General features: G+C 41.0%; 42 protein-coding genes and 8 long non-coding RNA genes across 92 annotated transcripts in view; 24 read left to right on the forward strand and 26 right to left on the reverse strand.

The window, feature by feature from the left end:
* Positions 1-15,224: 15,224 nt before the first annotated feature.
* LOC124335853 (gamma-aminobutyric acid receptor subunit alpha-4-like) lies at positions 15,225-37,824 on the forward strand. 4 transcript variants are annotated; one of them, XM_046789344.1, is made up of 13 exons: positions 15,225-15,633; positions 15,854-16,057; positions 24,057-24,512; positions 26,391-26,716; positions 27,065-27,132; positions 28,170-28,396; positions 29,837-29,919; positions 30,653-30,787; positions 30,876-31,105; positions 33,261-33,470; positions 34,002-34,350; positions 37,073-37,276; positions 37,353-37,824. In XM_046789344.1, exons 3-13 carry the CDS (start codon positions 24,298-24,300, stop codon positions 37,682-37,684), a joined length of 2,379 nt encoding a protein of 792 aa, XP_046645300.1. In that variant the 5' UTR covers positions 15,225-15,633; positions 15,854-16,057; positions 24,057-24,297; the 3' UTR covers positions 37,685-37,824. The 4 variants fall into 4 exon arrangements, with proteins under 4 accessions (XP_046645300.1, XP_046645303.1, XP_046645301.1 ...); XM_046789347.1 differs by having other exon boundaries at positions 37,076-37,276; XM_046789345.1 differs by lacking the exons at positions 15,225-15,633; positions 15,854-16,057 and adding an exon at positions 18,998-19,924.
* A 7,190-nt stretch (positions 37,825-45,014) lies between these two features.
* LOC124338590 (arf-GAP domain and FG repeat-containing protein 1-like) lies at positions 45,015-47,871 on the reverse strand. Of its 2 annotated transcripts, none has more exons than XM_046792678.1 (8): positions 47,700-47,871; positions 46,885-47,053; positions 46,719-46,812; positions 46,541-46,650; positions 46,123-46,460; positions 45,612-46,022; positions 45,229-45,533; positions 45,015-45,097 (listed from the first exon to the last, which is right to left on the reverse strand). In XM_046792678.1, the coding sequence occupies exons 2-8, from the start codon at positions 47,049-47,051 to the stop codon at positions 45,050-45,052; spliced, it is 1,473 nt and encodes a 490-aa protein (XP_046648634.1). In that variant the 5' UTR covers positions 47,052-47,053; positions 47,700-47,871; the 3' UTR covers positions 45,015-45,049. The 2 variants fall into 2 exon arrangements, with proteins under 2 accessions (XP_046648634.1, XP_046648635.1); XM_046792679.1 differs by lacking the exon at positions 47,700-47,871 and adding an exon at positions 47,549-47,633.
* Positions 47,872-48,180: 309 nt separating this feature from the next.
* Positions 48,181-52,617, forward strand: LOC124338462 (KN motif and ankyrin repeat domain-containing protein 2-like). 2 transcript variants are annotated; one of them, XM_046792542.1, is made up of 14 exons: positions 48,181-48,565; positions 48,641-48,845; positions 48,911-49,114; positions 49,225-49,277; positions 49,389-49,554; positions 49,629-50,359; positions 50,440-50,637; positions 50,705-50,898; positions 50,961-51,087; positions 51,448-51,583; positions 51,650-51,696; positions 51,762-51,902; positions 51,973-52,173; positions 52,246-52,617. In XM_046792542.1, the coding sequence occupies exons 1-14, from the start codon at positions 48,479-48,481 to the stop codon at positions 52,426-52,428; spliced, it is 2,673 nt and encodes an 890-aa protein (XP_046648498.1). In that variant the 5' UTR covers positions 48,181-48,478; the 3' UTR covers positions 52,429-52,617. The 2 variants fall into 2 exon arrangements, with proteins under 2 accessions (XP_046648498.1, XP_046648497.1); XM_046792541.1 differs by having other exon boundaries at positions 48,182-48,565; positions 48,908-49,114.
* LOC124338466 (transmembrane emp24 domain-containing protein 1-like) lies at positions 52,616-53,738 on the reverse strand. Its single transcript, XM_046792551.1, has 4 exons — positions 53,494-53,738; positions 53,309-53,412; positions 53,004-53,238; positions 52,616-52,928 (listed from the first exon to the last, which is right to left on the reverse strand). Exons 1-4 carry the CDS (start codon positions 53,650-53,652, stop codon positions 52,689-52,691), a joined length of 738 nt encoding a protein of 245 aa, XP_046648507.1. The 5' UTR covers positions 53,653-53,738; the 3' UTR covers positions 52,616-52,688.
* A 64-nt stretch (positions 53,739-53,802) lies between these two features.
* Positions 53,803-58,264, forward strand: LOC124338461 (sarcosine dehydrogenase, mitochondrial-like). Its single transcript, XM_046792540.1, has 20 exons — positions 53,803-53,914; positions 53,986-54,060; positions 54,131-54,275; positions 54,345-54,455; positions 54,533-54,548; positions 54,610-54,739; positions 54,810-54,946; positions 55,036-55,235; positions 55,296-55,361; positions 55,423-55,527; positions 55,613-55,647; positions 55,708-55,870; positions 55,932-56,020; positions 56,082-56,477; positions 56,539-56,583; positions 56,653-56,856; positions 56,932-57,080; positions 57,157-57,290; positions 57,369-57,663; positions 57,732-58,264. Exons 2-20 carry the CDS (start codon positions 54,031-54,033, stop codon positions 57,994-57,996), a joined length of 2,715 nt encoding a protein of 904 aa, XP_046648496.1. The 5' UTR covers positions 53,803-53,914; positions 53,986-54,030; the 3' UTR covers positions 57,997-58,264.
* LOC124337847 lies at positions 58,142-61,123 on the reverse strand. The gene is made up of 6 exons (XM_046791855.1): positions 59,385-61,123; positions 59,143-59,244; positions 58,915-59,076; positions 58,709-58,842; positions 58,506-58,644; positions 58,142-58,441 (listed from the first exon to the last, which is right to left on the reverse strand). The coding sequence occupies exons 1-6, from the start codon at positions 59,658-59,660 to the stop codon at positions 58,142-58,144; spliced, it is 1,113 nt and encodes a 370-aa protein (XP_046647811.1). The 5' UTR covers positions 59,661-61,123.
* Positions 61,124-61,978: 855 nt separating this feature from the next.
* Positions 61,979-67,274, forward strand: LOC124338464 (protein singed-like). The gene is made up of 10 exons (XM_046792547.1): positions 61,979-62,208; positions 62,978-63,156; positions 63,234-63,353; positions 63,446-63,624; positions 63,771-64,089; positions 64,535-64,655; positions 65,631-65,787; positions 65,852-66,013; positions 66,101-66,237; positions 66,324-67,274. Exons 2-10 carry the CDS (start codon positions 63,031-63,033, stop codon positions 66,524-66,526), a joined length of 1,524 nt encoding a protein of 507 aa, XP_046648503.1. The 5' UTR covers positions 61,979-62,208; positions 62,978-63,030; the 3' UTR covers positions 66,527-67,274.
* Positions 67,275-67,363: 89 nt separating this feature from the next.
* LOC124338465 (putative RNA-binding protein Luc7-like 1) lies at positions 67,364-69,654 on the reverse strand. Of its 2 annotated transcripts, XM_046792549.1 has the most exons (7): positions 69,405-69,654; positions 69,243-69,337; positions 68,454-68,552; positions 68,261-68,380; positions 68,089-68,187; positions 67,815-68,027; positions 67,364-67,752 (listed from the first exon to the last, which is right to left on the reverse strand). In XM_046792549.1, exons 1-7 carry the CDS (start codon positions 69,463-69,465, stop codon positions 67,462-67,464), a joined length of 978 nt encoding a protein of 325 aa, XP_046648505.1. In that variant the 5' UTR covers positions 69,466-69,654; the 3' UTR covers positions 67,364-67,461. The 2 variants fall into 2 exon arrangements, with proteins under 2 accessions (XP_046648505.1, XP_046648506.1); XM_046792550.1 differs by lacking the exon at positions 69,405-69,654 and having other exon boundaries at positions 68,684-69,337.
* A 110-nt stretch (positions 69,655-69,764) lies between these two features.
* On the forward strand, positions 69,765-78,709 carry LOC124338463 (cytosolic carboxypeptidase 4-like). Of its 4 annotated transcripts, XM_046792543.1 has the most exons (18): positions 69,765-70,081; positions 70,239-70,315; positions 70,693-70,774; positions 70,860-71,000; positions 71,207-71,359; positions 71,441-71,656; positions 71,780-72,176; positions 72,245-72,464; positions 72,546-72,708; positions 72,822-72,972; positions 73,032-73,104; positions 73,162-73,308; positions 73,443-73,609; positions 76,691-76,744; positions 76,856-76,889; positions 76,960-77,181; positions 77,604-77,780; positions 78,101-78,709. In XM_046792543.1, the coding sequence occupies exons 1-18, from the start codon at positions 69,964-69,966 to the stop codon at positions 78,176-78,178; spliced, it is 2,670 nt and encodes an 889-aa protein (XP_046648499.1). In that variant the 5' UTR covers positions 69,765-69,963; the 3' UTR covers positions 78,179-78,709. The 4 variants fall into 4 exon arrangements, with proteins under 4 accessions (XP_046648499.1, XP_046648500.1, XP_046648501.1 ...); XM_046792544.1 differs by lacking the exon at positions 70,860-71,000 and having other exon boundaries at positions 69,766-70,081; XM_046792545.1 differs by lacking the exons at positions 69,765-70,081; positions 70,239-70,315 and having other exon boundaries at positions 70,860-70,879; positions 71,055-71,359.
* Positions 73,736-75,628, reverse strand: LOC124338467. The gene is made up of 5 exons (XM_046792552.1): positions 75,471-75,628; positions 74,812-74,911; positions 74,665-74,747; positions 74,387-74,513; positions 73,736-74,114 (listed from the first exon to the last, which is right to left on the reverse strand). Exons 1-5 carry the CDS (start codon positions 75,526-75,528, stop codon positions 73,946-73,948), a joined length of 537 nt encoding a protein of 178 aa, XP_046648508.1. The 5' UTR covers positions 75,529-75,628; the 3' UTR covers positions 73,736-73,945.
* Positions 78,710-78,763: 54 nt separating the features above from the next.
* LOC124338469 lies at positions 78,764-80,727 on the reverse strand. Of its 2 annotated transcripts, XR_006917847.1 has the most exons (4): positions 79,336-80,715; positions 79,088-79,257; positions 78,922-79,050; positions 78,764-78,860 (listed from the first exon to the last, which is right to left on the reverse strand). It is a non-coding gene; the product is annotated as an uncharacterized LOC124338469 (long non-coding RNA). The 2 variants fall into 2 exon arrangements; XR_006917848.1 differs by lacking the exon at positions 78,764-78,860 and having other exon boundaries at positions 79,035-79,257; positions 79,336-80,727.
* Positions 80,728-80,782: 55 nt separating this feature from the next.
* LOC124338460 (TATA-binding protein-associated factor 172-like) lies at positions 80,783-88,300 on the forward strand. 2 transcript variants are annotated; one of them, XM_046792538.1, is made up of 14 exons: positions 80,783-80,897; positions 81,822-81,891; positions 81,953-82,781; positions 82,841-83,539; positions 83,607-84,374; positions 84,441-84,623; positions 84,686-85,230; positions 85,305-85,851; positions 85,916-86,530; positions 86,598-86,891; positions 86,954-87,308; positions 87,377-87,623; positions 87,690-87,771; positions 87,843-88,300. In XM_046792538.1, the coding sequence occupies exons 2-14, from the start codon at positions 81,881-81,883 to the stop codon at positions 88,044-88,046; spliced, it is 5,379 nt and encodes a 1,792-aa protein (XP_046648494.1). In that variant the 5' UTR covers positions 80,783-80,897; positions 81,822-81,880; the 3' UTR covers positions 88,047-88,300. The 2 variants fall into 2 exon arrangements, with proteins under 2 accessions (XP_046648494.1, XP_046648493.1); XM_046792537.1 differs by lacking the exon at positions 80,783-80,897 and having other exon boundaries at positions 81,541-81,891.
* Positions 88,301-88,348: 48 nt separating this feature from the next.
* Positions 88,349-91,023, forward strand: LOC124338532. Of its 3 annotated transcripts, XM_046792625.1 has the most exons (5): positions 88,349-88,451; positions 88,637-88,846; positions 88,912-89,591; positions 89,660-90,172; positions 90,240-91,023. In XM_046792625.1, exons 3-5 carry the CDS (start codon positions 89,146-89,148, stop codon positions 90,643-90,645), a joined length of 1,365 nt encoding a protein of 454 aa, XP_046648581.1. In that variant the 5' UTR covers positions 88,349-88,451; positions 88,637-88,846; positions 88,912-89,145; the 3' UTR covers positions 90,646-91,023. The 3 variants fall into 3 exon arrangements, with proteins under 3 accessions (XP_046648581.1, XP_046648580.1, XP_046648582.1); XM_046792624.1 differs by having other exon boundaries at positions 88,349-88,846; XM_046792626.1 differs by having other exon boundaries at positions 88,349-88,846; positions 88,912-89,570.
* Positions 91,024-91,198: 175 nt separating this feature from the next.
* On the reverse strand, positions 91,199-92,350 carry LOC124338536 (DNA-directed RNA polymerases I, II, and III subunit RPABC1). Its single transcript, XM_046792629.1, has 5 exons — positions 92,120-92,350; positions 91,967-92,055; positions 91,707-91,908; positions 91,425-91,643; positions 91,199-91,362 (listed from the first exon to the last, which is right to left on the reverse strand). The coding sequence occupies exons 1-5, from the start codon at positions 92,174-92,176 to the stop codon at positions 91,297-91,299; spliced, it is 633 nt and encodes a 210-aa protein (XP_046648585.1). The 5' UTR covers positions 92,177-92,350; the 3' UTR covers positions 91,199-91,296.
* Positions 92,351-92,414: 64 nt separating this feature from the next.
* LOC124338538 (golgin subfamily A member 7-like) lies at positions 92,415-93,744 on the forward strand. Its single transcript, XM_046792632.1, has 5 exons — positions 92,415-92,572; positions 92,636-92,776; positions 92,952-93,104; positions 93,166-93,267; positions 93,535-93,744. Exons 1-5 carry the CDS (start codon positions 92,558-92,560, stop codon positions 93,589-93,591), a joined length of 468 nt encoding a protein of 155 aa, XP_046648588.1. The 5' UTR covers positions 92,415-92,557; the 3' UTR covers positions 93,592-93,744.
* A 542-nt stretch (positions 93,745-94,286) lies between these two features.
* Positions 94,287-96,208, forward strand: LOC124338534 (26S proteasome non-ATPase regulatory subunit 4-like). Its single transcript, XM_046792627.1, has 8 exons — positions 94,287-94,415; positions 94,605-94,745; positions 94,813-94,924; positions 94,988-95,143; positions 95,211-95,298; positions 95,374-95,501; positions 95,563-95,851; positions 95,918-96,208. The coding sequence occupies exons 1-8, from the start codon at positions 94,390-94,392 to the stop codon at positions 96,142-96,144; spliced, it is 1,167 nt and encodes a 388-aa protein (XP_046648583.1). The 5' UTR covers positions 94,287-94,389; the 3' UTR covers positions 96,145-96,208.
* A 120-nt stretch (positions 96,209-96,328) lies between these two features.
* Positions 96,329-97,358, reverse strand: LOC124338535 (vesicle transport protein SEC20-like). The gene is made up of 5 exons (XM_046792628.1): positions 97,196-97,358; positions 96,929-97,122; positions 96,781-96,873; positions 96,598-96,719; positions 96,329-96,535 (listed from the first exon to the last, which is right to left on the reverse strand). Exons 1-5 carry the CDS (start codon positions 97,277-97,279, stop codon positions 96,348-96,350), a joined length of 681 nt encoding a protein of 226 aa, XP_046648584.1. The 5' UTR covers positions 97,280-97,358; the 3' UTR covers positions 96,329-96,347.
* Positions 97,359-97,624: 266 nt separating this feature from the next.
* Positions 97,625-101,665, forward strand: LOC124338531 (GTP-binding protein 2-like). Its single transcript, XM_046792623.1, has 6 exons — positions 97,625-98,227; positions 98,572-98,781; positions 99,416-99,582; positions 99,658-99,716; positions 99,791-100,824; positions 100,893-101,665. The coding sequence occupies exons 1-6, from the start codon at positions 98,162-98,164 to the stop codon at positions 101,169-101,171; spliced, it is 1,815 nt and encodes a 604-aa protein (XP_046648579.1). The 5' UTR covers positions 97,625-98,161; the 3' UTR covers positions 101,172-101,665.
* A 364-nt stretch (positions 101,666-102,029) lies between these two features.
* LOC124338529 (protein MLP1-like) lies at positions 102,030-131,812 on the forward strand. Of its 8 annotated transcripts, XM_046792618.1 has the most exons (20): positions 102,031-102,258; positions 110,029-110,255; positions 111,149-111,425; positions 111,610-111,723; positions 117,074-117,211; positions 123,586-123,717; positions 124,750-124,986; positions 125,784-125,993; positions 126,783-127,247; positions 127,357-127,542; positions 127,658-128,798; positions 128,871-129,030; positions 129,107-129,329; positions 129,422-129,647; positions 129,727-130,010; positions 130,083-130,358; positions 130,728-130,881; positions 130,953-131,044; positions 131,111-131,350; positions 131,413-131,812. In XM_046792618.1, exons 1-20 carry the CDS (start codon positions 102,241-102,243, stop codon positions 131,491-131,493), a joined length of 4,881 nt encoding a protein of 1,626 aa, XP_046648574.1. In that variant the 5' UTR covers positions 102,031-102,240; the 3' UTR covers positions 131,494-131,812. The 8 variants fall into 8 exon arrangements, 6 of the variants coding, with proteins under 6 accessions (XP_046648574.1, XP_046648570.1, XP_046648571.1 ...); XM_046792614.1 differs by having other exon boundaries at positions 131,111-131,812; XM_046792615.1 differs by lacking the exon at positions 102,031-102,258 and adding an exon at positions 103,424-103,662 and having other exon boundaries at positions 131,111-131,812.
* LOC124338537 (probable 28S ribosomal protein S23, mitochondrial) lies at positions 131,799-132,631 on the reverse strand. The gene is made up of 3 exons (XM_046792631.1): positions 132,477-132,631; positions 132,235-132,396; positions 131,799-132,164 (listed from the first exon to the last, which is right to left on the reverse strand). The coding sequence occupies exons 1-3, from the start codon at positions 132,518-132,520 to the stop codon at positions 131,873-131,875; spliced, it is 498 nt and encodes a 165-aa protein (XP_046648587.1). The 5' UTR covers positions 132,521-132,631; the 3' UTR covers positions 131,799-131,872.
* Positions 132,632-132,689: 58 nt separating this feature from the next.
* LOC124338530 lies at positions 132,690-140,412 on the forward strand. Of its 2 annotated transcripts, XM_046792620.1 has the most exons (6): positions 132,690-132,775; positions 133,068-133,465; positions 136,705-136,969; positions 137,131-137,516; positions 137,623-137,704; positions 137,782-140,412. In XM_046792620.1, exons 3-6 carry the CDS (start codon positions 136,802-136,804, stop codon positions 139,798-139,800), a joined length of 2,655 nt encoding a protein of 884 aa, XP_046648576.1. In that variant the 5' UTR covers positions 132,690-132,775; positions 133,068-133,465; positions 136,705-136,801; the 3' UTR covers positions 139,801-140,412. The 2 variants fall into 2 exon arrangements, with proteins under 2 accessions (XP_046648576.1, XP_046648578.1); XM_046792622.1 differs by lacking the exons at positions 132,690-132,775; positions 133,068-133,465 and having other exon boundaries at positions 136,564-136,969.
* A 339-nt stretch (positions 140,413-140,751) lies between these two features.
* Positions 140,752-141,334, forward strand: LOC124336838. Its single transcript, XR_006917189.1, has 3 exons — positions 140,752-140,924; positions 140,988-141,160; positions 141,236-141,334. It is a non-coding gene; the product is annotated as an uncharacterized LOC124336838 (long non-coding RNA).
* Positions 141,335-141,977: 643 nt separating this feature from the next.
* LOC124335935 lies at positions 141,978-144,581 on the forward strand. Of its 2 annotated transcripts, XR_006916957.1 has the most exons (7): positions 141,978-142,327; positions 142,398-142,717; positions 142,797-142,875; positions 142,942-143,129; positions 143,251-143,558; positions 143,618-143,756; positions 143,975-144,581. It is a non-coding gene; the product is annotated as an uncharacterized LOC124335935 (long non-coding RNA). The 2 variants fall into 2 exon arrangements; XR_006916958.1 differs by lacking the exon at positions 142,797-142,875 and having other exon boundaries at positions 142,985-143,129.
* A 134-nt stretch (positions 144,582-144,715) lies between these two features.
* On the reverse strand, positions 144,716-146,551 carry LOC124335936. Of its 2 annotated transcripts, none has more exons than XR_006916960.1 (4): positions 146,283-146,551; positions 145,639-146,171; positions 145,291-145,546; positions 144,716-145,194 (listed from the first exon to the last, which is right to left on the reverse strand). It is a non-coding gene; the product is annotated as an uncharacterized LOC124335936 (long non-coding RNA). The 2 variants fall into 2 exon arrangements; XR_006916959.1 differs by having other exon boundaries at positions 145,256-145,546.
* Positions 146,552-147,064: 513 nt separating this feature from the next.
* LOC124335930 (vacuolar protein sorting-associated protein 53 homolog) lies at positions 147,065-150,887 on the reverse strand. The gene is made up of 14 exons (XM_046789441.1): positions 150,605-150,887; positions 150,115-150,515; positions 149,926-150,046; positions 149,716-149,861; positions 149,418-149,633; positions 149,237-149,344; positions 148,924-149,172; positions 148,616-148,861; positions 148,344-148,544; positions 148,152-148,277; positions 148,011-148,089; positions 147,807-147,955; positions 147,595-147,750; positions 147,065-147,512 (listed from the first exon to the last, which is right to left on the reverse strand). Exons 1-14 carry the CDS (start codon positions 150,695-150,697, stop codon positions 147,164-147,166), a joined length of 2,640 nt encoding a protein of 879 aa, XP_046645397.1. The 5' UTR covers positions 150,698-150,887; the 3' UTR covers positions 147,065-147,163.
* A 74-nt stretch (positions 150,888-150,961) lies between these two features.
* LOC124335937 lies at positions 150,962-151,844 on the forward strand. Its single transcript, XR_006916961.1, has 3 exons — positions 150,962-151,213; positions 151,282-151,478; positions 151,541-151,844. It is a non-coding gene; the product is annotated as an uncharacterized LOC124335937 (long non-coding RNA).
* A 384-nt stretch (positions 151,845-152,228) lies between these two features.
* LOC124335934 lies at positions 152,229-154,444 on the reverse strand. 3 transcript variants are annotated; one of them, XR_006916956.1, is made up of 7 exons: positions 153,899-154,444; positions 153,769-153,830; positions 153,526-153,689; positions 153,316-153,445; positions 152,990-153,246; positions 152,564-152,930; positions 152,229-152,502 (listed from the first exon to the last, which is right to left on the reverse strand). It is a non-coding gene; the product is annotated as an uncharacterized LOC124335934 (long non-coding RNA). The 3 variants fall into 3 exon arrangements; XR_006916955.1 differs by having other exon boundaries at positions 153,316-153,424; positions 153,769-154,442; XR_006916954.1 differs by having other exon boundaries at positions 153,769-154,442.
* An 881-nt stretch (positions 154,445-155,325) lies between these two features.
* Positions 155,326-157,945, reverse strand: LOC124335932 (cholesterol 7-desaturase nvd-like). The gene is made up of 6 exons (XM_046789444.1): positions 157,463-157,945; positions 157,049-157,192; positions 156,763-156,955; positions 156,485-156,676; positions 155,786-156,396; positions 155,326-155,715 (listed from the first exon to the last, which is right to left on the reverse strand). The coding sequence occupies exons 2-6, from the start codon at positions 157,163-157,165 to the stop codon at positions 155,542-155,544; spliced, it is 1,287 nt and encodes a 428-aa protein (XP_046645400.1). The 5' UTR covers positions 157,166-157,192; positions 157,463-157,945; the 3' UTR covers positions 155,326-155,541.
* An 86-nt stretch (positions 157,946-158,031) lies between these two features.
* Positions 158,032-158,713, reverse strand: LOC124335933 (NADH dehydrogenase [ubiquinone] 1 beta subcomplex subunit 7-like). The gene is made up of 3 exons (XM_046789445.1): positions 158,533-158,713; positions 158,276-158,444; positions 158,032-158,218 (listed from the first exon to the last, which is right to left on the reverse strand). The coding sequence occupies exons 1-3, from the start codon at positions 158,621-158,623 to the stop codon at positions 158,134-158,136; spliced, it is 345 nt and encodes a 114-aa protein (XP_046645401.1). The 5' UTR covers positions 158,624-158,713; the 3' UTR covers positions 158,032-158,133.
* On the reverse strand, positions 158,533-161,130 carry LOC124335931 (probable glutamate--tRNA ligase, mitochondrial). The gene is made up of 8 exons (XM_046789443.1): positions 160,916-161,130; positions 160,674-160,853; positions 160,363-160,613; positions 160,063-160,277; positions 159,750-159,975; positions 159,365-159,695; positions 159,081-159,235; positions 158,533-159,000 (listed from the first exon to the last, which is right to left on the reverse strand). Exons 1-8 carry the CDS (start codon positions 160,998-161,000, stop codon positions 158,911-158,913), a joined length of 1,533 nt encoding a protein of 510 aa, XP_046645399.1. The 5' UTR covers positions 161,001-161,130; the 3' UTR covers positions 158,533-158,910.
* Positions 161,131-161,293: 163 nt separating this feature from the next.
* Positions 161,294-169,070, reverse strand: LOC124335927 (indole-3-acetaldehyde oxidase-like). Of its 3 annotated transcripts, XM_046789438.1 has the most exons (30): positions 168,888-169,070; positions 168,608-168,668; positions 168,275-168,359; positions 168,126-168,210; positions 167,977-168,066; positions 167,839-167,909; positions 167,580-167,745; positions 167,304-167,508; positions 167,021-167,244; positions 166,852-166,954; positions 166,529-166,785; positions 166,302-166,469; positions 166,072-166,237; positions 164,881-164,996; positions 164,717-164,818; positions 164,422-164,644; positions 164,158-164,347; positions 163,907-164,090; positions 163,644-163,839; positions 163,389-163,573; positions 163,150-163,329; positions 162,959-163,087; positions 162,759-162,889; positions 162,598-162,688; positions 162,388-162,507; positions 162,282-162,323; positions 162,085-162,181; positions 161,897-162,004; positions 161,703-161,774; positions 161,294-161,427 (listed from the first exon to the last, which is right to left on the reverse strand). In XM_046789438.1, the coding sequence occupies exons 1-29, from the start codon at positions 168,903-168,905 to the stop codon at positions 161,707-161,709; spliced, it is 3,861 nt and encodes a 1,286-aa protein (XP_046645394.1). In that variant the 5' UTR covers positions 168,906-169,070; the 3' UTR covers positions 161,294-161,427; positions 161,703-161,706. The 3 variants fall into 3 exon arrangements, with proteins under 3 accessions (XP_046645394.1, XP_046645393.1, XP_046645395.1); XM_046789437.1 differs by lacking the exon at positions 161,294-161,427 and having other exon boundaries at positions 161,577-161,774; XM_046789439.1 differs by lacking the exons at positions 161,294-161,427; positions 168,608-168,668 and having other exon boundaries at positions 161,577-161,774.
* Positions 169,071-169,147: 77 nt separating this feature from the next.
* On the reverse strand, positions 169,148-175,761 carry LOC124335929 (probable aldehyde oxidase 3). The gene is made up of 28 exons (XM_046789440.1): positions 175,608-175,761; positions 175,000-175,084; positions 174,826-174,910; positions 174,659-174,748; positions 174,506-174,576; positions 174,271-174,436; positions 173,995-174,199; positions 173,712-173,935; positions 173,543-173,645; positions 173,220-173,476; positions 172,993-173,160; positions 172,763-172,928; positions 172,578-172,693; positions 172,410-172,511; positions 172,116-172,338; positions 171,847-172,036; positions 171,588-171,771; positions 171,314-171,509; positions 171,054-171,238; positions 170,802-170,981; positions 170,608-170,736; positions 170,403-170,533; positions 170,248-170,338; positions 170,062-170,181; positions 169,933-169,974; positions 169,765-169,861; positions 169,586-169,693; positions 169,148-169,517 (listed from the first exon to the last, which is right to left on the reverse strand). Exons 1-28 carry the CDS (start codon positions 175,660-175,662, stop codon positions 169,447-169,449), a joined length of 3,840 nt encoding a protein of 1,279 aa, XP_046645396.1. The 5' UTR covers positions 175,663-175,761; the 3' UTR covers positions 169,148-169,446.
* A 364-nt stretch (positions 175,762-176,125) lies between these two features.
* On the reverse strand, positions 176,126-181,584 carry LOC124338478 (VWFA and cache domain-containing protein 1-like). Its single transcript, XM_046792560.1, has 8 exons — positions 180,812-181,584; positions 180,641-180,747; positions 179,833-180,579; positions 179,520-179,768; positions 179,293-179,445; positions 177,814-179,228; positions 177,434-177,751; positions 176,126-177,362 (listed from the first exon to the last, which is right to left on the reverse strand). Exons 1-8 carry the CDS (start codon positions 181,339-181,341, stop codon positions 176,514-176,516), a joined length of 4,368 nt encoding a protein of 1,455 aa, XP_046648516.1. The 5' UTR covers positions 181,342-181,584; the 3' UTR covers positions 176,126-176,513.
* Positions 181,585-181,727: 143 nt separating this feature from the next.
* Positions 181,728-182,925, forward strand: LOC124338580 (adrenodoxin-like protein 1, mitochondrial). Its single transcript, XM_046792672.1, has 4 exons — positions 181,728-181,897; positions 182,024-182,075; positions 182,200-182,306; positions 182,383-182,925. The coding sequence occupies exons 1-4, from the start codon at positions 181,759-181,761 to the stop codon at positions 182,625-182,627; spliced, it is 543 nt and encodes a 180-aa protein (XP_046648628.1). The 5' UTR covers positions 181,728-181,758; the 3' UTR covers positions 182,628-182,925.
* On the reverse strand, positions 182,656-192,248 carry LOC124338579 (myophilin-like). Its single transcript, XM_046792671.1, has 8 exons — positions 192,156-192,248; positions 191,803-191,973; positions 190,572-190,726; positions 188,321-188,387; positions 185,399-185,503; positions 185,283-185,315; positions 185,008-185,194; positions 182,656-183,158 (listed from the first exon to the last, which is right to left on the reverse strand). Exons 2-8 carry the CDS (start codon positions 191,851-191,853, stop codon positions 183,133-183,135), a joined length of 624 nt encoding a protein of 207 aa, XP_046648627.1. The 5' UTR covers positions 191,854-191,973; positions 192,156-192,248; the 3' UTR covers positions 182,656-183,132.
* Positions 192,249-193,665: 1,417 nt separating this feature from the next.
* Positions 193,666-209,191, forward strand: LOC124338658 (protein SSUH2 homolog). Of its 6 annotated transcripts, none has more exons than XM_046792809.1 (8): positions 193,666-193,795; positions 194,348-194,501; positions 204,844-204,945; positions 205,108-205,424; positions 205,510-205,758; positions 205,935-206,039; positions 207,344-207,649; positions 207,723-209,191. In XM_046792809.1, the coding sequence occupies exons 2-8, from the start codon at positions 194,351-194,353 to the stop codon at positions 207,867-207,869; spliced, it is 1,377 nt and encodes a 458-aa protein (XP_046648765.1). In that variant the 5' UTR covers positions 193,666-193,795; positions 194,348-194,350; the 3' UTR covers positions 207,870-209,191. The 6 variants fall into 6 exon arrangements, with proteins under 6 accessions (XP_046648765.1, XP_046648764.1, XP_046648767.1 ...); XM_046792808.1 differs by having other exon boundaries at positions 193,667-193,795; positions 194,351-194,501; XM_046792811.1 differs by lacking the exons at positions 193,666-193,795; positions 194,348-194,501 and adding an exon at positions 194,911-195,092.
* Positions 209,192-215,312: 6,121 nt separating this feature from the next.
* Positions 215,313-218,612, reverse strand: LOC124338675 (guanine nucleotide-binding protein G(i) subunit alpha). Of its 2 annotated transcripts, none has more exons than XM_046792831.1 (8): positions 218,532-218,612; positions 217,966-218,109; positions 217,708-217,895; positions 217,575-217,646; positions 217,298-217,512; positions 217,133-217,227; positions 216,882-217,070; positions 215,313-216,811 (listed from the first exon to the last, which is right to left on the reverse strand). In XM_046792831.1, exons 2-8 carry the CDS (start codon positions 218,084-218,086, stop codon positions 216,621-216,623), a joined length of 1,071 nt encoding a protein of 356 aa, XP_046648787.1. In that variant the 5' UTR covers positions 218,087-218,109; positions 218,532-218,612; the 3' UTR covers positions 215,313-216,620. The 2 variants fall into 2 exon arrangements, with proteins under 2 accessions (XP_046648787.1, XP_046648786.1); XM_046792830.1 differs by lacking the exon at positions 218,532-218,612 and adding an exon at positions 218,208-218,525.
* A 2,567-nt stretch (positions 218,613-221,179) lies between these two features.
* Positions 221,180-222,762, reverse strand: LOC124338496 (ecdysteroid-regulated 16 kDa protein-like). The gene is made up of 4 exons (XM_046792576.1): positions 222,565-222,762; positions 222,091-222,210; positions 221,691-221,860; positions 221,180-221,605 (listed from the first exon to the last, which is right to left on the reverse strand). The coding sequence occupies exons 1-4, from the start codon at positions 222,659-222,661 to the stop codon at positions 221,525-221,527; spliced, it is 468 nt and encodes a 155-aa protein (XP_046648532.1). The 5' UTR covers positions 222,662-222,762; the 3' UTR covers positions 221,180-221,524.
* A 2,004-nt stretch (positions 222,763-224,766) lies between these two features.
* On the reverse strand, positions 224,767-226,980 carry LOC124338495 (keratin-associated protein 19-2-like). Of its 2 annotated transcripts, none has more exons than XM_046792575.1 (6): positions 226,375-226,980; positions 225,647-225,784; positions 225,370-225,592; positions 225,260-225,295; positions 225,145-225,192; positions 224,767-225,046 (listed from the first exon to the last, which is right to left on the reverse strand). In XM_046792575.1, exons 1-6 carry the CDS (start codon positions 226,384-226,386, stop codon positions 224,985-224,987), a joined length of 519 nt encoding a protein of 172 aa, XP_046648531.1. In that variant the 5' UTR covers positions 226,387-226,980; the 3' UTR covers positions 224,767-224,984. The 2 variants fall into 2 exon arrangements, with proteins under 2 accessions (XP_046648531.1, XP_046648530.1); XM_046792574.1 differs by having other exon boundaries at positions 224,767-225,055; positions 226,375-226,967.
* Positions 226,981-228,451: 1,471 nt separating this feature from the next.
* Positions 228,452-229,333, forward strand: LOC124338500. Its single transcript, XR_006917856.1, has 2 exons — positions 228,452-228,736; positions 228,855-229,333. It is a non-coding gene; the product is annotated as an uncharacterized LOC124338500 (long non-coding RNA).
* A 429-nt stretch (positions 229,334-229,762) lies between these two features.
* LOC124338499 lies at positions 229,763-230,546 on the forward strand. Its single transcript, XM_046792578.1, has 2 exons — positions 229,763-229,842; positions 229,944-230,546. The coding sequence occupies exons 1-2, from the start codon at positions 229,828-229,830 to the stop codon at positions 230,274-230,276; spliced, it is 348 nt and encodes a 115-aa protein (XP_046648534.1). The 5' UTR covers positions 229,763-229,827; the 3' UTR covers positions 230,277-230,546.
* Positions 230,547-231,907: 1,361 nt separating this feature from the next.
* On the forward strand, positions 231,908-232,576 carry LOC124338497. Its single transcript, XM_046792577.1, has 2 exons — positions 231,908-232,021; positions 232,095-232,576. The coding sequence occupies exons 1-2, from the start codon at positions 232,007-232,009 to the stop codon at positions 232,434-232,436; spliced, it is 357 nt and encodes a 118-aa protein (XP_046648533.1). The 5' UTR covers positions 231,908-232,006; the 3' UTR covers positions 232,437-232,576.
* Positions 232,577-233,950: 1,374 nt separating this feature from the next.
* Positions 233,951-240,607, reverse strand: LOC124335801 (pyridine nucleotide-disulfide oxidoreductase domain-containing protein 2-like). Of its 5 annotated transcripts, XM_046789262.1 has the most exons (19): positions 240,300-240,606; positions 240,106-240,189; positions 240,032-240,043; positions 239,864-239,958; positions 239,641-239,796; positions 239,293-239,573; positions 239,130-239,218; positions 238,967-239,037; positions 238,660-238,867; positions 238,423-238,582; positions 238,275-238,358; positions 238,202-238,207; positions 238,074-238,137; positions 237,902-238,009; positions 237,597-237,831; positions 236,511-237,554; positions 236,300-236,441; positions 236,060-236,188; positions 235,837-235,980 (listed from the first exon to the last, which is right to left on the reverse strand). In XM_046789262.1, exons 1-15 carry the CDS (start codon positions 240,469-240,471, stop codon positions 237,613-237,615), a joined length of 1,809 nt encoding a protein of 602 aa, XP_046645218.1. In that variant the 5' UTR covers positions 240,472-240,606; the 3' UTR covers positions 235,837-235,980; positions 236,060-236,188; positions 236,300-236,441; positions 236,511-237,554; positions 237,597-237,612. The 5 variants fall into 5 exon arrangements, with proteins under 5 accessions (XP_046645220.1, XP_046645218.1, XP_046645216.1 ...); XM_046789264.1 differs by lacking the exon at positions 235,837-235,980 and adding an exon at positions 233,951-234,145 and having other exon boundaries at positions 236,090-236,188; positions 236,511-237,831; XM_046789260.1 differs by having other exon boundaries at positions 236,060-236,179; positions 236,511-237,831.
* On the reverse strand, positions 234,129-234,723 carry LOC124337848 (keratin-associated protein 19-2-like). The gene is made up of 4 exons (XM_046791856.1): positions 234,709-234,723; positions 234,476-234,611; positions 234,218-234,367; positions 234,129-234,145 (listed from the first exon to the last, which is right to left on the reverse strand). The coding sequence occupies exons 1-4, from the start codon at positions 234,721-234,723 to the stop codon at positions 234,129-234,131; spliced, it is 318 nt and encodes a 105-aa protein (XP_046647812.1).
* On the reverse strand, positions 235,964-236,525 carry LOC124337849 (spore coat protein YeeK-like). The gene is made up of 4 exons (XM_046791857.1): positions 236,511-236,525; positions 236,300-236,441; positions 236,060-236,188; positions 235,964-235,980 (listed from the first exon to the last, which is right to left on the reverse strand). Exons 1-4 carry the CDS (start codon positions 236,523-236,525, stop codon positions 235,964-235,966), a joined length of 303 nt encoding a protein of 100 aa, XP_046647813.1.
* Positions 240,608-241,557: 950 nt separating the features above from the next.
* LOC124338079 (xaa-Pro aminopeptidase 3-like) lies at positions 241,558-243,750 on the forward strand. Its single transcript, XM_046792135.1, has 8 exons — positions 241,558-241,706; positions 241,765-241,934; positions 242,002-242,280; positions 242,351-242,677; positions 242,733-242,916; positions 242,987-243,228; positions 243,329-243,449; positions 243,518-243,750. Exons 1-8 carry the CDS (start codon positions 241,652-241,654, stop codon positions 243,673-243,675), a joined length of 1,536 nt encoding a protein of 511 aa, XP_046648091.1. The 5' UTR covers positions 241,558-241,651; the 3' UTR covers positions 243,676-243,750.
* A 6,098-nt stretch (positions 243,751-249,848) lies between these two features.
* On the reverse strand, positions 249,849-252,116 carry LOC124338614 (dnaJ homolog subfamily A member 2-like). The gene is made up of 8 exons (XM_046792697.1): positions 251,957-252,116; positions 251,483-251,766; positions 251,338-251,418; positions 251,143-251,276; positions 250,943-251,085; positions 250,741-250,881; positions 250,487-250,672; positions 249,849-250,399 (listed from the first exon to the last, which is right to left on the reverse strand). Exons 1-8 carry the CDS (start codon positions 252,023-252,025, stop codon positions 250,208-250,210), a joined length of 1,230 nt encoding a protein of 409 aa, XP_046648653.1. The 5' UTR covers positions 252,026-252,116; the 3' UTR covers positions 249,849-250,207.
* A 1,736-nt stretch (positions 252,117-253,852) lies between these two features.
* LOC124337854 (protein kibra-like) lies at positions 253,853-259,505 on the forward strand. The gene is made up of 15 exons (XM_046791865.1): positions 253,853-254,332; positions 254,787-254,896; positions 254,969-255,172; positions 255,311-255,470; positions 255,550-255,806; positions 255,882-256,375; positions 256,439-256,736; positions 256,801-257,107; positions 257,171-257,257; positions 257,323-257,521; positions 257,581-257,785; positions 257,847-258,079; positions 258,149-258,733; positions 258,799-258,932; positions 259,005-259,505. Exons 1-15 carry the CDS (start codon positions 254,208-254,210, stop codon positions 259,501-259,503), a joined length of 3,897 nt encoding a protein of 1,298 aa, XP_046647821.1. The 5' UTR covers positions 253,853-254,207; the 3' UTR covers positions 259,504-259,505.
* Positions 259,506-261,802: 2,297 nt separating this feature from the next.
* On the forward strand, positions 261,803-263,761 carry LOC124337858. 3 transcript variants are annotated; one of them, XR_006917544.1, is made up of 6 exons: positions 261,803-261,892; positions 261,953-262,130; positions 262,200-262,900; positions 262,959-263,123; positions 263,180-263,228; positions 263,288-263,761. It is a non-coding gene; the product is annotated as an uncharacterized LOC124337858 (long non-coding RNA). The 3 variants fall into 3 exon arrangements; XR_006917543.1 differs by having other exon boundaries at positions 262,200-262,318; positions 262,729-263,123; XR_006917542.1 differs by having other exon boundaries at positions 262,200-263,123.
* A 492-nt stretch (positions 263,762-264,253) lies between these two features.
* The window catches only part of LOC124337857, a 3,593-nt gene continuing 2,159 nt past the window's right edge, over positions 264,254-265,687 (forward strand). The window contains exon 1 of one of the 3 annotated variants that reach the window (XM_046791869.1): positions 264,254-265,687. This exon is cut by the window's right edge and continues 1,067 nt beyond it. The gene's annotated coding sequence lies outside the window, so the exon portion shown is untranslated. The other 2 variants (XM_046791870.1, XM_046791871.1) reach the window with 2 other exon arrangements.

Genomic DNA, 265,687 nt, shown 5'->3' on the forward strand with positions numbered 1-265,687 from the left:
TTTTAGGTGCTCTTTGGATTTCCATTTCGAGTGGCCTCTCTCTCTCTCGGCGTATCAACGGATAAAAGGACAAACCAATTTACGAGCATCAATGCCGGCATTAGTATGGGAATATCTACGCAAGTTTATTTTTTTATTTTTTCGGTGGGGGGAGAAGAACTTAAAGCAAGGCATCAGCGATTGGATTCTCTGACAAGCGAGGATTCCCGGGGTTATATTTGTGATTTGTTGATTGCCGGTTGTCGGCAGGTTATTTATTGGTCCCGCGTTCGTGACGTATTTGTAGTTTCTACCGAAAATATATAGAAAAGCGGGGCAATGTTCCATGTATCCCGTCGATTGGATGCCTGTTTGTAGCTATACACTACTAGAGACTATAAACAATATTGGGATGATTATGTGTAATAAACTTAATATAAAATAGGCATATATATCGAGAGGAAAAGGTCACGGTTTTTTTTTTGAAAAATATTGCGGGTTGTACGGAAAAACGGGCTAAGGGCCCATTACGTCAGTATTTGGACATTTTCCTGCTACGATATATCTTGCCATGACTAGTTCTTTGATTGAAGAGATTAATGTAACGGAAAAATGTAATACCCATCCGTGAACTTAAGATTTTATGACGCAATGCATCGATAATTGATATCACCATAATTATGTTATCGAAGGTTTAACAGCTCTACCATTTATAAGTCAGTTTTAATTATCACAACATCTTAAAGATAGGTTCTCATTATATATTATTGGATAATTCCAATTTATTTACGGTTAACCAAGACTTGTCATTGACAAGGAGACCACATTAACATTTCAACCAGTGACTGCACAACTTTCATTAGAAATTGATTACAGGCTCGGTTGAAAATGGTTAACGTAGGTTACAAGCATTGGTACATTAACACATTAAGCATTCCACAAGAAATAAAGTTCATCTTCTACCAACTCTAGTTGGTATTCTCACTCCCCTTGTAAGTATAGCCTATAGCAATCGATTGCCGAAATTGCCATTGCGTTGTATGAATTACACCCAACGCCAAGTGCTTCCTAGTGTTCAGGAATCAGATTTTGAATTTTAGACGGACATCTAAATAAAAAAGCTGTTCGAACGGCCGGCTCCGTCGAAAACAAACAAACGGGACGGCATGTACTGCGTCCCATAAACAAAGGGCAGACGAACCGACCCAACGGCGTCACTAATACAAGACATTCCGCCCTGGGGCGAATATGTCTATTAGAGAAAAAAATGTTCTTACAAAACTATAGATACGCAATATTTATGGTTGTCGCGACATATTTGCTGGCACGGACGTATGCTCTTATAGTACGAGATGCCCCGAGAAACTGAAATTTACAGCCTATTCCCTTGATTACAGAGATAAATGGATCGAATAGATCACTTAACTATCAACGAACTTAAGATTTCATTGCGTTATGCAATGAGAGTGAACTTCGTTATAATTATCTCGCTATTGGTACGGCAACTATTCACTAACATCGTTAGCGTATAATACCACAGCAATTTGAAGAACAGACTCTTTTATATTATTGGAAGTTTCCAATTTAAACAAGAACACAAAAAGCCTGTTTAATTAAAAGTTGATGGTAGAAGATGAAGATGTGGACAAGGAGAGATTCCTAGTCATGCATTCTTCTCCATCATTTGACCCTCAATTGATTCCGGGTTGATTTGTTAGTAAGCCAGGCACGGCAATTATTTAAGTAAATTAAAATTCATAAGCAAATAAAGTTTACCTCCTTCCAAGTCCAGCTAATAGTCTTATTCCTCTAGCAAAAATTGGCTTGTGCTAACGATTGCCGATATTGCCGTTGCGTTAAATGAATTACACCCAATGCAAAGTGGTTACTGGTGTTCGGCAATCAGATTTGATTTTTGGACACAAATCTAAATAAAAATGCCGTTCGAACGGCCGGCTCCGTTGAAAACAAACAAACGGGACGGTATATAACTGCGTCCTATAAAGTAAAGGGCGGACGCACTGGCCCAACGGCATCACTAATACAAGACATTACACCGTGGGGCTGATATGGGCTATTAGAGAAAAAAAAATGTTCTTACAAAAACTATAAGATGCACAATATTGGGATGGTTATGTGTAATAAAGCTAACAGAAATTATAGATTGGGGAGAAAATGTCACGGGTTTTTCTGTGAAAAATATTGCAGGTTGTACGGGAAAACGGGCTACGGGCCGTCGGGCCCATTACGTCAATATTTGGAAATTTTCCGTGTACGATGTTTCATGAATGTACCGTGAATTCACGATGAACGGAGAGGATGGAGTCTTAATATATCCGATTGTCAAGACATATTTGCAGGCACGGACGTTTGCTGTATAGTACGAGATGCCCAAGAAACTGAAATTTACAGCCTAGTCCCTTGATTAAAGAGGTAAATGGAATGGTTAAATGACATGATTATCAACGAACTTAAGATTTCATTGCTTAATGCAATGAGAGTGGATTTCATCATAATTAACATGCTGATGGATTTGCAATTATTCACTAACATCGTTAGTGTTAAATGCCACAGCAATTTGAAGAACAGGCTCTTTTATCTTATTGGAATTTTCTTAATTAAAAATATATGCAACAAAAGTTCGTCAATCAATATGAGTCACTTCGGTTGACGGAAACAACGTAGGAATATCGGTCCTAGTTCATGCCCTGAAGTACCAAACGTTAACTAAACATTGATTACTAATTAATGTGTTGCGGTGTTGACGATAATTTCATCTATGATTGTATCACAACACATTCAATAATGAAATAAAGTTCATCTTCTTCCAACTCCAGCTAGTAATCTTTTCCCTCTAGTAAGAATTGCCTTATGCTAACGATTGCCGCTATTGCCGTTGCTTAAAATGAATGAGACGCAACGCAAAGTGCTTCCTGGTGTACACCAATCAGATTTTGTATTTTTGACGCATATCTGAATAAGAAAACCGTTCGAACGGCCGGCCCCGTCGAAAACAAACGAACGGGACGATATACTGCGTCCTAAAAAGGAAAGAGTGGCCAAACCAGCCCAACGGAATCTCTAATGCAAGACATTCTGCCCTGGGGCTGATATGTCTGGTAATCAGAGAAAAAAAAATGTTATTAAAAATTAAAAATTATAAGATACACAATATTGGGATTGTGTGATAAACCCATTATAAAATATGGATCGGGAAGAAAAGGTCACGGGTTTTTCTGTGAAAAATATTGTGGGTTGTACAGGAAAATGGGCTACGGGCCCATTCCCATTACTGACGTAATGGGACATTCCCAGTACTTCGACATTTCCCGTCTACGATATATCTTGCCATGAACTCACGATGAACGGAGAGGATCGAGTCTTTGTATATCCGACCGTCACCTGGCACGGACCAGAGCCGTTTGCCGTAGTAGAGTAGTAAGAGATGACCGAGTAACTGAAATTTACAGCCCAGTCCTTTGATTAAACCGATTTATAGAACGAATAAATTTAGTATCCGTCCGCGAACTAAAGATTTCTTGACGCAATGCAGCGATATGTGATTTCATTCCAATTATTTCACCATTAGAAGAGCAGTAATATTCATTTCATTAGTTTTATTTCTACCATCGGAAACTCAAAGATTGCCACTTTCATATTCTTGGGAATTTCCCAATTAATTACAGTAATTCAGGGACCGATCAGGATTTACAAGAGCTCGCAAGTAACCACGCTATCAGATTGAAAGTTACCGAAAGATACATGTCTTTCACAAATTTCAAAATTTAGTTGCGAAAGTTAGCGTAGGAGTCTACATAAAACTTCTGATCCCACCCTCATTCTATATGAGTCAATTCCCACAAACAAATAAAAGTAATCTTCTTCCAACTCTAGCTCTGGTGTTCTCACTCTCCTTGTAAGAATTGCCTTATGCTATCGATAACCAGTATTGCCGATGCGTTTAATGAATTACACCCAACGCAAAGTGCTTCATAGTGTTCAGCGATCAGATTTACAGGAGTATTTTAGACGCACATCTAAATTTTAAAAAAAAACGTTCGAACGCCCTTCGTCGAAAACAAATAACGGGACGGCATACTGAGTTCTAAATTTTCCTGACAACACGAACGAGGGCCGTTTGCCGTAGATAAGGATGCAAGAAAATTGAAATTTACAGCCGGCCCTTTGATTAAAGAGATTAATGGAACGGATATATTACATAATTATCCACGAACTTAAGATTTAATTGCGCAATGAATTGAGATTTGATTTCATCATAATTTTTTTGTCGATGGGTTTGCGGCTATACACTATATTAGTTGGTATTTTATACCACAGTGATTTGAAGATGGACTGTCCTTATACTTTTGGATACTTCCAATTAATTTTCGATCAACCAAGGCTCTTCAATCATTGACTTGAATCTTACGGAAGTGGTGGAATCATTAAGTGTTACGATGACGCTCCACTACCAATTTCTAAGATTTAGTCCCGATTGAGGGCAATGTTGAATTTAATGCTCTCTTCCTACAAACAAGGAAGACCTAATAATACATAATAACCAAATTCCATAAATCATAAAGATCATCTTCTTCAAACTCTAGATGGGATTCTCTCTTCCACTGTAAGAATTGCCTTATGCTATTGATTGCCGATATTGCCATTGCGTTATATGAATTACACCCAATGCAAAGTGCTTCCTGGTGTTCAGCAATCACATTTTGAATTTTAGACGGACATCTAAATAAAAAAGCTGTTCGAACGGCCGGCTCCGTCGAAAACAAACAAACGGGACGGTATTATACTGCGTCCTAAAAAGGAAAGGGCGGCCGGACCGGCCCAGCGGCATCACTAATACAAGACATTCCGCCCTGGAGGGGCGGATTTCTAATTGCGACTCGCACCACTAATTTCGTTTGTTTGGCGATGATGATGATCGTCGCTTTTGGCCGTCTGACGCCATCATTAATTTTTATCTCGTTTGCAATTTTTCAGGAGGTCATTATTCTTTCACAGTAGGGGCCAGCGGGAGGAGGCCTATCCGGCTCTACTCTCACAGTCTCAATAATGGAATTCCTGTAATTCACATCTCGTGGATGGCGAGTGTAGTACAAAGAGTGTGCAGATCATTCAGCACCGCTCGTGTCGTCCCGATAGAAAAGAGCGGGAGACACAAACCGAGGGAAAACCATCAAACGGGATCAGCTGCAGAGCTTATGTCTGCTCCTTCTTTCCCCATCGCAATCATTTGCCAAGATACTTTGCCATGTATTCCGCGGGTAGGCCAGTCAACCACACCATACAATGGCCTATGCGTGTCTATATTCTATAGACTCTTCTTTTTTAGAGAGAGTGTAAGAAGCGGTAAGAAGGTTTCTGTAGATAGTTTTAGATCGGCGGACCCATTTGTTCGGATGAGGATCAAGGAGCGGCGGAAACGTGCAAGCTGCTGGGTCTTTTACCTGCGCCACCAGCTCGTGAATTACGTAGGCCTACCGTCCCACGTAATACTGTATCTGGAAATAGATTCGCTCTTCATTATTTTATTTTACTTTATTTTGCGGATACAGGACTGAATCAGAGGTTTGTATAAAAGAAAATGATTGGGATCTCCACTGTCTACAGGATATATCAGCAGGGAGAAATCAAAGTGGCTGGCATCCATCAGCAGAACTTAATAGGGCCGGCTGATGCTATCGATACATGTTATATTCAATGTAGGGGCCGGTGTCATTTTGAGACAAGGACATTTGTTTCTATGTAGTTTTTCTGATGGGGTCCCAATACGGTGGGAAGAATAAACAAGGGACAATTTAGATATAAATCCTGTCTCTCTGGCCCAGCGGATAGACATATAAATATATCATCATTCGGGGCTCGGGCTATATACGTATAGTACGTTGATGTATTGTTGCGCTATACTCCTGCTGCCGTCATTTCTTTCATATGACGTATATGTACCGGTACCTTATTTTATTTTATTCTCTATATGCTTTGATTGCCATCAACTTTTATATAGGAAACATGAAACAATTTCGTTCAATTTTCAAATCTGTCCGGTGTTCATTCACGCATGAAATGCGGTCAAAACACTATAAAATTACAGAATTATAGTTCAAATGTTCTATTCAACCAAAATTGTCGCTCGGCAGTGCATATAAAATGATATACCTAATCCAACTCCGTCCAGTCCGGCCAAACGTCATTAGAGGGCGGCCATCATCGCTTCTCATTTAAACCTAATAAGAAATTTGTAAAGATGTTCCCATTTTAGAGTAGTCGTCGCGCTGTACAATTACGAGGAAAATGATTTTCGTCAAAGGCGACTATTTTCAGAATAATGATGAAAATCATTATATTTTGGGTTCCTTGAGCTGCAATGGCACGCGGACGACTCACTCGACCAGCTCTATACTGTTATACGCTCTATATACGTTCGGCTGAGCACTGGCCTTTGACGTGCGCAGGACTTCGTCATCAATCAGCGTTGAGTGGAGTGCCACCTCTTTGTGATGTAAAACACTCGACGACATAAGAGACGATGGCCAGGGAAAAAGAAAAAAACTTGAAAATGCAATTTTTTTTCCTTTTTTTGTTAAATCAACTTCACCTGGACTGTTCCCAAGTTGGAAATTTAAAAAAATAAAAACAAGACAAAACATTTGAGATCTTGTGCAGTGATTCGACAACTGCGCGTAGTGTCATGTATTTAAAGCAGGGAATGTTCCATCAGTCACGTTCCCAGCAGCCATTCAGCATTGCTGGGCGACCCCATTCAACCCGCCATTTCCATTTTGGCGAAATGAATGGGGCCTATTATATATACAGCAGCGCAACCCAATGATTGGAAATATTATATAAGGTCTCTCTATATTTATCAGTTTCCATTTCCATTGCCAAAAAAGCTTTGGCTGAAAGAGATTGCCCATCAAGATTGCTGCTGCTCTAAACCGATTTTTTCCTTTTTTGGGCATCATCAATTAACTTCTTTTTTATTTTTCCTGTCTCGTGTTAGGTAACATCTGATGGATTGGGGTGGGCGAATAACAAAAGGCCAAAGAAAAAGTTCAAAAAAAAAATAAAGTTGATTATTTCAGAAGTCGTCGGAAGTCGTTAAAGTGTAGCCTAGTGTGTCTGATAGAGTTTATCGCTTATATACACCCGGAAGTCTCTAAACTTTTGTGCGACGCTCACGACAAACTGAGTTGACAAGACCCGGGGGCTGTTAATACAGTATTTGTGTCTTCTGCAGCGGCACGCTGTCAGCTTCTCTATATTGGTTTATGTAATGCAGCATCATAATTAGTGCTCTAGACTTTCTTGCCGTGGGCTGTGTGCAGGCCCACAGATTTCTCTCGTATGTGCAGCAGAGTCACCACCAAGGTGGACCACCTCCACTATACACCCACACAATTAGCTCTCGCGTTCTTCAATGAAACTGCTATAGCGTTGAGCCTATTAAATTATAACCATAGTAGATCTCACTAATTTCCTATAGCTTCGTATTAATGACGCCAGCAATGAATGAATGATGACAGGCGGAAGAAGACGGTCTTCATTAAACCCTGTTTTGTAGCCAAATTATTTCGAATTAAATTTGGGTTAAACCTTTGTGCGCGGATGACGGAACAAAATTTTAGATTTCCTTTTTTAGTTTTCCCTTTGTTTTTGATTATTATTCTAATTTATTCAGACTGTATTATTACATCATTTCCTGCATCCCTTCTGTGTTCCACCCGACAGTCGCCGACAGTTTGTTCAGTCAGGCATGTGTATTACATGTACATCTAGCACATCTAAAATAAAGTAACGTCTATATACATACGCGCCCGATGATTTGGCGTCGGAATTTTATTCGTGCGCCTTATCGAACAGCTGCCGGAAGCCTTTTTGACTGCTGCCAGATTTCTCGTCGATATCGATATGGACCCAGCACGACTAATGATCTTCTCCTTCCTCTTTTCTTTTTCTCTCTCTTTCTATCCGGGGTTGTATTATATAATATAGAAAAGAAAAGAAAAACATTGACGAAAAGGGTCGACATCCAGCCCATGCCTCAAATAAAAAAGGTCTGCTGCGCTCGATGGCTATAGGGGATATTCACGATCGTATATATACAGTATTGCCTAGTTACACAAGCTTGAGTCTATACGAAGCCGTAAAATACCGGTATATGTATGTATATATTCTTCAAGATATTATATAGCCAACGAAGCGGCTATGAATTGTTCTCGGTGACCCAGAAAAAAAATAAAACGTTTGGCCATCATTAGAAGCTGGAAGAAAAAAATACAATAATCATTCGAGCTCGCAGAGGAAACGAACATCAGAAAGAGCGAATGTATATAGTATTCTTCTATTTTTTTATTTTTCATTGCCTGTTACACATTTTTATATGGCCGCTGTCGAACGTCACAAGTTGGCCAAACTCCCATCATCTTCCGCTGCTGCTGTGGCTCCTGTGTATAGTCCATTCCGCATCTCTATATCCAGTGTGCTGGGCTTTTGTTGCGCTGTGGAATACATATATAACTTTCGGTCTGTGAATAGTCTCTTCTCTAAACATCACAGCAGCAGCAGCAGCAGCGGAGAAATCATTTCTACTTTAGACTAGCTGAACTGCGGCTGCTGTTGGAATAAGTTGGTGAATAACCATTCGCCATCGTCAATTCAATTCAAACGTACAGCACAGCGGCAGCAAAAGTATAGACCGCACGAACGCCAAATCAAGAAGCCCCTTTTTTGGCTGGCCCATTATATGTGCGCTGCTGGAAAAGTCTCTCTAACTCACTAGTCCTTATATAACTATACAGCCACGGCCCATTTGAACACATACAGTTCCTGCTACTATGCCAGGGAAATCTTCAACATAAATCAAACTGATGATGGAACGGTTAGACGTTTCACCGGTGTTTGCCCGTCTATAGTTTCCCTAATCTTTTTTTTACTTTTACTTTTTTATACTTTTTCTCTGCGGATGAGGTTTCCAGCAACCAGGAGCTATCGGTCATGAATTCCTAAGTTTTCCCTTTTTGTAGCCGACCCGGGTGCGCGCGGTGCGCCGCAGAGTTTCACGGCATCCGTCAATACATTTACTCTATGTAGCTACAAAAGTATGCAGTAGATATTTTCGTGAAATGTTTTAGACTTTATTCTCTTTCGTGAAGAAAGGAAAAAGAAACTATACGTACAGTACATCCGTTGGGATGCACCACACACGCGTTTTCAATATAGGAGCCCCATCGCTCAGCTCTCTCGTCGTCTCTCTACTTATTGGAGAGTTAACCGAGCTCACGCTGAGTGAAGCACGTGTCGACTCTTGTCTACATAGCAGCAGTAGCCCAGTAGCCCACCCTAATGCATGAATAAAAAAGAGAGAGAGCTAGAGAGACCGGATGTGTAATTGCCTTCCTGTCTGCTGCGGATACATATGCATATGTGTCTGTGCGTAGATATACCGAGAAGAAAGAGCAGGTCTCGCTCCTTTTTTCTCCTCCTCCTCCTCCTTCGTCGTGATGTGCGGATTTTCTATAGAAATGAGATTGTGAAATATTCAAATGTTGTATAGTATATGTTTCTTTGACGACCAACTCGCGGGAAAGGTCTATAGGAGAGAGAGCCACTTTCGGGAGCAGCAGCACAGTCTGTGAATCGAGTCGACGACGAGAGAAGAGGACGCCATCATCAGCAAACTATTTAACGAGTTTTCGGAGCTATATGGGAATAGAGTTTCCAATGAAAATGCTTGTCGTCAACCTCCTGCAGGGAAGATCAAAAAGGTTAGATCTAAATTGGAACCAAGTAGATAAATATATATCTACTAGACTATATCAACTTATACGTATTTCGTAGAATAAAGGTAGATATTACATATTAGATGTAATATGTACTCGAGTAAATTATACCGCCTGTAGGGGTCTTGCCAATGGTTATGTAGTATACTCGGTACTCTAACATAAGAGTTACATTTCTCATCCACTCTGACCGTCGTCTTGAACACACGGCGGATTGCCCGTTTGTCCACTTGTATACCTGACGTCTATTGAGTATCCCCCCACCTGGGAAGGACGCGCCCAGGAGCGCTGGATGACCCTATAGGCAGTTGTTAGACGACATCCGCCCGTCACGTTCGCCGCAAGACTCTCTCTCTCTCTTTTTCATCTCTGCAATTGACAGAAACACAAACAAAAGAAGCGCCAGAGAGGAAACAATAGCGAAAAGGAAATAAAAGGGAAATGTGACGCAAAAGGAAAATTGCCGTTCAATCTGCGCGGGAAAAATGAATGTCACACGAAAATCGACAGGAAATAAAAACCGGACATTATTCGCACTGTATTTTTTTTTAACACAATAATATACACCCCACGACACACATATATATAAAGAAACTCTGCCGGGCGCGTTTGGAGCATCAGATTCATCTGCTCCCACGCTCATTTGCTCCCACGCTCTGCTCTGCTCTGCTGTGTTATTTACAGAATATCTACAACGTGCTCCGGTTTATTCCTCTCTTTCCTTCCTGTTGCCATTTAATAGAAACAGTCAATACGTGTCGTAGTAGTAGGAGGACGCTCTGCTGCGGGTTTTATCTTTGGCCGGCTGCTGCGCTGTCTTGTCCGCTCTCCTTCCGTTGTGTTGGACGGACGAATCCTCTCCTTCTCGTGGTTAGACATGGCTCTCTCTAATCTACCGACAACTATATACATACACACGTATATATTACACACGTCAAATGGGAGAGAGATGTATAATAAGATTCCCAAGTTTTATATATGGACACAGCAGCAGGAGCGGTTGGAGCTGCTGTGCTGGTCGAATAGTTTCAACTGTAATATTATTATATAGAAGAGAGAGAGAGAGAGAGAGAGAGAGAGAGAGACTGTGCTGGCCAACTTCTTTTGTTATATTCCTCCCCTCTCCAGCACTTGTATTTCATCAACTAAATAGTTTGCTGGACCTCTTCCTCTCCCTTTTCGCCTGGCGCCATTTTCAAAAGCAAGTCTATACTCCCCATAACTCTGCAGTTATATCATAGAGAGAGAGTAATGCAGCACGCAAATATGTGTATAGCATCATCATCATCATCTTCTCCCAGGCTATATATATATGATGTCTAGTTTCACAGCCTGCCAATCAATACTATGAGGCAGTCAGGCAGGGCGCACACCATCACATCCCCATCCAATAATAAACTTTGTTCTTTTTCTTGACTTGTCTATTTATCTGCGGTTTATTCCCCCCCCCCCCGCGCTCTATCCGGTCCTTATACAGGAGGCGTAGCAAATCTATGACGAAGAAGACACTATACCGGCTCTTGTTTAGGCCACGCCTCTCTATGAAGAGAGAGAGAGAATGGTGATCAAGGAATCTCAAACATAGACTGGGAATGTAAATGAAAAAAGAGCGGATGATGTGACGATGACAGCAGAGCAAGAGTCTATACACAGCAGCAGCACCCGAGCAAATATCACAGCAAACCTTCCATTTTTTCTGATTTTCTTTTATGCTGCTGCTGCTGCTGGAGTTTTTCCTGCTAGCGCACAAAGTCCAAATCACGTCTATACCCTCTCGCCCTTTCATGTCTTTTTTCCCGTTCATTGCTGACGTCACGGCAACATATGCGAGAGATGTCAATGTGTGTAGAAAGAAAGGATTTGTGTGTGTGTATCTGCTTGGTGTGGCTGGGCTTATACGGTATGCGGCTGTGCCACATCAGCACCAATCCTCAATGGATTCATATCCTCATCGCACTCCCCCCCTCCTCTTTACGACTCCTCCGCGCTGCTATCCGGCGCGTCCGCCTGATAGACATCCGCATCAATACGCGCCCAGCGCACAGCACCGGCGGGCAAACAAGCGGCCAATTGAGGAAGCGAGAGACGCTAATGACGCGACAACACCCAGCCCAGCTCACCGTGTTACATCATCATCGCTTTTTTTTGAGGCGATTTTTATTTTTGGGAATTCTTTTTTAGCCGGAGAAGAAGAGAAATCAAATGAAGCAGGAAATCGAATTGAAATTTCTTTTTTTTTCTTCTTTTTTTAAGGCGGGAAATATTTGATTGATGATTCAAAAGGCAATTTTTTTTTTCTATTCAAAAAGGAGGGGGGAATCGTGCGTGATGCAAAAGGTGGTGGCGGCGGTGGCGGTGGTGGCGGCGAACGGACGGGTTTGTCAGCAGCAGGCCGTGCAATCGATATGGAGAGAATCTGCACGCGAGCCAGTGTGTCACCATTTACAAGAAAGTTTTTTAAAAGGAGAAAAATAAGGTCCTTAACGGCCTGGTGTATTATAATAGCGTGAATGGCGGCATCAATCGATTTCTTGGCTTCGTTCTCTTTCGTTCTTTCTTTCTACCACATCACTACACCACCACCACAAAGGAGAGATTCGTGGTTTATTGTATTTATATGCGTGGGCAATCGAGTGATGGATAAAGTCGAGTCAGCCTTATATAGGAGCGACGGGAAATTAAAAAAAAAGTCATCTTAATCAACCGTGCGGAGCTAAACGGCGCCATCACATGTGTGTATTATACAAGCAGGGCTAATATTATTTTTTTAAAAAGCCATAAAGCTCTGATGCTGTCACGTTTCGCCATTTTGTGTTCGTCGGTATTGTATATGACTTCATATCATTTGATATGATGGCATCATTTCTGATTGCGCATCACCGGAAAATGACGTGTAGCAACTGTTAATTGGCTGTAGAATGTTGCATAAGGTGATGATGAAAGTCAGACATCATCACCGAGTTAACAATCGCAAGGAAACCGGCAGTTGATTAGACGACGACGACGACCCGTCTAATTCGTGACCCGAAATGTTTGTCCCGGTTGATGATCTGCACACGATCATTTCACGCTCGAGCGACTTGCGCAAGAGTATAGCTCGTGCGCTAGTCACGTTCTGTAGACCAAAAAAAGGCCGGGCTATACGTATATGTTTGTCTCGAATAGGAATATAACTGATGGTAAGACACACAAGATGGATGCCCTGCGGCTCTTCCGCCCTGCTGTGTAATATAATGCCCAATTCCGCGGATGGCTAATTCCCATCCGCCGCCGCCACATCACTCATTGCGACTTGCATTGATATGGTTTGCGGCGCCATATACAGATCCCCCTTATGTTGTTCGAGCTGCTTTGTCTTATTATTTTGTCTGTCGGCACTTTGTCAATCAGTTGGGAAATATTTGAGACCCTATTTTTAGCATAATATCCGCCTCATTGACATGAGACTGCATGGTGGTGGTGGTTATGGTGGTGTCTTCCAGCAGCACCCATCAGCATATATGGCTTTACTTTGACAAGACTCTCTCTCAGCTTCCTCTTGACATACATATGTTTAGGTTTTGTTGGCTGATTAATTAATTATGCAAGTTCCCATGAGAGCAGCACTGATTTTACTCAGTGACGCAATAATACTGTTGACTTGAGAATTCTTTGATTCACGGTCCGCTTGTCATCCAGTTATTTGAATACAGTTCTAAGCATCTAGAAAAATGTCAAATGGATATTATGTGTGTTATATGTAGCCTACAGCATGTGGTGACCATGAGAGGTCGGTGGCCGGCGTTCTATTCGGGCCGATGGATGATGTGACGTACGTTGAGACTGGGCAACCTTTAGCATTTAAATGTTAGAGCAGCAGGAGCACATCAATACTAAATCAGCCGTGAACGAGTTCTTGAGTGGTTTCCTCAAGACTATTGAGATCTAACATCTAACAGATATTACCTCCCACCTCCCGCTGCCGCCATCGTGATCGAGTCAGGCCAATTCGCCAGGCAATCTAACAATAAGAAAAACGCTCTTTCTTTCTTTTTTAGATTCTCTTTTCTCCTTGAATTGCCAACGATTTCGCTGGCGCTCGTGTCGTCGTTCTTCTTCTTCTCCACGTCTAAATAGACAAAAGACATGGCCAACTAATTTCGATTGTCTTTATACACACAGAAGCAGCATGCAGCTAGATTACTAGCGCGGGTATACGTACATATATAACTATCCTGGGCCAATAAAAAAGAAAAAGGGAGCGCGGGCTCCGTAGTTTCGTTTGAACTCGTTTGATATTCCGCGCCATTTTGACAGCCGCGACGCCCTAGCAGCAGCAGGCGGCCGATGGCAATCACCTACACACTTCAATAGCCGCTCTTTCTATATTTATCGAGCCATGAAAAACAAGATCCAAAGAAGAGTTATAACATCTTCTTCTCCATCCCCCGTTCCAGCAATGATGGCGCGGGATATATAAATCACGCCGAAGAATATTATATACTGCTATAGCTCCGTCAATTCAACGCGCTGGTGTTATCTAACAACTGTATCTATGTATTTATAGACTTTTTCTTTCCGGCGGATTAAACCAAGAACGGCCGTATATATAGATAAGCACGCCTCATTTCTACCCATACAATGTGTGTGTGCGTTTGTATAGCGCCAAAGGCTTTTGTAATACTATGCATAGAGAGAGGCTCTATATACTGTAGTTTTGATTGGCTAGATATATATTGGAAACAAGTGGCTGTATAGATTCTATGATGCACTGATGCTCGTGTGCGGAGTTTGTTTGATGTTGCAACAACGGGCGTCGTGTTACACCTCGTTTCAATCACCTCGGCGTCGCTATCCGACCGCCAAACTATTACTCTTCTTACAAACGTCACAAAAGGGATTTTTTTCTTTTTCCTCTTTGATATTTCCGGTGCTGCTAGCTAGTAGCGGTTTCTCTTTGAATAGATGTCTACGGCGACCGATGACGGTGCTGCCGTGTTTGTCTATATAAATAGCAGCCGGATGTAATTTCTTCCTTTGTATCGATGTACTGCTGCACAGAGAAAGAGAGAGAATAAGAACCAATCAGCAATTCGCTATCTGGGATTGTGTACAGCCGAAATACTACAAAGACATGACGGAGACGGCAAATTAAAATATAATATCTATTCTTGCGTGGGAGTACATGTATTAATTCATTTGAAATATAGGCCTATAAGAGACATTTCTTTTATATGTAATACGCCAAATCTGATTGACTTTTGTGTATGATATGGGGAAATCAAGAATATATTTTTCATTGTAAGGAATATGCAGTTGTTTTTTTTAATGATGTATTTTCATTTTGATTTTTTATCATTTCAATCGATATCTTATTTTCGTAAGCATGCTGCTCATTAGAATAAAATTAGACTAGTGTCGTCTGCTTAGTGCTTTCGTTTTTCGTTTAGTCAGGGTGAGGGAGGAGTAACCTCCTGCTGGTTTAATATTACTAATAGTCATGGTCTAAAAGTTTATAGACCATGGTTTAGTTTAGAATTTCGAACTAATCAGAGACAAAGTTCAAGATTTCTGATTTATATTGTCATAGATTTATTTGTTTTTGATAAACGTCATACTCCATGCTGTTTAGCGGGTAAACAATACAAAGAACACAAATAGAATGATTGTGGGAGCTATTGAAGAGTTAAAACTGTTCCAAATTAGTTAAATGTTAGTTCCTGGCTAGTTTTTATCATGTAAAATTTTGCCCTTTTTCGTTTGTTCTTTTTGCAGATTTGAGTCCAGAGCCAGCCATCATAACCACAAGATGTAACAGTTTTTCCTGTGCCAGTAATTGACACTGTCATCACCAACAATCTCAGAATCATCGCTTCTAAGGGTAATGATTTGGATTCCTCTACTTTTATTGACCTGTGAGCTGTGACCTACTATACATTTTAATGCTGCATTACCTGCATCAATGCAATTTATTACGTTTAAATCTTTCATTCTCTCACTTATCAACAATTAGGGTTTTCTCAGTGTTTCATTTTCAAATTTTCCTGACTTGTTGTTGCTGACAATTTTTTTTTCGTAACCCATTTTATTATTTTATTTAGATAAAAAGCCATCCCACTGCATTGGAAAATCTACCAATGTCAATCTATCTTTTTTCCCTTCTTTAAATGTCCTCGTGTACGCCCATGTGAATATGGGTGTATTCACGAGGACACCCTTTTTATCCTATCCCGTCTGGTGAAATTCAACTCTTGCGGATGGATGGAGCAACTGTAGATGCCTGGCGGTCTTTCCCAGGCATAAAGGTAGGACAAAATTGATCTCTATTCTTCCTTTTTGGCAATTTTGGGTGCTGGCGTTGATTGTAAATCGTAGTCACGGAGGATGTTTACTCCGGAGCTAGGCGGTTGACTACAACTGTTTTCTCTCTCCGTTTTAGTTTTTTCTCAGTAATGGTTCACTTGAAATCTCATTTTTTCGAACGACTGCAGATCAGGCTTGTTTTTTTTTTGTACCCCACAACTTTTTCTGTGGGTAAACCATCACATTTGAAAATATTTTTATTGAAACACTTCAAGCAAAGTGCATCAAGACAATTTTTTGACCTGCCGCCACCTCCTCTTACCCTCGTACATTCAAGGCCTGTTGTCAAGTGCTGCTGACGATTGGCGAAACGATCAAACTTTTTACGAATATTATCAAATATTCTCGTGTGTGTGTGTGTGTGTCAGTGCTCGTATTAGAATAGATGGAACTCACCCAGTCGAAAGTGTCAATGGAAATCGATTGGACGAATATGTAGTCGCAGATGTCAGGGACAATGCATCACGCTCCTACGTCAGCACGAGCGAATGATTAGATGAGAGTGAAATGTGCACGTTGGAAATGACTTATGGTCCGAATTTGATACGCTGTCGTTTTAGAAAAGAAAAACTGCCCGATGGGAGCGAATTGTTCGCGATGGAACACCCTCGGAAATGTTTTTCCTTTTTTCTTTTTTTAATATTAAAATTCTCCTTTTTCTTTTTCTTTATTGAAAAAACTGTCCATTTGTATTACAACAAGGAACGTTGTGAATTTCATTTGGATGTCAGAACTCTGATGTTACTGGACTGGGCCGCTTACGTAATAACGAAAAGGTCATAGCTGGCGTGACAAATGCCTTTGCAAGTGGCCAGTCTTTTGTCATCTGATGAGATTAGGCAGATCGAGCCAACGTGAAATCGTGATCGTCTAACCAGGCGTCACTGGCCGTTGTTGGACGGCCAACATCGGTAGCTGCTGTCCAGCGTGAATTATTGTAATGGTCTTACACGCAGAGGGAGGAGCCGAGTATATCTCTAGCTAGTCGATCCATCCATCCGTCGATGTAAACTGTCCAAGTCACACGGTATAGGAGCAACTTCACAAGACACACACACGGGCCAGCCAGCCATCCATCCAGCCAGCCAGGAGAGCGTCCATCAATTGGTGCGAGTGAGTGCACCCGTCAATTACTTGATGGAGAAGCGCATCACGATCCCTCTCCATCAGGCCGGCATACATTATTCGGGCCGGAAAATGTTTTCCCCCCTTTTTTTATTCTTTTTTGGCCATTGCTGGGAAAATGGATGTTGTGGACTATATGTGCAGCAGGTCGTTCCTTTTTTTTTTCCCTGTCCGGCTCTCCGATTCCGGCCCATATATCAAAGGTGAGACTGGATATGGAGTACGTACGTGTTTACACGACCGGAATCCATATTCACATTCTATTAGCAAATATAAATCGCGCTGCTGCTGTGTATAAAGTTGCCGCCGGTGAGTCGAAATCTCGATATCCTTTCCAGGAGATCAAAAGGATTTATTTATCGCTCTGCTGGAAGAAGAAGAATGGTGCAGGCCGTAATAGTCCCCATTTTATAATTGCCGTACTACTGTTCCCTTTTTTTAGTAGGATTTATCTGCAACGTTTTTATGATATTGAACGCCGCATAGAAGGAAAGAAAGAAAAAAGAAATCAGGAGCCGAAGGGATAAAACATGACGATCCCGAATCACGCAAGAGACTGCGCTGCTGGCAATAAAAAAAAAAAAAAAGTCGTCCATTTTCTTTCCCAGGTTGGCAGCACGGAGTCGGTATAAATATTTTTCGTATTTTTTCTAATGGATATTGGATTCGGGAATCGTTTCGACTCTCTCTCTCTCTCGATCCTTTTATGTTGTTCTCCGGACTGCATGAACTGCGTGGCGCACGTTTTCCTTTCTTTTTTTTTCTTTTCTTTTTTGAAAATAACGGCTATTAAAAAGAGACGGATGACCGTTGAGACCTGTGGACCATATAAAGTCTCTCTCTTCTTTCCGTGTAATAGTTCACGTCCGTCCGCACTATACTCGGACACTATATCCAGAGTAATGACGTCTGCAGAGAGCGGGAATTTCAAAATGTATATCCCGGAATTCCACCTTTGCTGGCTCATGGGCGAACGTATTTTCTGAAATGTAAAAGAACAGCGCCATTTTTTTGACAATTGAAAATTTCATTAGATTCCCTGGATAGGTGTGTCTACATAACGACGCAATCAGAGTGAAACAAACAGCGCCAGGCCCATTTTGCCTTTATATTTATTGCAAGCGATCCCAGTAGACGCACACCGTCACAAAAAAAAAAAAAAATAAATAAAAAAATAAAACTGATCCAGCGCGTGTGAGAATGTTAGCTACATAGCAGAGGCGCCCTCGTCACAGGAGCGTCCCTTATGTGTCGTTGCAGGATATGTAGCAAGGGCGCACGGGATATGATAAATGGATGACATCATTCCATAAATAACCAGCCGACGGGATCGAGTGTGTGTAGAACAAGAAAGGAAAAATCTTCTTCTTTTGGCAAGGGTAGAAAAAGTAAAAGTAAAAAAAGGGGAAATCAGTTTTCATACGGAATGACCAGAGTTTCCCTATTTTTTATCCACCGCTGGAACTTGAACGACGAAAGTGGCCGGCGTGAGCTGTGCGGGAGGAAAGAGAATCACGCGATGCGCTCACCAGCTCTCGGACGTGCGCAATAGTCCGCACAGCAGGTCTCTCTAACAGCACACACACATCTACCAGCTCAGCTAGTACTGTACTACATACACAATCTCAAATGGCTCCTCCCACCTCTTTTTGGGGGCTCGCCTATCGCCTATAGACAGGGCGTCAGGAGCTCTAGGAGCCAGTGAGATATCATTTCAGAGTGTATACTGTCGACTGCCAGAGAGAGAAGTCGTTGCATCGAGCTTCGGCCGCCCCGGTGTTGGACTCGTGACTATACGCTCGCTCTGCCCGTGTCTGGTTGTTATTGGAAATAGGAGCCATAGGAGCGGAGCTATAGGAGTCTGTTGCAGCAGCAGCTCCTGTTTGTTGCGCCGCCGCTCCTCACCCATCAAAAGAAGCTGTTGGATGGGGATCCGACTTTAGTCTTTTGGTCATCGCTCGACTGTGAACAACATTCGCGGCGTTAGCCACGACTAACATCGACAAAAACAACTTTTGCGCCACAATTTCGGTTGGAAAACATCAAACAAATTTCGTTTGCTTCAGTTTTGCAAGTGCTGTGCCGCCAGTTCATTTGGCACTCACGGTCGGTTGTTGAACTCTTCCGGCCGTGGATGTTTTGTGGTTTTTGAATTTTTTGGGGTTTTCCCTTCTCCCTAACCCCTCTCCACCAAAGTGTCGCTTTTGTGTGTCCGTTTGCAGTTCGACAGTAGAAAGGCTCACCGATGATTATCTGAGAATTCCGTGTTGATTGAGGAAAAAAAATAACCAATAGAAATCAGAGTGCGCGAGTCTCCGGCTCTCCGCCCAAGTGCCCAAAGGTAACAAAAAAGTCCACGGCCAGCCGCCAGCCATCATCAACATCCATCCATTTTTCTTCATGTCGCCTGCTGACGTCCGGTCGACTTCTTCTTGGCCGGCCAGTCGGAAGAAGAAGTAGACAATTGTTCTTGTTTGTCGCCGCAAAGAAGAAATAACAACCCGCACCAACAGAACCGAAAAATAATTAAAAAAAAGGGAAATTTGATTTCCAATTTGTCCAAAGGAAGAACATCATAAAAAGGATTCCAATTATTAAAATTGGAATAGAATAAAAAAAAAAAAACAGAAAAGAAATCCTCGTTTTCCCGCTGCTGTGCACGTCATATTCCGATATCCATTTGGGTGAGTCCATCATCAGTAGCCCCGTCGTCCGCCTCTTCATTTCTCTCGTCGTCGTCGTGTTTTCTTTTTGGGTCAATAGAATTGCCAAAGCGAAAAGAGACAAAAAGGGGGGTAGGGTAGACGGCCGAGTCAAGCCAATCTGGCACAGAGTTTCATGCTCCATGTTCAACGTTATTAGCCTATACATCGTTTGATTGGGTCTCTCGTCTTTTTCCCCTTTTTCCTTTGCTCCCGTTCGATTTTTGCCTCCTCCATTTCCGTGTCTATACGGAAATAAGAAAAAAGGATATAAACTCGGAAGAAAATTTTTGATCGTGACTCTGTGTTCTCTCTCTCTCTGTGTGTGTATAAGAGAAAAAAGAGAAAAGACGGGCGTATTGACCACTGGTCTTCACCCGACATGTAGTCATCTTGCCTCCCGATTACTGGGCAAGCCCAGCATATATACATACAGCTAGGGGACTGCTGGCTCCTACGTATATTGGCCGGCATATAACACACTATCGAGCCAATATATGTACACAGCCGCTTGCCACACGACGTACTGCCCGCTAGCTGCTGCAGGAACGGCCAGCAAGACAAGTCCGCGATTGTTTGCCTCCCTCTCCTCTTCTCTCCAGATATAGGCTCTCTATATATGCGGCGGTGAATTAGATATATTTATAGTAGTTTTCCTTTTTTTTTTTTTATTTTTAAATCCCCCATCCACTTTGCGATGTAATTCGCCTATTATACTCGTCGTCCCTTTTTTCTATTAATAGAAGACCTGTATGTATTGGAATAGGACCATTTCTGCCTATATTATTAGGTTCTGTTATTCAATCATTATTAAGAACAGCGCGCGGGGGGGGGGGAGGAAAGGTGCACGTTATTTTTCAAAAAAATAGGAGTGAACGATTTCAAAAGAAATGAAATGAAAAAAAAAAATGGGAGAGCTATATACGTAGAAAATGGTTCTTTTGAAGAAATTCTATCTTTTTTTTTTCTCTCTCTTCTTCCGGAAAGAGTTTGTCGAATCGGCATCGCCAATACTACTTAAATAGCAAAGCGGGCGGCAGGAGGGAAATATCTATCTATACATAAAAGAAGAAGAGAACAAACAGAGAGAGAAAGACGACGAACCCAATTCTGACGATATTAGATATTCTCATTCTCTTTTTTTTCCCTTTGAAAGAAGAAAAAAAAAAACTGTCAACTTCATTTCGATTCTCCCTTCCGATTTCCCTGCAACATTTAATGCGATTCCACGAAAGCGGGAAATTTTCCCATCTTCTACACAAACGTAGAAACGTTTACAGTTTGATAGCGGGACTCTATAACGTAGCAGCACCTCTTGACAGCACGTCTACGTTCATCTAACTGGGGCTACAGAGCACACACATCATTGTATATAGATCGAAGAATTCTCCTTTTGGAAATTTATCATTCGATGCCTATTTTAGACCCGATAGAGGCGAATTCAGCTCTTTTCTCCCGGTATATACGCAGAGACATTAAAAGATCCCCACCTTTTTCGTCCTCCCACGGCGGAACGCACACAACACGGTAACGTAATCTATACCTTATACTAGACAGGAATATATTGGATGGCTGGGGTTTTTTTGTTTTTTTTTTGTATTTTTGTATTATGTATCTGTGGATTGAGACCGCATAGACTGGTGCACAGTGCGGCAGAGAAAAGTGGGGGATGGGATGACGCAAAGGAGAAAAGAAATAAGGCAATCGCTTCCTCCTCCTTATAGAGACACACACACACGTCCGTAAGCGGAAGTTGGAAACATCACGGATCGTTACTTTTGCTTCTTCCAAGGATATAGACAAACACACACACACACAGGGAGAGAGCACAGGAATGCTGCTGCTCTATCCCAGCACATATTTAGTCTGTTATTCTGGCCAAATCCCTCTCAAATGTCTAAATGACGCCCCTGTATAAATATTGAAGACTGCGTGTTGCATCACTATGTATCTAACTAACGGCCGGGAAACCCTCGGCGACCGTTTATGATTGCGTCTGGCCATAGATCCTGCCTATGTACAGTTAGATATCCTTTTTCCTTTTGCGCTATATATTCTCCAATTCGTCCCCCGAGGCCTCTGTCCAAGTGTTCTTACTCATCATTTGTTTATAACTACATAGTCTATACTAATCATGACAATAGGCAGGATATGGATCTAATCACAATCGTCCTACATATAAGTTGGTAATGATCGGGTAGATATTTATCGATTCCGGCGAATTCCGGTCCTCCTATCCGCTTCCTTGTCTTATATTCGAATCCGATTGTTTGATGTAGACGCACATAAATAAAAATGTCTGTTGAATACTTTCATAGCGACGTTGTCTAACAAAAGAAGGGAAAAGGTCCTTTTATAGTTTGTCCCTGGCGTCGTCGTGGCCCTGGGTAGCAGCAGCAGCAGCAGTATGGCGGTGGCACACTAGCTACTTAATACAGCATTATATAGACATAGACATGGGCTGGGACTGGGAGACTGGGAGCGACATGGGAAATGTCTCCGACAGCAACTGTGCGCCATACGCAGCACAGTCTCTCCAGCAAAGGCAGCAAGGCTGCTGCTGTCCTGTGCTGTCTAAATTTTTATTTGAGTGAGTTGACGTATCGTGGGGTTGGGGGGGACCTATCCTATGCAGTGCTCAGGATCTTCTCTCTGGGCCTCTTTCTTCTTCTTTTTTTCCCTATAGAGTTTTGCATGTATGTGCCATCACGGGAAGAGATTGCTGTGTCTCTATTTCAAGTGCATTATGAGTCGATACTATACATGGAGAAAATACACATACAAGGGTGGAGGAGGAAGGGAGGAAAAAAAGAAGAAGAAGGAGCTCCTGCTAGGAGCCAAGCAGTCTCTCCGGTCGATAAGTTCTCGATAGGGCCGTTATAGAAGAGCCCCACGTTCTTCTTCTTCTTCTCCTTCTTCTAATATGCTCCTCATCGCGGTTCGTCCTCCACCAACCCCGAATTGGCTCTCTCTCTCTCCCTCCTGCATGCTCCTCCATAGCTCCTATTCATGTACGTTTATATCCCTCATCCATGCCCGGGCTCGTCTTCTCTCTCTCTCTTCATCCTTTGGACTTTTTTTTTTCTCTTTTTTTCCTTCTTTTTTCCTTCTTCTTGGTGGATTCGCCGTGTTCTTGTTCGCCGGTGATGACTGAAAACGCAGCGGGACAAAAGAGACGAGTCTCAGCTGCTTTTGACTGGCTCCTGTATAGCGGCTCCTGATGCTGCTGCTATGCCTTAATATACACGACAAGTTCTCTCTCTCTTGTGACGCAATCTCTCCTTTTATATGATGGTGAGAGAGAGAGAGAGAGAAGATGATCCATTTTCTTCGGGATCACATGAGATTCATCTGTTTGATATGTGCACAGAGAGAGAGAGAGAGAGAGAGAACGAACAAATATTTAAACTGCTGGGAGCCCCGGCTTTATAGTCAGCTTTTTCTCTCTCTAGTCTCTCTCTACACTTCTGCCTAGCTGTGCACATGTCATCCTCTCCCTTAGTTACATATGCTCTAGATAATTGATGGCGCTCTCTACTAATTATATTTACCTGCTCAACGAACTGCTGATTGTGTTATGAAGCTCTTAAAAGCCGGAGCAGGGCCAGGGCCAGGGCCAGCAGGGCCAGCCATAAAACATGTTTTTGATTGTTCCGGGGCTGCTAGTGCTGCTGCTGCTCTGTGCTGAGCTTTTAGATTTTTTTCCCCTTGGCATATTGGGTGGAGGGTATATTTAATACAAGAAAGAAACGGATCAATCCTTGCGAGAGACATTATTGAGTGTAGAGTCACGTTTCAGGATCAGTGCCATCAATGGGCGTGGCGCCCCATTATTCGCGCACCGATGCCACGGGGGATGGGGGAGTGTGTGCGAATAATTCTTTGATGAATGTACAGCTGATGAATCACACAGGGAAAATGGGGCTACCGCCGCCGCCGCTGTCAGACGCCTACGTGCGACATAATAAAGGATCAGGGACTATTCGGCCAACGCGTCTGACACATCAATAATCATCCCGCCAAACCCAAAAATAAAATTGGCTTCCCATTTAAGCCGAATGACACTGCAATAGTCTAAAATCGCAACGTTAATTTGCCATTATTTTCTTTGCAGGTAACTGCATGAAGACTCTAGGAGGACATTCATTGGGCAGTCGGGAGTTGACAAGCGGCCGCCTGGACCACTAGCCGCCGGCCGACGGACAAAACAAAAATAAAACGGGAAACAAACAATTGTTTGTTTGATTTTTTTTTCCCGCCGACGATATTTTTCTCCCAGGGTGGGTCTTCCGCCCGGCCTTACACTACACGTTGACTCGAACCGGCCAGCAACTTTGCGCCATCGAGGAGAGAGGATGAAAGGACGACTGTCAGCCGTGGATTATTCTGCTTTCGTTATTTCGCATCCGTCTTCATCCAGTTCCAGCTCTTGCCATCTGCTGCTCCCGCTGGTCCTCCTGATGCTCCTGGTCCGGACGCCGGCGGCCGCCACGGCACCGCAACTGGCCAACAGCCCGGCAACAGCGACGACGACGGCCAAACCACCGCCCAACAACACTCCATTAACTCTGTAAGTCATTTCGGATGTCTTATATATTGCCAGGCAACTACTAATCAACTCATTTAGAGATGATGATGATTCGATCCAGCTGCGGGAGGCGGAAGACAGACTATAATAGAGAGAGAGAGACTGGAATAAAAGAGTCTCACGATTCTGTGTGTGTCCCACTCAGAGATGCATCTGAGCAAGGGACCAAATTTGCAGGATCTGCCGTGATCACAGGAGGATCGATCCTTGTGAACCGCCCGGCAGGAGCAGCTCTCTGAGCTCTTGAAAAACCCTGGCGGCTGGGAGTTCAAAAAGAAACTGTTTGATGTTGGTCCGTCCTCCTTAAAGGAGAATGAGGGGGGGACGCACGGTCAAAAGAGAGAGAGAGAGAGATACGGTGGTGGTTACCGATGTGCGGATTGAGTCGGTTCGATGGTTTTTTTCTTTAGAGAAACGCCGGCCCGGCCCCGCCAATGGCTCGAGAGGTCCCTTTTTTCTTTTTTTTTCCTTTTCTCTTATTGAGTTTGAGAAAAACTGTGTCCAAAGAAGCGATGTCGAGATTCGCCGCGTCCTATTATACACGTCCTCGATGTAATGCCGGAGACATTTGGCTGATTGGTTTTGGCCGCCGCAGACATCATCATCATCCGCCATGATGATGTCGAGCTCATTGTGTATAACGAAGCGCAACTCTGCTGCTTCTGCTGCTCCTGCTCGATCCGGCATGCGAAATCAGTTCAAACACACAAAGTCAAAGGGGGAAAAAAGAAAAAAAGAGAAAAAGATAACGAGATACTTTTTTTTTCTTTCTTTTTTGTGGTTGGCCGATATGTGCCTGGGTTATTATCCATGCGCAATATCTCTTTGATACGCGATGCGCCTGGCTTCTCCTTCTATCAAATGGACGGAAGAAGAAATATCGGAACGGAATTAGATCCGATTCGTTGATCCTGCTGCTACTACTACGAGAGTCTCAGTGCGGGCCCAGGTTAACAGGGGCATCAATGACTGGCCGCCGACCAATGACGTAGGAAACAACCGACCGGAATAAATAAAAAGGAAGAAAAAAAGAGAAAAAAATTCCGGCCGGGTGGGCGGAAGAAAGATTGAACGCAAATATAAAAAGTTTGGCCGGAAACGAAAGAACGGTGAAACGGTGATGCTATCAGATGTAATAGAAGACAACATTTGGAAATATATAAAGACGAATAGGTTTTCTCCACTTCGCCCAAAAACATCCGGCCGGAATAGAGAAGGCTGAAGGACGGCAAAATTCATTATTGCCCTCTAGCCGCAGGAGCCGCATCGTCTTCGGTCTTTTCCCTGTCGGTTCACGCCGCTGCTTTCAGTGTAAACGCCAATGTGCTCTATCATCCGTTGCCCGTAAAGTTTCCAATCCTGCTGCTGCTGAAACAACATCACTGGCGGCCAAGCAGAAAGCATCAACTTCTTGATTAACAGCAGCAGAAGCAGCAGACGAGATGCTGTTTGCCAAAGTGAATTCGCCCAGCTCTCAGATGCCCCCGCAAAAAAACTACATTGGCCCCATTTGCTCCTCTTGTTGTTTGTTGCCCGTATAGCCGCAGGATCGGCACTGTGTATTACAGCACCGCCAAGCACAAAAAGAGCTAAATATGCCCACCGGAATAGGAAATAAGGTGCTATAGATATCCGCCCCTCTCTCTTTGCTTTTGTTATAGAGCGGCGGATGGGTGGATGGGAAGCCATCGTGCTGGGCAGACTATATATATGTGCGCGCTATCGCTGCTGGGCATTTAATGAGAAAAAGCAGAGCCAGCGCAATGGTCGAAGGGAGAAATTTCGCCATTAATTTTGATTTGTTTTCTTGTTTCTTATTTTTTCTTATTTCTTATTTCTCTCCCTGTGGACGGAAATTAGTGAGAGCAGCTACTACAGCAGCCGAACTGTGGGTGTTGATTACCTGGCGGGAGATTTGAAACCGACGTCGGTGGCAGACCTTATGGAGACGTACGACTACGAGCAATCCAACAATAATCCATCAACGTCGCAGCCTCACGCGACGGCGTCGTCGTCGTCGGCCGACCTGGTGGCCGACGAAACTTTCCTCATCCGACAGCAGCAAGTCGACCAGCAGCACCACCACCACCAGCACCCCCAACAGACGGACATTCCGCTCCAGCTGAGCGACATCCTGCCGGCCGATCGTCGATCCTACGACAAGATGGAACCACCCAAAAGAGAAGGTGACGATCTTTTCATTTGATTTAAGAAAAAAAAAAAAGCTCCTCCGGACACGGAAGTTTCAGGTAGTCGAGTGCGGATTAAATTCGTATAAATGACGGACGACATTCATCACGTATTGATTGAAAACCAGCAACGGCTTACACCAGCACCTCCCGTGGGGTTTTGCTGGGAGGTTCATGGAGAAAACGATTTGATATTCAGTTGGCGTGACGATCATATAATACATGAATGTATAAACTTTCTCGAGGAGGGAGGGGGCACGAATGTGTGCTGAAACTGTGTGGCCGCCGCTTATTGAATTTGTTCCGTCCGACACATTTTATTGATTCGATTCTTTTCTATTGCAGGCAAACCCACGACCGTCTTCTTCCACGTAACGGTGATGAGTCTGGATTCGATTGACGAGAGCTCCATGGTAAGCGACCAACACATTTTCTGCTGGACAGAAACAGAAAAAAAATAAAATAAAACTTTTTTTTTATTGACTTTTGTCCGATTGCGAGAGACGACGGAATAGAAGCCGCAAGTGGGCCTGATGCAATATATCCAATAGCCAAGGTTAAGGGAGGGAGGTGCTCAAATATGTATCTCCTATTAGCCATTGTGTGTGACTATATAGAAAGTTTTCCGATAGGCCGAACAAAAGCTAGAGATAGAGTATAACTTTAGACTATAACATCCCCCCGCCAGCACAAACTTGGACTAGCACACGAACAAGTTCTATGGCGTAATAGTCGATTGAATCATCTCAACAATGTGTTGTTGCGGCTGCTGGCCCAACACCATGTTATATATTGTATCTCTGCTCCTTGATGAACTGTCACTGCTGTGGGAGAAAAAGAGAAAAAGAGAAAAAGGGCAAACACGGATTGTTTATCATTTCCGGCGAATTCAATTGTTTCTATCGATCGCAACATTTCTTGTACGAAAATCAACTTGCAGAGGCGCCTCTGTGCCAGCACCTAACCAGCATCCCTCCACAGAAATCGAATTGTACACACGTTGCTGCTCTTGTTGTCTGTAAAAGGAGCTAGATGTTTCCGCCAGCAGCTGGGAGGGCTGCTGCTGGATGTGCATTATCTCGTACACAACATCTTCGCCAGGATATGTTTGTCGACAACAAAATAGTAGCTAGAAATATATAAAACAAAGCCAACGAGGATATCGTCTTCTTCTTCTTCTCGCAGCTGCACAGACTTTTATATACACACACAGCGCGAGAGATAATTTCTTCGCGTGTAATGTAGACACAGCGATGTGTGTCGCGCCAAGGAAGTCGTGATATATGTGGAGCCTCACGTACACAACAATCAGGATCGAATGGATCAGAAAAAGGAGCCACGTTGTATTTTTCATGACTTTTTATTTATTTTTGTTTGTTTGTTTTTTTCTCTCTCTCTCTCGTTCGGATGTTGTGGATGTTGTCGTCGTGTGATGATGTTCGTCGTCTAGACGTTTGCGGCCGACATCTTCTTCTCTCAGACGTGGCAGGATTATCGACTGCGGTTCCCGGACAACCTGACAGCCGACTACCGGCTGCTGCCCACCTCCTGGCTCAATTCCATGTGGCGGCCCGATTCCTTTTTCAAGAACGCCAAAAAGGTCACCTTTCAGGATGTCACCATTCCCAACCACTACATTTGGCTCTACAAAGATAAAAGCATCCTCTACATGGTCAAGTGAGTTCCGTTCCATTTTTATTGATAATCAACCCGCGATGAGATGGGCGCACTCCAATATTTTTCGAATCTCCCCGCTCTTTTATTTCTATACCTACTGTCTTTTTTCTGCTGCCAAGTTGTAATCTATAGGACTGGTGGTCGAGCGCGAATGTATAGTAAGACCCCTAGCCTAGCTCTATATTCCCTCCCGCCGGCGCCCTTTTCCCTTTTTTTTTCTCGTCAGATATAGTATAAAAACAAGTGAGGGATCAGAATGAGCTCGATCGATTTGTCGGTAAAAGTCTCGTCGTCGCGGGGCTGGTCGAGCGCCTCTCGGCAGGACGGTAACTATATACCTTACCTATACATTTCTAACGGATCGGAGCTGCGGCCGGCCGCCATAAAAAAGAAAGATTGAATTCTTGTAACAAATAGAACGATGATGATGCGCTCTATTAGATGATATATTTGTTTGGTACATGTATACCGGAGGCTATTTTAGTAGAACTTAGAAAGAAGAAAAAGGAAATAGAAACGGACGACACGCGCATGGTTTGATCTTTTTGACCTTATATTTACTGATCGACTAGCCTTGATCATTTTGGTCGGCACGAGCCTGGGGCGGCGTTTGAGGTACGTGCCGGCACGAAATCCCTATTGCATTGATCTGTTTATGACTTGATCGTTTTCGTCTATGAAGAGGACTAATCATTTCAATTTCGACATTCGTTTCGGGTCTATTTCCATCTCATTTCCATTTACGCTGGGCTGCTGGCGTGCATTTCTACAGACATTTATCATCCATACAGGATCTTTCCAAGTGTCAATTAAGCCTATCAGATCAATTCTTTGAGCGTCGGACTTTGTGTTGGCTAGTCAGAATAAAAGCGTCGACTCGATCTAAGTAGCTTCTCTCTAATCTCCCCGATGTGATGGACGAATATGAGTGGCTCCTCGCCCTTTAACTTGGAGATACGGGGAAAAAATATCCCAAATTGGCCGATGGAGAAGTGCATCTCTAACAACTTCTTCTGGACCCTCTTCATAATATTCCCCATGACCCAACATAAACACAATCCAAGTTGGCAACTATAATATAAGACGCCAAGGATATTGAGAAGTGCTGACTGTCCATCATTTCATCGTCGCTAAAAACTTGGCTGCACTTGGCGACGACACGGAACCAATCAGGGCGAATGCGTGTGGCGTAACTCGCAGAGAGATAATACTGCAGACAATGTTGTGCTATTTTGCAAACTGTCTAAAACTAAAACTTTGCTCTCTCAACTGTGGAAGAACAAAAAAATAACTGATGGAACGATCCGCTCGCGAAGTACATAAATGAGCAGAGTCGTTCTCTCGTGAATCATTTGCAGGGTTTTCCGTGTTTGTTTCAAAGTATCTACTCGACTGTTGTATTTTGTATACTGACGGGTGTCTAATTATTATTGCACGCAGGTTGACGCTGATTCTCTCGTGCTCCATGAATTTCCATCTCTACCCGCACGATACGCAGCAGTGCGCCATGAAGATCGAAAGCCGTAAGTGAGATGTTTGAAAAATACATCGAATTTAGTTTTCAATTTAAAATAGATTCGATGTGGCTGCTGCTGCTGCCGCCGTCTGCGTCGAATATAATCTAATCATAAGAGGCCCGTGTAGATAATATACACGGGCGTCGTCCCCCGGCGGCCCATACTCCATCCTCATTCTTTTCAATCTATTTGATTTAAGTTGTCGCTGCATTACCTATTTCGATAGATCTAAAAATGTAATAGAAAATCCGGGCGTATAAAAAAGGGGAAAAAAAAAAGATATCCGGATCGCTACTGCTGTTTCCTGCTGCTGGGCTTATCGGTTATGTATGGCCTTATTTCCACTCTCACACGTACATATGGAACTGCTGCTCTGTGGTGCTGGAAAAATTTTTTCTTCTTTTCCATTCCGGCTAAATAATCATAAAAAATCGATGATCAAGTTGCAGAGACAGAAGAGTATATTAATCATTGGAGAGATGCACTTTGCTGGGCCGATCCCTGCTGGATATCTCTTATAGATGTGGACGGCCCATATATCTCTTGTTGCCAGTTGATGTGCTGGCCAATGTTTTGGCCGATATCGTTTCTTAAAGATGTGGGCGTCAAACCGACAGGAAATGTGAATGAATCAAGTGGGGAAACGGTCCGGCCGTTTTCTGATGATCTACTACGCCAGTGATTTATTGAGCCTCAGATTTTTCAATCATTCTTTTTCTTATTCTTTTGCTCTGAACAGTTTCGCACACGACCGACGATTTGGTTTTCAACTGGGAACTCAAAACGCCGTTGGTCGTCGACGACCGCATCGAATTGCCACAGCTGGACCTCGTCAACTCTGCCATCGGCGATTGCCTTCAGGTTTATTCCACCGGCAAGTTGTTTTTCCAAAGAGTCAAATTGAAATGAAACATTTTCTGAAACGAAATTTTATTTTTCTGTTTTCTTTTTTTTTTTTAAAGGAAATTTCACTTGTCTGGAGGTGGTCCTGTCCTTCCGGCGCCGATTGGGCTACTATCTCTTTCACACGTACATCCCAACGTGCCTGATCGTCGTCATGTCCTGGATCTCGTTCTGGATCCGGCCGGAAGCCGTACCTGCCAGGGTCACACTGGGAGTCACTTCATTGCTCACGCTGCACACACAGCACGCCAATTCGCAGAAAGCTCTGCCGCCCGTCTCCTACATCAAGGTAATCCATCCATCCATCCATCCATCCGTCCGTCTCGTTATTAGCTATCCTCATATTTTTTCTGCCGGATCGAGCGCGCTATATATTTAATTGCATCTACCCTGTTGAGCTGTTTGTGCTCTACACATTGTGTTTGGAACGGGGAAAGGGGGGTCCCACCAATGTCAACAGGAATATATTTCTCTTCTATTCCGGCCGGGCGTGTATAGAACGGAATAGAATAAACAAGAAAATCGATATGCATCGTCGTGTGGCGGGTGTGCTGCTGTCCGCTCCATCAAATCCCGGCCAAAAAAAAAAAAAAGAAAAAGAAAACGGAAAAACGCCGATGGAAAAAGCAAAGATCCAGCGCGCACAATATCTATCTACTCTGTGTGTGAATAAACTGTGCGCGCTGAGTGTATATTGATGGAAACCAAACAGTGGCTCGGTGTATATATACATTCGGGACAGTATATTATACGCGACTATAAAGTACATATCGATTTACGCAAATCGCTCTCCTCCTCCTCCTCCTGGATATTGCACGCGGGACTGGGGCGCCATGGAGAAGAGGTCGTCGGGTAGTGATATGAAATCCTCGTCTATATATAAAGTATAGATTTAGACTTTGTCTTTTTTTTCTTTTCTCTGCGCTGAGCAGTGATGGCAGTCCAATGAATGCGATATGGGATCTATTTCCCGCAGTTGACCGCATACAAAAGACTGAAAGAGAGATCTATGCCACCAGCACCGCGATTGTCGATGCGTCAAAAGGGACGAGTCAATCCGCACAATATCCGGTCGAGCTCAAATCCCCTCTCGGCCACGCCCAGATGAGGAAAGAAATGACACACAACCCAAACGGAAATGAGTCGCGATATAAATATTGCATCACAAAATATCGGAGGAGGAATCTAGTCTCTGCTCTCTGATTCCATATCTATGCCCTGGTTTATAAATATTTAAAACGACGTGGGAAAATGTTGATCTACTAAATTATAATTCCCGCTGATGGGATCAAAAAGAATGTCCTGCTGTATAGCCTAGGTTTGATTTCCCAGTCTTAAAAAAAGAACCATTTCCAACCGAATAATCGTTTCATGGCGGTTTCTCTTTTTTCTTTTTCTTATTGTTACTTCATTCCATCGCGTGCCAAAAGAAATTTCCAGTGAAAACGATCAAAGTAAAAAAAAAAAAAGGGAGAGAGACTGGTCTCCATGCATTCCGGATGGATGCAAATCCCTTTAGCGTGTAACCAGCACGCGACCGACCGTATACTGCTGTGGTGGTGGTGTGTCCACGTCACGGAATATCTGGGGATGTGCTATAGACCCAAGTCTTACTCGACCAGAAATAAAAAAGAATAAGAAAGTGCTTCTACACATTTATGTATTACGCGATGAGCTTTTATGTGTACGTGTGTGTGGTGTATGTGTGTAGTATGGGCCGGGCTGCTGGGTGGATTTATACCGAGGCCGGCGACTCCGGCTATATAATCCAAACACACAGTTCACGTAGTTTGTCCACGGTGTAGTTTTTCCTTGTGGATAGCGCAGCGAACGGAAGACATTGATCATCAACTGCTTGGTTTTTTTCTTTCTACGTACAGAAAATTCTTTGCAAGAAAAACAAAACTTTTCTGTGGAGTTTTTATCCTTTTTTTTTCTTTAAGTTGCGTGCGCATCTCATTGCGTTTGACATTTGATAAATAGACGAGACGACCGGGGATGATATGTATAAATGCCAGCCGAGGGAAATCGATCGTTGGGGTAAGCGCAGGGCTGGGGTTGTGTATATATACCAAAAGAATCAAACATCAACAACATGCAGGGATTAACTACTGTGAACTCGATCTCCTTTTCTTTCTTCCTTTTCTCGCTTATATATTTTCCGAGAAAATCTAATTCTTTTAAATTTAAAACAACACGCAAACTAGAACTCTGCTGTCGAATTTTAAGGGGGAAAAACTTGAATATGTTCGAAGTATAAACTCTGGAAACTTGTATCCTTTTTGTATATCTTTTGAAAAGACAAACTTGGAAAAAAGCCCAAAGTAAAAAAAAACAGAAACTTGAATCTCTTTTTAATATTTCTTTGTTTTATTATTTATTTATTTTCTTTGGGCGGAATGTGATTCTAAAAACTTTCGGGTGGATTCATATAATATATCTAGGCGATTGACGTGTTCATGTCGGGCTGCACCGTCTTCGTTTTCATGTCGCTGATGGAGTACGCCCTGGTCAACATTCTGATGGGCGACATAGTCGACGGCGAGGAGAGCGCCCTCAAGAAAGGCATGAAGTCCATGTTTATGACGACAGCCGGTGGCGGCAACAACAGGAGCGGCGGATCCACCCGGATGCCGACCACCACCAGTCAACAAGTACGTGAGAGAAATATCCTCCAGAAAATTCCCCTTCTTTTTCTCTTTTATTTTTGTGCTCTCCTTATACATAATGTCCTATACAGACTTCATTTGTCAACGGGGATGTACGGGTATGTATCTCGCCTTCAGGGCTGAGATGTCGTTTAGTCTCTGCCATCGCACAAACTACAACTACAGCCCCCCCTTGATATTGTTGTGTGTGGGCTGTGAGGCTCGGCAACAGTCTGAAACAAGAGCAGCTCGAAATGTTAGACGAGATATAATCCTTTTGTGTCAACTTTTGGGGGTGGCGGATATCATGATTCATGGCGGATGCATTGCCCATCCGCACCACTGTTGGTGTAGTAACACATAACCACTGACAATGGACAACGTCCATCCTTTACACTATGTGTCATTCCTTCAGAGACTTTTAGCGCTAAGATGCCCGCAAGCGAAATAGGCGCAAATCTTGCTCGCCGGGGTCGTTGTGTTCTATATCCTAGCAATTGATTGATTGTTTTCTTTCTCTTCCGGCGGCCAACCCAGTTGATGGAGGTGCAGCCGCATTGTTTGCTGAAGAATTCGATGACGACGCCGTCGGCGAGTATCCAGCGCTCCAAGAGCATGATGACGTCATCGTCGTCGTCGATGGGCTGCCGCAACTTCAACAGCAAATCGCAGCACGCGACGCGGTTCACGAGTGGCAGCAGCGCCCGGCTGCAGCATCACGCAGTGGAGATCCATCATCCGGATGACGGAAGCGGCGGCGCTGGTCCGCCACACTCGTCACCAGCGGCGCCAGCCACGTCGCCTTCATCTTCCTCCATGGAACGGCATCATCATCAGCAACGGGACGAAGAAGCCAACAATTCGCTGATTTCTTCATCTCGCCAAGGTAATCAAATTCGACCGACCCAAAAGACAAATGTTTGACAACTTTTGTTTTTTCCTTCCTCCGCTCCGCGCATTATTAACCCAAAACGGATGGATATAACTGCACGAGATTTGATAAGAGTGTGAATGTTAGTTAGTTATACATGCACATGCACAGAAGACGACGAGGAGTAGCAGCACTCTACTTATCATTATAACTGGCTGAGCTTTGCCTACGCTCCTGTTTGTCGAGTAGTGGTTGACGACAGATAAGTAGATGGATCCCAGCGTCTATATATATAATGTTTTGTTTGTTTTTTTCTGTCATAATACGGTCTAGAGTCTAGAGTGTAGGAGAGAGCCAGGCGCGCTATTATCCGAGTGCCACTATAAAATGGGGAAGGGAAGAATAAAGCTCCTCATTAGATCTATTTATTTAGAGACCGTATAGTAGAATAATAAAAAAAAAGATATCAAGATGAATTGTCTAACGAGGTACATTAAAACGCAGTTTGAGAGTCTGCTCGTCGTCGGCCATCACCTTCCATTTTTTTTTTAATTTCCTTTTCCCGTGTTCACTTCAACAACTTCTCCGCGTGTACACTTTGTCCAATTAAAAAGGCGTCGATGTATAGATGGCGAAGAACGGGTGGGCGAGAAATTAAATTATCGCACATTTACTAACTTAATGACGATGCAGATTTCATTTTCATTTGGGAGGGAGGAGGCCCCTTTCAATCTCTCTCTCTCTCTCTCTCTCCAGATGTACCGAGCTCACTTTTTGGGGGGGACGTTCTTCTTCTTCTTTTTGCTTTTGCAGTTCTCAGAGTTTCACCCAGCTCCCATCGCGTTGTGTGTCGATCTTTGGATGGGTGGGTGCGGTTCCTCTCTACTCAGTTGGAGATTGTGCACACAGACTCGACATGTTATAAGAAGCGCGAGATGCATCTCATTAAGGATTCTCTTTAACCCTCTCCAAGTTGACGGGCGCGTGCTGGATCCTCTCGGCATATCCACCAGAGTTGCAACCGTCTTGTTAATGAACCGAAACTGCTAGAGCTGTGCTAGTTGTGCTAGTTGTGCAGTGCTAGCTGTGCTAGCAGAGCGATCAACTTCAAACGAGTTCCATTTCCGCTCCCTCATTCTCTCGCCAAATACTTTACCCGGCTCCTGCCCCATGAGTCATGAGCGACCAACGCGCCGTTATTTAAAAAAAAGTAAAAAGGAAAAAATGTAATTTTCTCTGTCATCAACCAGAATGTTTTCACAACAGGACATTCTTTTTAGTTATAACTATATAGTAGTAGAAATATTCGCTTATATTTCGATACTTGAAGACTCCCGGACTTTATTCTTATCTTTCCTTGCCGTTCGAGAGAAATCCAATTCGCCATTTTTTTTTTCGTCAACTGCGTTCGTGTGTGTGTGTGTGTGTATAAGCTCCAATACGTATTGGATGGGTACTACTACTCCATTTTCTTGATGTGTATATACACAGTCAAAAAAAGGGAAAAACGCGTGTGCACTCTCAAATCGAATTCTTTTATTTAAGTCGTTTTTGTTAGTCTTGCGTGTACATGTGCAGCCTCTCGGGACGATTCTGCTCCGTCTGTCACTCACAGATCGAGTTACACACGACAACATAAATAGCTGTTTCCCCCCTTTAGCTTTTTTATTTTATTTTTCTCCTTTTTGCCACTCGGCGAGAGCCATCGCAATCTCTGCTCGTCTAAGTTCATCGGCGATACATTTGTCTACAGGCCCCACAAACATAGTACAATCTATAGCGTATGTGTATATATATGTCTAGCCTATATATACTTTGATACAGAAACTATTCTTTTGGGGGATTGGAGGAGAGAGAGAGGCTCGTTAAAAATCTCCATAAACTTATGGGCGCGCGTTTCCAGTTAAAACGTTTGGGTGCGGGAGAAAGTTTCTCCTGTGGGGAAAGTGTCGCAACTGATTTTGTCTCGTCTCTCTCTCTCTCTCTCTTGTTTGTTTGTTTCCCAGAGACAAACACAACACAATCCGAAAGGGGAAACAACAGCAACAACAACTTTAATCGCCGACTGCGTTACATCCTCCTTGCTCTCGGCTTATAATCGGGGAGAATGAAAGCGAGGCGACCGATATCAAAGTTATTACATCGACGTGATGGCCAGCAGCAGTCCGTCCGGGCTTTTTTTGTTGGTCCGAGATAACGGAGGGTAAAGGGTCGACCATCCAGCTTGGCTTTTAGGAAGATAGACCGCGCTGGCGAATGTAGATCTAGGCGGAAGTCAGGAATTGTGCATCAGTGTGCATCGCTTCTGCAAAATACTCGTCCGTGTGTGTCCTATCCGGCGGCGAAATCAAAATTTCACGATAGCCGAGTGAAGTATTTGCAGGCTATATGTAGTGTTGGGTACACGGAGCCAGATAATGAAGAATTATTTCGATAAGAGAAAAAATAATAAAAGGGAAGAATAGTAGACACGACGAGCGAAAAAGGAGGCAAACTAATTATTCCGGTAGAGTGGTCGAGAAGGACTAGATTCGATTCAAAGCTCAAAGGGGATCATCAAATTTTTCAATCAAAGGGAATGTCTTTATACACATCGCCCCACCCTGTATTTGATTGCTTCCCCTCCCCCTCCCCCTTCTTTTTTTCATTTTGCTTATGATTTGTTTTTTTCAATCGCTGGTTTTTATCTCCTTTTTTGTGATTTTCTTTCTGAAATTTGATTTCGATTGATAAACAGCAGCTTGCCGGCAGCAATTGAGGGAGACGAGTTTTCAACTGAGTCATCAGTTAAATGCCATCCTGCCGTCGGCAGAGGATTGTCCGGCCTCCACGCCGTCCATCACCGCCACCACCAGCACCGTCCAGCAGCGCAAGCGAATCAACATGGCCGGCGTATCCAACGAGAACGGCCGCCTCCCTCTCATCTCATCCCTCCACTCGGGTAACTTGAGACTTTTCGGGGTTAATCATAATGAGCCAAAACTTAAATCTCGTCGACTTGATTGAATATAATTTAGTTGGCAAGTCGCCGGATAATGGGGGCCATGGCCATCATTCCTCCAAGGCGACGTCGTCAAGTCCTCCAGCGACTCCTGGGCGACGTTGTCCAGCTGCCATTCAGCAACAGCAGCAGCACCACGGCAACAGCGGCCAGCACCAGTTCCAGAACAGCCCGATCAACTCGCTCAATCTCGCACAGTTGCGACGGGCCAGAGCCATCGCCGTCGATCGGATTTCCCGCACCGGCTTCCCGCTCAGCTTCTTCCTCCTCAACGTTATCTACTGGAGTGTTTTCCTCAACAGCGGAGACGATCTGAATTTCCCCTCACAAACTGCTGGCCAGCCGTGAAAAAAAAAGAAAACAATTTAAAAAAATTATAATTCATTTTATTTAACGATAAGATTTTTTTGAAGTCATTATAAACAACAATTTTTAACACAGTTAAATATTTTAAAAACTACGGAATTCAGTATAGGATAATAGCAGTTGATTTATAGGGTGCCACATGCTTTTTTAATTGCTATGACGCAATTCATTTTATACAAATATATTTACATCACACCACCACTCTATAAAACACTATCTCCTCACCGTTTAACAAAAATAGTGATCGCATTAACTATATTACCAAAAAAAAACATAATATATATTTACATATAGAGTTCAACACTATATACTTGGATATATAATACCTACTAATATAATTAATCCACCTGCATAGCAATTTTGTAACAAAATAGCCTCAAACACTTTTTCTACTAATTACAGTATAGTGCGGAAATTACCCGGAGAAAATATTATAAAGAAAAACACAAACAATGAAATCATTCCGTGAACTGTTATTCTATATATCTTCTCTGCTGTACATACACACACACACACGTCCCTCCCACCCAATTGCATATAACATGATTTTTATCGAATTAGTTGATTGATATCTCTATAAACCGTTCTTGAAATGTTTTCTCCATTTATCGGTTGACCTATAAAAGCATCACTCGAATGTTTACACGTGTGTGGAAAAAAGGGTCGATCAAGACACACAGAAAAATAACGTCCTCGCCATTGTTTCAAACTTCCCCCCGAAAAAAATTGAAATGGTCACCTCTTTCGTAAAATTTATAAAACAAATGAAAACTTAAAAAAACGACGATGAAAATATATTATAGATCATTACAATTGACTCGATCGTATGTATAGTCATTCTCTATTCATCGACAATTTGCTTACATACCATCATCTCAATTGACTCGGCGCCAGAGTACATATCAACTCTCAATCCGCCATCATTTTTTCATTGTCGCCCTTTTTTCTCTTCTTTTTTTAGAATTTTGTGTCGATCCAGCAGCGGACGGAGAGAGAGAGAGAGAAAGGCAAAGTTAATTATTCGATAATCAATATAAGGGGAAAGGAGATGGGAACATCTCTAACGTCTAACCTTATGGATTGTAACGGTCGGGTCGTTGCCGCCCCAGTGATCGCAACCCTTCGGGAGAAACAAACGACGACGAAGACGGAAAAGTGGAGAGCTACTGCTACTGCTATACACATATATAATATTGCAGCTCCGAATATATCCATATATAGGATAGGATCTATCTTCTGTGCTCCTTGTATTCGCTCCTTTCATATTTTCTTTTTTGTGCATGTCGCTTATTTTTGGGTTTTTTTTTTCCTTCCCTGGGTGGAGGTTTTGTTTGATTCAACAGCGTCACCATCCTCCAATCACGCACGAAATGCTACGTGACTCGGAGACATGTCGTTTTCTGTCCAACCTCATACTCAGCAGGATCCAGGAGTCGGAGCGGGTGGGAGGATAGAAAAAAAGGCGAAAAATGTAGAAATCATCGTCAAAGGGATATAAGAATATAAGAAAAGACGTGCTGTGGTTTCAACAAGGAAGAAGAAAAAGAGGAAAACGAACGGAAGAGACTCTGCGCCTCTTCTTCTTTTTGCCCCTTTTGAGTTTCGATTATTACGGCCAAACAACCCGGCGCCCAATTATTAAACACACACACACACACCAGGAAAAAAGAAGACGGCCGTGTGTGTGCCCGCTCAGCTACTTGTGTGACAGTCTCATATGTGTGTGTGTACTATACACACGGGCGTGCAGCTTTTATCGATTCTTCGCTTCTTTTTTGTTTTATTTTTTTTTTCTTCCGGTTATTTTGTTTTTATCTCGGCGGAGAAACACGTCACCTTCCGCCGGATGGATGAGAAGAGTGAGCCAAAGGGTTAAACCAACACCCACGGGCTCTCACGTGGGTGTGGTCTCGCTCCCGCTCGTCGTCGTCGTCGTCTAATAATAATAGCGATAGTAACCATGGGACTTGATCAAATCATATGCCAACGACCAAACACACAAAAGTTGCCAGCAGTCCGTGTCGGCGGATTATTTGCCGTTTGTTTTATGTTTATTGAGAAAAAAACAAAACACAAATTATATTCATTTCTTTTGGGTTATTTTTCTTTTTCCTTTTATTTTACAGAATCACGAAGGGCATTGAAAATTACACCAACATTTATCATAACTGTGTCTACGTGCTTTTTGGCGTGTGGTTTTTATTCAAACTTCGCGCGCCAAGGTTAATAGGACTCGCCTTTTGTATTTGGCGCAATACGAGTCGCGTCGCGTGCGATTTCAAACTCGGTAAGTTGAGGTATGTTTTCGTGATGATGGGTCACGTTCTAGAAAAAATAAAAGAATAAAAATTGTCCAGTCCGTGTGTAGAGGATGCGTCCATCATTATAACCTCCGACACACACACGTTCGAGAACCCCCAGCAACCGGGCGGGAAAAAAAATACTGGGTAAAACAGACGGCCCTTATTTCCAAACACAAGCAAATATTGATTCAATCTCGGTCGTCCAAACTAGTAGATATACACGATCCAGCAGACTGCTGTCTGCCACCATATAGAGCTGCTATATAGCTTTATAGAATCATTTTGATTCAAGGAGCATTGTCCTCTCTCTGGTTGGAAACTTGCGTTCGTAACTTAAGTAGTAGTTTAGAGTCTACAGCACTACAACCGGGCAAATTATATTTGCATTATATACGGCTGGACGGACGTGGTTCAACGGACTCGTGTGTCCGGTGAACGACCACAGCGCGCATATATAGACTCGCGCAACTTTTGAAGGGCGAGAGTTGCGCTATCGTAATACGTCCAGGTTTATTATGTACGTACAACGTTCCCTGGAAAGAAAAAAGAAAATGGCGTTCATGTATAGCTGCTGCTGGACACATGATGACCTGAACTGCCCCTATGGCGACCTCGCTCTTTTTATGTGATATCCCAGAGCTTTGCGCGGGTCTGGCTGATATTTACGGCATCGGCCCGGCGGGGGTGACAATCCGTTGAAGAAGTGGGGTGGGATATGTATAGGTTGAAGGATCGGCCTCGGCTGGCCTGGTGGGACATACGTTTGATTCATCATTCATAGAGAGGGCAACGGACATGCCGCGCTACTTGACAGCTCACACAATCACGACGGGCACAATCCAGATTGGCTTGGCCGTCCTACGCACCATATTACGTCACGCACTACAGCTCACCGGCCAACCTCCTCCCCACTGCTGAGCAAAAAGGTCGTCTTTTCTTTTTTTAAAGAAGAAGAAATAGTATAGCTCTGATGTATATCCTTAGATTCACATACGTCTGTTGCTTTTGTGTGACCATGTTTCCCTAATCTAATCTGTGATAGCCGGAAACTTTTGGGAACGAAAAGAAGAAGGCAAACAAGCATCACAGAAAAGTCTTCTTCCTCTTCTTTTTCTTCTTCCAAGAAATAATAAAAAATAGGGGAAACTGCTGGTCTGGTCTTGGGCTGTCTATCTGGCAGTATCAAACTTCTTTGCGTCTATAACTATCCGGTCGCGTCTCTCAAACTCTAAATACAATCTGAACGCTGGGCTGTGTAAGGAACGGACGATATGCGGCAGTTCTTGACGAATCTAATCAGTAGGAGATGAAGAAGAAGAAGGGACATGTATACAGCGGACCCCGTAAAGAAATAGATGGCGTCCCTATAACGAGCCTCAAGAATAAAAGAAGAAAAAAAGAGCTGCTGGGCGAAGGAGAGACGGGCATCTCTCGTGTCAGCGAGCATCGCACACAGCACAAAGATGGATGAGTTCTTTTTCGGCTGTCTCCATCCCCGTCTATTGTCACCACCAGGTTCTTCCTCCCACCAAAACACATAGGAGCAGCACAGCAGCTCCTTTTTCGCTCATGGAGGGAATCGAAAGACAATAAAAAAGATGAGAAAAAAGATCGGCCCGCGACTCGGTGAGTGAAGTGAACCAATCAGCGAGAAAGCGGAGATCGATCGCCGCTCCAGTTCTATGTGCCGCGGGCGAGCTATAGGAGCTAGGAGCCCAGGAGCTCGAACGACATAGACACCAGGAGCACAGTGAAAAGGCGGGAGAGGCAGCAGAAAGACTTTGCCACCCGCCCGCCCGTCCATTCGCCGTCGTCGTCGTCGTCGTGGAAGAAAGACAAGAAAAAGGAAAAAAGATAAGGAGCTGCTAGCCAAGAAGAAAGAGACCATCACGAGCTGATTGACAGCCTGATTTATCCTTTGTAGACACACGAACACCTCATCAATTCAAAATGACTCCTCCCACACTCATCACCCTTTCTAATGCTGGATGGCAAGGTTTTGCCGAGCCAATGGCTGCCACCGACTCAAGTGAGAGACTAGAGAGAGAGAGTGTCCCCGGGATATTGAATATCCAATCTCCCAAGACATTTAGCAACCCATTAGCCGACTGTCACACGAATGGACCGGCTCCTCTCTTCTGTCGCTCCTTCTGCTCGACTGCGAAAAAGAGAAAAAAAAAGGAACTCGAAAGAAATCAAATCAAATATCTAAAAAGAAGGAAGAGGAAAGAAGCCAATTTGCTCACCTTGCTCCCTCATCGCTCCTCGAGATCAATCAACCGTTGGGCTGCTGCTGCTCCTCATGTATATGTGTGTGTGTCTGTCTGTGTGGCTCCTTGAAGTTGATTTCATTAACGAGCGCCACGGCTCTCGTTCTGTCGCCGTCAAACCGCCAGCAGCAGCAGCAGTAGAGTTCATTAGCACAGCAGCAGCAGCAGCACATCATCATCCGGGCGCGCGCCAAGTACCGTCGAGTTATACAGTCGCTTCAATAAAATACTTATTCATCGTGGCCACCAATCTCGTTTTCCAATTTGCAGTTTGCGCTTACTATTACGTCTTATACGCGCCATCCTCCTCCAGCAGCAGCGACTAATCGTTTGCCACCTGCTTAAGAGTGGCTTATAGAACCGATTTGCTGCTTCGTGAAACTATCTGGACGAGAAACGTCGTTATTGGATGGCACCCACAGTTCATATCCTGAAACCGTTCAATTCCAATGATTCGCTTTTTATGTATCTACCCTCTTTAACTGCATTCTTATGGCGCAGTTGCAAGTGGAGTGGGGTATGGGTAGGGAATGGCGAGTGTGAGTCGAGGAACACGCACGAGTACCGTTAAGAAACAAGTGGAGTGTGCAAGATTGAAAAAGAAATCCCAAAGTATAGTTTTTTTTTCTTTCTCTCTCTCGGTGAAACGAGAAGAATGACGCCACAAATCACGACCGGAACTTTTTTATTACCCTGGCGCCGCGGCTATTTTTTCTTCTTCTTCCACCCACCCGACCCTGCAGCGGAGATTCTTCTTTTGGAAAACTGGGCAAACTGCATAGCCCAGTTGATTCGCTTTCTTTATAGTATGGGGAGAAAGTATGTTATATATATCAGAAATGGATGAAAGAAAGTGTTTTTTTCGAAAAGGAGAGAGAGACGGGCGAACATCCGGCGCGCTGGGCCCCAAAAAATAAGGAACACAATAACAATAATTCAATGGGGCTTGAAATGACGATGAAGGAGGGAAACAACAACGAAAAAAAAAAAAAAGTAAAATTGTTTTCAAACGGTAGCGGTGTGTCGGAGATGTATTGCCACGAAGGAAACAAAAAGAAAAAAGAAATATTAAAGAAAGGACGCAGAGCGGAAAAGGAAAGCAGAGAGAAAGAGTTGACGATCGCGGGACAAGAGGACACAAGGAGAGAGATACTACAACGCAAAAAATGTATACACTAGTTGTTTTCAGAGAAACATTGTTGTGTTCGTGTGTCAACCCCATGTGGCGAGGCGGGATGAGACTTGAAAGAGCGTGGAGAAGTTAAGATGAGATGATGTTCTCCGGCCGTGGAACAAGGAAACGGATAAACGCATACAACACAACTGAAGTATATATATGTATGTATGTAAGAAAGAAAAGAAAATAGTGCTCCCACTCTTGAGCCCTTCTCTCGTTTCGTTATTTTCTTCTCCCATCCAATTTTATGGCCCGTCCGACCATTGTGTAAATGTAAGGCACTCGGGCAACACATAATGGACTTTCCGAAACGGACAAAATCATGTTCGGGGTGATAGTCAGATAAAAAAAAACTAATCATAATTTGATAATAAGGAGAAGCAGAGGAATCTTGGTACCGTGCGTCGATTTGAATTTGCCGCGCGTTCGTTACTTCAATGATTTTATCTTCAACGTTCAGAATATGGACAGGTTTCTTGTGACTAATTCTTTTAAAGTCTTAATTATAATAGCGTGATATCATGGAAGAAGAGAAAGGACAGTTTGAAGGAAGAAGCAGCTGAACAAACAAAAAAAAATAATGAATAAATAAATTAAAGCCTGCAGTTTTACACACGTATAACACAGCAGCAGTTAAGATTGACGTTTTCGAATTCAGTCCCTCTCGTTTCTTTCGTTTCATCGAAAACTTGTTTCTTTCTTTCTAGCCGACTAGATTCCGAATCCGTGGACACACGACACATATAACAGGCATAGGCAAATAACATTTGGAGAGAAGATGTTAAGGATAGAGACACGAAAAATTGAATAAAGGAAGAAGCGGAAACATTGGCCAAAATCGCCGCGCACACGAAATATATCTCTAAATATACGCGCGGGCACTAGACAAAAGTGGGACACAATGTATGAACGAGGTCCCGACAATTGCCCAACATTATACTTCATGATTGTATAAAGTAGTAAATCTCTTGATTTGTTTGTTCTCGTCTGGACCGATGACAGCAGGCACCGGGAGCGGACGGGTGGGCCCAAGCTTCGTTGCTCTCTCCGTTCGCTCTGGTGCTACTGCTACTGGGGGCTGGATGTGTGTGTGTTGGGTGTAAAGAGAGAATAGAAGATCCTCCATCAAAGTATTGATTTTCAATCCTGTCCCTTAACTTTGTTGCACACACAAAAGAAAGGGAGGACAAAGGGAGGACATATCATGGACCAGAGAAAAGTTTTATAATAATAATAATAATAATAAAGAGTGTGGAATAACCTATCACAAGCAAGGTTGCCATGTCTTCTTCAATAAATAACGAGAGATAAACATTCGCAGCGTTTTTTTTACCCTTCCCTCATCTAGAAGGAATTGGGGAGTTGTTAAGGTTCAGTTTTGCTTTACGCAGAAAGTTGTTTTTTCTTTTCGGGGAGCGAGATGAAAAATGGGAGCAGAAAGATAGAAAATCCTCGACCACACGAAATTTTCGATGATGGCGCATTTCTCCGGTGAAGAATTCTTCCTTTTCTTTTCGTGTTTTCTTTTGTGGTTTCTTTCCTCCTATTGTTTTGTTTTTTTCTCTCCTTCTTTTCTTTTCAAACGCTAACAGTATGGCTATAAAAAAGGATTGTGAGACCGTCCCTGGGTAAAACTGGTCGCATCCTGGAAAAAAGAAAAAAAAAAAAGAAAAAAATATGGCACACAAAATGGTCCACAAAACATCAGCAAGATCAGTGAAATCCAAATCGACAGGCAGCCAGCTAAAAAGATTAAGGCATGTGATTTATACTAACCATGAAAGGGTTCATTCCGGTCGAAGTTCCCCATGTTTTGGGCGACAGGTCCAATGACTGGCTGGTGGTGAGGGTCGTTGCGACACTCACCATAGGATTGGGATGACCGCCGAAACCGAAAGCAAAGTGACTGTTGGCGGCGGCGGCGGCGGCGGCGGCACTGGCAGCTGGAAAGGCAACGTTTGTCCCAGAGGTCATGTTCGGAGAGCCGGACAGAGGCGATGAAGAGAAATTGGCCCAGGGAAGAGCTGGCTTGCCGTAATGGACGGGTTGTGTACCTGGTTGAGTAGGCACAGAGGCGACGGCTGTCCAATATGCAATAACACGCTCACTTTACTTTCCTTTTCCTTTACGACGTGACCAGTCACCGTGCATTCACTTACCGAGAAAAGGGTTACTCGGGTTGCTGCTGTTCGAAGGCGTAAACGACGACCACGCTACGGGCGTTTCCACTGCAACAGCAGCAGCAGCAGCGTTGTTGTGGCTGGAAAACACTGACTCGGAGTGGTGATGAAGGTGGGTAGGCGGGGCGGCGGTGGCGGCTTGAGCGGTTCCGGTATTCCAAGAAGGATTCCAATTAGCCGCCGCCGAAACGCTTGGCTCACTTATTGGCGTCGTCTGTGTTGTGAACAATGCATCCAGGTCTTTTAGTGCAGAATAGCGATCTTCTGTCGGAGCTGCAACTCCGTTCGATGCCCCCACTTTAAGCGGACTTGCCATGCCATTGACCGCTCCGCTTTGGACCTGATGCGTGACAGCAGCCGGAGCAGCAATCGTTTTCTGCGGCGAAGTTTCTATCGAAAATTTGTGAAAATGTACAAAGAATGTTAGTATATTTAAGTAGATAAAAACAAATATCGGAGATTCCTCTCCACAGATGGACTGGAAACATACCCGAGAAAAAGAAATCGGCATTCTGGAAATTGGCAAATGATGGCTGACTGACGGACTGAGGAATAGACGAATGATTTTTCCGAGGTGAAGAGAAAGCTGAGCCAGCAGAGGGTACGGCTGGAACAAAGAAATCCAAATCGGCCAACAAATCTGAAGTCTTTGATAGTGGGACTGATGACAGTGGAACCGAGGGAATCGCAGAGACCACAGGACGTGCTACTGGGGAAGACGTGACCGTTGATGGATGAGCCTGAACAGGTTGAGAGGATTCACCATTCACCCCATTCAGCTTGGCTGCTGGGAGTCGATCGGTGAGCGTGCTAGGATCGGCATACCATCTACACAACAATGAAACACGTGTCAAAAAGTTTCTGGTTCAAAGGAAAAAGTCGTGACAATTTCCCTTTTGTTTGTTTACCTCTTCTTTTCGTATTTGGCAACTAAGTGATCTTTGAATTTCTGTTCGTCTTTCGTTTCCGAAGAAAGCTCCGCCGCATTATAATGGGCCATCCAAACAAGTTTACAGTACTGCGGAAGCCAAACAATTGAATCAGTCAAGAACTTCCTCAATCGAGAAATTAAAACATTTCAATTACTTCGTTGCCTCGACTCTTTAGGAAATCTATTTCCTCTGGAGTGAAAGATGCCATTGAGATTGACTTGACGCGATGAGGTGGAGTAAGCCCTCTCCTGCAATCGATAAAAAACAGGAAATTTCAATGACATTGATTTGAACTTTGTTCCATGTTGCAGCAGACTTACAGTTTTCCTGAGCATGATATGCACACAAATGAACCAATGGTGGTGTTGACGTAAGTGGGACCCCTTTGATTACAATCAAAACATGTTTTGTTTGTTGACAAGGAGAGGAATTCTCTCAGGATTTTGAGATGTTTTTCTTCTTGTTTTTTCTTCGTGTTGTTTGACATTTCTAGAAAATAAAAATAAAAAAAGGAATTCATTAGCTTACTTATTTGCAAACAGCGTTCAAGGGATAATTGGTAATCTCTTGTACGTGAGGGTCTTTCTTGTTTCTTCCTGGGAGCTCTGACCGTATCATCAATTTGTGACACAGGGGAATAGATCCACATTTTTAAATATAAATATTTCCACTAAACACTGCTAACATATTATGAGGAGCAACACAGGCAGAGCAAAAGACTGCATGCAGATAGCTTGAGTAACTATCAACACTCTCAGAGAGGATGTTGAAACTGACCATCCCACTTCCTCCAGAGTGTGTGTCACAATCCAACAAGCAGCTTTTCAGAGCACAAACTAAATGAAAAAAATATGGACTGGCGAAGTACTGGCAGTGGAAGGAATTTCTAGGAAATTTCTCTTCAATTTCATAAATTAATTGTGCAGAACCATGTAGCCTGGGGGGATTATAACCAACATGAGTTTTTTTTCTTTCTTTCATTACCTCAATACGACAGAGTAGGACCTGACCCGATTGTTTCTTCCTACAGGATAGGATTTCCTTAAAATTACAGTGCGTGACGTAAAACCACTTCTGATGACACAGAAGCCTACATCAGAACACCGATTTTCCGCTTTCAATCATTTAGACTTACCTAATGGAGTGCAGTAGCAAACTTGTCAAAAAAAGAGATACGTTGATTATTCAGTTCCTTCACTAAATCCGTTTACTCGACGACGGTTAATTATTATATGTGCGAGAGATAGACACTGAACGAAAAATACAAGACACGACTCGACGAAATAACGGTTCGCCGCCTAGCGGGTAGTTCATCAACGGGTTAACCTTTTGAAGATCAAAGGCCCTAAGCGTAAGTTTGCTTCTCACACAGTCACACTCACTTTGACACTTTCATCTTTTGATCTTTTAGATAGATGCATGCAAATCAAAAATGTATTTGCCAAGTCAACGTTTTCGCCAATCTTACTTGGGATTGTATTTCCCTTATTTTGGGTTAGTTATTTCTGCCTCAAATAGATCGAAACAACAACAAAAGTAAATGTGTTGCCTACAGGTGGCGTTCTGTGCATGTTTATTCAACAAAAACAGGACAACGGGCATTATTCATTCCTTGTTGTTTGACAGCCAACCACCAACATAAGATAAGAGAGGGGGGAACACCTGTTAGTTGTACAGCAGCACACGTCAAAGGTGTATATAGCTACACAACCGAGGTTTTGCTGGAAAAAAGAGAAAAAAAAGCTTTCTCTGTGCTTAGAATGTAGTCGTCGTTTTCTCTCCTCAAGTGCGATTTTTCTCAGACACCACACCCCATTTGTTACTTGAAATGCCCAGTGCTTGACGACTGACGAGTGAAGGCTTAAGACTGCACGATTGATTTCTCCTTATCCATAGTCTTTCAATCAAGCAACAATGGGACTCGGTAATCTGAATGACACACCCTCGCCGATGCCACGGCCCTGTAGGCCCAGCACATTGTTTGTATCTAACAATAACCAGGTGGGTCATAAAAAAGTTTTATACACCTTTGGGAGTTGGTGCAATTACTGTTGGATATGATTGTGTTGTTGCCAGTCCCATAGCTCCAGCAATGAAGTTGGATGTCAGTGCTGCCCGTATGGCTTCCACATTGATCTGGACTTTGTTCGTTTCTGTGAATCATTGGCCACTGGTGAGCACCTCAAACAAAAGAGAGAGGAGAGACGTACCAGAAGGTTGCAATGCAACTCCATGGAAGTCTTGCTGGGGCTCACCACTCCATCGTATACATCTGTATTAGGTATGACATTTATTAATGTTGGTCAAAGGTAGCCACACATAGAACATTCTTGGCATTTATAGCAGCTTCTTCAGTTCTACCTCCAATCATCGACGTTCCGAGAGAGTCTGAGAACTCTGGAGCCGCATTAGAGTTACGCAATCGACCCTCAAGAGAACTTAATCGTGCGGTTGACGATTTTGAAGCAACATTTTCTCAATCTTCTCGTCACTCTCAGTCTTCCCAAATATCCTGCTTTGCCGATATTTATAATTCTACGAGCTCACTAGGTAAAAAAATCGCTTGCGACAGCAACATAAATTGCGTATCAAGTTTCATGTAACAGAGACGGATCGAAGAGAAGCGTCACACTATCTGAATTGGTAATTCTTTATGGCAGGCAAGGACAGTGAGGCGGATTGCTCCTTTGAGACCAAGAATGAAGCTCTTCAGGTAAACATTTTATGGACTTTGGACTTTTAAAAGACCTTTATCTGACCTTGAACATTGTTTTTATTTCAACGGCTGAATCCCCAATGAATTCCTTCTTTTTTACTTATAAAGTCGGTCCGTGGGCAAATGGCAGCCAGTCTGGAAAAATTGCGCGAGTTGGAGCAACAGGTGAAGCTCATTCCAGTTCTACAGGTCAAAGTGTCAGTGTTGCAGGAAGAGAAACGCCAAATGGCTCTCCAGTTACAGGAGTTGAAAAATAAACTCATACGCGGAACAGGTTGGTGGCTCATCTTTACTTATTTTGGTGTTTCGTTTCTTTTTATATTTAATTAAACACTTTTTTTTTTGCAGGTCCCCTGAAAAAGGAGATGGGTGTCGGCACGTTTACAAACACGCTAAGGGATGGCGTATGCCAAACAGAGAATTGGATCAAAAGTGTTTCCAGCAAGATGATTCAGACTTTTTTGCAGCCGTTGACCGAATCCGGAACGCAGACAGTGATGGATGCGAATGCTAACAAGCTAATTTTGGCCCAAGTTTCTCAATCCGTCCAAGTTAACATGCCGATGATGCAAGAAATGGTGCCTCGAGGAAACGCTGAAACACAAACTGACCGAGACTCGCCCGTTCTTCACTCATCGCCGCCGCCTCCTATTACATACCGTCCTATTGTTTTCCACCGGCACGTCCAAACCGAACGTGAAGAGAAAGTCGTTCAGCCTTTACCTCCTCCAGCACCGAAACCGATTGTCTTACACCGCCAAGTCCAAACGGATCGCGAACAAACTCCTAGAGCCGTCCAACCATCTCAGTCTCCCACATTTCGCAGGCCAAATGTGTTCCATCGCCAGGTTCAAACCGAATCTAGTCTCCTGAGTGCATCGAAGCAGGAGATCTCTACAATCGATCGACTTCAACAAAAAAAGTCGATCGCTATTGGTGATGGTTCAGTCAACGATGTCTTGTGCGATCGTTGTGTTAACATAAGAACCCGGTTGAGGCATGTTTCATGTGGAACAACTGATCTCGTCCGTCCTGCCTCTGGCGTCAATGTAGCTACTCAGTCGTATACCACATGTCAGGTATGTGTAATCTAACTCACCTAATTTTATTTATTTATTTATTTTTAATTGGTTGATTGCTTATCGATTTTCGACATTAGGATTGTGAGGAGCGTTCCAAAATTGCTGCTGTAGCAACGATTGATCAAGAAATACAAACAAATGATAGCTGCTTCAACAGTCCAAGGTTATCACGCATTTCTCGGCTCGGAGAATGCTCTCCGCTTTCCGTCCAGACTCAACCCGACCAGGAATCATTACCGAAACCAGAGCCGGAGTCGACCAACAGTCGTCGCTTGGTATGGCAAAGTCTAGCATTTTTCATCACAACGAAAACTAATAACTGAACCTTATTTTTTCTTTTAGTCCGAAACAGAATCGGAAAGTTCCAGAGAAGCCGACGAAAGTGATTTGGGTTCAGATGAGTCGGTAAGAGAAGAAGAAGATGAAGAAGAAGAGGAGGAGGAGGAGGAGGAAGAAGAAGAAGAAGAGGAAGGAGAAGAAGGAGAGGAGGAGGAAGGATTAGAGACTTTGCCCGAACCCATTAAGCCCCGTATAAGGTAAGAGTGGTCTAATTTGGTATTCTGGTCATATAGCTCTGCAAGCATACTATTTCCCATAGGGTGGAGCCCTCAATGGAAATGAAAGCCGCCCTCAAGGTGTTGAACGATTCCATCCATCGTCCACAAAGGGGAAGCTCGAAATTGTTGGTTAATGCCATCGAAATCGTTCGACGTGAATGGATTCAGGTAACTTTCGAGTTTCTCCTTAAACAGTCTTCCCCACTTTGTTAATTGTCAAACGATTTGGGGTCCTTGGCATAACATCTCCATCGCATAAATTATTGAACCAGACAGGAGAAATAGTGGCCTGTTGCACATGTTTTACACAGCTGTCGTCTTCTTTGTTCGTTTTCGAATAACCCACTATCTCGCATTCGTAATCGTATAAGAATCTCTGGGTGGTGTACCATAAGCTAATTGACTATTCATCCGATTATAAGGGAAAAACTAATAATGCGGGCCTAAATATAGATACGGGAAATCTGTACCTTTTCCTCCGACATCTGGAGAAAGTATTAAACTTATTATAATCATGTGATTGTACAGGTTTCCAGCACAAAGGAAGCAGATGCTCACTCGGTTGAAGATTACATGGATTATATCGAATCTTTGAGCATGGCTTTGCTTGAGCGAGTCGCTAATCTTTCGGATAATAATGGCAACACGTCGTTACACTACGCAGGTAAGAAATTTGGGTTTTTTTAGAGATTTATCAAAAAAGTTTAACTTAATATTTTTGTAACCTTAGTGTCGCACAGTCAGTGGGATATCGTCAGCCTTTTACTCGATTCAAAGGTGCGTTCTATTTTACAAGTGTTCTTTTTTCGACGCATATGTTTCATTTTATTACGTCGACGCAGGTGTGTTATCCACAACTGAGAAATAAAGCTGGTTATAGTCCGCCTATGCTGGCAGCTTTGGCTCAACCAACTAATAATACTGAATCCCAAGTACTTCAGCGTCTCTTCTCTCTTTGCGATGTTAATTCAAAAGCAACTCAAGTATGATCAGTATTCGTTTTTTTTTTCTCGCATGAAGAAATATTAACTAATTTCAATTGTCCAATTATAGCACGGACAAACGGCTTTAATGCTCTCGGTCAGCCATGGAAGAGTAGAAGTGGTACGCCTCCTATTAGCCGCTGGCGCTGATGTGAATGTACAAGATGCGGACGGCTCGACTGCTCTTATGTGTGCAGCTGAACACGGTCATACACCCATTGTTAAGCTACTACTAGCCCAAACGGACATTGATCTTCATCTAAGAGATAATGTACAGTATTTTTACACTACTTATCTCATCTTGAAACTGAAAGCACAAATAATGAATGATGTTTTATTTTAGGATGGTAGCACAGCGCTATCTATCGCTATGGAAGCAGGCCACAAAGATATTGGTTTACTGATATACGCTCACATGAATTTCCATCGATCCAACTCCAGCAGCGCAACGTCCAGCCCCGTCCTTCCAACTGCCTCGCCTTTAACTACTTTAAGGAGGAAAGGTTCTCCATTGCCTTATTTGTAGACTAGATCATGACCTGTTACACTACGCACATTATCAATCAATTGATTTGATAAATTCCCTTTTCGTTAATTTACTGTTAGGCAGCTAAAATGCAATGCAACATCTCAAAGTGCCAATTTTTTTGTAACATTCCAGCTACGCGCATTAGAATATTCGAAACTTAAAATAATACAAAATCCGTAAATAATAGGTTTACAAAGTAGTTCTGTTTATTGTTTTTTTACTGGCACCATGTGACTAGTGAAACGATGTTGACTGCTTCACATTTTTCCTTGTTTCCAAAGGCGCCGAAGCGTTGATTTGTCGTCAAAAAGACTCCGAACCATAACAACTTGAACAACTCCGGTGATGAGAAGTGCGATGAGATGGATCATTGACCAGAAATTTACTCTAGTGAAATTTCCCTCGGCCGTATTACGATCACGAGCTTCAAAGGCTCTAATCTGATCCTGAAATTCTTGAGCTCTTGTTAACTTTCCCCTGACCATTGCAACTGTATCCTGAAAGTATAACAAATTTATAATCAATTCTAAAATTCAATACTTTTAGAGTGAAAGAAAATTAATATTTAATACTTTAATATCCTGAACATGAATATCATAAATTTCTTCTGGTCTCAAACCAGCATAAAAGGCCTGGTCAGTATCTCCCCATACATCACTATTTTTCTTTTCAATTTTAATTTCTCCATTATCATCATCATCTTCATCGTTGTCTGTGGAGATTTCAAAAAAGACTGTTTTGGCACTGAAGATTGAAAAGGTATTGTCAAAGCAAATTTTGTGGTCCCCATCTTCAAAAGTTTTAGTCCTGTAGAAATAATTGGCATTAGGAGAAATCAACACTGCCAAGGGTTACAAAAAAGTAAAGACCTAACTACCTGTGAGTACTGTCACTTTTTCTTGATTCCATCACAATTCTCCGCCCTGTGGGGGACGTCAAATGAAAGTCAATATCTAACTCCCCTTGCTGTCCATCAATAACCTACATTGAAATAAGATACAGAAGAAGAAAATGCTATCAACGCTATTCAACAACGAAAACCGGTAGATATGTATATCTAACTTGATAGTCAACTTCCAAGTAGATGTTCTTTGCAACTGGTGTATAGAAACAGTCCTCCTTTCCTGGTTCAATAGTAATGGTAAATTCATTACTATATGCCACTACAACTGAATTCACAATAAGTACAACAAAAACTAGGAATAAAACTAACGGTCGCATTTTATTGCAACAAACGTCTATCCACACTGAACATGCATTTAGCACTGATAAAATTATGTACTGCCGATTGAGGGACAGTTGCTTTGATAGTCGGCTTGGGTTCAGCAACTTGACATCTACTGACAGGCGTTGCCTAACCTACTCCCAGCTGTTTTTGATTTGTTTTGACTTCGAATCTAGGAGAGGCTCAAATGCGCAGTTAACCTTTTGAATGTGAGTGAGCTCTACGTTTTCCATTTACATAGGGACAGAAGCATATAAGGTATGCCATCACGTTCAAGCAAAGGATCAGTAAAAGTGACATTTACTTTTTTATCTACATACGTTTTTTAGTTTTGGAAGAAATTCGATGCATTTACCCTAGTGCAAAAATCAGTCATGAACACACTTCGTCGCTTTCGAAATTTGGTAATAATTTATTCCTTATTTAGACCTTGACACATTTGTAAAGTTAAAACTTTTGTTTCTATAAATAAAGGGGCTTTTGAGGAAATCAAATTTGACAAAACCCTTCTCATCTGTATCCCACAAAGCTGGGGAAGGAGTACCATATGAAACTGTTTTGAAAACTGAATCTAATTCTGAACAGATATTGCCTATTGAGGCTGATGTAGTGGTATTGGGTACTGTATATCATAATTTTTTCATTATATAGTTTTCTTCATAATTGTTTTCTTAATATAATTGAATAGGTGGTGGCAGTATTGGTTGTAACACTTTGTACCATTTAACTAAACTTGGTGTCAAGAATGCAGTTTTACTTGAGAGAAATCGTCTCACAAGTGGCACAACATGGCACACAGGTAAACAAACTTATTACCTTAAAATTTTTATTGTAGGTATTTAATTGGCTAATTATGTATTTTATATTTGAAAACAGCTGGATTAGTTTGGAGGTACAAAATTCACAAGATAAACTTGATAAAAACTTATGCAATCTTTGAAATGATTTTGAAGATTGCGACCTTCGGATATTGACGTGCGTCTCTTAGCTTACACTCACCAGCTTTTGAAGGGGTTAGAAGAAGAAACCGGAATTGATCCAGGTTATATTGTGAATGGAGGATTATTTGTTGCATCCTCCAAAGTAAAGTGCATTATAATATTTCATCGCATTTCCTTACAAATGAAAATTAATGGTGCTTCTAAATAAATAGGAAAGGCTCGATGAATACAAGCGCTTGCAGACGCTTGGTAAAGCATTTGGAACTGAATCTTACGTCCTCGGACCAAGTGAAACAAAAAAACTTTATCCACTTATGAACGTTGACGACGTTTACGGGACATTGTACAGGTATACAGTTATTAATAGAATTCCTTTAATCGTCGTTTACCTAATGCCTATTAAATTAAATAAAAATTTTTCATTCCAATTTAATTTAGTCCTCGAGATGGTGTCGTTGATCCTGCCGGATTTTGCACTGCCCTTACCCGTGCAGCCACTCGCGCAGGGGCCAAAGTAGTCGAGGATTGTGTTGTTACGGGAATTGACACGGACACATCTTTATTCGGTAGCCGACAAGTTTCTGCAGTTCACACAAATAAGGGAACAATTAAAACAAAGTGTGTCGTTAACTGCACCGGTTAGTATTTGCTAAAGAAAAATAAAAAGCAATTGTCATTGAAATATTGAACATTTTTAGGAGCGTGGGCGCCTTATATTGGCTCTATGGTTGATGTGGCCGTTCCATTAGTTGTAACAAAACATGGTATTTTGATAGAAAAAAATATTTTGTTGAATTTATCGTGACTAAATTTTCTTATAACTAGCTTATGTTGTTACTGAGAAAATCCCTGGCATATCTGGTATGCCGAATGTTAGAGACCACGATTTGTCAATTTACTTCAAGTTGCAAGGAGACGCATTATCCTTCGGTAACATTTTCTGACCAATAAGATTTTATTCTAAATTTCAGTTGCTAACTACTTTTTTATTCACTGCAATTTCATTTTGACATAGGCGGATACGAGAACGACCCAATCTTCATTGACAAAGTTTGAAATTTATTTAGCAAAAGTTGATTCTTCATTACAACTTGTCAATGATTTTTCTAGATTTCAAAGGATGAAGCGTTTAGTTTGTACGAGCTTGATTGGGATGTTTTTGGCGTACATATTGATAAAGCAGTCAATAGATGTCCCACATTAGCTACTACGGGTATTCGATCCACAGTGTGTGGACCTGAGAGTTTCACTCCCGATCACAAACCTTTAATGGGTAATAGTATTTTATTTATTTTATCTTTATTAGCAATAAACATTTGAGTGGGTATGTTAAGGTGAGGAGCCAACCCTGCGAGGATTCTATCATGGATGTGGATTCAATTCAGCCGGTATGATGTTTGGAGGAGGATGCGGATGGCAATTGGTAATACTTGGTTAAGATCAACATTATCGATCTAATTCCTAAAATTTTTGATTGGTTTTAGGCTAAATGGATAGTGCAAGGTCGTCCTGATTTCGACATGTTTAGCTACGATATCAGACGCTTTTCTCCAGATTTAACGCGAAACGCAAATTGGATCCGCCAACGTTCTCATGAGGCATACGCCAAAAATTACTCGATTGTTTACCCACACGACGAACCGCTTGCTTCAAGGAAAATGAAAAAGTCACCGATTGCTCCGTTGCTTGAGAAAGCTGGATGCGTATTTCAGGAGAGACACGGATGGGAAAGGCCTGGATGGTTTTCACAGTCGGGAATCGCTTCCATTCAGCCATACGATTGGTACGGCGCATATGGACATGCCATAAATGAGGACCAGGCGTATGTCGAGCGGCTTAAAGAAGACTACACATTTGGATTCCCAAAGAATCATTCCATTGTAAACTATGCCAATAGTCTTCCTTAAACTATCAGAAACTAAAGGCTATTTTCTTAAATAGATAGAGCAGGAATGCCGTGGGGCTCGCGAAAGAGTGGCGATTTTCGTAACTATTATTCTTTGTGTAACTTAAATAGTGTCATTTTTTAAAATGACTGTTATTTGAACTGAATAGGACATGTCCTATTTTGGCAACTATTATCTGACTGGCCCTGATGCCCAAGCAGCAGCTGACTGGATATTTACCAACAATATGCGGAAACCTGCCGGTGAAACCAGCTACACCTGTATGCTAAACGCCCAAGCTGGGGTGGAATCCGATTTGACTGTTAGTTTCATCGACGGGTCGTCCACTGCTCCATGGGAACCTTCTTTCCAGGTTTTTATTTTTATCTCTTCGTGGAAACCTCGTGTGTTTGTTTTTGTTTCTTTTAACGACGTGCGATTCTCACAGGGAAAAGGTTTTTATATCGCAGCCGGTGGCGGATCGGCATACCAGTCTTTCACGCATATCCGAAAAACAATTGAAGACAACCGGTTTGATGCGAAACTGGTTAACCTTTCTGATAGTATTTGCTTGTTTTCTATTCAGGGACCCAAAAGGTAAAACATGAAATGAAGCTTTTGTTGATGGTTTTCGTGTATATCTAACACGTCATCTGTTCTTGGTTCGGAAAAGTCGTGAACTAATGGAAAAACTCAGTCCCGCAACTCGATTTGCCAACGAAAATTTCCCATTTTCCGCTCACAAATTAATTGAAATTAACGGCCATATCTGTCGTGCATTGCGTATCTCTTTTGTTGGAGAAATGGGTAACTTTTCTTTCTCTCCCTTTTAGTGAAATAACCTATTTCCGGCACGTCGTGACAGTCTATAAATGATTATTATAGGTTGGGAATTGCATGTCCCTTCGTCGTCGGCCATTGAAGTTTACAAGGCGGTTATGGCGGCTGGAAAAGACTTTGGTATTTGTAACGCTGGTTACCGGGCCATTGACTCTCTGAGTCTGGAAAAAGGATACCGTCACTGGCATATGGATCTCCGTTCTGAAGATAATCCATTGGAAGCTGGATTAGCCTTCACGTGCAAATTGAAAAGTACGGTAGATTTTCTGGGTCGGAAAGCCCTGGAAGAGAAACGCCAGAAAGGGCTGAGCAAAAGAATCGCCGTCTTCGCCATTGAAGAGTGAGAAAATTTTGTCACTATAAATTGAATGAATAAGTCCTAATTTGATTTTGATGAGTTATGTCTAGGAAATTACCACTTTGGGGCATGGAAGCCATCTGGAGAAATGACCAAGTGGTTGGTTATTTACGTCGAGCCGACTATGGATTTTCGGTTGGCTGCAGCATTGGCTACGGTTATGTTCATAGCCAAAACGAACAAGAGCCCATTACAACCAAGTACCTTATGGAAGGAGATTACTTTATTGAAGCCATGGGCGACAAGTATAAAGCGCGTATTCAGTTGAAGCCTCTGTTTGATCCCGAGAATAAGCGGGTCAATGGCTTCTACTGAGAAATTCATTCCATTGAATCTTTAATGGGATTCAGAGAATTAGTATAAAATTAGACTTGGGGGTTTAACATCTAGAGTATATTTTTGCTGAGACTAAACATCAAATTAAAGTGCCAAGACACACCCATTCAATTACTATCATGAATTAATCAATTTCTCCTTGAATTATGAAACCCAGATTTAAAGAATCTCCTCCAGGTTGATATTCCAAGTCCCACCGTTTCGGATTAAAGAGAGCTTTAAAAAAATATATATTTTTAAAACAGGTTTTCAACCGGTACATGTTTTTATTATTTTCTTTTTCCTTGAACTGACCTATTTCACCTTCCAGCAAGGTGAATTGAATTAACGGACATTCAGATTTACACGCCTGTTGCGGGAGAAACTGAAGACGGTTAGATCCGCGAATTTGTGCAATCATTGCCAATCTCGTATGCAGTTTGACCTGCAAAGTAAATGCCATTTAACAGTTGGATTGCGTCAGGTGAAAGAAATTTTATAATTGATACTTGTTTGAAGCGTTGCGCTTGATAACGATTAGAAATGAGAATCCAGTTATTAAAAGAAATGTCAAAAGCCGGCGTTATGAAGTAGGGTCTTGAGTAGAATCGACGTCCAGTTTTAACACTTTTACGACCGCAGTTTTCCCTATTTGAGCAAAGAGATTTTTATCAAACATGTTTTTTAAAATGCGCTATTTGCATGATTTTACCATTGTGCGAACCATGGCCGATCGAATGAATAGCTGCTAACCTGTTGGATAAACTCGTCAAGTTCAATGGATGACGGGAGTAAGTTACTTTTCCACTGACATATCTTCCATCCGGAATCGTCGTCACGGTACGCCTTTATCAAGACAGGTTTTTTTAAATATTTTAATGGATTCAAAATAATGTTAATTTATTCGTCTTTGATTACCTTGGCGATCGTATCGAGACTTAAATCGGGATCGTTTACTATTGGCCAATCAATTGCACCGTCGCCCACGATGACAGGGATATTTTGATCGATGTAATGATCCATTAGTAATTTTGTCGATACATTAGTTATGACGTCTACAGTCCCAATGTCTTCACAAGCCTTTTGCAACAATTTGTGTATTTTAAAAGATAATTCTTAAAGTTTTGCACGTGCTAATAATTTTACCAAACAGTCGGGCTGTAAGAAAGAGTCATCCGTGCTGGAGAAAGTATTATCAACCAGGCAATCTCGATGGTAGTAATCACTCCAGTCCCAGTAGGGAGTCAACTGCGTGGATTGATCCAATGAAACGCTTCATTAATCTTATTAATAACCGTTTATAGCTCTTATCGACGTTTACCCAGACATGTCCTTATTGTATTTAACTTTGAGATGATTATTATTAGAATGATGTAATTTAATATTACCTTGATAAGTCCGATACGGCTTATGGCGCGCAGGTGAGAGTAGACGGGAGTGTAGGTGACGATGGCAAAAATGGTAACCAGAGCCAAGGCGGTAGAACAGGATACCTTAAACAGGATGCGGGCGTTTCTTTTCCGGATTTCGTTCCGCAGGTGTTTTTCGACGGGTGCGATCAGCTCTTCAAATTCCTCTCCGCCGTCCGGATACTCTTCCAATACCTTGTTCATCGCCTGCAGCGGATCAGCAGCGCCGTTCGCATCTGTCTCGACAGAGTTCATCTTTCCGTTCTGGTCTGTTGTCAACTATCCGTCAATGTTCCAGACTTGCTCACTCATCGCCCGGAATTCTGTAACAGTTAGGAAACATGCGCAGCACTGCCAAGACACATCACTCGAGCTTTCTCATGCAAACCCAAAAATTTTATGCAAAGACGCTAAAAAGTATTCGAAATGTTCACCACTTTTGGAATGTGAGATCTGTTTCGTGATTTATCGAGACTTAAAACTTTTTTCGAGGGAAATTGATATACACACAGTAGGTACATACTTCTCGTTTAACCCAACTGTTGTTCATTAAAGAAGTAATTTGTGTGAGTCTGCAGGGTAAGGGCTGATGTTCTCATTTTTCTTGCGGCAGCAAATGAAACAGCGGGAGTGGCTCTAGGTCGTTAACGAGTCGTCGGCCCTTAGTTTTTTTTTTTTCTAATCGGTGAAGTCGTTATTTAACAGATGGCGGCTCCAAAATAAAACAGAATCAGGGTAAAAATCTGTCTTCTATATAGCTGAACGCGTAAATTCTTTCCAATTATTTTGTTCTCCTTTTTAAAAAAAAGTTGACATCCATGTTTCATTTCAGTCGGATTTGATGTCATGAGTTTGTAGGGATCCCAGTCGGCCTACTAATCGTCGTCATTTCCCAGCTCGACAGGTTTATCCATTTCACTGTCTAAAAGAGATCTAAAAGAATGTCACGAAAAAGAATAAAACGAGTTTGGAATAAGGGAGTAGACGATGAATCAATCGACACGATCGTGACACAAGCAGCAACTACTGTTTGAACTCGAAGCTTTTTGAAAAGAAGTTTGTGGCGATTACGGTTGGTGGTTTCTTTTTAGTTCTTCCCAGCCAAGATTCTTCTATTCTCTTGAAAATAATGATTGGATTTCCCTTGCTACATTTTCATGACCGACCGCAGTGTTTGTTGCGTAAGGACGTAAATGAATAATACCGGTACCAACCGTGGTGGTAGTAGCAGGGGTATCCTTCACTGTGTATTTCGCAGGCGACATTTATCACCGTGAGAATCAACAGCTGACCCGGTTCCTCTTCTTCTCGTCCAATAACAGCTGTTCTCAGTTTCCTGGTAGATCGAGAATACATTTTTTGTTTCTTTTCGGTACAAAAGAAGTGGACTAAGGCAGAGCTTGAAAGAAAATTGTAGACTGGAGAGCAAGACACGAAACTCGTTTCATTTGCGGTCGCTGCTGATCGGCTCGGAGAAATAAACAGCTGGCCGATTCCGCCCTGGTTCGCTCCTCCGCATATCCAAAAATGTACGCTCCTACTGCGCTATTACACAGATCCATATTTATACATTCGTCTCCATGATTGGTTTAGCATTCCACTCTTCTTATTATTAGGGGGCTAGCAGCTGTTAAAATTGGAATAAAAGGACGCGAACTAAATACGTCCCGTCCCGTTGCTAAACGAAGCTAATCAAAAAGGTGCGCTCTTGCGTGAATGTGTAAGTAAACTTGCGTAGAGAGGCTTAACAAATCAATAATTAGTGTAATCAGTGTGCGCAAGATACAAATCAATTAGTTAAGCCCACACGGCTCCGTTCTGCTGTTCAATCAAGCTATATTTCATTGCAGGGTGTCGGAAAATGACTTCATTAACACGTCTCACGGTTCAGCGGTGATGGATGGCCGCTCTTCAACGGGAACCTGAAAAATCCCGTGTTAAAAACTCAAGTAAAAACTGATTCTATATCCGGACTCGGTGGAAAAATATTTATTAGAATTCATCGTTCAATATACGCTTCCATGGGTATCTAGGAATTTCATAACTTTTATTCCGTTTTGGACAGTGTCTTCTCGATGGATCGATCATCTTCACTCGGCTGAGCTTTCCTGTTTGTTCACCGCCCAGCATAAGACAAATTTCCGTGCACTGTGCATCGAATTCCATTCTCACTCTAAACTTTTTTCAGAAACTGCTGAGTGAAAACCGGAAATTAAAAAATGCCATCGTTTTATCAAACGAGTACTAGTATATTTTACGAGTTTCATCATTAACATCAACTCAATATTGCAAATAGTTGTGATTATGCTACTTTGTAGATTCTTCTAATCTGTTTGTCTCTCGACAGGCATGTCAACAACAAGAAAATTATATCCAGCGGCGTAGCTTCAGGGCACATGTGCCGATCATTTGACTTGCGTTACAAGTTTTTCTTATAATATGCAAAAAAGAAAAACGAAAAAACAAAAAAAATGGGGTAAAAGATACGAGGGCATCCATTGGTCGGGAGAGAAAAGTAGCAACGCCTCCCATTGGTCGTCGACCGCCATAAGAGCCCTCTTACTGCAGTGTTGGTGTCTTCTGCAGTTCATTCGAGTCCCCGACGTCGGCACAAGTGGTGACTGTCGTTACCACGTTCTCTTTTTCCTCATTTTTATTCAAAAAATCACCGAAATTTCCCTCCCACAACGTTGCGGGCGCCGAGTGAGGTTTCTGTCTTGTTCTCTTTGTGCGAATTTTGGTGTACCAGTGTGTGTCGAATCCATCATTCTGATTTATTCAAGATCTGGTCTACTTTGAAAAGGTAATCATAACGGGGCTTTACGAATGTGAGACGACTGAGAGCATGCATGCATTTTTTGGGGTTTTCGCAACGTGCACGGAAATCGATCGTCTCTAGTCTGCGGGGTTGGATTCTCAGCGTCATGGCTGATTGTCCGTGCACGTGTTATTGCTACTGCCCTGATGATTGCCATAGTCCCTTTTTCCCCCCTCCACCCCATACTACCAAATTCAACACGACCGTGACCCTCATCAAATGAGAAATGAGAAATTTTTGGATTGACATCTCGTGTGAGTGCATCGTGTGTAACGAGAAACCACCGGAAACTCTGGTGGTTGGTCGTTTCTTTCTCCCTCCCAAAGGCTTTGACTGGGTTTTTTTTTATTGTATTTAAAAAACATGCAACACATAGTGGGTGGATTTTGACTTATTTGTTACCCTCTTTATATTCTTATCAGATTGAACTACTTAGAAAAGGGGTTTTGCGATATGCTTGAGAAAACGGATGTTGGATGTGGTTTCTTGGGTTAAAACAATCCGATATCAAGTTAAAACATGGGATAAAGTTTAAAAGCGAGGGAGGGTGAAGTGACAGCTGTGAACACGTGAACCCTCGGGCATGAGTATGGTTCCTTTTTTTAAAAAAGAGAAAAATAAAAAAAAAACTAGCCTGGGTGACTGGTTGGAATTATGGGTCTGGAGAACATGTGGTGTCGACAAAGCCTCATTACTCTACACGCGGTCCTTATATCCGTTTTTATCATTTTTCCTTTTTTTTTTGTTGTTGCAGTGTGAACTTCACTTAGATCCGGAATATTAAAAAAAACTCAACAACAACAGAAAATGACGGGTCAGAACGGCCATTCCAACGGTGATGTGAATCCAAGTGACAAACCTCTGACGACATGGATGGTTGGGCTTGTCAATTCACGTTTGAAATACCTGACAGCCGAAACTTTTGGATTTAAAGTAAGAAAGAAAATAATAAATCAGTTAATTAGTTCAGGACTTGCGTGTGTAATGAACTTGTACGACTCGTTTTCTAGGTGAATGCCAACGGGTTGTTGCTGAAGAAGAAGCAGCTGTGGACTCTGGAAGCCTTCGGCGACAGCACCGACGCCGTCTGCTTGAAATCGCATCTGGACAAGTATCTCTCCGTCGACCAGGTGATTGTCCTCTATTTTTCTTTCTTTTTTTCCCTCGCCAACCGTCACCTGTTCGACCGGTTTTTAATATTGTTCTTCTTGCGTCTACCCAGTTTGGTAATGTAACTTGTGATGCCGAAGAAAAGGACAACGGAGCGCGTTTTGAGATCATTGTTCCCGAATCGGCTGCCGGTAAGTGGGCCTTTCGGCACCCGGAACGCGGATACTTTCTAGGCGCCTCCGCCGACAAGCTGGTCTGTTCGGCCAAGACCCCAACTGAGAATGAACTATGGTAATGATGGTCATCATACTAACACTCTTATTCGTTTACGACTCGTGTGCCAGTTATTAACTCGTGGGGCTATAATTTATGGCTTCATGAACTCTTTTGTGTTGGATCTAACTGATTGTTTTCGCCTATTTTAATTGGGTCAATAGGTTCGTCCACTTGGCAGCTCGACCTCAAGTCAACCTGCGTTCAATGGGTCGAAGACGATTCGCACACTTGAGTGAGCAAGGAGATGAAATTCACGTCAACGCCAACATTCCATGGGGTTCGACGACGCTTTTTACGCTCGAATTCCGCGACGACTCGCGTCTCTACGCCATCCACACAGCCAACAACCGTTATTTGTCGCGAGATGGCCGACTCCTGGAACAATGCAACCCGACTTGCCTCTTTTCACTGGAATACCACGCCGGAGCCCTGGCCCTGCGCGATACACAGGGACTTTACTTGGCCCCCCTCGGTTCCAAGGTTTGTGCTGCTGCTGCCCTTCACATCTATTTTAACGTTATCGATTTTTCTTCTCATGAGTCCCGTTTCACCCCTCCTCTTTCCTCCTCCTCGTTCTTCCCCCCATCATTTTACGAGATTGGGGAAAGAAACTCACTGGTGGAAAGAAAAAAGAATGGGTTTGCGTGCGCTCGTCTCTTGCCCAACTCGGCTAAAAGGTTGATTGGTTTTCTCGGTCAGGAAAGGAAATGTAGTCGCTGTAGGAGGTTATTGTTCTACTGTTTTGCATTGTGGGATATTGCTGTTTCCAGGGGAAAACAAAAATCAGGGCAAAAAGCTATGCACGATCAATTTCTAGACATAATAATGAACAATATCTGCTGTTTTATTTTTGGTTTTGAAAAGGAAAAAAAAAGGGCAAGTGTTTCATGGTGTTCTTCTTCTCTTGTCTGGTTTGTTTTGACAGGCTGTCTTGAGGACACGTTCAACTTCGGTGACCAAGGACGAACTGTTTACGCTTGAAGACTCACTGGCTCAGGCTGTTTTCGTCTCTATGATGAATAGCCGTTACGTATCCGTCAAACAAGGTAATATAACATTTTAAAGATGCACTTCATTCCTCACATTTGATTTCGATAGGCGATATGAGACAGGATTTCGGCTTTTTTAGAATGCGAGGAATATGGGCCCTCATGGGGTGGGAAAGAAATGGGAATACCAGACGTACCTTATTTTTATATTTTTCTTTTCTAAAAGAAAAACATGAAAAAAAGATGTGTCTGTTTCTCTTTTTGACTTGGTCCGTACGACCATAACCATTAACCAACCCGGGTTCAAGAGGCCATCCGTCAAGGGCTAGTCGCACTCGAGATTTGTATTTTCCCCCAGACTAATCAATAGTGGGCGTCTGACAGGGAGTGCACGTGTTGGCAAATGTCGGCTGACAGATGCAAGAAGGTAAAGACATTTATTCCGGATCGATTCTCGGCGCTTCCGCGTTTCGTATTGATCCATCCTCCACCCTCCCTCTGCGTCATGGCGTTCCCTCCTCCCCCTCTTTCAACTGCTTTTCCCTCGTCAGCAACAGCCCAGAGGCAATCTTTTGTCCAACTGAGAATTTTTCTTTTAGACTCGACTTACGACTCGGCGGTTGTGAAATGTACGTTTATTTTTACTGAATAGATATTTATCGTAATAGTAGTTGCAAGTTTATAGAATTCACATTGTTGGAATCGTACCATGAGAGATTGTGATCCAATCGTACAAGCCGGATTAATGGCCGTGTGAACGCGACTGGCGTGACTATTCTTTAGCCCGGACGGACGGACTTGTATTGTGGGTAGATCTTTTCGGATTGTCTAAGGGAACATATAAAAAATAAAAAGATAAACAAACCAGGAAAGAAACCCCAACCACAATACGTGACTGGATTAGCCTTTCGAGTACATTTGACGGTCACGAACGATTTCCACGTTGTGCTTACACACACACCATCACGTTCCACATGCACATTACTGTAATTGAAGTACGTATTTAACAACAACGAAAAAATCTTTATTTAGGTGTCGATGTCACGGCTAACCAGGATGAAATCTCCGACCATGAAACTTTTCAACTCGAGTTCGATGTTTCTACGGGACGCTGGTACATCCGAACGATGGGTGACCGCTATTGGACTTTGGAGACTGCTGGGGGCATCCAAGCATCTTCAGCCAAAAAGTATTAATTGAACGAGTGTATTGTGGGTAACCAAGTGTGGGCAACTTATAGTTTTTCTTCGTAGGAGTTCGAACGCCCTGTTTCAAATGGAATGGCAGCAGGACGGATCGATTGGGTTCCGCGCCAACAACGGCAAGTTTGTCGGCACTAAAAAGTCTGGACATCTGTTTGCCAACACCGATTCGATCGATGAATCCAGCAAATTCTTCTTCTATTTGATCAACAGGTTTGATACCATTACTGTTACAAGACACTCTGAAAGACCTAAATCTTGACCCAGACAGCTGACGAACGATTGTTATTGATCTTTTAGACCAATGCTGGTATTGAAATCTGAACAAGGTTTTGTTGGGTACAAGAGCGGCTCTAATTGTAAATTGGAATGTAACAAAGCCAACTACGAAGCCATCCAAGTCGAACGCGGGCCATTGGGTCTAGTCTATTTCAAAGGTATTATTTAGAGTTATTTCTAGTGTCATTCCAGTGATGGCGGGTTGTTGCGTATTCAAATCTTTCTTCTTTTTTGGGTAAAATAGGTCAGAGCGGTCGTTACTGGACAGTAAGCTCCGACGGAATTACGGCTGATGGAGACACTCCAGAGGGTTTCTATCTGGAGCTGCGTGAGCCTTCCAAATTGTGTATCAAAAGTGGCGACGGTGCGTACCTAATGGCCGACAAGAACGGTGTATTCACAGTCGGAAGTCGCGATTCTGAGCTGGCCACTCGCTGGGAATTTTAACACGCACACTTTGATTTCTCTTTTGCCCTATTTGTCCTGGTTTTTTCTTGCTGTTTTATCCGTAGTTTTTCGTCGCTTATTTCTGTTACACATTTTCCCATAAAATTGGTAACACCGTTTAAAGAAACACATTTACCACTGCTGCTTTTTTAATTACATGCCATCTCTATCGGCTTGCAAAGAATTAAAAGAGATGCGCTTCAGTAAGTGTGTCTCTTCCAAGGGACATCTTCGAGCCATCCGGATTACCACTTTTCATTGCATCAGTAACCGGAACGCCCAAGAGTCTTAAAAAGGGAGGAAGTTTATGCTGCTTTATATTGCCATTGTAATCTGTGGGAATCAAATTTTTAAAAAAATTTTCTTAAATTATTTCCGTTTAATTTTCGTTGTTTTGCATGTTCATCTTCCAACGAATATAATGTATACTCTTTTCCACAATACATACGTACCACCGTGCGCCAAAATGATGACGAAAGAAGCATCGGATTCTACAAATGTGAAGAGCAGTTGCAATATAGTACCAGGGACCTGCTGCTGTTTGGCGTATCGAGTGAGTTACGTCAATGTATACATGTGGAAGTGAGTATAGTATTTTCCTACTCAATCATCATCGCTTCCAATAATGCGGATGAAAATTCTTTTTTTTTCCCCAATTTTAAGAAACTCTGTAATTTATATTTGATATAATTGGTCGTGTGTATTGGAAGTCACTTTTGGTAAAATTACACGGACATCTAAACAACGATTTTAAAATTGTTTACTTTAACTTTGTTCCTGACTAGCGATGTGTCGCTTTTGATTTGTAATGCTAAATTAAACATTAGACTTCAAGTGTTTCAGATTAGAAGTGTATTACTTAGTAAAACAAGGGATGGACAACGGGCGAGAGTTCAGGATTGTTTCTTGTCAAAATACCTCTTGATTGTGTGATGCTAATAATTTTCTGGGTGGATGCCAGAGTCTCGAGATGAAGAGCGTTGTCGGTGATTGCGGGACACGGGTGAACGGGGTCGGTTTCTACCATCCTGACGTCTGTCACGAGGTCGTTCTGGTGATCTATCGCGTGAACGACGTCTCTCTCGCCGTCGGTCTCTTTCCCTTTCTCTCTCACGTTCCCTTTCGCGATCTTCTCTCTCACGCTCACGTTGTCGCTCCCTTTGTTTCTCTCGATCGTCCGCCACTGGCTGAGTGTGGCGTTGACGCCGTCTTTCCTCCACTTTGACCTGTAACAAGTCGTTAAAAATTTACTACTTGGAAGTTTAAAAAAGACAATAGTCTTTGCTACCTGAAGTTCAGCCAATTTCTCACGAATTTTAATGAAGCCGAGGTGAAGTTTTCCACCAAAATGATCTGCCAAACGTCGGTCGTTATCGTGAATGCCGAGGTACGCGGAGCAAACTTCGCAGACGCGTAGTTTTTGTTGTTGGTACGATGAGGCCGGCATGGCGTTTCGATATTCTTGCTCAGCTGTTGCCTTCTTTTTGCGGAATTCCTCAACCTTGACGGCACAAGGATGGAACTCATCCAGAAAAAACGACATGAATGACATTACTGTATACCTCTTCCATCATCTTCATCGATTCATCGACGAACCCTTCAGCGCCCAATTGTTCCGCCTTCGCCAACTTTTGACCGATCTGTTCTGCTAGAAGATGAACCTAAGTTACCATGCAAGAGTTCGGCTGAATACATTTTTGTGAAAGGATGTTTATCTAGGATACTCGAACGAACCTTTTGGGCTTTGGCGGCCACTTCAGCAGACAATTCTTCTTGGGTTTCAGCCAGCCGTTTTTTGGCAGCTTCTGTCTTCCGGTCGCATTCACCAACAAAAGTGGTCAAATGATCCATGGCCTTAAAAGGAGAGAAAAAAATAATTTAAAAAAAATGTAATTGGGCTAGTTAAAAGTAGTTGCAACTAACTCACATCGACTTGATAGCCATAATCCTTGGTTTCGCTGGCCTTTTCGTAGTCGGCACGTAGAGCCAAATCGTGAATGTTTACGCATTCTCCAATGTCCATCCGCTAAGAATCGTAAGTTAAAAAATACGAATAGAAATCACGAATGCAGGAGCTTGGCTGACGGCAGACTCGCCAACCAGACAACAAAAATGATAGCCGTTGTAAATGAAGAGGATTCGTGGATTCACACTTACCCAACCGCCCTTTTTCACTTGAGTTGGCTCAGCATGGACACTATAGCCAGCCATATATTGTTGATATACCAACAGTTAAATATGTTTACTAGGGACAGGAAATTCTAGCCACTGTACTTTTTGGCTGATTAAAAGTAGCTGTTGGATTGTTCTTATAAGGTACAAAGGAGGTTGGCAACGCACCACTGCCATGAGTCTTACTTACGGCCACTTGAGGTGTAATGTGGTACTGAGAAAGCGATGAGTAATCTGTAGCTGATACCCCATTATAACATCACTGCACCACGCAAAAACATAGAAATATCAGTTAAAAAGTCACGTCCCCTTGTTTAATGGTCCCCTGTGTCTCGAGAAACTGACTAACTGATCTTGATTTAGCAAACGAGTGCATAATGGGAAACAATTCAAGTATTTGCAACACAAATTTGCAAAGCAAGATCAGAAAGGAGTATTCTTTTCAGGCACAATCTTTTACAAGCAATACAACCAAGGAGTTGCTTTTTTTCTCAAATAAATGAAGGTTTGAGGGATCAAGAGAAGTATCTCTTTAAATACTTACAGTTGAGGCCAAGATCTCATGAGGGCAGCATCCCAGTAGAAAACTCTTGCAGACTTTAGGATCGGAAAACTTGACGTTGTATCGAGAACTCTCACCTTATTACACATGAAAAAAAAATATATATGGAATCTTTCCAATGCTGCAAATAATTTATTCTGTTACCATCTCTTGTTGTTCCCATCAACTGATCTAACATAGCCCTCATTTGGTCTTTGGCAGACATTCTGCTTCAAGTTATTTGAGTGGTCGATATTGTTAAAGGTATGTAAAACACGCGATCGTGTCCAACTTTTAAAATATAATTTTTATGTCGGTGAATAAAGTGAAACTTTACCAACTTTAACAACTCACGACACACTCGCACTGAAGGTATTGGGGCGATGACAACTAAGGAGCCTCAGGCGACGCTGCAGGTATTTTCTTCTGTCCTTTCGGCGATGTCAAATTTCAGCAAAGACGACTCGCTCGCTCATTACGAATTCATTTTATTGTACCAGGTGTGCATTTGCATCAATAGGTGGCCCCTGTTTGGGCTCGTACCGGCTCAATGTTTTGTTTTTGTTTTTCGTGTGAACTCGTTTCTACAACTCTTAAGGACTTGATTATCAGTGAAAGTGCATCCTGAAGGTTGAACATAATTCGCTGGAACAGACTGGTTTCCAGTCAGTTAAGTTTCCAGAGTACAACACAGAATAAATATTACAAGAAAAGCCTGAATGTAATGGTGGAAGAAGAAGTGGAACAAGAAATCCTCGGTGAATGGAACTCGATCGCTGAAGATCAAGAGGCGATCGCAGCGTTGACTCGTCGAACGAAGAATCTTCTTCGCGGTTTTAAAGGTAATCTTGTTTCTTATGTTCTTATCTCAACAACCGATAATTGCTATTCATTCAACAATATCGTTGTTATGTCCTTTATGCTCAAAACACGTTTTTTTACGTAATATCACCGTGCAACATTAACAAGTGGGCATACAATGTAAACATTTATTTTTAGATGCGAAACACTTGCAACGTTTTTTGGAAAAGCTATACAGTTCCGTAGCTTTTTCGAAGTTGGTGAATCTTCTTAAGGTATGACAGCTGAATTTATTTTCATATATATTTAAAATTTAACCAATTTGAATCATTACGCGATATGTTTGTCTATTACGTCGTAAAGAAAACAGTAAACGGAAGCCAAAAAAGTCTAGGCAAAATGCCAAGAGTAGTTTGATTCTTTCCAGCAGGCGGCAAGTGCTTTCTGATTTCGCGATAGTTTAAAAACTTTTGATTAAAAAGTTTTATTATGTTTAATTATTTTAATGGGCTAAGTCAATCTCTATTATGCCGCATATTTTTTTTACTGGGTTTAGTGTCGGATGGTTCCCGAAATTCTACATCTTGATTTATGTGTTAACGAAATTGGGTATTTTTGCCCTGTGTAACAATGATGTCTTTTGTACTGGTAGATAACACGGAATAATCAAACCCGGGGTGATATACTTTACATTGCCCAATCTATCTTTGAAGCACAATCTGCTAACAAAAAAGGTATGTTCTCTACTCAAACCCATTGTCATCATAACAATAAATCCAAGGTGACCAATGATAACAAACAAAAGCATTTAAAATACAGATGCTCCTTTTTCGAGTGTGGTGAGCCCTACGTTACTTCTATGGCCTGTACTAATCGAACTGGCTTTCGAGTTGGAGATTGTTGTACTAACAGAACAACGCTTTCTAGCGTTGGGCATACTCAATCACATTTTTAAGAATAGTAAGAATTATAACCCTTTGAGCACCAGTGTCATGCGTGTATCTTTCGTTGCAGGTTTGCCAACATTTCTCGGCCTCTCGCACTCTCAAATGCGCACGTAGATTTTCAAAACTTGGATAAACTAAAAAATCATATGATAACAGACAAGAACGACAGCTCAAAGTATTTTCTGTTACTATTCTTGACTTTTTTTCTTGCCTTGGCAGAGACGAATACATTGACCGTTTGCCAAACGGTCGAGGCAAACCTACTTGTCCTCGATGTGCTGAAGTTGCTCGAGTCAAAGGAAGGAAACCGGAAACTTACACTGAAACAGCACAAGTGTGCTGCTTCCATTTTATCGAGCCTTGCGCGACATAGTAATCACGATTTTTAAATAATTTCTTCTTATTGTGATTACAGCGGACGATATTGTCGTTGGCATTGTTTTGACATTTCAGAAGAAGGACGCCAAGTAATAATTGAAGCCAAAGTCGTAGAGCGCTTGCACGCGTTCTTGCTGGCGTTACCAAATGAAAAAGCTCGCGATACCCTCATCCACAAAATCGGGCAGACTATTCTTAGATGTGTTCCACTTCATGATCTGCCCGTAACTAACGGCACACATTCTGCCTTCCGTTACCTGCCATTTGAATCCATCTCTTCCGGATCTTTAGGTTCATCATTTTCATATCTTCCGCCAGTCCCAATTCCAACCCCATGTCACTCAACCCCATCGCCGTACAACATTTCACTATTTTTGATTTCTGTTTTCATGAATCATCTTTTTTTAAAATTAGGTAATGGAGCGATGTCCGACTCGAGTGAAGAAAGTGAGGAAGAGGAAGAAATAGGAGACGGTTCACTTCCTGGTTCTCGTAACTGGTCGTTTTGTAGTGGGACAAAAAAGAAGTCAAAGAAATTCTCACCACCGACTAATCCGTACCGAAGTGCCGAAGAACTAGAGCAATACCGACGACATTTCGATCTGAAATCCGATCAATATGAGGAAGACGAACTTAGAAACATATCTAAGATTGTACCACCAAATTTGAATCGCCAGCAAATTTATGAATTTTTTGCGCGTCGAACGAAATCCATCCATGGGTTTCGTCTTATTCCCTGTCCGGATTGGAGCAATTCGAGTGGCAGCTCAGGTAGAGAGCCCTTTTATATCAAAGACCGCAACGTCTGCAGGTACAGGAATTACTTCCTTATTAATCTAAATTGATGTTTAAAAATAACCATTTTGTTTCATTGTTTAGGAGTAAACTGTTCAAATCATTGAATATGGTTTTAAATCCGAATTCGTATCGACCAGAAGTTGTTTACGATCTCGACTCTTTGTTATTGGATGCAGAACAGACTCAATCTATCCGCATGGAAGATTTTGAAGCCGCAACAAAACATCGCATTAGCCAACCCAATGCTCCCCTGGAATTCGAATCGCGCTTCGAAAGCGGCAATCTACGTCGTGCTATCAGGGTATGAAAGTCTAAAACGTCCCATCAGAGTAATTACTATTTTTAAGGCATCCATGTTAAAGTTAAATGTTTTATCTGTTAGATTGGAAGCCATGAATACGATTTAATACTGAATGCCGACGTCAACTCGTTTGGTCGTCAACAGTGGTTTTACTTTCGTATTTCTGGCGAAGGAGTGTGTTCATCAAAATCTTACACTTTCAACGTAATCAATTTGGAGAAGCAGCGAACGCTCTTTCATCAAGGTTAAATTGCACAAATTTAACTTTACTTGATGTTCTGTGTTTCTCATTGTTTTTTTAGTGACATGATTGATGTAACCCTTTATTAACGATCCTTATTTTTGACATGGGATTAGGCATGCAACCCTTGATGTTCTCTGTGAAACGGTATATGGTAACACGTACCCAGCCGGTTTGGGAGCGCAGTGGCACGTCCATGTGTTATTACCGCAACGGCTTCCGACAATCAAATGCCGAACAAACATCTTACTGGAGTCTTTCCTTCACGTAGAAATTGTTATCGTCACGTTTTCTTCGTCGATTCATTCAAACATTTTTGTTTTCAGTGTGACCGTTCCTTACGACAATGACGTTTTCTACATTGCTTATCACTATCCGTATACTTACAGCCAATTGATGGTGAGGTCAAGTTTAGTTTTGCTATTCAAATGTACTTAAATTTGCTTTCTTTTACAGACAGATGTAGTTACCTGGTTAAGGACTCCATTTCCTATCGGATATCCATCCTATAGCATGGATCGGTTACGAATATCGACTCTTTGCCGATCCCCTTGTGGAAACCCAGTTCCACTGTTACTCATCGATTATGATGGAGATGCGAAGGTAATATAGTGAAGGAGACACTACAAATGTTCACCTTATTTGAATGCTTTTGTTTCTGACGCATATGTTAACCTTTGTCTTTTAACTGTCTCGCTCCTTGTGTTTGCGATGACTGGGGATGCTTGTCGGCCCAGTCCTGTTGCCTTTTTATGTCTCGAGTCCATCCTTGCGAATCGAATTCTTCCTGGTCCATGAGGGGCCTTGTCGTCACCGCTCTTCAGGATATGGCACAGTCTGATGAAAAGCATCATCCACTTTTTATTCTGCCAATGTTGAATGTCGACGGGACGGTGCATGGATGGTACGTTCCAAATCTTTCATTATTAACCTATTTAATTCTACCTAAGTCGCCCGCTTGCCCAATCGCCAAATGCTGGCGGAAAGCATCTCTTATAGGACAAAATTATTGCAAAATAATATCCACTAATTTTAATTATATTAAAAATGTATTCAATTAAGTTAACCAACCAGTTGAGAGAGACATAATTTAAGAAACCAATGGCCCAAAAAGGTAAAATTCGGAATGAACAAACGTATGTTAACTAATTCAAAGCCATACGACGATGATGATGCATAATTTGTGCCGTTTCATACTTAACACCTCGATGAATTCTTTTAATCTTGATAAATTTCGGCTTTATCGAGCTGAGTTGCCTTGAGGGGATGTAGATAATGCGGCAAATGGATTGAAATTGTAGAAGTAGCAGCGTGTCTGCTCACAAATGAAATGGTTATTCTGGGCGCAGTTTTCAGCTCGCCAAGTTTGTGTCTGGTCCGTTACTAGGAGACAGTTGGAATCGGTTGATCTAAAATGCAGCGTGAAAAATGAGCCGTTCCATCAATGCGTGAATAAAATAACAGTCACGTTTTTTACATCTCTAATGTTTCTTTTGTGAGGTAACAAAGAAAGGGAAGTTAACGATCGGTCCTTGGGTAAAAATATTTTGTCGTTATTGATTCTCTAGTGAAAACATCCGCGAATAACCTCAGGACAGTACGTTAACTTCTCGTTCTTGTACGGAACATTTATATGTAATCAATGAAATAGCAGAAAAGAAATAAATGCAATGCAACCCACCGGTTAGGTTCTAATCCGTTGGGCCAGTAGTTAAAAGTTCCGTTAAACGGAGATCCGTTACTCAGCCATAGCCAAGTGCTAGTTCCCAATGTATTTCCCGACGTCCAAAAATCAGCTGCTGCGGCTCCTACACTCGTAAAATAAGGGGGAATTGGTTTAGGGCGCTTCTAATAGATTTCCGAATTTGCATCTTGCCAAAAGGGATGGCCACGACTAAGGTGCCAATTTGTCCAATTCTATGGACATCATATAAATAGCAGGTATTCGTTAAAACTTACCGGGGCGAAGGTAATCGGCAAGCTGTTGGGCTTCTTCGGCTGATTCCAAACTAATAAGCTCCATAGCAATCGTTCGACAGTACCTTGTAAAAATAAATATTTTCATAAATCATCATCAAGACTGTCATTCGGGTAGGCGAATGTTACTGGTAAGCTAGATGGAAGTTGAGACGAGGTGCGTAGGGATTCTGCCAAGAGATGAAGTATCGGTTGTCGCCGATTTTCGCGGTAGAAATGCGTTGACCCGCTGCCAAAAAACAAACAGAAAAAGTGACAATTTAGCGCTTGACGTACAGCGATGGATGTGATATGCAATGCGAAAAGATTAACCTTGTCCGAAAAAAAGTTCTAGAAACACCAGGGTCGACATAAATTACGATGTAATATTGTATAGCTTTTTTTCCCTCGCAGTTGCAGTAGTCAACAAAAATTGGCACGCAACACAGGAAAGGCTTGAAATTGAGTTGAGAAAATTCCAAAGGGAAATGTTTCTTCAGAGCCTTCCAAGCACTATCGTACAAGGGCTTAATTCTAGTGTATTATTTTACGTTCCCCATGTCAAGACCCCGCAGTCAAAACATGTTATTAAACTGAACATCAATCAGCATCTTAGCTGTAAACCTCAAAATTGTTTTTAAAGCCCCCCTAGCCAAAGCTTGGAGTTGAGGCTTTCGTTCAAACCAAACATTTTTTTTTTTCACCAAAATAACTTTTTCTGCGGGCCGTAATCTTGCGCATCTTGGGTTTTAATGCACGGAAGAAATAATAATTTATCTATGCGTCAGGAAGGATTATTATTAGCTTACCGGTTATGGACGCAAAGAAACTCAGGAGTAGAATACAAGATGAAATCCTCGCCGTCATTTCTGTCTGTCGCGAATTTCGATTGCGGAAGCACAACTTTCAATGTTTTTCTCGGCTCTCCTAAACGTGAACTGTCTCGTAGACGACTCTTCCTTCTCACTTTTATATGAAGCGCACTATTTTTATGGTTTTCTTTTTCATCGGGAAAACGACTAGTGATTCAATGGTGCTGATTGGCCCTCGAGTAATACCTAGCCGTGGGGTGTTAACTGTACACGAAAGAGTTTATTTCAATTTATCCTTTCAGGGACGCTCACGAGGGTTCAGAAGAAAGGAAAACAGCTCAATGACTTCCGAAGCAACAACTATTAACGCCGACTGCCTATGAAACTTTGGGGGGAAAAATGAGTGTGTTAAAATTGCGGTCAGCTGCTGACGAGCGACCTATAACATAGCGGGAATCGGCGGGAATACACTGTTCAAAACGGAAAACCGCGACGAATTCCGGAAACCATTCAAAGACTATCTGGATGGAAGCAAATTACAAATTATGCTTTTCGTCTTGTCAAAGAAGATGAGCTTCGCTACAATAATAACTACAAAACAAGACGATCTCAATAATTACTTACTTTTTTGGGCAAGGCTTATATGTATGTTCGTAAGAAAATAATTATGCGCCTTATGCTTTTGGTCGCCATAATAGCACGCACACGTTTTTAACACTGTTATCCAGTCAGTCGCGCGACTCGATATCATTTCAGGTTAAGTCGATACTTTTTTTCAACTCTTTTCCCATGATATCAAATAAAAACTTGATAGGATATTCCAGGAATTTTCACGTTGTCCTCTTGTACTGTATTGTTATGTGGGAAGAATTTTTTGCAACACCAACTTACCCTGGCCCCTATCGAAAATACCTACATAAAATAAAACCGTGGTCTGCAACCGTTAAATTTGTATGTTGCTGTGTCAGAATGATGTAATAAGCGAATGGGGAACACACAAATTGTAGAGATTAAACAACGCTTAAAGAAATAGTCCAGGTGTTGACACAAAAAAAAAAATCAAAGGTATGTTAACTAGATAAACGTGAACTGTACAAGAGCCAATTTGCCTTGCTCACCTTTAGTTAATTTTTTTAAATATAGCAATCATTCACCATACCAATGCATTCACCTTCACACGTATAATTTTGGGCATTTCTCTCTCTTATTTTCAACAGTAGCCGGACCGAACTAAGTAACGAGGATTTAAACCGTCGTTGGCTAACGCCAAAGTATGTTATTTTTTTTTCTACTTTTCGTGAACCATTTTCGACGATGAATGCTACTTTTTCTTAACGATTTTATTTTTTCTCTTTATTGCATGTCGCGTGAAATTCACGCAGTTTACATCACCATCCAACCATTTATCACGCCAAGGTATTCATCGCTCAGTGTCGCTTTTTTTATTGTTGTTTTCTTCAAGTCGTTATTACGCCCATTTTGGCAGGGTTTACTCGAGTTCATATGTCGGATACTGGATGCAAAACCGGCCGTTTTGTGTGATATGCACGGTCATTCCCGTCGCTTCAACGCCTTTGTGTACGGATGTAAAGGCTCGCAGAGTTGGTGTCCAGACGATTGGTCACAGAAAGATGCTCAAGGTGACCATCCTACCATGAAAAAATTGAAAGACGAAAATGGTGATGATGACGACACTACCTCCTTACCGGTAATTCCCGTAATTGGCTCTTAAATGGGCTTAATCTTCTGAATATTATTATATGTGTTTTTATTGCCAAGATTATAACGCTCGTTTAGACTTAGTATTATAGGGTTGGTTAGTCCTCGATCCGATCCGTACGCAATTTGAAATAGTCCCGTTCGAACGGGATGTAAAGAAATTATTGTTGCTTCCGCACATTTTATTTCAATTTTTCAGTAGCCTTTTCTCTCTCAGTTTGATACAAAGAGTAATGTTTTCTAATTCAAATTGCTGACACAGAAATGCGAAAAGAAATGAGGATAATCGCGAATGTTTTCAATACTTTTGTTATCGTGCACTAACATTATTCTGTTCAATTTCCTTGTAATAATAATTTTTATTTTATTTTCTCTTTTGCTCTATTCTCTATCGCTGTTGGGACAATGCAGTTTTTCGTGCAATTAATGCAAGCCCAATCGCCGCTATTCGACACAAACCAATGTTGTTTTGAAGTCGAAAAGAATCGCGAAACTACTGCCAGGATAGTTGGATGGCGGCATCTAGGCATCAAGAATATCTACACTCTCGAGTGCAGTCTGGCTGGATCTAACCAACTCCCTCTACAGGTATTTTTAATAACGTAAACCGCTTTGAACAATTCCTTTCTTCCTCGAGCTAATGGAAAATGTTAAGTCTCCAGGGAAAGGGGGGGGGGGGGGGCTTAATAGCCGGTTTTCGCTATCCGGCTGTCCCTGTTGGCAAGATTGAATCTGACTTACAACGTAATAAAAATAGCTTGCCGTAGTGTTTCGAATAGAAATCTATTATCTAATGGACTTACACTTCGTAATCTGATAAGTACAGAATAGACCCCCGAGTAGAAAAAAAAATGCGGATTAATTAAGGTCACTAGCTCAAGTATTGATTTCTTTTTCTGAACATGCAGGGCCTTCAACACTTCAATACAGCCAGCTACTTTCAAGTGGGAAAGGCTTTAATGAAAGTAACTAGACGAATGTGCTGACTGTGAACTGGCATTTATAGCAGCGACCTTAAGTTGGAAATTCTATTTCGTAGATTTATAAGGTAAACATGTTGTTGTCATTACTTAGAAACATGCCCTTCACAAAACAATTGCAAACATGTAGATCTTGTTTGTTAAATGTTTTACTAATTTATATACATGTGCTGGATGTGCAGTATATATACATGAATTGAATATAGATCGATCGACTGAAGAATGTGATATAGAATGCGATCTTTATTCTAACTTTTAACACTCTAGTGCTCTAGCGTAGTTCAACACAATGAACATGCTCAGCTACCGGTAATATAAACCCAGAGTGGGAGTGATTCGACATAGGTTACATTTAACTAAAACCCTCGTCTTTCCCCGGTTCTACCCGCCCATAAATTCGTACGAGACGTACCAGTGGGAATATACCCACGCCCATTTTCGGATTTTCGGCTCCTTCCTTTGTGTTATTTTTTCACATAGCCTGTATACTTTTGAGGCACAATTTATATCAGAACGCGTAATATCGATCCAACAATTTAAAAATAAAACCTTGGAAAAAAGCGCCAACGTATACAAACCGCACAAATTATTCACACAACTAAATATTTTGTTTTGTTGCTCTTGGCCAGTTCAGTTGCCCTATTGGCTAAAAATTGCACATTATAAATGACATCACATTTTTCAAATACTGAAGTTCAACTCTATTAGAAGTGCATCTAATAAGAACTTTTGACTTTATAAACACATACGTAATTCTTCAACATTCTTCCCTTTCACAGAATTATTACAATTTTTTACCGATCAAGGTAAGAGTTATTATAATTCTGACCAGAAATTCGTCTAAAAAAAAATAGTAATTGAAATAGTTGAAAAAAAATCTGTGTAATATTACGTAACACCTACACCTACTATAACATGTACTCATTGTTATTAGTTTGCTTGCTTGTGGGCTGTGGCTCACTGAGAAATTTGAGGTTATTACATGCTGATTGGAATAAGCCACAGCACAACAAACATTATTCTGAATGAGAGAGTTTCCTCAGAACCTGATTATGTCATTTTTTGTTAAATGTTACTGGCCTATCCTGTAAAAAAACACAAACAAACAAAGAATATAGTTATAGCTTCAGTGAAACCAGAACCATCTTACTGTAACACAATACCTTAAAATGGATCTGCTGGTGCTTCTTTATCCTAACTACTTCAAAGGTAAGTATCACTAAATCCAACTTTTTATCTTTATAAACAGGACTCATAGCGCTAGTCATCAATTTCATTTATAGAACTTTGCAAGGTGCATTGTTATTATTATTCTCGTTTTGAATCCAAGTTCTAACTTCTAACGCACGTCATTGTTTTGTAGTCTGCTAAACTTGCACAATGCCACATGTATTTGGTGCACAATAAATTAAACTGATTTAAATTTTATTTTGAAATCTAAATCTCTAAAAAAATTTATCGACGTTGCTTGCTTAAACCTTCGATAATATTTAAGTTATTTCTTACAAGTTGTTAATTGAAATGACTTCGGCAACGTGCTAACGTCTTGCCGATTAATTTATCTAGCTACTAAAAAGGCCTGCTCTCTCCATTTTATTTTCATATAAAAATCCAATAAATTCAATCCATCGCCTCCTCGGTAGTAACTTCTGGCGACGGAAGTTTAATCCTTTATTGATTTGATGTTAATAATGTAATGCATAACCGTGGGTCACTTCGTAACGACATGGAGTAAAGAGCTACGTCTTGCTCAATTTAAAGTTAGAACAGACTCGTTATCCCATTATCCCAATTAGGGCAATTGCGCGGTTCAAAGAATTGCTGTACAAATGAATTGACTTGTCTGTGGATTCTGAAGCATTAAAAACTAACTTTTCAAAAGTACTTTCAGCCCCTCACCAGCGGAGACTCAGCAGGACCACCCATTTAGTCGTTATTTCCCATATTTAGATTACGACCCCTGCCCGCTCGAGTTTCTCAAGAGATATAGTTGTTGGCTAGGTAGTAAAAAAATAGAGAAACAAAAATTATTTGATGTTAGTCCGATTCTGTTATTATTACTTTTATTTTTTATTATATCGCTTTGCTTTAAAACTACGTCAAAAGCAAGGGCGGTTTAGGTCCCACCCCACCGCTGCCCTTGCGATTTATTTTCCAACAAAAGAAAATTAGGAAAAATTCTTTAATTGAATGAACGATTCATAAAGTGAAATTTGATTGAAATTGCGCCTTTTACTCGCTACTGTTCGAATTGACTATTTCTTGCTATTTAAAATTGAGTAATTGTAGCCTATATTAAAAAAAATGATAGCAAGTTTGGCAGACTTGAAATGAACTTGAAAAATTCAAACAAGACAATTTTGAAATCAATATTAAAAAGTCTAAGTTCGTAATTGCATCAGACGACAAAATTTGAAACTTTATAAAGACCGACTGAAGCAAAATTTTAAATGTAATTACTGTTATTATTATAATTTAAGGAATTATTTAAATCCGCCCCTCGCTAATAGGTTCTTTTCGAAAACTGTAATAACCTCAATTTATATGACTCAATGATTTTAGGGCTGGTGCTTCGTGACCAGCTGGAGCAACGTATACATATGACGTGTGTTTATATATAAGCAACCCTTGAGTGTTCAAGAACCGACTGCCGAGTTCAGACAGGACTTAGAAACCTGCAAGAAACGAATCGTGTTGAAATAAACCGCGACATAAAATATAGAAGGTAGGACCTCCAATAAACTTACCGAACAACCCCACACATGTAATGTTTTATTACAATCGTCTTCATAGTAAATATCTTGTTTTATATGCAATATCCAGCTCCCGCACTTTATGATTAATCGCCTTTTTAAAATAGCTTAATAGTTCATATCCCATATTCGTTGTGTACACCTTTGTTAATTCATGTGTGATGCTGATTAGTGTTAATTAAAGACGTTATATAATCCAGCCACGGAGATTCTAATAATGAAGAATAGTCATAAGGAGCTTAGTCAATAAATCATTCTTTTATTGATAATGATAGTGATATACCGTAAATAAAATATTCAACTAAAAAAAATTATTAGAAACAACCACCATTATACACTTGACTCCTTTTAGGTTTCTCATTTACGACACGTGAAACCTGAGAGAAACAGCGATTGTTTTAGCTAATAATACGCCAGAGAACATACGCCGGGCGTAGTCTCTTATGCCAATTGAGCAATTTTGGCGACAGACTATACAGATCCCGGTAGATGTCATTGTTTAAGGCTCAAAATGGAAATTTAATGGAAAATGGGGAACGTGTTACTGGCCTTAATTATTATTTAGCTGCAGTTGGAATTGCTAGTCTCCCTTCCCGTCCTAGTCGTACCCGCTTAGTATAAATTGAAACTCGGAGATGAGAGCACACATAAAACAAGGGCAGAGACGCCATATTAATAGATCGAAAAAGATCTATGTTTATCGTATTTATTGCTTGGGATTGTTTTCAGCTTTCGATCCAGGCTGAAGGGGAATTTTGGCTTCCCCATAAATTGGAAATTTAGAAAATTTGATACTGACAACTCCGTATAATTATAACGAGATTGGACTTGTGCATTGGATGGAAGTCTCATAACATCAAACATCTGCTTCACTTTTTAATCGTTTCTCGTTATAGAGTCATGTCATTATGTGACTGTTAATCATTCCAAAGAAGCTACTAAGATCTGATGCAAAATGGAAACAAGGTAAAACAAATATAACTGTAGCATGATGGTATGTTATTATTGTTTGTTTCTGTGAAATTAGATTGGACAGGCTTTTCCTACTGCTAGATACAGGATCATCTTCTGTCACTAGAAAAGCTGCTGCCCAACAATTGGGTGAAGTTCAACGTTTACATCCTCATGAGCTACCTCTGTTACTCAAGAAAATATTTGTACATCTGAAGAGTCCTTCTTGGGATACTCGAATTGCTGCCTCTCAAGCCATTAATTCTGTGATTTCTCATGTTCCCCAATGGGACCCTCTTCCACTCATTGTCAAAAGTGAGAATGACACCAACTTGCCAAGTGGAAAACTTAGCCAGCTGAAATTTAACACATTTAGTATTGGCACAGTTTTAGCAAACCGTCATTTTTTAACAGCATCAGAGGGCAAAGAATTTGATGATGATGACTTTTCATCAGCTGATCCCAAAGAAAGGTTAGCTCGTCAGCGTAAAGCACTAAATGACAGCCTTGGTCTTGAGCTGGCAGCCAAATTAGGCATTGATACTGGAGAAATTGTCTCTGCTGAAGATTTAACTGGACAGCAAGAACCAACTGTTAATGTTTCAGACATCTCACCTGCCACACCAATAGATGACGAAGCTGAAAGATTGAATAAGCAACTCAGTTCTAGAGAAGCAAACAGAGCAAAACGAAAAGCACGACAGGGAGGAAAACAAAAGTCAATCGACGGGAGCCCATCTGACGGAGCCTCTAGTAGTAAAAAAATTAAGAAAGAAAGGGAGGAAGAAATTATAGTGGAAAGCGTGCCCGATCCTGCTGGAACATGGCCGGATACTGCTCAAAACTGGCCTTTTGAAAGCTTCTGTGATCTTCTAGTGACTAAGCTTCTTAGTCCTAGTTGGGAGGTAAATAATGTTTAAATAACATAAAAGAACTTAAATCCATTTTTTAAATTTTAAATCAGGTTCGGCATGGAGGGGGTACAGCTTTGCGTGAAGTAATTCAACTACATGGTCGTGGCGCAGGACGAACTGTTCATCAGACGATGTCCGAAATGAAAGTAGCTCATGGCAATTGGCTTGAAGATACAGCTCTGCGTCTCTTGTGCGTCTTGGCATTAGATCGTTTTGGCGACTTCATATCGGACCAAGTTATTGCGCCCGTTCGGGAAACAACAGCACAGGCACTTGGTTCGTTAGCCAAGTTGATGGAACCTCAGCAGGTTGAATCGGTCGTTGCTGTTCTGCTTCAGTTACTTCAGCAAACTGAATGGGAGACACGGCATGGCGGCCTTTTGGGCTTGAAATATTTGATGGCGGCTCGACAGGATCTATCTCAACAGCTCTTACCGTTGGTGTATCCCAGCCTCTTTCGAGGCCTCGAAGATGAAGTCGACGATGTCAGCGCTGTGGCTGCAGCGGCCTTGGTACCTCTGGCTGACCCTCTAGTCAATCTTTTGCACCTGAATGAGATAGGCAATTTGCTCAAAACGCTGTGGGACTCTCTACTTGAACTTGATGAGTTGACAGCATCGACAAGCTGCATTCTCACTCTTCTGTCATCGTTAATGGCCCGCTCGGAAACAGTCCCATGTTTGCAGCATCTGCCTTTAGTTGATTTAGTTCCAAGATTATGGCCATTTCTTTCTCACTCCTCTTCCAAAGTATGTATATTGTATGAAATTTAAATTGATGTACTTTTAATTTTAATGTTTTTTCTCGATTCTGTAGGTCCGACGTTCCACTTTAAAGACACTAGAGACATTACTGATTCCAACCCATACTGCTGAATGGATGGATGGGTTAGCTTCTGATCTCCTCCGCCATATTTTCCAGCGTGCGATGCTTGAACACCAGCAAGAAACCATCAACCACATTGAGGAGCTATGGGGTCTGCTCATAAGACGACTTCCGCTTCAGGTGTTGCTTCCCGCTGCTTGCCCTTGCGTGGCCCCTTGGCTTTGCATGATGATGCAGCCTTCACGTCTGCCTTTTGACCCAACGATTCTAATATTTCCACCCGTTCGTAAAGAACCAATTGAAAGTCGCCGTCGGAGCACCAGCGGACCTCTTGGAGAAGTAGCTCCAGTCGAAACAAAATACTTCATCGCAGGAACAGACCATGTTTATGAGAATCCACTTCAACGTGAAAAGGCAGTAATCCGAGCGCGTTGTTTGGCTGCTTCTATGTTGGGCTTTCTCAGCAAATACCTCGTTCAGGTAATGCCTGGGTTGACTTATTCAGCTGACATGGAGTCGCCAGTTGAATGCTACGCAAAACTATTACTAGTTCATTTGAACAGCCGTTCGGCCATCCAGCGTACAGCGGTTGCAATGGTTATGGCTGATTGGGGTGAAAGGTGTACGGAAATTTCTCCGCCAAGTGTTTTGATAGAACGTCTTCACGTAACTTTGACTGAAACCGTGTATTACGATGAGATTGGCGTCGCTTATGCTCGACTGCTGCACGACACCAAAGACTTCATCGCAACGCTTAGGGTAATAGTTTTATTAACGAAATCACTAATTTTGTTTAATTAAGTCTAATGTTATCTTTTTCTGTAGCATTATAAAGTGGACATAGAATCTGTATTCCCCTCTGCCAACGCTAATTTCTTACCGATAGAACAAATCCAATCACTAGCTGGCCCAATCGCAACTCAACTCTTAACTAGCTCCAAACTTAAGAGTAAAATAACTGAAATGCTGGAAGACAGAAGAAAATCGTTGGCGAGTGGCAGCCTTCAGGTTAGATCCTCTTAAATGAATGAATTCCGCAATGTTTAATAACAACCAAATGTTGTTTTCAGGTGTCGATCGATCAAAGTAATCTAAACAACACTACTCAATCGGCATTAGCGCGAGCCGTGGTTGGCTTCCGAGTTCTACCTGTTAACACAGTAAATCCCGTCGTTAAGCCTTTGATGGATTCAATCAAAATGGAGGAAAATGAACAGCTACAGAAATCTTCCGCGCAAACATTGGCGCGCTTATTAGAACTCTGCCAGGCACGAACCCCCAGTCCCAATGTCAAAATTTTGAAGAACATTTGCATTTTCCTTTGTGCTGATACCGAACTGACGCCAAAAGTAAGTCCAGATGATTTGGACGGAATCTTAATGTTGATGCAACAGCAGCGATTAGCTGAGAAAACTGCCGGAGGAAAACGAACCCAAGTGGATAGTGACCCAGCTGGCACCCGTGCCATAGAAATTCAACGACGAGGAGCTGCACACGCATTAAAGTCTTTGGCTTCCTACTTCGGTCCAGATATGACAAAGAAAGTGCCATATCTTTGGGACTCCATAATGAGCATTCAAACTATTGAAAGTCATTCTGAAAACGATGCTGTCGGGTATTTGTTGATTTTCTTTTAGCATGGCACCATCTCGATCTAATATTTCTCTTGTATTTTTTTTTTTTTTTTAGAATCTTGAAAGCGGAAGATTTAATCCAGTGCTTGCAGATCCTAGAAGTCATAGCGTCTTCCCTTCATTCTTCCCTACATGCTCAAATTTTGGAATTGCTGCCAACATTTTGTGATCTTTTAGAACATCAGTTAAGGGCAGTGCGACATATGGCAAGTCGAGGACTAGCTGCTCTTGGAGCCGTTGATGGCGACCGTGTTCTCACAGTTGTGGTTGAGAAAGTTATACCTATGCTTGGAGCGATTGATCGTGAACGAATGCGAGAGGGAGCAATCGAAGCCGTGGCCTGTTTGGTTGAACAAATGGGCATGAACATAATTCCTTTCATCGTCCTCTTGGTCATTCCTGTTCTCGGCCGAATGAGCGATACTAACCAGTCCGTCAGATTGGTGGCAACTCAATCATTTGCTACTTTGATTAGACTTATGCCTCTTGAAGGAGGCGTTCCGGATCCACCAGCTCTCAGTCCAGAGTTGGCAGAAAAGAAAGTACAACAACGTCGCTTTCTCGAACAATTATTTGACCCCAAAAAACTGGAGAACTATAAGGTACAGTTACTCAATATGATTTCTTCAGGTTGTTTGATTTTTAATAAAAAACTTTGCAAATTAGATTCCTATCACCATAAATGCAGAGCTGCGCTCCTACCAACAGGATGGTGTGAATTGGTTAGCTTTCCTAAACAAATATGGGTTACATGGCATTCTTTGCGACGACATGGGACTCGGCAAGACTCTCCAAACGATTTGCATCATTGCTTCTGATCACCATCAACGGAAGGCTGACTTTGAACTCACTCAAAACCCATCATCGGCGAGTTTACCTTCAATTGTAATTTGCCCTCCTACTCTAACGGGCCATTGGATGGACGAGGTGGAGAAGTTTGTTTCAGCTGACATTTTGAATCCGCTGCACTACACCGGTCCCCCATCTGAAAGAATGCGTCTCCGCAGTAGAGCAGTTCATCATAATCTCATCATCGCTTCTTATGACATTGTCCGAAACGACTTGGACTTTTTCAGTTCTGTACGTTGGAATTTCTGCGTTTTAGATGAAGGCCACGTCATAAAGAACGGGAAAACCAAATTGTCAAAGGCCATCAAACAATTGATTGCGAATCATCGATTGATACTATCGGGTACACCAATCCAGAACAATGTACTCGAACTTTGGTCTCTCTTTGACTTCTTGATTCCTGGTTTCCTTGGAAGTGAAAAACAGTTTCAGGTTTGTTTATTGTATTTATTTGCGTTATAGAACGATTTTTCAAATTTTTTATTTTTTGGGAAATTAGGCTCGTTATAGTAAACCGATCTTGGCTAGTCGCGATGCTAAAGCGTCTTCGAAAGAACAAGAGAATGGAGTGCTAGCCATGGAATCACTGCATCGCCAGACACTACCGTTCCTTCTCAGACGAATGAAAGAAGACGTACTCAAGGATCTCCCTCCCAAAATTACTCAAGATTACTACTGCGATTTAAGTCCATTGCAAGTAAAACTATATGAAGATTTCTCAAAGAAACATGCAGAACTCAATCAGACCAGTCAGGCCTCAGCTTCCTCCCCTGCACACGCGCATATTTTCCAGGTATGGTTCTACCCTTCTTAAGTACTTTGTAATTTTTTATTAATTACTTTGATAATTCTCAGGCGCTGCAATACCTTCGCAAAGTTTGCAACCATCCCAAGCTTGTTCTAACACCCCAACACCCACAGTTTGAAGCTTTCCAGCAGCATCTTAAGGATCAAAAAAGCAATCTCTCTGATTTGCAACACGCTAGCAAATTATTGGCTTTGAAACAACTGTTGCTTGACTGTGGCATTGGTTTGGATACTGCAAACGGATCTATAGATTCTTCCGACACGGGTGGCAGTGTGGTTTCCATTCACAGAGCGCTGATTTTCTGTCAACTCCGGTCCATGATTGACATAATTGAGAACGACTTACTTAAAACTCACATGAAAACTGTGTCTTACCTTCGTCTAGACGGAAGCATTGTTGCCGGTAAAATTAATAAGGTTTTCATTTTTCTCTGCAAGATGTTTTAATTGAGCGATTGTTCACTATTTTAGGTGCCCGACAAGGAGTAGTCAAACGTTTCAACGAAGATCCTTCCATCGATGTACTTCTACTGACTACTCAAGTCGGTGGGTTAGGTCTTAATCTCACAGGAGCCGACACAGTAATTTTTGTCGAACACGACTGGAATCCTATGAAGGATCTCCAAGCCATGGATCGTGCGCACAGAATCGGTCAAAAGAAAGTGGTCAACGTCTACCGTCTCATCACCAGAGGAACTCTTGAAGAAAAAATCATGGGGTAAGTGAACACTGCTTTATTTTTCTAATTATTGGAGTAACATACTCTTTGGTATGTTTTCTATAGATTGCAGAAGTTCAAATTACAGACCGCTAATACCATCATCAGCACGGAAAATGCGAGTCTTCAGTCAATGGGAACGGAACAGGTAATGAAGCGACACCCGATTTTGTTGATATATTGCCTTTTGCCTCTAAATCCATTTTTACACCTTTTTAGTTACTTGATATTTTCACACTGGATGATGGCAAATCGTCCAAGAGTAATAAACGGTCTTCGACTAATGAGCCGGAAAATGCCTCCGGTCTTCCGGCTGGCTTCCGTGTGGCATTGGAATCTTTACCCGAGTTGTGGAGCGAAGAAAATTACGAAAACGAGTACAACCTCGATTCTTTTATTTCCACCTTGAATCAAATTAAGTAAGCTTTCGTTTCGTATGTTTGTCCACTTGATGGTATGTATGTTACAGTGCGCTCCACCTTTTTTCTATTCTTCTCTCAGCCGTGTTGGCAAAATTTAACCTTCCGCATTTTGTCTTGAGCTTGAATTTTCACACAGAAGTTTTTCGAACTGTATTTCTTGAATAGCAAATACATTGTCTTTCCCAGACAAAATATTTGGTTCTTCAATAATGGAAATCCCTTGGAACTAATCTCCATTCATTGTATGTATGACTAATCTACATTCAAGTATTTGAAAAATCTGTCGTGGTTTCGTGGAAGGTATTAATCAAATCAAAAGGTATTTTGGTCTACATTTCTACGCTCGGCCCAATGCTGTACCACAGAGTTTTCCTCGAGAGTGACGCGCGTGCGAGGTCATTGACCGGTAAGTGGATTGCTTTGTTTTCTCTAGTAAGGCGTACCACTGCGTTGCATTAAATGATATAAGATCACATCATTTAACGCAATCACTTAATGGATTGTTCTTAATTTTTTTTTTCATTTACAAGGCAGCTGAATAAGACTTCCTGGGCATTTCTAAAGTAGGATTTTATTGGTATTTCACTATAGTGCTAGGGGCTTCCAATATGCGCAGTCTCCTTTCTTATTCTAAAACATCCGAGAGATTTCAAAGAAAATTGATTTGCTGGCTTGTTTGCTATATGGCTGCGTCTTATGGAGAAGCGATTTGTGTGTATCTTTTTTGATACGACAGAAAAAAAAATAGTTTGGTCAAAAAGCCATCAGTATTGCAAACAAAGTTGCTATCTCTAGGCAACGGTAAGTGGTTTTGTTAATGATATATGTTCCCATTTCACGTTGATATATGTTTTCTTCTGTGGAAGGGATAACCTATAACGACCTATTGGTGCAGTGCACACACAGGAAGAAATTATTGCCATTCAGTCGTTATGGTAACCGTTTATGGTGTTCCATGTTTCAATAACCTGGCGCTCAGTTTGATGTACCTTAGCACTCGATAAATACGAGCCGTCATCCAGTTCATGGTCAGTTTCTGTCCTAGAAGCTTGTCAGCGTCTTACATTCGGAGCTGGGCTTTTTGCAGTATTTCTTAGACGATGGTTCATTCGAAACCAAATATTCCGGTCTATCAAGATGTAATGTTTTTGTTTAGATTCATCTCATTTACAGGAGCTTCAACCTTCGTCCCTTATGGAGAAGGGATGCAAAATCCACGAATATCCACAGTTTTGGTTAGGATTCTTCAGCAAATCACTTGTTTAGCTATCTTCCTGTTGCTACTAGCGATGTCCGTCTTTGAGTTTATCCAATTTGTTACTGTGATCGTGAAAATGAAAAATATAGGCGAAGTTATTCCAAACATTATATGGATAACATCTTTCCCACTTGCCATGGGGGCCCAAGCTTTTTACATCTTCCAGAGACCAAAACTTCTAAAATTCTTTGAGAACTGGCAAGATATCCACACGATGTATTCCGAAAGCAATGGCCACGTTACTGAGAGACAAACACGACCACGCATGTATATCATCTACTTGTTAACGTTCGTATTTATAACTAACAACATTTTCAGTTTGATATAAAAAGTAATTGTTTTTTTGTTTTTTGCAGGGTGTGTACTTCCGTAGCGATGGTCATGGTACTCATCTTAGACTTTCCCATTCTACCTTTTTTGCCGTCTACGTACGAACCATTGGCAGCCATCCCCTTGCACACTAACAACTTGTATCTCACCTGCGCTTTGTTTGGTGTGTCGCTCTTCTACGCCTGGAATCTTTCCGCTGCTTCGGATCTTGTGCCATCAATGATCTATTTTCATCTCGCTCTTGCGTTGAAGAAAACCAGCGAATTTTTTAAAGAGCCGCAAAATGTCCTTGATTCTCAAACTATAGAGAACAACTGCAAGAATTTAGAAGTGGATGAAACCAACTTTAACAGTCATCCGTCTGCCGTCAAAGGATCTCAGGATAGCAATCAAGTGATATGGCAAAAAGGATGGCTCTATTACGAAGCTATTCGTAAATTGATCAATGAAAGTAACTCCAGATTCGGATCAATGCTTCTTCTCAATCATGGAGCTATGTTTTTTGTGGCTAGTTCTAACGTCTTTAGTATCTTGCGATGGTAAGTAGTAGATATGTATGTTAACAATGTCTTAAAAAAAAAATATTATTTCATTATTTTGTCGTAGGTATCGAGGAATGTCATGGCTTTTGCTGCTTGTCAATGGAATGAATGCTGTTGCCACAATTCTCCGCTTCATTACTACGATTCTGCTTTGTAGTAGGTTGTATGCTGCTGGTGAACATCTTCAATCGAACATTTGTCGGTTTCTTGCTATAACATGGTTCCGATTGAAACCCGACGAGCGGCAGTTTTTCACTGCTTTTCTTGTTCGTGTTCAAGACGATGGAATTGTAGCTTCTCCTCTGGGACTCTATCCCATACGGCCGTCAATTCTTTTGGCTTTGCTTTCCCTTATGGTTACTTATCTCATTGTTCTGCTTCAATCTTCCGAAGTCTCGACGTTTTCTGAGTATGGAAATTTTACCGGGCTTATTACTGGCACACGTTTCTACAATCCATTAAATGTTTAAGCTAACTCTGCCATGGTGTAAAATCTACGAAGAAAACTGTTTTATTATATTTAGTCCCTGTTTATATTTAGTTAGTTTAAAACGTTGGTAATTTTTCATTTAGGTGTCTATTGGATTATTCTTCGTAAGCAAGAATGATCTAAAGATTTTTTCAGTAAAAGATTATGATCTCTTTTCCCGTGAGCGGACTGAAGTCTTAGAAGGCATCACCTATGGTTTGTAAAGAAAATTCCCGTAAGTGAATGCTATCAACTTATTATTGATGTTAATCTAAACGTTTTCCAAGGTTTACGTAAATGTATTATTGATCGAGATCATTTTAAAATATTTGGTATCACTATATTTAATGAAAATATATATTATTCATTTTTAATCAAATTTTATGACTTATCCAGCATTATATGACGCTTCCAACCTTCTTTACAAGTCGAAATACTCCAGTGGATGATTGATATGCTTTCCCCGCAAGAAATCAATAACAGCACTCCGATAGATGGAATATAGCTGACATTAGTTAGCAAAAAATGACATAATAGTAGACTTACACGCAACATGGCTTTTCAAAACATTTTATTTTATGACGATCAGCACATCAAAAGAGGAAGGCTCAAAATTTCGACCAAAAACTTAGTGGTACTTCAAATGCGGATATCAACAGACAAGACGATAGGAAATGTAGCGCCCTGCAGTTTCACTAGGTCGAACGATTTTCACAACCTGTTAAGTAAATTTATTATAATATATGATCTAAATATTTCACTCCCCTCCTTTGTAGATACCTGTCCTCTTTTAAGTCCAAAATACCGCGCAACGGGGTCCCCCATTTGAATTCGCATCAGTTGATTTTCTTTCAGTTTATAACGACCTAGAAGTTCTTGTTTTTCCTCTGGAGTGAGAACAACATGTTCTGGGACTAATTCATGCTCAGTAATGTTGATAAGGAGTTCAGACTCAGTGAAATATTCCAAGATATATTTTGGTGCCATATCCGTTAAGGACTAAATAGATTGAGAATATATTTTAATAAAGTATCTATATATTGACTTAATCATTTAGTGTACTTGTTTAGCAGATGGTGTCATGCCTGATTGTACAACAATGATGGCCCTTGTTATATTTTCCTCTTGCATTCGCTGGCAGTAAGTTTTGATGGTTTTGATTCCAATTTTAGGCTCATCAGGGAAAAAAACAAACATTTGGTCAGTAGGGTCATCATTGTGTGCAACCAAAACAATAAGATCACTGCGAGCTGGCTTCCGTTCACTGTAGAAAACTTTAATAAGTTTCCAAGCAGTTTTAGTTTTTGTGATAAGATACTTGCCTTGGTTTATCTCCAAACTGAATTTTAAATTGTTCCAAAGTTTGATCCAACTCATCTTGAGTAACTAAATACCCTCTATCGTGGCAAAGCTGAAAAAGAGACGTCAGCTTCAGGAAAATATAACTTGATTTACCGCCCGTTATTCGATATTACCTGCATGATAGTCTTCCGAACTCTCCACATTCGGTAGGTTTCCGATTCATCATCCATGGGAAATCTTTATTCGGTTGTTGTGTTCAAGAAAAATCAAACACGTGCGAAAGTAGATGTTTCTTTTTCGAAATTGAGAAGCAAAGACGAGAAGAATCGAGCAATGCCAAGAAGTCGAAAGTATCGTCTGAATCTACCAATGTGGCAAAGTTTCTTGTATGCTTAGTGCTAACTGCATTCCCCAAGCGGTGAAAATGAGCTCTAGAGCCAATCCTCCATATTTTGCTATTCCTGGCAAAAGATTCAGAGTGGAAAGGCCACCTAGTGAGTAGTAACTATCACTGTGTACCTAATAAGGTTTTTCCAATTTGACAGATTAAGGAGTGAATGGCTTTTACCTTTCCCTTCTAGAGACCTTTATTTCTTAAAAAAACCACTGTAATGGCGTCAAAAAAGGTATTTCTTACTCAACCGTGGTGTCGTTACGAAACTGTTCATTTTATTTATTTGTACGGATAGAAACAAACGACCCCAACTGATGACTTCTCAGCCAGAGGAGCACCATCACCGCCGACACAGAAAGTTTTTATTCAAAGGGACTATAGTGAAGGAACTCAAGTTCGATTTCAGCCCAAATTTCCCTCAGAACTGGAAGGGAAGGTAAGAAAATTTATGTTTTTCATTTTTTTTAATGTTCAGGGTTGAATAGCACTCAAAATAAATAATCGGTGTGTGTGCGTGTTGGATTGTGCACTCATGCCAGAATTATTTATACACAGTTATTATCATTATCAAATCATTTTAATTTTTCTAATACTATATTCATTTGTTTTAGATTGAAAGGGAAAAATTTGAGTATACTCTTAATACTCTTAATGAGGTATATGCAGAAGCAGAAAAAATGAGTTGTAGCTCATGCTGTGAGGGATGTTTCGCATGCTTGACTGCATACTTGCTATACTGTTGTAGTGATACTCATTTTGAGAAGGCAAGTCCGGTAAGAATCTACATATCTAGATTTTGACTTACATCTCCTTTTTTTTTTACAGTGTTTGAAGAAGGTGGCCAAATTTATCATTGAACAAAATGAAAGAGTTTATGTACCTAGAGGACTACTGATTATTGACCCTGTTGAACGAGGACTCAGAGTTGTATCCTTTTAAAAAAACTTAGTTAATTGCTACTAGGTTTTATGTTTTATTCTTAAGTAGCACATTTAAAAATTATAGCAAAATATCTAGTATCAATCGTATTAAATCAAATGGTAAAAAACCTAAAATCGTAAGATGTAGTGCCTTTGCGTAGATACATTGGTAATCCTTAATTTCACATAATTTTAATTTAACATAATTTTACTGAATATTTTTATCTATGCGCCATTCATACATAAACATTCCTTAACTTAATTATCTCTACAGATTGAAATTTGCATTTTCAGCGACAATCCTGCTTCTACACCTGCCAGGAACAACTAAATTTATGAAGACATCCTTGTATCTATATATTTGTAATTATGAACTTGAGTTTTCCTTTTTCATATTCCCATCCTAAGTTTGTGTAAACATGTGCTCATCATCATTAACTACCTAGATATTGTAAAATGAATAAATTGTGAAATGTGATTTGAATATTGATCCTTTGAAACAAATTGGTTTTGTCGTCATTTACCGCTTCCTTTATATCCAAACGTAAGTGAATTGTGCTACCGCGTATGGAAGCGCAAATAGGTGATAAATAAAACGTATAAATTTGTGTAAGGTCTAAATTGGTGAACTGGTAATTTTAAATAACTGCAAATTTAAATCCAGAAAAAAACCCAAGTAGGAGCTAACAGATTTTGTTAGATTAACAAATTAATTTACTATTGAAGTTTCTGATTTGAAACTAGGTGTCTGTTTTATTTCAACTTGCTCATAAATTCAGTTCTGTTTCTGTATCTAGTGCGTAAATGAATAATTAATTACAAAAGAAACCGTCGTTGTCCGTCACGGCATCCAACTAGTTAACAAGTACAAGAACTACAAATAGTTATAAATTAAATTCTTCTCCAAGAGAAGTAAAAATTCTGAAAGAAAAATTAGGCTGAAAATGTTAATCGTCCTCAAAAAGGATTAGTAGATCAGACTGGAACAGAAGTAACGAGGAACGGACCAACCAAAACTCGAGAAATTCAGAATCGCGATAAATTCGTTTTCTTTGGTTTCCTGGCAACCCCGCATGAATTGTCACAAATTTACATCGACTGAACAACTTTTTTCATCGAGATAGCAAAAATGGTGCTCGAAAGTACTATGATCTGGTAAATAAATCCGGTTTCTATCTTATCTTAAATTGGAAAATTGGGAAAGTAATAGTTAAGGGTCATATCATTCCATATTATGGGAGTGATTTTTTTGTTTTGGATTATCTATTTGCTCTACTTGAGGAGTGAATATTAGGCTTGTTGATTTGCAATTTTCTGAGTTAATGCGGCATTTTTAAATTTTAGTGTGGATAACAGCGAGTTCATGCGAAATGGAGATTTCATTCCTAGCCGACTTCAAGCCCAGCAAGATGCCGTTAATATGGTTTGTCATTCAAAAACAAGATCTAACCCAGAAAATAATGTTGGTCTACTGACATTGGCCAAGTATGCATTTCGCTAAGTTGTACAACAATTTGTTCTCTAACTGATGTTTTGCCTCACTAAATTTCAGCACCAAGGTACTGGCAACATTGACTACGGATGCTGGGCGTATACTATCAAAGCTTCATCAAGTGCAGCCAGAAGGCTCAATCAATCTCTTAACAGGAGTTAGAATTGCCCATGTAATATTTATTTTGAATTATTTTGTTCATGAGTTATCTAATATTAATTTACCTGTCTAATAGCTTGCTCTTAAACATCGGCAAGGAAAAAATCATCGCACTAGAATTGTAGTTTTCATAGGTTCCCCCCTGAATTTCGATGAAAAGGAATTGAACAAATTGGCCAGAAAACTGAAGAAAGAAAAAGTAAATGTTGATATCATTTGCTTTGGGGAGGAAGTGAGTTTTTTCTTGTTTTTTAAATAACTATTTTGGTAATTACTTATATGATTTTGGATTTTATTAGAATGGAGGAACTGAAGTGCTGGCTAGTTTTATCAATACTCTTAATGGCAAAGATGGCACTGGCAGTCATTTAGTAACCATTCCGCCCGGTAATTTTATAAATCCTTTTAAAGGATGTATATATTTTTACAGTATAAATTTGTTGTTTTTGTTTAATTTGTAAGGGCCCCATCTTGCCGATGCGCTGATTTCCTCACCAGTCATTCAAGGAGAAGATGGTACAGGAGCGGTTGGAATGGGGGCTGGAGGTTTTGAATTTGTTGATCCTAACGAAGATCCTGAATTAGCTCTTGTAAGTGTTATCACTATTTAAATCGTTTCTTATTTCATTTTAAAATTATTTTCTAATAAAGGCGTTACGAGTGTCGATGGAGGAGCAACGTCAGCGTCAAGAGGACGAAGCCCGTCGTTCGGGAAATCCGCCGGCTACAGAGCCCGCTGCAGCTACCGCTATTGGCGGTGCCCCTGCTTCCAACGAAGATGCTATGCTCGAGCGTGCGTTGGCTATGTCTATGGATCAACCAAGTGTCAATACAACTGTAGCCAGTGCCGCCCCTGCAGCACCCGTTTATCCCGATTTCGCAACAATGACTGAAGAGGAACAAATTGCATATGCAATGCAAATGTCCATGGCAGAAGCTCGTAAGTTTTTTTGTAAGGCGATATGTTGTTGTGTTATGTAGACTAATAATTTAATATAAAATTCAGAGGGACCAGTTAAAACGGAAACCGAAGCTATGGAAGTTGAACCTACGCCAGCAGCTGCGGCTAGTGATGATTACGATGAAGTTATGAAAGATCCCGAATTTCTTCAGAGTGTCCTAGAAACGCTTCCAGGTGTTGATCCTTCAAGTGATGCTGTACAATCTGCCGTCGACGCTTTGCGAAACCAAGATAAAGACAAAAAGCAAGGCAAAAAGCCTGACTCCAAGTAAACAGATTGATTTCTTACGCGTCGCGAATGTTTGATTCCGGAATAAATTGATTTTCATCTGTTCATTACGTCTGCATTTAATGTAATGTGGAAGGATTTTTGTTCAGTTGGCACACAACTGCGTAATTGATTATTCTAGGATGTTTTCGTATTTTTCTGAACTGAATAAAGAAACTCAAAAAATTTTGATGTAGAAATTTATCTCTAGAACATGCGCTTTTGAATCACATATACACAAGCTGCAAAAAATGCAGCCAAAGCTAGAATAATTAAAATCAAATCGGTCGTCTCTCTACGTCCAAACCGGGAAACCAATTTTTTTGTGGTTGTTAAAGCGCTTCCCATAACTTTAAACTCATCCTGATTGTCACTCACAGCATGTGATGATTGAGCTACACAATATATTAATTTAATAGTATTGGTTTAATTCTAAAAATGGATTAATTGTTCATACCAAGTACTTCTAGAGTTCCTCTATTTTGCTCCAGAACACTAGCCATGGATTGACTTATACTTCTCAAATTGGCAGTCACATTGGTTGACATTTTGATAAGTTCCTCTTTTGATTTAGTTTGTCTACAAATTTAACATAAATTCAAACAAGCCAACAAGACAGAAATCAAATTCATAAAGTTACCTGGATCTTACTTCCATATCTTCAGGATTACTGTAAAAGAGTTCAGCTTTGTTTTTTAAACTGACAGTTAGTTGGCACTGTACATTAGCTTTCCTGGAAAGATGAAAGAAAATAATGCATTCTAACATGAAAACTTACAAACTAATACCGAAATGCACTTTGCAGACTTTTCAATTGATTTCTGAAGAGATTGACATCTTCAGATAGTTCTCCATCCTCATCCTCATCTTTGGAAATTTTTTCAAACTCATCAATGCAATTTTTAAGTTTTCTAAATTCTGACCGATATTCTGAGTTCAACAACACAATATCAGCTTCTGTAATATCTGTCTTTTGAATTTTCTTTACAGAAAAAATGTGGGTGATTAATAACAATCAAATTGCATTAATATAATTTAATGTTTGCATTACATACATGCAGAATGTTTTGTATGGTCAAATTTCCTTTCAGAATGTCATTTTTCAAAGATTCGATTTCACTACCTTCAGAATTTTTCATTGTATTTATTATTTGGGGTAAAAGCTTTACACGGAACTGTCTATTTATCGCTACACTGACCTTCTATAAAATTTCACTTCACAGCAGATGGTTTGTTGTGATTTGTGCCACGTTGCCCAAGAAAGAAAAAATTGCATCATCCCAAGAGAAGTATTTTTTTATTGCGTAAAAATAATTAAAACGATTAGAATCTTGGTTTCTAATGTAATAAGAAAGTTTCGTCATAATTTCTAAGCTGTTTAGAAAACTTGGAGACAGAGTGCTGGAGGTCATTCAAGGTAAATCGGTTCTTTTGATGGCGCATAGTATAGTGATAAGCAAAACAAACACTCCAGTTTTGGCACGCTGGATCGTGTACTTGTAATGCTGACGAAAGTGGAATAGAAAGAAGTGAAAGAATAGAGGTTTCGGTTTGTTCTACTGGCAGAGTTCTTTTTAAAAAATTGTGGAATTGGCCTATAGAGAAGAGCAGTTACAGTTTGGACGTGTATTGTGATGTGTAGCTTGTTTAATCTGTGGTGATCTACTCAATCTTAGATGAAATGATACCTCGGACAGCCTAGTTACTATAGTTCATTTCGCGCCCAGTTTCTGTTGTGTTCAAGTCGATCCCCTGTCGACCCATCTTTGATGCCAAGTGAAAAGTAGCTTACAAATACCGTAGTATAAATAGTACCTTTGGAAATCAACAAAAAGTATAAATATTGCGCACAAAACTGTGTCGCATTTGGCAAGGCCCATTCGGCAGTTTTAATTTTAGTGTCGTAGCTTTGTTATTCTCGAGTAAACCACAACAACAAACACATTTTAGCTCCCTTCGCTCGTGCTGGTGGTCGCTAAATTTTGGGTCTCCTTGGGCTTTAACTAGTCTAATTTTTGAATATGGCAATCATAATACAACAGCAGCGTCAAAACAAACGCCATAAAACAAAATCCATTGGGAGCCCCGTAAGTATATTTCATCACAATTTGTGAAAGGGAAACCGCTACAGTCCTTTGTTGTCACATGACGTCAGCATGATATCCGTTATGTTCTATGGTCGTGTTCAGACTTGTTCAGATTTCTTTTTTTTTCCTCTTCAAACCCCAATTCTTTTGTTAACCGTGTTCTAAACGACCAACAGTGGGGCACGTTTCCCTAAAATTTTTATAAGAGTGCAGTGAAAGTAAACACAGAATTTTACTATTTTTTCTGACCCAGATAACAAGACTGTAGAGTGCCCAATAAATAAGATGCACTTTCTTTTTCTATTTATTTACGACTTTATTGTGATGATCTCTTTTTTAAAAAGGACCCTATGGATGCATTTTTGGGGTTGTACGACAATGGATCGGATTCAGACGATGACGAATGGATTTCTCAGCTCGAAATAGGTGATCCTCTGGCCAGTAACAGCAACCAAAAGAAGAATCTACCACCAGAACCGCAATCCGGCAATATTGAATATAAACTTAAACTGGTGAACCCTTCGGAGCAACGGATCCAGCATCTTGTCACGCAGGTATTACTAACGCGAGTATATCACGGATGTGCACTCATCCATTTTTTAAATAAGCAATTAGTTAAAGGATGCTTTCAGTTGTAATTAAAAATTCATGCGGAGAAATACCCGCCATAACTCTTCCGCTTGTAGTAATTAACAAAACAAGAGATTAAATCTTACTGCAGAATTGTATCATTAATCTTTTAGTCAAAACCCAGTCATTAAGGTTGTCTATGGTAAGGTAAGCAGTTTAGAGAAATATGGTTCAATGAACTTTTGAGACCCGGTCATGTGAAACACGTTTTGATGACGTTTGTGATTATTTTGCATGACGTCATTTTTTATTTAGATTACACGTGGAAAGTTTGAAAACGACATCTAGTGCTTTCAAATTCAAGTTACAGATTCCAGGAATTTCGCACCATTGTTAGCGGGGATTCGAAAGTATATGTATTTTTTAGGTTGCTTTTGGTCTAGACCTTAAGTAATAAATAGCCCACAGGGACGGTAGCCAAAAGTGATTCATTATCATACCAAGGGCATTAATCAATATTCCAGTGTTCTTTACGATTTTGATGCACGATTTATGATGAATGATGGATTGATTTTGATTTGCATAACTAAAGAATTCTTCCTTTCGGTGGCTGCGCAGATGAAATGGCGTCTACGTGAGGGTCAAGGTGAAGCAATCTACGAAATCGGAGTAGGGGACGATGGATTTTTGCATGGCTTGTCACGCACGGATATGGATGCCTCTTTGGATACTCTGGGCACAATGGCCAGGCGGCTAGGAGCCTCTGTAACTGTTCTTCGAAGAAGGTATGTCATTATAAAACCTGTTGGTAGTTAAGTTCAATTATTATTAATCCTTTAATTAATTTGTTTTCATTGCAGATCTTTAGATGTGACCGATGATGAAGCCAATGCCAATCTATCTGTGGCGGAAGTACTCGGTTCGTAAAAAAATTTATTAATTGATTTTCGATTTCATTAAATTTTATATTAGTTTTCGCTTGATTAAAAACAGTACGGAAGGTCCCCGATGACCAGCGTAGTATCGACTTACGAGTAGCTGTCCTCGGGAATGTCGAAGTAGGAAAGTCAACATTAATCGGCGTCTTGACTCAAGGTCAACTGGACAACGGCCGTGGCCTGGCTCGGCTCAACATGTTTCGACACAAACATGAATTTCAGACGGGTCGCACAAGTTCTGTCAGCCATGACATTTTGGGCTTCGACTCGAGTGGACAGATCGTTAATTACGAGCAGGCCACTACGGCCGAGGAGATCTGCGATAACTGCTCCAAATTGCTTACCTTCATCGATTTGGCTGGTCACCACAAGTACCTGCGGACGACTATACGTGGATTGACTTCGTATTCGCCCCATTACGTCATGCTTATCGTTTCTGGAACGTCGGGAGTGGTCGGTACCACCCGTGAACACCTTGGCCTGGCTCTTGCTTTGGAAGTCCCTTTCTTCATCGTCATCACCAAACAAGACGTTACCCGGCCCCAAGTTCTTTCGGACACAATTCACCATTTGGAAACTCATCTCAAAGGTCCCGGATGCAATAAGGTCCCATTCCGAATTGAAACGGAAGATGATGTCATTACGGCTGGCGCCGCTTCGCTTTCGGAGAAAACCGTGCCCATCTTTGTGGTGTCGAGCGTAACCGGACGGGGGCTTAATCTTTTGACCAAATTTCTGCATCTGCTGCCACCGGGGTGGGGAGCGCTGGAACGCGAAAAGATGGAACAGGAGCCGGTGGAATTTCAAATTTACGAGACGTTTTGTCTACCTCAAGTTGGCACCGTCTTGGGAGGCCTTTTGACCCAGGGCGTCTTGACGGAAAACATGAAACTGCTGCTCGGACCTCTAGAAGATGGATCGTTTCATCCGGTTCAAGTCCAATCGATTCAGCGGTACAAATCTTCGTGCCGAGTCGTCCGAGCTGGGCAGAGCGCTTCGTTGGCCCTCAACATCGAGTTGCCCAACATCCGCAAGGGAATGATTCTGGCTGATCCGCACCTTAATCCGCAAGCTACTCTTTTCTTTCAGGTAATTGATTATGATTAAATTGTGATGGATGGTTCTCTCATTAACACTTGTCGCATTTTTGTTGACAGGCTACAATCGTTGTGCTGTTTCATTCGACAAGCATGCACAAGGGGTTCCAGACGACGGTGCACATTGGCAGCATCCAGCAAACGGCCGTCCTGGAAGGAATAATGGCCCAGAAGCACATCTCGACCAACGATACGGCGTCCGTTCTTTTCCGCTTCTTGCAGCATCCGGAATTCATCCGAACAGGATCGAGACTCTTGTTCCGTACGGGAAGCACCCAAGGAATAGGCAAAATCACCCAGGTCTTCCCAATTGAAATTGACAGCTGTGTAGAGAAATGAACGCCACCTCGTCTCCGTTTCCTGACCTAGATTCTTAAGTATCCGCTCCCTTAGGGACATAGATTTTGAACCTCGAAAAATGTCTTAACATCCGTTTAATTCACGCCCCCGTTTTTAAATTAAATTCAGCATTCTTCTTAATATTAATTGTATGATAACCAAGGGAAGCCCCACATGTTTACCCAAACAGTGTGTCGTGTTGCGAAATTTGATTGTCGTTCCTACCCTCACTCGCAAAAGTTCAAAGACGTTTAAAATTATTCTTGAATTTAAAGTTACGATATTTTTTTTCCCCTTTTTTTCATTTACGAATCCGGCAATCTCTTGTAAAACGACTTCCTCATCGCCAAAATACTTGTGTTCTATCTATCTTCCCGTTTCCTATCGAAGGATGTCAAAGCCTTAAATTCTTTGTTCTTTAACACTACGTTGTGTGTGTGTGTGTGTGTGTGTGTCGAGATTTTGTCGGATATATACGTACAAACTAGAAACGACACGAGACCTTTAAGAAGTGGGCGTCTTTTTTCTAACTTTAGGCCGATCCCGGCAGTGTACGAGAAACAGCAGTTGGGTCTCAAAGAATTTGAAAAGAAAAATATGGCCACAAGCCAAAGATGCGCGTACATCACTGTGGTCGACCTAGAGAGAAACTGATTGAAGGCGAGTCTCAGAGTATAGCTTTAGGACTATCGCGGATGGAAAGACCCGAAACAAAACACAGAGATATATTTTTGGATCTCCGAGTATGTGTCGGGTGTGGGAGTAGAAACGGGCCGATCCCGTTGGTCGTATTTCCCGCTGCGTTCGCTCATCCTCCCTATCCTGTCGCCCCCTCTGTTTCTGATCTTTCCCCCAGTGCGTTTCATTTCAACTCTGAGCGTCCACGGACGCAGTATCTCTCCTAACTTTCTCCATCTATTTCTTTTTTTTTTATTCTTTTTTTTTTATTTCTCCTTCTCTCAACTCAAGAACGATCCTTAAACAAGTGCTAATAACATCTTTCCTCTACAAAATTTAATACGTCTTAAATTAATCCCGAAATCGAACGAACGAAAGCTGATAGTACACGATGAAGCCCACAAAAACGGTAAGTAGGCCGGTCTAATGGCATTTGCTAAAACTTGTGTGCTTGAAAAGTGAACAGGATTTCTTTTGTAAGGATTTTTTGGGAGCCCCCTTTGTGATGTTGATGAGGCTAAAATGGTTTCTTTTGTCTCTCGTACGCCTATATAGTACGTGCTGGGTGAATTCCTTGTCTGCCTTTTCGGTCGTAAAGTTGATCGAGTCATTAAAGAAAACCAAACCAAAATGCTCGGAATTACTTAGCGGTTGGTTGAAAAATTCCTCTTTAAAGTGAGAAAGAAACCACGGCACCACAAACGTCTGGTGACAATTTCCAACCATTAAGGTCGTTGCGTAAGACTTAATTGTTCTTGACACTTGATATAGCTAATTTGTTTTTGAGACCTGGGTGACTGGGCAGTCCACCAAAAGAAGCTTTGAACCGAGGGGCGTTTTGCTTCTAAAATTGATCAGTAGAAAGGGGCAGGACCAAGTTTTTAAATACATTCCAACTTGGTGTGTTGCATGTTTATAAATGTACGCACGCAGAAAATAAAAGAATCAAGTAAAGCTAACACACCACGTGACCAGCACTGTCGGTATCGATCTTTTTTTTTCCCATGTCACTCTTCATAACTGAAACGCAATAGGGCACTCCCGAACGAACGCATAGCTATACCCACTGGGGGTCCATGGCGGCTCTGTCCATCATTTTGCCAGCAGTGACCGTATTTTCTTTTGTTTCGCAATCACTCGACTTTCACACACTAGTTGAAGAAAGGTGACACAATAAAAAACCTTTCCGGTCGTGGCAATAAAATTCTACAATCATTTTTCCAGTTGAGATGGACTCTAATGGCTGTGTTATTGTTTCTTTTTCTTTCATTTCTATCATAACCCAGAAACAAAAGAGAAAATTGTGCTTCCATTATTAGATGTGGCAACCGTTTTCAATTGACACTTGATCGACTGGAGCAATTGTTATTATTCAGTCCTTTTTCTTGTTTAAGTTCTTTCACCTCTAAAAGCTCGGTGCTGAGTACTCGCCCATTATTCCGTTTCCTTGTCGTGAATATTATAATATTCGGCCATCGCAACAGACTTTCCCTTACACATATACAGCTGCGACGTCATAATAGCAGCCGAAAGGCAGAGCTCTCAACAGCCAGTGGGTGGGTTTCACAACAACATCGACAGCGGCAGCAGCAGCACCGACAAAAGCCGTCAGTCGAAAGTTTGGCACCACCAGTATCGGTAGTACCATAACGCACCTGGCAGTGCCTCTCGCCGGTCGTTACCAATCCAACATCATTCTCAAAACATCAACAGTATTATCGATTCCAATTCATCACTCTTGAAAAGGTCGACAGAAACTTTCCTTTTGTTTCTCAACGAGACTCTCAACGTGGCTTTCACCAACTTCGTTTAGGTTCGTACAGTTACCATCATTATTACACAACCACGTGTTTTTTTTGGAGGGAAGACACACACATATGGTTTCGCCATTTTTCTTATTATCGTGTCGGATTTGGCTCGAGGTGACGTTTGGAGAGTGATGGGCGAAACCCCCGTGTAAATATTGTTGCACATTGTAATTTTTTGGCGTTGACTTTATTTATATGAAGAATTGTTTTCGGTTGAGAGCTTTCGATTAGCTTTTTTTGTGCGTCCCCAATTTGGCATTGTGACATATGGCTGGTGTGCTATACGTGCATCATGCTGGTGAAATTTTTATCTTTTGTGTTGTGTTTGTGAGCTGAACTACATTCGTTATATGAGTACTGGGTTATTGATTCATTCCCAAAACAAGATAGGACCGGCTAAGGGGTATATATAGGCTGGTAGAACATCGATACTACTTCTTCTTTGCTCCCTTTTTGTTTTTATTACGCCATCATGGCCTTGCAAAATGTTCATGAGTGCATAATCAGCTTAGCAAGTCGAATGTCAGATTTGCGTCAACGGTCAATGTCCTAGTGTACGTGGCACTGAACGCAGCTCAGATAAGCATTATTTCTGCTCTTGTTACTCTCTCCAAAAACAAAAAAGCTTAGAGTACGTACACATTTTGACATTTAGCATCAGTATCTATCTAAAGTCATATTCGACTGCTATATGCACACACAAGGACGAAGAAAATAAATATCGTGAATCCTTTGCAATGCCGGCGAAAAATTTCAGGGTGCGTGATATCCGGTTTTTCTTTTTCTTCCCAAAGTCATGCATAATATGACGGTCACACTTGCTTCTTCTTCTTCGGCTAGTTATTATTTAAAAAAAAAAAGGATCGATAGTGAGAAAGAGGGGAGAAAACTATTAGGATAAAAGTTGCAAATTGCATCAATGACATCATCGGCAGCCGTGCCCAGCAAACCTGTTAAAAGAACTCGCTGAGCCTTTCTGATCTTGGGCTTCTTCGCCAATAGCGAAACGTTCACGGTGAATTCCTGCGCTGCCGTAACTGCTGCTGCTGCCCGCCGATCGTTTGCAGACGACGGGAGTTGCAACATAGTAGGAAGTCTCACGGGGAGAACAATATAATTGGCAATTCTTATCGATGACTGTCTTGAAGGAATTCAAGTTGCAAACAACAACAACTGCATTCCAGGTTTCGATTCGACGGTCTCGGTAATCATTTGAAATTTTGAAATCTCATCGGGAATTCATTTAATCCCCCCCTTGTTACGGTCACATAATGTTTACAAGATTTTTTGGACTGAAATTTTTGGCTTCAGATTGTGAAGGGAAAGGTGAGGGATATATTTTGCTTTCTACTTAAATCATGTCGTGTCGTGTTTTTAATGGCCGCCGGTGCGTTCTCCAATTTTTTTATTTTATTTTCACAAAATCCATCACACTAGTCATCACGCTATATATACACCAGCTAATAACATGAGGATTTTTATTAATAAAATTTCACCGTGTTCCCACCTTTGCAATTCTTCGACCGAAAGAGGAAGGAAAATGTGGGTCTTTGAGGAAAAAACCAGAAAAGCCAAGAGTTTTTTACCACCAAACAATTGTTGAAAAGAATATGAATAAATATCCGTACAGGACAAGAAAAAAAAAGAAAGGAATGAACAAACGAACGAACGAAAAAGAGAAGGAAAAAAGAACCTTGGCTCAGTGCCCGATTGGCATGGGATCAACGTGTGCATATCCATATGAAAAGCACGACGGGATCGAGCGGGCCGGCCTGAATGTAATATGTAACCGCATATACAACGTATACACACGGCGCCCGCCTCTTAACCTCCTCAAAAGTCTCATGCTGCAACCTCGCCGTCGCCTCGTACCATTTTCATTCCGTCCGTCTGTCTGCTGCTGCGTGCGTGTATATATAATTTTATATATATTTTTCTTTCACTTTGGAACTTACAACTCTCGTTTACGGCTTGTTTTTCATTCGGAAATCTCTTTTGATTTTCAAGGCTAAGTTTTTGTTTCTCCCTATCATATTTGTGTGTTTCCCCCCCGGTTTTATCCATTTCCTTTCCTTGTTTTTTTTTTTTTTTTTTTTTATAAAGGCTCGCCTTGATCGTTGTATCTATTCTATTCATCATCGTTGTATGAATAGAATTTATTATCTTCAAGTGAATTTAGAAAAGGATAAAGAAAGGCACTGGCTGGGTTTCCTGTAAATCACAAGTTAATTGTCATCCCCATTGTCCGACTATTTCAATAGGAAGTCGAAAGGGAACCAACCGCTTTCTTCGTCGGTTGATTATTTCAATTGAATTATTAAGAGAGGCTAACCCGACAGCAACGACAGCAGCTGCTCTCGCTCTTGGAAGCATTCAATTGAGACACTGAATTGTTGTGTCTGGATTTTCTTTTTAAAAAAGCCCAGACAACCCGATCTCCCGATACAAAACTGTACCAGCAACAAAATCGTCCATCACAATTTGCCATTTCTCACTGGGAGAATTCTTCGAAGGCGACAGACATTTGGCGATCGACGCCCAAGATGTCTTGTAGTATATTTTTTTGTTATGTTAGCCACACCAACTCGATCGTGATTTATCCATTAGATCACCTTGTTTGGGACGTTGTAGCGAAATGGGGTCCCGCGTCTAAAAAAACAAAAAGGGAACGACCGTGAAAGAAAGAAACAAAACCAAACAGCAGAAAAAAAGAAAAAGGAAAGATTGATAGAGGCAGCAGCCAACAACCAGGCCGTAACCTTTTCGTTGGCCCCGGTCGCAGTCTCAGCAGCAGCTGTTTTCACTCAACAATTTTCAGTGACTGACGGATCCTTGAAGCGTGAAGACGCGCTCAGTTCTTTTTTTTTTGTGCTGTGCTTGTTTGATTCTTTCCCTTTTTTTATTCTTGTTGGTGCGTCTTGATGAATCATTTGCTTTTCTTATCCTCAAAAGAGGTTTCCAGAAGTAAAAGTAGTGCCGAATAATCATACGTGAACACTGAACCTGGTACTACTGCGCTGTTCTTTTTTTGCGGAATTCAAGCAACTTCTAATGCAATTTGGATGCCATTTCGTCAGTGTTGGGAAAAGAACAACAGATCCCGCTGATCCTTAATGCGTGTGTTTGTCTGCGTGCTCGTCAAACCCAACCCAGAAAAGTGCCATAATCCTCCTCCCCCTGGGCTGAATGACAAACGAAACATTTCCCGTATTGTTTTTTTGTTTCTGCCAGTTCAGACACCTCCACAGTCGCCCAGTCGGTCCGTGTTAGTTGGACGAGTGAGTCGCGACTTGATGACGACGCTGGAGAATTCGCAGTCGTAGGAGATTCTAGCTTCAATTCTTATTCGTTTTCTTGGCCGCCAGTCACGAAACCCATTCTCCACCTGTCTGGATCCCCCCCCCCCCTCACCAAACTTGATGAAGTATTGCGATATTATTTTGTGTAGCGTGCGAAACAGATAAGAAAATTTTTCCGAGTCCGACACTCTATTATTTCCAAAAAAGATAAATACTTTGAACGTGAAAAAAAGATAGCCGGTCGTGCTGATCGGGTTTAAACGTGGGAAATTATCGGTATTCTCTCGTCCGTTGATATTTTTCCATGTACAAATAACCAAAACCTCTTATTTTCTTTCTTCCAATTTCCGTACAGTGAACTGTTGCGGTTTGAGAAACTAAAAGGTTCATTGTTTATATACTCATTTTGGCTATACGTCGTCTAGTCCGGCGATGATCTTTTTTCTCCGGCTAAGAATTCCCCAAACATAAAAGTCTTGGCTAGTTATCTGCTTGACTGTCCTTGTCTCTCTCTTCTCTTCTCTGGCCTAGCGCACTCCCAGGTGTGTGTGTGTGTGTGTGCGCGCTAGTTGGTGCTGCCCAGTGAGTGGATCGAAAGGTGCCGGCAGCGCCAGTCCACAACAGCAGACTTGTATATTCTCTTTTACACTTGGTTCGTCTCAGCCGGTCGACTCGGTAGCCTTGTTATTTCTCTCTCTCTCTCCGTGTTGTGTACGTGTGTGTGTGAGTACTCTGGTAAAATAGTACGTTGTGTTTTCTTTTGACGTTATATTACACGCACGTTGAGCATACAGCAAACACTCGATTCGTTACGCTGGCAAGTATGTACTACTACCCAGTTGGTGGCGTGTTGTTGTGTGGACTTTGACTGGAATCGACGACCTCGATGGCCCCCACCATCACAAGAGAAACCGATGGGAAAAGTGTCGTACATCATTTTGTGAAACTGCTGTTAAATCCCTTCTAAACTGCGTATTTCCTTGCCTTGACTTGACTTTTGTTGTTGTGTGTCGGCTGTTTGTTGCTGCCGGGCTCTGGTGACATTCCAACTGGATATCGACCCGACTTTTGTCCCGTCATCCGAATAATTCAATAAGACCCTGGAGTGAGAGTACGTAAGGAATCAAATCCTCCTCATATCACCGCCAACGTCGTTTTTCACGGTTTTGAATTTTTGAACGAAATGGAATGTCTTTTGGCGTGTTATTGCCGTGCGTTTAAACGTGGCGATGGGTCGGGAGGGAAATTCTTGATAATAGATTCCACCTCGTTATTCATTCCGTCCCGGATGTATCGTCGGTGACACACTCGACTTGCGTTTGTGTTATCGTAGGTTCAGACTGTTTTTTTGTTTCCTTGCTCTTCTTATACACACAACGTCACTGTCGTGTGCTCAACTTCCGCCTATTTGCGTCTTTCCCCCTGGAGTTAATCACGCCGAGAGGAATGTCTTCTCACTGTTGTTGTCATCCCCAAAGTATCTTCTCTCCTCTCCCTTTTTTCTCGGCAGACAACAAGAAGATGACGTGATTATATCACATGGGAGGCAACCTGAAACGTGCGTGAGTCAAACTCTCCTTGCAGGTCCTTGAGATCGGGGCTGCAGAGAGAGAGAGAGAGAGAGAGAGGAGAGTGTGTGGGTTGGCGTTCGTTCACGGTCTTTTTCGGAATGAATTGCAAAGTCGAAGAAAAAGAAAAAAAAATTCCCAAATAAAAGAAGCCAAGAAAAATCTGAAAATCTCGCGTAGTGACCCGAAAACAATTTCTTCCACCCCATAAAAGAGAAAGAGACAAGAACAAGAAAAAAACAATAGTAGAAAAGTTAACCACTCTTAAACTGCTGGCCGTCATTTCACGGTTGTTTTTTTTTTTTATTATTTTTATTTATTTTTGTTGCCGTTATTAAATGTCCCTTCTTCTTTTTTTTCCTATTGTCTCTTTTGAATGGTCGACGAGCGTGGATAGTAGTCTGTGCGGGTCCGTCGGGGCCTTTCTGTTCAGTCGCGTGAACCGTTGCATTCGGTTTGTATTTTTGGTTGTTTTTACCGTTAGCTTGACCGCACTGTAATATTGCACACACACACCGTACGCGAGTGCAGACTACTGTGTGTGTGTGTGTGCCGAAAAGGGACAAAAAAAATAGCAGATAAATTAGAACACCCAAAACACGCAACAACACCCACAAAAGGGGGACAGCCTTCGTTTGAACGTATTGGGTAATGACGTGAGTCAAAAACCGCCGGATGAATCAAAGGGGGGGACTCTCTCGTCCTTTCACAGTCAGTCATTCTTGGAACCGCACACACACACACAGGCTTAGCTGAGAGAGAGAGAAGATGGCTGGATTATTTTGATAATCTACAAGATCGTCTGCCGTTTCTTTTTGGGAGTTTATTTGATTATTTCTTAAGGAGAGAGAGAGAGAGTCGACCTTTATTTTTCATTCATTTGCGTCATCAAAGCTTTTTAAATAAGGCGTGGTCCGCGGGAGGCCTCTGTTTGGAGTTGGTTTACGATTACGCCATAGAGTATACACTTACTTAGATTACAATGTCTATTTTATTTAGATATATTTTTAACATGCTATATTCCGCGATGAGTTAATCTCAAGTTTAGCCGGCGGCGGCGATGATGGCGGGAAATATGAAATACGACACGGGAATCTGGTTTCACGAAATGAGCGCTGGGCGGGCGGAATAAATAATTCTGTGGAAACTCCTTCCATCTGGTGGTACGAAAAAAAGGCTTTTTCAAAATTCTTATTCATTCCCTGGAACGAAATTCAAAAATCATCGAAAAGAAATCAAACGGAGAGAGAGAGAGAAATATCTTTGGGGATTTTAAAATTGCGGAATAGTCCGGTCGCTGAACGGATGAACAGATGGTGTCTGATGACTGCCCAGCAGCCTTAGGTTATCATCATCAAGGCCAAATTCAGCATTCTTGTTTGTACCGACAGTTGGAATGACGAGAGCAGTAGACGCCCATCACGCCTTTTATCATTTCGTTTGTCATCTTTAAATACTTCTGGCCATTTTTGTCTAAGTTCTTTTCTTTTTCTTATTTTTGCAGACGAGTTCGTTTACACGGAAGATGATGATGGCCTCAGAGCCGGCCAACGGTAATAGCATGCCGTCGGTCATCCTGGGGTCGTCCTCGGTGGTGGGAACCAGTTCGGCCGCCTCGTCCATGTCGAGCCTGACGCTCCGTGACCAGCAGCACCACGTCGAAGGAGCCAAGGAGCGCAAAGAGCGACAGATGCGTCGCTTGGCCGCCGAAATGGACGACCAACGATCAAAGTGAGTTTTGACGAGCAGTTATTGTCGTCACCTTCTATTTCGTCCCGTCTCCTACCTCTCGTGTGTCGCCCGGAACGTTGACCGTCAATCACGGAAGCACTTTGGAATAATAACCGTTGCGCACTTGCGCCTCCAACTTCTCATCTCCTTCATTTTCCAGGGTGTTGTCGTTGTTGAAATTCCAAATGAATTTCGAGTTTTTTTTTCCCCCCTGGACTGCCGTTTCCGGGGACCGAGACAACCGCCCGTCGTTTCTCATCCGGCTGAAAATTCACTTCCCTCTTGACTAGAGAGATATGGAATATTCTGTACCTACTAGATCATCATCCCTCATCATATTTCAATGGACTGACTCTCGGGCCGCGCGTTGATGTGTCGCCCGTCCGCATTGTGTAGGGATTCCAGGCTGCACTTTCCACGCCGACCGAAACGGGCTGTTTTTTTATTTTTTTGTTTTCCCCCTCACCAAGTTGTGTGCTCTACCGTTCGTTCACCTCATCTATTACCATCCGTCAAAATGTGTCGCCCAGCAGCAGCTCTTCTCTCCCTCATCTAACGTTGACTGGAAAACGCTGTCGGCGTGACTGTACACAGCCGCCCAGGCTGTCTAATGTCGAGCTATAAATAGAATTAGTGTACATGTACCGGGCGACACACAGGTAGACGCACTTGACAGACTTCCCGGTTCCATATTATCCGTCATATGAATAACATTTATGTGTGACTTTTTTTTCTTTTGTCCGTTGGCATCACACAGAGAGAAAAAAGGAAAAGAAATGCCGGTGGGATTATTATTTGTTCCGAGTCTCGAATGTCATTACCGTGTGAAAAGATTTTAAAAAATGTTTTGACTTGTTTTTCTTTTGGTTGTTATCGCCGGTCGATATCATCAGATTTGAACGCGACAAGGCGGAAGCGCTGAGCCATCAAAAGGAGGCCATGAACCGCGCCTTTCGCGTCCAGCTGGCCAAATTGCTCAAAGAGAAGGAGGAGCTGCAGCGAAAATGTCAGACGCTGCAGTCCAAGGAGCCGAACGGAAAAATCACCGGCAACGGCCTCGCTAATGCAGCGGCCGCCTCGAGCCAAGCGGCCGCCGCTGAAATGCTGAAATTAATTCACGAAAATTCCATCCTGCGCATCGACAAGAAGAAACAGGAGGAACAACTGCAGGTGAAGGCAACAATCAAATACACTACAGATTTAGGACCGTATTGTATAAGTAGTCGGATGTTCCTTGTGTGTGTTGGAAAAAGGAAAAATTTAGAAACCGGATTGCTTAGTCCTTCATTTCTTATGGTAAACCCAAAAATGCTCATCTACATTTTTCTGTTTGTTTCGATAATTGCTCGCCCAGCTGATGAGGGAAAGTGAGCAGCACCGGTTCGAGAATATGCGCAGTCTACTTGATGACAAGGCTCGTGAGTTGATCACGTTCCAGAAGCAGTTGCGGCAACAGATCGCCCGTTTGGTAAGTCGAATCGATTCTTCTTCTTGTCATTTTTTTGAAATATCTTTATGGCGTTATTTTTCTTTTTGAAATGAATCGCGCAAAAAAACCTGTAGCCATCAGACAATTCTATTTAAAAAAAATCGATTATTGACAGAAACACCTGTGCGAAAAAATATCGCGTTCGTGTTTCGCACCAGGGTATTGCGTGAGGCAAAGTCAGTTCAATGACCAAAAAACACTGAACTGGTTTCTGTACGTATCCCTAGCAGTTATTATTGTTTGTAATTGGATTTTATCGAGCGCTATAGTCTACTATTAATTACAGCGATTGTAAATTGGATCACGCAGACTCGTATGGCTTCTTCCACCGAGCTGGAGCGCAGCAGCTTTCACACGTGACAAGGAGATGAGCGAACTTGTGAGGGATTTTAGAACGAATCTGCTTAGAGAGACTTTGGGATTTTCATTTTTGCGCAATTGCATTCCGTTGTGTGGTAATCCTGTCAGCAACGCCAACATTAATCCAACGTCTCGTGTCTCACGATCCATTGATGGTAGGAAATGTCCCACCAATCCCACCGTCACGTGCGCTATTAGAAATTCAAATTTACCATATTGGAAAAGCGACAATAATCGTAAATTCACTTGCGTCGTGCACGTTGTTGATCCTTACCCAAAATGGAATTTTCGTATCGACACGCGAAATCTCTTTTCTTTTTCTTAGAAGATTTGGCAAGATTTGAAACTTTTCCCTTTAGTTGCAAGTCGCAATATTGTACCTATATACCGGATCCTTTCACGGAATCGAATTAAATTCTCTTCTGATTGGCCCATTATCTCCCCCACCAGGCAAACCTATCGATTCTTTTGATGGGCGACTATAACAATCCCTCCATCTCAAAAAGGTTTGGCCGGCCCGTGTAATTAGAAATCCAAACGCTAGCGTGAAAAATTGAAGGTGTTTACGAGAGATTGAAGCGAGATGGTACCGGATAGCGGCTTGTGATCAATATTATATTGTTTGGCGAAGCTGCGTCTGATGTCGGGGCGTGTAATTGTGCGCCGAATTACAATGCGTGTAGCGTTTCAATCGGCCATCAGCAACGGACGGACTGAATGATTCTCCCCTTTTTGTTTTTCCGATTCCCATTGGCGATTTTTTAAAATTTCTTGCATGAGATTTGAAAACATTGGCCGTCGTCCCATTATGATACGAGGAGAGAGAGAGAGAGTGCAAATAACGTTCAACTTTCGCCAAACACTTGGAAATGCTGGAAGAATGTGTGTGTCTATTACACCTCCCCTCTCTATCCGGTTACGGGAGCTACTCGAGTCGTTTATATTACACACATGCCCGGGGAAAAAAAAAAAACTTTCATTTCACCGAGAAATCTATAACTGTTTGGTTGTGTTTGGCTTTTTCCTTTTTTAATATGCGCGCCGTGCAGTGCGCGTCTGCTGCGTGTATTATTCGTTTTTTCTTCTTCGTCCAATTCCCGCGCGCACTTGTTGTAACGTTATTTACGAGTTGTTGACTCGCAGTTTTTTGTTTGGCGTGCAGATTTCTATTTGCCCTTTACCCTTCTTTTCTTTCTTTTTGAATGGGAATTGCCGGAATGTCATTGGCCAACTTTCAGTCCCGACTGGAGAGGCGCCGGCTGAATGAGTCTCGTTTTGACGCCTAGGAATTTGAAGTTTTCGCGCAGAATCTTTTTGAATTTTTTATCTGGACACGTCCGAGAATGGGAATTGGAATAAAATTTTTGTAAAAGAAATTCCCGTTAATGGAGGCTGCTATGACGTATGGGTAATCGTATTCTATGTGAAGGGAGTGCTGCTGCTGTGTATGGGTGTTGTAATACGCGCAGGCATCGCAGGCCCACCTGTCGCGTGAGCCATAGGGCTGCAGAGCCCTATGGTGAAAATCAGCACACCTGCAACGAATTACACGGCCCGTTGACTCTCTCTCGGGCGCTTGGAGATTCGACAGATGAACGGAATTACCGCGCGTAATCTCAAACCTGTTTTCTGTAATATTTGGTTTTGCGGCCGACTCTTTTTGTTGTTGTTTTGCTTATTCCGGGCGCATTTTCACGAACTCGTCGCTGCCGTTTCCCGCACCATACCAACACGGAGCGAACAAATAGCCCAAAAACAACGAAAGAAAAAAAACGATTGTTTTACATTTTGACCGCTAAGAGATGAATCGACTTTCACCACCTGAGGGCATCCCGACCGACAACAAAAAAAAAATATAGTGGCCGGCGTATAGTATATACTATACCTGTGCAACAGGTGAACGAGATATTCTTTTCCTTTTATTTTACAACTTGTATCCAACTTGCGCGGAACTTTAAAACAAAAAAATTGCTTAACATTCCGACGAAATAATAAATTCTGCACACCTCCCCTCCCCCCACGCCTTCATCGTTTATTCCTCAATTTCTTGACGGGTCTTACGAGACGCGTAAACCTTTTTTTTTTCACGTTTTTTTTAACCGCGGCCCGTCATGGGAATAAAGGTCAACGACGTCTCCTTATTTTTCGCCCAGCGTGTTTGGGAAATCCAGAACAAGGATCTTAAAAAATGAGCTTCTTTTGACTTCTCTCTCTCTCTCTCTCTCCTTCCACCTGCAGTGAATTGGCAATGAAGAAAAAGGGCGCAAACCAGTGCAGTAGAGTTTGACGTCAAACTCTCGGCAACAACAACGATCGCTCACAACGGCACGAAGGAGATGTTGGTCCGAAATGCCCGTCATTTGTTTATTTATACATTTTTTCGCTATTGCGTTAGCGTGTGTGTGTCTGAGCTGAGTTTAGTATAGTCTGTATTTGGCGCTCGTGAAAGTTCATCGTACGGCAAGAGCCCGCGGTTGATGGCAGGCCATATCTATTTGAGCGCAATAGCCTTAAGTATGGGCTCGTCCCCCCCCCTCTCTTTCGTCTTGATTGTACCTACCTACTACTCTGACTCTGCAAAAAAATGTGGAAAGATAAAGCTGGGCAACTGTCGGCAGGTAGACATACATACACTGAGCTAAGCCCCGGTCCTTTAAAGAAAACGGACCCGTACCTGACTGGAATATTTAATGGCGCCAAAATGTAGAAATTTCAAACGGAGAAAAGTGCAGGAATCAGAAGGTTAGAGACGTGAGTCTCTTCTTCTTCTTCTTTTTACCAGGTGAACTTCCTCTTTTTGTTTTCGGTCTTCCTCTTCTCCTCCTCCTTCTCTCTATGCACACACACAGCTCGCTGTGTGTGTCAGTGTGTCAGCCTTAAAAAAAAAATCCGTCGAACTCACGGCGACGACCGCTCGGTACCGTGGCTGTGGCGCGGAATTATTTACAATCGGCAATGGGGCGCGAGTGTGTGCGCGCTCGCGCCGCTTTCAATCACGACGCATTTGTGCATCGCATAGTCTCCTGCTTGTTTCCCCCCTCCGGGAAACTGCCCGGTTGCCTATCCTCTTGTCCTTGTTTGGGTCGCGTCATCTTCCGTGTTTGATACTATATCATCCTCCCGCTAGGGGGAAATAATCGTCGTGCGCCTGTGTGTGTCCGCTGCGTGCGTTGACATCGCCAGCTACGACACGATAATCTACGGCGTGATTCGATTGCCCGCGGAGCTAAGAAGAAGAGAAAACGACAATCAATCAGAATCAAAAACTCAAACTCCCCGTGTGTGTTGTGTTGTGTACGTGTCCCAGCCGGTGGACAGTGGGACACAACGGCCGCCTGCAAGAGAGACGGATGGCATTTCAGGGCGGTCGGGGTTTCAAACTGCTGGCCAGCGATTTCTATCTGGTGGGGTACACGCCGTGATGGACAGTCGAAAAACAAACAACACGCACCCCCAAGCTTGGCACTGACCAATAAGTAGACGGGCGTGAGGCATATGATAATAAGACGGGAGAAAAGAAAAGAAGAAAAGAAGAATATATTTGAACTGATACAAATCGCCGCCCTGTTTCTCTATTTTCTCTCTCGGAAATTTTCTCTTGTATAGCGAGGTACAACCGAGAGCTATTTTTCTAGTTAAAGAAGAACCTAGCTCGACTTATTCGGGGGTGGTAGAAGGAAAAAAGTAGGAAAAGTAGGAAAAGAGCTCGAGCGCATTAGACCTGCAACATTGTGTTGTTCCGAAGAAGCTAGAACGAGGTTCTATATTTATTTTTTTACTGTTAATGGAAATGAAAGAAAATGTCAGTCATGACGTTTTCACGCGAGGCGTGCTGGCCTGTGTGTGGCTGGTTGGTTGTATAATGTTTTCTTTCTTGTGCTGCTGCTGCTGGGGCCTTTGTTTCGTATTGATATTCTTTTTTGATTGCTGTTTCTTCCCCACTTTTTCTTCTTGACTTTGCCTCTGTCATGTGGGGCAGCAGCACTGCCTTTTGACTCGGCAGGGTAGATGTATACTCTGCTGGCACGATGATGTTATGGGCGGATAATAAGCCTCTGTGTGTGTGTGTGGAATTTATCGTTCGTTACTTTTTTTTCCCCTAGCCAAAGTGTTTACGTCTTGAGAAGGGAAAATTATATGCCTCGAGGTTTGCTCAAGCGCGTACCTCTCGGCTGCTCTATACGCTCGCTCACAATAGGCCCGTGTGGTATTTTTCTTGTTGCTGCCTTTTTTTTAATCTTGATTGTGTTTTTCTTTTTCTTTTTTTTTCATGGAAAAGATATATGTTCCAAGGTAGGGGTGCTATAGATGCACAAAGGGGAGGGCATTGCCAACTGCTGCTGGGCCAGAGAAAGTAGAGAAAGTGGGACTTTCGGTTCAATTTTTTCCGGTCACTTCTTTCTCTCACCCTTCTTTCTTCTCACTTGCTTATAGTCTGTCGATTCGTAAAACTTGGCCTTCCCTTTTTTTATTATTTTGGTTCTTGTTATTAAAGAATTTGGAGAAGGGACCAATTTTTAAGTTCTTAAACTCGGACCAAATAGTTATGATACCTCTTTAATTACAACGGCGGCGGCGGCGTTGGTTTTTTTACCCCTTTTTTGACGAAATGAAATTTTGGGGTTTTTTGTTGTTGTAGCTTCTACATAACCGCCGGCCGATATTAAACGTCCTTATCTCTGTGGTTCGGTCTCATTTGAAAAATGAAAAAAGGACAAAAAACAAATTCCTTTTGGGTTCTTATTAGTGAATAGTCAAGTCCCGGAGCCAAGTCAGGAAGGAGCTAGAAAGAGAGAAATATGTGTTACACGTCATTTTGATATCTTGTTCTTATTAGATTGACGTTTGTTCTTGATTTTTTGTTTTGTTTTTACAAAAATGTCGGTTCCAATTGGTCATGCCCTCATTCTCTTTTTCTTTCTTTTTCTTTTCAACATTGTTGTTACGTGTCGGAAATGGCGACGAGCAGCGTGAGGAATCCCGGACCAAAGATCGTGTCATTTCTCACCTGGAATCGGAGCTGCGCGTTCAAACCGGACGGGCCCAGCAATTCCGCGACATCCTCGAGCAGTCACTCCTCACGGCCGCCAGCCGTGGCAGCCTTTCCGTAAGTCTTCTTTTCTTTTGATTTTATTTATTTATTTATTTATTTATTGTATTTTCCCAATTCAATTTCTTCCAATCACCATTTTCGACCTTTTTACGACTTGTCTGATGGAATTAGCATAGCCACTCGACTCTCCCAAAATCGTTCGATTGGCTATGCTCCTTTGTGTGTGTGTGTGTGTGGGCTCGTCTATTGTCTTGTCGCGTTCGACTCACGCCGAAGCAGACAAGAAAATCGACGCTTAAATCCAATCACAAAAAATAAAGAAGAACCCAAAAACCAAACAAAGAAAACCTCGTGAAAGAATAGACAAAACTAAGAGGCTGGTGCACACGCTATTAATAAGTTAGTTATAATATCCGGAGCTTTCTCTCCAATGAACATTAAAAATCGCTGCGGCTGCTGCTGCTGCTGCTGCTGAGTCGTCAGCTACTGTATGGCTTTGACCGCGCCACACACACACACACACACACACACACAAACAGGCACGGGCGGTTGAGAGTCGTCGGGGAGGGTATACCCATTGTGGTTATTACGGGTTGTTAGCGAATCGTGTTGTTGCTTGTCTGTGGGCCTCACGTCTGTGTTCTATTCCTTCATATTTTTTGGACGGAGATTGTGTGTGTGTGTATCGGGAGACCTATTGCATCATCATCACGCACCGATGATGATGAAGAGGGGCTATTAGACTAGACTTTGCGTTTACCTTCTTTTTCCCGTCACGAAATAATGGCGACCGAGGTGACGGGCCATCATCCTCCTCCCGCGTGTTGGATAATCTAGGCCTATATATATCCCATCAGGTAAAGTGCCGGGTGCTTATTGAGCGTCGTCTGCCATTATTAGAGATGCGGTTCACCTTCTCACGGTTCGGTTTCGTGTGTCCCGATGTTTGTACAACCGCCGCCTTTTGTCGAGTTTCTCCACAAGAAAAAGAGGAAGAAGAAGAAAAAGCTTTTTTTTATTCTTTTTTTTTCTGAAATGAAAAGCCGATGAACAAGGCTTTTATTACCATGAGGCATCACATCCAGTTGATGGATGGGTCCTCATCCACGCAACATGCGATGGAGAAAATAGAAAGGGCGAAAACTTTCAAGGGACTGGCAGCACAGCACAGCAGCAGCAGCAGACAAACGAATTAAAAGCAAAACGTCCGAACAGACGCTTTTGCTTTAAGCCATTAGGCAACCACCATTTTTCTCTTAGACATGCGCGTGTATCACTCGTAACATGTATTCCGAGCTCCTTGTTGTTGATTCAAGTGAATGGTGGGGGCCACCACCATCTCTCCATTCGAGGACACGCTAAACAACAAACTGTTTTCTCTCTTCTTCTTCTTCTTCGTTCTTTTGTCGCTCTCTCCTCTTAATCTTTTTGTTTTTGCAAACGGCCAAAATAGAAACCCCCGCTCCCTCCCTTCGGAAGCTCATGTGATGGTTTAATGTCTCCTGAAGGAGGTGAAAATTTTTTACTGGGTTATTATTGTCTAGAAAATTCTATTGATTCTCAGGTGCGACCCTCTCTCTCTCCGTGTCGAAGGCAAATATTTCTTTTATTACTGTATATACTTTGATTTGTTGCAGCGTTTGTTTGGTGTCACCCAGTACTTCCACCACTTTAGGGTGGCGCCTCTTTTTGACGTATGTCGTCATGGGTCACACGGTAGAGAGCTTCGTGCTACTTATTATAGCATACCATTCTATAAAGCTGTCGTCTTATTTCTTTCTTTATGGTCTTGCCATGATGAGGTAGGATTTCTTCGAAAGAAAAAGCTTTTTTCCCGTACTAATACCAAGTAATGTGTTAATCCCCTCGACATCTTTTATGTACATTTTTACAGACATATCTCTAATAAAAGAAAAACACATACAAAGCTATTAGATTGGAAGTTGGGTGACGAGCTCGTTTCGCCTATTTCTGCGTGTCCATTCCCAAATTCCACGATCGTCTGGCCGGTCTACGGGGAAAGGAAAATGCTGGACGGCGGTGGGGTCATAAAATGCAATCAGTTCTTCTTTCTTTTCTTTCTGCAGATGATGCGGTTCTAACGACTTTGAATTGAGAACTATATAGTAGCGACACTGGCCTCTAGCACACAATACTCTCTCTCTTATTAGCTATGCACCACCTGACTCTCTGACTGGCGGGTGACGTCAACTCGAAAAATGTCTGAATTCAGTGGTCTCTTTTTTTTTTTTTCGCGTGTGGAAATGTCTAGCTTGCGTGTTTGCGTGCTGAAATTTTATTTTATTTTTTTTGCCAACTTTTTTTCTTCTTTCCCCCACTCTGACTTTCTTAGTTATTTATTTTTTTGTATATATTCTTCGTTCTTTTATTATGAAAATTCTCCCGTCTGGTCGATTGGAGCAGACAGAAAAAGAAAAAGAAAAAAAAATGTCGGTATCACGCAGTCGACCCTTGTAGACGACCCTCGAACTCTTCGCTCCTCAGACATTTTCATTTTATTTTTATTTTTTTATTTCAAAGTCTTCTCCGGTTCCACAACAACAACGCGGCTGAATAACTTCACTTAATAGATAATGGTAGGAGGGGGGGGGGGAGAGAGATGACTGTTGAAGAGCCGCATTTTATTTTCAGTTTATTTGTCTTCTTAGTGTCTCTACTCTCGGGGGCGAGTCGTGCTGCGTTGCCTCGATAGGAGCAACAGGTGAAACGATGAAAGAGATTCGAATTTCAAAAAAATAAAAAGAATAAAGAGCTGGGCTCTTTTTTTGTGTTTTGTCTGAATGGATAGAAACGGGAAATCGACGGCGCTATCGGGAGACTATACAACTGAATGTACTTTCACTGTTCCAATGATGATCTCTCTCCCCCTTCAGTGATTATTATAGACGCCGTGATGTCTTTCTCTTTTTCTATTTTTTTTTGTCTCCATTCCGCTGGCCTGAGCCTTTCAAGATAAAAGAGCGGCCGGACGACGCATTACGAACAAAAATTGTAACTTTAGAAGATGGACTACCGAGCGGGAGAAGGCGATCAGACAGGAATCTCGTCGTATAAATCAAACAACTAGAGGCGTTTTATTTTATTTTATTTTTTATTTTTTCGGTCCGTCCTAAGTTTTGAGCTATGCACAAGTGAACGGGAGGAGGACAAGGAAAAGGCGAGCTAGGAGAAAGAAAGAAAGAAAGAAAGAGAGAGAGGAGAAAGCGTGATAAGAGAAGAGAAACAGGTAACAGGAGAAGAAGGGAGGCTGAACCTGTGTTTATGTTCGAACGAGTGGCGTCGTCCCTTATTTCCTTTTAGCAGAGAGGCTCCTTGACAATGCCCGGCTCGCAGGTTGTGTATACCTTCAGTCGCGCTCCGCCCGTCCGACAGTGCGCAACTATAACCAACACCTCTCTCTCCTTCTCTCTATCTCTCCGCGCTCTAACCGCTAAATTAGAAAAGCCTCACACACAATCACACACCTGTACGGCAGTATATACCCAGTCTATATACTTTTGCATCGGTGAATTCGCCTTTCCAAATTAGTGACTCGATTCCATTAGTGTCGTGTGTTTTCCGTGTCTTGTGAAATTGTCGCCATCGATCGAAAAATCCCAAACGGGAGGATTTCTCATTTGTTGGCTGTCGAAAATTTCTGGTGAGTTCCGATCTTAATTATATCTTGTGTTTGACATTATAGTCGTCATAAAAGATTTTGGGTTAGAATTTTGTTATTTTTTAGAAGGGGGGTAGAGAGAAATTAGAGTCAGCCCTGGCCGAGTTTTGTCATTTTTTTTTGTTTTCTTCCCACTCACGCTGTTCAGTGGAGTGACACCTAGTGCAATCACCATCTCTCTCTTGACTTGAAATTGCAAACCCCAAAATCGTAAATATTAATTTGAAAACGGAGAAAAAAAGAAGAAAAAAAAATTGGGAAAAATCTAAAGTAAACCAAGTCCAACCCAAGAAAACAACGAGAGATCGTGATGAAATAGGGCCGACAAGTTAACGGTTGGGTTCTTACGGCCGGGGCGCGCGAACACCTGGTCATTAGCACGCCATTCTCCATCTCGCCAGTCGGCTCAGCTCACGCTGCGGCAGACTTGAGCTGCTGCTGCTGCTGCAGTTTGAAATATACAGTACCCACCAAACTATTAGGTACACCCCCCTATTTTCAATGCATTCTTATGGCACTACGTGTCCTAGAAAAATGCAATAACTCTTGAACCGCTTGGGCTAGATTTTTTTCCTTTTGGCCCTGAGTAGATCTAATGATGATCTACATTTTTTCTACACATGAAGTTGTCGTAGGATTAACCCCCACGGCGCTACGGTATCGTTCAGTTTATTAGGTACACCCGTTTTCCCCCCCATATGCGCCGTGTTAAATACGGCGTTTTCCAAAATTTACAAAAAATACTAAAAATCAAGCTAAAATCTTTTTCTTTGTGCCAAAAGATGCAGAATTCTTCACTCTATGCGAATATAAAGAATAATTTACAATCAAACCAACTCAGAGAACCCTTCCCTATACCTCAAAGTTTTCCACTTCAAAATTTGGCGAAATTGGGCGCCCTCTGCTGGCGAAAGTGCAAGTTTGTTGAAAAAAGTACAAATTTTAAAGTGGAAAACTTTGAGGTATAGGGAAGGGTTCTCTGAATTGATTTGATTGTAAATTATTCTTTATATTCGTATAGAGTGAAGAATTCTGCATCTTTTGGCACAAAGAAAAAGATTTTAGCTTGATTTTTAGTATTTTTTGTAAATTTTGGAAAACGCCGTATTTAACACGGCGCTTATGGGGGGGAAAACGGGTGTACCTAATAAACTGAACGATACCGTAGCGCCGTGGGGGTTAATCCTACGACAACTTCATGTGTAGAAAAAATGTAGATCATCATTAGATCTACTCAGGGCCAAAAGGAAAAAAATCTAGCCCAAACGGTTCAAGAGTTATTGCATTTTTTCTAGGACACGTAGTGCCATAAGAATGCATTGAAAATAGGGGGGTGTACCTAATAGTTTGGTGGGTACTGTATGGTTCGAAAGAAGGGAGTGCAACGTTCTACTTGAACCGCCATTTCTTTTCTCAACTTTTCTTTCGTTTTTTTTGTGAATTATTTCCGTCTTAACTATCGGCTCTCGTCTGTCAGGTACGTATTATCATCTCAGACTCTCGAGTCTTTTGTTGAGTCGGGACTGGTCAGGACCCAGCGTCGTCACAGCTGCTCTCTCCTCCTAGCCCTCCTAGAGTCCCGGTCGACGCTCGTTTTATATGCGTCTCACTCTGGTGGGGCGAGATGAATGTCAATGATCGTTAAATCACGGCCCTAACGGCGCCTATCCATTCATAACATTTCCCTGATTTTTGTTGATGCGCGGTCGTTACGATATCGCAGGGTGGGCGCCATGAACTTGTTTCTTTTTTCTTTTCCTATTCCGTTCGTGATCGTGGTATTTATTTGAACAATTCGGACTCGGCGCGTTATTGTCGGTCACGGGGCTGACCCGCGCGAATTCCTTCTCAGTTTCCAAATGACTTTTAAAAGTCAGGAAATAAAACGAAGAAGAAGAAGAAGAAGAAGGAGAATGAAAAGTTGGAAAAAAGAAATAAATACAAATTGAGGAGAGCGAAACAAGGGCCGTTACCCAGATGGCAAAAGCGGAACTCCATTTACGGTCTTGTCCCGAAAAAAGAAAAAAAAGAAGAAAAAAGAAAAGAGGCATTCAGTATTTTTATTTTCTCTCCTTCTTGTCTTTATTCTCTCCTACTGACCCACAACTTTAGCCTCCCTCCGGTCCCGACCAGAGCCTTATAGTACCAGCAACAACAACAACATTCAGTCGATCTCCATTTGAGACTTTTTCAGGAATCGAGTTGTTATTATTCACAGCGTAGGGGAGTTTTTCTTTTTCACCTTGTTTGTCCATTTCGTTCGCCACTCTCCTTCACACATGTCAGGCCAAAAAATCAACAGGCAATTTCACTGTGAAAACATTTTCTCCAAAACTCCATTTTGGGAAAGAATTTTCTAAAAAAGAAGTGATCTGGTCTCTGCTGGCTGGACGATTGACCGAATTGTATAACCAGCATCAGATGCGCAATGAGAAAACCTGTCTCGTCTTCCGAGAGAGACGCGGATTCTTTCCAAGACTTGGAGAACATCTCTTTGACGCCCAAGGGTTCGCGACTTTTAAAGAAGTGGACAAACCCCATTCTGTTTTATTATTTCGCTGCTTTGTGGCTGATAACCTCATTTGCTGGCCGGAGGAATGTCAGTTTGAATTGGAGCGAATTCGCTCGCTTATTTGGCGTCGTCTATAAAATGTTTAGCGTCAGCAGCAGCTGCTGCGGAATAATCAATCAAGTTCCGCCCTCGATTGAAGATGTTGCTAATCTAATTCTCAACTTTTTTTTTTGGCAGGGTCAACAACACAACCACAATGAGCGCGACGAACTGATTGCCCGCGAACGCAAACTCCAAGTCCTGGTGGATGATCTTCGGGAGACGATGCGGCATCAGCAAGACACCTTCGCTCACGAGAAAAAAGAACTGGTAATATGTGATGTCACGTCTCTTCAACTATATTCATCACCTGCTTCTTTTAGTTCTTCGTAACTCTTTCCGTTATCCTTCGTGACGGGTCGTGTGTGCGTCTTCCTGGTTGCCAAAAAAGCTGCGCACACAGTTCACCACCATTTTTCTTCCTTCCGCGTGTTTTTTCCCATGGACCTTGTGTGTGTCGCGTGTGAGTGACACACTGACATCGGGGGGGAAGCAACAACAACAACAACAACAACAGTGGGAGAGACAACAATAGCTGCTACGCCTTCTCACGTTTCCGGCAATTTATGGATGAAACTCTTACTATCATTAAACCGTGATCTCGGCGCGCCGAGTTGAAGTTGTTGTTGTTGTTGGGGGGTGCTTCGGGTTGTCCGCTGGGGTTTGGCTGAGGTTTTTGTGGGGAGGAGGCGTGTACAGACTGATGTCATTTCAAGGGATTGTTTTCACGAAGTGGGGGAGAAAGGCAAGAATTTACGATTAGAAAAATGTCGGAAGATGAATCAAAATAAGTCCCGTCTTGTCCTCGTTTCTTTTTATTTTCTTTTTAACTTCTTTTTTTTTTTCGTTTTTACGGTGCCGAGGTCGCGACTCGAGAGCACCGCATTAAGACACGACATCCGCCGACGTTCAATAGCGTTAATCGGTGTAAAATGTCATGTTAAATCTTCTTCTGATGACTCCACCAGAAAAAAAACCAAAATAATTCAGTCCCTCAGACTAAACAAAAGCGGAAAACGTTTCAGGGAAGATTTAACCTACTAACGGGATGGGCGCCCAGCAATCATTTTGTGAAATGTGGCACCTCTTGTGTGTGTTCTCCAAGTCGTAAAATGTCGTCTGTGTTCCCAACCAAAATATTAGCAGCAGAATCCGTGGCTAAAATGTTAAATCTAGATTTTTACTTACTTTGTAAATTCGTTTTGTTATGCCAGCATGTGGCCGTTGATTTCTTCTTTCTTTCAAGTTGACCGATGGTTTTATTTTACTTGTTTCTTTCTGTCATAATGGAATTGACTTTAGCTCCGCCGGTTAAGTGAGACGGAACGCCAGCAAGGTTCATTGCGCCAGAAGAACAAACAGGTCCTGACCCGCAACGTCCAGTTGGCTGTCAAGAGCCAAGAATTAGCCGAAACAGTCAAGAACCTCCAGCAACAGCCGCCGGCCGGTGGAAATATGTCGACGGCAGCACCCGACACAACCAATTTGAAGAGAAGTTTGACGAGACCCAACGTTAATCAACTAGGCTCGCCATCCAAGGCAAGTTTATTTCATTTTTATTTTATTTTGTTGTTGTTGTTGTTGTTGATCGAGTTTCACCTGTTCACCTGACATAATAATCAAGCGAGTACCGATCCACCACCCGTTTGTCCACAGCAACGACTCTCAGTTCCCACAAATAAGGACATATGGTCGTGTGTAACAATCAAATAATGCACTCATTTCCTTTCTCGCCAAGAGTTTCTCCAGTCTAATATGTAAATCTATTGCGCCTTTCTCCACGCCTTTCACTGTCAGTTTCTTAACTGGCCCGTTGACCATATTCGGGTTGACGCATATTCGTCTACAGCACACACACAGCAATCAAGCAGCTCAGACACACACGGATCTCACCTTGTTGTATCACACACGACTGCGACTGATGATGACCACACGCTGTCGTCATTCGTTACACTTCAAAGATTTTCCAGGACTCGGCTGTGCATGGGGATATCCTGACAGAATGGGAACAAAGAGACTATGGCTGGAGAGAGAAGTACGGCCACTTCACATATTGCGTGCAGGGGAGCTCAGCAATATTGACAAGTCCAAAGAGATATTTTCTGAGAGTAGAGCAGCAATCTTTTAAACTCGACTAAGAATCTCCAGCGAGCTGGGCGGGTCCAAGTATTTTTCGGGGGGAATTATTTGAATGAGAACGTGTAAGAACTCGCCCAACATCATCTTGTCTTTTTTTGGAATGTGTGTGTGTGCGTGTAGAGATGGGCGAATCGTAGTCAGTGATGATGAAGCTCCACTTTCTTCTAACCGGTTATTTTATTATTTGATAAAACTAGAATGACAAGCAGCGGCGAATGGAGTACGTCCAACAAATCCAGAAATTGCGCAAAGAGCAACGCTACTACTCCATGTGGGAACTGCCGCCATTGCTCGAAGTCGACACGGACGGCCTGGGCTCTGATGGCAATGCCGACTCGGACGGTTCCTTGTCTCCGGCCGCTACCTCGGGCGTTACGTCCTGTTCTTCCGACTCGGCCTGGAGCGAGGTATAGGCTACACACATGCAGTCAAATAAGAAAACACCAAAATCTTGTTCTTTTTACTGTCTCCTTATTTTCATGTGCCCATTAAGGTTTATGTTGTTGTTGGCTCGATGGTTTTTGACCGTTGAACCACTACTTTTTCCCAATGGCAGATATTCCAACTGCCAAACAAGCGTTTATTTTTTTTTTAAACGACTGGCGTGTTTTAGTTATGGCTCGTATGGGAGGAAACCGCGAGAATGAGACTTTTAAAAAATGGCCATGTAATTACGAAGGAGGCTAGTCGTTCCGCCGGGCCTTCATTGATTTTTCTTATTTTTTTTTTTTTTATTATTTCACCAAAGTGTTGGGTAAATTGGATTCAGATTCGGCGAAAACGTTGAAAAAAAAAGTCAGTTCATCTTATACGCACGGATAGCAATTTCAAGCTCCGTGCATAATTCGAATTTCACGAATATCAGCGGAAACTGGTTCCAGTTTTTTTTCTTCCCTCTTTTATTATTTTGATCGATTGTGTTGGCGTGATGAATAGGAATTCAGATTTCACCGGTTTACGACGGTTCGAGGAAACTGTTGTGCTGTGCTGTGTGTACCAACTGCATAGTAGTACTCAAGGAGATTAGATTGATGATTAGATTGAATTGTAGTCTACAAATAATCCTTTATTGGAAATTCTTAGCTCGGCGACGTCGTCTGCTTCGCTTTGTTGAACATTCCTAGTTTCACATGATTGTAAATTTTCTTCCCCATTTTCTCTTTCTTATCTTGTTTTTCTTTTTGTAACTACAAAAGGACACGCGACGGGAATTGGAAGTGTTGTTCTCACAGCTGTCGCGGGAGCATTCCGATTTGCAGCGCAACTACCAACTGCTCCACGAGAAGTTGCGCCAGCTGACGTGCTTTTCCGACGCCGACGCGGCCAACGTCAACTACGCCACCTTGCAGGCCGACTACAACGCGGCCAGAGCCCGAATCCGCGACCTGGAGGAGATCCTGCAGCTGAAAAACAATCGCGAACGAGAGGCCAGTGACGGAGCCAACGCCGGACGCCCGACGGTCGTTCCTTCTCTGCTGGAAATCCAGGCCAAATTCGTTCGCGAGAAGCACATCCAGCAAACGCAGATGGCCATCCTGGTCAAACGTCTCGAGGAGGCCAAAGACAGGCACCAATCTGTCCAGGCGGAGCTGAACGAAGCGCGAGATCAGAACGAGTTGCTCGAGTTCCGCATTCTCGAATTGGAAGAGATCCAAGAAAGGGTGCGCTTATTATTCATTATTTTTGGTTGTGGAGACTATTTAGCCACGCTCGCCGGGTTTCTTTAATTGAATATATTTTTCGCATTGGTGCTTTTTTTTTGAATAATAGGCGCCGTCACAGTGCTCGACCGATCAGCGCGACCGTAAGGATGTCTGCACCGACACGGATTCGGATGACGTATCGGTCGGAGATTCGGGCATTACTTCGCTGGCTTCACTCATGGTCGAATGTCCGTCACCAGTCTTGCCCAGAAGCCCGTGCAGCAGCGGATCGTCACTGGACTCTGACTACCTGGTAATTGATTTTATTTTTATTTTTATTTTCCAGCTGATTTCGACATCTTTTGGGGGAAATTGAGTGTCGGCAATTGAGTCATTGTTGTAACGGTGTATTTTGCCACGTTCCGCAGGGCGAAAAGATCTCGTCGGTCAAAGCAGAACTGCAATTGATGGTCTCCTCGCTAAATGATCCGTCTCAGAAAACCGTGCTGGCCCAGCTTCAGGCGCTGTTGGGCGTCTGCCAGTCTCGACTGGCCCACAAGAGTCCCGTCGCCAGTGAGACTTCCAACTGGGACTGGCAGCTGCAGGAGAGTGGCATCTTTGAAGAGGACCACCACCATTCCACCGATGGATCCACTCAGACGGACGCCGTCGAGTTCGATGGACACAATGGCGATGTCAGCATCCGGGTGACGGTCCCGTTGCCTCTTTGCGGACGAGTGACCGAAGACAAGGAAGTTCAAATGTCTCCCGCCGAGTTGGAAGATAAATCCGTGCAAACAATGACGGATGTCCAGGATTTTGCGGTCCAAACTGATTTGATTGTCTGTCATTCCGCCGGCGCAGAAGAAAAGTCCTATCGAGATCAGGGCGTTCAGTTCTACGAGGAACGGCCCATGTTCGCGGAAGAAGATTCCCAGACGGATGGGCAGGTGATGACCCTGGAGGAATTCCGCGACGTTGAGAGCTACTACGTCCAGCAGATTGAAATCCTGCAGAAGGAGAAGGCCAGCCATCGCAAAAAGTTCCAGGCCAGTCGGGACGAAACGACCAAGTCGGTGCAGCAGCTGGAACTGTTGGGCCGCCAGTTTCAAGAGCGCGAGCGGCAATTCGAAGAGATTTTGCAGAAGAACTGCCGCGCATTCGAGCGGGAACTCGAAACGGCCCGCGAACTCAACAACAACGAGCTCTCCACGCTCAAGGAATGTCTCCAGCTGGTCTGGCACGAAGTCAAAGACTACGCCAATGTGACGGACATGCCCAAAACGTCGGTCATGGAGTTCACTCAGGCGCTGATCAGTTCGCTTCACGGAATTTGCAACGAGCTGGGCCAACTGAGAGTCCGTGTAGTCGATCTCGCCGATATGGAGCAAGCCTTCCAGACGACGTTGCGACAGGCAGACGGGCTCGTCCATCACATGGAAGAGAAGCATCTGCAGCGCATCAGAGAGCTGGAACATATAGAACACGAACTTAGGATCCAGTTGAATCATCCGACTGGAAGTCACCAAAGCTACGACATGGATGGAAGTCTCGAAATCAAAATACAAGGTATGGCGCAATTTGATCTAATTGCCTGAGTGATCTAGAAATAATTTCTCACGATTTCGACGAAATACTTAGAACTGGAGCAGGAAAAGGACGCTCTGTCGTTGCAGGTCGGCAAGTGCCAAGAATTGGAAGACTATTGCCAACGACTTCATGGCCGGCTGGAAGAGTATGAGCAACGTGAACGAAGCTTGCATCAAGCCGTCCAAGATACGGAACGCCGCTTTTCCACCAGGTTTGATCAAAGCGTTTTCACAGATTGTTTTCCGCGATGTAACTCTTTTAATGGGCTTTTTGTTACTTTGATCCAGAGAGCAAAGATATCGCGAAGAAATTCAGTTGATGAAAACAGAGCTGGACAAGTGTCGCGAAAATGAAGCGACCTGGCGTCAACGACTGGAGCAGAGGGACAGTCAACTGGGCCTCATGAGGAACGAACTGGAGGCCGAACAAAAGACCATCGCCAGTTTAGAGTTAGAAGTCAAGGAGTTGCAATCCAAATTAGATAAGGACGACACCTCCTTCAGAAACGAGGTCAGTTGCCTAGCAGAACTAATCGCCCGTTGTTGAGTCAGTCCAATGGCTGGAAATGAAATTTCTAATTATATTTTATTTTGTTCAAATAGGTGACCAAGTTGCGTTCGCAGCTCACTACCTCTCTGGCGCAGCTGAACGAGCTCGAGTCACTTAACTGCCAACTTCGCGAGAAAATCGTCGAATACCAGAACACGATTTACTCTCTGCAGAGGAGCCTAGACGAGAAGAGTTGCCAAAATGGGAATCTAATGGCAGAAAATAACCGACTGGCCCAGGCTCAGATGGAAATTATGAGCATGTCTATGGTCGCCATGGGTAAGTTGATTAGCATCAATATTAATTTAGGTTCGACTGAATCCCCTTTTGTAATTTTACCATATTTTCCTTTTTCCAGCCAAACCGCTGACTGAAGAGCTGCTAGAAATCGAGTCGGATGAAGGCTGCATGTCACCCGAACCTGTCGCCGCCACAAGCGAAACCGCTGCTACGCTGGACGACTTTCAAGAAATTTCATTGCCCACGACGCCGACCGTTGTGGACGGCTGCAACAACGTCTTTGAGGAACATTTCAAAGTACTCGAGTCGTTGGAGAGTTACCTGGAAACGCAGCATCTGACTGGAGCGACGGCCGAAGATAACGACGAGTCGGGAATTTCCACATCACCTTCGATTCACGAGGTAAAAACCGATTGTCGGGGTTGAAGTTAAAATGTCAATAATTTAACGTTTGTGTTGTTTCGGCTTTCGCAGAACGAGAATTTTGCGCTGTTGGAAGCTCAGTTGTCGCAGCTTCGAACCGAGAAGCACTTTTTGCTCAATTCGGTTGTCAACAGTCAGAAGAAAGATGAGGTCATTCAAATCTTGGTCGACCAACTCAAATACAACGCGCCCCGTCAATACCTGATTGAAACGGCGGCGCATATCCGCAAGATCGCCACTAATGGCGACTACGACGCGAACCAACATCGCACGCATGACAAAGATATCGATCGCGTTTGCTCCATGCTGGAAGCCCCGATTGATCTGGTAAAAGATTTGAAATAATTTCGTCTTATTATGCATTCAATTTTCTTTGTTCATATCTTCATCTTTATTTTTCGTCTTCATCTTCTTTTCTTCTGGTTTTATGTCTGCCTCCTCTCTGTCGCAGAAATCACTCGTCTAAATCTCTCTATATCTCGTTTCGGGTGATGGCCATTTTCGTTTCTATTTTTGACCAAAAATTATGTAACCACTCACGGCAATGGTACGGACTGACTATAAACCCATGCCCATCCTTTCACTGTTTCTAACCACCGCTATGTGTGTAACGAGTCCAGACATGTGTGTGAACTGCACACGTTTCGCCATCTCCATTCAACATTTTGAGCTAACGATTTCTCGTATTTTTTTCAGACCGACCTAACGACTGAGGGTTGTAGCCTCATATCACAACAGCCCTCGGCGTCTCCTAACTGCAATTATGATGTCGTCATCCCCCACAATAAAGTAGTCCGCCGCCAGACAACTGTAACCGTTCTGCCCGAGGAGGATCCGCTTCTTTCCCCACGTAAATAATAAAAGCTAATTTTAGTTATCGATGAGGAAATAGCCTAATATGGACATCACTTTCGTTTGCAGCCTCCGATCTTAAAATTACACGCAAGGTCGGCAATGATGGACTTGTGATAGCCTGGTTACCTTCACCAGACTCTGAATGCGTCGGATACCTGGTAAATATCTAAAACCTTTAACAAGAGTAAAAAGTAATTTTGTAAATATCTTTTTTTCTTAAACAGATCTGCGTAAACGGCCAAGAAGCTCATCGTGGGCGAAACGCCCAGAGGACGAAAGCAGTGTTGAGCGGATTGGACTTGCATAGCGAGATGGATATTTGTATTTATTCGTTGTCCGTCGACGGGCTCGTTTCCAGCCCCACAACTACTGTCTACTTGCCCGACGAGCGACTGGCTGTTGGCGCTCATCAAGGACATGCCGGCGACTCGGAATCGGCTGAGCCGACCCAGGCCGTCGTCGAGGTGAGCAGTCCGCGCGAGGTGGTCGTTCAGACATTTTATACCAACTCATCCGTTACCGTCAGGTCATCGCGCAGGGTTATCGCTCCTGCTGCCCACGTATCCCGCTTACCACACCGGCCGACCTGCGTGCCTTGATGGAATGATTGTCGCTTCACTTCTCCATTTATAATTCTCACATTATTTGTTTTACTTTCGCGTTTGTTAAAAAAAAATTTTATCGCAATATTTGACGTATAACATGAAGTCTGAAGCTCTCTATTTCAAAAATATCACCACAAACAGTAAGTAGTTTAATAACGTTTTGATGACATAACTCATGAGGTTTGATGATGAATTCGTAATTGTATGACGCAAAAGAAAAATGACTTACACGAAGTAATAAATTGTAATTCGATCGCCAGTCTCCATAACTGTTGTTCTGTAACATCTTATGAAAATAAAACATATGTAGAAGATGAAAAATGATTTTATTCATGTCTTTTCCTTTCAATACTATATACTATCACAAGAACAGGGGAAAAACTACTTCTCAGATAACACATCTGCTATATTAATTTTAGACTTCTGAGATATTTCTTTGTTAACTGAAGTGAACATGGAAGCCATACTGGTATCACGGCTTTGTTGTTCATTGGACGAAGAAAACATTGATTTTTCTTCTTGTAGAACTTTTACAACAGCTTCAAAAAGTTCATTTTCATCTGCATAGTCTTTTTCCATTTCCCTATATTTATCCAAAAAATTTTGGCAAGGTGTAGGATACTTGTTTGTCAGCGAAATTTGCCCAGATGAACCATATCTTTCGTAGAATTTCCTACCGATTCAAGATTAAATGGTCAAAATTACTTTTCGTAAAAAAATGTGAAGCTGAAGTGTAAGCTTACGCTCTTATAATGTCTTCTGGGTAAAGGATGTTGCGAACAGCCATGTCGGGGACTTTTCTACCATGAAAAGGTTCTATTTTTGGAGGAAATGCTTCATAAACGTCGTACCATACTGGTTTATCCTCCTGTTTCATAGCACCGGAACGAAGAAGACCTCGTACCCTAAAGTGAAATCAGTTGCTAAAGTTACTAGTTTTCCTTCAATGATAGAAAAATATTTACAAAGAAAACATCCTTCTTACCTTGTATATATAGTTCCTATTCTTTCTAGGCGACTAGAAGCCATTTCTGTTTATTTTGTTTCCTGTTTTACGTTTGTGAAATTTTCTACAAACCAATGTGTTTGACTGTGTGTGTTCATTAGCAGACGAATCTGGTTTCCATAGTTTCCGAGAATCTTGATGAAAGATACTGCATCGTACAATAGATGGCGAAGGGTTCTCCTTAGGTAACGACGGACATGTGATTCGAGATCTAGACAGTTTGAAATTCTCTGTTGTGTCGGTTGTCCTATGAATTTGTGGTACTAGAAAAGAAATGGGTAAGCTATGAATCTGATTATTTTGGTTGTATTTTGAAATACTACAGTGTTAACTTGTTTACCACAATTAATGCTCGGTGGCTAATTGCATCAAATGTATTCTCAGAATCTTTACCGAGCCCATGAAGTTTCCTTTACCAAGGTCTTGTACAACAAGTATTTAAGATTGCCGTGTTATTTTGTGTTAGTGATTTAGTGTAAGCTTATTCTGTTAGCTATGGTTAATTTCACGAGTCGTTCAGAAAAGGTTTTTTCAAAAACTTTAAAATGAGCTTTCTTTTTCTGTTTACAGACTTTTTGCTTTTTAATGTGACTTTTAACTAATGTGCACTAGATGGCGCGGAATATGGTGTGTGTTTCCGGAACAGAAATTCAATGCATTTTCTATCACCTTTCCCACCTACTTCTTCCTCAGTTACCACTCAACCAGCGACTACCTACCACGTCAGTTAAATTTGTTTAACAGTCTTTGAAATTGTTGAAATCAAAATTGCTTCGTTGTTGTAATGACACAGTGAAGTTCCAATCACACTGCAAGTGCTAGAAGAAAGTCTGATTAGTGAAGTACACAAGGATTAATATGTGAATGTAACAGAAACATTTCTGTCTGCTGAGTGTTGTGACTTGGACTATTTCCACTCCTATGAAGTGAATCTCAATTGTCAAGAAACATTTATCTACTGTCAATAGGTATGTGACATCTTCTCTTCTTTTTTGTTGCGATCATATTATTGTAAGAAAATTGTGGGCAATCGAGAAAGAAAAAGATACTAGCGCTTGTTTCAGATAACATTTTTGTCAATAAGCTCTTAGTGAAAAAGCATTTATTGAAGTTAAATTCATCTGAAAGAAGTTTTAAGTGACGTTCGGCCATTAGTTGATTTTCAGTTGTGTTTTCTTTGCGACAAAAACGTTCGTATTCTATTCTCACCATGCTGTGCCATTTTCGTGGCCGAGCTGTGAGTTGATGGTCGCTACGTTCGTTCACCTCCCCGTTTTTTAGACCTGTGTGACCTAGAAATCCACATAGTGGAACTGTTCAAAACCAACCAGTAATACTAGTTGAGCAATCGGTCAAGCGTACAGAATATAGAATGAACATGTAGCTTAGCCTGCTGTGGCATGAAATTTTCCAGAAATGTTGTCGTGAAAGCAATATATATTTTACTGTGGTCACAATTGCCTTAATCAATCGTCATCTCTTCCTGATCTCTCATCGTACTTGGGATACACTGAGAGAAGACGAAGATGTCTAGCTTATCTTTCGAGTTTGGAAACTCAATTATTGCTTATCTCACGTCAATTTTATCATATGGTTTCCTTTTTGGTTTACACTCAATCAGCTTCTTGCAAAAAGGTATATTTTAAATATTCTTAATAGCTGGTTTTTTAACGGGAAAAGGAGTGTGGTCAATGTGGTCAATATGCTCAGTCGAAACTGAATAAAAACAGTTGAAAAATACCAATTTTAGATGGAAATGGGAAATGCCTTGAATATAGTTGTAATGTATCATTCTGGCACTTCATTAAATACCGCTACATTTCCAAGTACCGTATTTTAAATGAAATTATTTCCCTTGGTTTTGACTCAAGTTTCAAAGTTTTCGCACGAATCAAGTGCTTACCCAGCTACACAACAATTTTGTGGTATAACTGGAGTCTTTCGCCTATCCTTCTGACATCCTTCCGGATATCCCGTATTCTCACCCATCTCATTTTCATTATTAAAATGTACAGCCAAAGTATAGAATGTACAGATGAATCAGAAATGAGAAGTGGAAAGAATAGTTAAGTTCACGTGCCGTGCGCCGGGTAGTATCGGGGAAAATCCTAAAAATAAAAATTCATTGAGCGCAGTGACTCGAGCCTTTTATTCCCATCACAGCTGCAGTAAAGCCAGATACGTTGACCTAAAAAGAGGTAGATATACTACATGCCTCAAAGCTATTCCGGGTTCTCTCTTTCATGCGCCTGAAAGACTGAAAAGTAGAGAAAGCTTCAATCGTCTGTTTCACTATGGATTACGATGGGTAGAGCATCATTATGACCTTTATTTTACTTTTTAAAATCTATTTTTGTAAATGGTTTAAAGCGGAAGTAAATAACAAAAAAGGTGCACATTAACGAAAACAGTCAATAGTGGTAGAATTCACGCAATGACACATTTTTTCCCGCTGTGTGCAATGCCTATGCTTTGACAAGATTTGAAAAACGAGATTAGTGCGTTCAAATCACCAATAACTGTTGCGTCTTCGTGAAATTAAAACTGCCGGAAAATTCATGATTCAAAACGATAACTAATGGGAATTTGACAGTATAATTTGTTTTGTTTTGATTCCCGTAGCTTGAGGGGATGTTGATATGAAGAAAACTTGATTCTTGGACAAACTGTCATTTCCGATAGAAATGATTTCATTCAGGCCACACGGTTCATATTCTTTACACTATTATTGTAGGAAACAGATAGACGAAAAAAAAGAAAGAACATGAGTTAAAATATTAAAGTTTATGTAGAAAGGAAAGCGATTTCATATTCTAGATTAAAGTCACGAAGGAAGATTTGTCTCAAGTTTTCCACCAAATGCGATTAAGTGCGGTTTTTTTTAAGTTAAGTAAAATATTTGTTGATTTTTTAATTATTATTATTTTATCTATAGTGTGGGTATTATAAGTTTAGAAACCAAAAAATTTATGCAATTTTTGAAGAATCGAATGTACTCAGGTTTCTGGCTGGTTGATTCAGATGACGTTGACACCGGATTTGGGGAAAACCAGTGAAAGTGAGAACACATATGAAAGTTAGGAAAGGGGAAAAAAGGAAAGAGTAGGACAATATTCCTTGCAGAACAAACTACAGATTGCACTCAGGTATGAAACTTGAAAAGAAATAGAAAATAAGATCCCGGATCTTAACTTTTCCTCTCGAAACTTTTCTTTTTTTCCCCCGAGTTTTCCTTCTTTTACATCGAGGTGACCTCAATTTGTTTCCCGTTTATTTAAATTTATTTGTGTTTATATTCATTTTATTGCACTAAATCTGTTGTTAAACAAACAATGTTCTTTTCTTTCTTATTTTGCAAAAGATAATGACGAATGACGTTAGCAAAAACGATCCCAACTTGGGTTTTCAACAAGTCTATAATTGGTATAGTTAGTTGATGCTGTAACATTTTCTAGTTTCAGACCTTTTCGGATGCGGCGTCTGTAATGCCACAGATTTAGGTCACCAATTCCGCTTGCATCTTTTTCGTTTCAATCCCTTCCGACAGGAAATTAAAACTGTGATATGTTCGTCGCAATAAGATGGCGCAATCACCACACCGGTTATGACTTATGACATTGATGTCAAGTGTATCATTTCACAGATTATTCAGCAGATCTTTAAAAAAAAAAAATCCCAGAAAGAGCTAACGCAACTAATTCGTTCTCAGCGTAAAAATATAGAATAAGCCAATATTCTATAAAAGAAGAGTTATGTAGGTTAGAAAAGAATGATAGTTAGCTATTGAGCCTACTTGATGATTCCTACACAGATTAATCGAGGCTGGCCTAATTAAAGAAACTGATCTTATCGATATTTGCACACTTATTAGACGAAATTCGTAGGGAGGTGAGCTACTAGAGGTTTCCTTCTTGCAAGATATCCGGAGATTTAGAAAGTTTGTTTTGGGATGATGAAAGTAGGTCAACTGAATTCTTTGGTTTTTGAATCACTCCCCGTAGGCTACTGGAAGAGTCTTGTGACCCTCCCCTTTTTTCAGTCATTTTGCTGGTTTGTGTTTTGGTGGGTTCGTGTATAGCCAGTAGGGCATCACCGGTTGAAAGCGAAGGTTCATCTTTTTATCTATGTGCGAGAAAGTGATATATCTTTAGCTGCTGTTGTATTCGAATTTCAAACTAAGTTCATACGTTTGTCTTTCGTGGACTAGTTAACATCTAGGCGTACTGGCGTAGCTGTTGGTCGTCGTCATTCTTCGTCGACTTCAGCTAGTTCGTCGAACTTACCTCCTGATCAATACCTGGAAAATGTATTGCATACGGTTACTGTTGTTGGTGAGTTGCGCTACTTTGGCGGCGCTGGTGCAATCGAGTGACATCATTCTAGACGACGCTTCTCTGCGGTCATCCATCCTAAGAGACATCCAACATTCAAACGCCTCCTGCTTTCCCAAGGACACTTGCCGCACAGATAAGGTCAGTGTTAGCATTCTTTTTATATTTTTATCTATTTCTTTGAAAGCGTGTGCAAGATTGGTTAAAGGGCAACGTCCTTTATCTTTTCTTGGAAATGTGATGCTTCCTTATTGCTTTAATGTTTGTGTTAATATCTACATCTGCTTCAAATCATTTGACAGGTGAGCCGAATTAGCGATTCCCCAGACTGGACCAAACGCAATTGTCTTTGCGACGATTCGTGCACAAATTTTGGTGATTGCTGTCCGGATTCAAAACGATTTGAACCTAACCAGCAACGACTAGCGGGAGCTCGCTTCACCTGTTTGCATCTAATGCAATATAACTTCAATTGGATCGTCAATAAATGTCCAAGTGATTGGAATGATCCTGTTGTGGCACATGCCTGTGAAACGGAACCAGCTGAATGGCAAGTTCATTTGGACCCCATTAATCACATGCCAGTGACGAGTCAGGTTTCTGGTGTTACTTATCGAAATCTGAATTGCGCTCAATGCCATCAAGATGTGGCCTACGCCAACAGCCAGTCATCCTCCCTTCGCTTTTGGTACGTATGAAAGCAATTAGCAAAGATAAGAAAACATGTGCAGTACATATGGTCCTCCTTAAATCCTTATCATCTTTCATTTTAATGAATGCCATATTTTTAACAGGAATCCGAGATTGGAGTGCAACTCCATATTAGCTGGGAGCACAATTCTTAACACAATGAACAAAGATACTCTGGCTTCCAAGGTAAATTGACAATAATTTTTTTAAATCTTTCTCTTTGTCTTTTAACTTGACCTTGCATCATTTTTCCTTTGCAATAGATTGAGTGGGATAATGAACAGAAGATGTGGGGACTTATGGTCGATATCGACGGCAAAGGTGAACAGTTTCATTCTTGCTTTGTTGATCCGGCCCTACCTGATGACCTGCAGTCTTATTTGCGGCCTTGCCAACCTTCGATGAACGAATGTCCCTTGGAATGGGAAGATGAAGACGTTCGCAGCAAGTGCCTATCGTACACGTCCTTCGTGTACACACCACAAGAAATCTACCGCAACGTCCACTGTGCAATTTGCAACGGTGTCCTACCAGAGGAACTGTCGTGTAATTCACATGGCATAACCTTTCGTAAATTGCCGGATGCACGCGAATTCAATCCTTCCGCGTTCGCCCTTCTTTTCGATTTGAAAGACAACGACGGCAATGGAATTGTTGGAAAAGAAAAAAGTTGCCTGGATGGCCAACTTTACGATCCCTTTTCGCGAAAGTGTCGTACCGTTTACTGTTCGCAACCTGGCACGTTCTATCGCGAAGGACGTTGTTATGGATTACCCCCTAATCCTTTATCGGACACAACAACAACTACTACTACAACAAGTACTACTACAACCATTGCCGATGATGTAACAGCAGTTACCGACGCCAACGAAGTCGTATTTCCTAAGCAAAAGGATTCTAAAGGTTTTTATACCGAAGAACTGGCCAACTCATCAGCACCTCAGTTGCCGGAGATTATACTGAATATTGCTGATCCTTCAACTGAGATTTCCACCATGGAAAACGAAGGTTTTCCGACAACAACAACAACTCTCAGTTCGATAATTCCAGTGAACATGACCGATGACGCCCAGAGTTCGACAGAGACGAATTTTACTTCGTGTCCTAAATTTCTTCTTTCGGAAGACGAAGTAGAATGGCTGGAAAACGGCACCCTTTATGTCCCCTCACACGAAAAACCCTATGAAGTGGGTCACTACGAAAAATCGAAGGACGGAATTTTGATCTGCGCCGAGGGGTTAACGTTGGTTTCCAAGTTTGATCCAGTTCTCGGTTGGGTGACGGTGGCTGGACTGGGACTATCTGAAGTGTGTCTAGCTCTCCATTTAATTGCGTTCATCATTAGTCCCGATTTACGCAATTTATCCGGTCGAAATTTGGCATCTTTATCGTTGGCTCTCTTTGCTGCATACGGCTCTTTCATCATAGCTCAGTTTGTTCCCACTGGTGGCAACATCTGTGTAGCAGTTGCATTGTGTACCTTCTACTTCTTTCTCTCTGCCTTCTGGTGGACATCAGTTTTAGCGTGGGATGTGTGGCGCACTATCCGATTGGCTACCGTTCAGCTGAGGTGTTCTTCCTCCGGTCAGCAGTGGGGCAAGTTTATTTTGTATTCGATGTACGCCTGGTTGCTACCTGGATTAATTGTAGCCGCAGCTGTGGCTGTTGAGTACGTTGACACGGATGCTTTTTCCTGGATGCCGACAGAATACCGCCCATTTTTTGGTCGCAACGTGTGTTGGTTCGGTCAACGCAAAGCTATTCTGATCTATTTCGCCGCTCCGTTGGCCGTCATCCTCTCCATTAACCTATTGCTTTTTATCAGTTCGGCTTACATGATCCGTAGTACCACTGCGAAATCTCCTACCTCCAGCAACCAAGCAAGTTCGCGCAAACAGTTAGGCTTGTACGTTCGACTTGCTCTGATTATGGGTCTTTCTTGGTTAGCTGGTTTGATTGCTGGGGCTGCCGATTTTATGCCTTTGTGGTACGTGTTTGTTGCCCTGTGTTCGCTTCAGGGTGTTTTCATTCTGTTAGCCTACACCTGCAATCCTAAGGTGGCAAGGTCCATCCGTAACAGGATTTTGGTGTGCCGGAAAACCAAAGGGTGTCAATCCACTTATCGTACAGCTCTTGTGGGAGGTCTTAGTCGAAGTCAAGACCTCAGACGCTTGGGTAAAGGAGGAAAGGGTAAAGTTGAAGCCCGGGATTCACACGACTCGCAGATTTCCCAAACGTCACAAACTTCCCTTACTAAAACAAGTTCAACAACAACTCCGTGAGCAAAAAAAGTAATCACGAGAAAGAGCTGATGGTATAACGTGTCTTTTTTTTTCTCTTTTTCTTTCTGTACATTTAAGATGTGGAATTCGTCCACAGTTGTGCGTTTGTATGTTGATCTTTTAGAACGCACTGCGATGTTCAGTTGTTCACCAATCAGACTGCAAATAATTGATACCAAATGTTTATTATTAATTTTCGTATTGGACGACGCTTGTTTCTCCATTAAGATTGGTTGGCTGAAAATTCGTCTATCCATTTACAGTATGTACTTACTTACTTAAGTGTATGATTACACAATAGCCTGTATAACGTGTTTGTCTATTCTCCTTTCCCTCTCGTTTCACTAGTCGTAGTTCTTGCTATCTGGATTGTATTCTCCAGTGATTGTATGTCAAATGTGTACGTTAAAATGTTTTCTTTTTGATACTTTGAGTGTGATATAGATCTAACTGTGTATGTTGATAAGTTTTGTGTGGATTCAAAAGTGGGTTTACCAGGTCTCAATTTCAATATCATATTTTAAACGATTTGTGGAATTTTGTATGTTTCGCATTGTTTTCTTTATATTTCACTTATATAGTCTCAATCGAATAGACGGCTATGACAACACATTTAACAATCAGTGTAAATACTTGGATTTTTTATTATTTTAGTTAAATTTTATTTATTTTTTATTTTGTAATAACCAAATTATATTACTACTTGGTATTTTTTTTTTTTTTTTTTTTTTTTTTTTAACTGAGCGTTACCTCCTGCAGGAGTGTCGCTCGAATGTATTGGACAGTTTCATGGCAATATAGATACAACACATATGTACATTTCTTGTTCCCGTGGCGCCACTCACGGATGGTGTTGGAACCAGAGGTACATGGGAGGGATTAGAGGCCAGGATAAGGGCAATATACAGGGAACATTGTGCAGTGTTACTACTTGGTATCAGATTACGCAAAACTTGAATGTTGCAACAATATTTAATCGTCTGCTAATTTACATTCTACATCAAGCGTTTGTGCAAAACAGGAACGGTAAACAGTGAACGCGTACTGTGTGTGACCCGAAGGTCTGTTTACACCCAACAATTACATTTATGACTACCACAAGGGATATTTATCACTTTCCCTTAGTATGATTCTGAAAGTCCTTTTAGCATTGTTAAGGGAAATTGCTGTCACACCCCTCTTACCAGGAAGAAGAACACAGTGGATAAGTAAATAATCGAAGAAAGTCCTCTGACTACCAAGTACCAACGTCAACTAACAAATCACAATTTTTACTCCATCGTCGGTCCGCGAGGAAAAAGAGGAAAAGTCTGACAAAACCTAGATGACGCCTAAGTCGACCAGCACGGCACCACGCAAGGTAATGAAAACTTCCGGGTAAAATACATAAACTTAATTCGATTTGATTTGCTTAGAGCAACTCGATCTATTGAAGGTTGTTTTCAAGCAGTGACGCAGTATTATAGTACGTGTTAGCTTTGTTTTTCAAAATTCGAAATTCAAAAACCATGTGTGATGATGTTTATAAGCACACATAGGCAGGCAAAATATTTTAATTTGAACTAAACTTTACTCTAAGTCCTTAATGAAAAGGATATTTGCCGTTTGTAGATTTAATATAATGTAATTTTTTTTCCAAACTTTTATAGGTCATACTCATATGCTATTTTGATTTTTTTAATGGGAAAAAATCACAATTAAAGCACTTTGCTTGCTAAACGGCACGCTGCTGCTGCTGCGCGCTGAAATGCTGAGTTGCTGCCCATGCCATGAACATACTTCATGCCATACTTGATGACCATGCAATCAGGTTAAGCGCAAACTAGCGGGGGTAACCGCTGTTAATTTAATTCGCTTCGCTTGCACTTTGCATTAATTTGAATTTATTTCAATAGTGAAAAGTAATATCTTTTAATTCATACAATAATAATAATAATAAGGTTATTTGCAGAATTGCAGGATGTTAGCATGGTAAATGATATTAGCCTATTAGGATTTAGGAATTAGGATAAGAGGATAACCGAGTAATTCACAGAGCGGCTATGCGGCATCGGAGTTTCATGAATTGGCAGCACTGCTTTCTGGTTGGCACCAAAGTTCGTCTGCAGTGCAAACTGCAAATGTTTAGTCTTCACTCTTCAGAGTTCGTTCCATGGTTCGTTCAGTGTCTACTCAGCCTTTTTAGCCATATATGCTCACGATTCATAGCCCCACACATATCTAAGTAAACTGTTGGACAGTATGTCTAGCCTGAAATAGCAAGAGTTCTAATCTCCAGTCTACATTGGACTCAACATGTTACATGCTTCATCGTTCAACAAAATATTGATGCTGAAGGGAAAATGCTAACAAGTGAGAAAAAAAAAACCATTTATCCAAAAGTGAAGAATAGTAGAAGAAGGCAGCCCAGTTTTCGACTGCATGTTCCAGGTTCGTCAGAGAGGAGATTGATCAATTTCACTCAACTGTCGACTCGAATATTGGATGTTTTTAAAAAAGAAAATCTTCTGTAGACATAAGACACCAGGTAATTAGGAGACATTTTTATTTCGTTTATTTCTCTCTAAACCATAGCTAATGAGCATTTTACTCAACAGATCTTCAAATCAGAAATTCAAATTCAGAAATTCAAATCTCAAAAAAGATCTTCAACAGATCTAGAAACACAAAGGTGATGGAATTCATCTATGTGGCTGATAGAGCTCTACCGCTTGCAGCATCTAGCCCGATGTCGTTAAAGATTTCCATCACGGCCCCATGGATAACTCGCTTTCTTGGATCTACTCATTGGCAACGGTTTTTCTGCACAAACGGTCTCAACTCGTTGAGCGAATTCGCTTTGTAAGTTCGAACCCTCTATATGCGTGTCCCGCTGAGAAGAAATGGCGACCAAAGCCGGCAACACGGGCAATGGAAGGTAAAAACGGTCACCGTCACAGAGGAGTGAAGGTAGCAATTTTTTCAATTTCTATTTCAATTTATTTGCATGTTTACAGCTTGGGATGGGACAGTTTTTTTTTTTCTGAACATGTTTTCTACAAAAAATGCATTGACAGACAAGTCAAGCAAGACAAGGTATTATTCTTCCTTCAAAAATTTTTAACTTTTATTTGATGCCATAAACTGTATCTTCTGTCATAGAGGAAGCTATGTGAACATAATCAAGGCCATGGGTAATCTTCAGGTTTATTCACCAACTTTGGGGAAGTCACATGAAAAGATGCAGGGTACATACCAGCATGTGTATTTTTCTGAATCTTTTACTCAAGCAGTTGGTGCTGTTGCATTACAGCCACAGGAAGGAAAATTATGCTTTTCTTTAGAAAATTGTAAGTTTAATTTTTTGTCTTGACCCCCAACACTTTGTGTTAATAGGATAATAGATTTTTATGTTGAAATAGTTAAAAAGTCTGAAAAGCTAGCTAAAAACTGTGTGTATTTGTGTCATAGGGAAAGCTACTGGAGTAATCTGGTGTTGATGCTCATTTGATTCATTTCGTGCCAGCTAGTGAAAGCCGAAAGGCATGTCGAATTCAAGTTGAGCTGCTGCGGGCTGTCTCTGGAAGCAAGCAATCCAGCCGTTGCGTTCAGTCATTTGAACAGGAATCTAATGGCTGTCAATAGGTGGCTGTCAAAACTTTGCTGGAATGTCCACCAGATAGCGCTAGTGTCTTTAGGGACGCATTTCGGCCATTTTGTTCCAAGACGCAGCAGAAATGGTTGTTGGTCGTGACGTTTCTCACGATGAAAATTAAAAGGTATTTATTGTTAATTTCCTATTGTTATTGATTGTAAAATGTTAATGTGAAATTTACAGGTTATTTGTCACGTAGAAACCAATTTGCCAAATCATTCATCTCAGACTTGGAATTGCCTGTACATTGCCGAAATGGCGTGCCTCGTGTGTCTCGCTGCCTGTTCTTAGGCGTACGTCTCATCCCATGCAATAGTGAAAAGTAATTATTTTGATCAAATGTCTTGCAAAAGTACTACAGATTTAGTTAACATGACTACAGAGTAGACCAATTAACTCCGCTACTATAGAAATTTTGAATCAGATTTCCAAGTTATTGTGTTGGGCTATGTAGTTACCTATTACTCTTTGTATTTGTTTTTTATGAGTATGCATGTGTACACAGTTGTTTCTCGAAAATAATTTTCTTTCCTTGAATAGGCATAACAAACACTTCTTTAACGCTGTTGGATGTTGCAGCTGAATGGGGAAAGGTGTGACAAAGACAGATTGAACCGTTGTATGCAGCATGAGGTTGCAGTGTAATCCAGAAGTAGCTGCGCTGGTGTTACCCTTAAATTGCTGTGCTGTTGTAGCTGAGCTGTTCCATCTGGGTTCCTGACTTGAAAATTTTTGTGTTGTTGTTTGCTTGCCAGTATTTTGTATTGTGATTTCAAATAGTTTGATCTGTCGTCTTTTGAGTTTTCATCAATCATGCAGTATACGACTGAGGCAACCTGATCAATGTCAGGTTTGACACAGTCGAGAACTGCTAGATAAAACAAGCTTTCTGCGCCAAACAAATAATAATTTGCATATAACTTGCATCATGTTATTATCGCGGTAGAGAAAGCGACAGGCCTCCCCCCGCCCTGGGGGCCACAGGAAAAATATGTATGACAATATTATAAATTTTGAAAAAAAACTTGTTAAATTGTTCGAATAAAATTTTCGCGATAATTTTTTAAATAACTTTGTAAATTTTCCAAAAACAAGTCTGGACTTAAAGGGAATTTAATAATGCTGCAAAAATTAAGATTTTGAATTTTATTGTTGTATTTTACAGATTTATTATTTGTTTTGTTTTGAGTTCACAAAGCACTCAGAAATAGTTTCTCACATCATGCGATTATTAAAAGAAGGTACTTAGAGAAAATAGAGACATACACTTGAGATTTATCGATCAATTTTGTATTTCAGCAATCTTTAACACATCCAGAGAAATACTTCAAAACTTCGATGTATAGTTCGGAGCAACATAAGTAGTGGTGACAGTCGGGAAATTGCTGGTGTAATACATGTAAACCTCAGATGGTAGTACGTTGGAGTAGGGTAATACTTAAATTCCTCGATGTGGTATTCTAGGCAGCGTACGTGGTTGCGTAATAGGCGGCTTCTTCGGTGTAGTACTTGGGAGCTGCGGTGTTGTAGCTAGGTGTAGCGTAGGTCCGTAGGTTGTGGTGTAGTAGACTTGAGCATCAGTGTAGTGCTTCACTTCAACGTAGTACGAAAGAGCAGCTTCTGGGTAGTAAGTAGGGAATGCGTAATACTTGGCCACCTCAGTTGTGGGTGTATAGATCAGGGCAGAGAAGACCTTCGCCGCTTCGGTGTAGTACTCAACCGTTTTGATGGAGTTATCAGCGGGAGCCTCGGTGTAGCAACTGGGAACAGAGTAGTACTTAGGAAAATAGGTGCAGTAAGTAAATGAGAACAGAGTAATACTTGGGAGCCTCGGTGTAGTAGGATGGGCAGCATACGTATAATCATGTAGTACTCCGTCGCCTTTGTGGTGTAGTAACTCGGGGCAGAGTAATACTTCAGGGCGTCAGTTTAGTGGCTCGGGGTAGCGTAAGTTGTGGTATAAAACTCCGGTGCTTTAGTGGTGTAGTACTTGAAGACCTCGGTGCAGGAACCTCGTTGCGTAAGTTGCGAAAGAAGGAGACATCGGTACATCAGTGGTCGACCCAGCCATCAACGCTACAAAATCCAACAGGGGCACGACGCCATAGTTGACTAAACAGTAAATAAATTTAAACATTAGAACAACATTAGAAAAAAATAATTTGATACAAAAATCAATGTAAAAAAAAGAATATTTACTTTACCCATAATTGAAAATCGGTTACACGATGAGGAATGCAGTTGGTGACAGATAAGGCACTGCAGTTTGGGCACGACTTCTTTTTTTGACGACTCCTTTTACTCACAGTAATTCTTCGGTACCTAGGTGTAGTAGTTCGGGGCAACGTAGGTTGTAGTGTAGTACTTGAGCGATTTAGTGTTGTAGTAATGCGGGGCCTCGGTGTAGTAGGCAGGGGCAGCATACATAGACGTGTAGTATTCCGGTGCCTTAGTGATGTAGTACTTAGGAGCCTCGGTGTAGTACTCCGCCTCTGGTGATGTAACTCGGGGTTGAGTTATAATTCGGGATTCGGTGTAGCAACTCGGGGCATCATGAATTGTGGTGTAACACTCTTGAGCCTTGGTGGTGTAGGAACCGGTTGTTGCGAATGTTGTTGTGTAGTAAGGCGTCAGCGTTGCGGTTTGGCATCCGCCATACAAAGGAGACATCGGTACACCAGTGGTCGACCCAGCCTTCAACGATACAACACCCAACAGCATACGACGCCTTAGTTAACTAGACAGTGAACAAATTCAAACATTAATATTCAATAGTAACTTCCAAAATAAAACAAACAGAAAATAATTGCCATCAACAAATAATTCCATGTAATGAAATAATATTTACCCATGGTTGCGAACTGGCAATACGGTGATGAAGGCAGATGGTGAGTGCGCTGCAGTTGTTGCCGTGTCGGAGATGCTCACTCGACTGATTTTCTATCGCCGTTTCTCTCTCCTTTTATACGATTTTTTTTCTCACCCTCACCTCTAAAGCCTTGCGGGTGTTCTACCTGCTTCATAATGATGCAAAACGTCCGTCCTCACCCAACCTCTACACCACTGCATAACACGTTTTACGTAAAGATCTCCGTGACCTTCGAGTGTGTTACTGGCCTTTCCTTCTGCAGGTTGCTGGGGGGGGGGGGGGGGGGGGTCTACAACAACCAATATCAAAATGAATACCAATTTACCAAATGGTTACGTAACACGTGTCGTTCTCACCCAACCTCTAAATCACATGACGCGTTTTTCGTAATGGTCTCCGTTACCTTCTAGTGTGAAGGACATGCGGACGCTCCCTTCCTTTTGCAGGTTGACTTTGCTGGGGATGGGTCTACACACAAAAATATCAAAATGAAATACCAAATGGTTATGTAACGCATCCCGTTCTCACCCAACCTCTACACCACTGCATGAAACTTTTTACCTTTTACATAATAATCTCTGTGACCTTCGAGTGTGTACCTTTCACCGGCTGGCTGCAACCTAATAAAGCTGTTGTTACCTTATTACAGCTTGTATAAAAGACAAGAACATGATTTCCTTTTGAAATATTAAATTATATTAGAAATATACAATTTTTTGTTTAGCAAATCTTTTCATAGTGGAATGTTAACAAAAGATAGAAAATGTTAAAATGCTTTACTCTAACTTTCTAAACAGATTTCATATCAAAAGAAAGATTGACACAAGCTAAGGGTACAATCTGAAAGGATCAGTCAGGATTTAAAGGCGACGTTTAATAAGCTTCTCAAGTTTTTTTATGCGGCTCGATTCATGATCGGGACTTAGAGGTAATCCTTGTGTGTTACTTGCTGAAACGGCTGAGAAAGTGGAACTGTCTTCACGATCTCCTTGACTTGATTGCTGAGCACGATAAAGGTCCACTAAGAGCTGCTGTTCAGATCGGCGAACTCCTTTCATATCCAGTATTTTTTGGAACTCGGAAGGATCCGATTCAGGCAATAATCGCATGTAGTGCGCAACGTATTTAGCATTCGTATCGGAGGCGTCCATTACTACTTTCAGTATCATTTCTGCACGCGTCATACCTTTAACAACCATCTTTGAATAGCTTCATAGAATAATAGTAGGTTAGATTCCAAATCTAAACGAAGTACAACTTAGTTATTATATGGCCCTTGTTTAGATATTACCTCGCCGGGGGTTTACGCGTCACCTGACTTCCAACAGAAGGCAAATCAAGTAAAGCTGTTTTAAGCATATGGGTGTCAAGCAGTAACTGTTCTGCTCCCACAACACCCACTGGCTTGCACTTGTACAGTTGTTGGACGAATCGAGTCATGAAGGCACTATATAGTCGGATTTTTTAGAATGACGTAGACAAAGGTTTTGAACTGGAACTTACTTGACGAATCGCATACAAAATTGTGTAAAGTATTTTCTTGATGAGACCAGGCAGTCGCGGATAAAGGGTATATAGTGTTTAAATTGTGAAGTCATTAGGGTAACGTACTGAGATTGATCGCCGACGCTCTCCCAAGTTTGCCAAGCCGTCTAAAACATTGTTCAATTAATACATGCACGATTAATTAACAACACAATCGAATACCTTAGCCATAGTAACGAGTGCCGGTTCACAGGCACATTCCAAATCCGCCACCAAGAGTTGAATGCACTGACTGATGACACTATAAATAACAATTTACTTCAATTACAGACTGAACAGATGGAAAAGCAAACTCCTGGCTACCTTCCAAAGAGATCCTGTTCCGATCCGAGATCAACTTTATCAGCCAATGCAGGCTGAACCTTTTCTTTTAATTTTCCTTCTAGTTGCTGTGTGGTTTCTAGACAATATTCAGCTGTAGTCAAGATTCTGAAAGGATAAGCGAACGCTTCTACTGAATGATTGGCACAAGAATGTAAAATTACATGGATTTACGTGCAGATTCGAGCAATATCGTCTTTGGAATATTTAGGAGAAGTGCTGGACATGTCACCTTCCTTAAGAAGGCTCTGAAAATTTTGAATTAATCCAGCAGCACCGCCTGAACTCAAGTCACGCAATTCTCTAGTAAAATCTTTTGTCAGGCTACTCATGCTCATGGGTAAAACTGGAGTTATTGAGCTGGTGTTGTTTGATCTGTAATCATTAGTTAAGCAACATAAATTTGTTGTTTAGGATTAAGAAAAAAATATTTTAACCATTCGTACCTTGGTAAATTACTCTGAAGTAATCTTGACGCGTATTCTCTAAGGTATTTCTTAAAGACGGATGTTAAAGAAAGCATAGGTTGACCTGTACTCAACTGAGCACATTGCAGGAGGCATTTTTTATAGAAAACAAAAAGATCTGCACACGAAGGTAACACACAGCAACCCTCTATCTCTGCTTGGGCTAGTGAAGGACCTTGGATTTTTAAATCTGCTACAAAGCGATCCATCAGTTCCGCCAGATTTCTAAATAAAAAATCAATTATCGAACTGAAGACAAAAGAATGTCATCAACGATGAAACCTTACTTGTCTTGGCTATCGACAAATATATTTAGATGGTTTTCAAAGCAGCGACTAATTAATCCATGGAACGGTGACACCGTAAGTGACTCGGTTATTGTTAACTGAGCTTGGTTAGTTGGAACTGACTTTTCAGTTTCATCTTCTTCTTCAAAAGGGTTCTTACCAACAGGTTCTTCAAAAGGATTAGTACTCTCTATTTTTTTAGCAGACTTTTCAGAAGACAAAAGCTCTTCCATGGAGGCACCAGTAAATCTAATGGAATACCATGCGACCATTAACACAAATTATGAAAAAATCAGAGAAATCACAAAATCACCTTCGTGATAGAAGCTCCTCAAACTGCGTGGTTTTTTGCAATGTAAACAGTAGAAGTTTGACATCAATTTCATTTACTCGTTTGGCCATTATTTTTGTCAGTTCATTTCTTAATAACAACAACAAAAAAGAAAAGGATTATGAAATATGGAAAAGAGAAAAAGTATGAGTGCTATAAAAACCTAGTGAGAATGCAGAACTCAACAGCTATGCGTTCGCTCATTTCCCAATCTTGTGAAAAAATACGTCCCATTCGCTCCTCAAAGCTCAGGAGATGACGCTTTACCCAAGCATATCGGCGATCGACTCGATCTAACCATGCATTTTCCTCTGACTCTTGGAACAAATGGCTGTACTCAACTAACTGAAGACCAACAAACCAACGGATAATTTCACGCCTAAAATTATTTCAAAAACATGGTTAAATTCTGCCTCTTCAACTTTTTTTAAAATTTCTAAAGAAATAACAAATGACTTTACTTGAATCTAGGTTCGATTACGTTGAGAACTGAGCAAGCTTCACTAAGCTGGGTAAGTGTTGACGGTTGTTTAGGGCCGCTACCGGAAAATGCTTCCTTAAAATCATTTGAAATTTGGTCTCCAAGCCTTTTTTCTATTTGATCCAACTGTAAGGTAACACGTCATTAGATTTTGTTTATACAAAATTTTTTCGTAAATTTAATACAGTACTTCATCAGCCAGTTGCTTCACTTGAGGAATATCTAAATATGGAGTAAAATGTTCCATTACTCGACTTACACCTTGCAATAGGCTAGCAATTTCAGAATACTGTCTCTTCTGACATAGCACTCTGTGGAAACCAAGTAACAAATTTAGGACATATATAGAAAAGAAGTATAGGATTATAGACAGACTTACTCTAACTGGTCCACTCCAAAAACAAGAAAATGTAAATGGTTAAGAGTTGTAATTGCAGATGTCAAATTCCTCTTGGCTATGTCTAGTTGCTTTATGTCCCTTGTTATTTCCCGAACAGTGTGCTCTGATTTTTCAGCTTTGGCTCTGATGTCTTTAATACGTGCAAACAGTTGGCAGATTGCTATTTGGGCTTCCTCCAAAGCAGCTGCACCATCAGCAGATACTCCACTCTGGCTACGGATGCATGACTTAATCTCTGAATCCAAATGGTGAATTTTCCCTTGAAAATCGGAAATTACTTCTTCAATATTAGAAAGGGATTGTTCAGTTGGAAATAAGTTATTTATGTAATCAACTGGATTGAAATCAGCTCTGTCTAAAGGATCCTGACTAGGAAAGACCTGCAAAGGTAAGACAAAGAAATCTTGATCATAAAGCTTGGTTTGACAACATTCAGGTTATTAGTCTTTGATCTATTAAGATATTCTACCTGATCAATTGCTGCGATGACTTCTGGTGGGAATACAATGTATTGATTTACTAGTTCATCATCTAGAAAATCGTCTACTTCTTGTGCTGCCATTCTTCTTAATTCCAAATTGATTTATGAGATTGACCGGGGAAAGAAAAATGAGACTTGAAGAGCTTTAATTTCGTAATTATTAATAAATAATTTGTAAATGTATAAAGTCAAGAAGGTCGTAAGAGCTTTACGGTGAAGGATCGGAACCAGAGGGGAAGAGGAACTAATTAATGCAGACAACTCACGTATGACAACAACAAATTACCTCTTCTTCCCTCTATCGGCGAAATAGGATAACGAATTTTACTGGCAACGTAACGCGAGTTTCCCGATAGGGTTTTTTTTGCGGAGTTTGTGTCTTTTTAGCTTTGGGTTCGATGTTTTTGTTCGATTAATCGTTTTGTAGGGATAAAAAAAAGCCTCATAACAATAGGAACGGGAAAAAAAATTGCTAACCGAAATGAATCCGCCCAAAAAATTAAAAACCTACGCGCGAGTTTGACTCGAAAGTATGGGGTGTGACAACTTTCTTTATTGACACGACAGCAATGTTGGGTCTTGTATGTTGACATATTGGTATAGCTGATGTGATATTTCCACCAATCAACAAATTCTCATGAAACATTTTAATGGCATTAAAATAGATTCTTGAATGTGGAGGGAACTCTTATGATGCAGTGTCATTGGCTGAGAAATCGGCTCTTTTTTTGCAACACAAATTCCATCTATTAAAATAGCAACCATGGACGGATATCAACCTGATGTGCAGCTCTCAGATGATCTTTATGATACCAAGAGACTAAACACAGAGAACATTCCTTGTGTACTGACTTTGATGAAGGTTTTGTAGGTTAAAACTTTTAATTTGAAATAAATAGTCTAATACTAAGTTTTCACTTTCAGATTGGAAACCATTTCCTAGTAGTTCCAACACCAAAATGAAAATGCTGCAGCTTTTCTGGTATTAAAATGATTACTGCTGTTAGGAAAATTGACAGTTGTAAGACATCAGCTATGATATTCTTAAAGATGGAACTTTTAGAGAAATAACATTTAAGCGATTATATAAATCTTCCAAGAGTTCACCTTTACTTATCTCTTCGTAACCTAGGTTGACTATATAATTTCTTTACCATCGCCCCTTGTCTGAATTAAAGTGCTTTTGGTATAAAAAAGAAACGGCAAATAAAGCGGCAATTCAAGCATTTCTTGTAAATAGGACAGGAGATTTTGCTTTTATAATTGTGGGCTATATAAGTTCATGAATAGGTCAAAGCCGATACTTACTGATTCGGGTGGTTATACTCGACGTATGACGTCATGACGTAACATCGAAATTACGTAAAATTACAGAAGTCTTGTTGCTTTTTTCAGTTAATTTCGAACCATTATTTATAGTATTTAAATTTATATAAATAACATATAAGGTTAATAACCACCCTAAACAAGATAAGATTTTTGATAGATTAATTGAACGTTTATAGGATGAAATTACGGCTCTATTTCTCTTATCTATGAAGGGAATTTTGACTAAAATTTTCGACCGCACACTTGGAGAAACTTCTGATGTAGTGACTAAAGAAATATCTAGTTTTCTTGTTAAGAGTGGTAATCATATATCACTGAGACCCGAATTTACACAGGCTCAACAAGTAAGTGGTATAGGACTAGAAAAAGCTAGGCATTTTGCTTTACTAAAGGCAAAACTTATTATAAATGGTTTAGAAGGCAAAGAAATAGTAGAAAAAGGACAACTTCCAGGTAAGTCGTTGACGATGAGACGGATTGCTTTGGGCATAGCCATCGTAAGGTGCCATTGCCGAAGTGGCCATTCTTATACACTCCTTCAACTAGTCATCTTTGACCTAGAGGTAAAATATCAGCTTACAAAATTGGAATCAACAAACAAGCACAACCACTAAATACCTGAACAAGTCGCTGAAGTTCTAGTAAAACGTCTCTGATAATAACCTCGATGGCCGGCTGGTGACACTTCATTTCGACAAACAGTAGGACGAAAGCCAAAAGAGATGAGGGAAAGGCAGCATTATTTTGCGTCACAGCAAATGGTCTCCTGCTTGCATGAAAGAATAAGAAGGTCTTGCTGAAGAGTGGCAGGTAAAGTCGTCGAGAGAAGTGAGTGATACAGGTTGAGGAATGTTAAGGTCGTGACCGGTTCTTCTTGGGGTAGACAAGCTAACTTGGCTTCGACAATTTTTTCCATCCGGTTGATGTCTCCGGCGGTACATTTACATTAAGATATCGTTACCAGATATTGAGGTTCAGGAACAATCTATTAATTAAAATTTATTAGACAACCTGAATACTAGCCAATTAAAACTGTCAACATACCTACAATGGACTCTGAATGGAAGATACCTCAATGTTGTTCTGTTTAATCGTCTCCATCCATTGGCAAGCTGCTAGATGGAAGGAGCTGGTTGCTATGCATGAGAGGTGTTTAGGAGTGCTTTCATGCGGCTCATGAACCAGTCCATCATGTTGAGAGCATCCAGAAGAACTGCATAAGGAAGATCATACCAGACTTTCATGCAGCGAAGAACATGAGCAGCTCCATCCCTCATTGCACACATAATTTCACCGCTTTCCTAAAACACAAACAACAAATTACAAATTAGTTTGTATTCTCAATAGAAGAAGCATTACAGAATACTTACTCCTGTATTGCTGGCTGTTGAGTGTTGACAGAAGTTGAACTTTGGTTGGAATTTAGCTTCAAGGACCATGGCTTGTCGTAGACTCTGCACCAGTGTTGATACATCAGGACTGGTGGAAATATCACATCAGCTATATCAATATGTCAACATACAAGACCCAATGTTGCTGTCGTGTCAATAAAGAAAGTTGAGATAAATCAATTGTATCACCTGAAGCATAGGATCTTCGTAGGAATTTGCAAATTTCATTTTCCAGATGTTGATGAGTTTGCAAGTCTCAGCCTTGCAGATTCACTGGCATTGGAAACTAATGTAGTTTCAAGAATTATAGGGTGATAATCCAGCAATGTTCTACCATCACATCGTAAATCATCCTTTGATATATCCAAAGTTAAATTTCGTTAAGTAAGAACAATTTTATTTCAATAAGAGACCAACATAATTTAATTATACCTGGACTCCATGATGAATGAATGCTTTTCGGTATATAAAAAACCGTACGGCTATTGTACCAGCTTTACGTAGTAGGGAAAATAATTTACAATCAAAGGATTATATACTACATTCTTTAAAATTTGCCTACATTTTTCTTTAACCTTGCCCTGATTGATTAGCAGCCAGCCTTGTTTTGTGTTTTTGAATTCCAATCCAAGGTTAGCTGGTATTGTTATGATTCACCTATAGTTTAATCCATGGCCGCGTTGGAGTTCGTCGGCCTTGAATTATGGATTGGCGTCAGAACCACCTGACGGAAGAAAAAATAACTTAAAAAAAGTCATTCTTTCTTCGATTTATCTCACGCCGACCCCTATCCTTTAATCCAAGCGGGACCACGACGGCTCCTTGTAATAACATCTCCTCTACAAGACGGTCGCGATTTGCATACCGTCACGAAAACCCCCGCAAATCGTATAAAACATTAATGGAACCCCCCAGACGAAAATCGTTTCCCTATCTCTCCGAGAGGAACAGCGCCACCTCCCAGAGAGAAATCGAGTAAAAAACTCCGAAAACAGCTATCGAGCCGTAGAAGAAAGAGACGTCGTCGCACAGTCGGAGTAGGAGGTGGGTAGAGTGGGGTCGGGTGGGGTGGGGTGGGGGGTGGGAGGACAGGGTCGTTTGCCGATAAATCCCTATCGGGAATTAGTTTGAATAAATAATGGTGAACGTTTCTTTTCATCTCTAATAAAATAAAGCCATTAAGCGCCCGCTCGAACAAGAAGATTACAAAATTACGAAAACACATCCAAAGCGTGTAAATTTCGAGTCAAAGTCACGCTATTAAAAGAGTTGAATCCCACAGATGTGCCCAAAAAATGGTAGTTTTCTCAAGTACCTCTGCCCAGAGCTATAGAATACTGGTAGCGCCACTGCGATGTTAACTCTTCCTCTCGGAAATTTTCTCTGGGGCTGAAGCCAACTTTAGCAATCGATAGTGAAAATCGTAGCTAATCGGAGCTAAGATATCGATCTCGCTCCTTGCCTCTCCTCCACTTTTCCCTCCATTCCTATACCATGCCTATACCCTATTTCCCCACACACCCGCTGTGGCGCTTTAAGCTAAGCAGCAGCGCAGGCTTCAATTCCAGAGAAAAAAAGCAATGGAAGAGCTCGCCATATGAGTGGCGGTACCAGTATTCTATAGCTCTGCCTCTGCCATTATTCCAAAAAATATGTCGGCCTCCCTTAGAAATTTTTTTTCTGTAACGCGCTTGGTTGAGTATGATATGATTATATGAACCTGTCTTAAAAAAAGTAACAAACACATTTTTCGGACATGAACACAATCGTATAAATAATAAAATAAAACGTCACCTTCAAACTCTCTCCATGGACGTTCAGGCCAGGGACATTCAGCCACATTCAGATTGCAACACAGGAAGTTCTAATTTGTATCAATCTTTTAAATGCTGAATCATGTCATAATTCACAAATTCAGATTCATAAATGCAGCAGTTATAACTTTCTATCTTGTTATGATTACATTCAAACTGGAAAAGAAAAAGATTCTTTAATCATTTAAATTGTTTATTATTGTGTAATATTCGTAACGGATGGATTAGATATATATATATATATTTTACTAGAGCTGCAAGGTAACACCACTTCGTAGTCTGTGGTAACACCGAAACAACGTTATTTCAAGATTATAAAAAAAAATTGATTTTTTCTCGCTTGAGTTCGGACGTACAATGAGTTCAACGAATGTACGAAATTAATTTTTCGTTACCAATTTGTAATTTCATTATCCTTGTTTCCTTGAAAATCGAAGAGAGGGGAATTCTCCGAATAAAATTGCTTGAACCAACGGCGGTAGAGATTAATAGCGCGATCTTCAGCAACGAGTATTGGTGATTTAATGAAAGTTTTGTTGTTCCAGATAACTACATCTCGTTCAAACTATTTGATTTATTAAATTATATAAACATGTAATAAAGTAAAATTGGAAGTATTATACTATTTGACATACCTGGACGGCCTCGCCCCATACGATAAATTTTGCTAAAGGCCCCATCATCGACAACGGAGCGTACAATCGATGAAGAACACGTTGAACCATTGGTTCGACCGGTGTCACAGTTTCGAACAAAATACATCTTCCGAATAAAGGAGAAGTAAATGTCAAATAAACCAAACCAGGGCCAATTTGTTTGGCTTCTACGTCAACCGAAATGCAGGACAATCGGCCGAAAATTCGTATTTCATGATGGAGTCTGGAAACTGCGACGTGCTTCTCTTCGGGATCAGTTTCCCAATTCACCGACCAGTGATGTTGCATGAACGGTGCAAAGCCATTGACACTTTTCCCATTTAGAGTTGCCTTTAGATCGGACCCGTACAATATGGATGGACCATGTAAACACTCTAAGTGTGCAACGTCGGATCCATTTTCAGGAATCTCCTGAATATGGGCATTCACTCTGTATTCACTACGTCCACCATAAAACCATTTTTTAGCAGCAATCTCTGGTATTTGAGGGGGTTTCCAACTTGGCTCTTCTTGCTCAGCATGATACCAGACAAGAATAAAACCGTTTACTTCGTCAGAGGGCCATGCTTTAACTCGGGCGGATTGTGGAACTGGTTTTGGTTTTGTTTCCAGAGCAAAACAAAAATCAAACATTAAATAATTGCTGTAACATATGCAGATTTGGTTTGAATGCATTACTTTTTCCAGCTGCATATGGGATAGAAGTACACTGTCCGTCCTCCCCACGAAATCGCCAACCGTGGAAAGGGCATTCAACGCAGTCGCCTATCACTCGACTTCCGATACCTAAATGAGCACCTAGATGTGGACAATAAGCATCCAAGACGCTAGCTACACCTTTCTCTGTCCGGAAAACAACAAAATGTTCACCTATACCAAAAAAGAATGGTGATTTTTTTAACTTTACATTTTTCTATTACAAATAATAATATTGTATATTGATACTATATACGTACCAAGAGCGTCAACAGCTCGAACTTGACCATCTTTAACATCATCTGATTCGCAAAGAGCGAACCACCCATTAGGAAACACGGGTGGGATTCCTCCAACTTTCTTGCGTCGACGTACTTCGTTCGCTAACTGACGTCGAGTTTGTCCATATTTGTCTAATCGCAAATGCTCTTCATAACCCACATCGCACAAGTCCTTAAAACAAAGTTAAATCACAAATTTAGGTATAGTGCTAAACTACTAGTGTTAATTCAAATTAATAAACGTATTTCTAATGTTCAACTTTACCCTGATTCGGTTTAGCGGTTTGCAAAGGATATAGCAGGCTATCAGGATTAGCAGTATTACAATTGAACATATTATAACGCCGGCTATGTCGGATTGGCTGATTGAAAAAACGTCCATACTGTTCTTGAAAAAGTTCTCTAGAAACTAAGAAACAAAATTGTGAAACTATAGGAGTGAAAGGCTGAATCGCTAGTAATTTTCCTAAGGATGTGAAACCAAAAGAAACAGCTGTGTGCCACAGCCGCACAGCCTTCTTTCACATTTGAACTAATTAAAAGAAAACATAACTGGTTATGGTACGCCCCGGGAAATGGTAAAGTTCAATATATGGAGATAGGGGGAATGGAAATTTGGGTAGCACAAAAAGATGCAATCTTGTGAAAGTTTTGGATACAAGTTTTGATAAGTTTTTACCTTTAGCGATGGGCTTTAAAAGTTGCCGTCAAATAGTTTACACATTAGCAATAATTTAGCGTTGCCACAGCTAGATTGTGCGGCGGTTAAAACGTAACAGGAACTTTTAAACCAAGAAAGCCCCAAGAAACAGATTTAAGTAGTCGTGATTGAGGACACGTACGTAGGTAGAACAAACCTGTCGTTATCTTATTAGATAGCACACAGATAAGCTTATCTGCAACTAATTACTAACGCAACGTACTCAAACAAAGAAGGCAAGTGAATCAACTTCAAACTCCTTCAATTTTAAGGAGGACATTAAAATAGTCAAATTTAGTTGGCCTTTTTATCTTGTATACCACACTTTTTCCAATCAAAGATATTATGCCTTGGACCCTAATACAGTTGTGGATTTACTGTCATGAAGCATCATTACTTAAAAATAAAAACATATTTTTTTTGTTACAATGCATCAGTGCTGAAATGATCTGAATGACAATCAGAAAAACCTAAAAAATGTGACTTTTCACCAAAATGAATCAAGCTGCATGATTTTTGGTAACAATGATAAGAGAATCCTTGTTGAATTGCTTTTTATCAGTTTTATTTACACTCTAAGTTTACCTGTTACAATTTGAAATCAGGTAAATTATGGATATTATTGAAATCTATTCATTGTCCCTTCTTCATTACAAAAGTTCATGATGATTGTGTTTAGCAGCCCTTTCTTCCAGGCGGCGGTTTCTTTCAAATTCTTTCATTCGAATTAAATAACTAAAAAAAAAAAAAACATTGTAATACAATTACTTAATAAAATATTTAAATACATACTCTTCATATTGGCAGTGAAGATACTCATGTTTTTCGTGATGGCACCTGTAAACCCAAGGGTACTTCTCACTTCGGCATCCCAGATATTTCATTAGATAATCAACACAATAGTCCCTTTTATCTAATGGAATTCTTGCTGATTCCATCTCTTCTAAGGTTGTTTTGATTTCTAAAAAAAATTTATAATATATACGGTAAAGTGAAGTCGTATGGTCAGTAAGGCAGTTTACAATGAATGATAAAACATTTAAAGTTACCTCGAGATTTACGGCCGTTCGAAAACCCTTCCAATGGATCATGTTTATAATCGCTTCCATCTTCCAACGACTTTGCAGATACTGAACCCATTATTTTATCCGTTTATAAAATGAGAAAACAGAATACGAACACAAGTTGCGTTCCGTAGCCAAGAAGCAGACTAGAAAAGAATGTCGGAGGCTCGGACAAAATACCCTCTGACGGAGAGTTCGAACATTACACGGTCCTAACCATTTAATTCGAAAATGGCTCATGATATAGAACTGGAACAGTGGAACCCCTACTTCAACTGGTTTAAAACAGAATTTTAATAGAAGGAACATACAATTGCGATCATAATGAGGCATGTGTATGTCTACAATTTTCGTTTAAGTTTTTTAAACAATCAAATTCAAACTGGAACCAAGTCGATTAGCGCAAATCTGAGGACCAAGAATTTCCATAACTTCACTGACTGGAGGTCCTTCCTAAAAAATAAATAGCAAAAAAATGTTAAAATTATTATTCGTTAAAATCCAAAATCAAAAGTTATTGAAAAGGAACATACTTTGAGGCCTGTCAAGGAAGATCGCATCAACTTCAGTACTTCTTTTAGTTTTAGGTTATATTCTGTGGCAATTTTCCCAAGCATAGTTGATACTTCATTTTTTTGTATACGATCACGTTCGTTTAGCACCTGAATCACCCGAATAAGTACGTTTCCTAGAATATAATTTTTAAATAAAAATAAAAATAAGTCTAAAAAAGTAATCAACTAATCATTCATAAAGAAACTAGCGACGTAAATCGTTTTATAACATAAATTACAATGCTAAAATAATAATAATTTACTTGCTGTAGAAGGATCTAATTTTGACACGATCGGACTTTCCTGGGAATTCCATAAGAATCCCATGCTTGAATCGGTTAGCTGATGCAGAAAATTAATTCGCCCTCCATTTGACGCCCAATGAAGAATCTTCAACAAGCTGGCCTTTTTAACCATATCCTTGTCAAGGGAAGAATTTTGTATCTTATCGTGGATCAAACGATACAATTCTTCACTCAATTTATCTATTTCTTCAGGACGATTGATGCGATTCTGTAGAGCCAATCGATTAAAATATTCCAATCGAGGCCCGTCCAATCTTCCTGAATGGGTTGTGACAATTCCTAAATTAAACTTCATTTAAAAGAATTACAAAAAAATGTAACAGAAAGATTTTTCAATTAGTACCGCTTTTGCTAGCTCGGAAAGAGAGTGTAAATTCTGTTGGATGTCGATAGATGGGGAAAATCCACCTCCAACTAAACAAAGTAGACCGATAATGGCCTCTGGATAGAAGCCTTGTTTTCTAAAATATTCCAGCCTGATATCATCTTGTCTCTTAGACAATTTCGTCCCATCTGGGTTCAATATTAATGGCAAATGAGCAAACGAGGGAGGTGTCCATCCAAATGCCCTAATTAATAGAATAACCCATTAATAAAATCGTACAACGGAACGAATAAGGTCCAATCAAGTAATAGTAAGTGAGGTTGATACATACTTGTATAGAAGGACGTGTTTAGCTGTTGAAACGAGCCATTCGGTCCCTCTTAATACATGAGTAATTCCCATTAGATGATCATCCACTACGTTAGCCAAATGGTACGTAGGATAACCGTCTTGCTTCAAAATTACCGGGTCGCCTTCATGCAAAACTGCGCTACGATCAATGTTTCCATACACCAAGTCTTGTATGGGTTCATCTAAAGGGCTTAGCTAACAAAGTTGAATAAGTTAGTTTAAAAAATGACGGCACGCCTACTTTTTCTCAATATTTTAGCGGAGAAAAAAATTTCGGTACCTTAAATCGTACGCAAGATGCCATTCCTTGCTGTTTCTTTTCTTCTACTTGAGCGCTGGAAAGTTGTCGACAGCGATTATCATATCGAGGAATTGCTCCTTCTCTTAAAGCCTCTTTCTTCACAAATTCTAATCTCCTATCTGAACAAAAGCAATAGTAGGCATGTCCACTCTTAACTAATTCTTGAACAAATTTGCTGTACAAATGTAATCTCTTAGATTGTGTGTAAGGGCCTAAACCACCATCTTTAACTAAAAGAAGAAAAAATTCATTATAAAATCTAGGTTTAAATACAATAAGGGTGATTTTACTTGGACTTTCATCTGGTGATAGACCCATCCAATCTAAATCAGTCTCTAATTGAACAGCAGCCCCAGGTACTAAACGTTTTTGGTCTGTGTCTTCAATTCTCAAGATAAATTTACCATTATTAGCTTTGGCAAACAAAAAATTGTACAATGCAGTCCTCAGGCCTCCTAAATGAATATAGCCTATACAAAACAAATGTTTGTGAATAATCCCCAATAGTTCACAATTTAGTCAATGAACTTACCAGTGGGACTAGGGGCAAATCTGACTCTGACACTTCTTGAATGACAAGAAAGGTGAATGAATCGACGAAAAGGGTGAGAAAACATTTTATCAGGCGGAAGAGTAAATTATTTCGAACACAAGGTTCACAAATTCTAAATTATAGGATTTCTTTTCAAATTTCAAGAAGTCCAACAGCATGACAGAAAAAACAACTTCGTATTTTTTTATTATTACTTCTGCTGCTCTACTGCGTTGCCAGATATTACAAATTTTATTTTGGCGGAGGCAGAAAATCAGAAATGCGGATGCGGATTGCGGAAGCACAGATAAAGACCGCTCGTCTTTGTCATCTTTATCCATGGCGGAAGTGAACGAATTAAACGTATGAAATGACAGAATTTCGCAATGATCCAGCCGATCCAGCCTCATCCGGAAATAAAGTTGAATCAGAGTCATAGGTTCCACAGTTTTAGCAGCTCTGGTTTTAGCGTACCCAGGGTATTGAGAGGTCTCTCCATGCCCATGGCGTACCTAATACAATGTTTTATTAATTGCCTTAACAGATAATTTAAAAAAATACAATCGTTCGCAGATGTACCAGATGAAACAGTACAACCCCAACTTATACATGAAAGTTATTGTAAGCTTGTTTCTCCCATTGAGCGCTTAATACCCCTAAATCAACATGCATCACAGAGTTGTTTATTAACTATTTAAAAAATAAATTTTTTTTTACTGCAGTGCAGTAGCGTAGTTATGAAATGGGTTGCAATTGCAATGACAATAATTACTGCATTTTACCTTACCGAATCAGAATAAAAACTTTGAAGGGTCGATTTTCATAAGTTTGTGGAGCGTATCAATGGTTGCCGGTCCATCTAATAAACAAACAATTTAAGTTAATAAGTTATGCAACTTTAACAACGATGTTGAAACAGTTTTGCAAGTTCGTGCATGTTTATTGTTTGCGATATTTAAAAAATTTCTATTCATTTGTTACCCATTCGAAACCAGTCTGAATCACTACAATCGATTCGTGCCGCATTCACTGCATTGCGCAAGGCGAAGAAAACTGACACGGACATGCAAAGTGGTGGCTCTCCTGTGGCTAAAAATAAGAATTAAAAATAAGAATTAATTTGAAAACATAAAGTTTTCGTTTTTTTTTCCTTTCTTTTTTTTTTTTACCTTTAGATCGTAATACACCAAAAGGATGGGCGGCATTTTTCAACATCGTGATGCGAAAATCCATTGGTATGTCATTATTCAAAGGAGGATAATAGTTCTAAATGCAAATTCATTACGTAAAGGGACGCATAACATAATGATTATGGACGCATAACATATAGTTTTAGCGTTTTCATCAAGTAATAAAAAAGGCCTACCCAAGTTCCTCTACTTAATTTCTTCCCTGTGGTTGGATCATACTGCAAGGAAAAAATATTTGCGAATATAAGAAGAAAAGAATATTAGTAAGACGTGTTCCATTACGATCATTTTCTCGCTCGTCCATAATCCTAGGCCCATTATAAAACCACCTTCGACTTGCCCAATATCCAACAAGGGATTTATACTGAGACCAGCATCTTCTAGAATGTCTACACGGCGAATCTAAATATCAAACAGAAATATTTTATGAATATTCTTGAATGACCAAATTTATTGTTTGTTTATTTTCATGTCCATTTGCACTTCACCCACCAATTTCTCTCCCGTTAGGACGTCAATTTCAACTTCTGAAACGGTGGCTCCACGAATGACGTACCCTGTAAGGTCGTCTTTAGGCGAATAACTGTAAAGTAAAATAATAAGCAGCGATGATGCAGAATTTGGTAATAACTAATGGTTGTGGTTCTACTTACAAATGGCGAGCAGTCAAGTCCACATTAGAGTTGTAACATTTCTCGACCAACACGTTCCAGTTATCGTCTTGAATGTTCTCTCTGATTGGAAGCATTTTTTTCTTTAATTTTTGACATGCTCGCATAGCAGCCTGTTGTATAATCAATAGGTTGATTAACCTAATGTTATATTATAATCAACGATTGCAAAAAAAAATTACGTAGCAATTCAGTTCACTAGTTTTGCTTCCTCCTGTGACGGATCCATTCGTATTGGTCAAAGTGTTGGTTGGTTTGATGGAAACCAAAGAAATGTCAATACCGAGTTCTTTAGCTACCACTTGTGATACCTAAAAAGTTACAGGTAAAATTTTACTAGTCGTTTAAAAATGACTGGAGTGTCTTTGATTACTTTAGTGTTGATGCCCTGGCCACACTCGATTCCGCCGTGAGAAACACTAACGGACCCATCGTTGCGGTTAACTGCGACCAAGACGTTGTAACGATATGAAGAATAATACATTGGATAGACCATGGGAAGCAGATTTATTCCCCGTTTCTTCCATCTGTTATTGCAGTTAAATTCGTTCACCTAAACGTAACGATTCATTTTCAAAATACTGATATTAATATAAATTTTTGTATCATTACCTGACGATATCTTTCATCGTAATTCGATGAGCAACGCACTTCACTAATAATGTGTTGAAGTGCGCTGAATTCATTTTCATCGGATCTATTTAAATTCTTCAATCGGAAATCGAGAGGGTCTTCCTTCCGGACATGCGCCAGATGCTCCATTAAATTTTCTATTATGGCAATACCTTGGATGGGACCTATTTAATTGGGTAAAACAAATCAAAATCACATTGTGCTAGATACTTTATAAGTTACGCGTCTACACACCTGGTGCACGGCAATGAGTATTGGAAGCCGTATCCGTTTTGGCTAAGAGGGGTGTGATCTTCCAACATTTTGATGCGTAACGGTTTTTTGCGAACGAAGCAGCTATGTACGCAGTTCCTTCATTGAAACTGCAGCCGCAGTCACTTATTATTTTCAAATCAACCGCCTGCAGAAGTCCATTCTTGTTGACTCCGGCCTTATTATAAAAGAAAATTATTGGTCGGCAAATTATAATATTTATAGTTATTATCTTAAATGGTTACCTTATAGTGGCAATAATACGGAAGACGACCTCCTGTTAACGCCATATTGGTATCCAAATCCAAAGTTATTCGAACCGGTCTAGATAACTCCGACGCCGCAATTGCGCAAGCAACAGCCACAAGTGTAGAGCGGGATATTTTCCCACCAAAACCACCACCAAGTCTACGAGTTTGCACATTAACTCTGAAGTAATAATACAAAAAAAATGTTATAGTTGCTAAATTGAACTTTATAAAATATGTAATTCTACTGGGAATTTCGCAGATTTAGGCAATTCGCAACTGCACTTTGCACGGCTTCCTGATCTTGAGTGGCACAATAAACGTCCATTCCGTCTTCGACTGGAACACACGCCGCAACCAGGGTTTCCATGTAAAAGTGATATTGACTGCCAATTTCAAATTCACCCTCGACTACAGTGTCAGACTGAGACAATCCGTCTTTCGGTAACGAGTGCCAACATTCATTATCTAATATCGCATCGTATTGAATAAAGGAATAAAAAGAAACACACCTTCAACGTCACCGACGTTCACCACCTGCCGTGATCCAGAGATGGAATGTTTCTGAATTCTCGTGGAATCTTTCAGAGCATCTTTGATTGTCAATACTGGCTTTTGGTGGTTCTTATAAGTCACCCGAACCAATTTGGCGGCTTCGATTGCTTGCTTTTGAGTACGGGCGACTACTAATCCAAGAGACTGACCAGCGTACAACACTTTACCGGAGCAAAAAACCTAACAACGCAAAAAGTTTATGGTTAAAATAAATCTTGAATATAAAGCATGACATTAAATTAAATCTCGAACCTCTTCGTTATTGTCGCAGTTGAGGCCATTATTAGCAAAGAAAAACACATTTCCGGTGTTAATATTTGAGGCATCAAAAAAAGCGATTACCCCATCTGATTTCTGCAAATCGAAAAAATCGAAAATGAAACAATCACCCTTAACCTGTATTAAAATTTGAATACTAGTGCTAAAGATGCATCCACTTTATCCAGTAAACAATTTGCTGCAGTGCTCAAAACGAACGCCCCATAAAGTTCATCCACACGGACCGGAATGTCATCAATGTATTTGGCTTCACCTAAAGTGAATACGAAATAAGATAGAAAAGCAAGCTTACCAGCTCGCCGCGAAGGGATAATCGTAAGCCAGTTGAAAACTGTCTTAAATAAAAAATTCAGGGCCTATTGTTAAGTCGGATTTTTTGCTAAATGCCATCCTAATTTTTCAGAATTTTTCTGAAAATTCTATGTTTTTTCTCTGAAATTTTCTGGAAAAAAATTCTATCGCGATATTTTGATTTGTCTGAGTCATGGTTAACGAAGGGCATGGGTCAAAACAATATTTTTATTCTAAAAAAAAGTAAATCTATAATGAGACTTGAACCATGGCCCTCTTCATTATCATGCCAGCATCATAACCAAAAATCTATTTTTCGTCTTTTAATTCGATCCATTATCAAAGTAAATAAAATTATTCTTGTTCTGGCAGCACCGCATTTTTTTTTGTGTAATTTTTAAGACAAAAAAGTCTGAAATCTGTTGTGAATCTGTTATTCACACTTTTCTTCACAGACTTTTTTGTCTTAAAACGGGATTTTTCTGTCACAGTTCAATATTCTTGCAAGTTATTAACGTTTAGTTTGCTCAAGTCATATTTTCCTATTTTTACAAATAAAGTTCAATAATTGAATTTAAAAATAGCCATCTTTTAGTCAAATAACTACAGAACATAAATGCAAATCTGATTGTTGCGTCATGGTTGGGACATTACAGATTGCGTCATCACGGCGATGCTATGGACATCTGGTGGTGATTAAAATAGACCTAAATTGAAAAAGTTGTAGTCGCAACCGCCAGATGTCACTAGCTGTAAAACAATTATTTTAGCAGTTTTTCATTAATTACAGGAGAACTAATTAAGTAAATGAAATTATTTTTGTTCTGGTCGCACCGCATATTTTTTGTGTAATTTTTAAGACCAAAAAGTCCGATATCTGTTGTGAAACTTCCGAGCTATGGAGCGGGACATACATACATACATACAAAGTGACATGGATTTTTTTTTTCTGCGTATGCGATTATTAGCTTCGCCCTTCGGGCTCGCAATTATTAATTCGAACACAAGTAATGTTAAGTATAGAAAAAGAAATCTACCTGAGCATTGAGCCCTTGCTTCAACTTTGATGGTTGGTTGATTAACAGGCCATTCCTTTGGATCAATGTCATAGTCCTGCTTGCCGCTCATAATTTTACGTTCCAAATTCAGAGATCCAGACCGAAATTCAGGTGCTGCTTTATCTCCAATGATCGTTAACACAAACTGAAAATAAATCAGCACATTTAAATTAGACTTCTGTAGTTTAATTTGATGCTTCAAACCATACCTTGTAAAAAAGTCCTTGTGCTACGGCCTTCAGATAGTCACTGTCCGGATTCAACAAATGCTCTTCAGGACAAAGTTCTTGATCCAACACCTTCAGCGCATTTTGAAACGTCATTTCGTCATCTAAGAATTTATCGGCCAAGAAATTCTCCGTCTCGATTGCATGTACCTACGAAAATTTATCATTAAATTACGATTAATTTTAGAACGTTGATTGTAAAAACTAACCAGTGAAGTACGAATTCCTCCAAAGATAATTGTAGGTTTCCCTACGATACAAATATTCTCTTGGCGGGAAATTTTCGCACAAAATCCAGCGTTAATATAGGCATGCGCATTACATGAACGAGGCATAATTTTGAAAGTTTTGATAAAGTGATCCGTTGATAATGGAGGAAGTGTCACATTTAAAATGATTTGGCCGTTCATGTCCGTCTCAAGGAATTGTTCCAATGTTAGTTGCTGAATTTCTCTTTTGCAGCTTACTAAAATACAAAGTACCAACTGTTAGTGCTAGAAGCGGAGAAACACGGAAAATGAATCTAATTTACTGATGGTGATTTTCGCCCCTACAGTTTCAAGAACGATGAATAAGTCGGAGGGAAATTCACGATGTCCGTGTTTCATCATCAAATTCCCCGCAATACTTCCTGCCTATCAATGAAATACATTTCTGATTAACTTCATTAAAAGGAGCAAAAAGGTTAAACAGCTTCATACATTACGAACTGGAACGCTGCCAATTTTCTCTATATGTTCGGCAAGAGTCTCTGCGTACCAATAGTCAGGATTCGTGGATCCGATAAAGGATAAAGTCTCTTGCATAACAGTTAAGTTGATTCCACCACCAATTATTAGCGGAGATTCTTTTGAAATCTGATATAAATCTCCAATTTGGTTTATGTCCACGTAAACGTCATACGGTCCGTCCTCTTTGTACACACCTGCAAATCATGATAACTGCTAAGTTGTTATACTCGTTACTCACATAGAAAATGTTTACCAATTCCAGTGTTTCCCGCAACAAGACGATATTTCACTTCCCCGCCAAAAGAACTTAGAAGCTCCATCAGCTGTTCCAGCGATTCTGGTCGGTACCAATTTCCCATTTTGAATATTTCTCCGTCAATAACTTTGGCAAGTCCGTTGCTTTCACAAAGTCCTTGGCAAGCGGAACCCGTTTTTGGACAGATTGCATTCCCCAAATCCTAAAACATAATCATCAGAAAACCTTTACAGTTAATAACAGAAGAAGAAAAGCAAGAAATCTGTTTGTTACCTCTAAATCAACACACCGGGATTTGAGTTCTTGAGGCGCATCTTTGGCAAATGTCTTGAACGCGTCCATAATGGGACGATAACCGGTGCAACGGCAGATATTTCCGCCCAAAGAAGATTCGATTTCCTTCATAGTCACTCCAGCTCCGCTATTTTTTTGCAGCAAACTAAATTCGAGTAAAAAGATTTGGAAACATTTGTAAAATAGAACGTTTTTAACTGTGATGGAAAAAGCGATTTAATTCAAATGAAACTTTTACCTGTACATGGACATGACCATTCCAGGAGAGCAATAGCCGCACTGACTTCCATTCAAATCCGCCAATTGAGACTTCATTAAAGATGTTTCATTATTAATTTGTGTCGCCGATTCATTAAACAAATAAAACATCACATACCTGAACTGGATGATAGCCATCTTTTTTGCTTCCAATTCCTTCAACTGTGGTAATTTCACTGCCATGGCAAGAGAGCAAAGGCAGCAAGCACTAAATATGTAGAGTGAAATGTGAATCATTATCATAGGAAATTGTCACGGAATATTTACCGAATGGACAGCACGGCTCTCTTTTTTATTCGTTATGATATTGATGGTTGAAAAACCAACAACACACAATCCACAACCCCCTTCTCTAAATAATAACCCCTTAATATAAACGACATAATTAATGCAGACATGTATAAGTATTATGTTACCTGCACATCCATTTGGTTCCAGTCAGTAGAGCCGTTTGTCGCAAAAAATCAACTAATTTTGTATCGGCATTTAAATTGCGATCGACTATAAGGTAAAACAGAACAAATAATCATTATTTCATATTCAGTAATCCACATAATGCATATTAATGTTGAAAAAACAACAAATTTGGAATCAGACGGAATTTTGTTTTGTCATAATTATCTTTATATATATAAGTGTCCGTTCAAACTTTCAAGTCGTTGGGATCATGTCAATTATTCACACGCTGCCATCTCAGTTATCTTGATTTTTGAGACCAGTAAATGCAAGATAGAAACAATCACATATACCTAGCAGTTTTCGATTCGCTTCCCTCTTTACAAAAAGAACGGGAGTATTCAAAATATGGTCCTATAGCTTACATAAGGATAGCATATAGACAATCCACAGCATTACGAGAAAGGTTAGACCTCAGACGATTATAAGTTGAGGATGTGTCAATCACATGTGATGATGATGCGTGATGATGACGACTGATAGCTCTCCAACGTTTAACATTGACGTATTTATCAATTCAACTAAATCCGCATTGAATAATACGGAACAATTATTAAAAAGACAAATACATACCTGTATGTAGTCTGCCATTGACGGTGAATTCGATGCTTCCGCTTGAAAAGTTCATTTCAATTTCAAAGCGGTGCGATCGGACTATTTCTGCAGCTTACAGCTTTCACTCTTACACATAAGAATATGACGATGTGCACACAAATAACATTATCTGTAAACGTGATAGCATTGAGCACTGATTGGTATTAGCTAGTGCGTCACTCTGCATAGCAACTAACGCTGTAGGCCTAACCAAGCTTTATCATCAATAATGCAATGGCAACACTTTACCTTTTTTTAATGAACTGCTTTTGAGGAGTACATATATTTTGAAGTGAAAGTTATTGGCAGCAGCTATATGAAGATAAAATAACCACATTTTATGCGAGAATATGCAAAGAATTAATTCAAAAAATCTAGTTTTCACCCAAGCTAATAACATTTATGAAAGTATAACCAAATGCCAACAGCTTGGGGAAAAACGCTAACAGGAACTACAAAAAGAAACTTTTTTTTAATATTTGCACTTGTAAAGATAAAAGAGAAAGTGCGCTTTAAAAGGGACTTTTCTCTTTTTTGTTCACTGGAATAAGTACTGTGCGGAATTAGTCAACATCATTTTATGAAGTTTGTCGATAGTTGCAGGGCCGTCTAAATGAAAAGAGATACATATGATGACGCTTTCTATCTACAAGTAATAACCGAAAAAAGAAACTTACCCATTCGATACCATCCTGGATTGCCTGCATCACTTCGAGCAGCATCAACCGCGCTGCGCAAAGCGAAAAGCACCGAGACGGACATGCACAACGGAGGCTCACCGGTAGCTTTAAGAAATAATGTGCCCTCCTCCTTATTACATTAACCTTAAGTGTTTAAATTCACGTTACTAATATACCTTTAGAACGTAAAATTCCATTTGGATGGGCCGCATTCTTCAGCATTGTGATACGGAAATCCATTGGTATATCGCTATTCACTGGAGGCTTGTAATTCTGGAAAAAAGCGCAACAGTTAATAAACGAAATTGATAATTAATTATGATTACATCGTAAATTGCACATACCCAAGTTCCACGGCTTAATTTCTGTCCAGTATGGGGATCGTACTGAAATGTCGTCAAATTTTGAATGAGTATTTTGTTTTTAATTTAACATATTCTTTTCGTCAACGAAGAATTAACTGCTTAGCATACCGTAATCTTTTCGCTAGTCCAAAGTCCAACTCCCATAACAAATGCTCCTTCTATTTGTCCAATATCAATAAGTGGGCTTAAGCTTTGTCCAGCATCTTCTAGAATGTCTACTCGACGAAGCTAAACAGAGAATCAGTTAAACTCAATTTCGAAGGTTAGTAGAAAAAATTGTGGCGATATACGAACCAGTTTTTCTCCTGTCAAAACGTCAACTTCCACCTCTGAAACGGTAGCTCCGTGAATGATGTATCCTTTAACTTTGTCATCCGACGTATAGCTGTAAGAATTTATATGAAGAATAAGTTTTAATGTGGAATTATCATGATCTTAAAATATCCTACTAATGGCGAGCAGTTAAATCGATATTAGAGTTGAAACACTGTTCAACGAGTTCACTCCAGCTAGCATCCGGCAATTTTTCTTTTATGGGTAGCATTCTGTTCTTTAAATCCTGACACGCTTTCATGGCAGCCTAATAAATGGGGCCAATAATTCCGGTCGTCATAACAACAAAGAATCGCAAAAGTGTTTCCATGTTTAACTTACATAACAGTTCATTTCGCTTGTCACACTGCCTCCAGTGACAGATCCATTCGTATTGGTTAATGTATTAGTTGGCTTCACAGAAATCAACGAAATGTCAATGCCCAGTTCTCTTGCTACCACTTGCGTAACCTAACAAACATTGTTTCAATTCATTCAATGTGCTATTCGATAATGAATTGTTTTTAATGTCATACTTTAGTGTTGATGCCTTGACCACATTCAATGCCACCATGAGACACTGCAACAGATCCGCCTTCGTGGTGAATGGCTACCATCACATTGTATCGAAACGGAAAAGATTCCACAGGGTAGACCATAGGAAGCAAATTAATTCCGCGCTTTTTCCATCGATTCTTTGAGTTGAATTCTTTGATCTGTTCCAATTTACATTTTCATCGTGAAATATAACATGAACCAAACATATAAACCGAAAAAGCTTTCTTTACCTCTCCAAGACGTTTGTCAAATTCGGATGAGCGCCGTACTTCATCAATAATTTTTCGCATAGAATTGGCCTCTTCATTTCCGCTCGTATTCAGATTTTTCAAACGGAATTCAAGAGGATCCTCTTGGCGGGTTTTCGCCAAATGCTCAATTAAATTTTCAATTATTGCAATTCCTTGTGTGGTTCCTTCAAAATAAAATAAAGTCATGATTATGTTAAAGTTAATCAAAAGCACAATTCAACGTCAACAAAATTTCTGACCTGGAGCACGACAATAAGTGTTTGATGGCGTATCGGTTTTCGCCAAAAGCGGAGTAAACTTCCAGGATTTTGCGGCGTAACAATTTTTCGCGAAAGAAGCAGCGAAAAAAGCCGTGCCCTCATTGAAATTTCCACCACAGTCGCTAACTATTTTCATATCCACAGCTTGTATAACCCCATCCTTGTCGGTTCCAGCCTTAAAAAGAAAATGAACAAGGAGCTGATTTATTGACCCAATCAATTAACATAAGCACGAACATTTTCCTAGTTTTACCTTATATTGGCAATAGTAAGGAAGGCGCCCTCCAACGAGCGCCATGTTAGAATCCAAATCCAATGAAATTCGAACAGGTTTAGAAAGTTCATATGCTGCTATAGCACAAGCAGTGGCAACAAGTGTGGAGCGCGAAATTTTACCGCCATACGAGCCACCTAATCGTCGAGTTTCCACATTCACTCTGAAAATTCGGATGGTTATCAACGTCGCATATTACGTTAAAGATAAGCGGTAAAGACCTTAATGCTACACTTACTGGGCTTTATGGAGTTTCAGGCAACGGGCAACAGCGTTTTGCACTGCATCTTGGTCTTGAGTAGAACAATAAATATTCATGCCATCTTCGACTGGAATGCACACAGCAACCAGGGTCTCCATATAAAAGTGATACTGAGTACCGATTTCAAATTCACCTTCGATCACCGTTTCAGACAAAGAGAAACCTTCTATATAGACGGAAGAGTAAACGATAAGTAACGATGATCAGTCGCAATCAATTAAAAGTTTAAAATGATTAAATGCTACCTTGAACGTCACCAGCGTCAAAAACGTTTGGTGGTCCAAAAGCAGCATGAATCATAGTTCTCTCTGGATCCTTCATGGCTTCCTTTATTGTCAAAACAGGTTTTTGATGGTCTTTGTAAGAAATTCGGACCAATTTAGCAGCACGTGCTGCTATGCTTTGTGAGCTTGCTACAATTAACCCAAGGGATTGACCAGCATACAACACTTTACCAGAGCAGAATACCTATTGAAAATAAACATAAAAAATTTTTATTCCACGGAAAACATTTCGGGTGTTGGAGATTTTGATTATACCTCTTCGTTATTTTGACTATCAGATGCTCCTTGGGCAAACACAAACAAGTTGCCTGTCTTAATGCTTTTCGCTTCAAGAAAAGCAACAACACCATCTATTTTCTACAAATACGATTTAAAAGGTTATTGTTGTAGAAAAATTCAAATAATAAAAAGCTGCTAAATTACCAGTGCGTCTGAGGCGTCTATTTGATCAATGTAACAATTAGCTACGGTACTCAAAACAAAAACTCCAAAGAGTTCATCACTGCAAACTGGGATATCGTCAATATACTTGGCTTCACCTAGGCAGGAATTTTATGTTTACGAAAAGTTATCGGTCAAACATTTAGGGAAATTTACTAAGATAGTACCTGAGCATTGCGCCCTTGCTTCAACTTTGATGGTTGGTTGATTAACAGGCCATTCCTTTGAATCAGTGTCATAGTCCTGCTTGCCTCTCATAATTTTACGTTCCAAATTCAGAGATCCAGACTGAAATTCAGGTGCTGCTTTGTCTCCAATGATAGTCAACACAAACTGAAAATAAATCAGCACCTTTTGATTAAACTTTTGTAGTTTAATTTGATGTTTCAAACCATACCTTGTAAAAAAGTCCTTGTGCTACGGCCTTCAGATAGTCACTGTCCGGATTCAACAAATGCTCTTCAGGACAAAGTTCTTGATCCAACACCTTCAGCGCATTTTGAAACGTCATTTCGTCATCTAAGAATTTATCGGCCAAGAAATTCTCCATCTCGATTGCATGTACCTACGAAAATTTATCAATAAATTACGATTAATTTTAGAACGTTGATTGTAAAAACTAACCAGTGAAGTACGAATTCCTCCAAAGATAATTGTAGGTTTCCCTACGATACAAATATTCTCTTGACGGGAAATTTTCGCACAAAATCCAGCGTTAATATAGGCATGCGCATTACATGAACGAGGCATAATTTTGAAAGTTTTGATAAAGTGATCCGTTGATAATGGAGGAAGTGTCACATTTAAAATGATTTGGCCGTTCATGTCCGTCTCAAGGAATTGTTCCAATGTTAGTTGCTGAATTTCTCTTTTGCAGCTTACTAAAATACAAAGTACCAACTGTTAGTGCTAGAAGCGGAGAAACACGGAAAATGAATCTAATTTACTGATGGTGATTTTCGCCCCTACAGTTTCAAGAACGATGAATAAGTCGGAGGGAAATTCACGATGTCCGTGTTTCATCATCAAATTCCCCGCAATACTTCCTGCCTATCAATGAAATACATTTCTGATTAACTTCATTAAAAGGAGCAAAAAGGTTAAACAGCTTCATACATTACGAACTGGAACGCTGCCAATTTTCTCTATATGTTCGGCAAGAGTCTCTGCGTACCAATAGTCAGGATTCGTGGATCCGATAAAGGATAAAGTCTCTTGCATAACAGTTAAGTTGATTCCACCACCAATTATTAGCGGAGATTCTTTTGAAATCTGATATAAATCTCCAATTTGGTTTATGTCCACGTAAACGTCATACGGTCCGTCCTCTTTGTACACACCTGCAAATCATGATAACTGCTAAGTTGTTATACTCGTTACTCACATAGAAAATGTTTACCAATTCCAGTGTTTCCCGCAACAAGACGATATTTCACTTCCCCGCCAAAAGAACTTAGAAGCTCCATCAGCTGTTCCAGCGATTCTGGTCGGTACCAATTTCCCATTTTGAATATTTCTCCGTCAATAACTTTGGCAAGTCCGTTGCTTTCACAAAGTCCTTGGCAAGCGGAACCCGTTTTTGGACAGATTGCATTCCCCAAATCCTAAAACATAATCATCAGAAAACCTTTACAGTTAATAACAGAAGAAGAAAAGCAAGAAATCTGTTTGTTACCTCTAAATCAACACACCGGGATTTGAGTTCTTGAGGCGCATCTTTGGCAAATGTCTTGAACGCGTCCATAATGGGACGATAACCGGTGCAACGGCAGATATTTCCGCCCAAAGAAGATTCGATTTCCTTCATAGTCACTCCAGCTCCGCTATTTTTTTGCAGCAAACTAAATTCGAGTAAAAGAACGTTTTTAACAGTGATGGAAAAAGCGATTTAATTCAAATGAAACTTTTACCTGTACATGGACATGACCATTCCAGGAGAGCAATAGCCGCACTGACTTCCATTCATATCCGCTAATTGAGACTTCATTCCAGATGTTTAATAAAAAAGGTTTGAAATTTAATTAACGCCATTGATGCATGAATTAAATAAAAGGGGCTCAAACCTGAACTGGATGATAGCCATCTTTCTTATTTCCAATTCCTTCAACTGTGGTGATCTCGCTTCCATGGCAAGACAGCAAAGGCAGCAAGCACTAGTAATATAATAACAGTTATTATGAGAATTAAACGGTTTAATGGTTTTATCAACGAGTCATTCTTGTCTTATTACTGAGTTCACAGCTCGACATTGCTTGTTTCCGGTCAGCGGATCGTTGTTTGACAAAGTGACAACACACGCACCACAACCTCCTTCCCTACATGCAAGAAATCAAGTTCTATTTCTTAGTTCTATTTCAAAATGAGTTAACATTCAATGGTAACCGCTTTAATAACATTATATAACCTGCACATCCATTTGGTCCCAGTTAATACAGCCTTTCGCCGAAGGAAATCGACTAATTTTGTATCAGCGTCCACATCCCGATTGACTAAAAACACACAGGAAAGAGGAAATGATAAGACAATAAGGCATGGTTTCTATAGTAAATATCAATTATTATAAGTGGTGTTTTGTTGACAATCAAGCCTACTTAATGTGGATTTCTTATAGCTATTTGTGAAGGCTGAACATTTTATTCTACTGTTTTGAGTTAACAGTATCTATGTGGCAATACATCAATTTATAAGATGACATAAGAAAAGAAAAGTTTCACATCACATTCATGAAATGGCTGAAGTGAAACTTTAAGTCATTTTAAATTTTTTTGCACCTGCCAGTACCAGGTTACTTTTAAGCACTTTTAAGCGTTACATCACTGTTGTGCGGTCTGCCGTGACACGACACATTTTAAGTCAAACAGAAGGCATCTAAGAGATAAGCCAAGTGTGAGACTTTGAGTCCAGCACGACACAACCAATCCAAATGATACGGTGAAATTGACCAAAACACAAACACTACTAGACATAGCCAGCCAGCCTAGCAACAGTTAGGAATGACAAAATGCACAGTACCTGAAAATGTCTTGCCGTTGATGGTAAAATCAATACTTGTAGGAATGTCCTTCATTGCGGCTGATTTGCACTTTCTATTTCTTTGATACAGTGAAAAACTTAACTAGACGTCAAGTCAGGGCCACATGGAAACTGCGACTGATAATAATAACAAAGCCACCATGCGAAGAAAGAAGAATCGCGATATCAACGCTCCAAGTGGTGAAATTCGGACATTTCCATTAGGACAGTTTGCAAAATTTAAAAATACTTGCGAAAAGGGAGGGAAAGGATGAAAAATATGAACGATTAGTTACAGTTATTACGTAGGTGTTATGTCTTTCACTCTTTCATTCGCCCAAGGATTCAATCACTTCAATGCATATAAAAATTACTGCACTAATAAGTTCGATAATGGCGTGGTTTTGATTATGTTTTGAAATAAATTTATAATCGTGTCATAATTATTAGAATATTAGTATACTTGACTAAATAAAACACCTTCCTAAATAAACTAAATTTGAGTAAAGATAATCGAATTCAATTTCGGATTTACAATTTATTTGTTCACAAAATGAGGGTTGAGCTGCTTGGATAAGAATTAAGAAAAAAAAAAGCACAAAGATGATTGATTGCATCAAGTTCAAGGCACTGAGGTCAGAAGACGCACACATGATCGGTACGATATTTTTCAGAGGGGATAATTTAAAAAAAATAATACTGGTTTAACAATAGTCCCAACTCTTTTTCTCGAAAACATACAAATTGATTGGCAAATTTCACACGAACGAAAAATAGCATTCAGTCAAAAGATAAAAACAAGAGAGTTTGGAAGAGCTCGAAAAGTGAAAACACGCGAAAGGGCGGATCAAAAATCCATGGCACATTTGAATAAAATATCAGCTGCCTCGTTACAAACGGGAAGCGTTATGTTGTATCGACCATATGAACGGTGACAGGTACTATGAGCTGGTTAAGGCTAGAATCGGGTAAAACAGTCATACCCAATGAATCGTCTAACATTCGGATGGGAGGTGACGAGTGCAAATCCATAAGCTCTCTAGGCCCTTTCTCATTTCTCTCGGCCTCTAATTCGTCGGCCGATTCGAGCAGAGTGCCGGGTGACACAATTCGTTGGTTGGCAGCGCGAACGGGATGATAGACTGGTCCGAGAGGAGACGAAGCCCGCGAAGAAAATGAGCCTGTTGATACCGAGCGAGCTGTCGGGCGATATCGATCCCGTCCTACGAGCAACGGTTCAACATATGAGGCCGTATGTTCGGAATCTTCATGCATATCATGCGTCATAGTTGAATAGCCATGGTCTGAATCGCCACCGGCTGGGCGTCGGTATCCTGTGTTGACGCGATAGGGGGAAACGATTGCGACATTGTCGAGACCAACACCACCTGCTAGACTGAATTCATGGGTCACAACGGCCGTTGTCTCATCTACATCAGGTTCAATATCGTCGTGTTCGTCCATGTCGTTGTCTAATTGAGTCATTCGCAGACCAGCACCTGATCCTGATCCGTAACCTCCGCTACCAGCGCCGTGATGGCGACGGCGAGTTTGTTGGCGGTAACAATAGACGGAAAGGGCGACAAAGCAGAAGAAAGCCAAAACTCCTCCGGCCACTGGACCAACCGGTAGCGATTTGAACGAAGAATTTATATCCGCCGTTGAGATGCCACCATTATTAGATTCATCAGCATATGGAGAAGCTCCGCGAAGAACTCCGCCGTAACATTTATAGTGTTGAGTACAAAAAGGAATCTATTATAATTTAACAAAATCAGAAATACAATATTGACAAATAGTTATGTTTGAAAAATAAAAAGAGCTACCTGGAGAAGCGATTGCGAATCAGAGTCCCTGACGCACCACTCACAGCCGACTACACCAAAGCATTCTTTTTCCGAAAGACGTCCCTCACAATCCGGTGCAAGGCAAGACGGCAAAAGCTCAACATCGCGTGATCGAGAAGAAGGAGGTGGCGGTGGTGACGAGGACAGCTCCGATGCTGGACAGTTTGGTAAGCCTTCAGCTTCCGATTGAGCCGAATCCGACATATTAATGCACGTATCCAATTCCAATGGACACTCGCACGGACACTCGCATTCACTTTGTTCCATTCGATGGCAGTTCAAACAAAGCCGATCCACCTAATACAAAATAACGAATTTAATATTTTGTGTTAATCTATTTTTTTAAAAGTTATTATTACCGTTGAGCAAGGACAGAAAGCGGTAGCCGATTCACAGGTTTGATTGACAACACCAACAAACAAGTTTGTTCCCTGGATAGCTACGATCTGATATCGAATGCAGTGCTCTCCGTGAACTAGGTTTGTTAAAACGGGAACTGGCATATCCGGAGTTCCACTGCGGTCTACCCACTGGTCGTTAAGGGTTAAATTTAGTTGGTAAAATCGTTGAACGGTTCGATCTGGATAGCTGGAACAGGCTTTCTTCAGGACGAAACGGTCGTGATTCAGCAAATCGGATGCCACCAAAGGTTCGTGATGTGTCAAATGCTGCTGTTCTACGTTGGCTTGTCCTCCCTGTGTTGAAGGATCCAACAAGTTGGGATGGACGAGTAGGTAACCACGCTCATCCATTATAAAACAGCGAACACTTGAGCCCCTGACTTGGCCAGTACGGTCGGGGCAAAAGGGTAGAGTGGCCCAAAGCATCCGGTGCATGTAGGACAGTGTCAAATCGGCACCGACAACTGCTACAACGCCGTCCGTAGAACTGTGATGACCGGATGGTTTTCCCTCATAAATAGTGTGGCTTATTGAGACGACGAAACCAGAACCAGACGGATCCAAGGAAGGTCCAGTAACAACAATTTTTCCCGGAAATTCGACGGCCTTTTGATACCAAGGACGACGTAGTGGATCAAAGGAAGCTGGCCGAACAGTGGCTGGATATTCAATCATCACACCACTAGTAGCTGTTGCTGCATAACGCCGGACGACAAACTGCCTTAGTAGAGAATGACCAAACTGCGATCTCCAGAAAGGAACAAGTTGTGCCAAGGCTCCGACATCTGAACGAACTGCCGAGCGCAACCCAGGGTTGGCTATCAATTTGGTCTTATCACTTAGGAATGCCATAAATGATTGAATAACTACAGGCGACGGTTCAGCCCAAGACTCAAATTGGAAAGAAGACAGATGTGCGGCAGGTGAAAGAAAAAGGGATCCGGCAGTCAAAGTAGAATGTTGGCGAAAGTAGCGACACAGATCAACTTTGCTTGGGCTAGAGACAACGTCCAGTCGGTGGTAAACTAAATCCGGCAGTGAGGTGGGTGGTACTCGGCGTAAGACTTGAACGTCTGATCCAGCCTTATCGTGTCGTGTTACGATGCAGGCGATATAAGGAGTAGATCCCACTCGCTCCCAAGTGTATACAAGCGTCGTACTCTTGACTTCATCATCGTCGTCACCGTTCTGTTCCGTGGTATCAGTGGCGTTGGATACAAAAGATACTCTTCCTGTTCCCGAAGTGGAGGTGAGCATTTGCCTTCGAATAGCTGCAAATCCAGTGCGTGATTCCAAGAAACCGATGTCCGTGGCGATCGTCTCTTCAGAGACCGTGTTCGGTCGAGCTAATGAAGGATGCATCAATACCGTCCCTACAAAGATACAAAGTTGTAATTTATCTTTCTATTATGCAAGTTAACAATCAAATATCGTTACCAATCGAATCAATCAGAAAAACGTAGCTCCGACCTCCGGGAACATTGAAATATGTGAAGTCCTCGACTAGATCGGCCAAATGTATGTCTAGACCGACAGCTCCCACCAGTAAATCCAAATGGAAACAAGGTTGCGTTAGACTAATGACTAATCCTGCAAGATGGTAAAAAATACGGGGTTATGACATGTGAATAATTGGCATAAATTCAATTCCGATAACTGTTTACCTTTCCCAACTGAATCCCAGTAAGGTGGAGAATATGTGATAGTTGCCTGGTGCAGAGCTGAAGAATTTAGAAGAACAGATAGATAGTCTCCAACGGTGGATGAAAGACCCCGAGTTGAGTTGATTGCCAGGGCTTGTCCTCGCATAATAGGAAGCCTTTCGAGAGCTGCAAAGGAAACGTTGTAGCGCGAATAATTTTGCATAGCCACGTCTTGGAGAAACGCTTTCTCGTACATAATTGGTTTTCCATCTAATAAAATCAAGAAACAATTAAATTTCTAATTAATTTAAAATGTCAAGACTTTAATTTTTACCATCAATTAGAGCGTATGTATTGATCACCAATCGGCCCTGGAGACAGAGTTGGCCAAGTGCAATCAGCTCTAAAACTTGTCGAGGCTCAGCAAGCGAAGACAAAAGGCCACGACTGATGTACACCAACAAAACTGGATTTGAGCTGGCAGTGGGGCAATCGCCCATCGAGGGAGGGAGTGCATGGCCACATGACTGATTGCCTGGTGCACAACCGCTCACTGACGTTTGAAAACCGGCCCCCGCATCGTTTCCGCTCATCAGCATGCCTTGTCTGGCCATATCAAGGGCTTGTTGGAAACCCAGGCTGTGATTGGCAGGTGCTTTAGCTTTAGTCAAACTGTCGATGAATCGGTTCAGTTTGAATTTCGTCTGGCGACTGGCTCGTGTCATTCCACGCGTGAAACAGTCGCCGACGCCGGCATAGTGAAGCTCGTCGGAGAGAGCTATCAATCCAATGTGATCCTTATCCGACAAGCTTGTGACGATATATTTTCCAATGGCTTTTGCGATGGATAGTTGATTAGGACTTAGCGCACTTCCATGGTCAATTACCATGACAACAAATTTAGGTTCTGGGTAGACTGAAGAAAGATACAAGTTTCTTCGGCGCAAAAGTTCGCCGGCTTTGTTGCATCCAGTAGACTTGCTATCAATGCGATGAGCTGGATATTCACTGAGCCCACCATCTGCACTAAGGAAGTATTGCCACTTGATGGAAGAAGTTGCTTTCAAGTTGTTGGCAAAAACTGCAAAACAAATTCACAATTATTTTAAATGTAGTATTTTTTCATGCATGAAACTGTTTACCATCAGTAAGATTATGTCCAGGGGAGAAACTGAGGGGCTTGTGGTTTGGTACCGACACATCACAAGATAGTTCTTCAGAAACTAGAGCTCCAAAATGGCTATCATACCTTCACAGCAATGTATAAATAATATGTAGAGCACTTCAAAAATGTATTGAAAATATTTATTTACCTAAGCATTCCATCTGGAAGTTCACAACAAGGTGCAGGAGTGCTTAAAGGCCTGTGTAAGTGATGCCAAAAGAGTTCCTCAATGGCAATTCTACTACTGTTCACTAAAGAAGAATAGTGAGACAGTTTACGCTGAATACGATCACTGAGATCTTTCACTCTGGAAGAGTCATCTTTCTCCAATAAACCAAACGGAAGGGAGTCATATATAGTTTGAAGATTTGTGACCCCCAACTCATCGTTGCTGACTGTGCGCATGAAAGATGTAAGCATCTGAGACCCTTCATCCAAATAGAATCCTTTGATGGGTTCAATTTCTTCCTCTTCAGCCAAACCAGCACCCATCCACCTGTTTGGGTTCCTGAGTTCTTTTTTTACAGAAGTTCTGTCACGATCATCAGCTGCCACATCTCCTCCAGAAGAAATTTTTGGAGACTCTGCAGCCAAGAAAAGGCAATACATATCCAACAGCAACAGAAGCGTTATCAGAAGGCATTGCCGCAAGCGATAGGCCTTTGACCAAGCCGCCATGATGTTTAGATTTCGGCTTTGTTTAGGCGGCCGCCAGTCCCTTGATCTCGAAATTCTTCTCAATTAGAGGTTGATGAAAAAAAATCTGCACAGTAACGAATGCAGCATTCTCACTTGTGTTTCAAAACACCGTATGCAATTCGTTCTTATAAAGAGGCTCGCAAATTCAAAAATTCCACAAACACAAACCTAGAAAATAAAAAAAGGCCACCATAGACCATAGAGTTGACACAGATGGAAGCGTTGTCAGACTGTCATGTAAATAAATTTTAAAAAGTTAGAGTTCTATTGAAATGTTTTTGAAAATTTGTCATAAAAAATTTATTCGAATTTATTCAAAAATGCATTTTATTTTAGGTATAAATTTAAAAATGCTTTAATTAGCTTACAGAATCGTTCAATGTCGCAATTCACAGCATGGCAGCATCCGTTCGACTTACTTGTTTACGATACATTTTCAGGTGGAAATTTAGAAATGAAAGATATTTACATTCCAATGTATCTAGTTTTGTTCAAAAAAACAAATATAGCGTTCGAACGTTTTCTTTGAGTCCCGGTAAGAATATTTTTCTTGATTATCTAATGAATTCCTAGGGTATTAGATAACGTCATTGTGCCGTACTGTCGTTTGCTTCCAAATATATTTACTAATCCTTTTTATTTTATTTGCTACTTGTTTCAGCTGTGTGGAGCGGGGAATACGAATGGCAGGATCCAAAGTCAGAAGACGAAGTGTAAGGTTCACTGCAATAAAAGTTACTCCATAACAACATTGTGTAAATGTTTGATTAATTATCAAACGATGTCAAAGTTTTCATTTATATTAAGGTAAATTTTTTCTTTTTTTTAAATTTCTAGTGTAAATATAACCTTCCTTGACAAAGAAGGGAAACAGAGGCCAGTCCGGGGGAAGGTGGGTGATAATGTCCTTTACTTGGCTCACCGCTATGGAATCGAGTTGGAAGGTAAACAAATGACCATATTCTGAATGTTGGTTGTAGTTTGCTTATTCATGAGAAAATTTACAACACACCTATTTAGGTGCATGTGAAGCATCATTAGCTTGTTCAACATGCCAGGTTTATGTCCAAGAAGAGTATTATGATAAGCTGTCAGAGGCCAAGGAAGAGGAGGAGGATATGCTGGACATGGCTCCTGGATTGAAGCCTAATTCTCGCCTGGGCTGTCAAATCATCTTGTCACACGATCTTGAAGGCATGGTTCTTAAACTTCCTACCATCACGCGTAATTTTTACGTAGATGGCCATGTTCCACAGCCTCACTGATTTAGATACAAATGTAGCTGCTGCTGTGTACATTAGCGAATGGTGTTGTGTATTATTAGATGTAACTCGCCATATGACAAAAAAATAATGATCAAAACCTTGTGAGGAGTGAAGGCACTTGTTCCATTATGTAATCGGTAAAGCACAATGAACGGCGGAAGAAAGATGAGGGGACAGTTTGCTGCAGAAGAATTGCCAATCTCGGTTGAAGGATGGTGACACGGAGCAAATAATAAAGAATTCAGCAAAGCAGGGAGGAAGAAGAGTAGATTTTTTTATATCTGCCAATCGATCGGAATGTGTAACACAAAAAAGAAAACAAGTCATATCGACGTCCTTTGAACATATAAAGGCATTACTCGCGCAGAACAAAACAAAAGGGGGGAAATTCAGAAGAAATGCTTGCATGATGAAATCTGCCCAGAAAAATGCGCAACAGGCTGACATTTTCCTCCAGCAGGTGAATTGAGAGCCACTATTTTCCTTTTCTTTTTTCTTAATCCCTCTAGTGCATTCCGTTGTGAGCGAACTCTGAAATAAGCAAAAGAAAAAACAATAGCATTATAGACAAAATATACATTTTTTTTTACTATGTCGATTTGTGCAAGACGTGGGACTGGTGGTTGATTAACCGATGCAATCAAACGGAACTCGCACAACAAAATTAAAGAGCGCAGACACATGTTTTTGATTCTTCGGGAACAACACGGAAAAAGAAATCGCCATATTTCGGTTACTGGTTGGCTGATTTTCGATATCATTACCCCGAAATTTTCCCAAAGTTATCGAACTCTTTTAAGACATCTGCGTCTAGCATTTTATTGGCTCATAGCCTGGGAAATAAGATGGCATTAAAATAGCGGATCGTATTGCGAAAATCCCCGAAACCGGTTCTATTCAGTAAACTACAAGCATCTCGAAAATTCTCAAACATCTATGTACACTGTTGTTTGGCGAGAATAGAAAGGAATTATATTAAGTATGCATAATCCCATTTCAACGCCATTTCGAGCAACTTTATACGTACAGCCCGACAAAGCACAGTCCGGAGGAGGGGGAAAAAAAGGTGTTCTTATTCAATACATAGTATAAATAAAAAAGATGGCTTTGTTGTCCAGTGTTGAATGTAACCAGGAACTCGTTTGAAATAACGTTTTAGCCCATCAATCGTAAAGAGAATTGCTTGCCAGCGCAGGAAAAAAAAAAGACATCAGTTTCCATTATTTACATGTAGAATCGATGCAAACCAAACAACAACAAAAAAGTTGATTTGGCAAGTTTTTCTCTCAAGCTCAAAGTTGGACATGCTGTGTGTACTAGCTGGCCAGCGTACAGAAGCCAGCCCTTTTAAGGTATTGCTCAGCTAGTGTACGAATCTGTATAAACAAGGCACGGGAGAAAGGGGCAGATTTAACCAAATGTACAGGCGAGGCCATTCAAAAGGCAGAAAAATACAAAAATATAAAACGAGTTCATTATTATGAAACGATCCAAGCACGGCTCGAATTGGAAAAGAACGAACGAAAGAAAGAAAAAAGCTACAAGGAGCTCAGCAAGGTCGAGCGCACGCCGGGCTCGTGATTCATCGGTGCGTGGGCGCCTCCGCGCCGTATATATCCTTGTCTTGGAGATCAAAAAAAGCTTAGGGAAGAAAATCCCCATAAAAAAAAGGGAGAAAAATAATATCAAGGATTCTAAAAGAGCTACTAAAGAAGGATGGACGAGGAAAAGATCTCTCTCGTCATTCAACACGACTAGCTGGCGTTTCCTAGACTGCAACTGGGCGGAAAAGAGGACTGAATCGGATCAATCTAGAATGACATGTGGACACAACAAAAGGGCGCAATCGTCGATGGCCGTAAGAGGAGTGAATCGTGGACATGTCTGAAATGATTAATGGTCTTCTCACACACACACACACAAAGCGTTTTCTGTTTTGTTTTTTTCGCGTTTTGTGTACACGCTCGAGGGGCGTGAGCGCGTGATGGATTCCACATAATGACAGATATTATTAGTCATCAAAGAGATTTGGGGAGAGAGAAACGCCGGATCAAACTCTCTTGCTGCTGAACAGCGATAGCTGCTGTTAAGATGCTCGAGTAGTGTGAACTGGCAAGAAGGAAAATGTGTTCAGTCACGCGAAAACCATTATGGGCTCGTCCTCCCAAGCATCAGACGACAGATGCATGACATGGCCCATTAAGAAAATGATGCCCACGAATTCCCAATCTCGGATGCCAGATTATTCATGAGATGCAGGCTCACAATTATAGCGAAAGTTGATATGAGTTAAAACAGATTAACAACAACAACAAAGTATATAGTAACACGAACAAAGTTATAGGGTTTATAAATGATGGAAAAATGAAGGAAATAATACCATCGGGACGGATTTGGCGCGTAGCTCCGTACGGTGTCATGCCGGCTTGCGTAGCGCCCTTGTTGCTGCCGTACTGTAAGCCGATGATTTTGTGGCTCTCGGCCAGCTGATCAGCCGAGAACTCTCGCGGGTTCTCGTCGGCCACTTTGACGCCGATCGTCGGTCCATCCCAGTTCTTCTTCTGTGCCTGTTTAATAATCATAAAATCATAATAACAATAGGATAGAGATTGAGATCGGGACGAAAATAAAAAAGGTATTGGGTAATAGACGTACCATTCCTCCGAGGGCAAAGATGGTATCGACCACCTAAAAAGAACGAAACGGGGAGGCGATAGCAAATAAATTGTAAGTAAATGGCAATTTCAAAAGTCTGAGAGAAAATCTTTTACCATGTAGAGATTCTTGTGCTCGTACAAATCGTTGACTTGAAACAGGTCCTGCGACTTGAGGCCGTAATTCTCGCAGCCCTTGAGGAACAGCTCGACATTTTCCCTCTGTCGAAAACGGAGAAAGAAACCAAAGTTGGAATTATTTAATATTTATTTTCTTTTCTGAAGAAAAAATCCCAAATTGTCTTCAACACGCATCTGCTATCTATACACAGCATCATCCGCATCGAAATTGAGTTATTGGAGGAAGAAGAATTCCAATCGTCTTTTCCAAAGTCATCATAAAACATGTAATTCAGCCCCGGATGATAACGGAGGAATGACTCCATACATTCAACAGTGTAACAAATATGGAAACCAGTCGACTGGATGTTGTTTTCACACAACTGGAGCAGACAGGCCACGCATAGGACTCGACCATTAGGAGAGCCGTATATATAAGAGAAAGAAAAGGGGGGAACTAGAACGGCTATCCAATTCCAAACATGGTTATACACTGCTAGCGTGTCCACTCGACACGAGCCCAAGCCAAACACGACGGTCGTCTGAAGAGCTTGAAAAATAATTTTACAAAAATCCCACATGATTTATGCCATTTTTATTTGGTAATCCAAATCTTTCACCATCTCAGTGGGTGTGCACACTATTTAAAAGTGTATTCTAGACTTGAATCGAAGGCTAGAAGGGTTATTTTTTTGTTTTTCAATGTTTACGATAGCCTTGTTTGGTCTCCTCAAATACAGCCGTGAAACTTTTGTGTGTGTGTGTGTATATCGGAATGGGCCGTTGACCTAGTCTGGTTTTGTTTGAATGGTTACGTAAATATCTTCCAATAGACCGTCGTATAAAAAAGTCTACAGCGATAGACCGACTGCCAAACTGACTAGCTGCTGGCTTCGCTTTCGCCAGTCATCCGAGTCCAGTCCTTGAGAGAAAACTTTGCAACCTTATAAGGAGCTTGCGGGGATCTGTGTTGGCGGTTTTTAAGACAGTGTCAACGTTCCAGCAGTTGCTTTTTTGGCCAAAAAGCTGACGGAATATCACAGCTGGCAGAAAACAGCGATGCCGGCCAAGTTCGGACTTGCGGATGCCGAACAACAACAACAAACAGCCACACACACATCTGCATATAAACACGCCAGGATGGTCGACAGTGTGTAACGAAATCGATTGGACTTCTTTTTTTTTTTTAACTTGGGAGCGTTGCTCTTTGGCTTTCTTGGTGGCTGACCTCAATTTTACAACTCAGTTCTACCTTTCTCTTGGCTGAGCCTTTTCAACCTTTTCTCCTACGTCCCTGTACATTGGAGGGGGGGAGGGAGGCCTTCGACTTTCACGTTTTGTGTGCTGGCGCGTCTAAATAAACGAGAGAGGAGAATATAAGAATGAAAAGATTAAAAAAAGGGGGGAAGAACTGGAACGAGTGTGGCGTGATTCACTCCCGTGAAAAGGGGAGAGGACCAACCAGGGCGTAGGTCAAGAGGTCGGTAACCAATAAAATAGCGTGGAAATGTATAAGAAAGAAAGAAAAAAAGCTGCTAATCAAACATGGCGTTTTTCTTTTTTTTACCCTCGTTGTTTATCTCTGGTCCCTTAGCCTGGAAACACAAAACAAAAATGTGACACGACCTTTCCTGTCTGAAATCAGAGTTCAGCCTTGTTTCCCTAGATGTTCATTCAGGTAAGAGCCAACCAACCTTGAGGGACATTACGTAAAGAGATAAGAGAGGCCTCGGATTAATTGTTTTCCTTCCAATCTGCTGAATAAGGCGAACGCTTTGTTGGTATGAATATTCATCAATTACTCGGCAGGCGGAATGAAACGCGATGACTCGTCCAGTTGTTGTTATTATTTTCGGGGTTTTTAGGAAACCAAACACACATAGAGAAATTGGTTATTGGGAGTTCTAGAGGGGCGTTACTTCACTTATATCACGTATATCAGGCTGGTTCGTTTCAACAATTCATTACATTCCCCTATAAGAACACTTTTGAAAAAAAAAAACCTGGACTAAACCTGCTGGAACGGGCCATGCCAGTGACTCACCACTACCAGCACCTCGTCTGCAGCAGCAACAGCTTAAGACCGAAAAAAAAAATGAATGTTTTTCTTTTTCAACCCAAAAGATCTCTCTTTTGGCAGCAGTCGAGCTGCTGGAGGTCCTCCCCCCACAGCCATCCACAGCTCGGCAGCCAAAGAGGTGCCCCATGTGTCGACCATGTAAGGATTTCGAGGTTTCCTTTTTGTATTGTTCGAGCGAAAAAAATATCCGAACCTTTTTCGATGGTCGAGTCACGACGACGCCTTTCCTCTCTGCTTATGCTTTAATAGTATCGCTTCCATCTTGGATTTTTTTCTTCTTCCCCTTATAAGAGAAAACAAGATTTTCTCTGTCGATCGAGAAAAAAAATAAGAGAGTATCCCCCCAAACCATCAATTCGTTCACGAATATCTGCAGCCTCTCTCGGAGATGATGAAATTGATAGGCGACAGAAGAGAAAAAACTGTCACAAAAATGACGCATCGACTGTGTCAAACTCCTGCAGGAATGTTAATGCAACAGGTAAAAGACTCGACAATGGTGGGGGGAAAAATGATTGAAACAAACTATTTCGAAAAGAGAGAGAATGGGGAAACGGGAAGCTATTTACACGTGTTGTCACAGTTGTCACAACCGTGTCCCCATCGGTTATACAATTCGTTAACAATCCATCACACTCGGCCGTGTATACATCGGATCGGCCGTCTTGTATGGACGCATTATCAACGGTGGGAAATTATTATGTGTGACAGGCCAGCGGAACGACACCACTCGATTAACAAAAGAGACAACACGGCCATTTCGACAAAACGCCACCAAATAAGGGATTGAATTGAAATAAACAAAAGAGAAAGAGAGAGAGAAAAAATAAATGTTTTACCTGCTTGAAAGGTGCTTTCATCGTGTTGATCTTCTTGACCGCCCCAGGCTCCAGGGAATTAATCAATCTAGAAATAACGAGAACATCCATTTCGTAATTACTTTTGTATATCTCATTTTCATTCAAGTTAACATTTCAAAAACTGGTCGAAACCCCCCCACTCAGAAAAGAAAAACTGATAAGACAAAACACCGAAATTCTGTTTTTATGACGTCACTTGTTTCGCTATCTCTTGCGATAAAAACCACTTCCTCTGAAATTACTAAACCAAACCGCATCGTTGATTTCTTGTCAAAAAAGCTAAGGGAGAAATTTTTTTCGAAAAAGAAAGAAATTATGGACATGAAAATAACCAGTCATGCAGTTATCTCCCACAAATTGGGAGAGAGAGAAAAAGCAGTGCGAGGGCGTTTCCCCGGTCTGGGGTTGGATAGACGATGTTATAATCAAGTCAGTCATCAATGACGTCCGCCAGCAAGATGTGCGTATATACACGCTATTATACACACATTCAATTCAAATATTTCCGCTCGAATGAATTGATTCGGACAAACTTTCTGCGGCGCACACAAAAATAGAACAAAATAAAAATATGGTCAATAAAATCGACACTCTATTTCTTTGTCGTTATTCGAGCAATGGGGAAAGAAAAAAAGTCGTTCAAAAAAGTTATAGCTCTCATATCATTAAGTTCCGGTGCAGACGATCATTTTATCCCACAAAAGAAATCCAATAAAAATGAATAAAAGAATAGACCCCGAAATACTTATTTCTTTTCTCTCTCTCTCTCTCTCTCTCTCGGAATGATGGACGAGCTTAGTAGCAGGTAGCTGACAGACGGAGTCTCAGTTCCCCCAACCGAAATTCTGTGTTGCCCACAAAAGGACCGCGTGAATTTAAGAGTCGCTCGTGCAGACATCGCAGCACACACACATCTGTTGAGAGAGAGAGAATCCTAGTTGCACAGTGTCCCCCGGCCCCTTTACCGCACAACACACCTTGAATTCAGTCGTAACGTCACTGCCGTTGCCTTTTTTTCTCTTGTGTTATTATTATTTTTATGCGGTAAACTTTAACTAACAATGGCAGCTGCATATGTACGTTTTTATACATCTACATTTTCCACAAAGAAAGGAAAAAAAAAAGAGTCTGTCTATTTAAATAGAAAACAAGGACCCTCTCTCTCTCTATGTAGTCTGTTCCAAACGAAAGTTAACTAAAGCTTTCTCTTTTAGTGAGCGTTCTTTTTTTTTCCTCCTCTCTCGTTTCTTCTTTCTCTTTATACACGCCGTTCTTTTGATCGCTCAGGTTGTTGGAATATTTTTTTTTATTTTACGGGAGAGAGAGGGGAAGTTAGGAAATGAGGTTGCATCTCTCCCGAAGGAAAAATTCTCCGACTAGAAAGAAAAAAATGAACGAAAATCTTTGCCATCTATACAGTGTCTCTTTACTATTCTTATATCCTATACATCATCATAAAACCTTGTACGGAATGCAAAAGAGTTCAATTCCGCTGGATCAACGAGATCGAATCGCTTGAACTGAACGGCCACTAATGTTCCAAACTGGTTTTTCCCGATAGACTCTCAGTACTCGATAAAATTCAAAGAAAAAAGAACCGCAGATTCGGGATCGCCTAACAGTTTATCCGATCTTGGAAATAACGACACCGTCTTTCCGTTGCAAACTGTACAACTTGTTTTTAAAAAAATAAAAAAAGGGAAGAAGAAATTGAAACAAATAAGGGCAAGTGTAAATGGCAGTGAATTATTGGGTAGAAGAAACGGGCGTTTGGCAGTGATGAGTGCTAACCACTTCTTTCGAGAGAGTATCATCATTAGTCAGGTTATGTGTCTACGGTTGAGTCGGCCAAACGAGAAAATGATGGACTCGGCAACTGTCTTACGGCAAGTTATTCATTTTGGCCCTTTCGGGCTGGGCTGCTGCTGCAAACTGCGGCTCATTTACCACCAGGGCGACCACCCGTCGACTTGCTACACGTGTCGTCATTCACCCGCAAGTCGGCAGGTCTTCTTGGTCACGCTGGGCTCATGAACGGAAAGAGAAAGATGAGTTACTCGCCGCCGCCAGCTCGGCACAAGAGAGTCTGGCCGGGGCTTCTCTTTTGCTCGGTCATACGACACCTGATGGATCGGTGGATGCAACTCTCCCTTCACGCTCGACCGCATTCGGCGGATTCCGACAAATGCCTCCCCTCAAAAATAGAAGGGGAGAATGAGAAATAACTTACTCGCAAAGAGTGATTCCGTCTTTAAGGACGTGGGCAAAGTCCAGCTGATCCCGCAGACCTTCGGATGGCTGAGGATAGTTGAGCTGACGATCCAAAACGGCTTCCACCCAGTCGAGGGCCTCCCGGGCTCGCTCCAAGCTAAACTTGGCCTGACTCTATACTCAAAAACAGAAACGAAAAATAGAATTATTCACAAAAAAAATGTGTATCGGAAAAATGTCAAAAAATAAAAACAACCGAGATAAAGCACTGCATCAACGACATGAGGACAAGGAAAGGCTTTGTGGGAGAAACGGCCGATATTATTCCTCCCCTTTTTCCCTTTCAGACATTGATTGACACGGCTGTCGGGCCGACTGTGTGACGCCACAAATTCCCAATTCGATGGTAATTTGTGGTCGGCCTTTTCTTCATTCCTTCGACGCAATCAATCTAATATTCAGGGCTTCTACGTATTTATTTAGTGCCATTGGTCGGGGTTCACTGAGCACAAATTCAATGACCATTAGATAACAGCAAACCCCCAACGCAATCTAATCTTCTTGTCAACATTCCGTTTTTTTCTGTTTTGTCAAAATTGAAGGGGTCCTCAGCTCATTCATTAGTGCTCAAATAGGATGCGGGTTGTAACTCCTTAGTGGGTGGGTTTTTTTTTTTAAAGAAGGACGAAAAATGAAACCAGGAATTTGTTTACAACCCTTCGGGGCTCCCATTAAAGAAAAGGTGTATACTTTCCCAAGTCTGACTATGCGACGGAAAAGAACGTGATTTACGTGCCTAAGAAGAGAGAGGGTGTCACTTTTCCCCTTGAAAAGCCAAGCATTAAATGTAGTGTGTACGATATATACCTGCTGCGAAGCACGCCCCAAGTTACCTAGGGATGGACACACACCAAATCCCATTTAGAAAATGTTTTCCAAGCTACTGCTCACGTTATTTTGCTCTGCAATCCCCCCTAAAAAACTGCTCACGTCTGCTATTTCACCTGAAACGTTGGGAACCCGATATCGGCCAGTTAAAACAGACCTCCCTCGCCATAAGGTCTTAAGTATTATCTTTCAGCAATCAATGGACCATGTGTGTGGGTTGTTTTTTAATATCCAGCCAAAGAAATTGCGTCTCTCTGTGTAACGTCCGGTTGACAAACTTCCGTGAACTGACGTCAATAATAACACAGCCGGGAACTTTCTAGAAGTCTTAGTAGTTAGTAATATAGAAGATGGAACAATACCTTCATCTGACACTCCCGACTTAGTCCGTAAGCTGGTCCATGGTAAGCCATTGTTATTTTGCGTTGTTGGGTAGGATATGAAGTCCAGCTGATAAAACGTCACTGTGTATATTGGCTCTCGACGAAGCCACGAAAGATCAATGTCGACGATCGACAAAGAAATGTGCAAAACTGCAATACAAGAGAAAAACAAAATTGTTGCCACTTGCTAGAAAGAAAAGACACACAAATTTCTCGACGATGCAAAATATTCGACAGACAGAAAGCAAAGATATAAAAACAAAATAATAAAAAAAGAGAAAATATTTTTGATAGAAAAACGCCCGCAGCAGCGAGAGGGTCAAGTGTGTTACCTACAGCTCGCCTGAAAGTCGACTGACTGAAGAACGGCGGGAAGTTTCAGTCCCCCTCATACGTACGGGTATTAGCTGGAATAAAAGGAGAGTCATGCCCACCACCAGGTTCGGCAGTGGTTATTTTTTCAACTTCTTCTTCGAGATTTTCCAATCTCTCCTTTACACACACACACGTTTTCTCTTTCTTTATACACATCTTTCCCCCTCTCTCTTGACTGCTCACGGATCTTATTTTTTATCATGGCTGTACATCACTTTGCTTACAGTGAAAACCACTGACAATAAATATACGACTTTATCCATTCAATAAAAAGAACACCACGTTTTGTGACACTCGACGTCGAATAGTTGCCTTTATTATTAAGGCCTGGAAAACAGATGGCTTCATCATGTGTGGATGACACGTATGGGGACTTTTTGGGCTTTTTAAATCGTGAAGAACTTGTTGGATTAATCCTGAAAATATTTTCGAAAAACATTCTAGAATGTTACTGAACCGCGGGTGGTGGGTAGGGACCGAGATCAAACAGGTGGGGTTACGACGACTGGCGTGATGGTCGGGAATATTTGGGAGTTCCTATTTCTACCGTCAGGTAGCGCCACCATAAGTTCCGATTGGTGACACTAATGGAGGGTACTTTGAAATGGTCTATAACTCACGCTTGCTTTTCTCTAAATGGTTTGACAGTGATAGAAACATTTTTTAAAAAATTATGTTTATTTTTAAGGAGGAAGGAATAAAATAATAGCCTAGCACGGGGATTGGGTATAATCGGTTGATGCATTCCCATAGTCAAGTTTGTAATGATAAAGGCTTGGATGAAAATGTATTGCATACCTTTATTTGGACTGTAGGGAACTATTCGCCGTATTTGGTTCATTCTTGATATGACAAATGATACAACGATGCGTCAGAAAAAAAAATGGCATAGTTTAAATAATGTTTCGAATACTTTATTCAGGTAACAAAGAAACAATAAAACATATTTTAGATCACGATATAATCTCACTTCAATAATTGGTGCAACAGGGAAAAAACTGTCACTTCAAGTATTGCTTATCTATTTACCTGATTACAAAGGGATTCCTCAACCTGTATAAAAGTTGAGTAACAGAATAACACTTGAATGAAGAAAAACATTCAGAAATAATAGTATTAATTTTTCAAAAATAATGAGATGTCTTAAGTTCATTTGTAATACTAGTCGGAAGTAGTTAATAAGAAATGGAACGAGTCCAATTAAACAATTAGCTCCGTAGGCGAGCTAAAGTCGATAGTCGTCATTCTTCTCGCGTTCCAGTCAATCCAACAACTTTTTGTTGGAGAGCAACAAGGAATGAATACCAACAGCGAGCGATAAGAATACAAAATGAGGCGAACGTGACGAAGTTCCAACAGGTTATTCTTTTGTGAAGTGTGCGCTAGATGAAGTAGTAGGTAAACGGATAAGACCGAGGTGCGTTTATCCTCTTGGGAAACTCTTGAGTTATTCCGACGCTAGATGGCCGCATTTGTTGGGGGAAATGCAAAAAGGTGGTTGACGTCTGTCGTGCAGTGGGGCTCTGGTGGTCTTGTTGTTTTCTTTTGAAGGGGGAACTTTATTTATACTCCCCTAGGTTCACTTCCCGATGTCAAGGTATTTGAAATAGTTTCATTTCTTGTTTTCACGGTCACGCTTGGTGTCTATTTCAATTCCAAAAGGCCAAGTAGTTTGTATGGCGTGAAGGATGCAGTGGGCATTGTTCCAGAGCCTGTCAGTTGTGGGGTCGTGCATTTACTGCTGGTAGCTGCTAGTCTAATCCACTGGGATGCGGATCAATAACGTACAGACGACGGCGACATGTCTTTCCTTTCAATTTCTCTCGCCTTTTCGTTTGGGCGCTTGTTATGATCCATCTTCAGCTGGTCAAGCATGGGTGTAAAATTTTAAGAGACGTGTTCCAGGAGAGGCACTCCACCCTTCTCAGCAGCAACGAAGAGCATTCCTGTGGTGATAGATGAAGTAGCAGCCCCTTGTGTTTCTGACTATCGTGAGGCTGACCACTTTCAAGTGCCAACTCAAACAAGAACCAGTTGTTTGCCGTAGATCTATCTTGGGTGTTGACTGGTCACCTCTCGCTAACTCGTTGCTCTCACCTTTCTAATCTATATCTTTTTTCTGCATATTTTTGGCTCATCGTCTGGCAAGAAGATGAAGTCATCCAAGCATATGGGACGGAAGAAGCCTTACCTGGCACCAGAAACTGTGGACCTTGAAGAATATGATGAATTCAGTCCGAGTGCTCCCAACTTCACAACCGGAACCATTCCATTGCAGTACAGGGAATCCAGCCACTACTTAAGTGAGTGTCATGCGTCTCACATATTTCCACCTTTTTGTTTTCTTCATTTGTGTGAAAGAAAACAACCATCCCCCCAAAAAAAACAAAAAACAAAAATGAGTCTTTTAGACTCTAGTCTTTGATGGTGCAGTCAGTCAGCAGGGGGGTTGTGAGCGGGCGGAGACCTGGCCCGATGAAAGACTTGGCGGAGTTACAAGGGAAGATAGAACTCTGTGAGTTTTCGCCCAGTTAAATCGGGCTCATTCGCCGTGAAGGTCGGTCTGGACGAAGATCAAGTTGCTTGAAAATGGGTGGCTTGTGAAGGGCGGGCTGGGTTGGGAGGCGAATTTCAAATGGCGACGACGACGAGCAGGAAGAAAACGGCCTGGTTGTCGCCCAGCTAGTTAGTCTTCAGATCCTGTGCTGGACCGACGTTCCCTCCTCCTCCAATTTCAGATTAAAAAAAAAAAAGTCTATTGTTAGTTTTTTTCGGGAGTTCCCTTTTATTGGCCAGTTGTGGATTTGATTTAGTGTAACCGATTTAAATGAGCGGAACAAGATCTCGTCTCCGGTCGACGTCAAGGAGAAAGAGCAGCTTGTCACGGACATCAAGTACAGTAAATCTCATCTCCTCTTTCCCCATCATTGATTATTGCCGCTCGAGCGCTTTTTTTGGGTCGTTCACTTTTTTCTCTTTCTCTCTGTTCTCTCCGTGTCTGTCTGTGTGTGTAGCCTATTTCTTCTTGTTGCTTTGTCTTTTCCTCCTCTTGCCCAGTCAGTCAGTCGAACTCGGAAGCGCTTGCGTATTCATTACCGGGGCCCCCACGTTCGACCCGTTTCGTTGTTGTAACTACATCTAAAGTTAACTCTTCTCACGCTGTTATTGTGTGTGTCTGCTGCCGCCACGGCTATGCATAGTATACGGTGTAAGGTGATAGCCTTCTGTTTCTATTTGCGTATCACACTGAAGCAACCGTACCCACCTTTGCTGTCCCCGTTTAAAAAAAAAAAAAAAGTAAAAAGGATTTAAAAAGAAATCCATTTTGCTTCGTTCCCCTTTTTTTTATTATTATTATTTTTTTGCTCCGGGGAGGATCTCAATCGAATGGCGACACAAAAGAGAGAAAAAATTGGCCTGGATATCTTATCGATGAGGATCGAATCCGGAAGAAAAGAGAACGACGAGGGGGGAAAAAAGGGAAGGAGAGATGGGGGAACGAAAATGGATCTCTTTGCTCAAAGCGGCGGATCGGAATAGTATAGTATATATATAATAATAGTAGTAGTAGTCTAGTATATATAGTACATATAGGGAAGGAGGGAGAAGGAGAAGGAGGCCATTGTCAGCCAATTGCAAGGCTGAGAGGTTGACCCTTGCAGCCAGTGGCTCCTCCTTCGTTCACGGCCGCTTTTCATGACATTCACGCGACGATCCTGCGGCACGTTGGAAGGGCCAGAGAAGATGTGAGCCAGTTCTTTGGCGAAGATTCGCCGCCCGGGGCCCACCAAAAGCGGAGGAAAAGATTTCCCTCCTTTTATTTTTCAAACACAAGAAAGAAAGAAAACACAAGGAACCGACCGTGAGTGTGTGTGTGAGGAGGTGGGGAGGGGGGTGGTGGATTGAAGAGGAGCTGGTGGAGGGGGGTAGTGGTGGTGGTGGTGGGGGTTTACCGTCTGCGTGAGTGGGACGCCTGTGTGCGCTGCGCCGAGAGAAAAGGGGGAAAAGCCAGGAGAAAATAAGGAGGGGATCTACCACCTGTGAGTGCCTGTGCGGATCAGTCCACAGTGTGGTTTGATCCACGGTGGTTTGACCTCTGTTCCGGTTTCGTCGTCACGTACTTTACGTTTGGACCAAATAACCAAAAGAACCAAAAAAATCCAATTTTCGTACCAAAAAAAAAAACAAACAAATTATTCAAATCTCCCGCCACTGTCATTTTGTGTGCCTCAACTTGTCTGGACCATCAAATCCCGCAAAAATGGTCAAGTCTCGGATAACAGCGTCGCGGCGACTACGGGCTCAAGTCAAGAAACACCAGAAAACGCGACGAGGTGGTCACAATGGATTCAGTCCACGACTGCGAGAATTAAATTCCGGCGACGTGCCATGGGAAATGCCGAGCGGCGGTAAGAGTAAGTTCCAAAAAAAAGAAAGAGAAAAATCCTCCCCTTCCGATCATCACAACAACAAAAAGAGCGAGCGAGAACAAACTTATGTGGCACAAACATTTTGGATGTCAACTCTTGATGTCGTTTTCTGTCATCTCTTTTCATATTCTTCGCTATCTTTCCGTGTGTGTGTGTGTGTCATTGTCACCTGGCCAGCTAGAAACGGGGGGCGATTTTTCTTCTTTTCTTTGCGGTCGGAAACATTTTTTTATGTATCCGCGAAGGATTGGAGTGGTTGTCTCTTGACTCGGCCCGGCGCGGGAATTCAATCGAGTCGAGTGGTTTTCTCATTCTATTCGACATCTCCGACCGCTTTTGTATTATCCAAGGTTTGTTTAATCTACAGCGTTTCCTTTTTATTTTTGTCCTTAATGGAAGAGAGAGAGAGAGAAAGAGAGATGGGTTAATTCAGGAAAGGCCGAAATGACAAATGACGGATTGGCGGCTTGATTTCCAGGCGTACTCACGGTTGGGTTGAGCAAAAAGGAACGATCGATACCATTTCACCTTCTTCTGCTTCTGCTTGTCGATCTCTTGCCTTTGAAGGAAACGAAGCACATCGCCGAGTATATATTTCTTTCTATTTTTTTTTCCTTCCAGGAGGGGGGGAGGTTGTCTCGTTGTCTGTGTTGTTTCTATCTCCGAAAGACGCTTTCGTGTGTATCCATCACTCTTTCCCTTCTGCTCCGATGAATCCGCCAAGCGCCTTGTTTGCCTTTCGTGTCTGCCGTTGTTGACGGCTCGTCGTCCTCCTCCTTTTCCTTCTTCTAGGGAGACAGTCGGTGGCAAAGTAGGAGAAGCACCCACACACTCGATCCACACACACACACACACTCACTAAAGCCGGCACGAACCCGAGTCTAGTAGTTATTATTATTTCAACTTTCTATCCCGTCTTTGTCATTATTTATCCTTTTTCCACCCTTAAAAAAATAGGGGCCGGTAGACTTTTTTCTTGTTGTTGAACGAATTGCTCGCACACATTCATCTCCCTAGTTAGGAGCCTGCGCTGGATTAGATAGGAAAAAAGGCGGTGCCCATTTAAAATTTTGACGAACGTGTCATGTGACTTTGCCAAAAAGGAAAAGGAGAGAAGGAGCTCGACGTGACTGGCACCAACACATGCAGAGACTGGGTCGGGCTCCTTAATTTTCTCTCTAGCTGGCTGTCGTGGGTTGGCTGCTTGAATCATTGAGACACACTTGCGAGCCAAAGGGAGAAGAGAAGCAAGAATGCATCCGGCCGCCGCCGCCGACGACTGGCAGGCTGGCAACAGCAGACGTGGTAAACGTGTAGAAGGTTAATTGGCTTTTGAAAGCGGACGCCCGCCCGCCCGCTCTCTCTCTCTCGATTCTACGGGGTGTGCATCCCTGGCGTAGATAATGGAGGCCAGGAGCTAAGGACTATTAGGAGCCCGTGTGCGTCTTACTCTTTTCGGAAATGTCAACCGGATGCAAGTTCACTTTCATTCACCATTTCTCTGTAGATTATTAATGGAATAGAGAAGACCAAGCCCCAGCTACATACTGTGTCATTGACTTTGTCTGCTCCTAGCTAGTATCTTTTATCTCGGTTTCAATTTCCTCATTAACTTTTGGGTGGGGTTTACACGTGGAGAAAATCTATTGGAGAAGAAATACGGTGAAATCCGCCGGCTGGTTGTGGTGGTGGTGTTGGAACACACTGTGAGTAGTTGGACAAAGAAAGAGGAAAAAATACTCTTTTGACTACGGGAGCCCCACGTATAGCAGCTACCAACAGTAGTCGTCGTACGTCGTCCTGTTTCTGGTCATTTGGAAGTAGCCAACGGGCTGGAAGCCAAGAAATCCGTTGCTGCCGCTGGAAGGGAGGAGTAGAGCTAGGAGCACACAAAAAAAGGGGGGAAGAAGTTGTCGGGAGATAAAAAGAAAAGACGAGATAGTAGAAATGGCTTTTATGGCGAATTGGCGACTAGAGGAGAGAGAACTAAAAGTGGAATAAGGAAGAAGAAGGAAAAAAAGAGACTTGACAAGCGCTCGTCACGGAGACTTAACGTAGTAGGCCGCAACGGCCTTCACCCTCGATTAGACTGAGGTGATTAGTCGCAGCTCCTTGTCTGCCAAACGGATCCGCACGTCTCTCTCTCGACGACGACGACGACGACATGTCGACAGCGGAGCGAATCCCGCAGAAAAACCACCAACAACCAGAGATTCAACATGGCAAGGAGGTGACGCAACGCCAGAGCTAGACGTGCCCGTTTCTTCTTTTTTTTCCTCCTAGTTAATGTCGTCGGTACTTTTTATTTTAATTTTCAACTGTCGGGGACGTTAAGGCTTTGATTATTGCTCTCATTCTACGATGGGAAATTGTAGGTCGCCCTATCGAGGGCGTTCATTTCAATCGCAGTAGTTCCAATATAATTTAATCAAATCGATGGCGGGAAATTGTTTCATTTTTTTGGTTAGGTTCCGAAATGTTTCAAATGGAAAAGAAAAGAACAAAGAAGGAAAATAAATGGAAAGAGGCGACGCGTCTCGTTCCATTACGCTTTATGAATGAATCGGGAGGGAAAAAGTTCCTTGATTGTCCTGGACAATATCACGCAGGAATCGGCGGGATTGTGTTTGAGACATTGGGAGAGATAGGCCCCTCAGCAAACACAATGGGGTGGAAATGTTGAATGCCGGACTGTGTCGTACACGTCGTCGTCGTCGTCCAGCTCCTTTTTCTTCTATTTCATTTGATGGATAGTATTTTCCGCTGACGGAAAAGCTTCTCATATCAGATCCTTATTTATTTTTTCCTTTTCTTTACGGAGCGATCCGCTTGCGTTTCCATTTCGTTCCTTTTTTCTCTTCCTCCACCGCTCGGCTGAATGCTTTGCAGTTTTGATTAATGGTCTGATTGGATGGTATTTATAGTTCCCAGTTGGCCCATCTCTCACATTTTACCTGTGGGGGGTAACTGAACGAGAATGTGTGTCTCTGTCCTTTCGCCCGTAGTTCTCTCTAGTGCTACGATAACTCAACGTTATGACATTCCCGTCGGAATGGATCCCGTGATGAATCCTCGAGGACACTGGCCACCGTTTCTAACTTTTTATTTTATTTTTTGTTATTGGTCAGTCGGCCAAAGAATCTCGTCAACATTTCCAGGTTACGTCCGTAAAGGATTGTTGTTTTTATTGGAGCGAATTGGGTTGGTTACACAATACGATTGCTTGCGCGAGTCTCTCTCTGCTGTGTGTCCTTTGTTCGAGCTCTACATCCGGATGTGTGTCTCTGACTCCGGAACAAGGAGAGAGAAAGAAGATGGACGCTGGGTGGAGACCCGTACAACAAAAAAGAAAAATAAAAGAGAAAAAGGAAAACAATTGGGAGTGAAAGAAAGAAAGCGACAAGATAAAAGGGAAGATTGTAGGCGGGTTCCAAGTCATTGGCAGTTCCATCTTGTCGCCGTGACTGCCGCTGCTTGCCTGCGGGACCGGTCGATCTTCTTCTTCTTTCGACCGACCAAAGAGCGTGTCTATGTGTGTGTGTCTATCTACCACCGGGATGCATCGCTCCCGCATTTTCGACCAACGGATCGCTCAATGAGGAGGGGGGGTTTAACGGGGAGGCCAATCGTGGACGGAAGAAGATGGAAACAACAACCCCGCACATATAAGAAAAGATTCGCCCTCTATAGTATAGGATCATATATATGGGCGTCATCCGTGGAACTTTTCCAAAAACAAATCTTTTTCTTCTTCTTCTCTTCTCGATTTCATTTAGATTTTGGTATTATTCACGTACCCAAATATTTCGCGGTTTATGCGTCGAGTTCACAGGGTTCGATAAATGGTGTGGGAGAGCGTCATCAATTGTCAAACAAGTTTGCGGCAACTTTTGATTCGAATAACAACTGCTGGATATCATTTTTATGGTGGTTAGATCTACCAAGAATTGACGAATGTTTTTTGCTCTTCCCCGGATCTTCTTCGTTTCTTTGTCGGCCACCGTATATAGCCTATTGTCTATTTTTGTGTGTGCGCCCGTCTCCTTGTTATATTATATTTTTTTTTTGTTTGGGTTTTCCTCGTTCAAGTCTGCCGAGTCGGCAGAACACACACACACACAGTCGGAGAGGAGTATTACATCTTTTCTTCGGGATCTCTCGGTTGTTGTTCAATGAACTGTCTAGAGGACAATCCTCTGCGTTAGCCGCATCCTTACCGTTATCCCTTTCATCAACATTCCCGCGGGATTCCTTTCTTTTTCTTTCGACTACGTCTTGTGCGCGCTGGAAGGCGCTGGGCGTGTAAATAGGACCACTGGATCAGTTAGTTCACTACGTACGTACACACGGTTTCGAGTCGAGAGAGTATACAACCCCCTCACTGACACACACTTCTCTTGTTAGATTTTTCCATTTTCTTCTCACACCCAATCCCCCTTCAGAGTTTGTTCCTGATTGCATTCAAGATGGCTACTACTATATAGTGTGTACATATCAGTTTTTGGCCAACTGGCTTTCCCTTTTGCCATTATATTATCTCACACATTCTTTTTTCTCCGTTCTGCTGCTGCTGCTGCTGTTTCGATATGTAACCCGGATAGTCTTCTTCTTCTTTCTTTTTTACGATATGATTATGCGCGGTATAGTCTACTTATTTATTTCTCTTTTATACTATACAGACACACATTTGTTTGTTTGTTTGCTCCGTTTCCGGACATTTTTCTTTTTGCCTCACCCTTTTTGCTTATTTTGCTGGTCTTCTCTCTACTGGTCTACGTATATTTTGATATTCACACAGACTACCGGTTTTTATAGATCTGATATGGCGTATTTCCTTTTTGGCGCTAGCCCCTCCTTTTTGAAGATTCATTTTTCTTTTTGTTGGTATTGATGCATCGCTGGCTGCTGCCCTACTATACCCACACACACACAGTGTGTAGTAGTAGTAGTGTTTGTCGTAAGGATTCATTTTTCTTCGCCCCATCATCTGGCAACACGATCCGGCCTGCCGTTCTATTTCCTACTTTCTCATTTGAGGATTACGCGGGGTATATAAGTAGCGTCGCTATTATTATGACGATGAGAAGACGCCGTCGTCGTCGAGGATCTGTCGGCAGAAAGATCGGGGGGAAAAAAACATCAATCGATGCGCTCCGTCTAGTAGCTCTCGCTGGTACACACACACACACACATTAGATTCCTTTTCTTTAGCTCCTAGCAGATCAAGACATTGAAGCTCAGACTATAGCAACAGCAGCAGCAGCAGCAGCGCTTCACTTTCTTGACTGATTGAATTGGGAGATTGGGAGTTGTGCATCTCTTTCAGTAGCTCGGAAGAAGATGTGTGGAATCATCGGGACAAGAAAAAAATAGAAGAATAATAATACAAAAAAAAAAGATCTGACTTGTGTGCTGCACATGTATCGCAGCCAGCGTAGGAGACATTGTTGGGAGACGGTGATGGATTTCCCAGTTGTATCTCAAGACTTGCTGTGTGCCGATCGCGGGGCAATGACATTATTATTATGCTCTCTTGGAAATTCCAAGTGATGGCACTATACTCGAATAGAGTACACGTTATATTCATTTCTTTTTCTTCTTTATCCTTTTCTCTGTTTAATAACATGAAAGGAAGTTGAGACCTTAAGATATCGATGGACCGCATTTGTGCCGACACTCTTTTCTTGTTTGAATTTCCCTCTTTTTTTTTAAATATTTTATTTAAAAGAAGACTCTTTTGTTCGGCCCACTCCTTCTCTTCCGAGTATTATTCAATTGCATTTCACCCATCGGATCCCATTCTAGTCCAGATTGCATTTTCTCAGCTTGTCTTTCTTCGTCTTCTTCTTCTTTTTATTTGTATTTTTTGGCCCGTTTGAAATCGCATTCAAAATGGCGGATACTTTCTCTTGCCTCTTTTCGCCACTTCTCGGTTGTGTGGGTGACACAATCGAAGCGTCTCTTGTTTGTCTTGCATTGTCGCCCAACTGCTGAGTCGCGTCCATTTCCGTTTTCTTTTTCTTCTTCTTCTTCTTCCTTCTTTTTTGTTGTATTTTCAATTGTTATTTTGAACAATATCTCTCTCTCTCTGCCCGGCGATCCTGATTGCCGATGGCATCGAATTGTCGACAAGGATACAGGCTAGATTATTCAATCAAAACTAGTCCCTCGTCCCGATCGTCTTGTTTGTCGACGACGTCGTTGCGTGAGTCGGTAAAGTCGAAATCCATTTATTGTTAGGTTTTGTCCTGTGTGCGCCGCCCGGAGCGGGACTATGAACAAACAGAGCAGAAAAAGAAATCAAAATAAAAAATAAAAAAAAAGTGTGTAACTTGGGAGTGAGTCAAAGCGCTTCGGAGACCGGTGTATAGCACACGAACGAACCAACCAACCAACGAAAACAAATGATGGAGTAGTAGAGAGGGCAGAGTGCTCCAATCGGATTCATTCGTCTCCGTCGCGAAATCTTTTCGCTTTTTTTCTTCTTCTTCTTCTTGTTGTTTCTTCTTCTTCTTTTTGACTTGCTTGAGACCTGTGTCTTTCACGTCTGTCATCTTCCAGACGACTTTGAGGAATCGACTTGCATCCATTTCATCGCCCGGCTTCCTCCGTTCAACCGAAAACTCTCTGAATCTCTTTTCCCCTTTTTTTCTCTTCTTCTCCCGGACTTACTTTTCCTCCCCAACACAAAATCGATGCTCAATCGATGCCTATTGGTGCTTCCGCTTGAGCGCTTCCGCCCTCCCCCGCCATGATTGTGTGTTATCTATCCAGTATCTATCTATCATGGAAGCAACTTTGGATTCTTTTTTCAAACACTAGACTAGATCTAAGGCACATACACACACACTGTGTGTATGTGTATTTTTCGGTTCAAGCTTCTTGTTTTGTTTCGTTTTCATCCGGATGCGTTTTCTCATCCGGATAAAAAAACAAATGGCGATGGCCTTCACGGGCCAGTCGCCTCCACGTCGTTTGCATTTCATCACCATCTATTCCGAATTTGAATAAATCTTTTTTTTCTTTTGCGGTAGGCACACACACAGGGGTTTATGTAAAAAAACTTTGTGTGTGCCAAGGAGGAGTGTAGTAGCCCTGCCGATCCACTTGACGGAAGCGGAACTGACTGACTGTACAAATTTTCGCCGCGGTGGTGGTGGTGGTGGTCGAGTGTATCCGACGGCCCTTGTGTGTTATGTTTTCATTTGCAATCGACTCGTCCATTTCCATATTTTGCTTTTAAACTTATACATTTTATAGTGCATATCTTTTTTTTTATTACGACGCGTAATATTATTTGACCGATGATTCCGCACCGATGGATGGAACCGGTCGGGAGGTTTCGATTTTGTGGTGTCCGGGTCTCGGTCAGATGGCGCTGGCATCTGCCGGCTCTAAAAGCGTCCCGATAGACGTCGATTTTTCTTTGCTTTTTTTCTTGTTTTAACTTTGTTCCAGAAGAAGAAGAAGAAGAAGTTTCCAGTCAACTGTCTTCCTTTTTTTTGTTTTTTTTTTTGTTTTTTGTTTGAAATTTTCTTCGTCTCGTTCTCTGCTGGCTTCGTTCCACTTTCACGTCTCAGTCACGCTTCGACTGACGATTGGTTCGTTACCTCTTTGTCGTGTGTCTCTCTCGAATCTTTTGTTTCACCCTCCTCACTCGACTGTCCGTCAGTGGGGAAACATTTTTTCGTTTGTTGGCGTCAGAAAAAATAACCGGCGGCGGCCGAGGTGACAGTGTTATTGTGTGCAAACAAAATCTAACGTTGGGTGAAAGAAAAGAAAAGCAAATAATAATAATAATACAGAGGGGGGGAGGAGGCCGTGAAAAACATCAAAGGGCGTCGAGCACCTTCCATCATCCAGTCACAAAACTCGTCACAATCATATGAGACGCAGACCATCGACGGCCACGCTATGGCGTAATTGGCAAACACCCCACTTCCCTTCCTCTTTTTCTCTACAATTTAATTTGATGGTTTTAAAAGCCTTTGGATAATTTAATTAAATAATATTAGAATATAACCTGTTTGGCGATGTGTGTCGTCTTGATTTATGATGATAGACCCAGACGCAACAACATCCGAGTGTTGATTTGATGTTTTCTCAGTCCCCCCGTGATGTGATTTATAATGTTGTAGCCTACGTGTAGTCAAGTAATTAACTGCGGATTTGATTTATGTTGTTGTTGTTGTGTTATCGATTGGGACATTCGTAGGACATTCCGGAGGCGTTCAAGAAGATGACGTCACTCCGTCAGCTCCTCCGTTGGACCACATGGATCAAGTTTACGGATACGAGACGACGTCCTTTGACGCCGGTAATTAGCAATTTATACCCATTTCAATTGAATGTTGGCCGCTGGGGAGGGGGGGGGGGGAATTTGATGGGATTATCATTCGACCGTGCTGGGAGAGCTTCTCTTGTTTTGATTCGACTCATTTCCTGAACTTGTGTTTATTGGTCGACCGGGCCCGGATAGTGTGCATTCCTCCTCCGCCGAGTTTGTCCGAATGGGAAGAGGATCAGCAGCTGCAACTGGAGCAGCACAAGTCGCAAGGAGATGCTGAGAAGAAGGAGCTACAACAACAACAACAACAACAACAACAGTCTGACGGTGGTGGTGGTGGGGGCGAAGCGACGAGTCCGTCCCGTCTCACGATCGCCGAAATTCCGCCCGTCAGCGAAGTCGACGCCCGCAACGCCCTTCTCGGATTGGTGACGGAGCATTGCTGTTGGGGTCGATCAGCTGCCCGTCACATGTCCATCGGCAAAATCCTGTCCTCTTCCGCTTTCCACGTAAAAATGACATTTTAAAAAATTGGCGGGAAATTTTAAAGTTTTTAAAATCAACAATTTGGTGTTGTTGTTTTTGTTGTTCTAGTACGAAATCCAAACGTTTACGGAGAAGCGGGAGACGTCGTGGGCTTTTATGCCGCACGGCGGAGGGGAAATTGATGGTCCTCGTTGCGGTCCCGCCCCTCGCCCGTGGGACATCCCAGCCGATCCGTCGGATCTCTTCCGCAGCGAAATGAAGGTGCTCCAAGTGCCGCACACGGCCTCCGTCAAAACATGTCACCGATGTCGCGGTGCCGGGAGCCTCCTCTGCCAAGAGTGCCACGGCAAGGGATGGGTAAGTGGAGAGGAAAAACAAGGGTTCGTCCCGCCCACCTTCTTGTTCCTGTTCCACTCCATTTACATTTGTCTTTGCTCCCGACTCTATTCTTTTTCCTTTTTTTTTAATTTTTAGATATATCCCGTTTCTCTGTCATGTCATTTGTTTTTCTTTTGTTTTGTGTGTCACTCTAGACGAGGTGTCTGAGTTGCCACGGCGACGGATGGGGATCCGATTCCGCCGGGAACAAGGAGCGCTGCTTCTTTTGCCAGTCATCCACTCACGGCAGAGGACGTCAGGTAAAATAGAAATAACTTGCCCAAGCTCCTCCTCCTTCTTCTTCTACTTCTACTCGCTCGAATTTTTCTCTTTTCACTTCTCCTCCCGTGTATGTAAACAATCAGAGAGAACACGTTCCAGGAGCGGAATTTGAGGTATTTGCCCGGTGGTAGTTGCGGGTCCGCACCGCTCTCACTGCCGAGACTTGCCTCCTTATGATTGCCTGAGGGGGCTACTAACCCCCCCCAACCCAAAAAATCACGCCCGTTTTTTTCCTTGTGTGTGCGCCATAATCCAGCTGACGAAAAACATACACATAGACCCGTCGTCATCCTTCCCGGCTCCTGTTATTACTAGTCAGTCTCCCCGTTATGCCTCTCTGCTAACCTCTCTGGGGGCCAGCGGTCAATATTGATCTTTTCAATGCTAAATATATAAACGTGTGTGTGTGTGTGTGTATATACGTGTGTAGTAGGGCTTTTCGGCCGCCTCCGTTCTCCCCTCTTACAGTCGAGTCGATCCAGCGCGGTGCAGTTCTGCACCGGGGATTTTTTTTTTCTTTCTTCTGCGTGAACGGTTTCCCGAGAGTTTTTTTTTTTTCGTGAAATAACGAGGGGTGAAGAAAAAAATCTAAACACCGGGACCCGCGTTCGCTTTACGTGTTGTAACCGGTGGTCCCCGGTAGCAGCAGCAGCAGTAGCGGCGGTGCTATTACTACTAACCCATTACTCACTCCTTCCTAGCTCTATAAGTCTATAGCTGCTGTATACTATATGGTGGTGGTGTACGTTATGCTGGGAACTGGGCTGGATTCCTTGCTATTTCCTCCGACTCGTTAGCTTTTCAACTCTCCTTCTTCTTCTTCTTTTCATTTCCCGGACGTTGCAAACTTGTTTCTTTCTTTTCCTTTTTTCTTTTTTTTCCCTTCCCGATTTGCACACGCGGGACCCGCTAAACGAGATATACGTTCGCCTTTGTAGTGGCTCGCAATGAAATCTGGTGTACATCGTTTTGACTCGAGGGTGGGGGGGGGAACCACCATCGCCGCGTTTTTTTTTCCCGAAATATAAATAAAAATGAGAGTCGTGAGCTGCTCGTCTGCTGGGTGGTTGGTGGGTTGGTGGGTGGTTGGGTGAAAGACGTAATCAATAGAGCAAGAGTTGCTTGACGGAACGAGCTTTGCCCGCGTGCATCCGCAACTCCCTAAACTTTTCTTTTCGTTGTCGTTAGCGCAAACGTTGAAGCGATTGAGATCTCACGCAGTCAATTTAATTGCAATTTGTTTTTGTTTTTTTTTGTTTTTCTGGGTGGTGGTTGTCTAAAGGATTGCTTGAAGTGCAACGCCAAGGGTCGGGTGGCCTGCCCGCCGTGCGACAGTTACGGTCAAATCCGGTGCTACATTAGTTTGACCATCACGTGGAAGGCCAACACGTCCGAGCACATTGTGGCCAAATGCTCGTCGCTGCCCGAAGATCTCATCCGCCAAGTGTCGGGCCAGGTCGTCTACGAGGAGGAGGGGCCCCGCATCCCGCCGCTCAACACATTCGCCGACCCGACCATCAACTTGGCCTCGGCCCAGCTCGTCCTCAACCACAACCGCCAGTGGCCCGATCAGAGAATTCTCGCTCAGGTGACTCTTAACTTGTCTCCACCTCCCAATTTACATTGAAATACAATTTTTATTATTCCGGGCGGATGGACAGAGACAACAAGTCAGAATGGTGCCCGTCACTGAGGTTCACTACACTTGGAAAAGACGGACGGGTAAATTCTTCCTCTACGGCTACGAGCACAAAGTCTACGCGCCCGACTACCCCCAAACTTGCTGCTGGGGCTGCTCCATTTTGTAACGACACGCGAAACGAAACACACAAACAAATTTCACTCTTCTCCTTCCTTTTATTTCATTTCTTAAAAAAACAAAAACATAGAAAAGAAATGGAAAATTTAAACTGCACAACCCAATGGCATTGCGAAAATCGTCAAATAACCCAGGCTCTCTCTATCTTTCCGCTTCTTTTTAGTAATAGCGGGACGTTCTTTAAATTTAGAATGACGAACTTGCCACACCCAAGTCCAACCTCCATCACATCGTTTATTTCCCCCCCCCCTCCTTCCTTTCCCGTTTCCCTCCATGAATCACGCCGTTTTATTTCTCTCGTCTCATTTCGATTTATTTTTCAATTAGCGTTCATCAATTTCCATTTCTCAGTGTCGGCGTGAATTTTTTTTTTAAAACAAAAAGAACGTGATCGTTTTCGATGCGTGTCACAAATGTCAAACGCGAGTGAATGTTATAACCCTAGCTACTAAACTATACGACAGTCAAGGCAGGAAGCTGGTCTTCATCTTCAACGGATTTGACCGATTCATTTTAACTTTTTTTTAAAAATTAATTTCGTGATTTTTTTTTTTTTTTTTTTTGATTCGGGAATTATTTGTCTTTTATTATTATTATTATTATCCTCCAACGATGCGTTTATATTTTGGAAATGATTATTTTCTACCTCTCATGAACAAAAACATCAAAAATTGATATTGACTAAAACAACCAACCAACAAAAACCAACTAAAAAAGAGAATTTTCACGAAAACAAAAATCTCTTGGACTCTCTCCTAACTCCCCCACCATCTCATGTTGCAGTCTTGCCCTCAATGTGTTTTTGCGTTCCTTATATATTTCTCGTGCCTGTGTCGTCGTGTCTTTTGTCTTTCTTCTCTTCTCTCTCTCGTTTTCTTCTCTTCGCCAAGTTGCGTGTTTTTCGGTGACTATATTTTTTCAATGTTCTCTACTACGTCGATTGAGTTATGTTGTTTTTACTCTCTCTCTCTCTCTTCATTTTCCATTGGTTTTTAATGGGAATCATTTTCGTCGACAATATGTGCTCTCTTGGTACTATTCAAATTGTTTTGAATCTCGTTGTAGCAGCTACACATGCAGGTTTTTTATTTTGACTTTATTTTTGATTTTGTTTGTGTTTTTTGGGGAGGGTTCATGTGTTGGGGGGGAATAAAAAGGGTCGGGATTGGTGCATGTGGGGTGGAGGGATTCTCTATTGGATTTTGTCACGCCCACACCCCACGGTCTCTTATTTCTGGCGAAATAAAATAAAAAACCAAACAAAAAAGGAAAACAAAAGTATAACAATACACTCGATCCTCGTCCATCTTACTTTATGCCTTTGATTCAATTTGCTGCTACCCCCCCCCCCTTTTTGAGTTTCAATCCGTCTTGTCCAATTGCGGCTCGTTGCGGCAATCCCGCGGGAAAACACATGTCGATCGGACTCCCCCTTCTAGCCCGCCCATCTTACAATCATTTGACGGATGATATCAAACTCGGAGAAGAGACGGCTCCCAGATGGAGGACGTTTAATTGCGTGTTAGTACCACTACTACTACTAACTACTCAGATCCCCCATCCACTTATTATTATTATTATTAATACAATACTCTGAGAGATCTCTTCTCTCTAGCTCTGCTTTCATGTGCAAGTGTACACGTCGTACAGTGTGTGTGCTGTATATCAAGGGCCGTGTGTTGTGTTAGAAGTGTGCTCCATCATCTTGATCCCCTCCTGGTTGCTGCCGTTTTCACTCCTTTTTCGAGCTCGTTCCTTCTCTTTTTTGGCTGTTCTGGCTCTTTGATTAAGGATTTGTTGAAGTTGGCATCTGTCAGCGTGTTCCACCAGCTGGCGCTGTAGACAAGTGTAATCAGCAGACGTGCAGCAGCAGCAGGCTCTACAACTATTTTCTTTCTTTCCTCAAGAGAGAAAACTATGTCTTAACGAATGATTTTTCTTGGCCAAGACTCGGTAGTTAGCAGCTCAAGGAGCTATGCCTTTTGTTAAAAAAGAAAAGAAAAAATGGAAGTTGCGGGGGAGTGCATAGATGGAATAAGAGAGAGAGAGATTCCAAATCTATTTCCAGCCAAACTTCCTTTTTTCTTCTTCTGCTTTGTGTGTGTGTACTCTGCTGGGTGGAACGGAAAGGTCGAAACACGTCAGCCCTCCCACTCGGTTTCTTTTTCTGGGTCGAGTAGATAAAAGAAAAAAGAAAGAAGAAGAAGACATTTGAACGGTTGTTCTCTATATTTTTATCCTTTTTTTTTGCGCAAATGTGTATCGGCCGGCCATGCGTGCCGACCGGATATCGTTAGTTTCCGCTCGGCTACTGTACGAGTCCAGGATCTATTTGCTGTAAACCGAGTCTTTTTACACACGTAAAAAGCAGCCATGTATACACCGTATAGACACACACACGCAGAGTAACATTCGATGGCTCGGCTCTTTGGGATGAATCAGCTGAGCTTTATCTCTCCACTTTGGGGTGGGCCCAGATTTGTAATTATTTTCTTTATTAGTCGCTTCGTCTGCTGATGCTGCCCTGGTTTTCTGTGGGAGGCGATGGATTTTGAAGCGAATGTTATCTACTTTGCGAGCAAGCGAGCTGGTCTGGCTGGTGGGTTATGTGTTAATCTACAAGGCGCGGTAAAGCAAGTGGAACGTGCTCAAGGAGCGTGCTGGTAAAGAACTGTGGAAGCCCCGGCTAAAACCTAATCAGCCAACCAAAAACTAGATGCGATCAGTCGCTCCCCATCATCATCAAAGTGTTGCTGCTGCTCTTCCGCTTTTATGGAATTGTCTCCTCCTCCTCCTCCGTCCCCATTTTCCGCGCGTCCAGGGCGAAGAGAATTCCCTGCGTGACGCGGGCGCGACGACTTTGAATCCCGAACGCTCGCGCTCACCCCTGCACTGCACAGTGGCGATAATGAGGTTATGATGACACGTTTTTGGGCTCGTCCTACTCGGGTTTTATTCTTCTCTGCGCCGAGTATATAATCTCAATTCTCTTTTGTCACTAGCAATGCTCTGCTGCTACTTGTTCTATTTGCCCATCAGTGCAGCTCTATATTCTCACTCGACGTCTTATTCCCTTTATAGTCGCCAGGCGACGAGCGTCTCTTTTGATACCAAATGTTAAAAAATAAAAATAAACTTTTTGACCCTTCCGGCTGGTGGCCGACGAAGGGTATAGATATAATAAGTGGCATTCGGCGAAATGTAGATATAGAGCTGGTGAGTATAACGCGACTAACCAGCCAAAGGAGATTAGAAAGAAACGGATGGCGACTCAAGAGAATCAGAGAGGCTTTTATTGGTTTTTATTATATCTGCTTTCCTTATAGTATATTCTTTTTTTCCTAGGCAGTAGTGGGAGCCGTGTGTGTAAGTCTAACTGCCCATCCCGCAGGAGCTGACCACAGCTAAGAAAAACTTTCTCTCATACAAGATAGTAGAGTCTCTGTATATAAGAAAAGAACCCTAATGGGCACTTGTTAAGGAAGGCTGATATGGACCGCCCGGGTATTAGACGACGACTTATTGTCATTTGTCTAAGGGGCTCCGAATGCTGGCATAGAGACGATCTGAACGTAGTAGTAGTATAGCTCTGGGATATATATGTGCTTCAATCATGCGGGAAAGCGGCTGCAGGCGAACTATATAGTAGTGTAGACTGCCGCCGTCATCAACAAGGAAATGATGGGCTCTCGACGTACAAACCAGCTGACCGGCAGCACAAAAATATATAAGAAAAAAAAAGAATAATAATATATCTCTGGCGCTCGATAGTAAAAGCTACGAACAACTCTTCCAGGAGAAAAAAAGGAAAAAATCATAAAAATAATTTTTTTTATTTTTCTTTTCCCCTGCCGGAGGCACTTAGACCAAATAACGGAAACCAGCACTCACGATAAATATTATTTCCGGTTTTATCGTCGACCGTCAAAAAAAATTGTCGACTAATTAATTTAGAAGAAAAGATTTTTTTAAAAAGTAATATTTTTTTTCAAAATTGGTTATTAAAATACTTTAAAGTGATCGTTATTGGTCGTCGAGTGAAATTTGTGGGCCACTTATGTATTTCTGCTCTGCGCTGCGTGTTCTTTTCGAAATATATTCGCCTTTCGGGATAGAAAATTATAGGCCATCTAGGTGCAATTCTCTTATTCTAACGAGGCGGCAGCCAGACATAAATAATAACGGGAGAGGAGGAAAATTTCATTAAGCTTTTCCATATAGAATACATATTTAATATCGATGCGGTCTCTCTTATTTTCGCCGTTAAAAAAGGTCCGCTGTAGAGAAGAGACGGCCCTTTTTTAATATTCCGTGCTGGCCGCGCGTTCTTTCTCTCCCATTCGGTTTTGTTTCCTTATTCAGTCACGCACGATCACGTTTCCCTTAAAGGAGAAATGAATATCATAGGATAGAGAGAGAGAGTCTATCCTATATAGTATATGCTGCTGTACGGTCTATATAGCGCTCCTCTCTACACAGAGTCTTTCTCTTTCTCTCTATGGATGAGAATTGAATCGATCTATTCCGTTCACGTCCTCCACATTATTGTCAACGCCCTGCTGGGGGGAAAGGGGAACCCTACACACACACGCCGAGCACGTCTTGATATATTTCTTACCTTTCTTTGTTAAAAGGCTATTGTGTTTCCTCTTATTTATTTGAGCCGCGCTGCCATATCCTGTTATTTTTGTTTTTTCAAAAAGAAAAAATATGGAAAAGAAAAAACATAATATGTCGAGTTCGGTGACTTTTACGACTTTTTTCTCTTGTTCGACTGGCCATTGGGCGCGGCTCTGCATTTCAATTGCATTTTTTTATTTACTGTTCTATCATCACTACTGTCCAGCTAATATTAATCCATCGTTAAATCACCGTGTAGCGTGATGCCCAGTCGGGCTAGCGCCGGATCATCAAAGTCCCATCATTTTCCCTTTTTTCTCTTCAGGTTTTATTTGTTGTGTGATGCAGACGGAAATAAAACCAACAACGACCAAAGAAAGAAAGGAAAAGTAAGTTTAGACACAGCTGAGAGAGAGACCTCTCACACAATAAGCCAATAGCTGGGGCCAACCCAACACACAAGACACATCAGGAGTCACTTTGATTTACATGCTGCTGGTGGGCCGGCACACATGCACAAACTCTTTTTGTCTACTCTCTACTCTGTAGAGATATACAGGCCCTTCTTTTTTTCCATATTGATACCTCAGGTCGTCCCGTTTTTCCTTTTTTTCCGTCCCGGCGTCCCAATCGATAACAAGAGGAGAAAACTCGTGAACAAAAGCCAGTATAGAGAAGAGCTCTATATAAATGTAGGCCTCTCTTCTATATTTTTTAAAAAAGTGTTAAAATCCATAATAATAACGTGCCGCCGCCGACGCTGGCTGCTCTTCTGTTGGTGAGATGTTCATCTCCAATAGATCCTCCCAAGGAATTTTTTTTTTATTATTTCTTGATATTTCCGTACAAAAGGATGAGGATCTGGAGAAGAGAACGAGCTGCTCGACCACCCACCGACAGCTGCAAGAAATAAGAAAACTCTCCCGCGCTCCTTATTTCTTTCTCTTGTATCAATTTCAAAATATTTTTTAAAAAGGAAATAAAAATAAAAAGGATCGACAAGAGATCTCGTTCGAAAAGGTTTTTTTCTTTTTTTTTGAATGGAAAGTGCTGCTGGCGGTGCTACATGGCCAACCCGGAGTGTTGCAGGGCATACATGCAGTACTTTTATTTATATTTTACTTGTCGTGTATAAATAGGAACAGTGTACATATACACACACGGGGCATCACAACATGGGAAGGCAACAGGACAGGAGCCATCAGCACCAGAAGAAGAAAAAGAAAGAAATACGCGTGCAGCGTCATATCGAACCCATCAACAGTCGAGGGATGAACAACACCTACATGGGGTCGTCATCATATTCCGTCCTATCAAAACATTTTCTTTTCCTCTTTTAATATTTTTATTTTAGGACTTTTCCTTATTATTATCTCCCTTCTCTCTCTGTCAGTGCGCACTAAACATTTATGCGTGTATTTTACGATAGACTAGTAGAGAGCGATGGCCATCAAAGACATCTATACACACACATAACACATAGTCTAAGTTGTATATATATAAATAAAGCATAAGGGTTTGTGTCTGCCGATAAGAAAAAGTCAAGAAGAAGCCGGGCGTTAGAGAGAGAGAGAGAGAGATGTATAATAATAATATATGGCATAGAGACCATCGATCCTTTTCACGATTATTCCCGGCGCACGACCGTAAAAGCCTCCATCATCTTTCTTATATATTTCTACCCCGACAGTCCGCCCACCGACAGCAGCCCAGGAGCAGCCCCCAGCACCGCCAAACTCGTCCCTCTTTTCTCTTTCTCTTCATTTTCTCCTTTTTTCTTTTATTTCTAAATAGCTTAGACACACACAACATTTTCCCAACTCGGACGGGAGTTTTTATATTTTTTTCTAGACTGTCAAAACTTGTTCTCCCCAAACGTTCAAAATTCGCGGGCCGCCGCGTTCCCCAACGTCAAATAAGCTCCGCCGGAATAAAAGAAAAAAACTTGGATGTCATCACGGACGAAACGCGCAATCGTCTGGCGGATTATCTTCCGCCGAAAAGGGAACGCACACACACAGAGAGAGCCGACGGAATTATTCCTCCAGAGTTTGAGTGGTAGGAGATGTATAGGACGGTCTTTTTTTTTATTTTGTCTTATTTCATTTCAGACTGGAAAAGCGGAGACGACGAGGAAATCGAGCGTGCAGCCAAGCGTGTATAGGCCCCCTTTAAATTATTATTCCCTTTCAGCGGCGGCCAACACAGCGAGAAGAGCAGAGGTCCCGACGACACGAAAAGTTACTTTATTCACGCGTCTTCCAAACTCGACACTCTGCTGAACTGGGGCTGGCTGGATGGCTGGTTGTTATATCCTGCCGGCCGCCCGACGAGAGTTCCGCCGCGTCCATCGTCATCTCCTATCGCTCGCGCACCACTTTCAATTCATCAATAACAAATAAAGAGCAAAGGGGCGGCAAAAGAAGTGCCGGGCGGCGGCGGCGGCGGCGGTCCCCCCAAACTCCACGCGACGTAATCATTTGCCATTCCGGTTTGAAAATGCAATGGGGAGGCGGGATCAAATATATAAATACCTTTTCAAAAGAAAACGAGAAGAGAGAGAGAGAGAAAAAGACGATCCGCTGAAAGCTGGAAGGGGGGGAACTTGTTATTGCAAACTTGTGCAATGTGTTCAACATGACGAAAACATTTTTCTTTTCTTTTTCCAGACTCGCAACTTTCCGTAGAGGAACTCAAGAGTCTTTTGGGGTACTAAATAAGTAATGGAATTTCATTCGGTGCCTTATTGAAAAGCTATTCAATTTTCTCATGCAGAATAACAAAAAGAAAATGGTTTGCGAGAGGCTCGAGGCAGCTTGCATGCAAGTTGTATTGATACCATATACACAATATATCGGGGAAGACGATAGAAATCGCTAAAAAAAGGAAGAGGCCGTCATAACTTCGTCGTCCCATTTTGCATACACTTAAAAAAATTGGAAAAAAAAAATAAATCGTTATAAAAGGGGGAGGAGTCAAATATTTTTTTTGGGGGGATGGATGAAAATACACACAGACACACAAAGGAAAAAACAAAAGCCAAAAGAAATCGTTCGGGGTTAAAAAGAAAAGAGTAAGAAAGAAAAAAAAACAGGGTTTGTTTTGTTTTGTATTTCGAATATATAAAGAATTATCAGGAACATCGTTCGAGCGATGCATCAGGGGCCAAATTGGAAGACACAAGACATGCCAGGCTGGTTAAGTGAGAAGACGATCATTATCTAGACAAAAAAGCAATTTTCTAAAATAATTATCCACCGATCAATCAACGACCGAGTATCAAATATCTTGGATAGGAATAATAATAAAAAAAAAAAACGAGTCAAAAAGTAGTTGAGCATGTGAAGCGGAAATTGTTTGAAGGACTGTCGTTGGCAAAAATAGAGCTGGAAAGACCTGGACAGAATGAAAAGAAGAAAAAAAAATTTTAAGGGCCCAGGCATGTGAAGGAATGTTAAGCCATAGATTAACAAGTAAAAAAAAAATAGATGGTCTGCATGGAAAAGCAGATAAAAGAGGAAGGATGGCGTGTCACGCAAAGAGTCTTTTGTTTTCTCTGATAGCGTTACGATCAAACAATTTAACGTTAAAGGGGGGGAGGAGGGAGAATGGCTGTGCGATGGGGAGGATTTTGGTTATTCAACGCGTCCGAACGGCAGGAGAATTTGTATGAAAAAATGTAAGAGAATTCGAAATGTTTTGTGCTCTTTTTGTTTTAATATGGCAATCAAAGAGTGGTTGAGCTTCGTTTTTTTCTTTCTTTCTTTTTCTTCAAAAGGGATATTAGTGTCAATATCATTGCTCGAGCAAAACAAAAGAAATATCAACAGATTAAATTTCGAGTCGATCGAGTAAAGGGAGGAAGCAATTATGTGCGTGATGGCCAGCGCAACGAGAGGGAGGCTTACAGCGAATTTGTGTTGCGTTTTCTTTCTTTCTTTTTTTTCTTTTACGGGCCGACGATGAACGTACAGTTTACAAAATCATATTTTCAGACTAAGTTTGTGGTATCCAAGACAAAATCAATAATAAAGAGAGAGAAAAAAAAAGAGGGGAGAGAGTTTAAGATGAAGAGAGAGAGCTGGGATGGGATGGTGTGCACTGGCATCCCAGAATCCAATTAGAAAAGACCGCAGTCTTTCAAATTGTTCTTAATCACAACATCCGTGACCGCATCAAAGACAAATTGGATGTTGCTGGTGTCGGTGGCGCACGTAAAGTGCGTGTAAATCTCTTTCTGGTCACGACGCTTGTTTAGACTCTCAAACTTCATTTGAATGTAGGCGGCTCCCTCCTCGTAAGTGTTGGATCCTTTAACGCAAACGTCACACAAATGAGTTTCTGAAGAAAATAAAAAAGGATCAAAGTCAATTAAACTTACCTGGGTATTCGGGAAAGCAGATGGTGAGAGATGATTTGGTAATTTTCTCCTCAAAGAGATCCTTCTTGTTGAGGAACAGGATGATGGAGGTCTCCACAAACCACTTGTTGTTGCATATCGAGTCAAACAGCTTCATTGACTCGATCATGCGATTCATCTCTTCGTCTTCGGCTAACACCAGATCGTAACCTGGAGCAAAGTATCAACAATAAAGCTCACAGAAAAGGGGAAATTAAGGAATCTGCTCGTACCTGATAACGCCACGCAAAAGATGATGGCTGTCACTCCTTCGAAACAGTGAATCCACTTTTTACGTTCTGATCGCTGTCCGCCGACGTCAAACATCCTGTAGATTCAAATGAATTCAATGAGTTTCTATGATTTTCTAATGATGGAAAACAAATGAATGATTGTACTTGAAACGAAGTCCTTTGAATGAAAAATGCGTTTCGATGATTCCTGTGGTTTTCACCCTTGTTCTCAGGACATCTTGCTGCGTAGGTACGTAGTTGGGTGCTGAGATACGGTCTAAGGCGTTGAGATAATAGGCAGCTGAATCGTTCAACTGGTATTCCCGGGAGCGAGAGAAACAATGCTGCACTCCTCCGTCCATCCACAATCGTTTCATTACCTAACGAACAGAATATTAAAGTTAGGATTTTCCAATTTACAAGGAAAGATGGATTGTCTTACCTGAGCCAAGTCATATGTAAGCATTCCTTCATCAGCAGCGCTTGCTAGTGTGAAAAATAGCCTGGCATCATCCTATTAGAAAAACACCAGTTAACGCCTGAGGGCTGTATTCAAATTGAAGGTGATAACTCACCACGGCTCTACTGGAGTCTGCAAAGTTGATTCTGAGTTGGCCCATGGCACGAATGATGGCCATCAGACTTTGTATTGTGTTGCTGTATACTACAGGTCGATACTGTTCACATTCTTCTTTGGAATATCCAGTTTCATGGATGATTTTCATCTGTTTGACAATTGTACTTTTGCCTGATTCACCAGCACCTGTGAACAGAATCAGCATTATTAATGAATACCAAAAATACTATGAGCATGAAATCAATCAAGTACTCACCAAGCAACAGGAGTTTGACTTCTCGTGCAGCACGTTCCCCATCAGCCCTTAAATCTTTGTCAATCTTCTTGGATCGCTCAACCGCTTCTTTGTCGGTTGTTGAGCTAACCGCACAGCCCATGGTGAAAACTGTTTTGAGCGAACCTGCAAATGCAAAATGTGGAAATTGTTAATCAAACCCAAGCCTAGCCTAATGATTTTTTAAATGCTATAAACCACAAAAAGGAATAACTGTCACTAACACTAATTGTTTGTAAAGGTGAACTAAAATGGAAACAAATCCAAAAGAAAACCGAAAATTGTCGGTTAAACTTTGAGAGGTGTCTGATTGTAACGGAGCTTGGTTAAAACTTTCAAACGGCCACCGAGTCGTGTCAACAGTTCAATCCAAGTCACGAACTCGAGTGAATCTAAAATCGACGGTAATTCGAAAAGTGAGACAAGAGCGATCGGAACAACGATTTGATATTCGATGTCTCTTTTGTCAAAAGGAAAAGATTTCAAGTTTCAAAACGCAAGTTTTGACATTTTTGATTCTTTTCCAACAGTAAAAAAACTCAACTTACGCTGCACTGCAGTCAAAGGCGGGGCAAAACTTGAACGTTGCCGTCCATTGCCATATTTATTTGCCGCTTTTGGCAACGCAGCTTCAACACTCAAAACCCGCCTCCCCTCTTCTTATTTTTTTTTGCTCGACCCCAAAATCACAGAGAGAGAGAGAGAGCATTACAGCATAGTAGACTGAATAGAGTCTCTTATTCACTATTATGACGCCACGGTCGTGTGAATAGACGGTTGCCCGATAACCGTTACGAATTCGCCACACTCTTGGGGTTCAGCGCGTCGTTTCCATTTTTGATTTTCCCCCACTGCTCCCACTGCTGATTGATTATTCCCTGATCTTGGCCGCTTCCCTACTGCGTTGCTTTGACAAATGGTTTTCGTCCAGAAAATAAATTGAGAGAAAAAAAAAAAGAAATCAACGTCTTGAGACTGTAAATTCGCTCCTGTTTATTTGGCATATAATTACAGGACATTAAAAACCGGTTTCCTACAACGGTTGGCCTCAGACACGGCCAGCCTCCATTGTGTCGGTGATGAGCTGTACTCACAAGGGGGGTATATATGAAAAAGGGACGAAAGGAGCTTCTACAGCACACAAATCGACCGGAAATACTTCATCACAGGCACACGGTCTTTTATGGGTATGCGCTTTTTTTACCCGGTTCAGTGTTCTGCCTGTTTTTCGTTGGGTTTTGGTGTGTTCAATGAGGAAACCGGAACCCTCGTTTCGTTTGTATATCTCTTGGAACTTTACACGACGAGGCCGCGCCCTGATTTCTTTTTCTCCATTTCCTCAGCAGCATGAATATATTCATGTTTCTGGGTCTTTTTTCTTTTAAAAAAAAAACAGATGCGCGCTCTTCGAGCTGTCTCTCTTGTAAACAAACAGACGCGCCGACAACTTGTGTGAGACGTGATTCATATCGAAGTGAGGCTGCTAGACCACCCGCTGCGATTTAACATTTTGTTGCAAATGGTTAAAAGGAAAAAAAAGGAAGAAGAGGAAAACGATTAAAGCCATCCCACCAGCATGTAGCATGCGATGATCCCGTCGCAGTTGCTTCTTTTGGTACTTGTTTGAAATAACACTATGATGACGTCAGGGGAATAAGGAGAGAGAGGGCGCTTTTATATACTATAGCGTAGCGGCTAGTGATAATCGGAAAAATATCTTTTTCTTTTTTCGAAATCTGAGATCCGCGTCGTCGCGTTTCCCCCCCTTGGGATATGTCAGTCGTTCGTATGTACATTCGAAATTGAGGAAATTCTCATCCAGCGGCAGCAGTATAGCGCCCATTGCCATCAGCTGGTTGGTTTTTTCCCATCCATTATTTCTTTTATGTGACTGGTGTGTGGGTGCAAAGTCTTTTAGGTTAGTCACCACCACACTTCCGTATTGGTTTTTAACTTTTTAATGAAGCCCTTCGTCCTCTATTCCTTTTTAATCGTCATCAATTTTTAAGAAATTCTCTAATATTAAAAAAAAAAAAAAAACTTAATAATATTTTTAAAAAAATAATATTTGAAAAAAACTTGAAAATATTAATAAAAAGTCTAGATTAAAAAAGGAATGACACATTGAAATGTTGAAGACGGCTTGACAACCATCCGATAACGAATGCCACACATTTTTGTGGCAGTATAAGTGAAGTGTATGCGAATCATTTCCAGCATAATCTGCCAATCTCGTCCAATATCGAATTTGGAACGCCAAACAATAAATTAGGTTACTATACTACTGCATAGCTACATGTTTTTTTTTGTTATATTGTCTAGCTGGGCATATTTCTGGTTTCTTTCAATGCTCAAATGCTGTCTTATATAGCATCGTAACACGTTCCGGTTATTTTGCAAAGGATCCTCTCTTTTTTTAAATATTATTTGTTTTCAAGAAAACGAGTGAAAATGTAGGACGCCAGAGAAAGAGATAGAAAAAGACTGCGACGAAAAAAGGATAAAATTTGAAACGACCATTCGCGGATAAAAGTTATGGGAGCTTAAACTTTTTTTTTTTTTTTTTCAAGTCCACTTAAATAAGAATTTATAGCTTCTATATATATGCTGTGAATACATTTCTTTTCTTTCTTATTTTTTGAAATAGAAAACATTCCAGCTGTGGGTAACAATCCATTTGCTGATGCCGTTTGACCAAGCAAGAAAAAAGGGGAATTTGTATACAGGCTGTTGCGGAATGCATTGTGTACTATATTTGTATGCGTCGCTATATCCAGCAGTTTTGTTCACGGAGCGTAAATATCGCGCCCATAAAAACTGATGGAAACACATAAAGGACGTAAGACTGTGCGTTCCAGCTAAATGTAATGTACGTTAACCAAACGGTCGAAAAAAAAAAATCACGGAAGCCCGGCGTTTTAGAAAAATTATCAATTCCTACTCGAATTTCCAGGAAGTCTACAACAGGACGAATTTTTCATTCTTCAACATTACCCAATTATCAAATAGGGTCCGAGGGTCTTCCGTCAAAACAGAGCTGGATCCGATTTCAAATATAGTTTACTGACCTTGCTCAGAACTATTACATAACAGAGACTAATATTATGAGTAGGTTGAATAAATATAGACCATGTTTTTATATACGTGTCGTAATTCACCTTCATGTTTGAGTAAAATTTTGCTGAAGAATATCAGGTCCCTTTATGAAACTGTATTGCCCAAACAGCGCCGGTATAAGAATATAGCTACATCACACGACTCGTCCTCTCTATAATAAGCTTTTATTCAATGTTGGATTATGAAATCATTGAAGAAAAGCATTTCGTAATAGGCCTGCCTATAATAACAGTCGATACCTCCACCAAAAGATGTGACACAAAATTTTTCCCAATTCGTACAGGTTAATTTTTAAAAAATTGCAGCAATATAAATGCTAGAATCGATCATGGCACGATTTCAGTGTAAAGATCTTCAAAGGCTTGCGATTCTTTTATTCAGTGGGGTCGTCTTATATGTATAAAGCACCGCCATTTCCCGCTATTTAGTTCAAAATCTGGATGGGGAACTGGAAGCACATGTTGAAGGGGGCGGCGGTCAATTTCCATCTCACATCGTAGCGGCGCTATGAAATTCATAAAATCACATGCAGGTCATTTATCAAGCAGCCCATAAATATCTTGGCGTGTTTTTAATATGTGTATACATACCGTAGGGAATCCTCGGCTGACGGGAAGATTGTAGGTGTAGGTTTGGGCAACATTGGGTTGCAGGGGGCACTTCATAGTTGCGCAAGCGTTGGTATTCATGTTGGGCAGAGGAAGCTCCAGCATTCTGTTAGCCCAGAAAGCTCTTCCAGTGACTGCGGTCGCTGCGACAGCTATAAACGGGATGTGAACAAGAATTGAATTAGACCGGAATTAGATAAATGTATATAAGCGCAGAATGGAACTTCTCAAACCGGATAGTGAATTCGAGATAGCGATATACTATAAGGAAGCATTCACTCGTTTGAGATAAATAGTTGAACCTTGGAGTATCTATACTACACAAGCAGGAAATGGCAAGATTGATTCGGCGCAAATGCGAACCCGGTTGTTAGCTACTTACTCGGTTCGAAATCAACTTCGATGGTGACATTGGTTCCCTTTTTCAAAATGCATGGGCGGCGTTGGGCAGCCTCGGGGCACGGAGTGATACGGACTTCCTTGATAGTTCCAGTTCCATAGTCTATATTTTGAAATCGCATCGGATTAGTTGCTTGTATACTGCTGATATCATCGTCTGTCCGTTTCCATGTTACAAATTTAAGATAAGACTTCTACGCGAAATTTGATGAACATGTACAGTACTAGTACATTTTCCCAAGAGTCTTATTCATTCTAAAAATTTGAAACAACCGCCAAAAAAATTTCCCAAAATCCAACTGAGTGTGTGTGTAGCCTGTAGCGTTATTTTGTTAAGATTTCAATATTTGAAAAGGGCTACTTGGATGAAATTATTTTAATTGAAATGTCATTATAATGAAGAACCTATTGAAAATGATGAAATACACAAAAGAACACGATAAAGAGGTAGACTTACTTCCTCCTCTCTGGCATGCAGCAACCGCAAGAAGTTTATCGGCGTAAATGACGCTGGGAAGGGCAATGAGAACGAAGAGCAGTAAATGGTTGGCCATTCTGAACGAGTTAAGGTTTTGGGAGCTACTGTTTACGAGCTGCAGAAGTCAACTGCGATACAAACGCGAGCACGAGAAGAGATTGTGAACCGCAAGGCTCATCCAAGTTTAAATAGGCGGCTGGTGGGCTCTTCCCCTCCAATAGCAACCTCTTGTCAATTATAGACACATGTGTATATCCTACGTCAATGCTCGTTCGACTTTATGGGCGGGGTCTCTTGTGCCCACTACATTCTGACCAACGGCTACTGTCAATTTCAAATATCCCACATGACCCCAGCACCAATATGCACAGTCGTGATCTACTTAAATTATTTTTTCCCGTACTCTTTGTAAAATATTTTTAATCGTGTTGTTTCGTAGTGAGTCACTTTTATCAATCCGTTCGTTTCCGATCCAATGACCCTGAAATATCAGTTCAAATCGGTCATATAGCGTTATACGCCAACATCGTAAACAGGAACTGTAGTCGGGTCTCATGGTAACTGATATAAATTTATAATAAGCTACCAAGTGGCAACACGCTCGTCTACTACGAATAAACTACTACACGTCTGTCATGCACAATTAAAGATAGATAAACGTTGATATATTTCGCTTATTATCACTAACTGGTCAGACAGAGCGACACATTCCAGGTCAATGCTGAAGAGAACAATTTTCTTTTACAGCTTGGTTGACAATAAAACATGTGAAAAATTGTAGCATGAAAATGTTAATCTATAGCGGACCGGATAATACTACCCAACTGAGACTATAACAATAACGAAAGGACATTTTATTTTTTTCAAATTTAATGTGTCTGTCTTTGGACTATCTTTTTTGGACGTGTGAGAAAAACAAGCGATGAAATTTGGGCATCTGCTGTTCGTTTTGAGAAGAATCACGTGACTCCGAGTCACTGTCAGACATCAGCAAGCTGGTTGGAGAGGTCAGATTTCCGCAAAAATATGATGCTTTCAAGAATATGAACTACGTACCGAGGGGTCCGCGAGTATTTAGGCTACACGCTACACATTGTGTGGGGAAAGTACACGGAGGATTTGTTTATTGATCTTATAGTCATTTCCGCATCTATAGCGCCATAAGCTTACACGGGAGGATGACAGCAGGTCTTAGCATGGTTTAGTTTTCTTGGTCCGAAGGTTAAACAAATTTTGCAAATCAAGCCTTTCTTCGATTTTTTTTTGTCCTAGTTAATAATGCGCTGAATTCAATCAGCTCATTCTGATTTTGAAATCCGGAATGCAGTCAAGTGTGGATATGAATGTTCTCCTTTTTGTATTAGCTTGAATAGCGTGGTGGTTCTGTTATTATGATGACAACCATACTTTTACGGAAATCCAAATGACCAATGATTTTTTTGAAAAAAACCATTCGGCTTATGATACGTATATATGATTAATCTATTGCGGTCACGCGAAAAATATGTCGTTGCCACATAGTTAGGGTATATTATTCGAACTTTTTGCCACGACAAGAGAGGACCTATCGGCTCTTACAGAAATTGACAAATATTCTACATAACGTCCCGACTCCCGACAAATATTACGACCATCATCCGGAACCATTAATGAGTGGAGACTTTGAATTGGTCCTATCCAAATATAATTGATATGGATTTAGTTCTCATTAGATTTAGTTAGTGCTACTCATTAGATATTTCTCTATTTCATATATAGAACATTTTCTTCGGGGCGGGTTTAGGAACGGGTCGAGGGGTACGCGGGCCAACCCGAGATGTGGCGCCATCTAGCAGTCAGACAAGGTGTCTCGTAACTCACTCGCTGGGCTATGGCTAAATGAAAAAAAAAACTAAACGGCTCAAAAAGTCGAGTTAAATTGGAAAAAATCGTCGTTAAAATTTTTTAAATGCCCTTAACCCAATGTTTGTCCTAGGAACGCATGGGTCAAGTGGGACGAATCCTTTTTTTTAAAAGGTAAGTCGACTTTTAAAAATGGGGAAAATCATCGACAAATTTCAAGTGCCTTCAACCCGTTTTTTTACCCGTTACATAACATGTATATAGCTAATGCTACATTCTCTCTAAAGATGGCTCTAAAGATGCTTCATTTAGAATTTAAAAAACATAATGCAAGTCATTCCTTTTTTATTAAGTAAAATTATTCTACATCTTGTATTTAAAATGAATATTTTTTAAACTGTACATTGAATTCAACAGTGGATACATGTACAGTATACAGTATATTATTAGCTTAGTAATATTCCATATGGATTGATTGTTACTCAAAACAAAGGTTTGTATAGGAATTATTACGTTGACCCGATTATTGATGGGATTTTAGATTTTCTTTGGCTTTTTTAACCAGCCACACCCACACTAACACCATTGACTCCATATCCAATACCGTATGTGCCGCTTCCTACGAGTCCTAAGCAAGAAATTTAGTCTTTTAATTTATGATACCTAGTTAATGTTATCCATATGAAATAAAAATCTAATGAACATTGGGCTCCTTACCGTATCCGTTATAGCCCGTACCATACCCAGGGTAACTACCATAGCCACCTAAAAAATGTAAAATGAAGTCGTGTTAAACTATTTAAGTAATGAAATCATGTATGATATTAAATACCGTAGCCATTATTGTATCCGTATCCATTTCCATACCCTAGAATTATACATAAATTAAGCAAATGAATATAACATAGACGCAAATGTTTGTGAAAGATTATTTTTACGTACCATTGTTGACGGAAGGATAAGGCGCAAATCCGGAATATCCATATCCCGGATAACTTCCGCCGCCGCCGTAGCTTCCTCCGGGATATGTCGGGTACACTGGAGGAACATAGCTTCCTCCGCCACCATAGCCTCCCCCATAGCCACCCCCGTAGCCACCCCCGTAGCCACCCCCGTAGCCTCCACCATAACCTTGTCCATTTCCGTAAAATGGGCTCGCTAAAGCCTATAAAATTACCGTTAAAATAAATCTGAGTAAATTTGAATTATTCGAATTTACGGTTTTCTTCGAGAATCTCGGGTCGGCTGATAGAGATTGACTTTTCGCTTCTGGGTCATTTTCTGCGGTCGAAGTTGAAGCCGGCGCCGAAAAAGCCACAGCTGTTAAAGAAAGTAAGCCCAAAAGGACGGGTGTGTTCTAAAATGAAAAACACAAAAGAGAAAAATTTAACTTTCAATCCCTAAACAGGATTTCTTTTCAAGTCGTTATCAGAACAAAAAAACATTCAGGTGAAACAACATACAATTACACGTATGCCATGTAATAACAGGCGTTTCCTGTGTCATAAAGCGGAACAGGAAAGTGTCTCTATCGATAGCGATCCATAGGATTATGTCAATATATTAAAAAACGTCATCCTCGAACAATAGAAATTTTTTAATTTGAAGGAAACAGAATTAATGTAATGTAATTTTTCGTTGGTAGACATTAAACGGCGCTTACCGGCGGGTATTCAATTAGTTTTGTATTTAATAGAATGGTTTACTTTACAATTAGAAAATAAATGTGCGTAATGCTGGTTGAATTTGTCGTTTAAAATCAAATTTCCAGCTGATTGTGACAGCGCAGTGTTAATTTCAATAAATGAATTGAATTGAACGCGGATAAGTGTTTTCTTCAAAATTAAAAATGAGCTGCCAAAAACAGTACTCTACCAACGCTACATGTCGCGAAACAATCTAAAGTTAATTAAAAAAAAAAAAAAAAAAAGATTTGTTGGGACTTACCAGCGGCCTCATGTTGATATCTCAAGATACTGATGGTCTGACAAGTACCGAAAGTTATTGCGTACTACAACCTCATTAGTGGAGTACTGCCTATTTTATACTCCATCAAAGTGGGACGGCAAAGTCGACTTCCGGTCTCACCTCTGTCAGTAGGCTAAGTGAAAAACAAAACGGTTATTCGCTTTCCCTTTTGAGTGAACAAATAGCACACACATGGTTGGAAATCCACGCCTTATGTTAAAGACTTTTTTTACGGCCGGTACGGTTTGTTCCTGATCAACTAATACGAGTACTCCTCCGTGTCAAAATACACAACACATAAAAAGAAAGCAAGATAATGTATGGCTTAAGAGCCAATCGCATTCCGGCAACGAAACTCCAAGGTTATGTAATCAGACACTCCACCCGAACTTAGTGCTGGTGTGTGATGACATTACCCTAGAATTCAGCTAAGATAATAACTTTCGCTTTAGTCGGCTCTAGTGCTGTTACGTACTGCAAACTGTTTTTACGTTTCGCTTTCATCTTAGTAATTTAACCTTATCCCCACCCGCTAAACAAAAACTGCACACGCATACAGTTTGAACACAGACATCACGAGCTCATCCTCGATACCTGCTGGGCTCTGGTGACAATCGACAATAGATTTGGACAATAGTTTTAGCTTTAAATGCCCCATTCCTGTAAGTAAAGCAAAAGACTTGAGTGTGAAAATCAAATAGTATTCTTGAAATTGCACCATCTTTGATTAATCTTAGGTTAATTGCAAGCACAGTTATTCACAAATAATAATTGAATGAATATAGCTTTAAGCTTAATAAAATTCTCTCGGTGATGTCATTAGCAAATTTACCGGAGCGGTTCCTTTTGGCATTACAGCTTTGGTTTCATCTCCTTTAGCATGTTAAACAAAACTACGGATAAGTTTGAATATGGATGGGCATGGACATTGGACCGTTTTCGCGGTAGGAGGGAAAGTACCTGTGGAAATGACAATAGTTTGGCTAGCGGCCAGGTAATAGAGACTTTTTGTCCTTGCGTTATTAATACAGGTTCGGCACGTAAAAACCTGCGTTTGCTGGAATGGTGCCATATCGTTGCACTTTTTTCAATGTCAATGCTACGCTGTTGTACGCGATGCGGGCATGAGATCACGCAGGACGAGATTCTGTGTTGTAACCTTATAAGAGGCGGGTGGTAGGTGTGTACGTGAAAAATCCTGGTGCGATTCTTTTATAGTCAGTCAGATTTCAATGTCGCCAAGGTCTCAATCGAAGAAACATCTTTGTAACCGGAATAAAACCAGTTATATCGTTGGTCATAAAAGAGCAGAGGGGAAATAATATCGCCAAAAGAGTCTAATCGATTTCTAATCATAGTTTTTCTCTTAGATGTAAGACTTAACTCAAATGTTATGTCAATTTTCTTTGAACAAGATTTCAGATTGTTTGCTAAGACTAAGAGTATGGCTGGTATACATTCAAAGAGACGAGGGTTCAATCGAAACTAAACTAAAAGCAACAAAATAAAGTATTGCGTGGTATTTTACAGTTAGAAATATGTGGTAACTCTACTGCAGTAGATCGTGAAGCAATTTGAATAGTAGTGATAGTATTTCTCGTATTTCAAAATTTCTTCAATAACCTACAGATGGGGAAAACCAGGGGAAAGCGGAGCCTCGTTTTGTAAATACAAATTTGTTGCCTTAGAGAGCTGCAACCATGGGCCCCTTATCATCTTGGACATATACAATGAACTGCATTAAATCAGCCAGTGTCCGTATGGCGTGTTGACAAAAACAAAAACAAAAATTTTTCATAAAATCTACTATTATACTACTCCAATGTGAACTATAAGTTCTTTCTACTCAACTGCTGTTGTTCTGCTCCGTGCCGTCGCCGGTCGCCCGTCTGATGTGCCGACAATTCTTACGAAAAACCTTGCACCGCGATAAGTTCGGCCATTGTCAAGGCTACGCGAACATCAGCACCAACAAGACGTACCTGAGAGGAATTGACAATCGCGTGAACGAAAGGATGAACCGGACACACCTCCTATAGCTTCTTCTTCCCTCCTCTCGTCTCCAAAATGATTCTGGGAATCATTTGGTATGGTAGGAGATGGGTTAGTTTGAGCGATAATAAATTGCATTTCGCAACTCTTGAACTTCGAATTCCCGCCGAAAAGAGACGCGTACTGGAACATTACAGCAGAGGTTTCAAAGAAATTCGGCGCTAATATAAAGAGGAGCCAAGCGACAACTCGGCATCAACACTCTTTCCGAGTCTCCGGATCGAATTTCACTTCAACCCAGAGGTCCAGCACCAGTTGACGCGCCACATTCAAAATGAACCAACTTCTGGTAATGTTAATTTTTTTTTTTTTTTTTAAATCTGTTTAATTATACAATATGGCTTATAAGTTTTTGTGTTTTCGCTATTGAAACACGTACCTCGTACGTGTTGGTGGGCTGTCAACAGTTTTTCTTCGTGCTGATGATCGTTGCCTTGGCAGTCCTCGGTGATCCAGCAGTGTACAGCAATCCGTGGATGCTTCGTAGACCTTTCTACGGTGCGGAGTTCAGGAGACAGGAGATTCCTCGTGCTAGCCTCAGCCAAGGCCATCTAGGATTTGGTGGCATCATTTTTGGTTGATGGAGATATTGCTATTCAAAACCATAAATACAGTAATTTGATTAATTTGCTGTTGCAAAAAATGTTTTAGTTTTATCTATATGAAATGCAGCGCATTACATACACCAATATATTATAACTGTTAACCACATCGCTTACAATTGTTGCACAATTGTTTTTTTACTTCGATTTGTCTTATATATTTACACTTTTCCCTTGTTAACAGTGAAATGTTATTTGAGAGATTTTTGTTTGATTGCCGCTGTGATTTAAAAGTAGCGATATCTCACTGAATGATGGAAAAATACATCTGGGAATGAATTAAAGTAATGAAATTTTCCTTTCTATTTAGAAATTTAATTTTATATTTAAAAAAGTGAAATAATCAAAGATGTACAAAAGTTTGTCATTCAGGTGAACAGATGGCGGAACAATAACAAAAATTACATAACGTTTAGCCAAATAAAATGGAAGTGTGAAACCCTTTCAATAAAAGTCTTTATATGGTCAAGGGGTCATCATTCTATTGGTTATTGATGCCGACCGTTGTTTGTTTTTCTTCTACGAAATTCACGGCGCCAATGTCAAGGCTGGTATTTAATCGGTAAAATTAGGTATGCAGGTAACATCAAGTGCGGCAAAAGAAACAGAGAAGAAACAATCACGTACCACTGCTGATTGCAGCGTGAAGACAACGATTATGTTTTAGACTTCTAACACCTCTAGCGTCTTCCATAAACTATTTACCTGTATCAGCGAGTATATAAAGCCGAGCAGTAAACACCAAGAAATCAAACGAGTCTCAGCTTCGGTGAACAAAATGTCGCACTCCTGGGTAAATAATATTTACATATAGTTAATGTATTTGTTGTCAAAATAATTGAACTTGATTTTAAATTTATTGCTCTTATAACCATTCAAATTGATTGTACGCAGTTGTATTTCTGCCTCGCCACTGTGATGGTCGTCTCTGTCGTCGACGGCACATTTTTCTATCTGATTCCCAACAGGAGTCTTCCGCAACAATTTTATAGTAAGGACACGGGATTCATCAAAACGACATCGTATCAACCTGGAAGATCGGATGGGAGAAAAGAAGAAGTTTCTTGGGTTTCATCCCACCGCAGTTACTACTACCCAGTTGGGCCGAGTGGGCCGATACCGCCCTTTGAATATTTGGAAAATTTCGAGAGGCCCCCAGTGGACATCTACGATCAACAGTACGGCGCTGCAGCAGCTCCCGGATTTGGTGGCATATTGTTCGGTTGATTTCTTTTGATTCCAACATATTTTTGTCAACCATTAATTAATTATTTTATTGCTGATTATGGTTTCAACAATATTCTACTTACATGGTTTTTCCCCCTATCTACATCAACATGGACAGAATAACCTTGAGAATAACATGACATGTTTAAATAATACAAATAGTGGACTTATCGATTTCATTATTCGCCTAATATTTCATGCGCCTTATAATTTATTGCTTGCCGTTAGCTACCCCAGTATTATTCCGTTAGACAATAAATTAATTGCGCTCCAAGACAACCTCTATCATTGATTCCTTTTTAAAAACTAGCTAAACTGTTTCCAACACATCATGGTGAGGGGAACAGGGTATTCACCGAGATTTCGCTTATGTCATCGTCATCATCTTGGAGTTTTTGTACCGCGGTATACCTGTAACAACACCCTGAAAGGCGCTGATCAAACACTTCAACCATATAATTCTGAATTAAATTACCTATGGCAATAATTCAATCCCTTAATATGTCTTTAGTAACGCAGTCGTGTCGATATAAAGTTATAAAGCCGATGTGAAGGTCAATAATTGAATTTAGCAATAACAGCAAACAAAGCCACACGATTCCGATTTTGTTGTTTCCTCAAGCGGCTCCCTTTAACAAATTCATCAGAATAGTATAAATGGTATGAGCTTACAGAATCCTATATCAGAATCACCTGCCAAGAGCTCAAGACGTCTTACTCTTGTCTTTTCTCGCCAATTAAAGAGTTTTAAAGTTTTACCAGTCTACAACAACCACACGATGTCTATTCGGGTTAAAAAAAGTTATTTATTTTCTATTTCGAAACATAAACTGTATTAAACTGAACGCATTACAGCTCCTTGCGATTTTTCTGTTGAGCTTCATGACATTGAACGCGCTGGCCCAGAATGATCACGACGGATTCAATTCCGAAACAGTCAGCAGTGACACGTTGAACCCTTCATCTAACATCAATGGACTAGACGTCTATTCTGACTTTCTGAGTCACCCCAACTCACTCGCGTTGCCAGACAACGCCGCCCAATCCTTACGGGAGCAGCTGTTGCAGTGGTAGTGGCAAATAATCGGCGACCCTATTATACATCAAACTACTATTATCCGACTTCCGGTTGCAGCAATGGCTGCAACTGCAACGGATAATGGTAAAACATTTGAAACTGTTAAATACTGGACCGTCGTTATCGGGTCGCGGTTTTCTTAATCTTCTAAGGATTCGATGGGTTGAAGTGCTAACACAATTCTGAATCTCTTTTCCTTCTTTAATCCTTTTATTATTTCTGGAATATGTTTGCCCTCTATCAAATTTACCACCATAGTTTTCTTGTCAAATACACACCTCAATGCAAGTCTTGAGCAATTTACCTTTGAATTGTTTGTCATTCTCATTCATAAGTAAACATATTGATATTTGCCCATGTCAACACACCGTTCCTTGAGCTAAATCCGTAGTCCACTCAGCCATCAGGAAGCAGACGCAACTCATAAAAAGACTAGTCATACTGATCAACAATTCAATAAAGCTCGATGAAGCAATTGAATGAATCCTCAGAATCTTTTGTTTACTATAAGCGGCTAACAGGTTCGAGACCGGTGCTATATAATGCGGTATAAAAATCAGGACAATGCACGAGTCTTGTCACCTGTGGCGCGCCAGTTGTCACGACGTTGAGCAGCAGCAGCACCTTATAGTACTACTCTCCGAGTTCAATTATGAAGGCTTTCCGGGTAAATATTTTAATTGACTATTGTTTAAATTCTTATTCGTATGATTGAAAGGTTTTTTTTCCCCTTGAAACAGTTTGTTGTGATTCTTTTGGTGTGCTTCTCGGCACTTTTAAACGCGACGGTAAATGCTAAGCCAACGCCTGATGACGGAAGTTATACAGGATCAGCAAGCCTTGATGTTGAACCTTCACCTTTAATCGACGAAGTGAACGATTATTATTCTTCATTGCCCGAATTGACCCGCTCACGAAGAAACCGCGGACACGGCCATCACCACGCCGGATTCGTCGCCGGAGCAGCCACCGGAGCTGTGATCGCGAATCATAACGAACCGAACTATTATGCGCCAACCTATTACTATCCGACAACTTATTATCCATCGAATAGTTATTATGACGGGTATTATTACTACTAATTAGCCACTACTAAATATGCTGACAATCACTTTGTTATTTACAATTCTTATTTAATCTAGCTTGTGTTTGAGTTGTCAAATGTCTTATATAGAACGATATCTTTTCGAACTCATTAATACACATCAATACAGCCTAAAAAGTTTTACTTCTACATCGTTAAACTCGGTTATGCTCACTCAGTACTGTCCGGTATTTTTTGTTTTCTAGATCTGTCTGAATTCGAGTATGTTCTAGCTGAGAAATAGGAGTTCATTTTTATCAGACGTCAGAATTAAACCGGTCCCTCTTGCATAAAAATTCACTCTGCATGAAGTGTTTCAAGATAAAACATTTTCGAATTTGATTGTTTACCCACAGAAAAATTTGTGGGGTACAAAACAAGCCTGATCTGCAGTCGTTCTACGAAACGATTAAAAAACCCTGACTGAGTAAAACGGAAAGAAAAACGGCAAGTGAAAATAGTCCCAGTCAACCGCATAGCACAGGAAAATTCATACCCCATATCTAACGATTTATAACCAAAGCCACCAAATAGTAAAAAAATAAGAAGAATAGAGAGACATTTGCCCTACCTTTCTGCCTGTGAATACGGCCAGGCATTCACAATTGCTCCATTCGTAAAATACTAATCCACCTAGCCTCACATGGGGTACACGAGGACAAGAAAGGCGAAGAAGAGATCCGTAACTCGACCGACATCTGTAGTTTCTGTTTCTCCAATCTAATGGGATGCTGTTGATCTAAATAAAAAATATAAAATGGGTTATGGACAATATTGACAGTAACAGCAAGTATAAGGAAAAGTTGAAAAATGAGACCAGGGTAAGCCCTAACTGTGTTAACTGGTTATGATGGATGGCTCAGGCCTCAATCTGCACAAAGGAAAAGGTTATACATAGAGCAAAAAAACTGCCATGCATCAACAGAGTGCATGCATGATAAATGCTGGTCAAGAAAACAAGAACATAATATAATACATTTCACATTTGGAACAGGCTTATCTTTTTTTTAAGGCTCCCATAATCATTCTACTATTTGAATTCTTAGTTTTATCGTTTTATTTACCTGCTAAACAGCATATGGAGTGTGTTTTAAGCGATTCTTAAGATACGCGACCACAGTTAACACGACGACCACATTTTTTGTAAAACTTAATTTGTTGTGCTATTTCCTATTTTTCGTGCAGCCACGTACGTTTCCAAAAAATTGAATGTCTGTCGTGTTTCTTTGTTTTTTATACAAACAGTAGGTATACCGCCCTTTTTCTTTATAATCTTTAACTCCGTCTCTTTTTTGAAACTGCTGAAAAAATAAATTAGAGCAGAAGACACCAGTCTTCTAATTATTAAGATATCGATAGAATTTTAATCGAGTCATCCCAATCCAACGAAACGATCAAAGCGATTTTCTCACCCGTGTGCCGTGCTCGACAGCTGAAGGCCAGGATCGTGATTATTTTAGTTTTGGAAGTCAAGGGAGAATAATAACATTGAAATAAAGAAAAGAAAAATAATTGTGCTCGCCAAAATCAGAAAGTTTATTGCTGGTGGTTTCTCGTTGGTTTCAAATTTTGTTCCTTAAGAATAGATAACAAATGCAAAACAAGTAACAATAACAGATTATCAGGGTAACGAATATTCGTGACGAATACTCAATTCGGAGAAACCAACAAGGTTGAAAGAGACGTCAACCTATTTGCGGCCGTAACCTGCGACCACAAATAAAGTGTGTAATTACATGCAGAACGTTAATTATAAGTTGGTTGAATTAATTAATTTACCGTGGTGATGATGGTGATGTCCGTGTCCGTGTCCACCGTAGCCACCGTATCCCCCACCGTAGCCTCCATAGCCTCCGTAGTTTCCGTAGCCACCATTTCCGTATCCGCCATATCCGCCATATCCGCCGTATCCGCCATAACCTCCATATCCTAAATCAATAAAAATTTATATTTATAATAATTAAATAAATGAAATGAGGATAATTTAGGGAATCACTATACATGACTAAGCATTAAATGGAGTCAGTAAACATTTACCCTGGCTATGATGTTCAGCAGTCGCCAAGTCGTCGACGCCCTGATCCTCTGCACTACTTTCCACTGCAACTATTTCATCTCCAGGAAAGGGCATGCTAAGAACGCAGTGAACCACCATAAGGCAGACCAAGAGTAACTAGAAAAAGACATAAGAGTGTTAATAAGTTATACATGATAAAAGAAATAATATATTACTTGAGCTGCAACTAAAAAAGTTTAGTGCAAATTGTTACCTTGTAGCTGAACATTTTCGCTGCTGTAGGAGAGTTGGATCGTTGTTTGCTTCTCGATTGAGAGTGTTTTAGTCATTGCTAGCACCTGGCTTATATACCATACCAGTCTGTCAGTCTGAAAGAACTGGGAGGACATTCTTTGTCTGTCACGCGTGCATTTGTTATTGTTATGGATTATTATTTTTTGCCATGGAGGAATGAACTCACCTTTGCTGGAAGGTTCGTTCCCTGTGTGAGTACGAGTACTTGCTCATGGTTTTCCCCCATAGAACCAGCCAAAACCAGTTTTATAATACCGGTTTAATGATCGTTTGTGTGTGAAGGGACTTCCCTCACACCCGGCCTCGAGCAAGAACTGACATCAATTTAGATCGTCGTCCCGGAACCGCCCGCAACTTTTATTACAATTCAGTTTTATTTAAATCTAACATTAAGTAGTTCACGCCATCGAGGCGCTTGAAAGACGAGTGTCACGAATTTGTGTTGATCCCTCCCCCCCTCATTGACTAATATGAAATTGCAAAATATTTTTTTTTTTGCTTTGTCACTATAAGCTTGAGTAAGACGGAAAATTCGATTATTATTTCGGAACAAAATTATTATATGGCAATGAACGAGCCATGGGCGCAATAGTTTCGTTCGTGCATCCAATTTTCATGCTGTTTCGAGCGTTATTCAGTTAAAAATTGCCCTTGTTCGATAGCCAAGCCGAAATTGGACATCACAATTATTTACAGCGCCCTTCGTTTCATTCCGATGATCAGCGACGTTTTTTCTTTGCCGCCCCAAATGAAGTCACTGTTCTCGACACCGCAGAGTCATTTTCAAAGCAGTAAAAACCGAATCTAATTTTTGTGAATCGAAGTGTTACGCAATGACCACAATGGCAACTAGAGAACTTAGATTCAAATAGCGAATGCTAAAAAATTTTACATACGTTTTTGTATGACACAAGCAGATGCAATAAAGAAATTGTGAATTTTAAATTGACAATTTTCTAATCTATCGCAGATATTTCTTTGTAATAATCAAGTTTTATTCATCTTAGTTTTATTATATTGGATTGCGGTATTATCAATTGAAATCTTTCTTGAATTTTTATTTGATTGAATTCTGACACAAGAGCTGCGCTATAACTTCGATTTATTGTCAATAGATAAAGAGGAGATAACAAAATAACAATATAATGGTTGGAATAATTCATGGCGAGCTGTCGGTCAATTGTTGATCAAATATTAAAGAGTGGGAATGCTGCTTAGTAATCATAATAATCTGTACAAAAATAAATAAATTATAAAAAATAATTAGAAATCAATAAATTATTATTTTATCGATCGACAATTTTTATTACCGATATGACCATTGTGATGATGATGGTGACCGTGATGATGGTGACCGTGCCCGTACCCACCGTACCCACCATATCCACCATATCCACCATATCCACCATATCCCCCATATCCTCCATATCCTCCATATCCTAAAAAACGTTGAATTAATTGATAATTTTAATTAGTGGTCATGAGTTGAGATTTAAATCTTTTGGAATAAATTAATTCTGCACTATCATGACGTTAATTTAAATTTTCACCATGGCTGTGATGTTCCGCAGCCACCAGATCATCGGTGCCTTGAGCATCAGAATAAACTTCCACCGGAATCAATTGTTCTCCGACGACGGTGGGCATGCTGAGAGCACAGTGAACCAGCACCATAATGCAAACTAACAGCAACTGGAAATAAGACATTTAAATATGAGATGAGATCAGAAAATCGAGAAACAGTAGTGGCAATTGTATTACCTTGAAGCTGAACATTTTCTCGCCGTCTCTAGACAGAGCGTCTTGTTTTGTTAGCTTTCGAATTGAAACTGTATTTTCCTACCACAAGGGGACTTGGTTATATAGTAGATGCTTTAGGGGCATGGAATCCTCTTATTTTTATAATACAGAATTTTTTTAAATTGTTTTCGGGCCATCGTTTAGCCACAGGGAAAACTAACTCGTCTTTAGTATCCAAGTTTTTCCGTTCCTTCAACATTTATATTCAAGGTTTTATTCTGTGAAGGTTTCACAGAACCATGCAGGGTATGTATATGCTGGGTTTTTCCCAGTTCCATATACAGTCCTGTAAACGAGTGAAAGTTTTCTTCTACCGTTCCAAACAATTTAACCTCATAACCTCCTCACAACCGTTTCTGTTTGTACATAGCAGTAAATGGCACAGACGCTGTACGAATTTTGCGTATCTCTCTTATTTAGCAAAGAAAATAACAAAAAGAATAAGTGTGTTGAGCATTAAACACTCACACATTCCGAGGACTTAAAAGAAATTAACATCACTGAAAATAGGGGTCTTCTTTCGTTCAATGACTTTTCCGAAAGTCGGCCTTAGGCGATTTTATACATCAGTTCTGGCCCATCATCCCGGAAAACTCTTAAAAATACCGTTGAAAGAAAAATAATATCGTACAATAGTTCACGCCGTCAGAATACTTGACTGCAAGTCGTGTGTCACGATTTTGCACGATAAGCAGTGGCATTATCACGCGCGAATAAAAACCGCTTGCGCAATAAAGTAACAGGAATTCACATGATCACGGTGTTAAACTTGAACTCGACAGTCGACGCAGACCATTCACCTTATAAGCTTAAATCGGATGCATTTATGAATACGGAGATGAATACCGACATGAGTCGACAAACGCTATCGGTGTAGAATGCAGATTGTCTAGTCACGTATCATTTTGTGCAAAAGTTGGAAACTCAATCAATCATCTTGTTTCACAATTTTGTATATGCTGCATCATTGTAATGAATTATTTCCCCCCTGCAAGACCGACAACACATCAAAAATGTCTTTTATATTAAGATGAGCTCATTTCCATCCAAAAAGGAAACTTATTTAAAGATTGGTTTCCTGGATGACCTGTTCAGCCGCCAGCCTTCCCGGAGTTCCCATCACGCCACCACCGGGATGAGCTCCGCTGCCACAAATGTAAAGTCCTTTGATTGGTGTCCGAGGTAACGACGGGTAGTGATCCCGTTGGTTATGCGCTTTCCAAGAGGAGAAAGGTCGAGACAAGTAAAGCTGATCCAAACTAATGGCTCCGTGAAAGATATTCTAGAAATTTGACGGCACAAAGTAAAAATAAAACTAATCAAACAATATAGGAAATATTTTATTTGTATACTCCTCCTGTTAGCCCAAAGATACGCTCAAGATCCGGGGGCGTAAGGACTTCGTAACCGACGATACTCTGCTGAAATCCAGGGGCATATTCGTCGATTTGTTGGAATATCTGATTAATCAATAATTTGTGAGATTAGATATTGAGCTCACGTAATAGTACAAACGAGTTATACCCTCTTCGCGTAAACTTCCTTCCAATGGTCATCCCACTGAACTCCATTCTGCAATTCATAGGGCCTTTTGGAAAAATAAATTCCCTCTTTTAGTATGTTTGTGGGCGTAATAGAATTTCCCTACTTACGTATATCTAAAAAGGAGATCAAAATTATAATAGCGTTCATAATCACATAAGAAATAATCAGGAGTTTTCATACTGTGTGAAGAGAAGAGCTACGTGACAGCCTTTGGGTGAGATTGTAGGGTCTAGTGAAGACGGAATCGTCATTTCAATCATCGGCCTGTAATGTCAAAAACATAATTATTATAATGCCAATATATGCTGCGTTTACATAAGTGTGAAACCTGTCTGGGATTAACCCTTGCTGCCCTTGTTGGAATGCTTTATCGAGCATATGACTCTCTTCGCAATTCAAATGAATGGTGCAACGGTGGTGCGGGGCAGCTTTTCCGCTCCCTGGTGCATAAGGATCGGCAAGGAAATTAGGCAGTGCGTTCAGCGCAACTAAAATTTTAAAAAACAAAACAAACGCATGTAAAAGGTCTCGGAAAAAAAAGTGGAAAGCATAAATTATTTCAGACCATTAATCTTTGTCACTGGCGAAGTGTAATCAACCGATTTGACTTTATTGAGGTACGATTCCGGAAGTGTTCCGGAGGCAAGTAGATTAATGAACGTGACTTGAGGTGTAGCATTGGAAAGGACAACCTTGGAAAGTATTTCCGTGCCGTCGGTCAAGCGAACACCTGCAACGCTTCCGCCATCATCCACCATAATTTCTTTTACTGTCTAATGAAAAAATGGAAAATAAAAAATTCCGAGACAATTACTAAACTGAAATGTTACATGTCCGAATGAAATGAATCGTAAACAGGTGCTTCAACTTACTTGATCCGTGAAAATTGTGGCTCCTTTCTCAACCGCGGATTTCGCCATGGCACTAGACACGGCTCCCATACCTATAGATTGAGCCATTATAATTTCAAAGGATATTTCAGGATATTTCTAGTAAATAAATTAAGTGTAACTAAGTAAAAAAAAAGGGTTATACCTCCTTCTGGGTAAGCCCATGCTCCTTGCTTTCCCTCAACTCCTCCCATGACGTGATGCAAGAGGACGTAACCACTGCCGATTGAATGACTGTGCAAAAATATCAGACAAAATAATTATTGTACAATAAGAAAATGGCGAGTCGACTAGGTGAGGTAAATTACGGTCCCATCATTGCTCCGATCACTGCGTCGGTTGCAAGTGTTGCCTTGAGAGGCTCCGATTCGAAAAATTGATCAAGAAGTTTGCTGGCCGGAGCTGTCATCAAATCGTAAAAAGATCCAATATCTTTCCTCAGCTTGTAGGCACTTTTGGCCACAGTCATCAGACTCTTGATATTCGAATAAAAAGAACCGGGGAAGTTCAAATCGACGGCCTTTGAATCGATGAGCGGATCGATGGCAGCAACTAATCGCGATAGCCATTTCTCGTAGCTTTCGTACACCTGAATAAAGTAGAGAGGACAAATGTATAATTGTGTTTTAAAATTCTGCCATATGACTGCAAATTACTTCGGCGTCACGTTTTGAAAATTTGGAAATTTGTTTTCGATTGAAATCAAGGTCGCTAGAAAGTGTTAGCGAGCGTGGTCCATCTCCTTTCCAATAATCGCTGGATAGTGGCGTGTAAGAGCTCGGATCCCGCAAGTGCAGCTTCAATCCATGTTTCTGAATTCAAGTAAAAAAAAAATGTAACAATTTCCCTTCGATTATTGTAGGTTATAAATGTTTTTACCTTGAGTTCCAAGTCGTTGATGATGGACGGTCGCAATAAACTGAGCAAATATGATGCACGTGAGAAATGAAATCCGGGGACGATTTCCTCAGTCACTTGTTAAAGAAAAGGGACCATTTATTTCCTCGATATTAAAATTCATTACATTAAATTTCAAATCCAATTTACCGGCAGCACCACCTTCAAGACAAAATCATTAAATTGGAAATTTGGTCCATTTAAAAATAAATTTTGTTACTGACCCACGACATGTCTTCGTTCAAGGACGCAAACTTTTTTAAAACCTGCTAGTTGTAGATAAGCAGCAGCCACCAAACCATTATGTCCTTAAAAAAATTAATTTTTTAAATCAATACGACGAAAAAAAATCAAATATGAAATACTGTCAACTAAATAAAATCGTTTTACGACAGCACTTGAGATAACCAGAAATCACCTCCCCCGATTATTATTGCTTGGTATGAACTTGAGTGCTTCGGTTTTCCGGGGTAACTTAAACCTTTGGACGGTGAAGAATTCTTATTTCCAGAAGTCATGAAACGAACAGAAACCATCGGCTTTTCCCATGCCAATAAACGACGAAAACGAAGCAAAGAAAGAAATGACATGTCAGGGAGAAACAAGATTACTAGGCAAGGAACTGAACACTCAAAACAAACTGAGTGTAACTTGTTGTTTAACACGGTTTAACAGTTTAGGCTAAATTGGGGCCATACAACTATTCATCTACTGATAATATTAATCACTTCTCACTTGTTATCCTCTTCAAAATAGTCAACAGACATAATTTAACATATGACCGTAATGATACAAAAACACACAGTACGAGATTAGATTGTTGGACTGTCTATGATTAGCAGTAACGTGCCAAGCTCTAACTGAACAGTTAGTAGGGTGGTACCAAAGGTTCTGAATTCTGATATAAAAGAGGTAAAACGTCATTTGAACGGATGCTGGAGCTGGCATACCTTAAAACTTTAGTAACGAGGGTGGTCAATATATTTCCCAATCAACGGCGCTCCTGAATTTATTTCAAAGGGAGAAAAAAGGGGAAAAAAAAGATTAAGACTTTACTTACGAAAAAAGGAACGTCTGCTAGCCCGTCCTTTTTATTATAAATCAGCTGCCATATGTGTGTTCGATACGATTCGAATCAACGAGCGAACATACAAAGCCGCTGCCCCTAGAAATGAAATTCCCCGTGCAATAACGCTAATTAAAGAAACACATGTGATTATTATTGTTAAGTACTAAAACAAAAAATTAAAGTTCAACAAAGGATTTTCGTAAACTGAGACAATTAATTTTTTTTTACTGTTTGTTGACTGAGTTAAAACTTAAAAGTAGTTAGCGCTAACTACTTAACTAGTAACTAGCTACTTTCACATGAAAATAAAATAAAAAAATAAATAGACCTAACAGGGAGTGGAGGGAGCGCTAATAACGGCTATGGTTAGGACTTAAGTGATTATTTCTCGATTTCTCACCATGATAGGAGAAGGAGAGACCTTTCAAATGTCTCATCTCATCAAATGGCAAGAATTTAGCAAAAGTTTTTTAAACATTTATTTCCTGTTTTCTGTCAGTTTCGCTTTATTTTTTAAAAGAGTAACCGCAATCCGTAAATGGCTAAATGGGTTACAAAAAAAAGGCTGTTGGTGAGATTAACAAGTTTTCAATGCTGTTGAGTGTTGACTAGGCCGGAAGCAGACGAACCGTGATTGCAGTTTATGAGTTTGAGCTGGTTTGTTTTTCTTCTTGTTTTTTCAATTGCTAAGATAATTTCAAATGGTGGCTTCTAGATCTTCTAGGATATTGTCCCCTATATGGAAACGAATCATAAGTAACCAAGTTGTAAATAGTTTTAACAGGAGCTTTAAATATTATTGTGTTTGTAACAGGAAATGTTGTTGAGTCAACCATCGTTTCTTCTAGGAATATTTCAAGCTCACTTGTGCCACTTAAACAGCACCTAGACAAAAATTTTCTGGATTCAGCAACAACTAAATTTAGTAAGAGTTATCCACAGCCAGTTTTTGAGTCTCATCCTAACTTGCTGAAAAAAGGAGAGGTACATAAATGAAATATTGTACAAAATCATAACAATATTTTTCTCAACAGACATAATTTTTTTACAGATTACTCCGTTGATTCACAAAGATGAGTATAAAGAGAGGCGTACAAAGCTAATGCAAAAAGTCTTCCAACAGAGTGATGGTTCAAAAGCCAATATTGTTGTAGTTCAATCATCTTCAAAACTTTACATGTCAGGCAAAATCCCGTATGTTTTTAGGCAAGATTCAGATTTCTTTTATCTCACTGGATGTTTAGAACCTGATGTTGTTCTAGTTATGGTCTCATCACCATGTTCCGACAAATATGAGTCTATTCTATTTATACCCAAAACAGACCTAAATGTAAGTTGTTGAATCAATTTTAACTTATCTTTTACAAAACACTACATAAGTTACTTTGTTTTTCTATTAGACAGAAGTATGGGAAGGTCCTAAGCTTGATCTGGATTTTTGTGTCAACATTCTCGGAATTGAGCAAGCAAACTATGATTCACAGATTGCTCCATTTGTGTGCTCTTACATAAAACAGAATCATTTAAACGGTGTACAAATATGGCGAGATCATGGACGATCATTCCGCATCATCGACGACGTCATCACTCAGAAAGGTGGCTCAATAGCCACACTGGATTATGTTCCGTTAATTCACAACTTGCGAGTCATCAAATCAAAATCCGAACAGGAATTGATGAGAAGATCTTGTTCCATAATAGCTGAAGCCACCATCGAAACCATGAAGGTACGTACAAGAAAATCCCTACCGACGTCATTTTTTAAATAATTATTCTGTTTAGAAATCGAAGCCTTCGATTTGCGAGTCTCAGTTGTGGGCGTGTGTTGAATACCACAGCCGAATGAGTGGGGCCCAATATTTGGCGTATCCTCCCGTTGTTGCTGGCGGTCCTCGAGCCAATACCATCCACTACATCAATAATAATCAGTTAATTAATAACGGTGAAATGGTGCTCATGGATGCTGGTATATAATCACATTTATATAAAGTACTCTTCTTCTCTCCGTCTCTGCAAAGTGTTCTTAATTTAATTAGGGTGTCAATATCATGGGTATACGAGTGACATGACAAGATGTTGGCCTATAAATGGGAAATTCACCAGCCATCAAACCGAAGCATACGAAGCGTTGCTTGATGTGCAATTAGATTTGATTCAATTCTGCAATGAGCGCCCTCCTTTAGATATTCTTTTTCAAAGAATGTGTCGTCAGTTGGGGAAAAATTTGCAGCAAATTGGATTTGGAAAGGATGCTAAAAGTTGCGTTGAACGTGCTCAGGTACTTAAGTTTTTATTGCGTTATTACATAGAAATTTGTATTTTGTTCAAATTATTTTTTGAATTCTATTTCCTAACCGATTGATAATTGTTGCTTGTAGATGGCGTATTCAGTCTGCCCCCATCACGTTTCCCATTATTTAGGAATCGATGTTCATGATACCGGCAAAATTCATAGAAATATTCCCTTAGAGACCGGCATGGTAATCACGATCGAACCTGGTATGTATTTTAGTTTATTCCAACACCAAGAGATTTTTGTTGTAATTGAATTGCGTTTCTCTCTGCAGGACTGTACGTCGACCTGAATCGCTCAATAGCACCCAAAGAATTTCACGGGTTGGGATTGCGGATTGAAGATGACATTTTAATCACCGAAACTGGTGTCGAAGTTCTAACCCAATCCTGTCCGAAAACAGTAGCCGAAATTGAAAGTATAATGAGATAACAAATTTCAATTGCGATTACTTTGTAAAAAAAAAAAAATAATAAATTAGTTGGTTTGCTTTAAAGTAAACATAATTCTTAAGTCAGTTTCTGGTAATTTTCGACATACATTTTTAAAGATAATTCGAAGATTAGATCTTTCTGAAGAAGACCTTGCGATGCTAACATGATTTAAGTAGCTTTATAATCTAATAACAACGTTAAAAAAAGATTTATCCTATACTGTAGATTACCTTGAGCAAAAAAAGAGTCTGAGACATTCGCACTAGCGAATAGATTGAAGGATAGCGGTCTCGTGAGATGCGACGAAGTGGAGTGCAGGCGCTTGTTTATGTCCGAGTAAAAATACAGCTGTCCTTTACGTGATATCTCACGGATGTGGCCTACGTACATGCAGTGCGGGATTTCGGGTTTATGCGTCATAGAAAAGGTTCGTATATATACTCCACGGTCTCGTCTACGACATTGTACGGAAGAGAAAGCCATTTAGGACAACCGAAATGCACGAATGTTGTCGGCGCCGACCTTATTTCAGATGTTTCCGGAATCGGATCCCGAATCTCGACAGGGCCAATGTCCTGTGTGCCATAGACTATCGATTTACTGATGTCTATCCGAGCATACACATGAAATGCTAGGCGATATTTGTGTCAACAATTGGCAGTCTTCCCCTCATAATGATGTTGACGAACGCGGAATACATACAAGAAATCATCTCCGACCCTAAAACCGTGGGGTAGTATAGTATCAAAATAGTCTTCTTGATTGTTCCAAACTTCTTTGATGTTCTGGAAATGATTTGCTCTAGTTATATCTTAGTATAATAAGATTGTTCGTGAAGTGTGCTGTTTCGAATTTTTGTATATACGACTGAAACTTGGTTCCAGTGTTTTAATTGGCTTTTAAATGACGCCCGGGGGAAACTGCTGGGAAGGCAAACAACTGAGACTGTCGGCTACTGCTGCCGTGATTGCGCGGCAGTGCATAAAAATGATCGCCCTATATCCAGCAGCGACCAGCGCAAGGCCGTCCATAGAAAGATAACGAGAAAATGATGACAGTCTTTTTGTTTGTCGAGATACAGCCCCCCTCTACTCTTATTTTTTGAAGCGATAAAGCACAGTTAAAGTGTTTGAAAAGAGATGGCTGGAAAAAAAGAGCGAAATCGGTCCTCCGATCTTTTTGATTTTTGAGCGCACGCGCGCAACTGTTGCGTCTAAGAAAAGAGGAGGGACCCAACTGCTGCTGGGCGAGAGGAGATTGAGTCAAGCAACCACTTCCCGGAGGGCTAAAAAAGATGAGGAATGGGAGCCGGAAAATCCTTGGCCACAAAACCGGAATCTGTCAGTCGGCGCCGTTGCGACAATAGAGTTACATCAACCACCACCAGCAGCAGCTCAAATCATTTAGAATAGAAACGCCGCCGGTGTCGAACAGTCGGTTCTTTATTTCCAAACAGCCAAAGACGACCATCAATTTTTTTTTTTGCCACCCGTATAGATTATTCTAATTTGTCTAAACTGAAAAATGATGTCTCAGGTTCAAGCTATGAAGAAACAAGTGACTCAATTGCGCCAGGAGGCCAGTGTTCAAAGGATTCAAGTCTCTCAAGCCTGTGAAGAGTAAGTAGTGCACTCGCCACTTTTATTAATGGAATTCATTATAACAATAGAAGCTCTTTAATTAAACTAAACAATACGGTTGGCCATTTATGGTCGACCGGGTTCAACCAGACTAAAAAGGCTAAGAAATTTGATGGCGGATGTGCTCAATGAATGGACGGACGGATCTCTGACAGACGGATACACGATATTGTATTTAGTGGAGCTAAAAAGTTCCTTCAAGTTTTCACTAGTTTTGATTGGACCCTTATAGGGGTGAACCCGCACGCGTTATATACCCGTCGAATAAACAATGGCCTGGTTGTTACTGGGTCTCGTTACCATTGATCAGCAGAACAACAGCCAGGCTCCACGTAATCCGATGCGACGACCGGAAAGGCGCTCACGTCAAAGCTGAGCTTTTAAAAACAAAAAAGAAAGAAAGAAGAAAAATTATACGGCAGCAAAGTTCAGCCATATAGGATAACAGTTGCTATTACGTACAGTTTACTGGCTGTGGGTTTTTGGTGGCGGTATTGTTCATCGAATGTGATTAGTTGGAAAGACTGGCACTTTATGATTATGGCGGGATTATTGAACGTGAGGAAGGAGAAGACAACTCCCCTTTACGGATGATGATCCGATTAGGTACTTTAAGCTGGACGCGATGTGATGGACGAATGGCGTTCAATCCATGGTCGATATTCCTCTCTTATAAATAACAAAAGCTGCTGCTGTCTAGTCTATATGGGATCGTGCTTTTGTTTACTTGGGTCGGCTCGCTCTTTTTGAAATATGTTTTTAAGTATAGGAGGATGATGACCAGCTGTAGCGCGTTGCGCAACAGTTAGAGCTGCTGAGTGAGCACCGGAGAGCTACACGGTGGCAGCCGGACAAACATGTCAGGTCTAAATTTAATACGCAACACAACGCCTTATTTGTTTGGAAGAGAGGCTTTATTTTTACATTCGTGATTTCAGCCAGCAGCACAGACAGACAACAGCAGCGCAATCTCATCCACGCGTATACTATGTTTGTTTCAAACTCATCTGCAGATTGATATACGTCAGGTCTTATTCTTCATCAGTTAAGTTATACTATACAATGGGGATTTGGCAAATTTCAGGGGGATTATTATTGCACGTTGACCGTTGGCCATGCATTGAAGAGATTATTGTTCATCGTTACATAGCAACTGAAATGACGATATAGTCGTCGCCGTGGTTTCAATTAGAGGATAATAATGAAGAAACAAGAGGATATGATAGACCGAACGTAGATATATAGAATAAGGAAACTGATAGGAAGAATCGACAGGTAGACAGCATGACGAGAGGAATAATAATCAATTGCTCCAAGAATATAACAGTGCTGGATACATAGATATCTTATCTCTTTCCCCCTTTTCTTTTAATATATTGCTTTGCTTAGCAACGGTTGTCATCATACTCGAGGATTTCACATTGAGTGCGTCATGAGATGTAATGGCTATATGTAAAAGTATCTGGGCTCTGAAATAAAAGCTTAAACCTTAATGCGGTCCAGGATCACTTTAATCGCTTTCATTTTTAGATGAGACAGTTCATATTATATTTGTATTTGAAAAAAGGTTTCAATTAGAGGATAATAATGAAGAAACAAGAGGATATGATAGACCGAACGTAGATATATAGAATAAGGAAACTGATAGGAAGAATCGACAGGTAGACAGCATGACGAGAGGAATAATAATCAATTGCTCCAAGAATATAACAGTGCTGGATACATAGATATCTTATCTCTTTCCCCCTTTTCTTTTAATATATTGCTTTGCTTAGCAACGGTTGTCATCATACTCGAGGATTTCACATTGAGTGCGTCATGAGATGTAATGGCTATATGTAAAAGTATCTGGGCTCTGAAATAAAAGCTTAAACCTTAATGCGGTCCAGGATCACTTTAATCGCTTTCATTTTTAGATGAGACAGTTCATATTATATTTGTATTTGAAAAAAAAAAAAAAAATTAAATTGGACTTTACCTTATATCTCTCATATCTTTTAATGAACAAAATAATTACGTGACAAATCAGATCAACCGTACAAACTTGAATTATTTTTCTCGGAAACCTTTCCACTGGTTGAGTGCAAAGTGATTGTTAGAGGTATATCTTAATACAGCATCGCAGCGGGAGTTTATATGAAATCAAGGCTTGAAGCGGGTCGCCATTGCGCCTTGTTTTGTATTGAGTGACAGTTTAATTAGCGTCTAGTTGAACGACGCTGTGCCTTTTGAAAAAAAATAAAAAAACTTTTCTGTTCCTTCCCACTCATCATCGTGCCTGGAATATATGGTAATGGCACTGATGGATTCGCAAACGAGTCAGGCCAGGCTCTCTTTTCCGTCATCAAGCATCGATTGCTTCATGGAATATATTAACAACAGGGTGGCGTATACACATCTAAAAAAAGGGAAGCGCGTCATCTCAATGCGCTGGAACTTCCTTTCTAAATGGCGTGATTTATAGGGCCACCACCCGCGTCATCAACAGAAGACCTTCATATGTCACGCGCCCCGTGATTTTTTTTTCTCCCTCTTTCCGCCAGCAGCACCTTTGCTTTGAGTCGGCATCAATACCACCCCAAAGTTATAGTCAACAAAGCGATTGGGAACTAACGATCCAGCAGCAAACCAAAGAACAGCAGCCCAGCAGCAGCGCTTCCGATCAGACAAAAGGGAAACAGACGTAATAAGGAGGCCGTCCCAATTACACGTCAATCACGTTGTTGTTTCGGTATAATATATACGCCGAGGAGGAAACCAATCAAGGCTATATAGATGATGAGAGACTTCCACGGGTGTCGATATCGTCGCTGTTTGATGATGGTCGGTGCAACGGACACTAAGTAGCTACACATGACTGGAATCACATTATCCACATATTATATCTTTGTTATTTCATATGAGGGGGGGAAATTGTTTGTTGTATCCCGCGCGACTGCTGCTGGTGATGAAGCGCAGCTGTTATTGGTTGTTGTCCCTATATCTCACCTCCAGGAGAGTTTTTCGTTTGATGTTGCGTGACTTTATTGAAATGAAAATCGGCTTCAAAGGTGCTCTACCATCAAATCTCGCTCGCCCCCCTTTTTTTTTTCTTTCTCCGTCTATTGCAGATATGTGCAGTATATGCCATACGCGGGAGGGATAGATGTTAAAGCAATAAGGGGATGCTAGAGCGCGTATATCCTAGACAGACGGGGAAAAAATACACAAGGGCTTTTAGGAGCAATCGACGAATCGATCGCTGACATTTGATATCATGGCTGAAAGTTATTTACCATCGTGAGCTTCCAATGGGCCTTGGTTGCTTCTGACGACGGATGAATGAACATAGCTTTTGAATTCGAATTGCTTAGATGTTATTTTAATATGCATATAGGGGGAGAGCCCATCTTACACCCCGATGCGAGTTATATATGTATATACATATGCAATAAAACGATCGACTCAATCGAAATCGGCGCATTTTTTCTTTACTAACTTTTATGTTTTTTCTATGATTCTCTTTTTTCTGTTTGCAGGTTAATCAAATATTGTCAAGAACATCAGAAAACAGATGTACTCGTCACGGGCATTTCCCCTTCCGAAAATCCCTTCAAGGAGAACAAGACGTGCAACTTGCTTTAACGTTAGCTATATATTATTCAGTTATGTTATTACATGTTTATGTCCTCAAATGAAATTGTGTTGACAGTGAATTATCAAACAAAACTAAAAACATCTTTCTTTTCTTCCATTTTCCACTTTTGAGTTCACATTGATGTAAATGGTTGTATGTTGTTTGACCGCTCTGTAGTCTGTATCCATTGTCGTTCGAATCGCTGCATCATCTGCCTCTAATCCTTTGAAAATCTTTTACAAAATCCTTTCGTTGTCAAAGTAGCGCAAGCTAAACACACATTTCACGATGAAGAAAAATTGCCATAAAAGCGACTGCCTTTTCTTCGCTGATGCTCCGCCTAGATTACACGTCACGGTGAACAATGCAGAAAAGCCAAGCGAAGACAGAATAAATGCTTCAATGAGCTTCCCAGTTCGGCTGAACTGAACGTCTGAACTGTCAGCCATCAACATCATTTATTGTTCAAACTCGACATGCTGATTTCCCCAAGTCGCAACTAGCGTGATCCCGTTTTTCTGTGTAATCCCTATCCGGAAGCCTTTGCACTCAGATGCTATTCTGGTTTCGACATCCAAACGGAGAACGCACACACTCACATCCCAATCGTCAATTTTGATTAAGTCACTCGAAATGACAGCCAAAATAAACTAAGCTCTGCTTAAGTCTTGCCACAATGTTTCCATTATTGTCAATGAGTTAGCAAGATTTGGTGATTGACTAAATGTAGGGATTCGGTAATGATCTGCAGTCAGCAAAACCTGTGATAACGCATCGTTTTCTTCTACAAATTGGAACAGTGACATCATTAGCAACGGCGAAGCAGCACAACTGATCCTAATTACAGTATGAGTAATGATGAGTAAACATGACAAGACAGGGAAGGGCTACAGAAAAAGAACCAAGCTTGAAAGCTTGAAGTGACATCGTTTATTTCGTGTTTACCAGAGGATGTCAAGTCGAGATAGGGGGGCCAAGATTCCCAGAGTACAAATTCAAACGAAAAACAGTAATCTTGATTGTTCTTTCACTATATGCCATGAAAGGCAACGATTCACCTAACCAGCGTGACGGTGAACAGTCGACCCCCCACTTCTTAATTCTGCTACACTGGACGAACAAATGTTTTCAGAACGACAAGCAATTTTTTTTTTTTTTTAAAGTCGAGGAAAATGTTTTTCAACTTAAGATAATTCAAGATTTGAAATTTGGTTATAAAGGAAAGGGAATAGCCGAATACGAAAAACAAGATCGACTTGTTTTCGCTTGTGAATCTACTGATGGGCGCACTGTACACCTGGTCCTGATGGACCTCCTTCTTCGTCGTCAGAATCATAAGCGTTGCTGGGTCCGCCACCTCCGTCACGGCGTTCATTGGCGTCGTAATCGTGAAGGTCAACCTCCTCGACGTGCTCTCCAGAGGGTGGAATGACTGAGGGTCGTCCGGGTAAAAGTTTCTCGATCGCCTATCGAATTTCACAAATAACGAAATTGAACGTTTTGTAATTTCATTAACTAACCCACTCCCAACTGGTTTTCAAGAATTAACCTACCATAATTGTTGATTCATCAGCAAAATGGCTTGAAGGGAACTCTACGTCAAATTTAATAAACAGCTCTCCTTTTTCGAAAGGACTGCGGTAACGAGGCATTCCTTCGCCGGGCACCATCTTAGTGCTACCGGGTTCGACTACGTTTCCTGGTGCTTGTCGGATCACCAAATCACGGCCGTCGAGATGCTATTGGCACAGAAATAGAAAACGGTTAATGAAAAAATCTGTCAAAAAGAAATCTTACAACAACTAACCTTCAACACATAGCAGAACCCACACAATGCTTCAGTCAGAGTTATAGTGTGCATCACGCAAAGATCGTCTCCTTGTCGCTTGAACTTTTCATGGGGTTTCTGTTGCAAAATTATCACTACGTCGCCAGCTTCAACTCCGGGCTATTGAAATATCACAGTTATAAGACACTGCAGAACAATGAATGTTTACACTGCAAAATACCTGTTGATCACCTTCACCGCGAAACAGAATTTTCTGTCCATCTTTCATGCCTTTGTCAACGTGAACTTCCAAAATTTTGGTTTCGTTCTGTACTTTCTTGCCTTTACAAGCCTTGCAGCGATCTCTCTCGTTGATCATCTCGCCTGTAAGATTAATTCAACATTAGCCAAGGAAAATTAAAATTTCCAATGGTTGTTTACCTTCTCCATTACAGGTTGAACATACTGACTGAATCTGTTGCATCATACCAGGTCCAAGTGGTCTCAGGGAAATTTTTATTCCACGACCTTGGCAGGTTGCACAAGTAACATTGGCTCCAGGTTTGCCACCTTGCCTGTAACAAAAAAAAAAATTTAAAATACTGGCCAAATCAAATGACATAAAAATACACATACCCACTGCAAAGAGCACAAATGACATTCTTGCTCAACTGGAGCTTGGATGTCTTTCCATTGTAGAGGTCTTCCAATGTCACTCTAAAGATACAAAGGCATGTTAAAACCTAGAAACTAAAGCTGCACACAGTACAAAGAGCCTTACTTGAGAGGGTGCACAGTATCTTCTCCTCTTTGGCGAGTCTTTCGACGACCACCTCCCATACCTCCAAACAACCCACCACCGAAGAAATGGGACAAGATATCATCTGCACCAAAACCACCATGTTCATGTACACCTTCTTGCAATCCTTTCAGTCCATGTCTGTCATAAACTTCTCTCTTCTTTGGATCAGACAAGACTTCATAGGCAAATGAGATCTCTTTAAACTTCTCACCAGCCTCAGGATTCTTGTCAGGGTGGAACTCTTTGGCTAGTTTTCTGTAGGCCTAAAACAGATAGAGAACATGTTAGCAGAAATCAGTTGTCATTACAAAACTGCTAGATAAGTAGCCATTGTTCCTAGACATGCCACGACATGACCCTGAAAAATCGATAGTGTGTTCTTCGAATTTAAAGTCGTATTTCGGATTTAAGAATACTTTTGCTTCATAAAATTAACGCCGAACACATAACTACCTTTTTGAGTTCAGCATCGGAGGCTTTGGTTGGAACACCAAGGATTTCGTAAAGAGCATTGTCAGCCATCGCAGATTTTTTGACCAGCAAGATTGCAGAACTTCTAGTAAAACGGTAGGTCTAATTTGTCCCAAAGGCCGCACCACTCTCCTTCTGAGGGCAGTGAGGACAGCAAGTTGGTTCTTTCTGAGACAACCATCATTAAGGAAACCAGCTAGAGTCACCCAGCGGCGACTTGTCCAATTTTAAGACGGAGGGAATTATTTGTTGGGAGATGATTTTTGTTCCTTTTATTATAATTGAAAACTAAAATGTTAATATCAAATTTTGTTATACTATTTCATGAAAAAAGAATTAACGATGGGAAAACATCACCATCTTCGTTAATTGAGTTCTATTTGATTGATTGGTTCTTTTCCCTACCGCTATGTGGGGATGGATGGTTACTGAATGATGATTGGCTCTTGCCCTCTTGCCCAAAGAAAGAATCGGCCTTGTACATCAAGTTATCAGTGAAAGCGTCATTGCCATATTTTGCTTTCTCATCCCGAGCTGCGCAATGGCCTCATTCTTTCGGATGGGAGAATGATTTTTCTGTTTTCGGTGGCAGAATACGAGAGAACACTCAACTCGGTACTCATTGAGACTAGATGGGTTCGGCAACTTATTAATTACTAACTCATATAAACATGGTTAACATATCGACCACATGCCTAGAATGCCTGCCGAATCCACAAATTCCTGCTTTGCGCTCATAAAAAATTTTAATTCGGAGCCGTTATTAGACTTCGAGGAAAGCCATGGCCCATGGCTTATCTCTTTTTTATTCAAGGTTATATCATATTTTGTTGCAGTTTGTATTCATTTGAGAAAAAATTATGGCTCTGATCACTAGCAAATGGGGCGAAAGTCGAAGTTAATAGGTATGAAGTAAATTTTGTGTGCTCCACTGATTATAAGAGTGAGCTGTAATTTTATAATCTACTGATTTGCTCGTGATAAGGGATGAGCATGTCAATGTCATACATAGAGATTTTTCCTATTATCTTCAAGACTCGAAAAACCAACAAAATCCGAAAATACGATGTGCCGAGTTGGTGTTACGAATGTGCTTAATATTTAAATAAAGTTTATCCAATCGTAACAATCTCTAGTTATCGCATTGCTGTATTGCATTACATAATCAGTTTTATACAGGTAACTGAAAAAATATTTGAAAAATTTTCGTAGCCATTGCAATGCTCCTCGAATCATTTATCAATGCAAATTAAACTTAGACTAGCCGAACCAAATTCCGTACAAACGGAGAAAAATAATTTGTTTTTGGCTCGGCGGTAGCGGCAGGGGAATAGTTGATAGTGCACATTCCTAGACGTTTTTGTCTAGGTCTCTGCCGAACAACGTTCTTCCCATTTCCATTTGGCTTTAATATGCAGAGTATCTTCGTAAAATTGCTGTCAACCTACACTTAAAAACATGCCAATGAAAATTATTCGTTATGAATTCCGTCTTACGTATTTTTTTTTTAAATTCTATTTTCTCTTTTGTTGGAGAAGAAATGCATCCATCTCCGCTGAATTAAGGAAATACAATTACGGTGTAAAGCGCCAAAGATTAGAACTGATAGAGAGAACAAAGAGCTTTAATTTTCAAAGCACGAGCCATTTGGTACGAGGATTTCAGTTCATGTTTGGCGACTGGTACATTATTATTAGGAAAATATTCTGCGTTTTTCCCAGTTTATTACTGAGAACAACGACATCTGCTGTTCTGTAGGAGGAGGGCACTATTGGCTTCGAAATTGTCGAGTCTAACATTGAAGGAGGAATTCCTAGCTGGAATGCACCTTTAGCTTCGCTCGAATTGGTGTTTCGGCATAACTTGGAATTTTTGGACATTTAGAAGTGATTTTCACTCCTAAAAAGTGTTGGAAATAGTTCAACGATATCATCTTGTTGAGACACCGTGGTCAATTTCTGGGTTTTCCTGCAAATTCATGGTAATGCGAACTTAAAAACCGTTGGGGAAAATGTTGTGTTATGATAATGGGTCGCATTCCAATGACGTCACAAATAAAATGGCGCTGCTATCTACAAAATGAAACTCTCGACGTCCTGACTCAAGCTCAGAATTCTGCATCTAACATTCGACATTTCAGTGCAAAAACAGCGTCGAATATACCGTGAATGTGTTAGTGAATGATTTTTCTTCTGTTTTTTGTTGTACTTTTGTTGGAAATATTGTCATCGACATGTCCAAGCGTAATGGTGAGATCCCTTTGCCTCAAGGATGGGAGCTTGGTCGAGATTACGATGGCAAAGTGTACTTTATTGATCACAACAGCAAGAAAACAACCTGGGTTGATCCTCGAGACAGGTTTGTTAACATTTTAGATACTATTAATTTGAATTATTCTCTTTGGGCCCATCCTTCAAATGATGCTGAGACCTGTTGTCGATTGTGGAATGCTAACATGGCTGTCAAGTCCACATACAATAATTCCAATGAACTTTTGGATTATTTTTCTTCTAGTTTGAAGTTGAGCCATAGATTTTGGGAAATGCATGAAAAAATGAGAAATGTCCCCAAAACAAATGTTGAACTGAACTGCTATATCCTTGTTTTGGCTTTTCGCATGTTTCCTATACGTCCATATTGTAAATTAGACATTCCCAGTATCTGTTGATTTAAAATTCAACTGAATCCTACTACAAAAATAGTGTTTTAAAATTAGTGTTAGATTTCAAAGAAATATGCAATTAAAATAACAGTTAATTATTTATAAAGTCTAGTGTTAATCAAGTATTGGATTTTTTTTGTATTTATTTAGGTTAATAAAGCCCCAAACATTTGCAGACTGTGTTGGAAATGAATTACCTTTAGGTTGGGAAGAATCATATGACTCTCAGGTTGGACCTTTTTACACAAACCACATAACCCGTAAGTAAAAGAAAAAAGAGTCAAGAGTTACATGACCTAGCAAACAAACAATTGTTTAAATTGCCTATTCAGAGACCAATCAGTTAGAAGACCCTCGGCTAGAATGGAGGTCTATACAAGAAGCCATGCTGAAAGAATATCTTCAAACTGCCAAAGAAGACCTTGAAGCCAAGAAAGAGATCTTGGATATAAAACAACAAAGATTAACTATTGCACAAGATGAGTTTCATCTACTTCGCCATGCCTACACAGGGCTTGATGCTTCGCGAACATCATGTAAGTGAAATTCTTCTTCGATAATGTAACGTCACAGGCGCTGGGATATTTCTTAGTTAGGACATCTCATTGCCACCCCACCCCCCATCCTCTTTGTCTAACAAATATAATAAATATCCGGAATAATTTTTTTTACAGTGAATTCCACAAGCAGTGGGTCAAGCACTAAATTTGATCCGGATTTGTTAAAAGCCGATGTGGCTTTAGCTAAAAATAGAGTTGCCCGGTTACGCCGGGATTTAGATGTTGCCAGAGCTGAATTCGCCTACCAGCAACGGGGTATCGACATGCTTTCACAGTAAGTTAGCTCTTTAAAGGAAGAATATCTTAATTGTCATAGAACCTATCTTAATCTTTTCATTTTGTTTACTTGACAGAGCTGAAACTAAATTGTCTTCTTTGCCTTGTGGTTACACATTGCAAGAAGCACAGGCCATGATGGCTGAATTGCGCAACATTCAACACTCGCTATCAAGCGGCGAGAAAGAAAAAGCAGAATTAATGGCTTCGTTGTCACGGTTGCGCGACGATTTAACCCGACTGAAGCCGCTGAACAACGACATGTCTCCAGATTTATCAACGTTATCCCTTCCACAAGAGAAATTTAGCACAGCCTCCCAAACAGATTTATCAGGTAGGATTAATTTAAGGGAGAAAAAAAAAATAATGGAAATCATCAGTTTTACGTCAAATTTGTCATTTTTTTCAGGCGAATCAGCTCCAATTGGAACACGCTTGGCTGAAATGGCCCGAACTCGTCTTCAGTATGACGAAGCAAGAAAACATTTGCAATATTTGCAACAGAAAATGGCAGAACTCGAGGATAGAATCGCTCCTGGTCAGAGTGAATCTGATAAAGACCGACTTCTGCTCATTCAGGAGAAAGAACAACTGCTGCGGGAACTGCGCAGCATCGCACCAAGGTCGCGCTCCAAAACCGAGATGGAAACGGTTCGAACCAAGATTCAACGGCTTGAGAAAGATCTTAGCCAAGCGTTAGAAGCTTCTAATCGAACTATAGCCGATCGACTTAAACTCCACGAAGAAAAACAAATTTTGTTGCAATCAATGAGATTAGCTTTGCGCAACGTAGCACTTTTAGAAGGGCAGCTCCGTTCACTGTCTGCCAGCACATTAAGCATGTCAAGTAGTTCGAGTTTAGGATCTCTTTCGACTTCATCTAGGAGCCATGCATCGTCCAAGGTAATTATCTCATGAATTGATTTTGAATCTCATATAATTTATGGGTTTCTTTTTTGTTTCAAGGGCTCTTTATCATCTGTGTTATCGTTTACTGATATCTATGGACCCCCACAATACTCCGCCATGGCTAATGCGGCCTTGCCTGGTCATGCCAATACACCTGGAGAAAGCGGATTATCTGGCCCACCAGTTGTAAACATGGCCGACTTACACCGTCGCGTCGAACGACTCCTTGCCAATCGAGAAAATAATAATATTAATTCCAACTCAGTTTCCATGCAAACGTCCGAACAAGAAGCTATCTATGCTAACTTGGTTGCACCACCTAATTTGCTTAGTTGCATCAATTTTGATCAAGCAGGCAAGTTTCCGAGATTCAACGTTGTTGTGTTTTTACTTCTAATCGGTTTTGTTTAACATTAAAGGAAGCACAGTCAGTTACGAACCCAATTCGTCTGATTTGCTGTTCAACGGTCCAGCTTTTAAACACCGATTACCTTCGGAACGGTCGAACGAATCAGGTGTTTTGAGTGGACTGTCGCCAATTCCGGAAGCTCAAGGACTTGTAAATATGACGTCTGGCAGTGAAGGTACCGATTGTGGTACAGTTTCAGCTTCGGCTAGTTGCGAGTCGGTGACGGGAGATAGTGGAGTTTTTGATGCATCGTCCAGACGAACTTCATCTTCGAATCTCTCTCATTTAGAAACCGCTCAAGTGAAAGTTGGCCTTAGGTAAGCTTTATGCAATAAATCTGTTTAATTTATTATTAATTTTTTCTCCCTTTTTAAATGTAGATATGCATTTGCTGATGAATTTCTCCATGTAACAATTGAAAGAGCTCGAAATTTAGTGGCTCTCCTGATTGAGAACGGCCACAAAGTGTAAGTGTTTGTTCATTTATTAACGTAAATTGTCGTGCAATTACGATTTTATTTTCTTCGTTTAGTTGTATCAAAGTTACACTGCTCCCTAGCCCAGTAGAAGCAGTATCATCTTGTTGCACAAGGTCAATTACAGATCTGTCACAAGCTGTGTTTGACGAGAGCTTTCGTTTAGCTGTTGCTTCAACGAAACTCGACACCAAAACGCTACAGATTTCCGTATACTCACGACCAGCGACTTCGGATTCTCATGAAGATTGCTTGGTTAGTAAATAGTTATTTTAGCTGTAATTTAGATCAGAAACTTATATCTTGTTTTGTAGGGGTGGGCCCAAGTATCACTGGCGGATTTTCGGCCTGACACTAACTCTGTCAAGTGGTATAACATACTCGCGCTCAGGTGTCTTTCTTCTAGCAGCCATCCTCTGTCTGGTTCAGCTAGTGAAACTGGAACAGGACTTAAAGAAGAAAGTAGTGACGAGTCAACAATCGTCTCGTCGCAACCGTCTACCTTAACTCGCAATCAACGTAATAAGATTTATATTTTAAACTAATTTTGCAGCAATTTAATTGTTATCGTGCTTTGCAGGTGGTCCCATGTCAGAACTAGAAATAGTTGAGCAGGGGACTGACAGTGAAGACGAAAGTGAAAGTGAGGATGAAGAAAGTGAAACAGACGAAGAAGAACCAACCGAAGGTGAGAAAAGCGTGAGCCAGGAAAACCTTGTTGACCAAGCGTTGGAGCAAGTTGTGCAAGATATTCAAGAAGAAGATGAAGAGGAGGAAGAAGAAGAACGAGTATACGCTGTAGAGCCTGTTCAGGTAATTACAAAAAAATTCCACATATTCCTATAGATTGAAAGCTAAAATGTCGTTCTTCTACTGTTGCAGGTGGCCAACAAAGGGACCAACACGGAGTGTGTATTTCAACCAGACCGAGGCGCTTTACGAAGACCGTTTGGAGTAGATGGATTTCATCATCGAGCCATTTTAGTCAAGCGCTCACAAACGTTTTCACCGAGCGCTGCTGCCAGCCGTGCCGAATACATTTGTCGATTGAATCGCAGCGACAGTGATAGCTCCATGCCACTGTATCGTCGTGGACCTTTTCAGCGGAACTCAGTCGAAAGGAGGTCTCTTCGTTGGCGAGCTAGCTCGTTGGCAGCCAGTGCAGCAGCGTTGAGTTCATTTGGGGAGGCCGGTCCCATGAGAGAAGTACCAGTAACACCCGATGCACCTGCCAAGACCTCGAGACATCGAAAATCCCGCGGACATCCTGCTACACTACCACCGAGGACATCTGTAGATCTGGAGTTGGATTTGCTAGCTCAGAACAAGCGTCTACAGGAGTTGCATGAAGAATTATCTAAATTACGTGAATTAAAGCGTCGCATGGAAGATGCTCGGTATCTTGGCAATCAAGATCTCCCTGCATGGTTGTCGGAAGACGACCGCCTTCAAGCTTTATTGGAGCATGTAAGTTATTTTGCTCTTATAGCGCTCTTGTGGTTCTGTTTCTAACTTACTTTATTTTGTATTAGGCTGAAAAAAGAAAAGAAGAAAAGACTGTTGAAGAACGTAAACTAGAGAAGCTCGTTCGAAGAACCTCCAGAGAAATCTATAGACTTCGAAAGAGCAAGGCTGGCAAAGGTCAAATGGATGTCATATCTTTCAAGTATGTATTCATTATACCAGATAATTGATTTACCTGTCGATCATTTTCTAACATTACGTTTTTGTCACTCAGGGAAAAAATGGCTTTTTTCACCAAACCGAATTCGTCGTTTTCCTTTCTTACGCAACCGTTTGATGACGACGAAGAATCTTACGTGATTGCAGCTAAAAACCAAGAGGAACTGAAAGCTACTGGAGATTTGTTTTGCCATAAAAACGAATCTACAGATGATGTGCAAAAACCTCGTCTAACTAGTGCTCAAATCGCCGAACAGAGGTTGGCCCAACTTAGAAGCCACGAAGTCAGGAACTTGACACTCGCTGAACTTCAGCGATTGCAGCATTTAACGGGCGACGTTCATTCACGAAGACTCACTTTGGCTGAATTGCAAAAGCTTCAGCAACAGGCCCCCATTGTCGACAGTAGACATGCGGAACTACTGAAGCCCCGACTTGTGTCTTTTAAAGTCCAAACAGCTCAAGAATCCCGACCGATGCCCGAACCAGCAGCCGAGAACGTAACACGTAAAATCGAGTTTGATTATGACTTGGAGTTAGGGGTTGAGGTTTAAGTTGCTTAAATTAAATGTCTCGATTGAGCGGATTTAAATTCCGCCACATTTTTGGCCTGTACGTGAAAGGGGTTGTGACACTTTTTTCCATAGAGAATCTCTGCTGCTACAGAGTTAACAACATTTTTAATCTCTGGACCATTTAAAAATGAATGGCAATCGAAACGGACTGCCGGACTTTATGATGTCCTTTTTGGAATCCGTTAAAGATATTTTTCCGATCGTGTTTATTTTTCCTTTTTTTTGTGAACAACGCGCCAAACATTGTTATGTGTTTCTGTCTTGCCTCTTTCCCTGAATCCTCATAGTAGTTTCAGTGTAATACTTCGTGCTCACCAAAATTTGTACATAAATTCGGAATTTTAGATTGTGGCCTGATGGTAATCAAACGATTTTTAAAAAATTACCAACCGACTCGTTTACATGCGGCTTTTATTATTCTCTCAGAGGAACTGCTTTGAATCCTAATGTTGATTTGTGTGTGTAACGCACGTGCCTTACAAACCCCCCCACCAAACCACGCCTCTTCCTCTACCGAAGCGGGGTTTCCTTTTGAAAAACGAAATGAGTTACAAAATATGACGTTGTTGCATTCTCCCGTTCGTTTACATTTGTAACTTATGTTAATATTTAAATCTTTTTTTCGATGCAAAGAGTCTGTGCTGCTCATGTGTTGTCATCTTTGTACAGTATCGAAAAATAAAATACTACCGACCATGAACTTGGGTTACTGCTAATTAGCCACCGTAAAATGATATAACAAAAAATCAAATCACTAAACCAATAAATGTTTTGTATCTTCATACAAGGATTTTTATTTTATTTTGTTTTACTTGTTGCTTTTTTTATTTAAGTTTTTGTATTTTTGATATCTATGAGATAGCTATCTAATAGATGTATTCCTGTCTGAACGATATCTAAAAGATATCTTGTTCTACTAAAGAAAGAAAAGTGGAAATAGCTAAACGCTGGAAGAAATTGAGTGATGATAAGAAGACTTTGCACCATAACGAAGCCTTAGAAGTAACATTTATTAAAACAATGTTGTTTGGAGAAAAGTTATAAATGTTTCTTTTCTTGATAACATTCTTACCGATTCTTACAGATGAATTTTGAGTATTATCTTGAAACTCTCTCTCCAGAACATGGTCCTTCGAACTGGTTATTAACCAAAGTAGAAACCGTGAGACGGTCCTGAAATCTGGTTAATACGGACCTATAGTTACGAAACTAATCTCTTTCTTGTTATTGCAGTGTCGAAATTCACAAGCAAGGACGTCCCAAGCAAGCGATTCGTAGCCGACCCTCCTAGGTCGCTGAACGAGTCAATAATTGCCAACATCAAGGCGTAGGCCTACGCCACAAAGCTCGTGGACGACGACCCCGGTAGCACGCCTCCATCTATAGGATGTACGTCGCCCATCTTTTCAGCCGAGTGAGATATCTTAACCCGACGTGCATAGGATTGCCTATGTCTATACTAATGTCGCGCTGTAAGATATCCAAATGGGTACGGCTTACAGCCGTCTTCAAAAGACTTAAATTTAAGCAAAAAGATACAAAAGAAACGTTCCTTGGTGGGCGCGATACCACGTTCTTTGGAGTGGTACTCCAGTGCTCTACCCACTACACCACTTTCTAATACTTTCAACTGTATTTGGTTCAACGGGTCTAAATTAATCTTAGCAGTTAAAATTATGAAAATTTAAAGTCCTTGTCTTCCTCATCTATCCTGTGGACAGATAATTTAGACATCTCACAGACGTCATGTTAAGTCTGTCTGTTAAACGTCTAATTTCTAGACACAAATGGATGTCCGTGATCGTATGAGAAACGTAGATCTATAGGACATCAATACGAAGATAGCATAAGGCCGTAGAAAATTGAGTATCCATGTGATATCCAATTTAGGTTGTAGCTAGATCAGATTTGATTAAGACATTAAGACATCTATATGATAGACGATGGATGTAAGTGTGTTACCAGGGGACCGCAACGGTGATATCGAGGACGGTCAGAGACAGGGCTGGAAATTACTCGAAGTCCTGTTTCCGATAGAGTTCTACGAACTCACACTCTCACAGGGGCCACTCCACCCTTGGCTTTGCAGAAGGCAAAGCCTAAATCCAAGTGGGAGATCCAGAAGGCGGAAAAGTTTGAGAGAGAGGCCTTGGCACTCTTGACCCCAGCTCAGAGAGCCCAGTTCGACGAGGACGAAGCTCTCATAAGACGAGATAAAGAGAGGCAGAACGCTCGGCGACAAGAGGTTCGTGCGGCCAAGAAGAGAAAGCGCGACGCGGTGGAAGAGGCAAAGATACGCCTGGTAGAGAAAAAAGCGAAAAACAAGCAGGAGTCTGTTGACCAAAGAAGAATTGCAGTTAAAACTAAAGTAATAAATTAAAATGAAATAAATTTTTTTCAATAACTTAAATTGGTTTAATGTTTTAAGAAATGAAGGCCAACTTGAAAGACCACCAAAAGATGGATATGGCTTGTATTTCAAACTACAATTCACAAGTAATTATTTAAAGAAATTTGTGACTAAAGAGAGAACAGCTGTAATAGCTAGAAACTGGAGGGAATTAAGTGATGGAGAAAAAACATCATACAAAGACAAAGTCACTCAGGTAACATTTATTAAAACAATGTTTGAAGAAAAGTTTTAAATTTTTCTTGTCTTGATAACATTCTTACAGATGCATTTTGATTACTATCTTGAACTCTCTCACCAGAACATCGGTGTTCTAAACTCCAAAATCGTCTGAACAAATCTCAAAGAAAAAGGAAGGCTGCCAAAAAGGCTGAAGATGGACAGGTAATATAGTTTCTGCTGAAATTGAATTAATTAGCCTTAAACCATATTAAATATGATTTTTGGAATATGATATCTGGATCTCCGAGTAGTAAAAAATACCATGAAGTAGGATAAAAATTATGAATATTAACTGTTATTTTCTTTATTCAAGACTATGACCCTCATAAAGAAAACACGTGTTAGTGGCCTTTGCCGTAGTGAATAACTAAACTTCCCGATTTCCCAACCTGGAAAGAATTAGCGAGTTAGAGTAGCGTTCCATAGACTTTCAGTTTCTACATTCACTGTGCATTCTCGTCACAGTTAACGTCTGATGCGTTACTTTTTCTCTTCAATTTTAGTAATCTAATTTAATCTAATCTTTTGTTTCCTCTCTCCCATCTGATGAAATCATTAATTGTGTTATGAAGAGCTTATAGGAGGCCCAGTATAATGCAGAGGAGGAAGACGTGGATTCATAAGAAGAAAGAGATTCAAATGATGATCTATGTTACTATGATTACACAGATGAGACAAGTTCTGATTCCAAGAAATTGCTCTCTGATTCTTCCGAGGAAGATGATAAACAAGACGAGGCAGAAGGTGAGGATCAAGAATTTGGAGGATTCGAGAAAGCCAACAATAAACAATTTAAAAAAAGGGCCCGTAGGGCAAGATACATTAATAATCAAGAAAGCAAAAAAAAACTCAGTTTCGTGCCATTTTCACGACAGTTCACAGCGTTTCTTCAATTCCCACTGTATAACTGTGAATCAATTTACAAAATTTCTTAATATAACAACATGGGTTTCGTAGAGCGGTGCGGGTAACTATTAAAAGCAATAAAAATGTCTGAGAAAACACTAATCCTTACATTTATAGCACATCTGGATGCCTTAACTAACGAAAGAGGAATTGCTGATCAAACTAAGTAATAAATTAAAATTAAATAAATTTTATTCAATGAGTTAAATCGATTTAATGTTTAAGGAATGAAGGGAAATCAGACAAACCACCAAAAAACGGTTACTTTTTATTTGCCAAACAACTTGTTTCAAGCAATTCTTTAAAGCATTTTGAGACTTAAGAAAGAAAAGTGGAAATAGCTAAACGCTGGAAGGAATTGAGTGATTATAAGAAGACTTCGCACCATAACGAAGCCTTAGAAGTAACATTTATTAAAACAAGACGTTATTCGATGATGTTGGTCACAGCTACGCGCAGGCAGTTTTCTGAGCAGGTTACTTTAAAAATCTCTGCTTTTTCCTGAGCAGTGAAATAAAACGCCAGGACAAAACGAACGAAACGGCAGCCATGACATGAAAGTTCTGATCAGGTGGTGCTAAGCAGCAGGAATGGCCTTACGTCAAACACACCAATAACAATAAATAAATAAGCATAGTAGAAATATAACAATTACAGCAGTATAAATTAAGGAAAAATTATAATAATTATTTCAGTGAGATAAAGCATAGACAAAGACCACTGGTTGATGCTGTGCTATCCTTTTAGCCCTATCCCTACTGACCCCGAGCTCCCGTATCGATTGTAGTGCCTCTAGCGGACAAAGTACTGTACTTCACCGAGGCTACGAAGGGTTTTGCAGACGAAGATTGTTTTCCTTCTGTCTTGGTAAAATTCTTTGCTGGCGTTTAATAGTTTTAGGTAATTTTGCCTTAAAAATTTTTATTAAGAAGTCAAATTGTATTAAATTTTGACATTAGCTAATTACAAAAGCAGAGAAATCAATTTTATCATTGCAATTGAATAGAAGTAAGCAGAGTGTAGAGATGAAAACGTACACTAGATGGCAGGACAAGTAATACGGGGTTGGAGAAATCGGAGGAAGGGTAGCAAGAATTCTGGCGACAGTTGGCTATGTTAATTTTCTTATGAAGAGCTTCAACCAGTGGTCTTTGTCTATGGATAAAGTGTTAATATAAGCCATCGAAAATAAATGATAATAATTTGCAGCGCTGCATGAACATTGAAGTGAAAAACAGATTTTCGCCTCCCCAAACGGCGTTCCGTACCTCCACCCAGCCGAGAGATTACTATCTTCTGCCGCGGATTTACTATCTTCATATAAGGATTTTTATTTTATTTTGTTTTACTTGTTGCTTTTTTAAAAAGTTTTTGTATTTTTTTTTTTTATTTTATTTTTTTACGAAATCCATACGATCATTTATCGTAGTCACTCGTCAATGGTCCACTAGATGTCAGTGTTGAAGTAATCTCTCTCGAATATAGATGGCGAATTGTTTATCTTTCTTGCTGTTTATCGTCTGCTTACCTTCAATTGAGTTTCGGACGTGATCCAAAGAACTGTTATGACATCTATTATACTGTGCCTTTTCTGGTAAATTACCGAATACCGACTATTAAATAGTGAAATTCTGTTTTACCTTATAACTGAAACCGAAAACCCAATATTACAACCCTGTGGTGAGTACTAGTGACCAATTTCCCGGCTGGCCGTTAAAAATCATTATTCATTCTTCAAAACACAGGTACATACACAACTAATCATTCCTTGTAGTCAATCCTAAATAGCCCACTAAATATCTAATGTTAATGTCATATTGCTTACACCACTTTGTTTTGGGGCATAACTATAAAATTACCTGCCAGCTAGTGATAAACCATTTTTTTACGTTCCCTAAGAAATTAAAATTTATAGCAAGAACAATAGCACATCAAAAATAGAAAAAATTTTTTATTATCTTAAATGTTAAGAGCCTTATAGCGAACAAGTACAGGCTAAAATAAAAAGACAAATAAATGTTGGTATAATTTTGGTACATTTAGACATTTATTCAAATCACGCACACACAACCAACACAACTTCACACACATTCTTCGATTCCACGCTATTCATTCACACGAAGGAAGAGAAGAAAAAGAGAAAAAATTTGAAAAATAGAAAATAAATCGGGTCGTGGTATTGATGTTGATAGGGCTACATGTTAGAAAGCACTTGCATTGTGCCAAGAGGTTTAGTGTTTATTATTGAAAAGACGTCTGCAAACACTAACGCAACGCAGCATCGCCTTTATCTAGATTATAATATATCATAGCTGCAATTCGCTGGTGGTGGGTAAAACAAGCTTTCACCGGAGCAAACGGTTAAGTAAATACGGAAATGTGTCTGCGTTTATTGATTACAAGATGAGCTGCAACTGCAATGACGTTGACTGTAGACATTTTGAGCATATTGACTGCGCTGAACTGTTCAGACCAAACAACTGATCAAATTTAGTCTTAATTGATTAGTGCTTAAATTGAGTTTCTCTTGATCAGACATTTGCGACTGAAAAATGTTACGATTCAGAATTCAGTCGCTAATAAAATATATTTTTGGCGCACAGCATATACTTTTTTGTGTTGCTT

The sequence above is a fragment of the Daphnia pulicaria genome, chromosome 4, assembly GCF_021234035.1.
Source record: "Daphnia pulicaria isolate SC F1-1A chromosome 4, SC_F0-13Bv2, whole genome shotgun sequence".
In the NCBI taxonomy this organism is placed as follows: domain Eukaryota; kingdom Metazoa; phylum Arthropoda; class Branchiopoda; order Diplostraca; family Daphniidae; genus Daphnia; species Daphnia pulicaria.

Bases quoted from the DNA above. Each gene is read 5' to 3' on its own strand.
- LOC124335853 (XM_046789344.1), top strand. From the start codon at position 24,298: ATGAAAGGACGACTGTCAGCCGTGGATTATTCTGCTTTCGTTATTTCG. The intron at 27,133-28,169 runs GTAAGCGACCAA...TTCGTCGTCTAG, and splicing joins CGATTGACGAGAGCTCCATG to ACGTTTGCGGCCGACATCTT. The intron at 34,351-37,072 runs GTAATCAAATTC...ATTGATAAACAG, and splicing joins GATTTCTTCATCTCGCCAAG to CAGCTTGCCGGCAGCAATTG.
- LOC124338590 (XM_046792678.1), bottom strand. From the start codon at position 47,051: ATGTCAAACAACACGAAGAAAAAACAAGAAGAAAAACATCTCAAAATC. The intron at 46,813-46,884 runs GTAAGTCTGCTG...TATCGATTGCAG, and splicing joins ATATCATGCTCAGGAAAACT to GAGAGGGCTTACTCCACCTC. The intron at 46,651-46,718 runs GTAATTGAAATG...TGGCTTCCGCAG, and splicing joins TAAAGAGTCGAGGCAACGAA to TACTGTAAACTTGTTTGGAT.
- LOC124338462 (XM_046792541.1), top strand. From the start codon at position 48,479: ATGGGACTCGGTAATCTGAATGACACACCCTCGCCGATGCCACGGCCC. The intron at 48,846-48,907 runs GTATGACATTTA...TGGCATTTATAG, and splicing joins ATCGTATACATCTGTATTAG to CAGCTTCTTCAGTTCTACCT. The intron at 50,899-50,960 runs GTAAGAGTGGTC...TATTTCCCATAG, and splicing joins CCCATTAAGCCCCGTATAAG to GGTGGAGCCCTCAATGGAAA.
- LOC124338466 (XM_046792551.1), bottom strand. From the start codon at position 53,652: ATGCGACCGTTAGTTTTATTCCTAGTTTTTGTTGTACTTATTGTGAAT. The intron at 53,239-53,308 runs GTAGTTAGGTCT...TTATTTCTACAG, and splicing joins AAAAGTGACAGTACTCACAG to GACTAAAACTTTTGAAGATG. The intron at 52,929-53,003 runs GTATTAAATATT...TTATACTTTCAG, and splicing joins TTCATGTTCAGGATATTAAA to GATACAGTTGCAATGGTCAG.
- LOC124338461 (XM_046792540.1), top strand. From the start codon at position 54,031: ATGAACACACTTCGTCGCTTTCGAAATTTG. The intron at 55,648-55,707 runs GTTTGAAATTTA...TGATTTTTCTAG, and splicing joins ACCCAATCTTCATTGACAAA to ATTTCAAAGGATGAAGCGTT. The intron at 57,081-57,156 runs GTAAAACATGAA...GGTTCGGAAAAG, and splicing joins TCTATTCAGGGACCCAAAAG to TCGTGAACTAATGGAAAAAC.
- LOC124337847 (XM_046791855.1), bottom strand. From the start codon at position 59,660: ATGAACTCTGTCGAGACAGATGCGAACGGCGCTGCTGATCCGCTGCAG. The intron at 59,245-59,384 runs GTAATATTAAAT...CAATCCACGCAG, and splicing joins GCCGTATCGGACTTATCAAG to TTGACTCCCTACTGGGACTG. The intron at 59,077-59,142 runs GTAAAATTATTA...TTGTTGCAAAAG, and splicing joins TCTTACAGCCCGACTGTTTG to GCTTGTGAAGACATTGGGAC.
- LOC124338464 (XM_046792547.1), top strand. From the start codon at position 63,031: ATGACGGGTCAGAACGGCCATTCCAACGGTGATGTGAATCCAAGTGAC. The intron at 63,354-63,445 runs GTGATTGTCCTC...GCGTCTACCCAG, and splicing joins AGTATCTCTCCGTCGACCAG to TTTGGTAATGTAACTTGTGA. The intron at 66,014-66,100 runs GTTTGATACCAT...TTGATCTTTTAG, and splicing joins TTCTTCTATTTGATCAACAG to ACCAATGCTGGTATTGAAAT.
- LOC124338465 (XM_046792549.1), bottom strand. From the start codon at position 69,465: ATGTCTGCCAAAGACCAAATGAGGGCTATGTTAGATCAGTTGATGGGA. The intron at 68,381-68,453 runs GTGAGTTAGTTG...TCTCCTTTTAAG, and splicing joins ATTATGGCTATCAAGTCGAT to GCCATGGATCATTTGACCAC. The intron at 67,753-67,814 runs GTAGCAAAGACT...GACTTGTTACAG, and splicing joins AGAAATTGGCTGAACTTCAG to GTCAAAGTGGAGGAAAGACG.
- LOC124338463 (XM_046792543.1), top strand. From the start codon at position 69,964: ATGGTGGAAGAAGAAGTGGAACAAGAAATCCTCGGTGAATGGAACTCG. The intron at 72,709-72,821 runs GTTAAATTGCAC...ACATGGGATTAG, and splicing joins GCGAACGCTCTTTCATCAAG to GCATGCAACCCTTGATGTTC. The intron at 73,610-76,690 runs GTACGTTCCAAA...TATTTTCAACAG, and splicing joins GACGGGACGGTGCATGGATG to TAGCCGGACCGAACTAAGTA.
- LOC124338467 (XM_046792552.1), bottom strand. From the start codon at position 75,528: ATGACGGCGAGGATTTCATCTTGTATTCTACTCCTGAGTTTCTTTGCG. The intron at 74,514-74,664 runs GTAAGTTTTAAC...TTACGAGTGTAG, and splicing joins TGCCGATTACCTTCGCCCCG to GAGCCGCAGCAGCTGATTTT. The intron at 74,115-74,386 runs GTGGGTTGCATT...GCTGCATTTTAG, and splicing joins AACGGATTAGAACCTAACCG to ATCAACCGATTCCAACTGTC.
- LOC124338460 (XM_046792538.1), top strand. The intron at 82,782-82,840 runs GTAAATAATGTT...ATTTTAAATCAG, and splicing joins TTCTTAGTCCTAGTTGGGAG to GTTCGGCATGGAGGGGGTAC. The intron at 87,309-87,376 runs GTAAAATTAATA...TCACTATTTTAG, and splicing joins AGACGGAAGCATTGTTGCCG to GTGCCCGACAAGGAGTAGTC.
- LOC124338532 (XM_046792624.1), top strand. From the start codon at position 89,146: ATGGTTCATTCGAAACCAAATATTCCGGTCTATCAAGATGTAATGTTT. The intron at 89,592-89,659 runs GTTCGTATTTAT...TGTTTTTTGCAG, and splicing joins TATATCATCTACTTGTTAAC to GGTGTGTACTTCCGTAGCGA. The intron at 90,173-90,239 runs GTAAGTAGTAGA...ATTTTGTCGTAG, and splicing joins GTCTTTAGTATCTTGCGATG to GTATCGAGGAATGTCATGGC.
- LOC124338536 (XM_046792629.1), bottom strand. From the start codon at position 92,176: ATGGATGATGAATCGGAAACCTACCGAATGTGGAGAGTTCGGAAGACT. The intron at 91,909-91,966 runs GCAAGTATCTTA...AGTTTTCTACAG, and splicing joins CAGTTTGGAGATAAACCAAG to TGAACGGAAGCCAGCTCGCA. The intron at 91,644-91,706 runs GTACACTAAATG...CAATCTATTTAG, and splicing joins TGACACCATCTGCTAAACAA to TCCTTAACGGATATGGCACC.
- LOC124338538 (XM_046792632.1), top strand. The intron at 93,105-93,165 runs GCAAGTCCGGTA...TTTTTTTTACAG, and splicing joins GTGATACTCATTTTGAGAAG to TGTTTGAAGAAGGTGGCCAA. The intron at 93,268-93,534 runs GTATCCTTTTAA...TTATCTCTACAG, and splicing joins TTGAACGAGGACTCAGAGTT to ATTGAAATTTGCATTTTCAG.
- LOC124338534 (XM_046792627.1), top strand. From the start codon at position 94,390: ATGGTGCTCGAAAGTACTATGATCTG. The intron at 94,746-94,812 runs GTATGCATTTCG...ACTAAATTTCAG, and splicing joins GGTCTACTGACATTGGCCAA to CACCAAGGTACTGGCAACAT. The intron at 95,852-95,917 runs GTAAGTTTTTTT...TATAAAATTCAG, and splicing joins AATGTCCATGGCAGAAGCTC to AGGGACCAGTTAAAACGGAA.
- LOC124338535 (XM_046792628.1), bottom strand. From the start codon at position 97,279: ATGAAAAATTCTGAAGGTAGTGAAATCGAATCTTTGAAAAATGACATT. The intron at 96,720-96,780 runs GTAACTTTATGA...TTAAATTTGTAG, and splicing joins GATATGGAAGTAAGATCCAG to ACAAACTAAATCAAAAGAGG. The intron at 96,536-96,597 runs GTATGAACAATT...TATATTGTGTAG, and splicing joins AGGAACTCTAGAAGTACTTG to CTCAATCATCACATGCTGTG.
- LOC124338531 (XM_046792623.1), top strand. From the start codon at position 98,162: ATGGCAATCATAATACAACAGCAGCGTCAAAACAAACGCCATAAAACA. The intron at 99,717-99,790 runs GTTCGTAAAAAA...GATTAAAAACAG, and splicing joins ATCTGTGGCGGAAGTACTCG to TACGGAAGGTCCCCGATGAC. The intron at 100,825-100,892 runs GTAATTGATTAT...TTTTGTTGACAG, and splicing joins AAGCTACTCTTTTCTTTCAG to GCTACAATCGTTGTGCTGTT.
- LOC124338529 (XM_046792614.1), top strand. The intron at 110,256-111,148 runs GTGAGTTTTGAC...CGATATCATCAG, and splicing joins ATGGACGACCAACGATCAAA to ATTTGAACGCGACAAGGCGG. The intron at 111,724-117,073 runs GTAAGTCGAATC...GGCGACGAGCAG, and splicing joins GGCAACAGATCGCCCGTTTG to CGTGAGGAATCCCGGACCAA.
- LOC124338537 (XM_046792631.1), bottom strand. From the start codon at position 132,520: ATGGCTTCTAGTCGCCTAGAAAGAATAGGAACTATATATACAAG. The intron at 132,397-132,476 runs GTAAGAAGGATG...ATTTCACTTTAG, and splicing joins ATAGGAACTATATATACAAG to GGTACGAGGTCTTCTTCGTT. The intron at 132,165-132,234 runs GTAAGCTTACAC...TTGAATCGGTAG, and splicing joins CCAGAAGACATTATAAGAGC to GAAATTCTACGAAAGATATG.
- LOC124338530 (XM_046792620.1), top strand. From the start codon at position 136,802: ATGTATTGCATACGGTTACTGTTGTTGGTGAGTTGCGCTACTTTGGCG. The intron at 136,970-137,130 runs GTCAGTGTTAGC...ATCATTTGACAG, and splicing joins ACACTTGCCGCACAGATAAG to GTGAGCCGAATTAGCGATTC. The intron at 137,705-137,781 runs GTAAATTGACAA...CCTTTGCAATAG, and splicing joins AAGATACTCTGGCTTCCAAG to ATTGAGTGGGATAATGAACA.
- LOC124335930 (XM_046789441.1), bottom strand. From the start codon at position 150,697: ATGGCAGCACAAGAAGTAGACGATTTTCTAGATGATGAACTAGTAAAT. The intron at 149,634-149,715 runs GTAAAGTCATTT...AAATAATTTTAG, and splicing joins GTAATCGAACCTAGATTCAA to GCGTGAAATTATCCGTTGGT. The intron at 147,751-147,806 runs GTAAGTTCCAGT...CCGACTATATAG, and splicing joins TTTTGTATGCGATTCGTCAA to TGCCTTCATGACTCGATTCG.
- LOC124335932 (XM_046789444.1), bottom strand. From the start codon at position 157,165: ATGGACGTTTTTTCAATCAGCCAATCCGACATAGCCGGCGTTATAATA. The intron at 156,956-157,048 runs GTAAAGTTGAAC...CTTTGTTTTAAG, and splicing joins AACCGCTAAACCGAATCAGG to GACTTGTGCGATGTGGGTTA. The intron at 156,397-156,484 runs GTAATGCATTCA...AACCAAAACCAG, and splicing joins CCCATATGCAGCTGGAAAAA to TTCCACAATCCGCCCGAGTT.
- LOC124335933 (XM_046789445.1), bottom strand. From the start codon at position 158,623: ATGGGTTCAGTATCTGCAAAGTCGTTGGAAGATGGAAGCGATTATAAA. The intron at 158,445-158,532 runs GTAACTTTAAAT...AATTTTTTTTAG, and splicing joins GAACGGCCGTAAATCTCGAG to AAATCAAAACAACCTTAGAA. The intron at 158,219-158,275 runs GTATGTATTTAA...TTTTTTTTTTAG, and splicing joins CTTCACTGCCAATATGAAGA to TTATTTAATTCGAATGAAAG.
- LOC124335931 (XM_046789443.1), bottom strand. From the start codon at position 161,000: ATGTTTTCTCACCCTTTTCGTCGATTCATTCACCTTTCTTGTCATTCA. The intron at 160,614-160,673 runs GTAAAATCACCC...TTCTTCTTTTAG, and splicing joins ATCACCAGATGAAAGTCCAA to TTAAAGATGGTGGTTTAGGC. The intron at 159,236-159,364 runs GTAAATTATTAT...ATTATATTCTAG, and splicing joins ATTAGATCCTTCTACAGCAA to GAAACGTACTTATTCGGGTG.
- LOC124335927 (XM_046789438.1), bottom strand. The intron at 166,955-167,020 runs GTATGAAGCTGT...TTTCATTGATAG, and splicing joins GCAGCGTTCCAGTTCGTAAT to GCAGGAAGTATTGCGGGGAA. The intron at 163,574-163,643 runs GTGTGTAGACGC...CCAATTAAATAG, and splicing joins TACTCATTGCCGTGCACCAG to GTCCCATCCAAGGTATTGCC.
- LOC124335929 (XM_046789440.1), bottom strand. From the start codon at position 175,662: ATGAAGGACATTCCTACAAGTATTGATTTTACCATCAACGGCAAGACA. The intron at 173,646-173,711 runs GTATGAAGCTGT...TTTCATTGATAG, and splicing joins GCAGCGTTCCAGTTCGTAAT to GCAGGAAGTATTGCGGGGAA. The intron at 172,037-172,115 runs GTAGCATTTAAT...CCGTCTATATAG, and splicing joins TGACGCTGGTGACGTTCAAG to AAGGTTTCTCTTTGTCTGAA.
- LOC124338478 (XM_046792560.1), bottom strand. From the start codon at position 181,341: ATGGCGGCTTGGTCAAAGGCCTATCGCTTGCGGCAATGCCTTCTGATA. The intron at 180,748-180,811 runs GTAAATAAATAT...ATTGCTGTGAAG, and splicing joins CTTCCAGATGGAATGCTTAG to GTATGATAGCCATTTTGGAG. The intron at 179,229-179,292 runs GTAACGATATTT...GTATCTTTGTAG, and splicing joins TTTTCTGATTGATTCGATTG to GGACGGTATTGATGCATCCT.
- LOC124338580 (XM_046792672.1), top strand. From the start codon at position 181,759: ATGGCAGCATCCGTTCGACTTACTTGTTTACGATACATTTTCAGGTGG. The intron at 181,898-182,023 runs GTAAGAATATTT...TACTTGTTTCAG, and splicing joins AACGTTTTCTTTGAGTCCCG to CTGTGTGGAGCGGGGAATAC. The intron at 182,076-182,199 runs GTAAGGTTCACT...TTAAATTTCTAG, and splicing joins CCAAAGTCAGAAGACGAAGT to TGTAAATATAACCTTCCTTG.
- LOC124338579 (XM_046792671.1), bottom strand. From the start codon at position 191,853: ATGGCTTACCATGGACCAGCTTACGGACTAAGTCGGGAGTGTCAGATG. The intron at 190,727-191,802 runs GTATTGTTCCAT...TTTTGAGTATAG, and splicing joins GTCGGGAGTGTCAGATGAAG to AGTCAGGCCAAGTTTAGCTT. The intron at 188,388-190,571 runs GTAAGTTATTTC...CGTTATTTCTAG, and splicing joins GACGGAATCACTCTTTGCGA to ATTGATTAATTCCCTGGAGC.
- LOC124338658 (XM_046792807.1), top strand. From the start codon at position 196,460: ATGGTCAAGTCTCGGATAACAGCGTCGCGGCGACTACGGGCTCAAGTC. The intron at 196,614-204,843 runs GTAAGTTCCAAA...GGACATTCGTAG, and splicing joins AATGCCGAGCGGCGGTAAGA to GACATTCCGGAGGCGTTCAA. The intron at 207,650-207,722 runs GTGACTCTTAAC...GCGGATGGACAG, and splicing joins ATCAGAGAATTCTCGCTCAG to AGACAACAAGTCAGAATGGT.
- LOC124338675 (XM_046792831.1), bottom strand. From the start codon at position 218,086: ATGGGCTGTGCGGTTAGCTCAACAACCGACAAAGAAGCGGTTGAGCGA. The intron at 217,896-217,965 runs GTGAGTACTTGA...TTCTGTTCACAG, and splicing joins AGTCAAACTCCTGTTGCTTG to GTGCTGGTGAATCAGGCAAA. The intron at 217,513-217,574 runs GTAAGACAATCC...TCTGTTCGTTAG, and splicing joins TTACATATGACTTGGCTCAG to GTAATGAAACGATTGTGGAT.
- LOC124338496 (XM_046792576.1), bottom strand. From the start codon at position 222,661: ATGGCCAACCATTTACTGCTCTTCGTTCTCATTGCCCTTCCCAGCGTC. The intron at 221,861-222,090 runs GTAAGTAGCTAA...TCCCGTTTATAG, and splicing joins CGAAGTTGATTTCGAACCGA to CTGTCGCAGCGACCGCAGTC. The intron at 221,606-221,690 runs GTATGTATACAC...TGAATTTCATAG, and splicing joins TCAGCCGAGGATTCCCTACG to CGCCGCTACGATGTGAGATG.
- LOC124338495 (XM_046792574.1), bottom strand. The intron at 225,296-225,369 runs GTACGTAAAAAT...GTATAATTCTAG, and splicing joins TTATCCTTCCGTCAACAATG to GGTATGGAAATGGATACGGA. The intron at 225,193-225,259 runs GTATTTAATATC...TACATTTTTTAG, and splicing joins CGGATACAATAATGGCTACG to GTGGCTATGGTAGTTACCCT.
- LOC124337848 (XM_046791856.1), bottom strand. The intron at 234,368-234,475 runs GTAAATGTTTAC...TTATTGATTTAG, and splicing joins TGCTGAACATCATAGCCAGG to GATATGGAGGTTATGGCGGA.
- LOC124337849 (XM_046791857.1), bottom strand. The intron at 236,189-236,299 runs GTGAAAATTTAA...AACGTTTTTTAG, and splicing joins TGCGGAACATCACAGCCATG to GATATGGAGGATATGGAGGA.
- LOC124335801 (XM_046789264.1), bottom strand. From the start codon at position 240,471: ATGTCATTTCTTTCTTTGCTTCGTTTTCGTCGTTTATTGGCATGGGAA. The intron at 238,010-238,073 runs GTATAACTCGTT...TTGATTAATCAG, and splicing joins AGGAAGTTTACGCGAAGAGG to ATATTCCAACAAATCGACGA. The intron at 237,832-237,901 runs GTATACAAATAA...TCAAATTTCTAG, and splicing joins TCTTTGGGCTAACAGGAGGA to AATATCTTTCACGGAGCCAT.
- LOC124338079 (XM_046792135.1), top strand. From the start codon at position 241,652: ATGGTGGCTTCTAGATCTTCTAGGATATTGTCCCCTATATGGAAACGA. The intron at 241,935-242,001 runs GTACATAAATGA...ATTTTTTTACAG, and splicing joins ACTTGCTGAAAAAAGGAGAG to ATTACTCCGTTGATTCACAA. The intron at 243,450-243,517 runs GTATGTATTTTA...TTCTCTCTGCAG, and splicing joins GGTAATCACGATCGAACCTG to GACTGTACGTCGACCTGAAT.
- LOC124338614 (XM_046792697.1), bottom strand. From the start codon at position 252,025: ATGGCTGACAATGCTCTTTACGAAATCCTTGGTGTTCCAACCAAAGCC. The intron at 251,086-251,142 runs GTAAACAACCAT...TTAATCTTACAG, and splicing joins TTCAACCTGTAATGGAGAAG to GCGAGATGATCAACGAGAGA. The intron at 250,400-250,486 runs GTAGGTTAATTC...GAAATTCGATAG, and splicing joins CTGATGAATCAACAATTATG to GCGATCGAGAAACTTTTACC.
- LOC124337854 (XM_046791865.1), top strand. From the start codon at position 254,208: ATGTCCAAGCGTAATGGTGAGATCCCTTTGCCTCAAGGATGGGAGCTT. The intron at 254,897-254,968 runs GTAAGTAAAAGA...TTGCCTATTCAG, and splicing joins TTACACAAACCACATAACCC to AGACCAATCAGTTAGAAGAC. The intron at 255,471-255,549 runs GTAAGTTAGCTC...TTTACTTGACAG, and splicing joins GGTATCGACATGCTTTCACA to AGCTGAAACTAAATTGTCTT.